Source organism: Balearica regulorum, chromosome 5, assembly GCF_011004875.1.
Source record: "Balearica regulorum gibbericeps isolate bBalReg1 chromosome 5, bBalReg1.pri, whole genome shotgun sequence".
NCBI classification, from domain to species: Eukaryota; Metazoa; Chordata; class Aves; order Gruiformes; family Gruidae; genus Balearica; species Balearica regulorum.
Window position 1 is genome coordinate 58,725,059 of NC_046188.1, and position 235,409 is coordinate 58,960,467.

The 235,409-nt window shown below is 40.2% G+C and overlaps 5 protein-coding genes, 3 long non-coding RNA genes and 1 other non-coding gene across 23 annotated transcripts; 7 read left to right on the top strand and 2 right to left on the bottom strand.

The window, feature by feature from the left end:
- Nucleotides 1-6,442: 6,442 nt before the first annotated feature.
- Nucleotides 6,443-18,217, bottom strand: TMEM41B (transmembrane protein 41B). 2 transcript variants are annotated; one of them, XM_075755138.1, is made up of 7 exons: nt 17,983-18,217; nt 16,217-16,334; nt 14,953-15,081; nt 13,132-13,225; nt 12,192-12,296; nt 10,178-10,316; nt 6,443-9,293 (listed from the first exon to the last, which is right to left on the bottom strand). In XM_075755138.1, exons 1-7 carry the CDS (start codon nt 18,062-18,064, stop codon nt 9,124-9,126), a joined length of 837 nt encoding a protein of 278 aa, XP_075611253.1. In that variant the 5' UTR covers nt 18,065-18,217; the 3' UTR covers nt 6,443-9,123. The 2 variants fall into 2 exon arrangements, 1 of the variants encoding a protein (XP_075611253.1); XR_012835789.1 differs by lacking the exon at nt 6,443-9,293 and adding an exon at nt 9,913-10,034 and having other exon boundaries at nt 10,093-10,316; nt 17,983-18,191.
- Nucleotides 18,218-18,556: 339 nt separating this feature from the next.
- Nucleotides 18,557-23,513, top strand: LOC142602102 (uncharacterized). Of its 2 annotated transcripts, XR_012835791.1 has the most exons (3): nt 18,557-18,580; nt 21,775-22,536; nt 22,836-23,513. It is a non-coding gene; the product is annotated as an uncharacterized LOC142602102 (long non-coding RNA). The 2 variants fall into 2 exon arrangements; XR_012835790.1 differs by lacking the exon at nt 18,557-18,580 and having other exon boundaries at nt 18,920-22,536.
- Nucleotides 23,514-26,079: 2,566 nt separating this feature from the next.
- Nucleotides 26,080-31,173, top strand: LOC142602103 (uncharacterized). Its single transcript, XR_012835792.1, has 3 exons — nt 26,080-27,256; nt 27,709-27,933; nt 29,203-31,173. It is a non-coding gene; the product is annotated as an uncharacterized LOC142602103 (long non-coding RNA).
- A 7,248-nt stretch (nt 31,174-38,421) lies between these two features.
- Nucleotides 38,422-82,757, top strand: IPO7 (importin 7). Of its 2 annotated transcripts, none has more exons than XM_075755140.1 (25): nt 38,422-38,983; nt 54,124-54,205; nt 55,831-55,984; nt 56,288-56,446; nt 59,221-59,377; nt 59,980-60,069; nt 60,490-60,584; nt 60,685-60,769; nt 65,068-65,202; nt 65,738-65,837; nt 66,917-66,993; nt 67,339-67,455; nt 67,940-68,029; nt 68,559-68,724; nt 69,394-69,554; nt 70,441-70,569; nt 72,201-72,267; nt 72,346-72,471; nt 72,778-72,875; nt 74,051-74,146; nt 75,143-75,363; nt 75,470-75,675; nt 76,874-77,080; nt 77,444-77,560; nt 79,815-82,757. In XM_075755140.1, the coding sequence occupies exons 1-25, from the start codon at nt 38,900-38,902 to the stop codon at nt 79,910-79,912; spliced, it is 3,117 nt and encodes a 1,038-aa protein (XP_075611255.1). In that variant the 5' UTR covers nt 38,422-38,899; the 3' UTR covers nt 79,913-82,757. The 2 variants fall into 2 exon arrangements, with proteins under 2 accessions (XP_075611255.1, XP_075611254.1); XM_075755139.1 differs by lacking the exon at nt 79,815-82,757 and adding an exon at nt 78,715-78,985 and having other exon boundaries at nt 38,732-38,983.
- Nucleotides 68,229-68,410, top strand: LOC142602215 (small nucleolar RNA SNORA23). The gene has a single exon (XR_012835895.1). It is a non-coding gene; the product is annotated as a small nucleolar RNA SNORA23 (small nucleolar RNA).
- Nucleotides 82,758-85,203: 2,446 nt separating the features above from the next.
- On the top strand, nt 85,204-130,208 carry ZNF143 (zinc finger protein 143). Of its 6 annotated transcripts, XR_012835794.1 has the most exons (19): nt 85,204-85,334; nt 99,862-99,992; nt 100,779-100,871; nt 101,358-101,441; nt 101,669-101,749; nt 102,850-103,046; nt 106,980-107,054; nt 111,339-111,458; nt 112,456-112,531; nt 114,439-114,564; nt 117,562-117,741; nt 118,865-119,092; nt 120,365-120,513; nt 122,209-122,370; nt 124,309-124,455; nt 127,606-127,724; nt 128,769-128,875; nt 129,751-129,775; nt 130,080-130,208. XR_012835794.1 is itself a non-coding variant. In XM_075755142.1 (16 exons), exons 2-16 carry the CDS (start codon nt 99,869-99,871, stop codon nt 127,687-127,689), a joined length of 1,926 nt encoding a protein of 641 aa, XP_075611257.1. In that variant the 5' UTR covers nt 85,204-85,334; nt 99,862-99,868; the 3' UTR covers nt 127,690-128,429. The 6 variants fall into 6 exon arrangements, 4 of the variants coding, with proteins under 4 accessions (XP_075611257.1, XP_075611258.1, XP_075611260.1 ...); XR_012835793.1 differs by lacking the exon at nt 130,080-130,208 and having other exon boundaries at nt 129,671-129,790; XM_075755142.1 differs by lacking the exons at nt 128,769-128,875; nt 129,751-129,775; nt 130,080-130,208 and having other exon boundaries at nt 127,606-128,429.
- A 7,209-nt stretch (nt 130,209-137,417) lies between these two features.
- WEE1 (WEE1 G2 checkpoint kinase) lies at nt 137,418-148,357 on the top strand. Of its 4 annotated transcripts, none has more exons than XM_075755146.1 (11): nt 137,418-138,147; nt 140,293-140,501; nt 140,991-141,057; nt 141,141-141,313; nt 142,228-142,349; nt 143,024-143,170; nt 143,572-143,667; nt 143,747-143,832; nt 144,080-144,250; nt 144,341-144,486; nt 146,956-148,357. In XM_075755146.1, the coding sequence occupies exons 1-11, from the start codon at nt 137,602-137,604 to the stop codon at nt 147,104-147,106; spliced, it is 1,914 nt and encodes a 637-aa protein (XP_075611261.1). In that variant the 5' UTR covers nt 137,418-137,601; the 3' UTR covers nt 147,107-148,357. The 4 variants fall into 4 exon arrangements, with proteins under 4 accessions (XP_075611261.1, XP_075611263.1, XP_075611264.1 ...); XM_075755148.1 differs by lacking the exon at nt 137,418-138,147 and adding an exon at nt 138,281-138,408; XM_075755149.1 differs by lacking the exon at nt 137,418-138,147 and adding an exon at nt 138,575-138,673.
- Nucleotides 148,358-158,475: 10,118 nt separating this feature from the next.
- Nucleotides 158,476-199,809, top strand: SWAP70 (switching B cell complex subunit SWAP70). 2 transcript variants are annotated; one of them, XM_075755150.1, is made up of 12 exons: nt 158,476-158,675; nt 166,739-166,879; nt 173,248-173,421; nt 183,319-183,546; nt 187,081-187,227; nt 187,485-187,593; nt 188,843-189,024; nt 192,836-192,943; nt 194,510-194,676; nt 195,465-195,663; nt 197,176-197,272; nt 197,723-199,809. In XM_075755150.1, the coding sequence occupies exons 1-12, from the start codon at nt 158,577-158,579 to the stop codon at nt 197,830-197,832; spliced, it is 1,761 nt and encodes a 586-aa protein (XP_075611265.1). In that variant the 5' UTR covers nt 158,476-158,576; the 3' UTR covers nt 197,833-199,809. The 2 variants fall into 2 exon arrangements, with proteins under 2 accessions (XP_075611265.1, XP_075611266.1); XM_075755151.1 differs by lacking the exon at nt 183,319-183,546 and having other exon boundaries at nt 158,482-158,675.
- Nucleotides 199,810-202,193: 2,384 nt separating this feature from the next.
- Nucleotides 202,194-232,636, bottom strand: LOC142602104 (uncharacterized). 3 transcript variants are annotated; one of them, XR_012835797.1, is made up of 9 exons: nt 232,351-232,636; nt 219,923-220,005; nt 219,661-219,801; nt 216,237-216,833; nt 216,063-216,156; nt 212,777-213,807; nt 211,535-211,623; nt 210,965-211,441; nt 202,194-207,754 (listed from the first exon to the last, which is right to left on the bottom strand). It is a non-coding gene; the product is annotated as an uncharacterized LOC142602104 (long non-coding RNA). The 3 variants fall into 3 exon arrangements; XR_012835795.1 differs by having other exon boundaries at nt 210,965-213,807; XR_012835796.1 differs by lacking the exon at nt 216,237-216,833 and having other exon boundaries at nt 210,965-213,807.
- Between the last annotated feature and the right edge of the window lie 2,773 nt (nt 232,637-235,409).

Below are 235,409 nucleotides of genomic sequence, written 5' to 3' on the forward strand. Positions count from 1 at the left end.
CATGGATTCGATGGATGGACCACTCAGTGGATAAGGAATTGGCTGGATGGTCACGCTTAAAGAGTTGCGGTCAATGGCTCAATGTTCAAGTACAGACCAGTGAGGAGTGGTGTTCCTCAGGGGTCTGTACTGGGACCGGCACTGTTCAACATCTTTGTCAGCAACATGGACAGTGGGATTGAGTGCACCCTCAGCAAGTTTGCTGACGACAGCAAGTGTGTGGTGCAGTCGACATGCTGGAGGGAAGGGATGCCATCCAGAGGGACCCTGACAGGCTGGAGAGGTGGGCCCGTGTGAACCTTATGAAGTTCAACAAGGCCAAGTGCAAGGTCCTGCACATGTGTTAGGGCAATCCCAAGCACAAATACAGGCTGGACAGATAATGGATTGAGAGCAACCCTGAGGAGGACTTGGGAGTACCAGTGGATGAAAAACTGGAGATGAGCCACCAGTTTGTGCTTGCAGCCCAGAAAGCCAACTGTATCCTGGGCTGCATCAAAAGAAGTGTGACCAGCAGGTCGAGGGATGCGATTCTGCCCCTCTACTTCGCTGTCGTGAGACCCCCACCTGGAGTACTGTGTTCAGCTCCAGGGTCCCCAGTACAAGAAGGACATGAAGCTGTTGGAGCAAGTCCAGAGGAGGCCACAAAAACAATCAGAGGGCTGGAGCACCTCTCCTATGAGAACAGGCTGAGGGAGTTGGGGTTGTTCAGCCTGGAGAAGAGAAGGCTCCAGGGAGACCTTACAGCAGCCTTCCAGTACCTAAAGGGGGCCTACAGGAAAGCTGGAGAGGGACTGTTTACAAGGGCATGTCGTGATAGGATGAGGTGTAATGGCTTTAAGCTGGAAGAGGGTAAATTTAGATTAGATATTAGGAAGAAATTCTTTACTGTGAGGGTGGTGAGGCTCTGGAATGGGTTGCCCAGAGAGGTTGTGGATGCCCCATCCCTGGAAGTGTTCAAGGCCAGGCTGGATGGGGCTTTGGGCAACCTGGTCTAGTGGAGGGTGTCCCTGCCCATGGCAGGGGGATTGGAACTAGATGATCTTTAAGGTCCCTTCCAACTCAAACCATTCTATGAGTCTATGACTGCCCAAGTAGTTAAGGTTGCATCCATAATGCTGAATTAATGAGACACCAGTCTAATTTCACGTGCTATGAAGCATGTGAAACTTCACATATTTGAGTTTACATTGCCAAGACATACCAAGCTCTTTGTGGGCACTAGAGACGGCAGCACATGTTAAGACTTCACTGTCAATGGTCTACAGCCTTTAGCAGTACAATAATTAAGCTCTTACATTGTTTTGCCCAAGTGAGCTGTGGAGAGCTTTTCCACTCTGGGAAATAGGAAAAACTGTAAGAAGCACTGGAGCTATTAGTATTCACTTGATTAAGACTGTATGGGCCACAGAATGGGTTATCAATGAGTGAAAGTATTGCTTAGATTTGATTGACAGTTTTGACAGTTCAATTTTAAACCACTAGTGAACCTGAGGAGAGAGTTCAGTAAAGACAGCAGAGTAATTAGGAGCAATATTAGAGTGAAAGTCTCAACTCTGTAGTAAGCACCTACATTTAGATTACGTTGAGCCTGCCCAGTGGTTTGCAGGGGACAGCAACAGAGAACAGAATGAGCTAACTCTGGTTGCTCTTACTCTGCTATGTTCTCTAGCCATCCTTCGCACATTTTGCTTCTCAGTCTGCTTTCGATGAGGCACAGGACAATGTATTCGGCACATGGTAAACTTCTTTTGAGTAAGCCTGAACTGTAGTTTAACCCTTATAAACAGAACTCAGCCTGAGGGTCTCAGAAAGTCTAGGAAAACAGCAGAGATATTGGTGGGGAGCGGGGTATGTTGTCAAACAGAAAAATGAGGAAATAAAAAATTGTTCTTACTTGCACTTTAACTGTTCCAGCAACAACCATGTATTTAGAAGATTTAGCAAATAAAGCTAGATGGGCCAGTAAGCAGAGGATTACTAGAAATACTGTGGAGCAGCAGTATTTAAACACACACATGCCTTGCTGTGCAACAGTGTGAGGGACAAATATTTTTTTAAAAGGAGAGTCTCAGACTATGAAATCCAGATTTGCTTTGAATTGCTACAAGAAAGGAACAAGAAGGGAGGAACTGTATGAACCAGAATCAACAAAAGGTTAATTAATCAAGAAGGATAATCAAGAGTCACCACAATTCTTGTTGTGAAAAGCTTGGGGTTTTTTTTGTCAGATAAATTCTCTGCTTTCACAGTCAGCTTACAGCCCAGTCTCACTTAAATCCAGGCATCCAGTCCATGTACCCAAGCAGCTAGAGCTTTCTCCTCTCATTTTGTCAATGACTGTCTCTTTTCTGTTGTATCTTTCCCCACCCCAACTATTTCATTTCTGAAATACTCTTTGCCTAGCAGCCACAAGCAACATCACTGATGTTTAATTCAAATGCCAGTAGCTTTAATCTGTTAGCCGCCTTGAGCAACGTTCCCATCACAGGAAGCACCCAAAATACAGCAATTTTGTCAGTAAACTTTGCAAATTGCTTAGGTGTTCTTGAGTAAGGCAATGACACTCTAAACTACATTATGAATTCTTTAAAGTATTCTTTATGATGTTGACAAAGTCTGTGGAATTGTGAAATCTGTGGAAACTATGACTGTTTAGCCAGAGAATCATAAAGATACATTAGCAAATGGGAAGTGATTTAAAAGATTCATTGTCTTTGGCAAGACTATCGGTGTTGATTCAGCTGCTGGTTTCAGTGGCAAAGACTGGGATTTTCAAGCTCAAGCCTTAAATTAAAGAGAATAAAGTCTTCTTAAAAGTGAAGACAGAACTTAACGCAAACATATCTTGTTATTCCTCAGACTAGTTAATTTAGACTTATTTTGCTAACAGTCACAATCATGATTATTGGAAAAGTTTAATAAGCAGTAAGAAATCGAAACAGCAAATTACAGTTTCATTCAACACTGCTCAGAGAATTAAAGTCTGAAATACAGTATCTGCCCTTTTTCTGTGCAGATCTTTCCCAAGATGAGGTAAGCTCAGAAAGGTAACAGAGCTCTAAGCTTGAACAGATCGCTATGGTTGTCAGGGTGCTGATTGGATACAGTGTCTTTTAGCTACTGCAATTCTGAGATTTACCCTGCATTCTTAAAAAAGAAAAAAAAAAGTCAGTGACACTTAACCTACTGTCTTCTTTCTTTGTCATGGTTGATTTGTGGTCAAAGGGAACCTCACGATACCAAATTTAGGCTTGTTCTGCTGTAGGGTGCTCATCCTCAAGCAGCGGATGTGAAAGGAGCCTCTCCAATCCTCTCCAGTCTGCAAAACTGGCTGCAATTGCTTACTGACATGTTTGGTGTAAGCGATATCCACGCAACAGACTTCTGGAATACAGCCTGCACATCGGATCACCTAACACACATCCTCCCACGTCAGGGCACAGATCAGAGAACGGTCACATCGAGGTTCTGAACGTTTCTTAAGCTGCCATGCAGCGTTGTCCCTCTTCTCCCCAGCTCCAGGAGCCCACAACCAGTGGGGCAGCTTGTGAGCAGGCCCTAGATTCATTGTGCAGGTGTACACCACCAGGGCTCCCAGAGCCTCAGATGGGCCGTGGAAGCATTTGTAAATAGCTGAGATGAGCACAGAGGGTGAATATGTGAGACGCTGGCTTAATTTGTTTCTGCTCTTTTCATTTCTGCTTGTTGAGTAATAAATTTTTTAGTATTCAGACTGAGCATTTAGGATCTCCCTTAACACTAGAGGAGAATCAGAGAATGTTAGAGGACATAATTCAGAGTAAGTTCCATCGAAGTCAGCATATCAAGATAGAAACTGCCTATAAGAGGGCCCTGAGCGCACTAACAGGCCTTAGTGGCCCTGACAGCCCCAGCCTGGGTCTCAATCCCACCAAGCACGGGCCCATTTAAGTCAAGCTGCTGGGCTGTGGCAGACCCTGGTTACCCTTATTGGGTCCGATCCTGGCCTTGTGCTGCTGATTTACATTTCTGGCTTCACCTCAGAGCTGTCTCATCACTACAGACTTGCTTGATGACCCAAACTCTTGGTTGAGGCTGCCCCTGCTCCCTCACTGGAGGCAGTGGGCAGGCCAGCTGGGCTCTGCCTTTCTGACCCCACCCTAGGGATATTCCCTGTGAGAAATCATTTTAACACAGAAGAGAGTCAAATATACAAATTATTTAGTGATCTGCTCAAAACACTTTTTCATGGCATGGAACTCTTCCAAGTATATTAAACACTGCACATTTGATTATTGGATACAACTGCTTAAGGGCTAGGTTGTGAAAGAAAAATCAGGAGTTATGACAATAACATCAGATCTTAATTCCAATGCGGAATTTTAAAAGCTATTTGCCCCTATGGCACATTCGCCTCTCCAGAGCCCACTAACCTTGTGCCTGCTAACCTTGTAAAGCTATGAGCATATCATTTTAGTCCTAGAGATGTGCAGAAGCGGAATTCTGCGTTTTGAAGATTATCTACAGAAAGGAACTTTTATGAGGCCTCTCACATAGTCAAATACCAGTCATTGACCCTAGCTCTCGTAATCCAGACCCAGATTCTTCCTTGTGTACTATAAAACAATAAAACATGAACTATTACAGCAGGTGGAATATTTTTAATAAGGGGAGTTACAGTATGTTAGTAAACATATGAGGCACTGGAACAGATTGCCCAGAGAGGTTGTGGAGGCCCCATCCCTGGAAATGTTCAAGGCCAGGTTGGATGAGACTTTGGACAACGTGGTCTAGTGGAGGGTGTCCCTGCCCATGGCAGGGGGGTTGGAACTAGATGATCTTTGAGGCCCCTTCCAACCCAAACCATTCTATAATATTATGCTTTTATTCATGTTAATTGCTGTTATTAAGAGACCATAACTTCTTTCAGTTTGACCTGGAGCTATAAAGCCACCAGCTGAGAGTTAGATAGAAACATGTCATTGCCAGGTATCAGTTACTGATTATTTTTATGACCAATTAACTTCTCTATGAGGGAAATTTAAAAAGCTCACTCCAGATCCTGCTCTCCTCTCAAAACTTTTTATTCCCCGCTTAACATTGTCACGCTAAAAATGTATGGCTGACAAACCTCACACTACTTCTGTCCTAAGTTAAGCTTTCTATAATTTGACCTGTATTCTTTTCAGCCTCCTGGGGGGAAAAAAAAAAAAAAAAGAGAAAAAAACCCTATTTTGTAATCCTGCAGAAGAGATTGTCCCACATGATGAAAGAGTTCATTATACCTTTGAGGGGTAGTTAAGACTTCCCCTTTCCAGCAGTGACTGTCGTGGGTGCCTCGGAATGGCCAGGCACTCACGTGGCACTGCTGGGACAGGATTTGTTCACTGTGCTGAACCTAATTTTTAATGGAGGAACGTGGCTGAAAGGTCTATGCTTCTTTATGGTTTAGCTCCCACAATTCCCAGAGTTATAACTCCACTGTTATTACTTACAATAATGAAAGAAAAAACATGTGACTAAACCAGAAAGAAATGCATTTCCTGTTTTGTTCCTTTTTAGTACATTTCTAGTACAAAACAGTAGAGGTATGAATTTCATTCCTGTAGCAACAGCTCTCACAGAGGTGTCTACTTCAGCTAGTCCTTACATTTGTAAAAAATGAAGCTGCATTAGCTGCTGGGCATTTCAGTCCTTGATCAGCTACCTGGCTGAGTCAGTTCTACCGGATGTTCAGTTTAATGCACAGCAAACTAGATAGTAGGAGGCAAGCAGCATACAGTTCTAATGCAAAGCAGAGCAATCCACATTGCATTTTAGTGACTATCATAAAAGTAGGTTATCACAGACACTATGCATGCTGAATATTCTCAGAAACAACACACAAAAATCTTCAAAGTTGCTTGACACAAAAACCATTTTGACTTTGCATAATAGTTCACTAACATTTTAAAGAAAGATTTGTCATTTTTTAACTTTTGCTTCTTTTGTCTTAACCTTTCAGCAAGCTTTCAACACTGGTTTTCTATACAAGGCAAAACAAAAATTCCATAAACTGGACATAACAGAACATTTTAAGGAAAGGTAAATGAAGCTGTAACAACTTTAGCACATGAGCCTTCCATCAGGAATTCATGCAAAAAACCAGCAAGTTACGCAAATGGTTCTATTTGAAGAGATAAAACAAATTATAGACAATTGCCTTACAGCACAAAAATATGAAAACTTTTGAAAATTACTGTTGTATATAAGAAATTAATTTCAGGTGGCAAAGTTTACTTAGGTGTTCTGAAATAAAGGTAGAAACAGAATTAACATCATCTACAGATGTAATCAGCTGTTTAATTTTTAATCAGTCATTAAAAATACCATTTAAGAACTCATCCCTTTTAAACAGGTTAATAAAAAATTAAGTTTAGTGGGCAGTTCAGCATGCTTCACTGTACTCAAAAATACAATGTTTCATGTTTTATATAATAGCTTTATTATCAAATGGCAAGAGACATTTAGTAGTGATGTCATGCAGGTATCACAAAAATTTCCAAGATAAACAGGTCGCCTAACAGCTCAAAATTCCTTGCAATTAAAAAACAAAGCTACATTTTCCTGATTTCCCAGGTTGTTTCATGGTAGACACTGTTCTCCTATCAAAATGTTATGGCTATCTCTTGGATCACTTGCTGGATTCCCAGAAGGAAAGGGTAGGCAAGTACATTACTCCACAGCACAGTGCTTTTTTGCCTTTTTCAGAAGGCCTTCTTGACTCTTCACAACCCTCAGAAGTAGTCCTCATAGGGTAGGAAACTGCCTGAGGCCCTTGCCAGCTAAAGATAAACACAGAAGGGACAGGTTAAAAAAAAAAAACCAACAAAAAACCCACACCACTACAGTTTTGCAAAGGGGAAGAACCATATTTTCAACCTTTTTAAGGTCTTAAGGCTTTCAGCCACTGTAGAGGGAACCCAGTCTATGGCTGAAACAACAGATTTTTCAGTAACATAGCCCGATCCCATCTACGCAGTGAAATATAACACAGTGAAAATGTCAAGTAATAGCATGATTCATATTAAATTGAAACATAGTTCAGATCCTTCTTCAGTGTCAAGGTTCCACCAAAACATTGGCTTTATACAGCGCAGAAGGGATTTTACAACAGCACGTTATTAACTAGAGATTGAGGCAAATTTTGAGAAAAGCCACTGGACAGTAAGTAGTAGGTACTTTATTCTGAGAGTTCATCTGCATGAAAAGTTAACGATGCAGAAAAGTAGTCTGTAAATCCACAGCATAAATCACACTCAATAGTCCAGGGGACACTTGCTCAGAGAGCTAAATTCACACTCAAGTTTACTATGGCGTAAGTCCCCTGGGTAGATGACCTCTGAGATTAGAACTGCAGCAATAAAAATAATCACTGTTCAGTTTTAAATGCCAGAGTACACTTTCAGAGTAAATTCTAAATTGCAAAACAATTGCTGAAGCTAAATGCTCTTACAATAAACCTGCAAATAGAAGTGATAGGTATTCCTTTATATACACCTATGTAAAAAATACCATTTACTGTGCAGCCCAGATTTAAATAAAAGACAAATAGTGTATCAATAATATTTACTATATATTTACATGTAATACTGTGATGAAATGAAGGAGTCAATTAACATTATGTTACAAAAAGAACAAAACCCTTTAAAGGTACCAGTACCTTTCACATTATCACATTTATGATCTGTTCTCTGACATCTCAAATGATCTATCATATGACGACTTAACTTGAGGATACAGACAAATAAACCCTTGAATCAGAGCAGACGCTAATGTGTCAGCTCCCATTTCAGCAAGATACTTCAGGGGCACCAACTTGAAGCATTAAGCAGCACTGGTTTCAGTAGGATAAAACTTCAATGTGCACCCCAGTTCCTTGCTGATCAGGACCTCATTTCATGGGATTCCACTGACAATACAACAAACAACAGTTACAAGCATACAAGGGAAGGTATCATATACCTTATTGAGTGATTATATATAATTTTACCTAAAGGTGAACCCTAGCTGGTTGCCCATTGCCAGTTAATGACTTACCAGACAATGGAATAATTGGAATCATCCTTTCAATTTCATATACACTAACACATGAGCCTTTTGTTACATGATGCTTTGAACATTATTTGGAATCAGCTCTTCAATAAGAGCTGCACCAATTTGTGTACCTGACATTTCTAGCTACTTGAACGGCAATGCAAAGATTTTATACTCTTTACATATTGCTTGAGAAATGGTAATGTTACACTGCTTAAAGTTTGTTTTTAAAATCACTTGAGAACTGAGAGTTTTATATAATCATATGATCGTTTTCTTAAATTGGCAGGATAAATCTATACAAGTGAAATATTGGCAAAATAATCAACACTCAAAAATTAAAATTAGAACTTCAAAATCATCAGCCAGCCACAATAAAAATTCTAACCTGCTCTCTTCCTTTCTATATCCTCTCCCAGAATAAAACTTTACAGAGGACAAGAGGGAATGATGTGACACTTCGCGTTTGTTAATCCAGTTAGTAAAGCAGATGTAGGTTCAAGTATTTAAATCCACACAGCACTAATAAATAGAAGTAAACAATCAGGATGAGGATATCATTGTAGTTAACGTACTGCAAAAAACCTTTGTTGAGTGAGCACCGTTACTATGCTATTATTTTGGAACTCCAAAAGGAACAAAAGAAATATTGTTAATGAGAAATGTACTCAGACCAGGTTACATGCAAGCCAACATAGAATGTTACAAAATTGGACTGAATAATTAAGGGTTTTTTCCCCCGCAAATTTATGTCTACATTACAATTTTTGCTCTGCAGATAATCAGAGCAAAATGTTACATCTGTGTTTTCACTTCCCCTCATCCTGAAGGCCCCCCACACACCCTCCCCAAAGTAAATCACTGATGGTTTGGTTACAAAACTATATGCAGTACATTTCTGAACACAGTTCCTTCTATTTTAGGACATGTGTTCATTTAAAGACATTCTTCTCAATTACAAGCCTCCCCTTTAATTGCTTAAGATCCAATAGAAAAGCAAATATACAAATATCAGAAGTGCTGATCCTGAGATGAAGTATGGGAAATTCTGGTCCAGTTTGATCCTTATTCAAACTTCTGTTTCAGTTTCTTCTGGAAGACAGCTGGTAGGATGGAGAGGATAGCTAGGATCATGAGAACAAAAACAGAGTTCCAGGAAACAGCTTCCCCTGCTGTTGTAAGTTGGTACAGCGTTGTTCCTGCCTTAATGGCTACAAAAGACGGCGGTGCCACACCTGGAGCAGGGAATTAGAAAGGTAGGAGGGCAAAGGAAGAAAAAACAGCTTGTTAGGGTGAAAAAATGGATGAGATCATAAATTAGTCATCCAACTTATAACACCAAAAATTTCAAACTTTGTTGCCCTGTACTTTTTTTTTTTTAAAGAGGGGTGTAAATACAAAATTCAAACACAAAAAACCCTTATCAAAAGAACTGGCTTTATGCCAATTTTAGTATTTTTAACACCAACTCAAACACAGGAGACTGAGAAAATAATCTCTGCTTTTTCAACTCTGCAGATTTCAAGTTGCCTCTTACAAACTAATTTTATTTAAGTTCATTAAGGAAAAATATGGATTGTTTCCTAACCAGATTGGCATATTTTTGCAAATATTCTTTAATTACAAAACAAAAATGTTTAACACCACATTAATTATGAATTCAGTCCTAGGAAGATATATTATGCTTAATAAAATGGAGCAGGAAATGGAGAAACAATCCTTCAGATCAAAGTCACATACATCCTCACACAATTATGCTGAGCTTATAGTGGAGTGGAACAAAAAGTTACTAATAAAGTGTTCATAGAATGTATGTTTCCTTAAGCAAGTAATTAAGCCTGGGCTCATTACATCTCATCCAGTACATCAGAATAGTCCTGACTACTAAAATCTTTCTATTGCTCTAAGCCCCACACATTGAAAAGTACAAGCCCAATGTTCTTGTAATCTTTCAGTTGTCCAACAGGTGGTGATCCCTGCTGAACAACTGTTCACTAGCTACTACAAAGAAAAATCAATCCTCTCAGCTGAAACCAGGACAACAACCCATACAGACAAGCAAGTAATACCCCTCCTTCTGGCTACCCCCAAACTGCAGTTCACCAGCCAGAATTCTTACCTAGAAAAGTGCCAATGAAAAATACTTTCAATGGCACATTAATTACAGGAGATGTTATATTGATAAACCAATTGGGAAGGAAAGGTGTTATTCTCAAAAATATTATGTAGTTAATGAGGTGTTCTCTGTGCCGTTCAACCTGCCAAAACAACAAAAAAAAATCAGTAAAAAAAAATCCCTGCCTTGAAATTACACAAAGATTTTACTACTAGGGGTTTGTTAGGAGCTTTTTTGTGTAACTTTTGTAGAAATTTACCTGATTTTTATGTTTGCAACTTGTAAACAATAAGTGACTCAAGGAAGAGTCATCAGTGAATCACCTGTTAAATAGCACTGAAGTTGGTCTGGAAATACCAGTCTGTGGTAGAGCATGGTCATGATGTGTCTGAATCAGCCAACTTATACAGCCAACAAGTCATTTAGCACAGCAGCAGGCCTAACCCTAACTTTAGCACAGCAACTTCTGCCTAACTGTAGCCCAGTCACCTTATATTCCAAAAGCTCTTGCAGGAAATAGCAATGAAGTTTGTTCTTCAACCCATTCTGTCCTAACTCATGATCAAACTTGAAACACAGCTCTATTCCCCACTTGGAAACTTACCCAGGTCACAAGTCTGAAGTTTACCAGGTGGATGCTGCCAGCACAGTTGCAAAACCTATCTATCCATGTGTTAGAATGCCTAGCATTAACATTTACCCAGAGCAACCACAATAGCCTCAAGTTTATTTACAGTCTTAATTATATTTTCAAGTCTAGCCCAGCTCCTTATACTACATCAAAGCCTCTGCCCCTTCCAGCCTGACACATCAGTCCTTTCAAACAAGAACTGCAACCTCAAACCAAGCTATAAGGACAGCAAAGCATCCATCACTTGTTGCCTATTCTGGCAGACCTTCACTAAGCCTAAGCCTAAACATGGCCAAACAGCTGAAATCAAACTTGGTCTGATTGCAATTCCATCTGAAGTCTCATGTAACAACTCACCCCAGTCACAACCCTGTTTTGTCCCCTCCAACTTTAGCTTTATCTGCAACACTGAAGTCAGTGCTGTTGTTCAGTAATACCACTGTAGGTTTTTTTAATCTTAGTGAAGGCCAAATACTTGAATGTTGATTAATCCTGCATATAAAATGTCTTACCCCTCAAAATGCAAGCATCACATAGTCCAATTAACCTGGAAACAGCGAGATATGAACTGCACATTTAATTACATCTTTTTAAATCACATATCCAGTTCTATCAATGGAAATAGTAACCATTTGCCAGTCAGAAAATAGCCTCAAGATTATACTGTGATATTTCTTGATTTTTATTGATTTACTTGCGTCAAGAGTCAAAATACTAATACATTATTTAATAAGGTCAATTGTGCAGGACAACTCTACATCTTACCTAATGAGGAACAAGTTTAAAATATTTTATGTGATTCAAGCACCTTGAACAGAGTACAGTAGTAAGTTGTGCTTCATACTTGCAAAAAAAAAAATCTGTCAAGTCAAATACTAATCACACTATGATTTTTACTGCAAAATCTTTAACTTCATCTGATGATTAACACTTGCTGAAACTAACATTACCAGATACTATAAGAGAAAGTTTCTATATGCTCCAACCACAATAACAACTTCAAATTAAGGTTTTGCAATCAGACATACAGCTACACGTTTTCTTCTCCTATAAAACACACAAACCCAGCTTTTATTAGTTCTGATGCTTAGAGAGCTATTACTTTAAATTGAAACCAGAGAGGTTTCCTATTGACATTAGCTAAACCAGGGGGGTTATCAGTTGCAAACTCTTCCTAGGTAAAAACAGCTTCCTCATGCGAAATATCATAAAATCAGGAATACTCCCCACTGTTTACAAACACAAAGAGAAAGTAACTACACAGCATCAGAAAGGAGTCAGAATCCTTTCTCTGTAACTAGGTGCATAAGCACGGGATCCCCTAGTTTTCCATGCTATTCCACTATACGTTTTCATCATAAATTCCAGCATCTCTAGAAACTTTACCTGTTCTGACCATTTTACTGCTTTTTCTGTTAAATATCTGTATACAACAGGACGTCCCACTAAGTATGAAAGCATGTAGCAGAATGAAGCTCCAAGTCCTGAGCACTGGAGAAAAAAAAAAACCAAAAACAAACAGATGAGCAGAAACTCTGATTAATCTTAGCCTTATATCCCTATTAACTACACTGGCTAGATAGAGCCTGCTTTTCTGTAGCCCTCCACTGAGGCTGAAGGGCTCTCCTTCAGCGGTATGTACACATTCCCTAGGAACGTTGTTGACCGAAGACAGTCCCTTTATTTCCACGGCATTTAGGTCAATCTTAACATTTAAAGTAGCTAATGTTGATTACTTATCAGTTAATACCGAGTGCTTCTGCAGTTTTAAGATTTTGAACAGTGAAAGCATTGCAACTAAGGGGCACAATGGCATTAAAGAGATTCGAACTTGAAAATTCATCAATTTGTTCCTCCATACCTAGTCAATTATCTTATTATGACTGCATCTTTGATAAATTACTTTTTTTGAAGCTGGTCAATAACATACATTTCATATCTTAAATTAAGCTTCTTGGGTATTTAAGCCATTTAAAACCAGATGTGTTTTGCAATGTGATAATAAGAACAAAGTAATCATGTTCTGAAATTACAATCAGATTCTGGTGGATGCTAGACAAATTTAAAGTAAGGGAAACTCCCGGTGATTCACACCCAGCTGCCTCCATTAAGAAAACTTAGAGAAACAGTTTAGTCTTTCAGATCATCACCCCGTGCTACAGTGAATTTTGTGGGTAATGCCATTCTCACAGAGCTGAATGAGAACTCATTCATACCCCTATTTCACTCAGACTCTGATCGTTTCAAACAGGAAGCTGTTTAGATGCTTGTTAGTATTCCAAATGGAGAGAAATATATGCCCTCACAAACTATTTTCCATACTTACCAGACAAACAAGAAATAAGGCCAGCGGAAAGGGATAAAGAAACCCTGACAGGATACTGAGAAATATAGACCCAGGGATAGCAAATGTTTGCAAGCTGGATGCATCTTCATTAAGGAAAAAAAAAAGAATTTTTAAAAAGCTACCCAATTCTTAAGTTTATAAGGAGTCAGGATACATATTACCATTTGAAAAAACCATAAATATAAATAGGCATAGCCTCTAAAGATCTTTACTTCAAAATACATTTGCAGAGTAGCACAAGAAGCCCAAGTGCAGAGAAAAAAGGGGTAGATTCATCATCAGCCATACAAAAAGAGAGTCACTAAAAAGCTGTACTACATTTTTCTCTTTACCTGTGCTACAACTGACACTGAGGATTTATTATGAGATTACAGGAAACACTTCTGATTTTACACTGTTGACAAGAGATATGCAGAGTTCAGATACTCTCTCTGAAAAGTCCACAGAACTGTCTGAGCCCATAACTACTATGAGTTTTGTGGAAGATTGACATGTATGAAGGCAACTACTACTTCCTTACAAACAGGCATGCTGCAATCACTAGGTAACTGGAATGCATGACCACTAATTTCAGTCAGAATTTTTCAAAAAGGCAAACATTAAGTTTCTGCAGCATAAGCTAGCAGGCTGTTCAGCTTAAGGCTTGCTAGGCATACTTGAGACTATGACGTATTGCCCACTCTGGATAGAAATCTTATAAAGCAAAAAAATCTGCACACCATTGTATCTGAATTGAATTGACTGAAATATCAAAAAGCCAAATAATCTTCCTTAAGTACATTACAAACAGTACAGCTTTTTCTAAGCAAGTGTCAAGGTTGTAAGGTAACTGTAATGTGCTTGTCAACTGATCAGAGTCTACTGCTGGGACAGTAAAATGTCGTCATATCAGCTGCTATAGTAGTTCAATAAATATCCAATTCTGTTCTACTTGTTTATATATAAACTCTAACATTTTAATTTTCTTCATAAATCTATTTGTGAACTACAGGATAATTACTAATGGCACATTCAGCGCTGATTTTTCTCCGAGTTACAAAAGCCTCCTGCATTAAACTATGAAGCAGACCTCTTATACAGCTTTTGAAAGTTATTAACCTTTAGTTAAGTGTTCCAGTTAAGAGTGTGTTTAATGATTAATTAATATATTCAGCACTCAGGAAAAAGAAGTTAACACAGAACACAGGTAGCCTTTGTGTTTCCCTAGGCAGAAAGTACTTCAGAAATTTAGCTCTCTAAAAGGAAAGAGAGATTTGGTTTTTTGAATGCAGGCACTGCAGAGATGAAAGAAGGCTGAAAACTCTTTAAGAAACACTGTAAAACATTCTGTAAGTTACCCTTACATGGCACTTTTGAATGTCTCAAGAAAGAACAGCTCAATAGTCTTAGTTTTCCTTCAGAATCAACGGTAGCTTCTAACTGGCAATTCAGTTTGCAATTAAAAAAGTTATTATAACACTAAAATGAGACCAAGTCTAGCATCAAAGCTAAAAATATTGTCCATAACAGACACAGTCAAGGTGCAGCTGCATGCAAATCCCCAACAGCATTTACTACTTTATATAGACGCATCAATTCCTTCTACTCAATCCTTTCTTACAGTCCAAAAAGCATACTGAAACACACAAGAAATGTTTTTAACTTCAAAGGTTTTGCAACATTTGTGTCTATTTATAAACACATCCAAGTATGTTAGCCTCCTTCACCCATGATCAAGCATTTATAAATTTGTATTTTTCATTTCTTTTTCAGAGATATGTAACTATATCAAAACCGCTTTTTATATCGAAAAAAGGATACAAAACATATGTGGCAAAATAAGCCACTAATACTTGAACATAAAATGTGTCCTTATATTTGGACAGGACTTTTCCCAAGGCCTTTGCATCATCCATATCTCTAGGAACCTTTATACATTCTCTTTCTTCTCTGGAAAAAGAAAAAAACCAAGAATGGTGGTAAATATAATCAAACAGTATAGTAAAACTATCTACTGAATATATAGATAATTAGATACACTACATCACTTAACTACAACCTCAGCAAACAAACCACGATTATTGTTGTGAAAGTGTTCTCAGATGAACACTTAGTATTTACACTCTGATTTTTGTTAGAAAATCCTCTATTTTAGATATTTGCAAACCATATCTTTTTTATTCATTACAACAATCTGCTTAATTTCTAGAGTTTGGGCTTGGTTTTTTTTTTACCAAGTACCAACCAAGAGAAATAATTACTCTAATCAAACCTTGGCAACTGAACAGCAGTCAACATTTCAGCAAAAAACCATTGTAACTGCCTCAACACTAGGGTCATAACATTTTAAGTGCAGCAAGAGCAGCAGAGCTTTACCTCACAAACAAACAAAGCTTTAAGAGCAAAATCTCATGTCACACCTTAATCTGGTGCAACCCTGGGCAGCCCAGTTGAGTGTCCTCTCTTCCTCTGTATCAGACTTAGAGATTGGATTGTTGCAAACTGAACTTGTTGAGCAAGTTAATCAGACAGAAAATTAACTACTACAAGAAAAAAAGAAAGTTGTCAGACAAGCAGGCTTCCATCTTGTCAAACTATGTACCTTCCCAACACAAGTACTAGATACAACGAAAAGGAGAAAAAGAAAACATGAAGCTTAGACACAATGGAAGAAGGATGTCCTTTTGATGACAGCCTCCAGTTATACCAGTGCATAAGGAATTTTAAAATAACCATACCCCTAACCAAGCATGTTTTGGCTCTCACCTGAAGAAGGTTAAGAACATAGTGAGTTACCACTGCTAATGTGACGGGGTAACTTTTCAAAACATGGTATCTCAACTGTGAAACAGAAACCCTAGGTCAAGTACAACTCTGTTTACACAGATCCTACCGGTTAGTATTTCAATATTAAGCTTTGTCTCTTGACATTCTAGGTCATAAACTCAAATGCCCTTTTACAAAAGTAAGGTTATGTCTATAATTAACTCATGTCAGTTTAAAAATCACTTAACCCCATGTAGGCTCCTCTACAATTTGATACGGAATGAAAAGCAAATAAATTAATCTTTCCCGACATACTTACACACTGAGTTGTGGGAAATTTTTATATACCAGGAACATAAGGAAAGCAGCTGATAAGAAGATGGTCACTAAAATAAGAAGTGATGTCCGAGCTGATCCACCTTCTGCCTGAGCTTTCCCTGAAATTACACAAATACAAATTTTTTTAAAAAAAATACAAACCAACAACAACAAAAAGAAAACCCTCACATCTTACAACAGATTTCAAACTTATACTGTAAGGAAACATTAAGTTAAGCTCTCTGTGGACGTAATCTTCCCACCAATGCTTTCAATAACATATACAACACATTGCTCACACTCCCTAAAAGCTTTCAAACAAATCTGAAGTCCTTACGCTGGCAAGCATCCCATAAAAGTCAACTTCTATGATCCGTAATAATTTACAAATTTATTAATTGAGGCCTAAAGAGAAAAATACAGCAAAACAAAGCTAGCCATACATATATTTTCCTTTTTGTCAGAAATCTTCTGCCAGTCTTGTTAACTGGAGATTTAATTTGAAGTTAAATTTTCAGTATGTACGATGCAACTTTGAAACATACTCATTAGCAGATTTGGGGTTTTTTGCTCCTATGAAAGAACACCAGGCACAGCCAGTAGCCAGTTAGATGAAACACACTTATCAGGAAAAAACCCTATGTAAAGGCACACGCATCAGCCTGGCACATAAAGATTACAGTTGTCTGACTTAGGAATCACACATATTTTACACTCAAATAAAAAGACTTATCTTGGGTATGTCTATGCAAATTTTTATTAGCCTTTAAATTCCTGTGTAAAGGAAGTAATGGGAGTACAATAAGTGACATAATTACATTTTAGGTCTCTTCCATACTTTAGATTCTTACCAATATGACCATATATATGCAATACACTGATTAGCACAAATGCAACTATATGCACAAAGAATTTTAAACAGAAATAAACAGTAGGAACTCTCTGCATCCACACTGGGGCGCGTATATGTGCACGTATTAAAACACCCTCTCTCCTCAGACATTGCTAGGCTAGCACAACTTCGCAGCAAGCATCAGTCTCCGCCACCTGGAGAACACAAAAAATGCCGAGGCTGTATTTTCATTCGTAGAGGCCGGTGGCATGACTAACAATGCAAACGCATAACATTCAAGCAGGTCGCACTGCCACCTCACTGTTGTGAAACACAGCGAAAGGATGACGAAACCCACGGACTAAACAGAGCCGGCTGGACGAGCTGGCAGTTTTATTCGCTTTAACGCTTTTTGCTTTGAGGTCAGCGTGATCCCACAGGTGTGCACCGGCTCTGCTAAAGCCGAAGGCGGCAGCCATGTAGTAGTTACAAGCATGAATACCTCACCCGTGGTTAATAACATTTTCTCCAGAGAAAGAAAAAAGAAAACAACCCCACAACAAAAAACTAAAACAACAACTTAATAGGACGAAAAATACAGCGAATTGCAATTTCTGCCACTGCCACTTTTTGTACTACAGTCGTGCCGGTAGTGGAATAACAAACACGCAAACGAACCTACGAGCGTTTCCTGGTTAGCATGTGCGCGGGGCACGTTGTTGCCCCATTTGGGCCACGGCCCTGCCGCCGGTAGCGGCTGACAGGCCCCTCGACGGGAGCCCACCTCACCCCCCACGCACCGGGCCCCTGAGGCGGCCGTAGTGCCGCTCTCCCGCCCAACCGCCCGCGCGGGCGGTTGGGCGGGCAGTTAACCGCCGGCGGTCGACCGTTGTCAGGACGAGGTCGCGCACTCCCGCCGCCCCAACCCCTGGCACCTTCTAGAAGCTGCCGCTGGTGCCTGGCGCTCTCCGCCGCTCCTTGGCAAGGCCCGCGCTCCGCCGCCCTCCGCTGCGCCATGGCTCCGCGCTACCTCGGGGCCCGCCGGCCGGCGAATCAGGCCCAAGACAGGCCTCGCCGGCACCGAGAGCCGCGGAAAGGAGGCGGGACCGGCCGCTCCTCCTCACCCCACCGGGTCGCGCTCGCGCTCCCGCCCCCGCCACCACACAGCGCATGCGCTGCTCTGTTGTGCCGCTTTTGTGAGGGGCATTACGGTCTTGCGCTTCTGCGCTGTGATATCTGTGATATATGGGAGCCGGTTTTGGGCTTCGCGTTGTGAAATGCTGTGGTGGGTTAGTGATGGTAAATGCGGTAGCGCTTCCTTTCTGCGAACGTTCTTCCCGCGCTGCTCGCCACATGGGTTATATACGGTAACCGGGCGTGCGCTCAGTAGGAGCAGATACGGTGCAGCGTGTCCCCTCAGGGCGGCTGGGTGGCGGCGTCCCAGCCCGGCCTCCTCGGCCCCGGCTGGAAATAAAGGCCGATCGTCTCTGCGGGAAGCAGGTTAAAACCCGTCTGCGGGGCTGTTTTACCTCGGTAACGGCGTGAGGCGCGGCTTTACATGTGTGAACGGGGGTGGGAGCCTCTCGGCAGGCGGTTGGGCCTCGCTCGCGCCCAGCCGCGGCAGCGGCTCCGGAGCAGGGCGGCGCTCACCGGGGCGCTGGAACAGTAGTGGGCCTTGAGGGAAAGGGGATGCCTTATCCGATTTTTAGTTAGATTTTTAGATTTTCCAGCCGGTTTGTTTCTCTCTTTCGAGAAGAAGCTTCAGTGTTTTGTTTCTAATGAGCCGGATCGCTCTTTCCCCGGGAAAAAGAAAACTCCTCTAGCTGTCTCAGGATTTTCTTCACGTCTCTTCCTGCCAGTAAGAAGGTTTGAAATCCCTCAGAAAAGCTAGAGCGTCATGTCCCAATGTTCACAGATTCTTTGGCATTCAAGCCGAATCTGGCCTCGAAGCACCTATTTCCTCATGCAGCCTTTCGGCAATAGGACACCTCTTAACCTTTCAACTCTCCCCGCCAGCGAGAAGTGTTACAGTAAGCGCTCTCCAGAGAGGACACTCTGAAACTATGCAGGCAACACACATTGCATAAGCTCCTGGGCAGGCTTGTTGGCTGAGGGATACAGCGTGTCACTCTCTCTCCCCTTTTCCACATGTATCTACTTATGAATCTCTAGCCCTTCTCCAGGGTCTTTTCCTAGGAAGGAAGCTCTCATGAGAGAGCTGGACACCATTCTAAGATTCAACTTCAGCCCCATTTATCTGAATACTTTGGCTGCAACTAACTTTATACCATGACTAAACATATCTTTTAAGATTGCTTGTACAAGATACAACACATAAGTAATTTTATAGCAGTAGAATTTTACAGATTGTATTTTCTGAGATCATAGATCTTAATAAAGCGGCGAGGAAGATGCAGTTCATCACACAGCAGACCTCTTAAAAGCGTTGCTTTATTGCTACACTGTACAAAACCCACTTGTGTTACACTGTGTCTACAGGAAGTTCATGATTCACTTAAGATCTAAGTAGTCTAATATGCTATAACACAAGCACAGGCCTCCAGTGGGAGGAAATAATCCAAACTATAAATTGTGATCAAATTGCAAATAAAGGTTCAGCTCATGAGCAGATTCCACATGAAGCTTTAATTTATTCAGAATTTCTTATGTTTAGAATCAGATTATTTAAAATTATTTCATTAAGTCATGTAATACACTATTTTCATATTCTTAATTGATACTTCAGAAATGCTAGTGCCCTGAGGAACCAGTCAGGTCTATGGACTTGTTGCTCTGGGATTGGTACCAGATGACAGAATCTTTTGTTTTTTCAAACCCTTTCACTAGAAAATTGTATGTACTAGCAAGATGGGAACTGCTGACACCATAGCAGATAGCATTTTTTCCCGTATTGTAAATGCACATCATGTTTGTCTTCTCTCTTTGATTATCCCATTGCTTCTGGTACTCCAGGTAAAATGATTCAATCACTGGGACTTCTTTCTTGTCTAGATAACTTCTAACAAAACATCAAATAGATACTAAATTGAAGAATGTTGGAAGTAAAATTATAAATCAGATTATTATGCAGGAAAAAAATGTTTACCAAGTCATCCTGAAACAGAGGATAAAAATCAGGTACTGAAAGATGTAAATATCTACTACAATTTAAAAGCTGTAGAGTAGATTCTAAATGCTGCAAGGGCTCTCTCTTATTTTGGTGCAGTGGTTTGTACAGTGGGTTGTGAATCCCAGTTTGGCATGTTTGTTGTTCAGTAATCACTCAGGGCCAAGGAGTCAGGCAGAGCCTGGTTCAGTGGATGTCTGACTTCTAATTAACTGGCTTTGTATTGTGTAGCCTTTCTGTGTTACCCAAACGCAGGTAACCTGACAACAGAGGGTTAGGCTAACATCTGACTATTGCTAAATTCTCTACAGTTCCACTGCCTGAGACACCACTGTAAGATATACAACAAACAATTACAGTAATACAAATTTACTCTATGTTTCCCCTTCTGCTTAGTACAAGCGCATGGCCTGCAGATGGACACCGATTTTGCAGTAAGCTCCCAGTGTTAGTATATATCTCATTAAAAATAGAGAAGGTAACTCTCATCAACTCAATGTTATGGAGCTCCAGCTTTTTGAATTGCTGCCAGAGTGAAATTTAAGGATTCATTAACTAGATCACTTTGAAGTTGAAATATACTGCAGTAAGTGATATTTGTTAAACTAGATTATCAGAAGACTCTTATACTGTTTTATGCTGTTCTTGGTTCCCCTCGGGGGGGATACTGCTGTTGTGAATGTGTTGGCTATTTTACTAAAACTGTCAGTGGTGGTTAGTATCTGCTGACAATTTAAACAGTCACTTCCAGAGACAACCACACCTAACAAATATCAGCAGAACCTCTACATTCACTCAGGGGAAAAAAAAGGGACATGTTTAGGGAATGTTTCTTGGGACTCACTCTAAATAATGTAACTCAGCACCTCTATTTAAAACATTAAATTGGATTAATTTACTGGAAAGAAAGCAAAGAATGAAAAATACCACTATAAGCCACATCCCTTATGTGTTCAGAGGAGAAGGAGTTTTGGTAACTGGAACTCAGTGAGTGATCAAGGAAACTTTTGACACATGGTTGAGATCAGCACTGCCAGAAACAGCTTCATCCACAGTGTACTGAGGAAGAAAGCTGTAGACTGAAAATAGATTTGCTCTCTTCGTGTATAAAGTATCCCCTATACATCACATATAAACAACGTAAAATCTCCTCTGCCTTTGGAGCTTCTTTCTAAGCCCCTCCTGATATGGAACATATGCTGCACAATACTTTGTTCAGCAGAGAAAGAATGATAGAAGTGCTTTGGTCTCCAGCTGGAGTTTGTTCAGGAGCAGCACTCTGTGTACTTAGAAGCTATAGACTGAATGAGGCAAGTACCCACAAGCTTTATTTGAATTGTTTTTTTGAAAATAAACCTTAAACTCAGAATATGAGTTCTTTCAAATTTTATGTGAACCAAAAGGAAAAATGCTTTTTTAACTTGTTGGAAAGAAACAAAATATATTGACAATTACTAGGGTGGCAGCTAAGTGGTCAGCTACATGAAGTCACTTCCTTCTGTGGGTGGTTGGATGGAATGTTTTATTTTTATCAAATTGAAAGAGCTGTCTTCCCACAGCACAAAAACTTATATTTGCTTCTTTTCTAAATCACGCCTAGATGGATTGAAGGAGCACGTGTCACATGGCTGAGTCATTGACACTGCCGATGCTTTGTAGACTGAGTCACACTAATTGTCAGCAAGAGGAAGGAGGAAGAGAGACTGAGAGTGATCCTACTCTTGAGAGCTTCTAGCTGAAAAATATTAAAAATGGGAGCATTAATCAGTAAATCATGAGTATAATTTCTTGAGAAGTGCCAATTTAGAACCCTTTTCTCCTGCTTTCCCCTATTACTGTCTTCTTTCTGACCACCACAAAGAAAACTGCATTGTTTTAACATTTTTATAATGTATAAATATGGCAAGAAATTGTTCATCTAGCAGTTTGAACTTTAGAATAAAGCAGCTGATTTTGCTTTACACAGAACAGGGAGCTACTTTACTGGCATCTCAGAGAGGCAGTAGCTTGCAGAAAGAAGTTGTAACAGCCTGAAAGGCAGATGACACCAGAGCTCACCTCCCTGCCTGAGACCATTCCCAGGAAAGTGATGGAGAGTCCAGGTGGAACACTTAGCTGGACAACCTACCAGGCTCAGGGTGCCTGCTATTGCCTGTGCCCCCTCGTAAGCCATCACACGATGAGCCTGAATGCTGTTCCAGCAGAAAAGTGTGCAGAGACGACATGATAGGTCACATCCTTCCTTGCGTTTCTTGAAAAGGATTTTGCATAGGTGCTTTCTTCGTGGTACTTCCTCCCTGGCTTGGTTAGGACTGGAGTGGACAAACCCTGAAGTTTATGAGCACTCAGTATATCATCTGTGGTTGGTTTTGAGTCTGCCACCGCTCAGAGATGGTGCCACGTTGTCTCTCAGCATGGGTGCTGGGTGTTGCATGCTTAGGTGGCAATGACTTCCCAAACACAACAGTAATCCCAATGAAAGAGAAAGTACATTGCTTGAACCAGTTCAGAAAGGAGGGTAGCCAGAGGCCTTGCTCTTGGAGCACAGACATGGAATGAAGCTGGCAAAGAAGAGTCTGATACAGTCACCCTGAGGTAACTACAAGAGGTCTGTGGTATAGCAGTACATACATGCAATACCCAGGAGTCTGCTGGAGTAAGATTGCCTTTTCAAAAGTTCTGAACAAAATTATGCTAGCAGATCCATTTTTAATCAGCAAAGGAAATTGTATTCTGTGGCAGATGCAATTTTTTATTCCACCTTGGCCTCAAAAAAGAGGTACATCCCCTGTATCTGGGATGTAAGTGTTAACCAATGGAGTTACACCATTGTAGTTCTCCAAGCTGTGCAGATGTTGTTATATTAGAGAATGATCTTTCCTCAGCTTCATTTACATAATTTGGGAAGGAAATCAAGACAACAAAATCAAATATACAACTACACTGATGTAACTGGTGAACTAATCCGAAGTACAGGGGTCGTTAGTGATTTTTTTACCTTTTCTTTTTACCAACTTCAACAAATTTGTTTAAAGATATTATCAGTATGGTATGTGGATGTTGTTCCAAAAAGTTGGCATTAATGTAATTAAAGCACATCTAAATTTAGCTGTATAGATGCAATGTGCACATATAAACAAGCTTTAATGGAGTTAAGAATTTTTGAACGAGTCCACTTCTCAGTTCTCCTAAGTGTAGTTTTGCTGGAGTATAATTAGAAATGCTTGAGTACTATGTAAACTAAGCAATATCTGTCAGATATTAAACCTCTAACATTTATTTGATTGTCATTCTATCCAAATTCTAATTTAAATCAAATAAACCAATGTCCTTTGCAAAGAATGGCGTTTGTGTGTTTTGATGAGCTCATACTTCATATTTTCATTAGTTATGATCAAGAGTTTGAGGATGTAATTGGTGAATAATCATCTGCACAGAAGACAAGTTAGGATGGAATGCACTGATTAAAATGAATAGAAAAATGTCACCAACAAGTGAGATAAATAGAAATGAGCACATATTTGTAGCTGGATAGCTCTGTTTGTGTGAATGCAGGATTAGAAATATCTTGGAGCCAGAAGGAGAGGTAATGAAAGCTTTTATTTATAAAAGTCAGTGCTCAAGGACAGAAGCTGAAAAATGAATTAAACAGCAAGCGAGAGCAAAACTTGTAAGCATTAAAATGAGTGGAATCTGAACTCCAGAATCATAAACGTTCAGATTTGTTTCTCTCCTGGTATTTTTTTATATAAGTTTTTACAGGAGTTTCTTAATTCCTATTGTCTATTTTATGTATGATTGTGCATTTTATGTATATACTATACATATACAACACACTGTACACAGATTTATGTACAAATGTACAAAATGCACATTTTTAATAGTGTGCCTACTTTCATTACTGCTTAATTAATTAGAAATACAGTAAAATAGATAGCTATGATGTTTCTATCCCAAAAGGTAAAAGTAGAAGCTAGATTCTCAGTTCTGATGCAGCTCTTGTTCCTAATTAAGAGTTCATAGATCACCTTAAATAGCCAGCTACATATTATTTTTTTTTATTGCGTGTGCCAATGGTGTGCATGAAATGGGGAAAGAAACTTTTCTGGTTAGTCTGCTCATATCCTATATTTGAATGCAAGAAGACAGGAATTGAAGGTTATTTTGTCTTGCTGCAAATTAAGAGTGAAATATACCCTGTAATAAGCTTATGCCATCCCAACTAAGGGGCATGAAAGCTCTGCCAGGTTCCTTAAATGTAGTACCAACCTTCAGAGGCTTTACCTCTGATTCTTTCTTTTTTTTCCCCCAGGCTCAGAAAGCACTTTCTCTAAAAAGAAAAAGCTCTTATTAAAAATACCTGAAAAAGAGGGAGTTCTCATCACAATACAGGCAATCTCAAGTGTTCTCCTGACAGAAATAAGTAACTTTTACTGTTTGTAGCAGGAAGAGGGCTGAACAACTCTACCTCACTCTGTCAATTACCTCATCCCAACTCAGTCTAGCCTACAGCGAATGGGCTCAGGCAGAAAATATGTTAAAGAGTTCAGCCAGTGTCAGCTCTTTAAGATAGGTAGCGAGGGAACTACAAATACTTCCAAAGCAGGAAAATCCTCCTGGCACCTTATTCTTGCTCAGCGTCTCCTTCAAAGCTCTCTGCAGGCACCTGTGAAGTACGGCACAACCCACACGTAATGGAGCACAGCGCTGTACGGGAGGCACGTGAGCAGCAGTGCAAATCACTGACAGATAAAAGGGAGGCAGCGCAAGAGGAGTGAGTCCGCGGAGCTGCAAGGACAGTCCTTGCTTGACTCAAAAACAGCTGCACGAGACTTCAGCCATGCAGTGCTCGTCCGCAGTTGAGGTATTTATAATCTAACATTTATTACTTGTGATAACTATCGCATTTGTACATTTCTGTGTAGAGAATATACATGCCCTTATTCTGGGATATACTCATTAGTTGTGATTCATATTTAATACTAGGCTAGGATTAAATGATCAAATTTATACCCTGTCTGCAGCCGAGTTTATACTAACATAGCTGAAAATTCAAGTATTCCTTCTAAGGAGGAATATGTTCCTTCAAGGATTCCTTTTAATTTATAGCAATAAGGTAGCTGGACATACCTGTCTGCAGGGCAAAAGTTCTCAAATCTAAGTTATTCCCTGCTGATAAAAACTATTTTAATCTGACCAAAGACCTATTTTAATTTCTCTTTAGGCACCACTACATACTTAGACTGTTTTTACAAATTCTACCTCTACAAATTGAAGATTCAGCTCAGTTAAACTGAGGTTTAGTATATATATTGGGGTGTTGGCAGAAGTTTCTGTCTTTTGATTCTTGTTCTTGGGCACACAAATTCAAGAGGGAGGGGTTGAATAGTGAACCTGAACAGGGACCTTTGATGTCACTGAATAATACTCTTTCTGTGTTTCTTTTTGCTGGTTTATTCTTTATTGGACTAGTTCCTGGACTGCCTCACTGCATGGCCACAGAGTTGTTCCAAAGTAACACTGCGAATGGTGTACTGGCAGAAAAAAAACAGAAGTGGAGATTCCCAGTGCCCATTCAGTGCCCTCAGACACAGGCTGTGTCTGAGGCTTGTTCTATCCAGTCTCAACCCCATCATTTACTGTCATCTTTTTGTGGGCCATGTCACTGCTCCTGGCGTAACCACATTGCAGTATCCAGCCATACGGGCCCGTAACATGCCTCATCTGGAAAGCCTGGGGTTCATGTAAAGGTAACTCACAAAGATCAGGTGTTTTTAAGCTGCTTTTCCCACCATCCTCACAAAGGCCCAAGTGGAACCACCCGCTGGAACTTGCCAAGACCTGAGTGATCTCCTTTTGCTGACAGGTTCTGAAAAAGTAGACAAGGGGTCAGATCATTGTAAGTGTCTATTGACATTTCCTTTGTGCATTTTGCTTTCTCACTGGTAAGCAGGCTAAGCAGGTTATGTTATCATAAAGAAAGCTTCCTTTTATTCTAATTTGCCCTGAATTGAGGTCCCAGCTCTGTCCCCTAATTCTAAGAAAGAAGCTAGAGGAGAAACTGTGTTTATTAGAAATAATTTAAGCTCATAAGATACAAAGCAGAGAGTAAACACTGTGAAAGATAAAAAATGAGAACTTGTTGAGATCTGAACAGAAACCAGTTCAGCTTCCTCATTTATTCTACAGCTCTCTTGGAATGTGGTCTTTACACAACATGGCGCTTGGTTACCTGAACTGGGTTACCAGCAGAAGGAGTACGTCAACGGCCAATTGCCTAATGGTATTGCAGAGTAAAATGGTTAAATTATCAGCGATCATCTTCCATGTCGTGCTCTGAGTGCAGTTTTAATCATCCCTTAGTGTTAAGCAGTAAATGCATTTGGCTTGGAAAAGGAGGAGCAAATCAGCAGCACTGGCACATAGTTTTGAAAACCAGACCAATAAAGTATAAAATTAACACTTGCTTCAGTGTTAGGAAGGATTTGCATGTCTTCTCATTAATTACCTAAATAATAGAATGACCTTAAGCAAAGGAGAAAGACGGAACTTTTCAGAAATGCTGAGTATCTGACTTCTGATCTCAGCTTCTCTGAAATTCAGGCTCAGAATGTCTTAATGTAGCACTGTGTCATATGACACTGTGTTCCTAGGGTTTTATGTTCCAGGAACACATTTCTCTCTTACCTACATAACTTGGTAAACAATGTTATGTCACAAAGGGAGAACACAGTTCTGGTCTGATGGCAGAAGCAGCCTGTTTTCTGTGACACAAGGCCTTACACACCATGCTATGAGTGGCTGGGGCACTAGTTTACTCACCCTTGCAACCCTCACGAAATCATCAGCTTGAAGTTCTGCTGCTTCTAGTGTTGCTTCCAAATCCACTCTCATGACCAGCGTACCCACAAATGGTAGCAGGTTGGATGATGAATGCCATTCACTGCTCATGCTCTGAGAGACAGTTGTTTTCATTGCAGAGACATTAACCTGGACGTCCAAGTGTGGGGTAAGAAGGGAAGAATATGTAGTTCATCACAGAGTCATACAAATGCAGAGGCTCTTTCTCCTGCTCACCACAGGTCATTTCTCACAGCGTTGATGCACAACATACAGAGTGATCAAAAGTGGCTGAAAGTAGAGGCAGTGCTCCTGGGCAGGAGAGAAAGTGGGTGATCTCAGAGTCTATCAGAAAGCACCTGCTGTGTGGAAATGCTGCAGGAGAACGGTATGGTCAGGTAGCTGAAGGTTTATTTCTGCAGTTTTTCCCAACTTGAACTTGATACCTGAATGAAGATTTTCAAAATTAAATGTACCTTATTTTTCAGAATTAGTAATTTTCAGATTTAAATAGCCTGACCAGTAGTTATTTACAGTTGTCAATGACCTGCTGGCTGGTAGCTGGCAGGCAGGCAAAAGACTGCAGGTTGGTTGATCCTTTGCTTTATTTCCAGGTGTTGCTCAAGGGTCTCTGAAAATCTAAAGAGAAAGGTCGGAGTTCCTACTTTGATTGAAAAATTCTTCTCTCTTACAGGAGGAAGAGAGGAAAAATTGTGGATCTTTGGAGCTGGAGACCAGACAGGCAAAGATTTGGAAAAAAAAGGACATAGTGGTTAGGCACGTGATTTGGGAAGAAAATATGGAACAACAGTTCTGATGGGGAAAGGAAGATGGAGAAGTGTGTTCAAGTAACATGGGAGAGTAAAACAGATTGTAGAAGAAAGAAGGATACGAGAAAAAGGAAAAGTAGGAAAACCTGGTATTACTTTAAAGAAAAGGCAAAACTTCCAGTGAAAAATTTTAGAACTTCTAAATATTTCCCATATTGTAAGGAGTCCCTGCAACCTTCAGATAAATTGCATGAATTGCATTTGAGATTAGGAGGGGAAAAGTTCATAGGATGATTTTTTTTTTCCTGTTATGATGTGTTTCACAATTCACAATTTAAGAACACATGGTCTAATCAGAATATGTGCAAATGTCACGCCGTGTTTTCTTCTGGTTTGCTTTTTTGGTGAGATACAAAATGACTGCAGTGAGAGTGCCCAGTATTTCTCCTGATCTGGCCTCTAAGGTCTAAGTTCTTCCGGAAACCAACTATTCATAGTGAGTGGGCCGATAACGGATGCACAAGGAACAAACCTTTCACCCTCACTATATGCAACCACACATATAGTTAGTTTTTAAGAAATATATTCAGGGCATCATTAAACCAGTATTCTGCAATGGAAAATAATTAAAATTCAGAGCAACATCAAAAGGGTCAGAATGTGTTTAATTGAAACATTTTAGAAAAGCTGCCAACATTCTGAGAAATGAATTGTTGTACATGTATTCCTATGGGAAATTATTAAATTAATTGAAAAAGCTATAATATGACTGATAGCACTTACTATCGTAATAAATGAGCATCACCGAGTCAGTGTTAATCAGGATTAGAGATTGAATGATAAGTGTAGACTGTTTTCACCTAAGGCAGTTCTGTGAAGGAAACCTTTTCATTTCACTCTTGAACATTATGTACCCAGTGCTAGACAAGTTTCCTGTCAAATCGCTTGGCCAAATGCAGAAATCCAGATCTACAAATACCTGTGATAAGGAAATTTGTGCACGTTTTCTACTGCACACAAATACTAGTTCCCTTTTGCATGTGGACAGTCTACAGGATCAGCTTTTTGGTCCACTTTCCACAACAAAATAGGCTAAAGCCAATGATAGCAGAAAAGAAGTGTCAGATGCTTGTGTAAGACATTATTAATTAATATGATGTAATAATTTCTGAATAAGTAAGGCTAGTACAGAGAAAATAAAAGGAATCAACTGGAAGACTGATAAGTGGTTTTATAAGAACTAAAATAAGCTGGTATGCCATTATTCTGTAGAAATCCTTATTGCAGCTGAACCAGCATGTTTGCTTTTATACGTGGAATTACTTGCTGTACTGGTGATACAATTTCATGCAAATACTTTAATAAACTTTCAGCTTGATTTAGCTGTAGAAATTCATTATTTTATCTTGTCAACCCAGCAGAAGCATGAATGAAAATTCATTTCACATTCCAAAACAAGGAATCCTGCTTGGGAAAGGCCTGGAGTAGAACAGCAGAATGCTGGCAAGCAGAAACCAAGGTGTATGAGGAGTGCCCAGGGAGGAAGCTGACACAGCTCTTCATCACCCTGAGAACACAATGTTGCCCTGCATGCAGCATTCACACACCTTCAAAAGGTGAAATGAGGGGCAAGTGTTTTCCACTTTGTTACTTCACAAAACACATGGAAAAGACATGGAGTCTTGTTCAGACAAAGACATTGGCATTGGCAATGTGCATCTCGTGTTTCTACACACATTCCCTGCCAGGCTGTTGCAGCTACTGGAGTTGGCGTGCAGCAATCCTGAGGTGTGTTTGTCCCACAGGCCAGGCTAACTGAGCTAATTTTAATCTAGCTGTTGGCTACAAAGAGCCTGGAAGCCACGGGAGGGTGAATTTCTGGGCCAGCTGTGTACTACTGCAGCTAGCCTCAGTCGAAGATATGCTGGGCTAAGACAAAGCTATGTGTCAGAATGGGTTCTATGTATACCCTTCCACAGTGTTATAACCACTTTTGTTAAATAAGAAAATACTAGCATTTAAAACAATACAACCCAATAGAAAACATATTCATCCCATCTGGACAGCAATACCGAATTGTAGACTTGCAAAGAGTAAACACTATGAGTTACCTAATAAAAGTGCTAATCAGTAACATCTAAAATGCAAGTAAATGAAGGAAATTAAAAGAATTTGGTCTTATAACAAAAAATGTATTTTTAATACACTCAAATCCTGATATTTATCTTTGCTCTATCTGGAAAACACACATCTCCACACTTTTCAACTCTAATTTTGTTATTTTTTACTCTTTTAACATAAGCAGCTATCTAAGGCTTGTGATCTATAGAGCTATTTCTAATAGAAAAGTAATTTGGTGAAGGAGTAAGGTACTTCTATGAAATCCTATTTGTTTAAAAAATATGTATCAAAAGTTATGCTTCACTTAGCGTAGCAGCAATCAGAAAGGCATAATGTTTCTTTTAGTACTTGTAAGTAAACTTTCCAGCTTATTTGCTGCTCATAAACTCTGTATCTAATCTTAGTTTTTCTCCCAGTCAGCTGTAAGCACTTCCCTGTCTGCCTCTAGGTATTTCTTTGATGCTTTTGTTACGCTTCCTCTCAGACAGAGAATTCACCAAGCAACAGCCAGTCTCCTTTATTTGCAGTCGGACCCAAAGAAACACACTTGGCCGTGTGACTCCAATTCTTCACCTGCCCTGCAAGGGGCCTCTGCTTTTAACACAGTTCTGATTATTTCGGCTATACATTCTATAAAGGAACCAAACTGGGTTTACATTTTTCCTGCATAAAAGGCTTCTTTTCTATCTACCCATTTCCCCTGTATTATGCAGAAATCAGGTAACTGTACTCTTCATATACTTTATTTTTCTAAAAGAAAAAATGTTTACATATCAAATGGGGGAGTAGAGAGAATATACCTAATTGCCTAGCCTACATTTTAATCTTAAAATTTTGGCATAGAATGGATTTTAAGGGTAACCGAAGTTTTAAAAGGTTCAATTTAGTCTTATATTTAAAGATAAACTATTATTCATTATGTTGACTTAGTAGTCCACGCAACTGTCTCCTCAGGTTTAGAAAGGACAGAGGGAAAGGTAGATCTGAAAAGCTGGAAAAGTAAGAAAAAGGAATATTGTACCATGCCAGCAAAACCAAAATATGTTTTCTTTTTTATAATAAGTGTATAATAAATCCCAAAAGTGCAATTAAGACTGTGGTCATCACTAGAGGTCAATCATATTTACTGGTTTCTCATCCTTGGATGAATGTTACCACAGCCATTTGATGTCATTCATATTGCATAATAGTCATAATAGACTTCTTGATCAACTTCATCCCTTTTCCTCTACCTTTTCTTATACCTTCTTTTCCTGTATCACTTCCTTCTCTTCCACCTCTAATACTCTTTCCCTCTTTTTTCTCCTTTTGCTGCTCCATATTCTTCTCCTCCCCTCTCCCATATACATCCTCACTGCTTCTGATGATCCATGCTGCTCACCATCTCTGGAAAACTGCACAGTCTAAACACCTACTGGCAATTTAAGGTGCTTGAAGGAAACCAAGCTTCCCAACGTACTGGCCTGTGGTGTCACCTCACAGTAGCATTGGGAACTGATGGCAAAGGGTGTGGGCTGCCCTGAGCTCACCAGAGGCTCCTCACCACAACCTTGACCACCCCTGGCTGCCTCACAGCCTTCCTGCCTGCCAGGATTCTAGAAATGCCTCACAGGCGATTACATCTGCCATGAAGGAGCCACACCGGTGTGCTTTTTGAACACAGATGTATTATGGAGGGAACTGCCTTCAACTGTACAGACTGGAATGAGTTAATAAACTGAATGCTATGTTACTGGCCTACTAAAATTCTTAATGTGTGTACGTAGTTCCTTGCAAATGAAAAGCTTTTCCTTGGTGCTGAGAATTTATTCTGAGTGACTTTTTAATATAATAAAATCCTAGTCCTGTTCTACTGTACTCATTGTTATTTAATCAATTGAAATGGAAACAGGATATAATTATAAAGACTAAAATTAATTATTCTAAACAAGACTAACTTGAACTCTCATTAAATAGAAATATTATACTTTGATAAATATACATACAGCTTGCATAAGCCTCACTTAACACATATTTAATAATGCAACTAAAGTTATAGCTTAAATATAACTTTTTACTCTTAGAAAGTTCCAGAAAATTTTGTCTGTCCCCCAGCTTGAACATTTTCACAGCTATTTCTGAGCAATTTCAGTTTATTGCTGTGTCTTAGCTGTAAAAACTGCACTAGAAAGCCTCTGTTTTAAAAATCAGCATCCACTTGAACACTACTAAATCATGGATGCACATCCCTTGTACTTAGATTTTCTATGAATTCTCTTCCTCAAAATGTAATGTCTGCATTACATTTGATCCACAGATGTCCATTTTAGGAACACTCATAAAAAATAAGATGAGCTTGGGGTCCTACTTAAGGAATGGTAAGGAAAGGACATACTTGTTTTCTTGCAACAATAAAACCATGCCCATAATGCATATAAAGAGGAAACATTCTTGGAAAACACATTGATCACAGTCATTGTTCTGAGGACATGTTGCATTTACTTGCAGCAATTCTATGATCTTCAGCATGAGTTTTCATTTCATGATAATACAACACAATCCGTTCAGTGCATTTGTTAACTTCTGTGATTGCATGGCTGAATTAAAAACATGAAAAGAGCATAAACTGTTAGTGCCATCTTAGTGCTGCAAGTACCCATTACTATCTCCTACTTATCTCTCCAGGGTGTCACAGATGCACCAGTCTGCAGCTTTGTAAGTTTGGCATTTTCCCTAAGGGCCATGAAATTTAGTGGTTTTGTGCACAGAATTCACCATTTTCTAGTGTCCAGCAGTCATTGTCTGTATCCATGTGCCACTGAGGCTTATTTGAAATTGCTTCTCTCTGTTCCATTTTCCCTGCATGAAGTGAAGTACATTTTTGCACAGTTTGGCAGGGGGTAGAGTTACAGAGCTGGAGAGGACTCCATACTGCAATAAGAGAAAGCTAAAAGCATAGATGCCTATACAAATATAAATATACAGGCTGGAAAACAGTGCGTGAGGGAGAGGGAGATACAACCGCTGTAGCTACAGGCACTCCTGCTCTGCTGCCTGTCACACAGAGTCTGAAGCAGGTTCTGGGCTGGGGTTCACTGGGCTTCCACACTGCGGAACATGAGCCTTCAGGAGCAGAGACATCTAACTTGAACGCGAACAGCAAAACCCAAACCATTGTGCAGTTTATGATCACATCATCTAGTCCAACATCCTGCATAGTACTGGCAATTAAAGTTGTATGCATGTATTTTTTATTAAAGCCCTAATCTTGTCGGTTTGACTGAAGCACAGCTTGTGTTTTTACTAAAACACATCTTGCAGAAAGGCATCCAGTCTCAGTCAGAAGACATCAAGAGATGGAGTACTGATTACTGCCACTGGGAATTTGTTTCAGTGATTCTCTGGTTTCATCTCTTTGACATTTGATTCTGTTACACCTTTCTTCACTAAAGAGCTTCTGGGTACCCAGATTTTCTTCTCCAGGAGATACTGTTGCTCTTTTTTCCCCAGCTTGCTGCCCAGACTTAACTGTTAAAAGTAAGAATTGATGAGGGAGTCCTGCATCTTTGAAGAGATGTTTGTAAAATAAAAAGTTACAAGTCCACTTTTTCTGAGCTCAGAAGAATCACACATCAGAGGTTCTGGGGTTTGTTTGGGTTTGGGGTTTTTTTGTTTTGTTTTGTTTGTTTTAAATAAACCGTTGGTCTAAAAGCTGTATAAAAGCTCTATCTCCTTGGCATTTACTCAGGACTGTAATATCATTGGATCTACTGCAGTGACTGTTTCTTCGCTGCTTGATCTCAGCATTTCTACTCCTGCTGTTCCACCTGCATAGACTGCCACCAGCTAATGACCAAATTTTGTTTTCAGCCTTTGTCCTCTGGGAAACCTGTCTGAATATGGGGTTTAGCATCTGCCCAAGCCTTGCCATCTGTCTGGGGGTGGGGTGGGGATGGCTTCTGCTTTTTTTTTTGGCAGGGTAGAGCAACTATTTTGCTCATGGCAATGTAAAAGAGCTTAATGGCTTCTTTACATCCATCCTGAACAAAATTTCAGCAAAGTTTACCTTAGGGGTGAAGCCAACTCCCAGCTGACTAGAGGGGATTAAAAGGAGCTGTGGCATCCAGCTCTTTTTGCTAGAGCCATCCTCAGAGCAGGGACTCCGTAGGGAACCTCTCTTACACTGCCCACTAATCTCTTCTTTATCTCATCATTATAGTAGTAACATACAGTAATCAAGACTCCTCAAACCTTTTGTCTTAACTTAGGCATTTCAATTATGTTTCTTTATTCTCTTCAGCTCAAATATTTTTTTGTGGCTATTTTATACATCTCAGTTTGTAAATAGTTAAAAAACATAAATGCTAGAGCTAGTCTCTGGCAATATAGCATCTGTCTCCAGCAGCAGAGGAAGGGACAAATCACTTTGTCACTCTCCCTTTTCAGACCTCTGCTTTCAGCTCAAAGATTGTATGTACTAAGTCTTTTGCCACAACGTCATGCTGGGAGCTCATGTCAACCTGCATGCCCGCAGTATCCTTGACAATCCTTTCAGTCTACAGAAACCTGCCTGCATTTTCTCTTCTTAAATGTGTAACTTTACATTTGGCTGCATTAAAGTGCATTTCTGTTTGTTGTTCAGGTTACCAGCTTGTTCCATCCATATAGGATTGTTTTGTTAATCTTCAGTCATCCTCACACATGATCTGCAGTGATTTTATATTTATTTCAAAACTGCTTAATTATCAAACAGCAAAGAGTCAGCCAGTGGTATCAGTAGAAATCCAATAGAAACTGGTCCCTTAAGTAACCCCTCTTCACTTACCACCTTTTTACCAAGAACTGTAATTCAGCCAGTTCTCAATCCCTTCAATTTAGGTTATAGCCTACTATGATATTTTAAAGCAAAGTCGTCTATTTATTTTGCACCATTTTCCCAGCCAAACTAGAGAACTCCTCAAACAATCATCTTTGTTTGACAATTTCACACCAAATCATGTTGACTATCATCAATTTCATTTTATAGCTTCCTATGTGAATCCTGTTCGAGATTTTTCTTTTAAGACTAATACAGTTATTCGCAAACTTTTGCATATTGGCACAATATTTCTGTGCATACTTTTTCCTTCCTATTGCCATCTTTGATTTAGCAGAAGTAGCTCCAGGAAAGCTTTAGGTGCTGGTGATTCATCCGCTCACTCTGTGTCCAAACCCCCTTTGGATTTGTAGGATTGGTAGGTACCTTCACATGCAAGTATCTTTTTCCAAATTCCGGGTGGATATTTTGAATGCTGTTGAAGCATGAATATGCTGTCTTCACATAGCTGGAGTCAATTTGGCTGCTGTCAAACCTGTTCCAGCACAGAACAGCTGACAGCAGCATTTATCAGTCACCACATTTTTTGGAACATGTAGATGACATGAAAATTTCTGCAAAATTGTTTAGAAAGATCTGGTGAAAGCATCCTAACTTGACGAGGCTTAAGAAAGATCTTTGACAGCTGTGCTCCCTTTACACACAATTTTTGGCTTCTAGCTTTTCATTCACTGTAAAGAGAATGGTACCCCAGAAAGGCATACATGCTAAGCAGTGCTCTGCAGTCAGCTCCAAGGGAGTATACTACTTTATTAAAGCTGACAAATATTGTCTTTGTTATTGTTCCAACTTTCCAGGGAAAATATACACGACTGCTAAACCCAAGACAGTCTGAGAGCATGTTTATCTTCAGGAGTAATTGCAACCCATTTGTATCCAATGTTTGAGGCCTGCACAATACCACATCGGCCTTTTATGAGAAGCTCAGTTCTCCCACAGCGGCCTGAGGTTGTCTACAAGTATTCATACACAACAGAGAACATTATTGGGCAGCACGTATACATTTTTTTCTATTCTGAGACCAAGAATTTGATGAAGCTTGCCTGGCTAAGGGGCACATTTCAGTCCAACATTAACTCTCGTGATTTGAAATTTGACTTAAAAAATAAATTCTTCTATCAACTCATCTGTTGCATCTTGCAAGGTATTTATTTGTGCTTTGGTGGGATATTTTTTACCACCTTTGCTTGCTAAACAGTTTTGGCCAAAGACCTTGCCAATTGCTGTGCTGTGATGGCTAGGCTTGAAGTCCCTTTTGTCCTGGTAATACTGTTCAAAGTATCTGACAGAAACGGGCAGATTTATTTAATCCTGACAAAATTTCAGTGTTCAAGATGCCACAGCTCACCAGTCCCTCATACTTTGATGTCAGTTGTCATGTTAGGTTGCTCCACTCGAACTGCTGCTATGTCTGTTTTCTTTCATCTTTACTATTTCATCTCTCTCTTTAACACTAAACTGCCGGTGGCAAATGTAATCCATCAACAAATTCTTTTTTAACTTTATAGATGTTTCTTCTTAAAGCTGGTGTCCAGTCTACATGAAATGTCCATCTTGACTGAATCTTGCATTTATTGATTTCTGTGAATCCTTTATGCAATTAATCCCGTTGTGAGGTCAGCTATTGTTATTACTTCTGGGCAAGCAAAGATGTGAATGCAAACATCCTTGTGAATGCAAACATTCCTTGACATACAATGTTTTCTGTTTCAGACTACTCAGACTCTGGACAATTGCTTACACATTCTGCATAACTTTTGTTTGTCCTCCTCACTTTTATATACAAATGGTAACAGCTCTGGCGATAAGCTTCTCTAGCCGCAGCACCTCTGCTAACAATGGTTCGTGCCCCATTGTGCTTTTCTTTGCAGCATTTCCCATCTGTATATCTGACAAAGAGTATTATGTGTAACCAGCACATCATGAGCCCTTTGTCCTTTGAAGTACTTATTTTTCTTTTTAGAGAAGATATATTCTGTTTCATAAGTTGTTGGATCAGCTTAGCATCTATGTTCTCTCTGGTTAGAGGTGTTATTGCTTTGCGCCTTTGATACAAAGAACATTGAGATTTGATCTTGTTATTTGCGCTGTGACACAAAAGCATGGAAAAGACTTTGTTGTAGCATTTTTTAATGGTATCGAATCTACAGTATTTCACCTTTTTTACATTTTAGGCAACAGCTAGAATTGGAGTGTGACTGCAGATCTGGGCAACTTATAAAAGAACATCCTATGCCATGTCTTGAAATTATGCTACATTACCACTTGGGTCTGTATGTCTCCTGGGCTTATTTAGAAGGCCAGCCATTCGTTGCTGCTTCACTGTTTTGTTTTATGAGACACTCATTTTCATACTTGCAATAAAAAAAAAAGCAAGCTATGTAGTCTAAATCACAGTTTGTAGCATTATGTAAAAAAACCCCCACCAACAAACCAGCAGCAAGAGAAACTGAGAAATCCAGTTTTCAGTCCAGCAACAACCATGGAAAAGTCACTCATTTAAAAAATGTATATACAAAAGCAAGTCTATTAAGCTGTTTCATATATGAAAAGACACTCTAGATAAATCTGACTAGTGCAGATTTTGCCAGTGGAGATGGTACTGTTTAGCCTGCCTTAGGCCATGCTCTGGGACATGGCCAACCGAGAGAGGACAGCCTTCAAAACCAAGCTGGCTCCATCCAGGCTGCGTGTTGGGAATGGCCTGTGGCTCATGCTAACTCCACGTATGGGAACCATTTTCAAGACCACTAGCACAGCAGGGTAGTAAAAGGAATCAAGTTTTAATGTGACATTCCCTGAAACTGTTTAACTTAACTAGTAAAGAGATAGTGTCCTTTATAAATTTTCTAAATTGTATCACCTTTAATTTATATTATTTGCTATATACATTTGCATTTCTGCTTTTCAGTTTGATATACAGTTTCTTTATTAATGTGCCTTCATTTCAGAGTTGTTCCAGGATGGTCTGTTTGTGAAGCTTTTTTTCTTGGTTGAATTATCTGACTGTTCAATAAACTCTTCTCACAAAAATAACTCTCAGCATTTCGAGTATATCGCTACACGTCATCCTCCAAATGAAGACATGATAGTGAATAACCACTGACTATATTTTACAAATCACTATGCACCTAACTTATAGCGTTGCTTATTTTATTGTGACTACTCATGTAAGTGAAATTATTTCAGTGCCTAGATGCCCGTAGGATAAAGCCTCCAGAAGTGACTTATAGAGGACCAACTTAAGCAGTCCAAATCTGATTTTCTGACTGAATCGACCCCTCCGGAAAATGACAGCTGTGTTTACATTGATTTTCTGACAATTTTAAATGCATCTTTGGAACTTTTTTCTTTTTTTTTTCCTGAAACTAGCAGAACAAAACGCTGGATTTTCCCAAATGCTTAAGAACTGTTTGCACCCTGTGCCCAGGATAAAGCGCCTTTAAAGGAAACCCATGCCTCCACGCCTCCCTCCTTCCTCACCAGCCATCCAAGTCGCTTCAAAAACGGGAAGCGTACGTGGTACAAGAAGGGCCATTCGATAAAACAACGGATTCCACTAATCTTAACGCGGCCGATGATTTCAGGGCAGTACCGGCCTTCCCCCCCGCAAAGGCGGGCAGCCCAGCCCAGCCTCCCGCAGCCAGCGGCGCCTACCGCCAAGGCCGAGGTCGCCTTCAGGCCTTCTCCACAGGCCAGCGCTGCTCCCCGGGCTGCCCCGAACACAACTCGCCCTTCGAGGTGGCGGGCCGGGCACCGAGCCCTCACACGGAGGGGGAACCAAGCGGCGAACCCCCCTCCGTCCCTCCCCTCAGCGTGCGGGGACGGCTGCGCCATCTCCCTGCAAGTGTTCCCGCCGCCCGCCGCTTCGGTTTGGCGGGGCGGGCCGCGGCGACCACTGGGGCGGCCGTTAGACTACAGGTCCCGTGGCGCCCCGCGGCGCGGAGGCGGGGCGCGGAGGCGGAAGGCGCGCCGCTCCCTAGTGGCGGCGGGGGGCAGCTCTATCCGGGCCTTTGGCGCTTTCCCTTCCTTTCGCGCCGGCGGCCGCTGCGAGGCGGCGGGTCCATGTGCGCACGGTGCGGCGCGGCCCCGGCCCCTGCCCTCCGCCTCTTCTTCCTCTTCCCCCCGCCGCCGCCACCATGGACCCCAACACCATCATCGAGGCCCTGCGGGGTACCATGGATCCGGCGTTGCGGGAAGCCGCCGAGAGGCAGCTTAACGAGGTGAGGGCGCCGACGGGGCCTGGGCCGGGGCCGCGGCCGCGGCCGCTGCGATACTGGAAGGCCGGGGGGACGGCGGCGCGGGCGGCGTGGTCGGGGCAGGCCTGTGTGAGGGAGAAGCGGGGCAGGCCCGGCGGCGGGAAGGGGCCGAGGGCGCGAGGAGATGGGGCTGAGGGAGCGGGGAGACGGGGCTTCCCCCACACACGTACCTCTCCCCGCTCCCTCAGTCCCGTCTCCCCGCGCCCTCGGCCCCTTCCCGCCGCCGGGCCTCGCCTGGTGTCACGGCGGCTGCAGGCCGGGCCCGGCCGCCCGACTCGCATTGTCCCCGGCACATGGCAGCGGGGCCTCCGGCCGGGCCAGGCCATGCCGTACCGGGCGGGGCTGCTCGGGCGTGGGGGTGGGGGTCAGCGGCAGAAAGCGATCGGCGTTGGGGAGGAGGCCCCCGTTGCCTTTCCTGTCGGTAGCAAATTGCCTTTATTGTCTTCCTGCTCAGCCGGGGAAAGGGTAATCTACAGAGGGGGTGTTTAAAATCGTCGGTGGCGTAGGCCCCCAGTGGCTCAGAGGCTGGACCCAGTCCTGCCTGGGACTATCTGAGGGCAGTCTTTGGGTGTGGAAGGCAGTAATTTGTCAACGGGAAAGGAGGTAGCAAGACCCCCATCACTTTATAAGTAGTGTAGCCTATTAGCATAAGAGTGGCCTGGGCTGAGTTCAGAAATAAATCTGATAGCCTGGCGTTATTTGGTCGTCATACCAATCCTTTGGACTCCAGGTTCGGCAGCACTGTTGAGGTAGGTGTGCTTTCTGGGTGTAGTATTGACACGTGCCCAAGAGACGGGGGAAGACAGAGTTCCCAACCCAGATATGTCATCTGCTTAGACTACATTCATGTGTCATGTTGGGATATAACAAAACCAGCAGGTCCTAGTTCCACAGGTTTCAGTTTTGGAAGGTTATATTTTTCTTCCACTTCAATCTGGTAAATGAAAACTTTTTTCATGAGACACAGCCATGGGACTTTTAGACATTTTGAAAAAAAAAAAAAAGGTGTTCTAGTGTTTGACTCGGAGAAAAGGTGTTAGCTTGATGAAGGAGATGAAGGATAAGCCTGTGTGGCAGCTCTTGTGGTGCCTTTAGTTGGCATTCTCCACAAACGGCTGTCTTTGCTCTTAAGCAAACTTTAAGTCTGACAAAATACATATAGTGCAACAGATGTTCAGCAGAGCTTAGATAAAGGTAGGCCAAATGTTCTGCTGGCTGTAGAGAAACTTTTAAAAACTAAAGGTATAGCTTCTCATATTATAAAAAGGTGTAATTAAGCTGAATTCCTGTATGTAATTTAAAAAATGAATGGCAAATAATTTTTAGGTACATTTGAAATAGCTGTAAAACTATTCAATGTTTAATTGAGGTTTGTGTAAAGTAATTGGTTTTCTTTTCCATATATTTCGGCAAAAAGTATTTTAGTGTTTCTTATTTAAACCAAAAGTGAAAATAATGTAATTGCCTATAATATATATGAAATCTTAAGCTGTGTCCAGAATGCATTTTTTTTGTGTTCTATGCATTTCAATATCTATATATAGTAACTTGCTTGAAATCTATTTTAGCTATTTTCTGCAGGTATTGAGTTGCTGAATGTGCAGGAAATTACGTTCTCTGCCAGTTGGGGTCTTCAGCAAATGGCTAACTCTGTTGCATGAAGGATCATGCTCACCAGCAACTGGCTTTTGTTCACACTTTTGAATCAAAACATCATGGTCTGTCATGTACTACGCAGGTATTAAATTGGTATAAAATCCAAATATCTGAGCCCCTTTAAAAACACCAAACACTATTGCACCAGTCCATAAAAATTCTTTATGATTGGAAATGTAGCCTTGCCGATCTTCCATAGCCCTTTTGTGACAAAAATATTTGTTAAACCCTAAATCTGCAAGCACTCGTACATATATGTAGTTTTAGTCAAATGCATGGTCTTGGTTTTGCATGGGTTTGTTGAAGTCAGTTATGCATTTGGGTGAACCATGCTAGTCTAAATTTGTTAACGGTTAGGCAATTGTGTTACCAGTTAATATTTTATTTCAGATATAGGAGTCTCTTTCTCTGTAAAGATGAGATCATGCAGCAGCAAACACAATTCTTGCACATGGCCAAGCATGCACAAGTGTTTTTATAATTTAAGTTTAATAGTTGTCCTTGGTTGACCTTTTAGTTTAACTTGTTTGAAGCGCCGCTGATGAGACTGCTTGTCAGTAGAATAGTCATTTTACCTTATCAGAAAAGAATGTGCTTCAGTCAGTAATTGATATTCCTAATTAATGGAAGAGTTAAGTACCTAGATCTGTCCTCATCATAATGAACAAAGTTTTTACTGGCTGGTGAAGGGAACCAGAGTGTATGATTCTTGTTTTGTCCCCGCTTTGTTATTTTTCCTTTAACCTTGGCTAATTCATGAATTATTCTATGCTTTATTTCTTCTTTCACTAAGTTTTATCAGGTTACATTGCCTGCACATAAAATTGAGAACTTTTAGAGTTGAGAGATGCTAATAAATAAATAAATAATGCAGATATCTCAGTCTCTTTGGCTTTACTCTCTTCACTGTGAAAATAAGTTATAGGGAATTATACCAGTAGGTCTTGTGTCCAACAGTTTCTCATGTAATTTCCAGTTGATGATGTCCCCTGAGGTGCTTGCCCATGTCCATCCCTGTCTTACAGGGGAAAGCTATGTTTTACAAGGACTGGAACCAGACTCTTCAAGTAAGCTACTGGAAAGCAGGAAGACGACATTGCTGTCTTTTGAAACAGCCTTTGTACTGCGTATATAAAGTATTTCCCAGCAATGGTGATGAAAATAGATATTTTTAACTATGCAGCTGTGGAATGACACTCTGAAAATAATACACGGTGTTGTTTCATATTTTAATATCAACATTTATAAAGGCACCATAGTACTTTCCTTGCAGGTTTCTTCTTTGTAATTCCAGGGAATTTATAACTTAACTGTTATGTTTGTTGCATAAGTACCTGAGATTAACCCCAGTACATATGAGGTATTAAGACATCTTTTTAGACTAACAACCCAATTTTTTGTCTTGAGGACATTTAAAGAAAAAAGGCAATCCCCAGTAACTCATAATTTTTTTAAGTCAAAGCTTAACATAGTTTGTTTCGAAAAATGTTATCCTGTTGCTCTACTGAAAAAGTGCCTTTCAGAAGTTATGTTTAAGCTTTTTCATGTTCTAATATAAGTGACAGGGAAAGGAAAAATGCTTTAACTTGTTGATTAGTCACCATAGCACGCCCATCGGTTTAACAGAATATGGTAGTTCAGTGTCTTTCATTGCCTGCTTAATAGATACAAATGTTAGAACAATGGAATGATTAAATTAAATCATTGGACTCTCACTGTTGGGAGCTTTGGAATGAAAGGTGGTCAAAGGGGAAAAAGCAAGCTGCTTATTATGCGGTGCCTTTCACCCAGGAATTTCCAAATGTTATGTTTTCGATACTTTGGGTAGGTATTTATAGTATTACCACCATCTTTAATTTTTGTTAACCTTTTCTAACACGGTTTTCATGTATAACACCTACGGCTATATTGTAGTGTGAGTAAGAACAAGAACAAAGCATGAGTTTCCTGGCTCTGATCATCAGATAATGGGTTCTCTTTTAAAGCTGATACTAGACATTTTACCAAAAGTACTTGATTATTTCCACTTCCTTTATCTTCCATCTATATATTTTGGTGTGTGCTAGATGAGAGATGCTTTGGGAAAGTATGGTTTTAAATTTTATGTGTCAAGGCTGGTCCAACACCAGAAATCCCCTTGGGAGGCAGTGAGGAGCCAAGGGAGCTTTGTCTTTATTGGGAAGAAGTTACGTTCTTGATGCAGTTAACCAGTACAAGCAGGTTAACAAGCAGTGCAAGGTAAAATCCTAGCAGACAGGGCGACTTGCCACTTTCTCATGACTTAGCAAATAGTTACTGTGTGTGCTTAGCTAGCCTTTGCTAAGAGCACATTCCTTTTTGCAGACAGTATTCTGATGAAATGAGCATCAAGGATGTTTGCAGGATCTGATAAGCATGTATTTTTTGTGGACTTTAAACTGGATTTACATACACATTGTAGCTGCATAAGAGATGGCAGAACTAGCTTGCAAAAACCTGAGGTCAGAATGACTTCCACACCTGCTGAGTTCTTAAAAAAGAATTGAAAGAGTGCTACAGGGCAATTTGCTGATTCAGCATGGCTTTACAGTTCCTGACCGTACTTTTTTATAAAACCAAAACTGTTTCATTTCAGTGTAATAGTTGTGCTCACCTAGTCCTATTATGGTCTAGATAAAAAATTGCATGTAGATTTTTTTCAAAATTAGAATGGGGGAGATGCATTGAATTCATATTTTTTTCAGCTCCTTTAAAATTAAATTGTAACCTTTATTTAAATGTGTGTTACTTTGAATGACTAGTAATAACCTAGGGTTCTAGTTCAGCAACATGTAGTAAATATTACCCTTCTCGTTTGCTTTTTTGGTAACAGTAAAGGACCTGCCTGTAGTAGTGTGTCTCTTATGGTATGTTGAATTCTTAGTGTCTAAGAAGAATGCACACAGGTCTTTTTACCTCGGATGAAGCTGCTTGTTTTTATCATTTAGTGACATGCAGGCTTTGTGTGAGACATGAATAATTCTAGTATTAAAGATGAATGTAACTGACTTTAGTGAGTGTCATTATTGGGGAAAAAGTGCTTTTCCATATCAGAATTAACTGTTGATAGTTCATATGCCATGAACTGGTCTCTTTAATGTTAACTTCAAACTTCATTTATATTTCAGATTATGTAGCTGGCATGACACTTTTCTCAAAAGTGTGTTTTAACACATGGATAGCAAACCACCTCTGCTAGGAAAAACAGCAATGAAATATGCAAAAAAGGTTGTATGTCCTGGAACAGTGATTGATACTAACAGACAGTAGTGTAACGTGGTCTGATAGAATACATTCCTCAGCTAGTGAGGCTGCATAGCAAAGATTGCTCTTGGGAAAAGTCCCTGAATTCTTTGGCTCTTAGACAACAAAGTCATACCAGTGACATGGCATGTTGGAGAATTTGTAAGGGGGAAGGACTTGCGTGAACTTTTGGTTTTGTTTTTTTAAAATGTTGAGTAACATGTTGGGAAACAGATTTTGTCCCAGAACCATTTTTTTTTCTTTTCCCAGTTATCATTGTAGTTCTCTAAATTTAATATTTATTTTAACAGGATATTTGTAAACAAGGAACAAGAGAATAAAAGTCAAAGTTTTACGGATGTCAAAACTATAAAGTCATAGAAATTTTTTCTGTTCTCCGTGCAGTTTAGAGTATGTGATAGCAACCATTGTGAAATCCTGATTTTAATTCTCACATGTTGGAGCCATGGGACTTCTGTGCAGAATGACACTACTTGCCAGTGGCTTTCACTGAAGTGACATCAGTACACCTGATTCTTCTAGAGACTGGGGTGCACATGGCCAGCAGAATCCTCTACATTCAGATTGTTCCCTGATAGACCTTTAATGAATCCTCGTTTGCAGCTCATCTTTTGTATAGCAAAGTATTCTGGCTAATGGCATACACTAAAACCAAAAGCTGGTATTTGTATAGAGTACGTACCTAATATAGGTGAGGTTTTTTGGTTTGGTTGGGTTCTTTAGCAGTACTGTCAGTGAAGAGGAACATGATGTTCTAAGAGGCAGCCATCTTTGGAGAGTGAAGATACTAAAGATTAAAAGAGCTGAAATGGATGTGTGTTCAGTATTTTTTAATGCTGTAGATACAAAATTGGCACCAATGTGGTGTCTTATTTCAAGTTCAGTTGTTTTTTGTGGATGCCAGTAAAGCATTGGATGTTCTTTTTAATAGTAAAGCAAAACAAAGGAGCAAGTGATGGGTTATTGTAGTACCTGGGGTTTTATTTGACCATTCAGTACACACATGCCTTCATGTAGCTGTCCTTACTCCTCCCCACACTTCAGTTTCTCTGGAATCACCTTGTTTTCAGTTAGCATGGGAAAGGGGTCATTGTAAAGAGTTTGGAAGTCCTTTATATTCCATATAGAAAGCATAGAAGTGTTAATGTAGCTCTGCGTGAATTTAGTTACAGACCGAATGGATTAAGTGGAGACTTTGGAAAGTACGAGGTATTTTTCTTATGCTACCTTGCATTAAAAGCACAAATTATTTCTAATCTGAATCTCTGCTTTGAACCACTAAAGGTGATAAAGTAGCTCATCCTTGTGGTTGGTTAGTGTCTGATGCTTGAGATGTTAATAAGGGTGATACTTGTAAGATTTTAAAAATACCAAGATAAATGGTATAGATGTTTGGTCCTATCCATCAAAACTTATTATAGTTCGAAGAATCCAGTGAAAATATATTAATCCCACATACTAATATAATTGACATTTCTAGGGAGCTTCTGTAGCTTGCTACAGGCATAGGCTCAGTCCTAGTTTTTTGGTTTTGTGAGGGTGTTTTTGTTTTTAAAGAAGAAAAGATTATTCTTTGGTATTTTATTAAATTTCAGTTTGTGGCAGTTTTGTACACTGCTGTCTAATTCTTGTTGCATTTTGCTTTTAACATACAACATTTTTCTATTAAATTTGGGGTTTTTATTCCCACTAGTTCCTTGATAGTTCTTAAGCAATGTCTATGTCTTTTTATTGAAATGTGTAGTTTTTATTAAAAGGATAATTGTCATTTATCATAAAAAGAGAAAGTAATCTTTCATTTTTAAAATTCTAGGGTTAAATGCTTTTCAATTTCCAAACATGAAATACATTGCAAATATTCACTATTGGAAGGGTAGCTGTTAAGTTTATCATAGTCATTGTGGAAAGACATCTGTTTGCACTTTTAAGTCCATTTTATGCAGGCTGTAATATGACCTTATTTGTAGGTGAGTTAAAGGTTATTGAAGTGGAAAGCTTTCTTCAGCAAGTTCATAATAACACATTGAAGTACTTCTGCTGACATTGATGTTACGCATATAATTGAATACTGTGCTGAATTAGGGTCTAATGTCGTTTGGTATGTGTAGCAGGAAAAGTGTGTCTATTAATGTTACTTAAGAAGGAACTTAACGGACCTGGAGCTATAGTAGAAATTAATACCAACAAGTAAATTTCATTTTAAATTTATTTATTCAACTGTTACTTGACAGTTGAAAACACTTTTTTTCATTTGAGTGTATTTGCTTCAGGACTTTGGGGATATCAGAGGGATGTGGGTCAGAAAGATGCGTGCTCATATTGCAGTGTTAGTTACTCCCAATTCATCAAAACACACTCTACAAATAAACACTTCAGTTGGACCAGATGTGTGTGTTGCTTCTGTGGGTTTTCTGTAGCCTGTAGATTTTTAGTGCACAGGATGAATATGTACAACAACATTTTAACATTTTGGGGAGATTAAGTTCATTCTTCATTTAAAATCAGTTTTAAATAACAGGAGATAGAAAACAAGCTACACTAATCAAATCTTAATACAAATGCATGAAGAAATGCAATGTCCCAGGCTGTCCATTTTACACATGTTTATCCTAGAATGTATAGGAGATATTTGCTAGGGAAAATTAAAGTTGGAGAGAAGAACCTGACGCTGTGGGGGTGAGCTGGGCAGTGTTGCACACTTAGGAGGAATGTTGACATCATTTCATACCATCAAAAGAGCTTTTGGTCCTGCTAAAAAAAATAGATAATTTCTGATTGTTTTTCTGTATGATATTAATTTGCTGTGCTGCGGTAACTGAGACAATCATTTGGTTTTGATAAATGAATAGTGTAGTTTCATTGGTTTTCAAAGAATTTATTTGCTATATGTAGGGAGTAATAAACTGAGCAATGAGTAGTCAAGAGATCTTTTGCTAAGAGTTTACCAGGTTAAGTTATGTAGATCTATGCAGTTGTCTTTGAACAGAAGTGCTGCAAAGAGCATATGAAACAATATTGACATGTCAGTGAAGATAAAGCAGAACTATATCCTGGCAATCTGAATCATGGAGTAGTTAGATTAGAAGGGGACCTCTGCGGATCAGCTGGTCCAGCCTCCTGAAGCAAAGCTGTTTTGAAGTTTGATGAGGTAGCTCGGGACTTGTCCAGTTGGGTTCTGAATATTTCAAAGGATGAGGTCCCACAGCCTCTGTGGACAGACTGTTCTAGGCCTTGGCTGCCCTTGAGATTTTTTTTTTCCTTTTGTAAAATAGGAATTTCCCTCACTGCAGCTCATGTCCGTTGACTCTTGACCTTGAGGAAAATTAGGTTGTTTTCCAGTTATAAAAAGTAGAGTTAGTTTTTAAGGATTACAATTCCATTTTCTCTGGGAAATTCATTTAATGTCTTGAGGTTTTTTATGCGTAGGAAAGGTGGGTAGACGATGCCATAATAATGTTTAGTTTTCTCATAAAGTACGCTATAGCATTGTCATGGTTTAACTCCAGTTGGTAACTAAGCACCATGCAGCCACTTGCTCACCCTCTCCCTCACAGTGGGATGGGGAGGAGAGTGGAAAAAAACCTTGTGGGTTGAGATAAAGACAGTTTAATAGGATAACAAAGGAAGATAATAATGATAATTAAATAAAACAAGTGATGCACAAATGCAGTTGCTCACCACCTGCAGAATAAAACCCCTATGCCCAGTCTGTTTCCAAGCAGTGATCCCGCCTCCCGGCTGGCTTCCCCAGTTATATCCGGAGCATGATGTTCTATGGTAGGGAATATCGCTTTGGCCAGTCTGGGTCAGCTGTCCTGGCTGTGCTTTCCCAGCTTCTTGTGCACCTGGCAGGGCATGAGAAGCTGAAAAGCCCTTGACTTAGTGTAGACACTACAACTACTTAGCAACAATTAAAATGTGTGTTATCAACATTATTCTCATCCTAAATCCAAAATAGCACTATACCAGCCACTAGAAAGAAAATTATCCCACCCAAAACCAGGACAATATTCACCCCTTATTCCATACCATCTAAGTCACGCCCAGGTCCTGTACTTCTCAATATATTCCAATTACCATCACTACTCCTGTCTTCTGATGTGTACACACAGCTATCATTCCCCTGGTCTATGGGCTGTTCCTCTGAAATGTCTATTGAGTTCATTTACTCCATGACTTTTGGGCTCCATCTGTCATAACAGTCTTTCAGGGCAGGAGGATGTATTATGTTGGATTGTTGCACACTGCTTCCGATGCTCTTAGCTGGTGTGTCTGGCGTGGTCCATGCTCACTGTCTGCACGTTGAAGATGTCTATCTTGTGGAAGTTGCTGGGTGCTCATTGCTGAAGTTCATTCTGGTTTCGTCACCTCTACCTTGCTTAGTTTCATCAAAGTTCATTCTTCGTTAACCTGGGTGATTCTTACTGTAATACTGTTAGGGCATATAGCGATCATAGTGATGATATGCAGTTATTATGTAGCAATTAACATCATGCAATTTAAATCATTGGCTCTTCTCACCCAAGATAAAATCTCCTTAACGTACACATTGGACTGCCCCATCTTTCCGCATCATCCACCAAGTGCACTCAGGTCCTTGAGCAAAAGCAGTCCCACGGATGGGTTTGCCTTTGTCTGAAGCAGGAGTAACCCAGACTGTCTTCCCTAACATACTCTTCATGTACACTACAGGGATTTTATCCCCTTCTGCAGCACATTGAAGTTTTGATTGGGCAGGGCCAGCTTGACTGGCAGACCCAGACTTAGTGTTAACTACCCACTTTGCTAAATGTGTATTCCAATGCTTGAAGGTGTGTCGTCCTCCCCCCTCCTCGCCCGTTCGCACTGTAGTCCTTAGCAGTCCATTGTATCTTTCGACTTTCCCAGAGGCTGGTGAATTATAGGAGATGTGATACACCCACTCAATGCCATGCTCTTTGGCCCTGGTGTCTATGAGGTTGTTTTGGAAATGAGTCCTGTTGTCTGACTCAGTTCTTTCTGGGGTGCCGTGCCAAAGGACTTGCTTTTCAAGGCCCAGGGTAGTGTTCTCAGTGGTGGTATGGGGCACAGGATATGTTTCTAGCCATCAGGTAGTTTCTTCCACCATTGTTAGTACATAGTGCTTGCCTTGGCGGGTTTGTGGGAGTGTGATATAATCAATCTGCTAGGCCTCCTCCTGTTTATATTTTAGCCATCATCCTCCATGCCAGAGAGGATTTAGTCACTTGGTTTGTTTGATTGCAGCTCATGTTTCACATTCATGGATAACCTGTGCAATAGCATCCACCCCTCAATCATGAGCCCATCTATAAGTTGCATCCCTTCCTTGATGGCCCACCAAGCTATAAATAATTCACCCTTATATTGCCAGTCCAGATCTACCTGAGCCGCTTCAGTCTTAGCAGCATGATCTGCCTGATTGTTGTTTTGATGTTCCTCAGTGGCCTGAACCTTGGGTACGTGGGCATCTATGTGATGTACGTCAGTGAACAGACCGTATTGCTTCTCATTTACTGATAGTTTATTATACTATGGGGCCTCTTCAGCACATGGCATTTCCTCTTCTGGCAACATTCCAAAATCTTTGCCTTCTGGCCAGTCCATGATCACTTCTAGAATTCCTGAGTGACTGGGGTTTCCTATTCAAGCCCGCTGTGTGATCAGTGCAATGCACTTACTCCATGTAGCATCGGTTGCATGATGTGTAGAAGGGACCCTCCATTCAAACATCCAGCCCAGCACCATCAGTTGGGGTGCCAAGAGGAGCTGTGCTTTAGTACCAACCACCTCTGAAGCAGCTCAAACCCCTTCATGTGCTGCAAATATCTCTTTTTCAGTTGAAGTATAGTGTGCATCAGATTCTCTGTATCCCCAACTCTAAAACTCTAGGGGTCGACCTTGAGTCTCCCCTGGTGCTTTCTGCCAGAGACTCCAGGTAAAGCCATTCTCCCTGGCTGCGATGTAGAGCACATTTTTTACATCTGGTCCTGCCTGAGCTGGCCCAAGGGCTACTGCGTGGACAATTTCTTGTTTAATTTGTTCAAAGGCTTGTCATTGCTCAGGGCCCCATTTAAAATTGTTCTTCTTCTGGGTCACCTGATAGGGCTTACAATCAGACTGTCATTTGGAATGTGCATTCTCCAGAAACCCACAACGCCTAAGAAAGCTTGTGTTTCCTTTTTGCTAGTTGGTAGAGACATAGCTGTTATTTTGTTGATCACATCCATTGGTCTGATGGCGTCCATCTTGCCATTTTATTCCTAAAATTGGATCTCCTGAGCAGGTCCTTTGACCTTACTTTGTTTTATGGCAAAACCAGCTTTCAGAAGGATTTGGACTATTTTCTTCCCTTTCTCAAAAACTTATTCTGCTGTGTTGCCCCATGTGATGATGCCATCGATGTATTGCAGGCGTTCTGGAACTTCACTCTGTTCCAGCACAGTCTGGATCAGCCCGTGGCAAATGATGGGGCTATGTTTCCACCCCTGGGGCAGTTGATTCCAGGCGTACTGGATGACCCTCCAAGTGAAAGCAAACTGTGGCCTGCACTCTGCTGCCAAAGGTATTGAGAAAAACACATTTGTGATATCAGTTGTGGCATATCGCTTGGCTGCCTTTAACTTCAATTCATATTGAAGTTCCAGCATGTCTGGCACGGCAGCACTCAGTGGCAGCGTGACTTCATTCAGGTCATGATAGTCTACTGTCAGTATCCACTCTCCATTAGACTTTTGCACTGTCCGTATAGGACTCAGTCAAGGGTGACTGAGTCTTGCTGATCACTCCCTGGCTCTCCAGTTGACAAATCAGCTTATGAACAGGAATCAGAGAATCTCGGTTGGTGCGATGTTGCTGCCAGTGCACCGCCGTGGTAGAGATGGGCACCTGTTGTTCTTTGACCCTGAGCAGCCCCACAACAGAAGGGTCCTCTGAGAAACCCGGCAAAGTAGACAGCTATTTAATTTCCTCCATCTCCAAGGCAGCTATACCAAAAGCCCACTGATAGCCAGTTGGGTCCCTGAAATACATTCTCCGGAGGTAGTCAGTGCCAAAGATGCACTGAGCCTCTGGGCCAGTCACAATGGGATGCTTTTGCCACGCACTCACAGCTAGGCTTACTTCAGCTTCCAGTACAGTTAACTGTTGGGATGCGCCGTCACTCCAGAAATACAGATGGGTTCTGCCCCTTTACAGGCAATAGGATACACTGTGCAGTGGTGTCTACTAGAGCCTTATACTCCTGGAGGTCTGATTGGCCAGGCCATTGAATCCGCACAGTCCAGTAAACTCGGTTATCCCTCTCCTCCACCTGGCTGGAGGCAGGGCCCCTCTAGTCCTGGTCATAGTATTCATTGCCAATGAATGGGTTTGTGTGGCACACAGGGGTTTGAATCCCGTCCTTGTTACTTCCTGTAAATGCAAATCAGAAGCTCCTTCCATAAGATCAGAAATAAAGTCAGTCCTCCTACTCTGTCTGGGGAACTGCCTGCTGGAGACCAGAGCAGTAATTTTCCTGGAAGAATCCCCCATTTGTGATTATTTTTCCTTGCAATTCATGCACCTGTGCCTCTAGGCTCGAGGTAGGTTTTCTATCCTGCTTCCTCATGTCCTCTCTGTGGTCATGCAAGTAAAACCACAGGGTGCCTCGTGGTGTGTACCCTCTATATCTTCTCTCTTGAGCAGAGGAACGCTTACTCTCCAGCTGAGATACTGGTCTGTATAAGCAGGGAATTGGACATATCCTCTTTGAGTTGCCGGACGTCCTGGGACAGTTTTTTGAACGGGTTTTTTGATTTTTCAGACAGTCTTTCCATGGCCGAGACGCAAGCCTGTAGGGAGGAAGAGAGATTTTCTTTGTATTGCCCAAGTCAGCCAGCCACTTCATTCATCATTGGTGCCTCCTCATCTTTCCAGGCCAGTACTACCAGTGAGTTGGCATATGATGGTGGTGCACTCTGTACAAATTTGTGCCGCATGGGTAGGATACGTTGGACTTCATCTGGATCTGTGGGTAACTGCGTGTTGTCCAGGTCATAATAAACCATCTCCCGCATGGTTAATTCCCTCAGGTACTGGATACCTCTCTCAGTGGTGGTCCACTTGCCTGGGTGACATATAACATCTTCACTAAGGGATACTTTTCCCTCATGTCTGACAAGAGTTGTCTCCAGAGGCTGAGGGCTTCCTCCTGTTCTTGTGATGGACGTGTTTTGTCATCCTTTACTAAATGAGTTGACTTTTGTGTCCGTTTCTTCTTGTGTATAGGGGTGACTGATACTGATGTGGGTTGGTTCTCTGGTTCAGCTGCACTGCCTGTCATGGGTGTTGGAGTAGCCGCAGTGCCTGTTGCAGGGTTTGATCTCCAGGTGGTACTCTTAAATAGTTGTTTAACCCTAAACAAGACCTGAACCACATTCAGGAGACCTAGCAATAGAAGCATGCTGATCTGAACATCCCAAGGATGTTCAAGATTCTCAAGAAACATTGTCATTAGCCTGGAGGGGAAGGGGAAGGAAGGTGTCTCCCCCACATACTGGCTCTCCGAGGAGAAAGAGTAAAAAGTGTAATTATTAATAGCTCCCTAAGTACGGAGGTGAAACTGCTGCTGTCATTTTGCTCTGCATGCTGCCACCGAGTGCAGATACCAGATTGGTCTGAAGATCAATGATTTTATCATACCATAAGCCAGTGGTACACGGTACAGCAGAGTGATAACCTTAATCCAATGTCCAGAGGTGATAAAGCGTACATAAACACTGGTAACCAGTATGTATGGCAAGTAAGATGTTACAAAACACAACTTGGAGAACAAGTAAAACAACATTGTGACCAGCAGACCAGCGACTATTAAACTAATATAATGAATGCTTATAACAAATTTGTTTTAACATGCTCTGGTCAGATCTGTCATTATCTCAACCCTTTGTGCCAAAAAGGACTGTCATGGTTTATCCCCGGCCGGTAACTGAGCACCACACAGCTGCTCACTCACCTCTTTCTCCCTGCCATTGGGATGGGGTGGAGAATGGAAAAAAACCCTCGTGGGTTAATATGAAGACAATTCAATAGGATAACGTAGGTGAAAATAACATAATAATAATATATATATAAAACCCCAAAACCAACAAGTGATGCACAAATGCAGTTGCACACCACTTTCAGAAAAAACCCCAATGCCCAGTGTGTTTCCGAGCATCGATCCCACCTCCCGGCTAGCTTCCCAAGTTATGCCCTGCATATCGCTTTGGCCAGTCTGGGTCAGCTGTCCTGGCTGTGCTCTCCCAGTTTCTTGTGCACCTGGCAGGGCATGAGAAGCTGAAAAGCCCTTGACTTAGTGTAGACACTACAACTACCCAGCAACAACTAAAACCATCAGTGTGTTATCAACATTATTCTCATCCTAAATCCAAAACACAGCACTATACCAGCTACTAGAAAGAAAATTAACTTCATCCCAGCTGAAACCAGGACAAGCATTTAGTGTACTAATAACATTTCTTATTATTGTGAGAAAAATACATTTTATTTTCTTTTGTAAGTGAACTCTTGCAAATCCTTGCAAAGTTGTAACTCTGTGGATGTCACTCCATTTAGGTCTCCATACTATTGGTTTGCTGTTGTGTAGGTATGCTGACAGTTGCTGCAATAATGCCTAAGTGGTCACTTGAAGCTGTGTTTTTTGAAAGATAATCTATGAGTTGGACAGGCTTGCTTAAGGCTGGGCTTAGTTTTAAAACATAGTTGCAGTCTTTTTCTTAGATTATTATATAATGAATACATACCTTGTTAAAGGTCACTGTAAACTTGCGGCACCTGGGTTTTTCTGGCTATTTAGATATTCTTCTTTCAAGTAAGTGTTTGTTCTGAATGAAGAACATGTTTGGTGACTGTAAAAGGCTGATTCCTGAAGCCTGTTTAATGATTTCTTCAACTCTAGTATCTTAATCAGTAGGGTTTTTCCTCTCCCATGCTGTCTTCATGATACAGCAAACATGAAACTTAGGAATGCTTTGGTTGATTAGCTGACTGCTGTGAAACTGTCTGAATTGCTGGTATTCTATTGATTGCATTACATCACTATAAGGATATTGTAAAACCTAATGGGATTATTCTAAAACTTAACAAACTATGTCTAAATAATATATTATTATTTTTTTCCTCTACAGGCTCATAAGTCAGTGAACTTTGTTTCAACTCTGCTTCAGATCACTATGTCTGAGCAACTGGATTTACCAGTGAGACAGGCAGGCAAGTTTTCAAATCTTTTTTCATTGTATCTACTTTAATGGTGCATACACACAAGTACATATCCACATACTTTTAAAGAATTCTAATGGCTTTAATCTCAAATACTCAAAAGTTGGGAGTCGCTTGGATTACTGTCATCATGATCTACATCTGGCACCATACGCTGAATAGGGAAGACAGAAAGAAAAGGTGACTGGCTCTTCAGTGATTGCTCCCCTTTATCTCTAGTGAACAATGGTCTTTGGGGAAACAATGGTTTATGCTGCTAGTACATGTGATCCAAGAAGGTTATTTAAGCTTGTGCTAGGAATGCTAATGTTTCTAAGCTTTTTAAATGGAAGAAAACAAATTATGTCTTTTGGAACCCTGCTAATTTGCATGAGCCATCAGTAAAATTGGATATTGAATAGTAGCAACTCAAAACATCACCTTAAAGCTGTAATAGTTACTTGATAGAGATTTCTAATACGATACTTCATTGGTTTTTCTGACAGTTCAGGAAGCGTGATCTTGATCACTTATTTGGATCTTCCGTGTAGCAGACTATTCTAAGTTGTAGCATAAGCCTAACTTGCATTTTTATCTTACCGTTTGGGGGTACCATTCAGATGATGACCAAAAAAGTTACTGCTTAATATGTGTAACGTGCAAAAAAAGGGGGAGATTTGGAAACAGCTTCTGAAAATTCACCCCCAGTGTAAGCCAATTAAAAACCAAAGCAGTCTGTAGAGAGTGGAGACAACTTGTACAGCGCATAGCTTACAGTGCATGTTTTGCAAAGCAATTAATGGCATGCTAAATCCCACTGAGGACAGATTGAAGTCTGCATCACTTCTCTCTTGTAATAGCAGATATCTGCTGAGTGTTTCTTACCTTTGCAGACCCATTCAGAAACCCCTTGGTTTCTGAATCTTCAGAAGATGCATATGAAATTTGGGAAGAGAAGTTACTTTATGGATTTGTACAGAATTAGACTAATAGTATCTTTGTTATTAGTTTGTCATTTGAGATTTCCTGTTGCAATTTGTAAGTCCTTTTCTTTGCAAGTGTTTTAATCTATATTCTGCCACATAAGCAGTTTGCATTTGGTTGTCAAATGGTAAATGCAGGCATTTGTGCCAGCAGCGTGATTGCTACAAAGTGCTGTGGCTCCTAGCCTTGGTATAAAGGAGCTCTGTTTCTCTTTAGCATTCACTCCTGTATCACAAACTTAGTTAGATAGGGATGTTTTAGATAGTCATTGGTATTGATTAGCTTTGTTTTAATGAAAATACTGAGAAAATAATTATAAATTATTTTTCAGAAGTGTGTTCCCAAAATGTTCCACCATTATTTGTCTGTAGCACAGATAAAAGCAATACGTTTAGTGTTTTTATATGAAAACACATTCTTTACAGAACTAAAAATACAGACATCACAATAAATAGGTAAAAGAGTATCAGCCTAGTAAATTATTAGGTTAATAATTTGCATAGTTTGTACAGTGTATTTTGATTCCCCTACTCAGAAATGGTCAGTGAATTAGTGATTTCAATGTTTTGTTCTGAAGTAGATTTGTTTGCAAAATGCGTACTTGTTTTGTACTTCGAATGGCTATCAGCTGATTTGCCACTTTTGTCTCACAGGGGTTATCTACTTGAAAAATATGATAACCCAGTATTGGCCAGATCGTGAAACTGCACCAGGAGAGATTCCACCTTACTCCATCCCAGAAGAAGATAGACACTGTATTCGTGAAAATATTGTAGAAGCCATTATTCATTCTCCTGAGCTGATTAGGTATGCAGTTTTAACCTGTTTATGAATTGGCTGTGGTTTCTGACTGTTGCTGAACTAAGATCACCTGCGTGCTAAGCATCATTGTCATATACTGTGTATCCTAAGCATAGAATTAATGTAGATGGAAAAACAGTTTTCAGCTTGTGCAGCATGTAGAAATTTAAAGTTCCTCACATGAAGAATATTAAGCAGAAAGTACAGAGCCTAAACTTTCTAAACAAAACTTGAAATAAGTCTAAGTTTGGGCAGTATTATTAAAATAATAGTAGTAACTTATTTAATCATTGTGCATTTGATTTTTAGAGTACAGCTTACAACTTGCATTCACCATATTATCAAGCATGATTATCCTAGTCGCTGGACTGCAGTTGTGGAGAAAATTGGATTTTATCTTCAGTCTGACAACAGCGCTTGTTGGCTTGGAATTCTTCTTTGTCTTTATCAACTTGTGAAAAATTATGAGTAAGTTTTTTCTATCATATAAAACAGCAGAATTAATATATTTGTGCATATTTTTTCTATTCTGTACATATATTGTAACCATGTAGAATTGCGTGTGGGATTGCGCAAAGGTGATAGAAATCTAATTGTAGAAAATATTCTTGCATACTTGCTATGCAGATGTTGGCTCATTTCTTCTCCACTAAGAAATTACAGAAAAACTGCCTTCATTAAAGGTTTGAGATCAGAAAAAAGAGGGTGTTTTTTGAAGCCTTAATTTGGTAGTTGTTTTTTATGAATTGATAGTAATAAGAAAGCCTGCTCAAAATCATGACTTTTGAGAAAATGATTATGTATTTAAACCAGGTTTAGACTCTTAAACAATTTGAACTCTAGGTATCAGGGATGGCAAACATAGATTTCACACTGTGAAGCCTTGACTGTTAGAAGTTCAGTATTAGTTGACTGACTTTGGTATGATGGTTTTGATAGCCTCATCCAACCCATCATAGGAAATCTTTATCAAAGCCCACTGTTCTCCTATATGCAAGGCATTGGGCTCGGATACAGCTCAATGTTCTTTACTCTGCATCTGGTGTTATGCTCAGAGCCTTAAAAGTTGAGATTGCGCTTTGAGAAGTTATGTAGAGCTTAACTGCTGCTGGCACATTGGAAGTTCATTTGAGCTGGGTCAGAGAAAAGTGCAATCCTGGAGTCAGGGAATTGTATAGTGGAACTGAGGGAATCCACAGCTTCCTTCCTTCAAAGCACTGTCATGCATGACATTTTTGTTTCAGGTACTTGATTTAAAATGTTGTATTGAAAAATTTCACTGTCTTAATTCAATGAATTTTATGTAAATTAGTGTAAAACAGGTGAATATCAGTTTCTCAGAAATCCTTTTTTACAGGAATGCTGTAAAGACCTTTGTAATCCCATGTTGGAGTTTTTTTGGTGGCTGAAAATTGCAAGTCCTGCTAGGAAATGAAAATAAACTAATTTCTCACTTTTCAATTTAAACATCTTTAACCAAATATACAGCAGAGATCTGAGAGATATAAACCAAAGTGTTCACTGGTAGTGTATTATGATGATAGCAATCCTTGTTTAGGGAAGAATTTTGATAGGAGCACAGTCATTGCGTGATTAACTAAGATAACAGGTGTGTTCATAATCTTAGTTGATCAAACACTTTAGCTGAGGCCAGCAACTGCTCATACTTGTTTAGCTTTTTGGTGAAGTCAACAAGGGTCAGTTTCACAAGTCATGTATGAATATGCACATTTCATTGCATAACAATATGGGTGCAAGCAGGTCTGTGTAAAATTTGTTAAATTACATATGTGGGTTTTTTGGGGAAAAAATCTGCATAATACTATGACTTTGATGAAGTTTTTACTGCTTGAGTTGTAGGAATATTTAGCTATTTTTTATTTTTTTTTTCTTAATGTGGAAGGTAAATATCTTGGGACTTTTCAACACTTTTTTCCTCCAAATCCAACCAGCAAGATGAAATGGCTGCTCTTTGCATAGTAATTTTTTTTTTTGGTCTTTTTCAATTGTGTCTGCGGAAGTTAGAAACTGAGTTTTCCTAAGCAACATTTAATCCTTATATTTAGGTTTCTATTTCATAAAATACATGGAAACTATATTATTGAACAGGATTTTGGAGCTCAGTGTTCTGTAGTAGTTTTTACAGAACATGCTATCTGGCAGCAGATTGAGTAGGCTTTATCTTACATTTCTGCAAATTGGCACTCTTTAAGAGTCTGAGCGTTGATATTTAATATTAGTGAAAACTCTACCAAAAATTTATTAAAAAAACCCCCAAAAACCAAACCGAAAACCCAATCCCCCAACCCAGAAATCTCTCACAGGAGTCCAAGAGCATTACAGTATTAATTGCTTAATCAAAAAATAAAGCTGTACAGTCTTGAAGTGATACTTTACTTTGTGCTTATTGTCATCACCAGTATGGACAAGATCCTATTCTGCTGTGATAACTCTTGAGTCAATAAGGATTTTCCTTCTTGTTTGTAAGTTAAAAGTTGGGGGAAAGGTTTCAAAATACGGCCTTCATTTCCTTCCAGAAATTTTGAAATGTTTTGAGAAAAGAAATGGAGCCTTGTTTTCAGCATAGGCAAACTGATGGACTGTTGCCAGCATGGGAGGGTCTGAAGCACTATTTATTTCAGTGGAGGTTGCAATTGAAGTCTCCTCGGGGTCCGCCACAGCCTTGAAACCCACAGTCTCTATCAAATTGTTAGCAGCAACAATAAACTGTGAGAGACTTCAGAGTTTGCTTTCTTCAATGGTAGTGAAATAATCTAGCTTCTAGAAATATTTTGATAAGTTGTGAATTCTGATAAATGCCTTTCTGGAATTTTACTGACTAGCCCAGCATCTGCCATTCTTGGCAATAAGTGTGTACCTTTTTTTCTTGCAGTTTTTATAGTGCTCTGATTCCTTTTCACTATTGTAATTTTGTGGCTGAACATGGTGCAGTATTCAAAGTGAATAAGTTGGCAGGAATGCATTACCAGCAGAAAACTAATGTGGATATATAGTGGAGTAACGGACACTCAGCAGTTTTCTAACTTGCCTTTTAACTGTAACGTGGTCTGGCTATAGCTTTATTTGAAATTCTGTTACAAGAAATGGCTAGGGTTTTTTAAAATCATATATTGTTATGAACTGTAATATAACCTACTTGTGTCTACACTGGCGAAAGATGTACGTTTAAAATTCAAAAGCTACCTGAAAGATCTACAAAACTAGTTTGTTCTTCTCCAAAGGTACAAGAAACCAGAGGAGCGGAGTCCTTTGATAGCTGCAATGCAACATTTTCTACCAGTTCTGAAGGATAGTTTCATTCAGCTCTTGAGTGATCCATCTGATCAGTCTGTCCTCATCCAGAAACAGATCTTCAAAATATTTTATGCCCTTGTGCAGGTGAAAAATAAATGTTGTATATACTTGATCAGTAATTTAATTATGCTTTTCCTTAAAATAGCAAGTGACACAAATATTAACAATATTAGGTTATATCTGAATCATTTCTCCTACTAGTCAACTGCAGTATGAATCACAGGTTTTTGGTGTGCTTGATTGTGCTGTACTTTTACTTTTGTACAGTCCTGTTCCTGGTTGGCATTAGATAGAACCAATGCATACTATCCTCTAAGGTAGACTGTTTGCTAGACAGATTAGAAGAGGCCAGCCTGCATAGAATTACCAGTGTAAATGCAGCAGTTTGGAATGAAACTGTTAATATACTGTTGATTGATTCAGAAATTAGTGAAAGACCCGTTTAAGTAGCGTCTTAGCATTTCATAAGCAGAATGAATTGGAGTAAAGACCTCTAGCACCTTTGAGGATATTGAGGATATAGACTAGGTTTTAAGTTCTTTGGCCTGGTTCTCCAAGTCATTTGCTCATCTTTCATGGTAGCTAAGTGTAGACAAAGATTTGAAAGAGCTAAAATTCAAACTGTGAAAGTAACATTATTTTCAAATTGCTTTATAATAAATTTATTTTTCCGTTTTTTTAATAAGTACACATTACCTTTGGAGTTGATAAATCAGCAAAACCTGACTGAATGGATAGAAATCCTGAAGACTGTTGTCGATAGGGATGTACCAGCTGTAAGTGGCTTTTGGCTATTTATGTCTTTAAGCTTAAATATTTTTCATTCATTAGAATGTTAAAAAGGTTAACTTTTCATTTCTGCATTCTTTTTTCTCAATAGGTGCCAAGAAAATAATTTTTAAGATAGATAGGATGTTTTACATAGATGAGACAAATTGATTGGGAGTTCTTTTGTTTTCAAATTATAGCACAACTTATTTTGGTTTCTCGTTTCAATAATTTGTTGACCATTTATGCAGCATATATCATGGGTTTTATTTTTAGATATGCTGTACTTTATTAAGCTAGAAGTGCAAATGGCAGGTTAAAAGCAAAATATGCTATATAGCTGTTCAAAATACATATAATTATATATTATAATATAATAACTCTTTATGCATAGTTGGTAATTTTTTTTCCTTCCTTTCCCCCTAAAGGAAACCCTTCAAGTTGATGAAGATGATAGACCTGAGTTGCCTTGGTGGAAATGCAAGAAGTGGGCTTTACATATCTTAGCTAGACTTTTTGAGAGGTATTTTCTCTTCTATTATTATTTTTTAAAAAAGCAAACAAATATTCAAGTCAATAATAATGCTGCACTCTTTAATTTGCATACTTGCTTCTAATTCTAGGTATGGAAGCCCTGGTAATGTTTCCAAGGAGTACAATGAGTTCGCTGAAGTTTTCCTGAAGGCATTTGCTGTTGGAGTTCAGCAAGTAAGAAACACTGAATGTGAGGGTTTTGGGAGAAGTTTAGAGTTAGTTACTAGTGATTTCTTATTTCATTATTTTCTGTAAAGGCTTCTTGCTCTTCTTCACAATGGGGTTTTTTTTAAGCACATTGGTATGGAAAGCACTGACATCTGTGGCTTAAAAGAATAAAAATATTAAAAAATTACTAATTTGTCACGTAGGACAATCCACTGAAAATAGCCTACGCAGCATTGATAATCTGTAAATAGAGTAATTGCTCTCATATAACAAGCCCTCAGATGATTGATAAATGCTATCAATTTTTCTCTTTCTGGAAGAGATAGATATAATGTTTATGAGCTGTATTTGACCTTCTTACCTACCCTTTTAACTCTGATGATATAGTTCTTTGACTCTAAGTCAGTAAATGCAAAGCTTTCTTGCCTTCTGCAAAAGCCTGATCAAGCAGAGGCTTGCTTACAAACAGGTGTCACTTTCCACCCATCTCCCTAGCTGGGGTTGCCACTTCTACAGGTTCTGTTATACACAAAGCATCTTCTGGACTATAGCAGTTTCTAACCTGCTGTATTAATGTTAGGCCAAACTATCCTTGATTTACCTTGATTGGAGTAACTTCAAAATTTAGATAGTCCTACCACATGGCAGCAACCTACAGGTTTTCCTGAAGGGACAGCATGGATTGGCGGGGCAGGAATTGTCATCTGCCTCTCTATAGTGTATGTGCTTAAAGTCAGTACTTTCAACTTTTTGAACTAGCAGGAAAATTCCTATAAATATTGGGAAATTTTGGGATCTAGTTCTCAGCTCCTGGCTGTACTGCTGACTTCTCTTCCTTTGAAACAAGTTTATAAAAAAACTTCAAGTAGTTTTTGTAAAATTTCCTTGTATTGGCTCATAAATCTGTTTATATTCAGGTGATTAGGTTGTAAATGTAAACAGACTATTAATTTATTAAAATCTCAGCGGAATGTTTTCTTCAAAGCCTTTATTTTAATCAGGAGAAGAACAGTTCTTAGATCAATTTAAGTTTTCTTAGTAATTCCTAATGAAATTATAATGAATTACAGAACTTTAAAAGGGGAGAAGTAGGGAAAATATCTCCTAAACACGTTTTTGAAGGTCATCCAAAGTATTGAAAGGGAAAAGAACATTTGTCACGAGTATTAGGAAATATATCCATCCCAACTCAGACAAGTGGAGTCAGCATCACCTTCTGAGATGCTCATATGTCACCTGTAGATGACATCAGACAGTTATTACATGTTCTTTAAGACCTTACTGGTTGCTCTGCACTTGCAATATAAAATGAAGTTCTGACAAAAGACTGTATGGGCAAAAGAAGTCTTTGAAAAGATAAACGGTTCAGCAAAATACTGCATGTTTTTTCTTTACATTTTCTTTGAATCAGATTTGATCCTTATTGTTATTGCATCTAGGAAACACCAAGAATTCAAGACTTTAAAGAAAATTGCTAAAAAGCAAGACTTTAAAATGCTTACAGTCTTCCTATACAATAGTGTAACTTGTTTAGAAATACAGATTATTTTTAAGGTGCTGTCCTCTATTTCTGTGCAGAAGATAAATCTTGGATGTATGCTCAATAAATTGACTCTTTCAGATCAATGTTATGGACGATTTTTGAACAGGATGTATTTCTTTACAAAAATTGGAAATCTGTGAAATACGGAAGAATACCAATTCTGGTAATATGCTTCACTCAGTTCTCTTTACTCTCCAAAGTGTACGCACCCTTAAACTAAAGGAGTAATAGATAAATATATGGTATGGGATTACAGATTGTTCAAGTATAAACATGAAACATACTTCTAATATTATTCTCATAATTACTTTTCCTTGATTATTTTCATCTACTCTACATCTTTTTGTCATGTGCATGTCACCAACCCGCCACCCCCCAAAAAAAATCCAATACATTCAGCATTACTTCTAGCTAAACTTTCTTAAGCTTGGCCAAAACAAGCTGAGCTGTCGAGCTGGAATACCTTGATTCTTATCCTTTGTGTTAGCAGCTGTTTTGCTCAAGACATTTCCCCTTTTGAAAGATCTGATGAGCCAGAACTAAGATGAGCCAGAACTAAGTTGTGGTCAAACACTACTGCCCGGTTGTTCCTTGGCACAGTTGCAGAATTGTCTTTATTTGCCCTGGAGCCTCCATCCAGCATCCTGCTTTTCCTCACTGCAATTCTTAAACTTTTTCTTCATCTTTTTATTTTCTTTACTTACTACATCTGAATTATGAAACTGCTTAGATTTGTGAAAAGAGAGGACCAAAACACTTGTCCTAAGTAGTGTGGCTGCAAAGACCATTTGTTAGACCTCAGCTTTGTCCTCATTTCCAAAGACTATTCCCCATCCCTTCACTGACTGTTGGTGAATTTAGGCTTTTCTGTGTGCTACCCTGTTACATTGGAGAATCTCTCTCTCTTTCAAAAAAAAAAGAAACTTCAGATCCTTCTAAAATTCAAATACACCAGCAAACTGTACCTTCTCATATAAGCTTTTCCACAGAGAAAATTTTATTATTACATGTTAAGTTCTAGTTTGCTGAAGACCCAAGACTTCTTTTGCCTAGAACAAAGAGCCCCATATCTGTATTTTTTTAAGTATTTCCTGAGCTGCCACCATGGTGTGACTTAGGCTGTGGAGTGTGTCTCAGATCCCTGCATTATAAAAGTTCAGTGTATGATGTTAGTACAGTGATGGTAATTTCTTTGTTGCTTGTGTTGAAATTTATAAAGGAAGCCAATCTTTAGAATGTCATGTACCCTTGTGTAAAGCCGCAAGAAATCCGAGTCTTCATTTGTTTCCCAATTACTTCTGGAAAGACTATTTAAGGCATACCATAAGGGAGTAAAATATGTTACAAAGTTGCTTACATGTTTAATCATTTTTTTTACCAGTTTGTTAGACTCTTTAATGATGAACATTCCTTTTAATTGTTCTAACTTCAAGAAGGATGTTTGTCTTACCATGTACTCATGTTTTACTGATTTTGGAAGTTACAAATATCTGTCACTTAAGGTATTGGTTTTGCAGAGAGTCATTTTCTCTCTTAGATATTCACAAAAGACTAAAAAGGAATTTTGACATATATATTCTTTGATAATCCTTGAAACAGCTACAAGCCTGAATGTTTGCTCCCTTTTGTTATCCTAAGTCAATATCTAATGCCACCAAAGCCTTGTACTCAGGTGAGGGTGGCAACCAGTAATTTCTTTCTTAAGTCCAGGAGGCTTTTAAACATAAACTGTTAAACTTTGAGGACTGATAATGCATCTAGAGCGTAAAACCGTCTGTAAAGCTGTGAATTTCATAGTGAATGAATGCATCCTCTTTAAACTCAAGTGTGAGGCATCTTCTTTGGGAGAAATGCTTCAGTGCTTGTGTAATAAATGTTGTCAATGGAATTACTTTTCAAAATAATCTCATTTTCCCACAATGTTTTCTGGGTGATATTACAGATTGATAGATATCTTTTCAGTTCCTTCAGTTTGGGATTTTTTAAAAGCATTGTTTTATGTGAAGAATTAAATGAAAGCCTGGAAATGGAATTTGTCGTTTCTCTCCAGTTGGTGCTGCTGCTCTTGAAAGTACAGTCTTGCCACTGACCTGGATTGGGCTATGAGGAAACCCCCTTGCATTACCAATACCAAACTTTTGCAGTCAGGTGGAATGTAATTACTAGTAATGGTCCTGTGTCCATTTCACGTCCTTATTTGTGGAGAGCCATGGACTTTAACAAATGTAAATCCCTTTGAATAGTTTTGAATGCCGCCTCAGGAGAAGAATTGAAGCCAGAAAGCTAAGGGGAGAGGCTGGTTCATCATTCTTCACACACATACATACTTAATACAGTGTCATTGCTGTAAGTCTGTACATAGGCAAGGATCAGTACACTATGTGAGTGTAGAGTATTTTACCAATCCAGTGTTTGGGCATGAATTTCTGCCCCCAAAGAGTGGCAAGATGGAATAATAAACCTCAGAGCAAAAGGTCCCCTGGGCTATGTTGGTGATGAATTGGTATATATGTTTTGTCTTATTAAAAGATTGTATTTTTAAAAGATGTGCAGCATCTGATATGAGCTGCAAATTGCCTTATAAAATTAACAATGACATTTAGTAGAAGGATTAGTCAGTACCCATTTTAGTCCAACGAATAAACAGGGATTTTTTGTTGGATTTAGAGGGGTTTTTATATAGGATTGTGCGGGAGGCTAGAATTCTGGTTAAAATGTTCTGTGCTCAGTATAAGCTATTAATGACATCTGATTTTTCTAGGTGTTGCTGAAGGTGTTGTATCAATACAAGGAGAAGCAGTACATGGCTCCTAGAGTTCTGCAGCAAACACTGAATTACATCAATCAAGGTGTGTCACATGCAGTCACCTGGAAGAATCTGAAACCTCATATTCAAGTAAGCTGTTTTCAGGGTTTAATACTTAGATGACTGAGTAGTACATTAGTCAGTCTGTTGTATGGTGTTCCTAGCCTTGCTGGAATTCAAGTTTTAGGGACTTCTGTTATAAATTGCTGGTGGAAAGAGTTTAAGCCTGTTTGGTGAAGATTACCTTGATACTTGAGCAAAGCTAGCTAATTGATTTTTTTGGTGTCAATCCTTTGTGCTTTAATATATTAAGGATTACAGTGTAATACAGCAACACAACAAATTTGGAGATGGCGTTAACTACTGAATTTATGGCATTGAATCACTTTCACATACCATTATCTAAAGCAAATCTAATAGCTTGTGCTGTATTGTAGGTCTACCTTAAGTTAAAAAATCTCTTTTTTTGTACACGTAAAAAAATCCACTATGTCCAAAAAGTTTTAGAATGTTAGTATTTTGTATGAGGAGTGACAGGATGGACAAAATCTGTGACATACAGGACAGAATACAGAGATTTATTTAGGAATGCCACCCTGTTTTCAACTTTTTTTTTTTATTGCAGGGAATTATCCAAGATGTTATTTTTCCATTGATGTGCTATACAGATGCTGATGAAGAGCTTTGGCAAGAAGACCCGTATGAATATATTCGCATGAAATTTGGTGAGTATTTGAAATCTACTCATGTTAAAATATGACTTCACACAAAGACAGGACTTTGACATTTTTTTAATGAAAATAGAGATGGCTTTAATCTTTAAAAAAAAGAGAGAAAACCAGTTTGTATTATCAAAATAATGTAACTTCATATAGTTAACTTTTGGATATACTGGTGGAAATGACAGATAATGTGACAGCAATGACACAGGTGTTTCTACACTTGAAAAAGTAACTAATTTTGACAGTTACAAAGTTTTTGTTAAAGTCAAACAGTCTGGGTCTTGCTAACAATAATTACCTAAGTTTAATGTTATTAAAAGTGCTTTACAACAGCTAGTATTTCAGGCCCCAGAGTTTTTACAATCTTAAGGAATTTCACACGTGGCATAGTTCAGAACAGATTGACCATAACAGTAAATGAAACGTTATGAAGCAAGCCTGGCATTCCAGACTTGTCTCATTTCACCTTCATGCTTTGTTGTTCGGGTTTACTCTAAGCCTGTGCAGTCCTTTCAGGCTGGGGAAGAAGGAAGATACTGCAGACTTCCTGAACAAATTCTTCCCCCCACTAGGACTTTTATGTGGCTAGAACAAGGAATCTTGATGTGTTTGGGAGTTTCTTATCCCTCAGGTCAGAGGCAGACCTGTAAACAGTACAGGTATTATACAAGGTCTGATAATTCTCTTCTGCAGAGAAATAAGAAACTTAGCTTTTTTTAACTCAATCAATTATGTGTGTGCCTGTATGGCAAGTAACATATATGTCAGAAATTGACCACTGTGTCTGCTTCTACTGTTACAGAAGATTTATCTTAAAAATAAGGAAGACATATAATTTCAAATTAGACATGCAGAGCCATTGATCATGAAAAAGGTGAAACATAAGTATTGGGCATCTCCAACCATGTCTTCTTGTTGTTTGGTCTTGGAATATCTGTAGTAAGAAAGCATGATTAACCACCACCTAAAAAAAAAGAGAAAATTGTTGCTCTTTTGTTTCATACTAAATCATTAGATTACATTAGGATCATGAACTGTGGTAAAGGACCAAAACTTACAGCTGTTACATGTTTACTTAATAGATGTATTTGAAGATTTCATTTCTCCAACAACTGCTGCTCAGACATTATTGTTTACATCATGTAGTAAAAGGAAAGAGGTAAGCTATTCAAGGATTTTACTTAAATACAACGTTAGCTAGGTTTAGTTTATAGTCTCCATTTGCTGAAAGAATAAAAGTTTTACTTTTCTGCTGTCATATCATAGTACACTAAAATTCATCAGTTCTCTCAAATTTATTTTGCACTGGTCTATTTGTGATTATTATATTTCCCTGTTCCCCTAGGACCTATCTATCAAGGATGTTGTGTGTTTATAACAAAAACATAAACCATATTCAAATTCCAGACTTGGAGCAGATTATTAGAAATTTAAGCATTTCAGAGCACTGAGAATGGCATCTGAGACGATTGAATTACTTTGACTAACCTTACATGTAATCTAGGTCTTGCAGAAGACAATGGGCTTTTGTTATCAGATCCTTACGGAGCCAAATGCTGACCCTCGTAAGAAAGATGGTGCTTTACATATGATTGGCTCTTTGGCTGAAATTCTCCTAAAAGTAAGCATAACAGATCTGGTGGTTCTTTTGGTCCTTTTTTTTTCCTCCTTTCCATTCTTTCACATATAGTGTCTTAGAAGAAATGAGAATAGCTCTTTGAGTTTACAAGGTTTTGAATCACTGGTAGCAAAAAAGATACAGGGCATGGACTTGTATTTGGACCATGGCTCTGAGAAGTCTCCCTGACCACTTTTGATACCAGAGTAATGCATTGCCAAGCAAAAGGTCTATCTAGGGGTCAAAAATGACAGGGGAAAAAAAGTGTCACTGTTTTCACTGAAAATTATAAAAGTCCACGTAGGATCAAAGTTTAATTACTCATATGGGATTTCATTGTTGCTTAATGGACTTAAAGGGGGAAGTTAAAAGTCTGAGAGTTTTGTTATACTGTTCGCACTTTTATATATGACTTTTTTTTACTGGATTAGAAATGCATTTTTATGTATAGTTTTAAACTGGTGTGTTTCTATTCATATTCTGACAGAAGAAGATATATAAAGATCAGATGGAATATATGTTGCAGAATCATGTGTTCCCTCTGTTCAGCAGTGAGCTTGGTTACATGAGAGCACGGGTAAGAAAGTGTAAGATTTACTGTTAAGCTGCACTGTCTGTTTCAGCTGAAGAGTTCAAGAATATTCTTTAAATTTTTCCCTCTAACAAATGCACTGCTTTCTGCACCTTTTCTGCAATAAATTGTATCCTTATTTCGGAGATTAGCGTCAGTCTTTATGTGTGACTAGCTATAGCTACCATGTAGTTTTTAAATGGCTGCAGAATTGTGTGCATAGTTTTCCATCTGTGTCTGGTAGCATGGTCTATTTGTGTTTTGCATTTAGACTGTACTGCTCACACAAAACCTGTGGCCAAAGATGAACTTGAGATCATAGTACTGGTCTAGTGATGTCTGAAAGACAAGCCTCCCACTGGCCAGCCTCCACACTCTCAAACATCTTCATCTGTTAAAAAGTTTTACAGCATCTTTATTCAACAGTAGTTATACTTCAGATTTAATTATTTGTGTAGGTTATGGTTATGTGAGTAGTCTATAATCCTGTTTGTAGGTCTTGTAACTCTGAATTTGTTCAATGTCTTTTTTTCAGGCTTGTTGGGTTCTTCATTATTTTTGTGAAGTCAAATTTAAGAGTGACCAGAATCTCCAGACAGCCTTAGAACTCACAAGACGGTGTCTGATAGATGATAGGGAAATGCCTGTGAAAGTGGAAGCTGCGATAGCACTTCAAGTTCTGATCAGTAATCAAGAGAAAGGTAGCCTTCTTTTCTTAAAGCTACAGCAAACTTTAATGGAATAGGCAATATTGTGATGTTCAAGGAGACTTGTTCTTTTCTTCTTTCCTGATGTTAATTTACTTCTTGCAGTTGTAATTTGTAATCGCTTACTGTAATTTTCCAGATGGAAAATTTTGTATTCTTTTATAAATAAATTATCACAATTTTATGGTACGGTAAATCCAGTTTTACAGCACCTAATAATTGAATCAGAAATACAGTGGCAATGTAAGAATATCTGTCTCAGCATACATTCATGCACGTTCAAGTTTATTTTTTAAAAAAAGTTGTCTTTATTCCGACAGGCTTTACATTGCTTAGTATTCCCAAAGCTGGCCTAAAAGCCACAAAGCAAACATAAATTCTATATCAAATACTTTGGCTAATTTCACAAAAATGGCTGTGTACCCATTCCTGTTCAATTAAAATTTGCATTGATAAGTAATCTTGCATTCCATAAAGACTGTAGAACTCTGTTTTTCATACTTCAGTCATGATCCTCTTGGTATACATTGTTATTGAAAAATTGTTCTGAATGTTAGTATTGCTGTAATGATTTATGCTACCCGTGTTTTTGGCATATTAATGCCGAAGCACTAAATATTAATAAAGTATATATTGACTTTCTTATTTCCACTTGTTTTACAGCTAAAGAATATATTACTCCATTCATTAGACCTGTAATGCAAGCTTTACTTCATATTATAAGAGAGACTGAAAATGATGATCTTACTAATGTGATTCAGAAGATGATCTGTGAATATAGTGAAGAAGTTACCCCAATTGCAGTAGAAATGACACAGCATTTGGTAAGACTTTCTGGTGACTTTGGAAGATGTTTAATATGTGAAAGATTGGTATTTAAAATTAAGATACTTGTCTGTCAATCAATAGCTGTTGTTACTCCAGTCTAAGTGCATTGATACAAGTAATTTTCTTCTACATTTAGCCTATTCTTTCTCAAAAATGGCTTCATAACTTGAACTAGATGGAAATTTCTAAGAATGATTGTAGAAATGTTTGAGAAATCTTTATACGTATTTTCTCCTGATACTGTTAATAATGAATTTTGGTAGCACATTTTAAGTAGTCTCCACAATGTGACTGAGGTTTTCTGTTTCAAAATGGGAAATTGAAGAGCAGATTTTTAATAAAAAATTTGGTGTGGAAATAATTTTGTTGTACATAATGTGCAAATAAAATTGAGTCTGCAGGAGAAATTCAGAACTTGAATGGCCGTATGTAGCAAGTTGTACTTCTTGTTTCAAAAGCAGAGGTCAACTCAGTGCTTCCCTGTTAAAGGCCCTTGCCTTGGAGTTAAAACTAAATTGTTTGCACGTCCTCTCTGGGAGTGCCTGTGAAGTGGTCCAGTCTAGTTCAGCTACCAGTTAGACCTTGTGTCAGAAATTTATTTGTAGAAAATGTATTCTTTTGCAGGGAAAGTAATTTAATTTATATCTCTTTATTAATGAATGGATAAAGGATCACAGCTCAAATGGCTTAACATTCAAATTTTATCAATCTTGAAAGCAAACTCTGGAATGGAGCAGTCACCTTCTAATATTCATGCCTGTTCTCTTAGCAGAAGTCCTCCTTAAATTGTGTAGAATACCAGACTTGCACAATTGTTCTTCGTCTCCAAGCATGTCCTCATTAAATTACATATTTATGGATTGTTTTTGCTATTACACGCAGGCAATGACATTTAACCAGGTGATCCAAACTGGACCAGATGAAGAGGGCAGTGATGACAAAGCAGTGACAGCAATGGGCATCTTGAATACTATTGATACACTTCTCAGTGTAGTTGAAGATCACAAGGAAGTAAGTAAAAATTACTTTAAAGCTAACATGTATTGTCTAAGACAGTGAAAGTCTTTTGTACTTCCAGTGTTCTTGACATTGTTATCTGAAAAACTGTCCATTCAGCCAAAAATATTTTAAAACAGAAAATGGTGACTTACTTATCATGTAACAAAGTTGTAACAGTGTGGGTCACATTTCTAACACAATGTGTGTAGTACTGTAACATAAATATTGCCACAGTATTTCCCATAAGAATCCAGGATCTTGTTCAAAGGGGTGAAAGTAACTGTCTGTAACAGATGGAACCCTGTCACTTAGCTGGAAAAACCCATCAGATTTGATGAGGTCTGTCTGCTCTTCAGAGAAAATAGATAAAACTTCAGTTAGCTTTGAACATTGACTCTGCTGACTTAGTTTGCTCTCTGCACCAGAATCGATGTCGGTAAATACAGCTGTGTGGCTGTGCTAAATGATAGTTTTGTTTACCTGCCTAATCTGCACTGTAGAATTCTCCAGTGTGATGAAAATTTTTATTTAGTTTTGTTGTACTGAATGGAGTTACTTCTGTCCAGAGTACAGCTTCTTCAAAAGATGCTATTGCCAATTAAAATCCTTCTTGACAAAGTCAGCTATGTAGTTTTTTAGTGACTAAATAATTCAGTAATAAATTGTACTCTCAAGGGCTCTGAAGACTTTACTAAGGAAGCAGAATAGTACGAATTCTGAATGCTTAAGGCTGGAATCCGGTGCTACCATGCCATAAACCAAGGACCAGTTCAGCTCATTTCCTTGTTGCTGAAGCTGCTCAACAAGGTTTTCGTGTACTTGCTTTTGTCGGCAAATTCTTACTATCTAAATGAAAGGTTTGTGGAATAATATGCTAGTCCTGAGGAACTCAAGCGTAAAGCATTGATCAGTGAACATTTGTATTGAGAAACATCTCACACAGGATGACCAGCGTTCCAAGAGATAAGGTATTTAGCTGGTTAGTTTCAAATCCTGTGCTACATAGCTAAGACCAGAAACTCAACCCTTATTTGTCCCTGTGCAACGTAAGTGCCCTAAACAGGTTAACGACTGTTTTGTTAGCTGTTCCATGGTCTAATAAGTACTAATTGGGAACAATGTTTGATTCTGTAGATCAGCCTTTAGACTGATTGCCCACATACCATATGAGCATGCTAAGCTAGGTTTCAGAGGTGGTTTGGTACTTGTTTGGTTTGGTTGTTTTTTGTTTGGTTTGTTTTTGTTTGGTTGGTTTTTTAAATTTCACTTTTCCAGAACAGCAAATACTTCCTGCAACTTCCATTGCTTACCCCTATGATATATACATTTACTTAGTGTGTTTTAATGGGACTGAACTGTTCCATAGGATTACTGTCAGGCTTTTCTTTTTAAAGGACACCCTATGAGATTCTTCCAATATTGAAAGAATATTCCAGAAACACCTTGTATTAAAAGCTATCTTACAAATCCTTAGCTATGACTGCTGCTCTTACACATTTTGTGCTCTAAAATGTGAGAAATTCTGAATTGTTTTTAGAAGACTATATTGTATAAATAGAAATTGCTTTGAGTAATTTTATTTTAAAATGTGTTTAATTTCAAGTCCAAAGTATTGAAAATAGTCAAAAATCTCCTTTTTTCAGATTACCCAGCAGCTGGAAGGGATCTGTTTGCAAGTGATTGGAACAGTTTTGCAGCAGCATGTGTTAGGTACCTGTGTTTTTGTTGGCTTATTTTTTTAAGTGTATGGGAACGGCATTAAATTTACCTAGATTCTGTTTGTTTTAGAGTTCTATGAGGAGATCTTTTCCTTGGCTCATAGTCTGACCTGTCAACAAGTTTCTGCACAAATGTGGCAGCTTCTTCCTCTTGTTTTTGAAGTCTTTCAGCAGGATGGCTTTGATTATTTTACTGGTAAGTAATACAGATAAATCAGAAAGCCAAATGGTTTCATATGCAACCATACAATGAATTGCATCTTGATTGAAATGTTAGGAGAGCACTGAAGAGAAGTTACACTTGAAGTATTTTATTCTGCTGTTGCTGCAACTAGACTTGTTTTGCTAAGGCATCAGTAGCTAGATAGATGCCTATCTTGACAAATGTTAAGCAAGAACTGTAATTAACTTATTAATACATAGATTTCAACCTGATTTGAACAGCTCATCTAATAAAACATGCAAACAGTATCTAACTGTGATCATTCTTCTTTTAATACAGACATGATGCCTCTCTTGCATAATTATGTTACTGTTGATACAGATACGCTTCTGTCAGACACAAAATATCTTGAAATGATCTACAGTATGTGCAAGAAGGTAAGTAGATGCCTTTGTGATAACAAAACCTGTGATGTCTGAAGTAATACACTGTTAAACTGGGTACTTTTTTCCACAGCAGCAGACTGTGAAACTGAAGAATTTTGACATCTGCTTTTAAAGCATTACGCTATTTAACATCCTCTGTGATTCCACAAATTAAGTGATTGCAGAGAAATTTAAAGAGGTTACATCAAATTTCAGATATATGCTTTTGCTAAAAGGGAAAATAAATGATACACAATAAAAGCAGATCAAACAACCCAGGTTTTTGCCCGCGCGAGTTAATACATTTTGTGCATATAGGCATGCAAAACATGTATGCGTATTGCAAAAGGTAGAGGGTTTCTTTTATCTGAGATCTGTAGCCTCACTGTGGCTAGGATACCACATACCATATGTATGCTAAAGGTCTTAAATCTATTAGCTAAAAAAAGTAGAGCAGGGATGGAAAGTAGAGGGATAGAAATATTTTCCCCAAGTTCATGCCAAGTCAGTGATGAAAGCCAGGAGCAGAATGCAATTGTTCTGACTCAGTCCAGTCACTTGTCTGTATTTAACTTAGCTTCTCTGCTCCTGTGTATTACAGGTAGCTGCCAACGGGGCTGTCTTTATCCAATCGATATGTAGAATACAAAGCTTTCCAGAATATTATATTCTTTATAAGATGGTGTTAATATTTTATAATTTCTTAATAGTAATCTGTGGGGATTTCAGTTTTCTACTTCTGGATATCATGTGTTGTATCTGTATAAGAACTATGGTGAATTGTCAGCTGCCTTGCCCATGGTGTTTCCTGAGTAATTATTTTGAAGATGTTTAAATATTATAGTGATTAACTCTTGCCAGCCTGTATTTGAAAACAAGTTGCAACCAGGCTGATTGTAAATACTTTTTTGTGTATGGAAGCAAACCTTTGCAAAATGGCAGCTCACGCTTATACAGTTACTGTTGTAAGCTCTGCGTCCATAGAGTTATTGAATATTTGTACACGTAGATTAGTTTTACCCACATTCAGCAATGTTTCAATCTCTAGTTGCGATACTGAGCCCTTGCTGTAGATTTGGCTGCTTCACTGATGGATGTTTATGCTAGCATTGTAATAAGTGGGTAAATTTATATCAGTTTTTCAAAGCAATATATAGAAAATACTTCTTGTAATTGTTATTTTTCAGGTCCTTACAGGAGTCGCTGGAGAAGATGCAGAATGTCATGCAGCAAAGCTGTTAGAAGTAATTATTCTTCAGTGTAAAGGGCGTGGCATTGATCAGGTAGGTAACAACTTTGGTTGCTATATCTAATATTTTTAAAATATTTTATTCTCAAATATGAATTGATAATGTATTAACATGAATTCCATTCTGAGAAGTTGGTGTAGTGTGACTAATTATCCTGTCTTCTACTTCAGTGTTAGTTAACAGTACTGCAGCAAGACTTATTGCATGCTTGGTCTCCAGAATTTAGAGAACACTGCAAAACTCAATGTAAAGTGATTTTGTGGATCTGGAAGAGTACTTTTTAGGAGCACCTTGGTTCTAAAAGTTGATTAATTATATTCTGAGTTAATTCTAGTGAATATTTCCTGAAAATTATTCAATCTGTCAAGTTAATAGCCTTGAAATAAATAAGAATGAAAATGAAGTTCCCGAATCCCAATTAACGTCATAGAGGAACTAGGGACTTCATTACGCACATATGGAAGTTGGAATTTGAAAGATGACTTGTGTGCTTCCACTATGTACATGACAAGCTAATTAAACATTTTTTGCATGCTTTTTAATACCTGTGAATATGGTCGCTGGAAACTTTAATTTTTAATTTATTTGAAAGAAAATCTTCTATAGTGATTTTTTTTTCAGCTTGGCATCTCTGAAGAGACTACTCCTTTGAATAGCTGTTTTCTTAGAATGATAGTAGTATCTCTTGACTTTGTGGATATTAAAAAACCTGAGTTGATTTTTCTGGACTTCCTAATGTACACATTTCCTGTATTTTTCATTTTTTAAAATACAAGATTATGTAACCGGGAATTACATTTACTGCGCATGGTGTCACAAAATCCATGTGCTTGGAGTAGATTAAATCTTTTCGCCTTTTCATTTCATCTTTGTATATGACTTCTGCTGGCATTTAAATATTATTCCCATTTTATGGCCTCTGTATTTATGCGCCAGACTGGGTTTATGCCATTTCTCAGCTTTAGTGTGAAATACAGAGCCACAAAATTTATTTTGATCACTAAATTTGTAATGGTTCTCACTCTTCAGTGCATACCCTTATTTGTGGAAGCTGCATTAGAGAGATTGACCAGAGAAGTGAAGACAAGTGAACTGCGAACAATGTGCCTCCAGGTTGCCATAGCTGCTTTGTATTACAATCCTCATTTACTATTAAATACATTGGAAAATCTTCGTTTTCCCAATAATGTGGAGCCTGTCACTAATCACTTCATAACACAGTGGCTTAATGATGTGGACTGTTTCTTGGGGTAAGTGTTTCTAATTCTGAAGATTATTCTCTGTGATACACCTCTATATTATCTGCTTGTAAATCATAACAACGTTTGTAACTTTTTTTACTCTTTCATTTTGTAGACTTCATGATAGAAAGATGTGCGTGCTTGGCTTGTGTGCTCTTATTGATCTGGAGCAAATACCACAAGTATTAAATCAAGTTGCTGGCCAGATCCTGCCAGCTTTTATTCTTTTATTCAATGGATTGAAAAGAGCATATGCGTGTCATGCAGAGCATGAAAATGACAGCGATGATGATGATGAAGCTGAAGAAGATGAGGAAACAGGTATGGAAACTGAAACATCGCTCTTACTTTGTGTTTTTCATTTGTTTTCTGATGGAGTGGCTGAGTTCCTTTGTGAATTCTTCAGAGTTCCCGAATTCCAAAAATCAAAAGCTGTGGTAGAACACTGAACATACAGTTGAAAGTCATTAAGAGATCTGACTTACTTTCCAAGCTCTCTTAAAAACTAACTTCCTAGGCTGAGTCTCTTCAAAGTCACATCAAGCTAGCTTGTGTGCGTGGATGCTGTCATTACTGAAAGGAATTACTACTGGGGTATGTTTCCTATTTTAGTGAGGGGTAAAAATCAGTAGGAGTTTCCAGGAATCCTTCTAATCCATTGTACAGTTTGGACTATGTATTACAAACTGTCCCATAAGCTGCTGCTGTTTTAGCTGTGTATTGAAAATGACAGTTCTTGTGATTTATTTTTTTTCTGGACTAATGTAATCTCAACATGGTCAGCCTTTATAGAGCACCTTCTTCATATGGTCATTTCACGAACTTTCACATCTTTTGCCATTGTCTCTGTGAAGTTCACAATTACCTACAACTTCCCTGCACTTCTTTATTCCACCTTTCCCTATACTCTGCTTAAGCTTTTAGTTCTTGTTCCCTATTTTTATCTTTCCATCATCAGCTTGGTGTCTTTGTGAGTGATTGTTTGGAACAGTTTTTTCACACCCAAAAGGAGTATCTGTTGGTTTTCATCTATCTACTTAAAGCCCAGTTTCTTTTTGATCTCTGCTGTTGAATTCTGGACTCTCCAGACTATTGTCATTGTATATCACTCATAATATTACATTTTGTATTTCTAGAGCATTCTTTTCAGCAGCCCTTTTGAATGTGGCTTTAAGTGTGTTTCATCAAATTATTTAAAAGTTTCTTTGGAGCACGAATGTTGCTTTGCTTAAAGTTTTAGCAAGTGCTGTTCCAAATGATCTGCATATACATTTTTCTATATACATTTTTGTGACAATAAAATTTTCCTTTCCCACTTACATAGTTGGTGTAAGTGAGGGAAGAGTCAGGGGGGAAGACCATGGTGCTAGGAGAGGAGTTAAATGAGCTGCTCCCTTTCCAGTCTGCACTATACTGTTACCAGTTCCATTGCCTGTTTTGCATAATCAGCCATCTTCCTAAAGAGTTGTTCTTACAATTCTTGAGAGAAACTTTTTTGTGTGTGTGATATTTAACTCAGAGGAATTGGGGAGTGATGAAGATGACATTGATGAAGATGGTCAAGAATATCTAGAAATTCTAGCAAAACAGGCTGGTGAAGATGGAGATGATGAAGACTGGGAAGAAGATGATGCTGAAGAGACTGCTTTGGAAGGTTATTCCACAATTATTGATGATGAAGACAACCCTATTGATGAATATCAGATATTTAAAACCATTTTTCAGAGTAAGTAACTTTAATTTGTTGGCCCAGAAAGGAAATATAGTTTAACTTAATTTTAGTGTATACCATTGTAAACTGGAACCTGTTGAAAGCTTCCAAGCAGGCTTTCCAATTAGTGCTTTGAACAAGTTCTTTCTTTGGAAAGTGGAAGCCATCATTAAACTTTCAAAGCAGGGGGAGAGACTTGAATGAAGTTACGGTGGGAGAGAAGAGGTCAGAGTTTGTATTAGTGTTTTTAAATTTCTTGAATTGTGTAACCCTAACAGAATATTATTCTGATTAAAATAGTAGTGAGTTAGTAAGCTTTGAGTTACAGAACATTTTAATGAACACTTCCCTTTTGCTTATGTTTTCTTCCTCTTGCAGCAATTCAGAATCGTAACCCTGTGTGGTACCAAGCTTTGACACAGGGCCTTAATGAAGAACAAAGAAAACAATTGCAGGACATAGCAACTCTGGCAGATCAGAGGCGGGCAGCACATGGTATTTTTCCCCCTTTATACCATTAATGCTTCTTTTGCTGTTTGAATGCTGGTTTTGTGCTCAAGAAGCATAATACAGAAAATGCCTATAATTCAAGCCTGATAATGTCTTCATCAAAACATGGTCGGTTTACACTCCAGAGATGTTTGAAATCTCTTAAGATTGTCAGGTCACAAAGCCTTAATGCACAAATTGTATGGTGTATCACAGGTGTAAGGAATGATAGAAATGTCTTAAGTGGCCAAGACGTTTAACCACTTAACTCTGAAGTGGCCAAGTACATAAAAGCATATTTGTCATAATTGCTTGGATTTGAAAACAATTGATTTGATTACCTGAAGTTGGATGAACTCTAGGTATGGTAACAAACACATTAAGTGGCTGATGAATTATTTCCTGATGTGACCTAGTCCAGCTGGGATAGACTGAGTCTATGGGTGGGAAAATACCAAATTATGGAAGTAGTATCCATCTGTAAAGCTACATCATTAAGCCTATTAAATATTTCAGATTGTTACTCTTCAATGCAGATCATACAGATTTAAAAATATAGGAAATGGCTGTATCTTCAGGTTTTTGTGTTGGTTCCCCCCCCCGCCAAGTTTTCTCAGGTGTTTGATAGTAAGCCAATACAGATCACTCTAAAGGGTGAATTTTGAGTGTCCGTCCAGTTTCATATCCTCCATCTTAACTGAGCAATTACTACAAAATGTTTCAAAATAGAATTTCAGAAATCTTCAGTAAAAAGATTGGTAGTAAGAATGCACATTTTGTAAGTAGTTTTTGTCAGAAAACAGCCTAAATTATCCCACAAAGCTTGTAAGTGTCCAGAATGATCCACTTTTAATGGTTATAAAATACAGTTTCACTGTGACCCCTGTCATGCACTAGACATCATACTGATGAGATTATATATGACTTGTGCATTTTATGAAAAAGAATGTTGTTGGGGTTTTTTGTTTGTTTTTTTTTTTTCTCCAGCTGTGTATTCATAGAGCAAGTTAGGTTCAGATTGTGAAGTTTAACTTCAGCAACTAGATCTTTACAGGAAATTCTTACATACTATCAGAGCATACTGATACTCTGGCTACCTGCCACACATGGGGACATCCTGCTAGGAGGATCTGGAATATAATTATCTCTCATTAGTGTAGCTAAGAAGAATTTCCATAAGCTAAGAGATTTGTCTTCTGTGCACTATGGAGCCAGGAGGGAACAAAGCGATGCTCCCCAGGTCATGTTCTCCCCCTGTCCTTCATCAGCCACGGCAACTTTTTTCTGGCCTGTTTCCAAAGAAACAGAGACAAAATGCAGATGCTCTAGATAATACGAGCTGTCCTGTATTCCCAGAGAGAGATTGCAACTATTTTGAGGTAGGTGAAAGCTCTTAGACTGGAAATCAGACATTGATAAGCATTGTTATCTTGAGCTGGGAGTAATATAAACCTTCTTCTGCATTATCTAGATTGTAGTAAACATAGAAATACACATTTCTATCTGCTCTTTACCAACCTAATTTTCAGTTGTCCATGTATTAGAGCTTGTAAAAAACAGTCTTACAAAGGACTAGTATAATTGTTAGTTACATTGATGGATATGTGGACCTCAGATGCCTAGAGATGTTAAGGTTTGGTTGCAAATGAAAAGTGATAAACTTGGTAGTTTTCTCTTAAGAATTTTATTATATGGTCTAGTAACCTAAACTCCAAATTATCTGGTTGGGTATGGGGGGGAAATGTGTGTATACTAAAAAGTCTGCTTCTGGTGCTCCAGTGGCTATTTCTGCTTATATTGTTGAATTGAGATAGGAACACTGAAAAGGTAGCTAATATCTGTGTGCTGCTTTTTTGCACATGTGCTCTTATTTTTGACAGAAAAGTCTATTAATGTTAATCAGAAAGAATTTGGGTGCCTATTAGCTAGTTCAGAAGTCCAGCATTCATTCAGGTCCTGTTTCTGAAGTGTGAAAATTATGTGCTCTTGTCCAAAAACTAAAGTGTGGGCTTTTTAAAATATAAATTAATTTAAGCATAGCTATAAAAATATTGAGACATTTAAATAAATAAATAATCAGTCCATCTGTTTGGGGCCTGGCACATTTCCACTGTGTGGGTGCCGATTACTTTCTTGGGTAACCCCAGGTTAAACCTGTATCTCTGGGAGACTCAAAATGGTCAGTCACATCATCTTAATCTGTCTTCCCCCCTACACATGCACTAAAATATCTTCCTTCTGTTTTTTTGTTTTGTTTTAGAATCCAAAATGATTGAAAAGCACGGAGGATACAAATTCAATGCTCCAGTTGTGCCAACTTCATTTAATTTTGGAGGCCCTGCCCCAGGAATGAATTGAATTATCACTTTACTGCTACTGTGTGATTGTAGTGAAGAGCTTGTGTTCCTCCCAATAGTGGTTCCAGAACTGGTTCATGTTATCTACAACTCACTCTAAACTAATTGATAAACAGATTGGACAAAAGCCCCAGAAGTGGGACCTGATCATACAACCTAATACTGGAAAGCAAACCAGAGGTTTTTTTTGAAGATAGGAAGAATCTGAATTTAAAGCTTCAAATGACACATTTTGGAAATCGGAAATCAAGAGGGGATGTCATGAAGGCAGCTTTTCTTTTTCTGAGGAAAAAAATAGGCATGGGCTGCAGGACTATTTAAAATGTCTCATTTACAGGACAAGCTAGAAGGCAGACTTAATTTTTACACCTGTGGCGGTATGAGTATTTGCCCAATTTATTTCCCTTTCCTCCCTTCCTATTGGGTGTCTATTCTTTTAATGTAAATAAGATAAGGTAATCAGATAGCCTTACTTAATCTTCATCATTTCCATTTATCAAGATTGTTCATATGTAGAATATTGGACACTTAATGTAGCACTACATAACTGGTAAATCTGTAAATGAATTAGCACTTTCATATTGAAACAAGCCTGCTAGCCTATGTACAAAAATAGCAAAATGTTTGCTGTTTATAAAAAATAAAAATAAAAAATAAGGGATGTATTGGGGAAAATAATTTCAAGTTATTAATTTAAAATGAACTAGCAGTTTTGTACCTGGTGACTTTGTGGTGCAGTCACCTCTGGTTGTGACTTGAATTCGGTTATGTAAAAAGGGGTTAGTGATATTTCATTGCTGCTAAAAAAAAACAAAACCAACACCCTCTGTGTCCTTTGTTTTTCTTAAAGATCTCACTGTACAAGGTGAAATTTGGATAGAAATGTGTACTGTAAGCACTGAGGAAAAAGTTGTCTTCTCTAAAGCAGGTAAATAAGATGTGAAGTTCTGCTCTCAAGAGTTGACTGAAGTGTGTGGATGAAACCTCTATATATGCAATCTATGAAAAACACAGCAATTTAATTTGGCTAATCTGGGCTATGATCTATGAATGCAATTTTACCCCTTCATTTTGCAAAATAATCTTTTTCCAGCACATGGTAGTGCAGGTGCACTACTCCTGCATTTCATTCCCCCTCTTTTTGCACTCCCAGCATTAGCGTGTGCTGTCGTCTGCCTGATCCAGACAGTGTATTTGAAGTTTTGCCAATCTTTCTTTTTTGAAGCCACAATTCTCTTCCTTCAAAGTTGCTATAGTAACTAGTATTTTAGCTAGAGAGGCAAAATACAGTTCCCTCTGGGACCACTATCAAAACCACTGTATGAAGAAGCCAGCAGGGAGATGCTGTGAATGGGTTGGCTTAAATGCCCCCCTTTTCTTTTCTAAAAGCAAAAATCCATAGGTTTTTGATCTTGCCTTGAGATCATTGGTGTCAGGTCTTTTAAATCAAATGTTGTTTTTTTTTCTTTTGGCTGTTTTTATATAAAAATGTCACCTGCTGTTACAATTGATATTAAACAAGCTACCTTAATTTAATGTAAGCCTCCAACATTTAAATACAGGTTAAAAATAAACTGAGTTTATATCTGTAAAAATGAAATGCACATATATATATTATGATACTCAAAATGCAGTCTTCAGAAAATTGGTTTGTGTGGTGTGTTTTTTTGCATCAGCAGAGTAGCAGGAATTCATGGTTTGGGGTTTCCTTGATGAGCTGACCAGCACCACGCTCTGCCTTCCATTTGTTGCACAACTGCTAGCGCTTCTCTGGGCAGGTGTAATGGGTTTTTCCAGTCACCCCTCTCTGGTCTGCCTTCCTTCGGCAAATACAGTTCCCTGCACGCAGAGTGCTAATGTGAGAGACTGAGCCAGGACTATAATGCCATATTGCCCTAGCCGAATACCAAAGGGATACTTTAAAAGCAAAGGATGGATACTGCACCTGATGTGAAAAAGCCTAAAACGTGAAGCCTTGAATCAGAGTATCCATTACAGTAGTGGTACAAGAACCAGTACTTGTACTGGTAGTACTTTGGAATCTTCAGCTGACTGGCCAAGTACAGAACTGGGGTTTTTTTGTAAATGTGTAACTCATGAGCACGTACACATGTACTCCGGCCTCAAGATAATCTCTAGACAAGGTTTTATTTTTGTAGAAAAAGGTGACAGACATAATGACAGCATGCCTCTTCCTGTGCATTCCTTGACCTTGAAAAATGCCCGGTTTGACATAAAACATTTCTGAACATCTGCTTGCTGGGTACCTGCTTATCTTGTTATGCATCCCAAAAAATGTAAGAGAACGTTTTAGGACAGATGAGATGCTTTTGCCCTGTGGCAGAAGATACAGTAGAGCAGGAGAAGGCTCTATATACAAAGCAGATGAAAAAAATTAGGGGAAAATCACCAACTTAGTGCCATTGCCATTTCTGGAACAGTTTTGTTTTTCAAGTCACAAGTCAAGGGAAGAATTTTATCTTGGTGTGAGGAATACAGTCTTACTTCAAGGGTGCTTTTATGTGTCGCTAGACTGGTTAGCAAGGAGCATCTTTTTTAAGAATGGATCTAGAACTTTGCTTTCCTTTGCTCCAAGAAATGTATTTATATAAATTGCAAAACAATTTTGCATTGTTGTTGGTGGTGATAGTGCATTTTGTGATGCAATATATCAATTTCAGTGATACACTTATGTCAAATTTAAAATTGATCTTCCTCCTGGAACTTGCACTTATCCATTCCATTTTCAAGGATAATGCAACTCTAAAGGAAGAGCTGGGAAATTTAAAGCCTCTGTTTTTTCTATTATGGAAGATCTCCTTGGATTAATAAACATCTAAAGCAAATCCTTATCTTCACTTATTTCAGTGTGGTGTTTTGAATGTAGCTGTATTCTTGCAGTAGTTGTGAGTCCTGTTCTAGTTATGTACCTCTTTCTATTTTCCTCTCGAAAATATTTCTTCGAGCAGAAATGTTAGGCGCAGTTCTCTTAACTGTGTCAAATACAAAAGGCTTATGTCATACACTTATTTTTTTACAATGTTGACATATGGGGTAAATTTAATACCCTTTCTCCCTAAATCACTACCTTAAAAGAATTGTTAATAGGTGTCAGCGTAGTACAGCAGTGCTCTGTTCAAATTTCTTGGGGCCTAGAATTACTACTGCAAGAATCAAGAAGTCTGCAGTGGATTAATTACAGAATACCCGACAATAAACATGTAGATGGTTTTAATTCTGCCTAGTAATTGATACCTGATAAGTTTTTATGGGTTAAGTTGTATTTTTCTAAAGGAAATCTCCTCTTGCAACTATCAGTTCTCAAAGAGTAGAAACATCACGAAGCTTCTCAGCGCATTTTATCTTTGCCCGTTTCTGTCAAGTTCCCTTTCGGTCCTTCCTCATACGCACTTTCTCGTTTCACATCCTGGGCCTGAATTTGTTCCCCTGTAACTCTGTTGAGAGGCTTCTCAGAAACTGCAAGCTCTTCATACTTAAGCAGTTCCTCCTCTAGGCAGTCGTACCCCTGCTGACGCTGTGTGTGTGCGTCCGTTCCACACCAAGATACACAGCTGCATCCTTCTCTGGAGTTTCAGCAATGGGACTGATGCTTGCTGATGTATATATATGGCATAGGACTGCTTCTATGGCAGAAGTGGGCATTTGGGGTATTTTAGAAAGTATAGTTGGGAAGAGAGCTACAGTTCTGCATTTCCACTCAATCCACTATTCAAGTTTTAACCTGAATGCAGTAGTAAAAAAAAAAAAAAAGTTTTTCAAAATCTGAGAAAAACTTGGAAGGTCCAAGGCTCTATTATACTGTTATGGACTATAAAAGCCAGATTTGAGTTCTCTGAGCTGGGTTTTCTCTTCCCTGTGCTCTGTGGGACCTTCCACAGCACCAGGAATGTGGAAAAGCTTAATTTGTCTGGTGGTGTGGCACTGATTATAAATTACTTTGCAATCAATATGTACTGTATTTAACTTAAAATGGGGTGTCACTGGTTTGCATATTTCTACTTTTCATAATCGTTCTCAGATGTTGATGCTTGAAACAGAAAGCACTTCAGAGTGGGGAATACCATGGGATTTGCAGAGATGTTAACAAGTAATCTATTAACATAAAGGGGGTCATAAAACCCAAATGGAACTTTATCTTGGGTATTTCACTGTTAGTGTACCTCCAATCAAACTGACAGCTGTAATTTGTATTTTGGGTGAGTTTCCAATTAAGGACAGGAAGGAAAACTTGAAACTAAGAAAGGAAAATTGCACTGTATTAGGCCTATGCAGGAATAAGCTATTTTTGGCTGGCTGTATGACTGCAAGGATTTAGAACTATTATTCTAGAGTTTCAGGCAAAAAAATCTTAAATGCTTTTCTAAGTCATGTTTGGAAAGGTCAAGTAAGCCCTACAGAGCTTGAGGTCTGTCAGTGGTGATAGCACACATTAATTGCACAGCTGTGCAATTTTTTTCTTGAAAAATCGTCTACCAAAATAACTGCAACACCCTTTAATTGCCTGCGGAGCTGCTATGGGACCAGTGTTTCCATACCAAAAAAATCACTTGAGGATAAATATTCTCAAGCATAGCCTTAAGAACAGAGTCCTTACCCACAAGAGCTGGGCTGAAGGTAACGAAGCTGGGGAAGGGTAGGGTGCTCGCTCCCTCCAGCCCTGTCCCGAGCGGCCTCTCCGCAAGGGCACCGCGCCCCGGCACCCTTCCAGCGGCCTCCCTCCGGCTCCCGTACCCAGGGACGGAGCCCCGCGCACCGCCTGCCGCGGGAACGGCGGCGCCACGGGTCCAGCAGGACGCGCCGGGCCGGGGCCCGCGGGCAGACCGCGGCCCAGCCGTCCCTCCCCGCTGGCGCCCGGCGGCCCAGCTCCAGGCGCCCGCCTCCTCGGGCCGTGCCGCTCCGTCCCCACCGCGGGGGGCCGACCGCACTGCCAGAAGCGGCCCCCTCAGGGCGCGTCCGGCCCCAGCGGTCCCCTCCCCGCAGCCCCCGCCGAGGGACCCGCGATGTCCCCGAGCGCCGCTGCCGCCAGGCACCCTCCCCGGGGAAGGAAATGGCGCCCGGCTCCCTCGCTCCCCCGCTGACGCACAAGCGCCTTGCTCTCCGCGGCACAAAATGGCGGCGGTGGCGGCCCCGAACCCAGCATAACCGAGACGCCATGAAGCTGCGGGGCGGGGCCCCGGGCGTCTAGCCAATGGGCATTGGCGCCGAGCCTGGAGGCGGCCAATGGCGAGTGGAGGCGGTGACGCACGGCGAGGCGCACCCAATGGGAGCGGAGGTATCGCGGGGCGCGAGGCCCGCCCGCGCGGCTCGGGGCGGTGCTGAGGCGGGCGGGCGCTGAGGCGGCCGTTTCCTGTCCTGGTGCATGGTGGTCGGACGGAGGAATTGTTGGAAAATTTCTCGGCGAGGTTAGTATATAAATGTGTTTTTACCCAGTGTGCCTTATTCTAGCCACCGCCATCTCCGGCTGGGGCCGCTGCGCCGGGCCGCCGAACCGGGCCTCGCCCTCCGCTCTGCGCGCAGGGAGGCGGCGAGGGGCAGCGAGCGGGGGCAGCCGGGCAGCGCCGGCACCGACCGACAGGAATAAAGCCGCGGCTCCGCCGCCCGCCCGCTCCGCGCGGCCCGGCCCCTCCCCCTCCCGCCGGGCCTGCCCGCGCCTGCCCGCCGGCATCTCGCGCCGCGGGGCGCGCCAGGCCGGGCACCGGCCGCGGCCCCCGCCGCCCCCGCCCCGGCCGGCCCCCCGCCGCCCGCCCCCTCGCGGTCCGGGCGTGGGGGCGCCGGTTAGCCGCTGCGTCACGGGCGGGGGCTGCCGGCGGCGGGCGCGCTCTCCGCGGAGGGGCGGGGGGATCCTGGCGCGCTCCGTGCCCCGCTCCCGCCCCGGGGCGCCCGGAGCTCGCTGCTGGCGCTCGCCGTGCATAAATCTGGGGGTTAATGTATTTTTACATTTTCTTTATTCTTTTCTCTTAATGTGATATTTCCGTTTTGACGGAGGGCAAACTTGCAGAGCCGCGTTAAAACAATTGCCTTCAGAGCGCTCTCGACCTAACGTGCAGCTGGATAGGCGCGCGTTTGGGAAGGAATAATTCGCTATTCTTGCATGAAGTTGCTTATTTTTACCGTTGCTGTATGGTAGTGCCGTGAGAGCGGCTGTTGCCGTGCTAACGCAGGAGAAGGAGCTTGTGAAATCATCTATTTATTTCATCTCTTTCAACTTGCCAAAATACCATGCAAAATAATTTTAAGCGTTTTACAGCCTGCTCTCTCTTGTCATTTCCTTCAGCTTTTCTTGCCTAGAACTTTTAATAGGACAGGATAACGAGAAGCTACTCCTCTAGAAAAACTGCCTGCAATAACACACAGATTTTATTTTCTGATAAGGTCTTATTTGCGGTGCTTGTTCATCAAGAAAAAATGGCATGACTTTCACGCAAGTTAAATTTTCTGTTAAAACAAGCCTACGGTTGAGCAGCTCATTATGTATAAAATCTGGAAATGGTTTGTTTTGAACTACCAAAGAATTACACTTGACATTACGTGCAGAGCGATACCATTATTTTTAAGGAATGTTATTCCTGTTTTCAGTGATACAGAAACATCAGCCTTACAGTCTCTCAAAGAAAATATTTTTCTCTTAGTTTTCTCATGAGTCTGCTTCAGGTGGTGTAAATCTGTTATGCCTTAAGAGGACTATATACCAGATATTTCTGTCATAACTTCAAGGTGATGGTACCTGAAAAAAAAAGTTTGTCTTTAACTACATGCTTTTTAAGAGAAGTAGTATGTGTGTAGTATATCTTAGCTTCTTGTGTAAGTGTACTTGCCAAACAGCTTTAGAATGGCAGAGTACAACATAACCTTGTTTTCATGGCTTGTTTCTTTGTATTTTATGCATTAAAGTGTTGAACTTTCAAGCTGTGTGTATGTCAGAAGCTGTTCATCTGAATCACTGCAGAAAATGAAACTCAGGAATACGTAGTCAAATAATACATGATTGTTTTGGTAATAGATTGCAGCTTAAATGAGATGTAAAAATATTTTAAACAGTTTTGAGAAATGTATTTCAAATTGATTGCATAATTTACATAAACTATTCTCATCATTGTAATGAAATAATGTTTCATTTCTTGTATCCTATGTGAGGTAGAGGTGTTTTGTCTTATATTAAAGGCTCAAATAAAGCAAATGCTTAAGCAAGTGTAAAAGTTTCTTTAGCTAGAAAAATCACATTGGCTTCACTCTTTGTGCCTGTGTAGCATTTGATCCATAAACATCAAAATACTTCTGTCATGAGCTGGTAATCCCTTTTCTCAGAGGAGACGGGTGCAGCGATAATAAAGTGATTAGTATTCCCTGGTAATGGGTGCCAAAATTAGGCTCTAAATTTGTTTTTTGTCTCTAGAATATCTCAAATTATGTAGTGCTTTGGCTCAGCAGGCTGCTGCTGGCCCACATTTTGCTGTCCTGTACTATCTAGGAGAAGGGAATTGGTACGAGTTTGAGCAGCGAGCAGGCTGCCATCTCACCTCCAGTTCTGTGGGATGTGCAGAGGGATTAGGTTGAGGGTTCTTCAGCTTAAGTTTGGAGGTGGTGATGGTCTCTCCCTGGACACCATCTTTTCTGGGCATTCCTTACTAAAACATTGTGTGTGTGTTCTTGCAGACTTGTGTAGTGGCCTTAATGAAATGTATGGGTTTTGTTTTAAAGCTAAAAACACAACAGTTTTGAACTGTGTTGCTTGTCTTGGAGTGTAAATGGGCTTTGTTTAGAGTGCTGGATGTTGATTTTTTCCTTGCTGTTGCATGTAAGTCTTGGCCTTAAGCACTTTGGGTTAAAACATGCTCAGCATAGGTGGAGTCTTTGAGAATCACTGTTATTAAATTCTGAGGAGTCTTTAGTTGGCATGTGTAAAACTATTTGTTTTCCAAAGCGTATGGCTCAGCCAAATTTGGATGAGTTTCCACACAAAGCGAATAGCACATTCCTGATAATCAAGGCGATACTTCCAGTTTCAAGTGTTGTAACGGACAGAATGCAAATACCGAGGAGATGTAACTTGTCTCAGTGCTTTTGTAGTCTAATTCCTTTGCTACTCTTTTCCTGTCTGCTTTTTGACTTGTACCTTTTTCCTTGATCATCCCCATGACTTCTGCTTCCCATGCTATCTTTTGTAACTCCTGCTGCCTCTGACACCTGTATGTACATACAATAGCATCCCTGGCCAACCTTCACCTTTCCTTGCCACTGGCTTTTTTCCTGTATTGTCACATCCTCTGTACATTTCTACAGTGCAACACCATGCTTTCTGCATTAATAGGTGGGCAGTTTGATTTTTTTTTTTTCTCCTGTGCTGGAAGGAGACTGGTGTACCTGTGTTGTGGTTTAGCCCCACCTGGCAGCTGAGCACCATGCAGCTGCTCACTCACCCCTTCCTTGCCCTGCTCCCCTGGGTGGGATGGGGAGGAGAATTGGAAGAAAAAGGTAAAACTTGTGGGTTGGGATTAGGACAGCAAAGGAAGAAGAAAATAACAAAGTGGGTGATACACAATGCAATTTGCTCACCCCCTGCACCTGATGCCCAGCCTGTCCCAGAGCAGCAATCCCTCCTCCCCTTCCAGCCCCCTTTATATACTGAGCATGATGTCATATGGTATGGAATACCCCTTTTGCTAGTTTGGGTCAGCTATCCTGGCTGCGTACCCTCCCAGCTTCTTGTGAAAATTCACTATCACAGCCAAAAACCAGGACAACCTGGCAAAGAAAACATGAATTGGGTAGCCTATTCCTGTGCCTTGTGCCACAACAGATCCCAAAAGATTGAAGGAAGGTTTCTGCTTAGTTTATGAATCCCAAAGATGGATCATGATCCTCACAGATGGATGCTCTTCTGGACTTTGAGAATGCAGCTCTGAAATGCAAGTTCTTGTAAATAGAGGTGTGCGTAGGTATTGTTCTGAGAATGCAGTGAGGAATCTGAGGGAGGTGCCTGTCCATGGACACCACATTTCTGGGGGAGGAGGGGAAGGAAGCCTTATGAGCCATCATGGCACAATGGAGATTATAGGGTTCTGTGTGTACCTTAAGTCTGTAATTTGATCTGCTCTTAGTTGGATTTACTAAAGGGAATGTGGTTTTGGTCCTCTCTGTGCTCTGCACACCAGGAATTGTTGATTGGTTACTAAAAAATGGAATTGGACTACATTAGTGAATGCTTCCAGTAACTTAGTCTGCTAAAATTTTCTGTGTTATGCTGCTTTTAATTGTATAGTGGGATTGTACTTTACTCCACCAAGATAGCACTTGTTAAATAAATGAAGTACTCAGATTGAAGGGAATTTACAGTTCCAGCATGTTCTGTGATATTCAAAGTTACCATCAAAGTTACAACTACTTAGTGCTTCCCTCAGTCTTTATTTTATTGTCTGCTGAATGTTTTCCTCAACACAATTTTTCCCTCAAGAAATGCATAATCTGCTTAATGCGCTTTGACTTCATTTCTGATGACAGACTTACCTAGAATTGGAAGATGGGTCTGTATTTGTAAGTTACTTGGTGTTGCCTGTATCTTAAGTATATTAGAATCATAGAACGGTTTGGGTTGGAAGGGACCTCGAAGATCATCTAGTTCCAACCCCCCTGCCATGGGCAGGGACACCCTCCACTAGACCACATTGCCCAAAGCCCCATCCAGCCTGGCCTTGAACACTTCCAGGGAGGGGCCATCCACAGCTTCTCTGGGCAACCTGTGCCAGTGCCTCACCACCCTCATAGAGAAGACTTTCTTCCTAATATCTAATCTAAATCGACCCTCCTTCAGTTTAAGGCCATTACCCCCTGTCCTATCACTCCATGCCCTTGTAAACAGTCCCTCTCCAGCTTCCTTTTAGGCCTCCGTTAGGTACTGGAAGGCTGCTGTAAGGTCTCCCTGGAGCCTTCTCTTTCTCCAGGCTGAACAACCCCAACTCTCTCAGCCTGTCTTCACAGGAGAGGTGCTCCAGCTCTCTGATCATCTCTGTGGCCCTCCTCTGGACTCACTTCAACAGGTCTGTGTCCTTCTTGTACTGGGGCCCCCCAGAGCTGGACGCAGTACTCCAGGTGGGGTCTCACAAGAGTGGAATAGAAAGACAGAATCACCTCAAATTGCTGGTCACACTTGCTGCAGCCCAGGATACATTTGGCTTTCTGGGCTGCAAGCACGCATTGCATATATATTCATGCTCAGCTGATATGGTATTACACAGGGTTTCTTAGAATATATTTAGATGTACTGTTTTTCAATTTACATTTGTAATCTGTTTAGGGGTTTTTTTGTTGGGGTTTTTTTTTTTTTCAATTCAGGGTAAAGGTTGGCAATTCAGTAGGCTGCGCATTTAGTTCCTGAAATACAAGCATAGACTAAAACACTGCTGTTAACTGTCATGGCTAATACTGATACATCTGTAATGTAGTTATCAGATTACTAATTAACTCATAACCACACAAAACAACCCACTCAAAATTCCCTGTTTTGTTGGCAGTCTCAGTCGATTTGCAGGATTTGAAAGGGTACAGCCTGGATTAATTGTTTTGGTGATGTAAATTAGACACTTTTGTGATTGCTTGACAGTTAAGAGAGTTAGAAGTCTGACACAAAAGTACAACATTACTAGAAATAGTTCGTCTCAATTTCTCTCAGATTTTTAACCCTTAAGGGCAAATGTTCCTTGTTTTGTTTAAAACAATCACAGATCCTATGGGAGGGTTTACAATTTAAGGATTAATTAACCTCTTGAAGTGCTTCAAAAGTTAACTGTAACTTTTTTTTTTCTACAGATAGGCTTTACTGCTCATTTCTAGGAGTAATTTGAATACAATTCTGACATGCATCATCTGGGTGCCTTCTTTATATAGCCAGTATTTTGTGTATACATACTTGATGGTAAAAAAACAAACCCCAAAAGCCAGTAGTTTTCATTGGTTAAGTCTGTTAAGCTTTAAGTCTCTTTCTCACTTTGTAACTTCCAGGGGGAAAATCCACTTGGAATGAAATCTAGTGCTTTATCACACTAACATGTGTGCTGAAAAATTATTTCAAGGTTTGGGTTTTTTTCAGCTTTGTTAATCGTGTTCTAAGTTTTTCGAGTATAAAACAGAAAAGCAGACAACCTACCATACATTCACCTTTTTTCTGATCTCAGGCCCAACATTCAGTTTCTCAGCATGCACCTTATAATTATTTATCCTTACTTTTTTGACTATTAAACCAAAAAATAATTTCTTACCATTCAATCTGCAATAGAGAAATGGTGGGGTTTTATAGAAAAGAAGGTATGCATGAGCATTGATAATACAAGTTTGGCCAGGAAAGAAGAAATGTGTCTTCAAGCAAGGACGACCATCTGAGTTCAGAGAAACTTGCTGGCTTGTTTTGGTAAGTGAGTTTACATCGTTCCTGTCGCAGTATGCCTGCACACCATTCCATGCACACTTACAAGTATTCTGAATGATGTATAGGTGTTTTCAGTTATATTTGAATTTGATTGTTGGTACAGATTATATGGCCCTTTCTCATGCTAAATCTAGACAGCAGTGTACTAACAACTGACTCAGTAGTTCATTGATCATTGACCAGATGCATTAGTATACTTTTATGTACTTTAATAAAACTTTCAGAATCCTGGTCTCTGTACCTCTGCAAATGGTGCTGTATGGATCTCAATTGCTTGTTACCTTTTGTGCAGGATTTTTGAAATCGGATCTCTTGGAAGACTCCCAAATCTGTTTCAAATCTCTGGCTTAGGAAGCTCTGCTGGTCATCTGGATAGTTACTTAGAAGCAGTGCTGTTGTAATAGTGCCACCCAAGGCAGATGTGATCCTTGAACTCAGCATTTGCTGGTGAGGTGCTTGTCCCAGAACTGCAGCATGAGTTTAATTAGCTTTCTGTCAGCACTGCTGACAGTTAATATACTGATGGAGCTCCTCTCACCTCCATTGATTAATGAGTAATTTCTTCTCTAATATGTTCAAGAAACCTGTGAAGTTAGCAGTCATATTTGGGATCAAGCTGATTCTTCTCCACATATGTAGGACTACTTCGTGGGTAGCTTTCTGATCTGCCTACATTTTTTTTAAGTGGCATACATTTGAAAATCATAGCATCCTTAGCACTCCCACAGTGTGAAATTACACACATATGCATAATCTCATAATATTAGTTAGAGTAAGGATTTGTAAATATTCTTTACTTGCACTGGTTAATTTTTATTTTTTTTTATAAAATGCAAGCATTGATCTCTGACAATACTTTTAACATGCTGTAGATGGGATTCACAATGTAAACTGAATCTATGGTGATGACTTCAGGGGAAAAAGGCTGCTGGAACATAAAGTAATTATGTGAGGCTAAATGTGGTTCTCACCGCTCACACTGAAGTCATAAGAGTTGTGCCTGGTTATGGCAGTGATAAATTTTGTTTTGCGTTTATATGTTATTTCTGAGGAGATATCAAAGTCTGTGGCAGTGAATTAGTCTTGAACTGCATTATAATCGGAATGTATCTCTGGTGGAACAGAAAGGTTGAAATACTGCAAAAAGAGTAAAAAGGAACCTTGAGTTTGACTGCGAACCTCTGCTTTAGGCAACATGAGTTCTCTGCAAGTTAGTTGTGCTGCCACTCAGAGTGTGTACATCATGCTTATGCAGTTCACAGTGCTGTCAGTCTTGATTAGGTTATTCTCCAGGGCCAGGGTTAGAGCCCATGGTTCATAATTTGCAACACTTCTGTCTAGAAAATAGTTGTGTAATTGTGTGCTAAATTGCATATCTTACTCCTCTATCTGAATCCAACTGTTGCTGCCAGATTCTTTAGTAGAGGTTTTTGTTTCTGTATTGCAGCCTTTGTTCCATTTTATACAGTGAATGATTAATGTGGTGGAAATTACTGTTTAATTATGTTTTGCTTGCTTTTACCAGAGATTGGAAAAAATACAGTAAAAGAAGTTAAGATTATAGGAGAAAGCATGTAGAAGTTTAGAAATTCCTAACATTTAGTAGTTTGTTATGTTTACTCACTAAAAGTCAATCTTACTGATTATAGCATGAAATCAATGTTTCAATGCAATGGTAAAATACTGAAAAAGGTAAGGGCTGTTGATGAAGAAAAATATCTGTGTCTCATCTATTGAAGCATTTGATCAAAGCATCCACAGGATCTAGATTTCATTTCTGACCCTGCTACAGAGTTCTAGTGTAATACTGGAAAATATTAACGTACAAGTACATACGGAAACAAAAGTAAGATTTTAGAGAGCCTTAGTTCTGCTATGTTTTTATTTCTGAGCTTACAACTGTCAAATGACTTCACGAAATTAGTAACCTATACACTTGGGTCCTCTAAAAAACTTTGTTTGGAGTAGTCAGTTTTTCAGTCTGCGTCAGTCATTTTTTTTTGCACTGAGACCCAGAAGGCGGTAATGTATATTATCAGTTGAAGTGTGTTTAACCAGAACGTTAATTGTAGGTAATAATTTTGGTTTTTTCACAAATGTTTGTTAATCAGACTATTTTGGGGGAAATACTGATATTTGCAGTCATATCAGTTGTTAAGGACCCTAATGCAGCCAGTATTTAATTCAGAAAAACCTTAATTATGTTAGTGTGCTGACATATTTGAACTGATTTTGGAATCCAGCTTTGTCAAACATGGGAATGCAGTTTCCAAAAATTCCTTAATGAAGGTTTCAGTACTGTGGGGTTATGTGTCATTTGTCATATTACTTTTCTAGATTGTTTTTTATTTGTTGTTTTTATAAATTTTATAAAATTACAACGGTTTTGTACATTATTTTCAAGTGTGTTAAAAATAAGTGATGTTTCTTTTCAAACTAAATAAATGGATACTATTTCAAACTTCTCAGTGCTGTCTGTGCAAGGAGGATGAACAATCACAAGGTTGCTGAATGAATGGAGTAGCTTTTTTCCTGTCTTTCCTTCCCAGTTCTTTCTTCCAGCACATTTTAGATTGCATTTTATAACTGTAAGTTTTCTTCCATGACTGCTGTTGCAAACTTTATTCCATTTCCTGTTAATCATCCTCCAAGCATCACCTTTTTTTTTTTTTTGTTTAATCTAAGGAGTTTCTGGTACTGTCACTGCAGGGTTTTTCCTTTGTCAAGCAATACAGTGGTATAGTCATTCTTTAAAAGGCAAATTCCTGCTATTTTCTAGCTGCTATTTCCCACGTTCTCCACTACATGGAGTCTCCTCATGCTGTCCTCTCAGCTGCTGGAGTTCCCAAGTGCCCCAAACCTGCTTTCTGCTCCATGGTAGCATGCCCTCTACCAGCTCGTGCTTTGTTTTTTAGCTGCCTAAATCCCACCTGCTGTTTCTTAGTTGTTCGATTCCTAGTTTTCAGCAGAGATTCCTGTTTCCACTTGCTAGATTGAGTTTACATAAAAACTTCTCCTCTAATGTTACATCTTTTCTCCAAAACAAGTGACAGCACCCAAAAGATTCTATTTGAGTATTAGTGGAGGGAAAAATACAGGAGGCGCTCTCTAGATAGACAACTTGGTGAAGTCTTCATGAAGAAGCCTTTATTTTTAACCAACCTCTCCCCTACCCCCTTGCATCCCTCTGGTTTCTGAGTGTTGAGAATTTAAAGCATACTTGTCAGAGCTTTTGCTGTTCAGAGAATTTGGGGAGGGTGTGCGGTTTGGAGTTTTTTTAATAAAAAATTGCACCTAAGTACCCTGCTGGATGGCATATTTTATCTATCAACATTATACTGGGGGGGTTACATTGCTGGTGCAACTTTTGTCAAAAAGCATAAGTCAGCACTGTGCATCACTAACTGTTTTTTCTCTGTAATGAACAGTTTGAGAGTTGTTTCAGCATCACTTCTTGTGACTGGCGGTTGCTTCCTTCCATCAGACACTGTTTGCAGTTCAGAGATTTTTCAGTCTAATAATTTTCTGTCTTAAGCTGATTTTTTTGTGGAAGTATTTCAACCATCTTAAAGAATGGTAAGATTTTCTCTGCATGAATACCATAGGAGTATTTCAGTTACTAATCATTTCAGGAATGCAATATGCATTATTGTCCTCATTAAAGTCTTCCCAAATATCATTAACGTGCCTTTGAAAATTGCAACTTGCATATGATCTGTGAAGATTTGCAAGAGTTCACAAAGTCAAGTCTCAAGTTTTCATTTCAGTGAGTACGTCATGACTAAGCCTGTGCTTGTGTCTTTTCTGTAGGACAGCTCTTGAGATTAAGCAGAATACACGTGCATTGATCCTGTTAAGCAGCCATGTAGGCCCCACCCCAGGGTTCATGTATTTTCCTAAAAATGGATGCTTTCAGCTGCTTTTTAACTAATGAGATGCAATATTTGTAGTGGATAAAGGAAATCTTTCTCTCCCAGGATCTTGCTGACAAAATTCCTAGCAGAAAGGAGATTTAAAGAAAAAGCTTAGTGATGCAAATGCACAGAAATAAAAGCAATGAGGTGGATTAGGGAAAGAAGCTGGTGAGACTTGGATTGGAAGAAGGATGAAGACAAATTTGCTGGAAGCTGGGGAGAAAGCAGGATATAAGCCAGTTAGAAAAGGAGGGGGGGCAGAGTGAGTGACTAAAGCTGAAGTAAGGGAAGAGACTTGAGTATGATGAAAACACCGGTTTAAAAAAAAACAAGGCAAGTGACCAGATATAGGATAGGAGACTAGATTTGCTGGGTGGATGATGTACCAACAGTGTGGTGATACTGTTTTAAATTTATGCAAGATGAAAATGGTTAGATATTATAGAACAGTTTAAGTTGGAAGGAACCTCCAGAGGTTATCTAGTCCAGCCCTGATCAAGGCTGGTCTGATTAGACCATATTGCCCAGGGCTGTGTCAAGTTGAGTCTTGAACGCCTACAAGGATGGGGAGTCCATAACCTGTCTTGCCAATCTGTTCCTGCATTAGACCATTCTTACAGGGGGAAAAAAAACCCACAAGAAATACTGTAGCAGCTGTATCTCTGTGATAGCCTGACCCATTTCTCTATAACATAGGCCAACTTTACACCTTCTTTAGTTCTTTCCCCACCCTTTTCCTCAGGGCTTGTAGCCCTGTCTGGTTAGCCTGTCCTCTCCACTGGGGAGGAAGAAAAGAGGCTGCAAGTGAGCAGCACATCCATTTTTGGCTGAGGGTACTTCTCCCTGCACAGCAGAGCAAAACTGCTCCATCACCAAAGAGTGAGTGAAAGCTAGGGTTTTGCTGTTTGGGAGGGTCCCAGTTCTACAACCTCCATTACAGGGGACGTACTTCTGAGATGGGTCTGAACATGAACTGTCTTGAGAGAGAGGAATGTGATAGATGATGGTGTGATGGACACGTAGAGCAGGCCAGCAGTAAAAGACAACTTGGGGACTAGTTGCAGAAGGAGTTGGTGTGGACATGGGAGTATTTTAGGTTATTTTGACAAGAAGAATGGGATTATATTTGGGAAGAGGGATGTGCTGGAAATGTGGTACCATGATAGGACTGGCTGAAGAAGGAAATTGGTACTTCAAGGAGAAGGGATGGAGCTGGGGATAAGAAGCTAGTGCAAGGACAGAGGATTGGGAAGAGGATATATTTGATAATTTTAAAGGAGTCGGAACTGGGAGAAAACAGCAACATAGTCTGTGTAAGTTACAGCATGTGATTGTCCAGATCATCTGGAATAGAGGAAAGTAGTGAATGTTGTTTTGCTGTGTGCAGCAGTTCACTCTGGGGTTTTTTTCAGCGTGTGATAACTATTAATCAGTCACACTACAATAACAAACACTGTAAAATAGTTTAAACAAATTCTTTTGCTCCTTTGGCCCTTGAATTTATCTTGCATTAGATTTCTTTTTCTTCCAAAATAGCCATTGACCTTTTAAGCAGTTGGTTCTGCTCTGACTCTTTTAGGACTTCACAGTTGTCTACATTGACTAGCTTACTCTCTGCTTCCCCAAAGTTGAGGGAAGAGGCATAAGCTCTGGAGGAAAGACATTATTCTATTTTAAAGGCAGAGAGTACATTAAAGATGCTGGAGGCTTCTTAAAAAACACTTTGTCTAAGAGAGGGAATACTGTAAAGTAGATCTGAGCTGAAAGGCCTTTGAGATGCAGTCTTTGCTGGAATTGTTTCAGAATATAGTTCTAGTCAAAACCAGTGGCTGTGCAGCCTTCCTTCTCCAATGTGTGAAATGGTCTAGCTGCTTTGCAACCAACTTTCCTGAGGCGTCCTGAAAATTGAGCGAATGGAAAGCACTGACAGTACAGAACACTGTGGCATTTAAGAAGACAGACAACCTCTGTGCACCACTAGCATCGTATACCATAATTACTTAATTTAACTTGCTACGAGCTGGCAGTACCTCCAGAGAAGCAGTCCTTGCAAACGGGTCTGGAATAACACTTTTTTTGGTGCTAGTTTATTTGTTTAACTGCATCAGTTTTCTGATCTTAGTTGCTGCACAGTACATGAACAGCTTGTTTAAGCTGATCCTATAGCTGATCCTATAGCTACAGTATGTTGTCCCATTTTTGTTTTACAAGTAAAGTGCTTTGTAAGTAAATGTTTTATCCCTGTTTTGAGATGGGGGGATAAATGAGTAATAGAGAAAGAAGTTACTAGTCCAAAGTCACTAACGTGGAGATGGCAGAGGAAGGAGTTGAACTCAGGATCTCTTATGTCCTCGTACAATTCCTTGTCCCTTAGGTTATAGTATCCAAAAAACTTTAGCTATTTCATTTTCTTCAGAAACATCTAGTATAAATGCAATTTAGTCTGCATGACTTCTCTGCACTGGCTCTTCTGTTGTATTACATCTCTTTTAGAGACCTCATTTTCTATAAAAGCTTCTTTTCTTGAAAAGGATGCTGGGAACAAGAATTTCCCATTTCCCACCTCTTTTTGGTTTCTATCTGAACTGTATCTTCTTTTTTGATGCTCAGAGTTGTTCAAGGTTCAGATTCTCTATTACAAGCCTATATTTTAATCTCCTTAATGTTCCAAATAGCTATTATGTAGGATTTTAATCTTGGAAGGCATATTTCTTACTGAATTGTGAACTGATCATTAGTAGTGGGTTTTTTCTTACATGATTTTCAATGTAGTGCATCAAAAACTTGCTTTTTTACAAGAAGTTTAAAACCTTCCTAAAGCTACCCCATCTACTTTGTGTATTAAACTATATTTAGTCCATTAACGGGGCTCTTAACTGTTAACTGAACTGTCGATAATACTCTTATACATGCCAAGGTGATTAGACTCTGGGTCCAATTTCTGGAGGTAATGTGGGTACTTAGTATAACATCACATTAAAAGTTAGTGGGGCTTGGACTGTAGTGACACATTTGCGCTGTGCACAGCACTTGGGTTGAAGCACTTCAGACAGCAAAAGCAGCAGAGCTGCAGCAGCTGGGTGTGGGTCCGCTTTTTCTCTGCTGAGACTAAGAAACTTACATAGCTGTCTGCCTCAATAGGAAACAGAGTCTGGTTCAAAGTCACTTTAGATGTATTTGGAAAATATTATTTGGGTATAATTTTCAACTGCTAAATTAGTGTACAAAAACCTTTTAAATGCTGCAGGCATGCTGGAGTACCTAAAAGGTCTAATTTTGGTTTCATTATTCTTTAGTTTTCATGTTAAGCACAAGTTTCTCAGTGGTCTTTGAGACCGTTGAAGAGTTGCTCATTCAAGGTCAGATTTCTGGATTATAGAGGTAAAAATAGTTTAGTTATTTAGAAATGTAATCATAAGTAAATTAAAAACCCTAGATTATTCTTCACAGCCTTGAGTTATAAAACAGCAGGTCATAAAGCCATACTAAGATTAAAAGCTTTGATTGTTTATCTGTAACCTTTTTGTGAGATTAGCTAAGTGCGTCGTCTTGTAAGAAAAACTCTTGACTATCAAGAGATTGGGGTGGGGGAGAAGTTGCTTTGATGCTCTGTAGCCTAGATTGCAATTCCATGTGATTTTCTTTTTTATCCACATGTAAGTGTATGTTATGTTAACTAAAAGGCTTGCAGAACTCAGACTGTCTTTTGGTTGTTGGGGGTTTTTTTGCTTTTTTGTTTTCCTATGGTTAAAACCAACATCTGAGTTAGAATGCAATGTTATATATTTCCTTTATAGCTTCTTAATCTAGTAATACTGAAAATTAGTAATAGTATTTCAGATTCAGTAGACTTCTTAATCTCCCATGTTGAAATGTGCCTGGGTAAAAAATTAGTATCCAAAGTGATGGGCATGTCTGGTTCTATGAGATACATGCAGGGTTGTGACTGTCACTCACTAACCACTATGCTGTTGTCTTATTAATGCATTTTATCGTGAGGTACTTTATTATTTTCAAGGACAATTTTTTATTTTATATTTTTTTTAAATAGAAGCCTTCCTGAAAAGTTTAGGGAAATAGTTGGATCATTCAGTCAAATTTACTAATGAAGTATGTATTTCCCAGTGTGTGATAGATTCTAAACCTCTTACTGGCACCAGAGAGATGTTTAATTTATATAGTTCAAGCTCTGCTGTTGTCATGGGTGACCGTGGGTGAATTGTTAGCTTTATTTTAATTCTGGGCACAAAAACATAGCATTACTTATGCCATCATTATTCTTTATACACTGGTTGAATGCATCATATCTAACTGAAGCCTAAATGTGGTTGATGCCCTTCAGTTTAGTAACTGCTTCCTGAAGTCCTTAACAGCTTAGTTAAATGAGGTAATAATATTTACCTATTTCAAATAACTTTTTTTCCTCTGAAGTATTTTCCAGGTAAGTCAATCATTCATTGTATCTTCTGTATGCAGACAGTAACGTAAAATATTTGTAGCAGCTGTATAAAAATCTAATTAAACTTAGATTGTCTTTAACAAGTTCTGGTTCTGTGTTTAAATTTTTTATCTGTTTTGTGAATACTTTCTTTCTAGGTAGACAATGTTATTAGCTCAGATAAATCGAGACTCTCAGGGAATGACTGAATTTTCTGGAGGAGGAATGGAGGCCCAGCATGTGACTCTTTGTCTAACAGAAGCTGTAGCTGTGCAAGGTGAACCTTCAGGTTAAAATATTTCTACATTATTGTGTCTTTTCTGTTTGAAATTCAGATAAAACTCTAAAACTCCCATAGTGAGTTTGAAATGAAAAATCTAACAGAAATTATTCTTAGTTAACTGAGATTAAGTTCACTAATTTATTTCTGAAAGGAAATAATCTTTTAATTAAGATAATAGTGTAAATGTGCCAAAATAGGAAATACAAACCTGACTTTATTTTTACTACAGTTTTACTGTTTTATACTTTGTAACTTCAGTTTATATCTAAGTATGTATTAAAGAAGTTGAGTTTTAAAATAGAATGGTGATCTAGAATTGGTTTAAACTTGATGTTTTCTGACAGCTTTGTTATGATTTTATGTGATTAAAAACTTTTTCCTAAATCTGTGGTTTACTCTAAATAGATTTGTGTATATTAAGGACAGGTGATAGTGTACAAAGCAAAATTATCAGTACAGGTATATATATAATTATTTCACTGTTGACACTCATGATCTAATTACTATTTCTCCTAAAACATCAGCTTTGTAGTTAGTTATTTATTTAGTGACATTGTAACTTTTTTAGTTAAGGAAAATAACATTCTAGCTGTCATGTTTACAGAGAAAAATCTTGAACATGTGACCCCAGTATATGTTCGAGGTTCAAAAACCAGAAAGCAAGAAAGAACTATTTCCTATTATTATTTCTGAAATCATTATGCTTTAAGGGGATGTAATAATTTACGGAGGTGGTTAAGTTGTGATTTTTAGGGTTTGATGCTGGTAATAGCGAAGTTTTCTCCTTGCTAGATGGTGACAACTTAGAAAACATGGAAGGTGTGAGTTTGCAAGCAGTTACCCTGGCTGATGGCTCCACTGCTTACATACAGCACAATTCTAAAGGTAGGTAAATGACTAGAAGCTGATTGATATTGCAGTCATATTCCCCCTTTTAACCCAGTATATAGATGGTAAACCCCTTTGGATTGTAAAGTCAAGCAAAATCTGTACAATGTTTATAAAGTTCCAATTCTAGCTGGGAATTACAGGTATTACAGTAATACTGTAAAATAAATATTTATTTCTGCTACTAATAAGATGCAGGTATCAAATGCAGAACATAAGTCAAACAAAAGTGAGATAAGCTTTACCCTTCAAACCCAAATATCAGCATTTGGCCTACTGGATAGTATATCAGGCCTTTTACGGTTTTTTTTTCTATTCCAGAATTTTAAAACCTTTGCATAGTCACACTGTGCTTACTCTTTGCCAAACATTATTTCTCGGTCATATTTACTTGATATTTTAATCAGGAAAGTATCAACTGTGTGTTTAAACTGTGATGTGTCATACAGAATATTTTTTAGGAATTCGTATTGTGTATTTCAGATGGCAAATTAATGGACGGCCAAGTGATTCAATTAGAAGATGGTTCTGCTGCTTACGTTCAACATGTACCCATGTCTAAAAGTAGTAAGTGTAATAATACAAGAAATATATTCTAAAATAATATTTTACTGATAAATATTGATGTTAAGTAATTAACAGTCATTATGATGGTTTGATTTCTTATTTTAATTGAAACAGTCATGAAGAGATCCTAGGTATTTTGTGATCCTAGGTATTTAGTGTTTAATGTTTTCCAACTAATGGATTTTTCAAATTGTTGTTGAAGCGTTGTAATTCTTTTTTCCTAACAGGGGACAGCTTGCGTCTGGAAGATGGACAAGCAGTTCAGCTGGAGGATGGAACTACAGCATTTATTCATCACACCTCGAAAGGTAATTTTTTTTTAAAGTGAGATTTATTACATTAGAGTTCAACAGAACTTCAGCAGTATAAAATATGGTACTCTTTAGACTATCACATCATTTAGTGTGATTTCCAATGTAGATTACTTGTTGCTTTTACTTTGTGACATCTAGAATTGTTGAAATGAGACTGGTTCAGTTCCTTCTTTGGGCCTCATATAACAGTTACAAAGAGAACCAAAACCAGCATATTTCACCTTTTTTTTTAGCCCAGGTTCACATTAAATCAAGTATATGTCATGTTAGTAGAGAATGTAAGCCGTTATACAAATTCCAGCAACAATTGCATGTGAAAATGAGAAGAGAAAGCAGGTAAGAATCAGTCAATCAATCCCTCTTGAGCTAAAGAATGTAGAGATTGACTTAAATTTTAAAGATCATGCTATTGATGATTTTGTCATTAGGTAATAGGGCAGAAAATGTGACAGCTGACAGTCAAGAATGCAAATGTATTTATTTTAAATTGTAACTTAGATGTCTGCAGAAGATGATTACACTAGTCTTGGAAATGGTACTACTTTTCTACAAAAAGCGAACAAGTAGATATTTTAAGTGTTTAAACTAGTGTGACAAGAATTACATTCTACGATCAGCAATATTAAGAGAAGAGAATATAATAAAGAATTTATTCCTTAAAAATCATCCTATATTTTAGGTGTTTCTTTTGCATATTTGCATGATTCTGTTCTTAAAATGATCAGATTTATGAATTCTAAAATCTGCAGTACTGACATCAGTACATGTGTTAGATTATTTTCATTTTATTATGAGTGGACACAAAATGGAAAGCATATTTGTGTTCCTGGTTTCCTTTGTAAATAAAGCTAGACCAATATAAAATTGGTTTTGCACTTTTATAAGTGTGCAGAAATAAAGCTATGGGAGGTGTTGTCTTGAAAAAAATTTCACCAGGGCTATTTGTAGTAATATTTTAAGTGTTTATATTTCTCGTATCTTTCATACATATATATGACTTTAGGAGACATTTCCTAAACAGTAGTAGTTTCTCATGTAACATGCAGGCATTGCTATTCCTTTTTTTTATAACACTTTGTAATATTATTTCTCAGACAGTTATGACCAGAGTGCATTACAAGCAGTCCAGCTGGAGGATGGAACTACTGCCTACATTCACCACACGGTGCAGATGCCACAGTCAGATACTATTTTAGCCATTCAAGCTGATGGCACGGTGGCAGGTCTTCATACAGGAGATGCTGCCATTGACCCAGATACCATCAGTGCTTTGGAGCAATATGCAGCCAAGGTATACTGAAAGACATTTTCTCTATCTGTAATGTTTTAATGCAGCGTCACAAGATATTTGGCAGCAAAAGCCAATTGTGATCCAGCAATTAAAATTATGATTAAGAGACCCTTCAGACTCTTACAAGAGAGAACACCAAATTGTCATGACAGTGCTTCACTATCATGTGCAGCTCCAGTGTGTAGTGTTGCATAAAAAGAACAAAAGATTGAACACTGAAATGATGTGGAGTCAGATTGATTTGGAAAGTGATTTAGATGACTAAATTATAACTTTCTCTAAAATACAGGATTGGAAAGGAGCCTCTTGAGAGGACACTGTTTGGAAAGAAGGACAAAGTTAAATTATTCTTGTTCAGGCACTATTGTTGGATTTTTTTTTTTTTTAAATTTTTTTTTCTTGCATTGGGAAGAGGAGGGCCTGGTGTACTGAGCAAGGACAATGCATTGTATTAAGTATAAAATAGACGCTTAGACAGTTACTGATTTTGTAAAAACTTCTTTGATCCATACTTTCAATAGCAAAATGTAGTATGATGCCCTAAATTCACATTGTGCACTTTACTGGACTTCTGTAAAGCATGATGTAAGTATAATAACAGGCAGTGCAACTTCCATGACTTTATAGCTTAGCAGTGTCCCAGTTGCTGAATGATTACCATTAGTTCTTCTATTGCTCTGGAAAAAGAGTAGAATAAATTTTAAAATCTGTCCTCTAGTGTCACTGAGAGTTGTCAGATTTTGGGAGAAGGCCAGTTAGGGTAATTAAATGGCTTGTACACTATTCTTTCCATTAGTGTACAAGTCTGTGACAATTGAGAGATCCTAAGAGAGTCAGATTGTGTTGTGTTCGGCTATGCTTTAATATTTCATAAAATAAAAGGTAACTCAAGGTTAGTTGAGCTGTAGTGACAAGCTTTTACACGTTCTCTAGTGACTGTTTAATTTAGGTTTAAATCAATCATACCTTTGTCCTTCTTAACGAGGAGTTATATTAATCATAACTTGTTAAAAGTTCTGTTTTGAGAAGGTAAAGAAGAAACAGAAGAAATGCAAATGAATTTGCTTTTTTGTCCTATTTCTCTCAACATGTGTGTTTTAGTTTTGTAATGTGAATTTGTTTTCTGTAGCGTACTTGTGTGTGTTTAGGAAAAGTTATATTTATTTTCTTTAAGTTTTCATCTCAGAACCTTATTCTGAAAGGTACCACTAGAATCTCTTAGGGAAAGTCAGAAGAAGTGAGTTCCCGAGTATTGCACCTGTTTTACGTACAAAAGCAAATTATAGCTCAATCATCCCAACTCTGCCTTTCTCTTAAAAGGAGAAATGTGGGTTTGTGATTCTTCTCCATGTCTCTGTATGCTTCATAATGAGGCAATGTATACTTTTCGTGGCAGCTGGTACAGGAAGGGGCAATAATGGTAACTAAACATATGAAATACATGAGGTAAGCATATGATAGAGTTTTATAAAATTTTAAGTCGCACAAAGAAAGAGTAGTGACTTGTCGTTGTCTCTACTTGTGTAAGAACTGGGAAGTACCAGATGAAACTCTGAGGTGACAGGTTCAAGAAAAACAAGGGAAGAATACTTTTTCAAACAGCACAAAGTTAAACCATGGCAGTGCTTGTAGGATTGTAGGATATTGTGGATGCTAATATGTCTCTGAATTCAAAGAGTAATTAGGTAAATTCATAGAAGAAAAATGTATCCAGGGCTACTAGGTAGAAACATGTGACCTCTACTTCAGGAAGTTCCTAAGCCACAAATTGCTTGGAGGTTGGGAGAATATTTCTGGGAATGTATATGCTTGGCCTGTTTCTTTAGTCTTCTCTAGCATCTGCTACTCGCTGCTGTTGGAAACAAAATGGTGCACTAGATTGACCTTTAGTTTGACTCAGTATAGGTGTTCTTACGTTCTTAACTGAAGGCAGACTAAATCTTTCTTTAGAATCTAAGACGGTCTTTTAGGAGGAACTCAAAGATCTTCCTTGGAGTCCTTCCAGAATTCTCCCAATACTGCAAAAAGAGAGGTTTAAAATTGGGTGTTGTCTTTCTGGTTTTGTTTTTGTTTTTTGTTTCTCTTTGAAAGTTTTCTCTTCTAAACTTAAAGAGCAAAGAAAATTTTAAAAGCAGATTTGGAGAATGGTGGTTCTTCTCTCATCCCCTGTCCTACATTACAGGCAGAAATAGCAAAGATCAGTAGGCTGCTCAAGATCAGTGTAAAAACTCTGTAAGAGAGTTCATACAAAGAGATCCAAGAAGACTACAGAGAAGCTCACTGGAAGTGGTGGAACACGTACATTTTTCATTGTCCCTTGCTGCTTCTTTAGGCATAGTACTACTTTCCCACATCTTGCAGAGCACATGCAAAGACTTAACTAGAGTCCTTTTAATTTTGGACTAAGTCAATGTCACCTTCCACCCAAAGCAACCAAGGGAAAAAGAGATCATTGCTCTCAGTGAACGTAAAGTCAGAAGATATATAATGGAATTGTGAAGAGGTTACCACACATACTTTTCTTCCATAAGCTGTTTTCCTGCAACATCCTAGCTGCTGGAAAAGTACAGTTCCTGGGGTTTGTGTATGTCTACACATAAGCATGCACATTCCGTTTGGATCATTTGTTTCCAGTGGCATTGATGAACATTTAATTTCATGTCAGCAGTTCCTTTCTCAACCAACAACAGGAAGTTCAGGATGGTGGGATTCAAGTCTCATTTCTGTGCAGGCTCTCTCCTTCCCTTCAAAAATTCTGCAGAAGGTCCCAAAATGACTATTGTTTCCTTTAAAAAAAAAAAAAAAAAGATAATTGCCGGCTTTGCAAACTCTCTTTGCAGTCTGTCTGTAATGTAAACTTAGTTCTGCTTGGGCACTTTCCTCTTCACTGTTATAGCTCAAAGTTGCCAAAAGTATATTGCTCACAGTCATCTAATTTAGAAAGATAGTACAGTCTGAAAACCTCTTATGGGACAAGTTCATCTTCAGTCTCAAAGTGAAACGTTGATAGCTAATGCTTTGAGCAAGATACTTTACACAACCATTAACGTTCTCAGGAGCCTGCTATGACCTCCTTAGTGAAAGGGCATAAGCATACTAGCTGAGGTAGGGTTCCTGCCAAACTATTTAGGTGCATCAATCTCAGCTTTGAGTGTAGTGGATGCAGAAAGTATTATGAATGCCTGTGCTCAATACAGAGGCAATTAAGGAATGGGAAACTATGTAAAGTATACTTTAAATTAGTTTATTCTACTGTAACTAATAAGACAATGTTCTTTGGGTTGTTGTGAGAGAGTTTGTGGGGTTTTTTAAACTGGAAAATTATATTTTTATTTAAATACGTTTTTCAAATTAATGTCTAATATTATTTCAAATATTTTTATAAGTTCCTTGGAAAACAGCAATACCTTTCTCCTCCTGTATACTGTTTTTAAAAATAAACCTATGGAGCCATACACAAGTCTTTGCTTAGCTGTTGTAATTTGACTATTTCGAATTGAGATGTAACACATTGTCTAAGGTATTTTGATTCCAAAGGAGCTGTGCTATTCAAAACAAGTAAATTCTGCTTAACAGGGAGTGAGAGGTATATCCCTACTATAAAAGTAAATGTTTTCTTTTTTTCTGTCAGAACTCAGTAGTGTTAAAGTTATTTATTTTAATACTTTTGTCAGTCTATTAATGTAACATACTTGGTTCTTGCAGTCTTTCCTACTTTAAGACAATTTTGAGATGCTAACTTCACCTATTCTATAATGCAGATGCTACAAGTGGTGATTTTCATATAGGCTAATATACTATAGGATAACCATGTTTCAAGAGGGAGCTAGAGAGCTATGAAATAAGCACTCAGGAACTGTCTGTAATCCTCTGTTTTTCAGATGAATAAAAATAACCTGTAAATGTTTTTCCCATTTCAATTTGTTTTATCAGGTGTCTATTGATGGAAATGACAGTGTTAGTGGCACAGGAATGATAGGCGAAAATGAACAAGATAAAAAAATGCAGGTATGTAGCCCATTAAAAAATAATTAAATATATCTATTTCTTCTGTCTTCTCTACCCAGCAATGTACATGATAGGTAGTCCTGTGTAGCCATGAACTAGGGTTTGCTGCTACCCTTCAGGAATTTTAGATCTCAAACCTATACAGATAGGTCATATTTCTCACTTTGTGCAAGATCCTTTTACAAGATTTTAAAAAGATCTTCTAATACTTAATGTTTCCTGAGGGTTTTCTGTTAAAAGGTAATTAAAAAATATGTTGAATTTCTAAGATTTTTTTCAAGCTGACCTGAGTATTTCATCAGTAAGGGTGTAAGTATTTCAGAAGTTCTTTTCCAGAGAATGAATGTGACTTTTCATAGTCCTTAAAGCAGAAGGAATGCTGACTCAATTAATGAATTATTTTCTTCTTAAGAGAGACAATTCCAGGCATATGTCTGGAACTGTTCTCTCTTTGGTCACTTATTTTGATTCCATTTGTCCTGTTAGAGTCCCTGACTTTTATTGTGGATTTTGTAAGTAATCAGTAGATAAGAGTGTTGATCCTAGTGAACGCTTAAAACGCAGAAGAATTCTTCCATTTCTTTTTCTGCATTCATGTTGTTAGTACGTAGAAATATAAAAACCTTTTCGATGTGAAAATATTAACTTAGAAGTTCAAAGGGCAATGGAAAATACAGGTGCAACTTATTAAGTCTCAGGCTTTTTTACGTGGGATCCATAAAATTATGTGAGGAGAACGGTATTTGTCATCATAAGGTATTTTATTAAGGGAAAAGACAAATCAAAATGTATTCTGGGCTTCAAAGAATTATGACCAACAACAAAAATAATAAGAAAACCCCCTATACCTTCACATGTTCAAACAACAAAATCAAAAATGGAAAAGTCATTGCATTGAGAAAGGTTTGGTGAGAGAAGCCTTGTTTTTACTTTTTGTTGAATTTAAGAGATAATAAACCAGACAAGGAAGAAAAATATCTTCCAAGGTAAAATACAGTATCTGTGAAAGGAAGAATTATAGGCTCACTTCTGACAGTTACCTCAAATTTCTCTATTCTTTATTTTTGCAAAAGCTAGAACCCACAATATTTAAAGCTGCAGACACTCCCATTTCCTGTGTGGCATGACTGTGAAAGGATAGAATAACTAATACATGCATTATTTAAGGTATTGGAATATAGTCCATGAAATGAAGTCAAAAAATGTAGAGGTTTTGCACAGTTGTAGGTTGGAACAGGGATACAACTCCAACAAAATGCAAAATTCAAGGAAGAGTAAGATAAGATCTTGGTTTTACCTGGAAGTAAGAGACTATTAAGCAAAATTACCTGTAACCAGTATCCAGTTACATGTTGATTTCAGCCTCAGCCCCAAAACAAAGTGAATCTGGAGGTTGTTTTGTCTTATACATGTATGACAACACATATGCCATATGGAAATGTGCCAATCTTATGGAACATTATATGTTCCAAATAAAAAAAGTTCTGGTATTTCAAAAGGTATTGAGGCTTAGTCTCAAATTCTGACCCCTATAAGGTGACTTCAGCTGGCCAACTGAAGGGTCCTAAAGCTATCAATTATCTATGAAAATCTTAATCATGTTTATATCGTGATTTAAGTAGATACCTATTTGCAACTCATTTTGAAATAACATATTCTTTGGGATAAAATAGTCTCAGATATAGTATTAAATAAGTGTGTATACTAAAACCTTTTAAGTCCACAGGTAACACAAGAACAGAGCAGATGTCATGCTGCTTAGTAGTCATTCAAACTTGCATGTGGTTAGGTTTTTCACCAAAGAAAAAGCATAAAACCTCTTTGTGATTTCCACATGTGAAAACAAAAGACTGTGTGTGCTCAAATGGATATCACACACTATTTCCTTGCAAACCTGTCATACCCATCTGTTTGTAATAAAAGCAGAATCATATGACTGAAGTTTGTATGTATACTATATAAAAATTATATCTGAGATCTTTGTTACCTTTGTTGTTCTCCTGTGTTACCTGTCTGAACTCAGGATGCATTTGTGGTTTCTTTTAAAATTAGGTGGTGGTTTTTTTTTAATTTTGTCCATTTAAAAGTAATTTGAAGTACACAGTTCCTCTCAACAAGTTTCACATTATCAAGGTGCTCTATTTGCTATGTTCTTCTGATTTTGTGCCTCCTAATATTTGAATTTTTTAGTTTCTTTAGCATGTGTTATCTTCTACAAACAGCAATTTTAATACTATACCTGTCCCTGTTGAACAAATGCTCATAATGTTCAACTGATGTTTTTTTCCTAAGTGTTCTGTTTTATTCCTCCCCCCTCCCCGTATCAATCTTAACATTAGTATAAGTATGTCTGGTTATTTCCTTATAGATATTAGCACATTGATTATAGAACTGTGTAAATTTTCTTTTAAACTTGGTATACTTCAGCTTTATAGCAGATCTTTGCAACTATATACATATTTTTATATGCTGAAACAACAAAGAAATACTGGCAGGTTTACTAATAGAAAAAACAAATCAATGCTTAAGTGTAGATGCCCAACCAAGCATCTTCTTCATGATCTTCAATGTATTAAAGTGACTTCTGTGATTCATGGTATCATAGGTTAAACAATAGTATTAGTAATGGGTTTCTTGATTCATAAGGTTATGTTTTTCCATGGTCCAAGAGAAGCTTTTCTGAAGTGGTGGTGGTGTACATTTCAGTTGATTAAAAATTTGATATTCAACTTTGCATCTTTAGTCTTAAGAACAGTCTGAAGGTAACAAGGCGTCCTTCCTGAAGAATCCATGGGAAAGTTGTTCTCATTCAAATTTCTGATCTATCTGAATGAGGAATTAGAGGTCTACGTGCAGTTGCAGAGCTACAGTCTCGTTGAGATGAGGGACATATGGTGGGATATTTCAGGTGACTGGAGTGCTGTGATGGATGGATACAGGTTTCTTAATAAGGGCATGTGGGGAAGGAGAGGAGGGGGAGCTGCCCTTCATGTGAGAACAACAGGACTGCACAGGGCTCTGCTTTGGCATGGGTGATGAGTCAGTCAAGAGCCGATGGGTCAGAATTAGCTGGCAGACCAGTGCGGGTGGCATTGTGGTTGTGGTGTGTTACAGAGTGCCTGATCAGGAAGAAGATGAGGCCTTCAGACAACTGGTAGAAGCCTCATGTTCACAGACCCAGGTCCTAGTGGGGAATTTTAACCATCTCAGTATCTGCTGGAAGAGCATCAGAACAGGGCACATGAAATCCAGGAGGTTTCTAGAGTTCAGGGATGGCAGCTGGCAACCTAAAGCAGGTTATTGAGCAGCTGGTGAGGTGAGACGCTTTGCTGGACCTCATACTTACCAAGAAGAATTAGTTGGGAATGTGAAGGCTGGGGGCAGCTTTCAGGAGTCTCCATCCTTAGAGACACTCAGAATCCATCTGGATACTGCTGTGAGCAACCTCCTGCAGCTGAACAGGAGGCATTGGACTAGAAGATCTCCAGAGGTGCCTGCCCACCTCATCCATTCTGTGAAATGTTCTTTTGACAATTCAGAATAGAATTTGATCCATAAGAAAAGGAGGTGATTTAAAAGAAGGATAGACCTTTTAAAATAGTCTCGATTACCTTGCATACAGTTGTATCAAAATGTTTACATTTGGGCTTCTGCCTCTTTCTTCAGTCTGTATGAATGTTTCTTGCATGTTAGTGTATGGAGAAGCCTTTAAAAGGTGTTTAAGTTGCATCGCAAAGCTATTCTGTACATTTTCCTGTTGTGTCATGTCAGAAAGGAGAGCAGAACCTAGCTCAAATTGTTCCAATTAGTTTGATCAAAACACATGCATCACTGACAAAGTACAAAATACTTTCCTTCATTTTCAAAAAGTGCTCATTATAAATGCATTTAATTATTGTTTGGCCTTTGCATGAACTTATCTTTGAAGGTGGTCTGATTTATGGCTAATCTCCCTTAGGAACAGATCCAGTGCCGTAAATGTAACCTAGGCCTCTTCTGCCCACTAATTTGGTCATCTTGCCACTGGGCTTGTATTTAAAATTATTTTGTCTTTGTTGTTATTTGGCTAATTAATGCATGTATTTGATAATAATAATTTAATAATTATAGTGGGGGGTTTTTTTTAGATTATTTACTGAGGACTAAAATACATGGCATAGTAAAGAGAGACAAAAACCTGTCAGAATCAGCTCTGACTTGATAGCAAAATAAAGTGTGTGACTTTTCTGATCCATTGTATTGGGGTTTTTTATTTATTTATTTTATTTTTTTTTTATATTTAAGATTGTCTTGCAAGGACATGGAAGCAGAGTGACTGCAAAATCTCAGCAGAGTGGAGAGAAAGCCTTTCGCTGTGATTACGATGGCTGTGGAAAACTGTACACAACAGCTCACCATCTTAAGGTGATGAGATGTAAAATGAGCATAAAAGGCATAATTTCTTTTGACAGACTATATGGTTAAAAGTAACAGAAATTACAGAGAGCCAGTTGCAATGGTGCTGTTTTGTCAAATGTTTATTGGATTGATTTTTACTGGTTATCCCAGGTGCTCAGCTGATTTTGCTTAGTGTTGCAGATAGATGCAGGTGTGGGATCATGTTAGGCTCCTATATTGCCAGCATGTAAGAAATCTCTTGTTGAGATAGTTTCTACCAGCAGTGTCACAGAAATTCTGAAATCCAGTGTTCACATTATGTACTTTACATACATGCATGATCATATACAAACTCCATTTTTGAAAGATTTTACCATCATACAAAGTCTAACTCTTCAAAACAATTCAACGTTCGAAGTGCAAAGCTGGAACATCTTTTCTTTACAGGTGGCAACTCCTTAATTCCTTCCTCTTTTAAATTAAGTAAAGGAATTACTGACACAGTAAGGGTGTAGAGCTGTTCACATTCCAGCCTAGGCTGAGATAATCACTTGCCGATGAGGTAAACTCCTTGCAGTGTTGCCTTGTCTCTGACAAAACACTCTGGAATCAGTGAGTAACAGACTCTATGGATCGTGTGTTAAAATGGTGTCCTTGCTGTAGAGTTTTCATGCAATATAAGAGGATTATTAGAAGCGCTCAGCAGAGTTAAAAATCAGATAGGGAGTGGGCTCTAAGGCATGTTTGCCTACTGTCTTTAATGTAGTCACATGTTGGCAACTCTGTGTATTTACAGAAATTTTTTTTGCAAAACTGACTGAAAAGATCAGGTTAGTCCTTGGAAAGAGATATCTTTAAAAACATCATTACCATTTTTTTTTAATTGCTGATTTAAAAAGAAAACACTTGAACGTGAATCTTAGGAAGAGAAATAAAATAAGTTGTCTTTAAGAATGAACTGTTTCTGTGTTGAAGTAATCAGATTCAACATTTCATTAAGTCAGTGTATTGGATGTCTTGACAGGTGCATGAAAGGTCACACACAGGCGACAGACCATATCAGTGTGAACATCCTGGATGTGGCAAAGCCTTTGCAACAGGTAATCTTTTGTAGACTAGCTCCTCCTGCTTCTTAGTGTTTATCTGTGCATAAAGAAAATTTTTAATGTTGCCTTTTTCAAACTGCTAAGTAAAGAACTTGGTTGTGAGAACTGCAAAAAGGTCATCATTTCAGCTAGCATAGCATATACAATGGACAGAGAATTTAACTCTTAGTTACTGAAGGAGGAATGTGGTGAAACACTCAGCACTTTCCCTTCCTTTTCACTTGTCATGCCACAGTCAGATTTTATGTTGAAAAAATAAGCCTTTCTTAACATGAAACTAATAGTATAAGTTAAATGAGGTGGTAAGAAGCTGAACCTGGTGGCTAGAGGTAAATACCCGATCTTCTTTACCGAATTTGAAAGGAACTTTGATAGAAGATGCTGTTTTAAGTGTTCTTTATTGAATTTGTATCAGAGTGACATTTCTTATGAAGTGAACTCTATATTTCATACAGACTACTCTGTTCATAAATGATGCTCTCCCTGAGATTGAATTTGATCATGCAAAATGCAATTATGAAGACTGAAACATGGAAGAAAGTGAAAGAACAAAACTTACTTCAAATTTTATTCTTTTACTTTGTAAATTGATGCTTAGAAAAGTTAGGCCCTTTAAAAAAAACAACAAACCAAACCAAAACTCAGGTGTTTTTAAAATAACTTCATCTGATCTAATATATTAATACTATTTCTTTGAATAGAAACAAGCAAAAGAAATGCTGATGAGAAACGTCAAAAGGGAAACCACCACACTTAAAAGGTTGCACCTAAGTTTAATTGCATAGTGTTTGTAAAGGGATTTCAAAACTGCATAATGAAATATTCTCTTCCCTTGCAACAGACTAATGTATGGCTATAAACAGCTGTTTGTTTATTAATACCATATTTTTGGTCAGAGCCATTGTACCACTGTAGTTTAGCAATCCTTGCCTTTGATAAAGTTCATTTTAAGTACTGGATGCTCTTGGTTTAAATATTAAGAACTCTCCTGGGTTGAATCATGACTTTATTTTAGATGTAAGAATGAATTAATGCTCAGCTTGGTAGACGTGCTTTGTGTTACTAAAACCATCAAGAACAGGAATTTCAGCTGTTTTAAGGAGAACACACTGTGAAACTAAAGCAGGTGCCATCTTCTTACAGACCGTTACTTTATTTTGTAGAAATACATCTGTCACTTGTGGACACAAGTAAAATTCAAGTTCATTTTCTGAAACAGCTGTTTCAGGGTTCTTTAGTCATGACCTTTTCAGGGAAGTGCTGAAAGGACAATCTTGGTAAAATGCTCTTTGCAAAATAATTTACAGAGGGACTGATCCAAAGCTCGCTTTAGACTGGTAGAGTTTTTGATGACGATCAGTTCCTAAAAGTAATCTTAAAGGGAATAAGTATCCATGACTGCTATCAGTTGGCACTTATATATGTGATATTGTTAATGATGTGTTTTAAAATAATTAGAGTTTAGAGCCTAGATAGCAGTAGAACTTTTACTGCTGACTTCATTAACGGTACTGCTTTTTGTGTGAGAGAATAATTAAATGTCATTCGGATGACAGTAGTGGTAAGAGATAAAAAGTAGATGGAATACAGAGCATACAGTTTCCTTAGAAGACAAATATTTGTCCACGTTATAATCATTACAGTTCATCCTTTTGAAGGGAAGGAGAAGCATTATGAAAATGTACTTTCTTCATAAATGAAGGATGAAAGAATTTCTAAACTGTATCTAGAGTTCTGCTGCTCTGTGTGGTAGAATAAAGAGCTTGTGAAGAGTGAAAGAGCAAATTTTACTCATTAGGGAGCTTCCTGATTGGAATGGCAAGCACAGCTTTTGATGGTGATGGTTTATGAGTATCCTGATTTTGTGTTTATATTACTATAACATCCTTTCTGATCTTCAGGGTATGGGTTAAAAAGTCACGTCCGAACGCACACTGGTGAAAAGCCTTATCGGTGCACAGAAGAAAATTGCACCAAATCATTCAAGACTTCAGGAGACCTGCAGAAACATATCCGAACCCACACAGGTACCATTATCACCTATTACTTTTTTTGTTAATTCACTTAGGTGCTATTTTTTTTTCTCTTTCATCATTCTGTGACTCTGTAAAACAGCATGTGTATATTCTTTTTCTGAAGTGAGCTCAACAGCATTTCAGCATGGTAAGCATTTACTGCAAACCAGTATGCTTCTCTTGGAAAAAGTGCTTAAGCATTTACACTGCTATTGCAAATGCCCTTTTAGCAGTGTGTCACTTACATTGTCACTGAGTCGCTTGGTGCCTTTACAGTTTCATTTCAGCTGTAACAGAAGAAGGAACTTTTTCTCAATAAAATGGCTTGCCTTTTAGAAATGGCATCAGCGTTCTTAAGTTTTGGTGCTTTAAGGTAACTTGCACGCGAGCTTCACAAAGGTCGATAGTTCTGAGCTTGTTATCCTGATTTCTCTTCTCTTCTTGCGGCAGAAAAAATATCAAAAATATCAACTGTTAGTAAAACTTTCAAATGCATAAAAATTAAAATCTTGCATTTTGTCTAAAAAAAAAAAAAATTCATTTGAAAGCCGAAACACAAATAAATTCTAGACCACATACACTGCACTCCACAAAGGTCTATTGGCGCACACACATCTAAACAAGTTTGTACAATGTCTCCTTTGCTCCTGAGATCTCAAAAAAAGGGGGAACCCCCCCCGTGTAAATGTAGGAAGAATAATCTATCACTTACTAACCTATTCCTTTAAGTATATTTACTTGCCCGCTAGAACACGGACAAATTTTTTCCACGGAACTTTCTGAATCTTAAGGACTGAAAAAGAACAAAATAAATATTTTTTTTCTCAGATTAAAAAGAAGGGGGGGATAAAAGCAGGCAATAAAAATTATAAAAACTCAAGATTACTTTGAGATAATTCTGCTTTCCTGAACTTCCATATTCAAAGACACTCTGTTGGGATTAGCGCTATCTTGATGTTAAATTGGTCATCAGGATCAAGACATGAACGTGTCATCTGTTTTCAGTTCTACAAGAGAACTGTTTGACGTTATGTAGTACATCAAGTACAGACTATGAACGGAAAGATTTCTGTGGTATGGACAACAACTTGATTAGCTGTAGACTGTTTTCTTTACTTCTTTATGGCCATAGAAGTTGTATGGGAATTTAATCGCTTTAATCTAATTTAGCAGTTGAGACAAAAGACTTGAGCCAGCCCTGTGTAACCATTTACCCATTTGAACAGTATTAATAATACAATCATAGACTCCCAGCAGTCCAGGGACCAGAGTTCAGGAGTGTCTTTTTTAAGATTTATGAGGAGTTACAGGAAGCCAAAGAATGAGAAGAAAATTGCACCAAGTCCTCTCTGCAGATGGATGGAGCAGTGCATGCTCATACCCTATGCAAGCTGCAACAGCGTACCAGATGGAGGAAAGTCTGGGCTCTGCCCTCTCTCCCATGGCTCTGAGACCTTTTTGTTCCTTTATCATGTAGAGCAGGGTTAGCACTTTCTTAATTTTCTGCCTCTTTTAGCCAAAAGTGATTTTTCCCTCTCTTTCAGTGGCAGTCCAGTCTCACTTTCTGTTGCCATCAAATGCTTGCCTCAGGTTCCTCCATGACTTCCCTAGACATTACTCTTCTAGTATCAGAAAAGCTGGTGTGGAAGGTTCCTCCTGACTGCTGTGGGGTAGAGCTTGAAGGCTTCTGATTTGTTTTGCGTTTCTAGTGCTAGAAATCTCGGTCACCTAGAAACCGGTCGCTTTTCTAACAAGTACGTTAGAAACTTAAAAGCTGGCTTTACCAACCGGTTGGATGACATTCCTGCGGGCATTCTTTAAGAGCAATCTGTTTTGGTTTCTAATGCGGGAGTCTGGTGTTGGGCGGGGTTGATGCTGCAACCCTGCTCCTTTCAGGCAGTGATTTGAGGTCCTGGGCTGAAGCAAGGATTAGGGGAGCTATGGTAACACAACACTGAGGCGTGTAGGCTTTAATACGCACACACTGCCTTGGCAGGAAGCTGAAAAACCTTCCCGAAACAGCTGCCCTGAGGAGTGAGTTATAGTTTCCTCTGCCAAGGAGCTAACTGCTTTGGAGTTTCGTGGTATTAAGGTCTCTATCAGGACTTTTTTTTTTTCTGTCTCAAAGTACTTAATGTTGTATCTGTAGTGGTAATCTGCCCTCTTTTGCTCTCAGATTCTTCTCCTTGGTAAGCAGTACAGTGGGTGGGATGTACTTAGCTCTAGGAAGTGTGAAATTACAACAGGACAGCATGTCAGGAGGCTCGCACTTCTCCCAAGTTAACACCCTTCACTCTCCCTCTTTTGCCTTGAGAGATCTGAAAGGTCAAGGGGATTGGGGTATTAGACAGGGCTTGGCCTAGTGCTTGTGAAATGTTTTGGTGCAATGATGTAAGTTATTGTGCTTTAAATTTATATTACACAAATAGACTTATTTTAAATAGAACTTGTATTTGTGATTGCTTTGGTTTTGGGGTTTGAAACTTGAGTTTCAGGGCTATGTCTCTTTAAAAAGTTGGTTCTTGTGTAAGTTTAAGTATTTCTACAATGAGTTACTAATCTGTTTGTATCTTGGTTATATGCTAAATCATGAAGGTTTTTTTTTTTCATTTTATGAATTACAATTGATAAATGTACAAATGGTATGATACACTTGTTTTGGATAATGTATGTATGAATTGGGGGGGAGGGGGAGTGCTAAGTACATGTTAGAATATGGACAATATGGAAGCTAGCCCAAGCAACTGAATCTCTTTTATACATCATAAAGTACTAATCTAAATGCTTCTTACTTTAGTTTATCAATTGCATGATTTCCCTGAATTTTGCCAGTTTTGGCTAAATAGTAGGACATTCCACAGTGGCGTGTTCATGGTATTTCTGACTGAGGGTCTCAAAGACAGAATTCAGTAGATTCCTACATTCAGTCTAAGTGTAACTTAGGACTTTTATTCTTTTATAACTTTTGCATGTGTACCTGTTCTTTTTTTTTTTTTTTCCCCCCCTCAGGTGAAAGGCCCTTTAAGTGTCCCTTTGAAGGATGTGGCAGGTCATTCACAACATCTAATATTAGAAAGGTTCACATCAGGACACATACAGGTGAAAGGCCTTATTACTGCACAGAGCCAGGATGTGGGAGAGCTTTTGCCAGTGCAACTAATTATAAGAATCATGTGAGAATACACACAGGTATATGAATGATGTTTTGTTTTTTGAAGTGGAATCTGCTTGGAATATGCTGTCTCATTCTCCTTGTGAACACTGTTTTGGTGCACTGTAATTGGGTATAGTCATGTTTATATGACCTGGCTTGGTACTTTTGTTTGGGCATCATCTCCCCTCAGCTGAGGATAGTTAAGCTGTTAGGTTTCACACCTTGCTGTCCAGGCAGAATAATTTTGGTTTGGATACGAAGTTCTTAAAAATGAATACAAACCCTTGTCTTCAGTGGACATTGGGCTAAATCTTTAATATGGTCCTGGGACTTGCCTCCATTGTGAGCTGTTTCTTAAATAACAGTAAAGCACAAGTCTGAGCCTGACTTTAGCTCACTGTTGGGAGTCACCCTTTCATCCCAGCTGTGTTTTCCTTGCTGCTGGAGCGGTGGTCAGAACCTTCTTCTTAAAGATTGGAGCTGAAAATACTTTTCCAACTTGATTGTCAGGGTTAGTCAGCAGAAATAATTGGCACAAATTCGAAGGTTTTAAAATATAAAAGGAAGTAATAGCTGTATCATCTTGGTGGTCTTTATATATTTTATAGAAGCACAGCAAGTTTCATACAGGTACGTTTTGTATCTCAGATTATCTTTTTAGTTTATAATGTAATTTGGACATTTGTTTCATTGATTTTTTAAATGAAAGGTGTTTTTATATGAAACCATAATTGTTTAAACATATGCTTCCTATAGATTTCTTCAGAGTTTAAAGGCTCAAAAGTGAAATTGTACTAGTGTATCAACGTACCTGATCATTGATGAAAAGTATGGCGCTGCCAGTAATAAAAGAACAAAATTCTCAATATGATGCCAAACTGACATCGTTGCTTTCAGCATGTATCATTCTGTCTTCATCAGAAGGATGTTTTAGATGGAATAATAGGGAGAAAAAAGGGCTCAACTTTTACTGGCAGTAGTTTTTTAAAACAGACAGTGAGAGGCTGCATCGATAAACTTTGTGAGCTTGAATTTCACTGTTGCCTTTGAAATTGAAGCATGGTGGGTAATGAAGGTGTGTCACTGAATATCATTTGTGGACGATTTTTTCTGTGCATCCTGGATAAAGTGCTCTCTCCCTTTTGTTTTTCCATACAGGGGAGAAGCCCTATGTCTGTACAGTTCCTGGTTGTGATAAACGTTTTACAGAGTATTCCAGTTTATACAAACATCATGTTGTACATACTCATTCCAAACCATATAACTGTAATCACTGTGGGAAAACATACAAGCAGATATCTACACTTGCTATGCACAAGCGGACAGCACACAATGACACAGAGCCCATTGAAGAAGAACAAGAGGCTTTTTTTGAGCCACCTCCAGGTTAGAGTTTCAGTCTTTGAATCCCTTGTTTTAAAAAAAAAATAGGCTGGATAATATTTTGCTGTTTTTTTATAACCAAGGAAATAAAAGCATAGATAAAAATCTGAAGTACTTAATAAAGTTATTTAACTTCTTTGTAGGACTTTTTAGTGTGGTAGGCAACTTGTAAACAGAAACTGAGAGAGTAATTGACCAGATCATAAACTCATTTATAGCAGTCCTGGGGATAAGAGAGAAACTGGAGTTGCAGTCCCAGCAAAACTGCTCATAAACATGAATGTGGAAAGGGATCTGAGAATCTAAAACATTTTATGTTTGCAACCTACTGGATTTTTCCTAGGAATTTTTCTAAGAGTATGTATAACACCATGGTTGGTGATGGTCTTTTGTACAGGAGTAAGAGCAGTGCTTCAAGAAAAGGAAAATCTGCCTTTGCAGCACCCTGATATTGTGCTGGTTTTGCTGTAGTTAATAGCAGGTTTCTGTAAACTGTCCCAGAGGCAAAAATGAAAATAAGCTCATGTGCTGCAGTACTCCTTAGAGTATGTTTTTCATGGTATCATGAGTATTGAATCCTATGACTATGAAAGATCAAGCTGAAGGAAATACTGTGATAGGACAAATACCACTTGTCAAATTGTGATTTTTTTTAAAGATGTGACTGAAGATAGGAAATACATGTGCAAACTGTTCTGTTTAGAAAAGTTGTTTTACTACATGAATGTGAGAAACTGCATTGAATGCCTCAAGCAGACTTGCTATAGTCTAATTCCTTCTTTTAAAGGAATGATAAGATTCATTTGCTGAGGTTAAACATTTATTAAGATAATGAACTTACTTAAATCTTCACACAAAGGCATCACTGTGTTCTTCTGTATGTTTGTTAATTAATAACTCCTTTTTAAAAGCTGCCAGTTGTGTTTGCATGGAACCTCTTGTATGGAGAGGTTAACATTAAATGAATGAATTTGAAATGTGTGTCACTGGTTTAATATTTGCTTATAAACTAAATGTATATTTTCTTTATGTGTAGTATTTATGTGTGTTAAAACTCATTGCTAAAAGATTATACTCTGTGTTCCCAAAACAACAGCATTTCTGAATCTCTTTTGGTATCTTTCCTTCATTTATTTTTCTCATCTTTCCACTACAATTTTTCCATTGGAGCGTTTAAAACCTTCAAACCAGGCTGGCACTTAATCCTTGTCATTTGCTTTCCTGGCAGCATTTAGAGTACGTAAACTATCCTCTTGCCTTCTTTGTATCAAACAGGTCAAGGTGAAGATGTTCTCAAAGGCTCCCAGATAACCTATGTGACAGGTGTAGAGGGAGAAGATGTAATTTCTGCACAGGTTGCTACAGTTACTCAGTCAGGATTAGGTCAACAAGTAGCACTAATATCCCAGGATGGAACCCAACATGTAAGTAACCACAGCGTTAAAGAGCTGACAAAAATACGTTGAGAATTGAGGCAAGTGTTTGCAGATACCCCACGTGCTTTCTAAGATCAGTTAGGATTCTTAGTAAATACGCACATGGGTTTCTTAAGGAAAGAAGCTTCTTTGGAGCTGGGTCAAGATATGTTAGGGTTGGGCCTCCTGTGGAATTAAACCACATATTCTGACATCTGAAACTGTATTAATATTAAGCTAGATTTTTTTTGCTATCCTTGTTATCTTTGTCACTCTTAAAGTAGGCATGGACTATTTTAACAATTGTTATATATATACAGCCTAGTTTCTGAGGTTTCTCAGAATTTCCTGATTATTCTATTAGTATCGGATGATCGTCTTCACTGTTGTCTTGTCTGCACACACTTTGAGGGAGTGGGAAATATTTCTAGTCCAGTGCCTGCTTTACAAGCTGTTTGGTAGTGTGCGGTTCTTACCATTTCTAACATAAACAAGAAGATAAGGAATGTTTTGCTACTACCTTCACTTGAAAATTCCTATGGATTTTTTTTTTTAAGGATTCCTAAGGATCTATTTTTTAAGGATTTCATTGGGAGGGGATTTCAACACAACTCTTCTGTTTAGCTATGGCAATGTATCAAAGGCATATGAGGAAAAGTTTATATCTCAGCTGGAAAGGCAGCTGAAATGCCAGTAGCAGATGAAAGATATCTTCTAAATTCAAATTGGGAATGAAATACTAAAGGGGGCTGTTATATTGCTAGCCCTGAACATTGCAGCGATACTAAGTGACTGGCATTTTTACCCTCTAAAATGAAGGCCTGCAGAAGCCTTGACATGGAATTGTCACATTTATTTAAATTATCCTTCAGCTTGACTTTAGTTCTGGGATGTTTTATTACCTTGTAAATCAGACATCAAATCACGTATCTCATGCCCTAATGCATTTATAGTGGAGACATCGGTAATTTATGTCATTAATTCTTTATGAATTGTTTATTCGTGGTTTAAATTCTAAGCTCTCATAGGCCTCTTTAGTATTTCCATTAAGATAAAAGTATGTCAGGTGGTATTACCTTGAGTCACATTGTCCATTGTGTAAGACACATGCATAGATAGCCTATCATGCGGTTATTTGGGATGTGATCTCATTAATACAGAGTTGTAGATTCTGGAGGCAAGTATGCATCCTTTCTCTTATTACTGAGAGCCGTGATTTTATTTCTGTAAACAGGTAAGTGTTTCTGAAAGGTCATGGAATATTAGATCCCAGTCAATAAGATGAATGCGATGAGAGCTCTTTGTCCAAGATGGGGACTTGGCCAAAGAATGATGGCGATTCTCAAGGAATGAATGAGCATGCCGGTCAGGAAGCGGAGTAACGGCTACTAGATCTTTTGGCCATTATGTTACATGTGATCATGGCTTAAAATATTTTTTCCACACTATTATGAACAAGTTGCCTGTTTGATCTGGATTGCTACACATTTTGTTTCAAATGAAGAAGCTGAACTACCAGGAGTATTCCTGCTGAACCAACTAGCAGGAATTTGATAAATGCTGTTACACTTCAAATGCATCTCATTTTTTTTTCCAAACCTTACTTAAAAACGTATGTTATGTTACCAAAAGCTAAGACTCAAGTATGACTTGAGCAGCAATCAAACCTTCTTTCTTTACTTCAGGAATTATTTTGTGTTTCAGGTCAACATATCACAAGCAGATATGCAGGCTATTGGCAATACTATCACTATGGTAACACAAGATGGCACCACCATCACAGTCCCTGCCCATGACGCTGTCATCTCTTCTGCAGGAACGCATTCCGTAGCAATGGTTACTGCAGAAGGCACTGAAGGACAACAGGTAAGATATTATCCTGCACACGTGTGTAATCTTCTTTTAGAAGATTGTGGTGGGTTGACCCTGGCTGGGGGCCAGGTGCCCACCAGAGCCACTCTATCACTCCCCCTCCTTCACTAGACAGGAGAGAAAAAGTACAACGAAAAGCTTATGGGTCGAGATAAGGACAGGGAGAGATCACTCACTAATTATCGTCACGAGCAAAACAGACTGAACTTAGAGAGGGAATTCATCTAATTTATTACTAAGCAAAACAGAGTAGAGGAATGAGAAATAAAATCAAATCTCAAAACACCTCCCCCCACCCCTTCCATGTTCCCAGGCTCAACTTCACTCCCAGCTACAACCTCCGCCTCCCCTCAGCGGCACAGGGGGACGGGGAATGGGGGTTATGGTCAGTTCATCACACGTTGTTTCTGCTGCTTCTTCATCCTCAGGGGGAGGACTCCTCTCATCGTTCCCTTGCTCCAACATGGAATCCCTCTCACGGGAGACAGTCCTTCACGAACTGCTCCAGCGTGGTATCTCCCATGGGGTGCAGACCTTCAGGAGCAAACTGCTCCAGCGTGGGTCCCCCACAGGGTCACAAGTCCTGCCAGCAAACCTGCTCTGGCGTGGGCTCCTCTCTCCACGGATCCACAGGTCCTGCCAGGAGCTTGCTCCAGTGTAGGCTTCCCACGGGGCCACAGCCTCCTTCAGGTGCCTCCACCTGCTCTGGCGTGGGGTCCTCCAGGGGCTGCAGGTGGAATCTCTACACCCCCTCATCCTTCCTCCGTGGGCTGCAGGGGGACAGCCTGCTTCACCATGATCTTCACCACGGGCTGCAGGGGGATTGCTGCTCTGGCGCCTGGAGCACCTCCTCCCCCTCCTTCTGCACTCACCTCGGTGTCTGCAGAGTTTCTTACATCTTCTCACTCCTCTCTCCAGCTGCAAAAGCTCTCCCTAACTATTTTTTTTCCTTCTTAAATATGTTATCACAGAGGTGCTGATTGGCTTGGCCTTGGCCGTCTTGGAGCCGGCTGGCATTGGCTCTATCAGACACAGGGGAAACTTCTAGCAGCTTCTCACAGAAGCCACCCCTGTAGACACACACACCCCACACACCCCCCGCCCCGCTACCAAAACCTTGCCACGCAAACCCAACACAATGATGATACAAAATAGGCACCTAAGCCATCACAGTTCTGTCAGTCACATAGTTTTATTTAAGTAAAGCAGTTTTCAACACCCGGCCATAGCATTCCCATCAGGAGAGTATGATGTGTTCTAGTCCACATCAACGTATGGCTGAATGTTTTAAAAACAATTGAGCACCAAGAAAAAATTCTGAGGTACCAGTCTGGTAATTCAATTAGGTGTATGTAAAATAAGACACAGAAATGCTAAGTGTTTTCCCCAAAGTCACATAGTAAATGAGTGGCAGAGCTAAGAGTATAAACCAGTATGAACTGTAACTTTATCACTTAATATTATGGAACTGTAATTTATTTGGCAGATAGGAAACATTTGTGTAAGTATATATTTGCAGGGGGTTTTTTTAATATACAAATACAATAGCTAACTTTTTTAGTAGAAATACAGTAATATAATTTTTGATCTTTAAGTTAAAATGCATTCCACAGTCCTAAAACTGTGCCACATGAAAATGAAGATACTTACTAATCGCTGTGCTCTATATGTATAAATAATCACAGGCTTACAGGAATATTTATTGAACTTTCGTGCAGTTCTGAGGATATTTATGTTTTGAGAGCTAACAGATAACTTTGAGAATACAGCAATGACAACTTTTCCTAAAAATTTATCTTTTGCACAATAAAATTTTGCTCGTGAATAATCACAGCTTTGAATTTAACTTTAATTTTGAAGACCACCATTGTATGAGGTCAGTAATGGTAACAGATCTGTCATCCAGTTGATTCTTTTCCTTTGGTCTCGAAGGTTGCCATTGTGGCTCAAGACTTAGCAGCATTTCATAGTGCCTCATCAGAAATGGGACACCAGCAACATGGGCACCACTTAGTGACTACAGAAAGTAGACCTGTTACATTGTTGGCTACATCCAATGGAACACAAATTGCAGTACAGGTAAGATGGTGATAAACGTGTTTTGGAGTGTTTCCTTCCTCTAGAGCTAGAAGCTCCTAGTCATGTAACAAAACGGTTCAAATAAGATTGGCTTCCCTGATAAAATAGTCCATAACCATATGATCTCATATTTTAAATAATATATAGGGTTAGGAAGAAGAAGGATAAGCACCTGATTTTCCAAATCTACCTGTAGAACTTCCAAAAAAGGGGAGGGCCAAACTTCAGGTCAACTGAGTCATGCGTGGAGTCACAGGTTTTCAGTGGAGAAGTGTTTTCATTCATCCTTCAGCATTACATGTAGAGCTTATACATATAAAGCCAAGCTCTCAAGGGTAAATTGCTGTGAACTTATACAGATAAAATTACTGAATTTATGTTATTTGAACCTTGAAATGCTAATAGTGAAGACATGTAAACAGTTATACAGAAAGATTAATAATCAGATATCTCTGGAAAAAGTAACCTTCTGTTTATGTGTCAAACCAGCACAGTACAAGCAGCAGTCTCTGTAAATAGTTCCTCGCATTGTCCAAACACTGTAATGAAAGATAATTTCTAAAGTATTAAAGAGTATAATCTAAATCAGGCTAATTTAAAGAAGGCGGAAACCAAGCACAAATTAAGGTTTGACCTAGAAAGCAACCGAACCCAAAATCTAGACAAGTATTTTCATGAATAGTTTATTCAGAGGGAAGCTTTGCTTGACTGAAGGCTGAACAAAACTTCTAGGGCAAACAATGGCCAGTATGCTACCTTACTCAAACATTAAATTAACTATGTGTATATTTTATTTTTGTTACATATGATATGATGGTAGGTTAATAGAAGCTTTTGGAAATTTTAAACCTGGAAGATTAAATATTTTAAAAATTCATCTCTTTAAATGACATTGCAGTCAAGAGTCAAATAAATGACTGAAGGATCTTGGGGAAATTGCCATCCAATGACAGAAGCCCATTTAAAACTCAAAGTAAATAAAAGGAGTTGAATAGTTTAAATTTTGGGTGTGCACAGTAGTATCACTGGCAAGGTGCCTAATAATTTTGGTCACCTCATAGCCCTCTTGATTCTGTGCTTAACTATGCGCATAAATAAGAAAGCAGTGGGAATATAATGAAGCTACCGTTGTAGTCAAATTTACTGTGGAATTGGTACTCAACACTTTGTGGGTTTGATCCTGTTGTTGTCTGGGTATCACCACAGCCGTACATTTTATTCTAGAGAACACGGAAAATGACAGGAACCATACATCCTGAAACAGTATGCAATTAGGAGGAGGATAATTTTCATGGATGTGATACACCCTGTGAATTTCAAAGAGAGTGGAGTATATGCAACTGTCTCGAGTATGGTTTGCATAATGGGCCTTAGTTCTGACAAGTATCAATACCAAGAACATCAGTGTGGCTATGTAGAGAGGAGATGCTCAAAAGAGTTTCTAAACAAAATGGTATTAAGCAGTATAAGTTAATATGTGTTCTTGGAAGGTTCTTGGAAATAGCTTCAAATAGAAAAAGAAATGCAGAAAATGCACTCACAAATTTCATTTCCAGGGTGTAAAATACACTCAAGTAGCAGCAGCTTAAGTCTGGTTCCTTCAAACTTCGTATTTGCTGAAACTAATATAAGATCAAAACCTTTGAGCCTCAGGATTAATGCTCCAGTCTAAGTGTACATATGCTCGATGCTCTCTTAAGAGCTCAGATTGAAAGGAATTGTGTTAATATATTCAAGCAGAAATGAGAGATTGTTATTTTCCCCTTTGTTAAAAGGAAAATAGCAAATCAGATGCTGATTGAAGAGCAATGAAAGTAGAGAAGCTCTTAATTCTGAACTCCAGTCTTTTGAGCTAAGCTGGCAGTCATCAAAACTGCCTGTAAGAGAACACATATCAGAAGGCAATTGTTTTGCATGAGAGGAAGAAAATAAAGTAACTTGCATCCTCAGCAGTGTGTCCTTTGAATGAAAGGAAAACATAGGCACTCTCTGTGCATGCCCCTCTTTTGTTACCAGCAGTGAAGCTTTCGGTGAAGTATCTTTATATTAATTAAACTTGAAATATACAATACAAATAGAAGAGACAGAATTCAAATTTAGAATATTATTGATTGTTCCTGAGTTCTTGATTGTTTCTCTTTTGTACTTTGATACTACTAAATGAATCCATTTGGTTTCTAAATACTGATAAAGCCAGTAGACTGATAGCCAGATTGAAGTCCTAAGGAGCTGCTAACGGAGCTGCGCTTGAGTGGCTCCAGAATGTGATATCCAGTGAATGTAAAAACAAGTTACAAGTGATATTTAGAACTGTCCCATTGGGTCTATCCATCTGTCAAATAATCTGGTTTTACTTTTCACACTCTCATACATCTTTCTCTGGAGCCAATAGGTAGTGGCCAGCTTTACGTTTTTGTTAGGTTGAGGTTGTGTTCAGCATTCCCATCACTGGATGTACATGCATGGTGTACATATTATAAAACTCCATGGATTCTTTACCAAAACTGTGTCTAGTTTTCTTTATTCAGGGTTGGTTGATGTTGCTTCTGACAGTGTCAGATACATCAATGGCCTTGTAGCTGCAACTACAAGATTTCCTCTGAACTACTGTAGAATCAAACAGTGTCATCATGACTGCTTTTTTATACAGTTGGGATTGTGCAATAAGTATATGCAGTTTATATATATTAATGTCATATGGTGTTCTAAAGAGCTAACTTTCTGCAAGAGAGTTAAAAAAATGAATATTTGTTTTGCTTTACCAGTGTTAAAATGTAATTCAACAGTCACCATGGCTTTTGAAAGCCTTATCTTACCTTTGTTATATCTGCCAAGTTGAAATATCATCTACTTTGTGATGAATCATGAAATGTGTTTACTGTGCAGCAGTTCTTTTGAAGAAAATTTATTTGATATATACATAGAAACTCAGTTTAATCTGCAATCAGAAGCTATCTTAACTGTCATGCTGATTAGATAGCTGGTAGTATATATGACCCAGAAGAGGTGTGACAATACTGATCACACTTATTTGTGCTAAAGTATTGACCCATATCTAGATCTTTGGTTTCATCTTTAATTTTATTTTTACACATTTGTATCCATATATAACATTTTGGATTTATTTATGTTTAAATGCATTTGTTTCAGCTGGGAGAACAACAGTCTCTGGAAGAAGCCATTAGAATAGCCTCCAGAATACAACAGGGTGAAACACCAGGGATTGATGATTAACTTCTAAAACTGCTACCAGAACAATAGAGTGAAAGGTATTTTATTTTCAATCAACAAAGGTCCATGCCAGCAGCAACCCATAAAAACTTTGAAGTTCCCCGCTCATTGATACTGTGTACACATTTTATGCAAGAGCGAAGAACATTTTGTAAGTTTTGTGTACATAACCCTTGGAATGGACTGACATCATCTACTTTCAACCGTTGTATATTCAGGAATATGGAATTAGGATTATATAGTAAATTTCCTTGTTATCCTTTCACCAGACTTCAGACTGGTCTACAAGCAAGTGAAAAAATTAAATAGAAGTATTGGAATTAATTTTTAATGTCATGTACAAATAATGAAGGCATTACTGAAGATTTCAAATGTTTAAAATACTATTAAAAATAATCATTTCAGGAACCCTTACAAATAATAAAGACAACAAAGCCTTTTAAATTGCATTCCGTAAATGGAAAAGTCTTGGATTTTGAGCCTACTGTAAATCTTCATATTTTGATTTGTTTCATACAGATTTGAATACTCTTTAGATTATCCACCCCATCTCATTCATTGTAAATACAGACTGTTAATGCTGGAAGTGCTAATTATATTATCTTTAAATTGGATTATGTACAAAGGAGAAACTTTGGTTGTTCAATATTAAAGGAAGTAAATCTAATGATTTTGTTTCTTTACATATTTTACTTAAGATGTTGCTCTCAAATTATTATGCAATAAAATATAGCAAGATTGTATTGTCTAGATAGGATGATATTGTCGTGTGACGTACTGTTTTACTTTTTAATGAAACTGAAGTTCACATTATTTATTTACGGCCTTGTATAAATTTTTCCAAAGTTTATTTATCATAAACTTAAATTTTTGACATTAATTTTGATCATAATCCACTATAGTGTACTAAGTAATTAGTGTTAATAGTTATTTTAAACATTCTAAAATACTACAAGAATGATTACAATAGTAATTAGTCAATTGATTTTGATTAAAAAGTAAACTACCTGTTTTTAAGAGGAATATTTTCAAACGGTGCGTTTGCAGCATACGTACAACTACTAATAGTCTATTTTCAACAGTTCTGAGTGCCTGCTGCTACCATTCAGTACCTAGGATATGCTGATAATCAGTGCTTTTGAAAATCAGGACACAAGTTACTAGAAAAAAGGGATTAATTAATGGTGATGTAAGTACAATGCTCCTCTCCACCTATCTTTCTGTAAAGGAAAAAAATCTGTTGTAGATATGTCTACCACATACAGTAAAATGTAATTTTAATTTTTTTATATGAAAAAGTCTCTTTACTCTTGTCTTGTTAGTAAGCTTGTTAAGCAAGTTAAAATTTTTTGGCTTCATGTAAGATTCAGTGCTTATTTTAGATGAGTGTCAAGAGCACTTCTGAAACTGAAGCCTCACCTTTTACCTTCTCAAGGGAAGGCTTAAACATCTTCTGGATGAAGTGTCAATCAAGTAATCATTTTATAAGTATTGTGAGGTACACATTTTGCATAAAAAATAAAGTCCATAACTACATACCTTGAGGTATTTGACCTGAAAAAGGCCAGGTTTGAATAGAATGAAGCTAATTTATTGTGCATTACTATATCTGTGTGGGTTGCAGCCTTTTATGTTTTTCATACAGATGGCCAACTGAAAAGTGCAGTGAAAGAATACAGTACTGTGGGATAGATGTGGACAAAGCAAAGACTATTCTCTAGATCCATTACAAATTAAAACTTCAAAATACTGAGGTCGTCTGTAACTTTTGTACAGGATTGGGGCTGCTTGCTCATTTAGGTGCCAGTTTTCCTGAAGTGTTGTAATTCTTGATATCCCATGGAGATAAATGTACTATGCAAGGAGGATTAATTGCCTGTCAAGTAGATCAGTTTCTTAGTACTTATCACCTTTTAGGAATTAAAGATGTATCATTTGACATGAACGTTCAAGGTTTTTCTTTCTTCAGTTTCATTGCTAATAGTTTCTGGAAACGGTGGCTGGAGCGGTGGCTTTGACTTAGCAAAGAAATAACTTCAGTTCTTACTTCTTCTCATTTCCCAGGACATTTTCTGACCACTGTAAAAATGTGAGTATTCTTTCCTCTTTCACAGTAGTTGGTTTGCTGCAAGGCATTCAGAGCTAGCTTACTCAGGAAAAGCTGCAGTATTTTTTAAATTCCTTCTCTCGCCGGTATCTTACCCGTTACTCTTGCAAAACTCCAGAGTCAAAGGTTGTGCTTCCATGTTGTGCTAGCTACCCCTATAAAGGAAAGCATACTTGCTGAATAAATAAGCCAGACTGATTTAGACTGCTTAGTGTTTAAAGAGACGCTGAGGTGATTATATATGTCTTAGCTGTGAGGCCTGTATTCATAACAGACTTGTTTTCAGAGTGGAGAGACTAGCGTGATTTTCTGCCCTGCTTCCATTTGAACTGAGTGGAAGGAGCTGCTGCTTTGGTAAGCTGATGCTGTATGTTGGTGTCAGAAGGACATGTAGTGGAGGTTAGACAGGACAAAATTGGGTTAGATAGGAACGTTGGTGTAAAGGATTTCAGGAGGGGGAAACAAAAAATGTGACAAAAAGGATTGGGCATTTGGCAGTAGAAATCTCTATCCTTTCCCCATAGATTTTACTCCTCTTTTTGAAAGTTCTGTCTCAAAGGGAATGCTTTGGCACACTAGAAGGAAATACCTTGTAAAAGAGGAATCCTATAAAGCAACTCAGTGTTATCACTTCCTTTTACAAATTGGCTCCCTTTCCAGCATTCCCAGTCACAATTTTCTTTCAGATCTGAATTCCAGGCCTACACCAACTCCTGCCTTAAAGGAATAAACCCAAAACCTCTCTAGACTTCACTGTCAACTTTTCCCTTTTAAGTATTTCCACAGTTTTTCACCACTGTGGGCTTCGCTTTTTTTGACTATAGTTCAGTGCCTCTCCTCATAGTAAACAGAGACAGGCAATTATTTTCGATGCTCTAGGCTGATGACCTATTGTGCCAGACACACTGTGCATAACAATAGGACGTTTTTTACCCTAAAGAGCTAATGCCAAAGCACACATGAATGGGCTGACGCTGGAATGGTGTGTTTTTATAAGAGTAAATCCTGAAGCCCAGCTCCAGAGTTGTAAACAGCTGTAATCCCTGATGGTATAATTAATCTCAGCAACGGATCAGCTGACCGATACCAGAGATACTCAGGCACAGTGTGGGAGAAAAGGCATGTGGTGTCTGCTTAGCACACAAGAGGAGGACAGAGCTGATAGTCCAGATAAACAAAATATCTGAGCTTGGAAGGCAGTTCTTCCTAAACTTTAGTTCTTAACCCTAATAACCCCTCAAATACTGCGGGGAGTAATTTGTTTGAGTGGATGCACTGGTTTCTGTGATGATTGTGCTATACTAGAATGCAGAAAAATCTCTCTGCATGCTGTGTACTTCTCAGAGTGCCGGGAGTCGGGGAGCCTACCCCAGGGTCAGGAAGGTATTTCATCGGTATTTAGCTCCCAAGAAAAGATGGCATGGAGTAAGGATGTGTTCAAGAGTGCTTTTGAATCTGGCAACTTCAGCACAGATTGAGCACCTGTTGAGGTTAGTCAGACTGCACACCTTAGGTTGACCATAGCTTCTGCTTAGCAAGATGCAGAAATGGCCTTTAACAAACCTATTCCGGTCACTCTCAGTTTGTCATTGAATGAAAACAATTAAATGTTCTGTAAAATATTCTGTGTCATTTTCAAATATAGCACAAATGAAATTTCACTAATAGTTGGGTGGGAAGCAAACTGATTTTCTTAAGCAGTAAGGTGTTAAGAGACTGGAGAGGAAGGGTAACTTGCGTCCTGTTCAGCAATTACTTTACAGTTGTTTGGAATCTAATTAGACCATCACCATTAGCAGTAAGTGGTTGACACCTAACCCTATCAGGAATGTGATACCAGACTTTTTCAACTGAGGGTTATATTCAAAGCAGACTTTAATTATCCCAATAAACATACAAACTTGTATCAACAAGCAAGCATTTTGTCTTACATGGTCTGTGTATGTATGGCTAATGGAAATGCGACCCCCTTAAATCCTGTCCATCTCGGGTTCTGAAGCAGTAAGAGATCTTATTTGGATTATTTTTGTTCTGTTTAGATTATTTGAAGCATTTTACTCAAAGGAGTGGCAAAACATTTACACTTTCAGGGCACAAGTGATTGTGCAGAATTTTTTTCTATAACAAAAAAGTGTCTTTTGTTACTGTCAAAACCCCAGCATTTTACCCTTTCCTTTGTTTAAATCCCTCCCCAGCCTTTAGGCTGACTGGCTGCTGTATTTTACTTATTTTTCTGGGGAGTTTTAGACTGTCCATTGTGTTACTGCTTGATTTTGTAGTATTTGCCTGAGAGGCTTCTGAGCAGGTATCTTAGGCAAGACAAGGAAAAGATGCTGACTCACTAACATCTGGCAGGTCTGCTGGTGTAACAGCAACTACCACATGGCTGTACAAACCTCCTGGAGAAACGACAGTGTTCCAAAGCTACATCTCCAGTGGGCTTTTTGCTTTGGTGTAGAGCTAATTTAGATTTGAATATACGTTGTAATGACTGAAAAATCAGAAAGTACAAGAATGGTTTGTGGGACAGACAGGATCAGCTGCTTTTTGTTTTTAAGCAGATATATGCAAGACAATAAGAAACAGATTTTTTTAATGTACGTAGGTTCCTGAGAATGGTGTTAGTGGGAAAAAGGTTGCTGAGCTTCCTGAAACTCTTAGTAGGCTTTTAGCTTTTTACCTGCATCTCTTAAAGATGTTTGCAAAATGTCTGCCCTTAAATGATATGCTTAAGAGATTATTAAAATGAATAGTAGTAAATTTGAAAAAATGCTGAGTTACCTCTTTTATGGTTTTGCATGTTCCCTGAAGGAGAAAAGAGGTGGTGGTTAGTGATACTGGTAAATTAGTAGTCACTATTTAATTTCTGTGCATTAGACATTTTGAGGTTTTTAATTGCAGATACAAAATCTTGACTTCTGATCATTTTAACTTCACTTCAGCACAGGAATGGGGCACGAATTGTACCTGTTTTCAGTCACGGCAATCATTCTGTTGCTTTAACTGTTAGGATGTTTTGGAGGAGATTTCTGATCTGAATACAACTCTAGGGAACAGATTCTTTTGCCATTTTCTTTGTAAGCAGAGATTTCAAGTGTTAAGAGGCAAAAAGGGGATCACTAAAAACTATTAGTGTGCTCTTATAGTCACAGAGAAATACTGAATTGCACATGACTGCTTGGCAAAGCTTGTATTTTTTTAATGTACCTTGTACATTATAACTTCTTACTATCTTCAGATCTTCCCTTAAATTCCCAGATTTTGGGCCCAGAAGCTGCTCTTTACTTTGGGAGGCATCCTATGTGCTGTCAAATTCCCCATTCTATTCTCCACCTTGTTCTCTTGCTCTTCCTATTTACACTTGTGAATACATCCTTGAGAAGTGCTCTATGTGCATGCAGACTATAGGCTAAAAAGAGTAAAAGGACTGGCAGCATCAACTACAGGCATGTCTCTAGACACAAAGCCCACCTTTGATGGAGAATCCATTCAACTCTGGACCTTGTAATGAAGAAAAAGAGGTTGCCAGCTAACAGCAGCTGTTAGCAGCACAACCCCAGGTAAAATAGTCTTTAATCTGTTAATCTTTAAGCTATTGGGGGCCTGGAGACAACATCTCCCAGTTGGCACACTACCACTGAGACCTGTTACCCCTGTATTTGTTAGGTCTTGGGTGAACACTGGAATGCCATCACTAGCACCGGTGACAAGCATGCTGGTCCTTTGGTATCTGCGGAAACCCAAGAAAAAAGCCAGGAACAGCACAGATCTATCCCTGTTCTCTGTTCTCCAGCACCAGCCTTGGCACAGGTTGCTGTAGTGTTTCTGGTTTTCATATTAGCAGCTTGACCTTCTTCCTCTTTTGCTTTTTTCCCTGCATTTACCCTCCTCATAGTAAGATGAACTCATCATAGTTTTATTACTATGCTGGCTGATGTAGAATGGGTTTCATCTTGTTTTTGGCAGAACTCTTCCAATTTGATCAAAGTAGTTTTGTAGAACTGCAGATGAACTTGTAAGTGCAGGAAATCCTGACAAGATGGTAGTGTACCTGCTTCTGTGGCAGTTTCCTTTGACAGACAAATTGGCCATTGTTCCATTTCTTTCCCATTCATCGTCATTTGGGTTCCCCTGCTACCCACTAAAGAGGGAACAACGGTTTCCCTTGAGTTTGAAAACTCCTAGTTAAAAGCAGTTGTTTGTCAGTGAGTGTGTTCTGCCCCAGATAAGTATTTCTGGTAGCAAAATCTTCAGTGCACCAGACTGATATACTTATTTTTTTAATTTAAAAGAAAGTATTAAAGAAAAACAGAAGCCATTTTTGCAAATATATCCTGAAAACCATTAAACCACTCAAATTTGTAGGAGTATCAGTCAAGCACTGCTTGGACATCAGGTTATGTGCTGTTACATCTGTCTGAAGGATCAGGGCTTTAGTCTGCAAGATCTAGAGGCTCAAAGGTGCGATTTAATCAGCTTCAGTGAATTTGGGATGAATTTGCTTCATAAAGTATGGTGCAGTGGAAGCCTGCAGAGCTCCTTCCTGCTCCCCTCTCTTCCTCCTGTGATGATGTCCATTGCTAATGTGCTGACTAAGGGAACCGGCTATGTGGTGCTTTTTAGTTAAGCTGTTTATAGGCCTCCTAATGCTAGTTATATGGTTGTCATGGTGGACAGGATAGCGGAGTTACCACGCTCAGTCTAGGGGAAAATCGTCTCTTCAACACAACTGTTTATGGTCCCATGAAACTACAGCAAAAGAACACATGATGCAAGTTCAGAACAACACATGAATGCAGTCCTTATATACCAACTATGCCTTTTGTTATAGTTACATATTTATTCAGTACTTCCCTTTCTTATTTGCTCTCAGTTTGGAAATAAACTTTCTTTAAAAACAATTGTGTTACTGCTGTTTATTTCTTTCTCTATTCCTTTTTTCCTTTCCTCTCATGTATTTGTCTTCTCTTCAGAAGTACTTCCTTCTCTGTACAAACTCTGAATTGTTCCATTTGATTTTGTCCCACTTACACTGTTCCAGTGATTAGCAATTCATTACTTAAAGTCTATACAATAGGGCTTCTGAATTTCAGTTTGCCACTTACCCTCATTAAATACCTGTGTCTGTAGACTCCAGAAAGCAATGCAGCACCAGTTATATTGAGGTCGAGTTAGGGAAGGAAACTGCAGCTTTGACATTTCAGGGAGAGGGATTTATTGAAATCTTAAATTCTTTAATCTTTTTTTAAAGAAAATGAAACTTGATATATGGGTGAAGCAAGCCACAGCTAGTGACTGGGATGTTTTGAAACTGTTAGGAATTGCTTTGCATCTTCCTCTGCGGGCTATTAATAGAGAAAGAGATGGAGATTGTATTTTTTTAATAGCCTTCTCTTCCAGCATCTGTTCTAAAACTCAAATGCTTCAGTTGCTATTTGCTATACAGTGCATTTCAGTTTTAAAAACAAGTATTCTTAATGGGACATTACTGTGATTCTAAATTATTGCACATCAAGCGTGTTTACAGCACTTGGCTTGATGTAGCCATATCTCTCTAAATGCTGCCTAATCCCGTTTTCATAGCTTGTTGGCTATTTGCAGTTTTCTGAAACTAGTTTTCAGGAGGTTTCTATAATCTCAAAAATTGTGTTCGCCACTGCTTGTCCTGAAAACAATAACTGTGTTAAGCTTTCCAGCCCTTGAAAGTGTGAGAAATACGTAGGGATGTGATATTTAAGTGGAAATGTTTATATGTAGGCCTTACAAAAGAAAAAAGGTAGTGACTGATGTGTCTTGAGGCGACGGCGCTCCAAGCAAAACCATTTCACTGCACAGGCACAAGACGACGAGTGTGTGTCAGTACAGAGTTACACTAGCCATACTAATTTAAAATGCTCTTTTGTTCGTGCAATGCTGGTCGCTACTGGTTCAGTCCCTGCAGGGTACCAGTGTTGGGGACAGTTGTGCCACCCTGCGCAGCAGCTCTCCACAAAGAAACAGGTATTTTCAGGCAGAAGAGGTTAAAAAAGGAGGAATTCCTAGTGGAAGTGGAGTATGGGACACTACCATCCCCATGGTGTTTCTCACATCCCAAAACCACACAGACTTGGAGAGCAGCAGTTGTAACAGCACCGGTGTGAAAAGGGGAGAATAAAGTATTCTGGTATTTTTGGTTTGGGCCTCAATAGAAAGTCTGTCTAAAAACATTTACCTGTTGGAGATACAGGTGTCTTGTTTCAGCAGGCAGCAGAAAAAGGCCTCTGAGCCCCACTGTTGACCACAGCCCTTCCTTCAGCAGCCGAAATGTCTGCGCCCTGGCTGCGGGAGCTGGAACTGTGTCTGAAGTTGCTCCTGAAGCTTCTGCACATGGACATCGGGGACCAGCAGACCAGGAGATGGGCAAACAACTGAAACATTAAGTACAAACTTCTATTTTCTATTGATGGTCTTAAGTGTTTCAGTTCATTATCTTTGAAGCTTTGACTCGCAGTCAGACTATGTTGCTCTCTGTAGGGGTGTCCTGTTTGCAGCAGATGAAGTTTTTGTCCCCCAGGCCAGGAGGGGTAGGCTTTGGGGAGGAGGTTGGCCAGGGGCACGGGCTGGCCAGAAGAGGGGCTGCGCTGAGGGGTCTGAGCATCCCCTGTGCCCTCAGCTCTCAGGGAAGCAAACACCTGGCTCTCCCCATACGTCCAGGGGATGGTGTGCCTGCCCAGAGAGCAGGGGAGCAGAAACTCTACAGGGATATGCACCAGGTTTCTTCAGGTTGTTCATGGCTCCTGTGGCTCAAAAAACCTGATTTTTTTCAGACATTTGTTACCCAAGGGGTTCATTTTAAGGTGATTTGGTACAAGAGAGAGTAGCAGGTTTATTTGCTGGGCTGTTTAATCAAGGTGGTACGAGATGGAAAATGAAGTCAAGGGGCAAAGTTGTGCATCTGTAAGGAAGACGGCCTGATAAACGGCATCTGCTGCAAATCCCATTTGCTGTGCCCAGACTTTTGGTTCCTTTTGAAGTGTCTTGTAGCAGTTATTGTTAACAGCATGCAGTGCTGTATTTGAGGTTCCCATGTTTCTGACCACATTTTAAATCACATGAATTGAGTTACTTGGAATGTTGTGGTTTGTTGGCTTTTTTTTTTGCGGGGGGGTGTAGCTTAAAAAAAGCCATTACTAACTGGCCTAAAAGGAGTTACTGTTTTCGGGCACATGCAGATTTTTGAGCACTCTTCTAGAGGCCAAACGGGAGCAAAACCACCTTGCCGTGAGGCGAGGAGCTGCACCCCCCACCCGGCTGGGCAGCTCGGGATGCCTGCCCGTCCAGCGCCCGCTTCCCCGGCTGCACCGGCCCGGCCGTGCCACAGGCTCCTCCGCCGCTGCGGGGCGGGGCGGCGCCCTCGGGCTAAGATGGCGCCTCGCCCGCGCCTCACCGGGTAGACACGTACGTGGGGCCGCCTCAGGGCTGGTTTCGGGTGGCGAACCCCGCCTCTGCCCCGCCCCCTCCGCTCGTATCGCTCGCGGCGTTCGCGCCAAAGCGCCCCGTGATGCGGTCGTATGTAGGTCCGCCCCCGCCCTCCGTGTTTTCAAACCGAGTGGGCGGGCGTGATTGGCTGGCGTGCGCACCACGTGACTAACGGTCGCGGGAAAGCCGCGGAGTCCGAACAGCGCGAGGCGAGCCGTGCCCGGGGGCAGCGCCGTGCGGAGCCCGTCGCACCCAGGGGCGCAGCGTGGTGAGGGGACGCGGGGCAGCGCAGCGACAGCGGGCGCGGCGCGGCTGGGTTCGGCCGTGAGCGGGGCTCGCAGCGAGCCGCCATGAGCTTTCTCAGCTTGCAGCAGGCGGCGCCGCCGCGGCGGGTCTCGGCCCGGCGGGCGGCCGCCCCGATCCGGCAGAAGCTGCTGTTCCTGAGCGGCCACAGCGACTGCGAGGAGGAAGACGAGGAGGAGGAGGAGGAAGGCGGCAGCAGCGGCAACAGCACCGGCGAGGACTCGGCCTTCCAGGAGGCGGACTCGCCGCTCTCGGCGGCTCGCACCCCGGCGCGGGGCGACCCGCCCTTGCTGGAAGAGGAGGAGGAGGAGATGGAGCCAGCGGCGGCGCCGCTGCCGGACGAGGGGGACTCGTGGGAGGAGGAGGGGTTCGGCTCCTCTCCGGTGAAGTCGCCCGGAGCCTATTTCATGGCCGGCTCGCCCTCGCCGCCGCCCCCCCACAAGGGTCGCCGCTACTGCGGGCGCTCCCCGCCGGCTAGTGGTTACCGAGTGCGGAACGAGGAGCCCAGTTCGCCGCTGCCCGACTACCCCGGTACCCCGCCTCACAAGACGTTCCGCAAGCTGCGCCTCTTTGACACGCCGCACACCCCCAAGGTGAGGCACCCGCCGCGGCGCCGGAACGCTCCGCCGCGCAGCGGGGCCCCTTGACCGGCTCGCCCGGGCGGAGGGAGGGTGCTGGGCCGGGCTGGGGCGGGAGGCGCCGTGTCTGGCGGTTGAAATACGGGGGTTAGGGAGCGGCGGGAGCGCGGTGCTGGCAGGGTCGCCGTCCGCCCCGCGAGCCGCTTGCACCACCCCGCCTGCCCGCAACGCAAGTTGGCGTCTGCCCCGGGACCTGCCCACCGCCCGGCCGTTACGGTTATGTAACGCGCGGGGGGCGCCGCTCCGGCCGGCCGCTCGCCCGGGCTCCGCGCGCCGGTGGGCCCGGCGGGGGGGGGGGGGGGGGGGGGGGGGAAGGGGCGGGCGCCTGCGGACGCCGCGTTAAAGGCCGAGGAGGCGCCGCCTCTCCGCGTGGCTCCCGTCGCCCACGGGGGCCGGGGCGGCCGTCTCTCGGTTCGGTTCGGTTCGGTTCGCCCCCCCGGGCCGGGCTGTCTCGCTGACTGCCGACGGACCACCGCCTCAAGTAATACGGCGGCCTCCCGGTCGTGCTTTTTGTCCCGTAGGGTGACTGAGGCTGTGGAACAATTTAAAAAAAAATGTAAAAATGCGTGTACAAATAAATATACAAGTAGTCTGATTTTGCCATATTTTGTGGAAAATATTTTTTTAAAGGCGAAAGTAGAATATTAAAATATTTTAGTCTCGTGTGGGCATCTGTACCTTTATAATCAGAAAATTAAAGCTGGAATGGTAATTTGCTCCTGCATGTCAGGCAGTAAACTGGTATGTCTTGTTTGAGTACTACTGTTGTCGTACGGTGTGCCAGTTCGGTGTCTGCAGTCTTTGCTTCAGATGTAAAAGGATATTTGAGTAGCCGATGCTGTTAAACTGATGGATTTGAAAGCTTAAAGGGGTAGGTAGCTCTTAACTCTGTCAATAACAGACTTTGTAAGGCATTTCAACTTTTGAACTCGACACTCATGTAAAACACCGTATGGTGAATTTAAATGTAGTGCTTTCTTCAGTACTTTTCATATAGCCCTTTAGAAGTAATCCAGGGATAATCCCAGGGGATAATCTCCCAGGGGTCTATAGACTATAGATTGAAAACAACTGACTTAAGGTGAGAGGAAGGCCACCTTGTTAATTGATTTTCTACAGCTTCCATCTCATATGAGGTTTCAGTGGTAGAAATCAGTGGTACCCGTTTGGAAATAGTAAAATTGTGATGATCTTGTACCAAGTCAGGAGCTTTAGAGGTGCAAGAGTCTTGTGGATTGTGACACTAAAATAAAACCAAGCTCTTAATGCTGTGGTTCAGTGGTATTATTAAATTAGGTGCTCAAATTCTACATGGGTTACCTTTGGAATCGGGAAGAATCAGTTGGTTAAGGTATCCGGTGGAAGTACTGAAATGTGTGTTGAGACACACAGTGACTTAAAAAGGTCTTCATCTAGTCCAGATTTGGGGAGTGCCATTGAGATTCCCGCGTATTGAGCCTTTTTCCCTGTGGTGGTTCGGGCTTTAGTTATGTCAATTCTTTATTTTGTAAGGTGTTGCTAGGATAAGGTAATACTTAACCGCTGCTTCTGATCCAGTAGGTCAGTGGTTGGCATCCTCACCAGGATGTAGGAGACTCAGGTGCGGACTTCCCTACCTAACTGGGAAAGGTTTCATCATGTGCCTGGAAAATGCCTGGTCTGACAAATTACCACCCAAAAGATCCGTTTGGGGTATTGAACTGACAGTGCTGTCAATTCTTGAGCAATTTTTTGTAGTCAGGGTGCTATAGCACAGGATGGTCCATGAGTTCTACCTGTGTGCCTTTCATGGACAAAGACTTGTCCAAGAAATTTAGGTGATGACATGATTAAAGACAGAAAAACACTGCTCTCATAATCTTTGCTGTCTTTTAAAAATGATTTTAACATTCAGTGTTTCCCTTAACTGTTTTTGTGTGGAATGTAAAGCCTAATAATTTCTTTGGAATTCTTTTTGATTGAAATGTAGATATTTAAACAACTCATGCTAATTCTGATTAGACACTATTGTAATAATGGCTTTCAAGCTGATTTGACTGTTTATGTCTAAAGCAATATTGAGGCTATAAATGTCATCTTTTTTTCTTTTTTTAAATACAGAGTTTGCTTTCTAAAGCACAAGGACTAGGCTCCAGCTCAGTCAAACTTCGAGGGGGCTCTCTATTTATGAATGTTGGCAAATCAGAGAAGCAGGAAGAAGATATTAGACAAACACCTCATGTGAACATCAATCCCTTCACTCCAGATTCCATGTTCCTTCACAACTCTGAAGGAAAATGTCGTAGGAGGAAGAGAACGCACTGGAATGAGTGAGTTCCTTTGTTAAGCTTATCTTTAGAACTACTTTTAGCTCCAACAGTTTTGTTACAAATTGCTTCTGTGGAAGTATTTTTCCTTGCAAATCTGTTAGTGATGCATAATACAGTTCTTGGAGTATCTGCTTTGAGATATTATGAAATAACCATTTAGCACTAAATCTTTTGATTAGTATACAGAGAGGATAGACTAGGCCATGTCCTACAGTCTTTTTACCTGACTGAATGAGCTATGCACACAGTCTTTTCTTGAGGAGTGATAAACACATTAAATACTAGTATGAAACATGAAGAAGGAAATGACGAATTAGCATGGTACCTTTGTTTTATGACTTTGTGCTTACAAATATCTAGCGTTCAATTAAACTAAACTTAGGTAGAATGGGAGAATTAGGCCTCAGAAAAGTCAACAGCTGCTAGACTTCAGTTTTAAGTTTACTTAAGTCATATCACTTCTGCAAAAGTAACTGGTGTGAATTTCAGCTCTTGCGGTGAGGACATGGAAGCAAGTGATGGAGAGCCTGAAGATGAAACCATCAGACCTGCTAAGGTAATTAATCATTAGAACTTGATACTAAGTTTGGCAGTTTGTGTATCTGCAGATCTAAGTATTTTCCTTTCTAATCTTTGCAGAGGATAACAATAACAGAAAGTAACATGAAGTCACGGTATGCAACCGAATTTCATGAGTTGGAGAAGATTGGATCTGGTGAATTTGGTTCTGTGTTTAAATGTGTGAAGAGGCTTGACGGCTGTATTTATGCAATAAAGCGATCCAAGAAACCCTTAGCTGGCTCAGTGGATGAGTGAGTATTTCCTGCTGTTAAAAGTCACCTTTCGGTGCTTTTTTTCTTCCGATGTCTTTCTATATTGGTGTCTAGAGAAGGCTTTTAAGAGAAAAGTATAAATATACATGAATTAAATTTAAAACAGATACAATTTTGAGGTCACTATACTATGCAGTACTGGGGAGGAAAGGCTACTTGGCCTTTCTCCTAGCAGACATTTGTCACAATATTCTGTGTGGAAACAGATTGTTCTGATATGGAAAGTAAGAATAACGCTTGCTTGCATTAATGGTGGGAGGGACTATATGAATAAACTGCAGTGATGATCCTATGAGATATAAAAAGAAAGCAATATTCTCAGCTAGGTCCTCATCCTTCTCAACTTGAGTGACATGCAGATTGGTTAAGTCAGTTTTGTGGTATTTTTTTTTGGCGTTTGTGAATGAGCCTCCAATTCATGACTTTTTCCCTACACTCTTCTAATATTTGTAATACAAAACTCCACAAGTTGGAGTTGCTCAAAATTGCATACCAGACTTAGACACAAGAACTTAGGAATACTGAGTTCAGTTGTACTCCTGGCTTGTAATCATCGTCAGTTTCTTCCTAAAACTTTGATGTTTCTCAAAGCTTTTTGCTGCTGCTTGGAAAGTATGTCATGGAAGTGGCAGCTCCCTCAAGAATTATCTGCAACAAAGCCTGTTTTTTATGTTCCATATAGTTAGTCTTTTAATACAATGTAAATTATTTTAGCTGTTTGGATGTAAATACAAATCCACCTTAAGGTGCCACAGAAGTTAATATGAAGATTTTAATTGGAAACCTGAGCTGGCAGAGGGGCATGGTATTAAAATAAGTGTTTCTGTCAAGCTGAAATTGGACTAATTTCACCTCATGATATTCTTGTGTGCTATTTTTTGTGACTGTAACAGGCAAAATGCTTTAAGAGAGGTCTATGCACATGCAGTTCTGGGACAGCATTCCCACGTAGTAAGATACTACTCTGCATGGGCAGAAGATGATCATATGCTTATACAGAATGAATATTGCAATGGTAAGTAAGGTTTATCTCTTGTTTTGAACTTGTTTTCAAAAAAATATCATTTTTTTAATATATAGAGGTATCTCTACAAATCCCTAGCGCTAGTTAGGAATTGATTGCCCTACACATAGCTCATACCATCATTGTCTCAAATGTGTCTGATGTTTCTTTCTGTTGGAAAAGGCATATCGGATGCATGAAGCGAAAACTATATAAAATTGCAGACAAAGTCTTAAGCGTTCAAGAATATTGGAAGTGCAGTGAAGCATTTATGAGCAGCAAAACCGTTCTTTCTTTTGTACAATAGTACAAGTTGGAATAGAGAAAATTACCAGAGGGTTTCCTTTAAAAAGGGAGGTGGACCTGATTTCTGAAGCTTTTTTTTCTATGGTTGATAGCCTGACAGTGATTTGGAAGAGGGAGAGAGGTCTTATCCCTTGTGTTGGCATCCTGTTAATTTGCATGGCAATTACAGCAGAAAAATAATTTTTTTTTATATATTACATGGCTATAAAGAGGGTATACAACACTGGATTTTACACCTCCTATGTATCATCAAAAAGTTCTTGGTGATATATTCAGTTAATTTTGGAAGCTGGTCGTACTTACTTTTGGAAGCAAATTGCCATTACTTTGTCAACTGTTTGATGTAAAATAGTTAGTTGTTTGCTTTAATGTTGTTTTAGGCGGCAGCTTAGCAGATGCCATAAGTGAAAATTACAGGAATATGCGTTATTTTACTGAACCAGAACTGAAGGACCTGCTGCTTCAGGTGGCCCGAGGCTTAAAGTACATTCATTCAATGTCACTGGTACACATGGATATCAAACCTAGTAAGTTTGTAAACTGCTTAACTCCATATTGACACCTTCCTCAGTTAATTTAATCTGCTGTAGAAAAATGAGCAGTTAGCCACACCATACTAACTGTCAGTTCTTCACTGAAGTTCTAAATAGCAGTACAAAGATGTCAGTTATAAAATTGGCTAGCACACTTAAACTGTTGCTGAGTTTATCTTGGGTCCTTTTTGTTTAATTGACTCTACTTGCATAACACTTGGCTCCCCTCCCAGCAGAGAGGCCAGAGTGAGTACGTTACAGTTTCTTGCTCTGTGAACTGGGTATGTATTCAACTAACAATTTCTGTGTGGCTAAAGCAAACTGTAGTGAAACTAGATGAAGTAGAAATTGGACAGAAATGGATTTTTTTTTTTTTTAACAATTCTCTTTTTCAGGTAATATTTTCATATCTAGGACATCAGTTCCAAGTACAACTTCAGAAGAAGGTGATGATGATGACTGGTCGTCTGACAGAGTCATATTTAAAATAGGTGAGAAGCAGCACACTTGTGCTCAAAAGAATTTCATTGTCTTTGTCTTATGAAAAATAACTTTCTTTTCTTTTTGCAGGTGACCTTGGTCATGTAACTCGAGTATCTAGTCCACAAGTGGAGGAAGGTGATAGCCGTTTCCTTGCAAATGAAGTCCTACAAGAGGTAACTGCTCTGTTTGTGGAAAATAGTGATGTTAGGTCTGCGTACTGTTTTCTTTAATGAGTTGCTGTCTGCCACCTCCTTGCTTGAGGAGTAACTTCCTAAATGGTATGCCCTTGAACACTGGTAGTAGTTAAAGGGGAATGTAATTTTGTGTATGTTTTCAGTGCTGAATAGTTTAGCTGTCTGTTAGATTTCTTCTTACGCTGGGTGGTATGTGAAGTAAGTTTATTTTTCTTTATTTTTCAAGAACTACACCCATTTGCCAAAAGCAGATATTTTTGCTCTTGCTCTGACTGTTGTCTGTGCTGCTGGGGCTGAACCACTTCCGACTAATGGGGACCAATGGCATGAAATTCGACAAGGAAAACTACCTAGAATACCACAAGTGCTTTCTCAAGAATTACTAGAGTTACTAAAAGTAAGAAATCTTGTACTAGTGGCTCACTGATTAGTGTAATTTACTGTATTACTGGCCTTAACTAGAATGCTTTATTTTCTTTTTTCCAAGGTTATGATTAATCCTGATCCAGAGAAAAGGCCTTCAGCTGTGGCACTAGTCAAGCATTCAGTGCTTCTTTCTGCTGCAAAAAAGAGTGCAGAGCAGCTCCGGATAGAACTGAATGCTGAAAAATTCAAAAACTCGCTCTTGCAGAAGTAAGTAGTTCCTATATCCTTAAATATAACTTAATTTCTAGTGGGTTTTCGTATGATACTAGAGTGATGATAAAACAGGACCCTCCTCAATTCTGCATGAGGTCCACAAATCTGTCTGCACATACATACCCGAGGGGGTACAAAGTGGGTTATGTAACTTTAAAAGGAACTTTCTCCATAGAAGGAACTTCTTGAACACTCTTAAGGGAATCTCAACTACACTATTAGTATTCAAGGCATACAAAACTTTACAGTTTTTAACAAATGCTTCAAGCACAATGCATACCTTTGTGACATGTATAGTGTAACTTACATCTATATTATTTGAGTCTGTGTTTTCCTAGGTCATATGTACATTGAAACATGTCGGAAAATGTGATTTAAATGAGCTGTTTTGAACTTAAATGAAATGGCACATCAGGAATGCTTTTGGACTAATTTGTCTTGTACGCAGCAGTGCTATTAGGTTACCAGAAAATCGTTTGTATTGGGAGGTCATCTTGTCCTACCACTTGCTCAAACACTCAACTCTGAATTAAAGCTTTGAAGAATTGACTCCCTTTAGGAAAGTCTGATTTCTGCTTAAGTTTCAGAGAAAGAGTTAGTAAGTTAAGAAGCAATCATCTGAATTTTTCACTGCAGCTAACTTTGCACACACTATACATAATAGGCAGGCTTTTATGAGGGAATATAGAACACTGATTATTTTCTGACTGTCTTGTTTTGAACGAAGATGTTAACTTCGTATTTGGATTCTCTTCGCTGCCATCTGCTTATCTTGCCGTTGCTACAGTCTGAATGTAGCCAGACATGCCTTTTTAGATGGTTATCTTTATAATCTTATGAATTGCACTGGCTGTAGAAAGAATAATTTGACAGTTTGTGCAGGTTATTCAAGGACAGATTTGTTGGGGTAACTTGCTTGCTTGTATAAAGACAACGTATTTTTGTATCACGTGAAAGGAGAAGATGGCAAAACTAGTATTTTTGTGAAGACTTTCTCACCTGGCAACAAGTAGGGTTATGTCCTTGTAAAATAACTATAAATCCAAGAATGATTTAAAAAGAACACTTATCCACAGTAATTTTTAACGTTGTGTGGGATAGTGTTTCATAAAGTATTTAAAGTTTTTGTTTGGGATTTTTAACATTCCTGCATTTGACCTGTTTAAGATACCGCTTGTGTATGTAAGTTATCAGCAGTGAAAGGAATCCTTGTAAGGAAACTCAGCTTTTCTACTGTGTTGTTGTCTTCAGAGGAAGGAAGAATTCAAGATTAGACTTCTAGGGAAGAATGGAAGTACATTGTAAGACTTAATTTCCTGGTAATGGTGTGGTGGGTGGGTGTGCAACACGTGCATTTGTGACTGACGTTCTTCTGGGAAGATGACAAGAAATTGATTGCATTCTCTTGCAGTGAACTGACACAGTGATAATGTGGGGAGGATTAGATGGGATGTGAGTATTAACGAATAATACTTTGGCTTATAAGAATGGGAGGAGTTTATTAAACTAAAACATGTAACTTACAACTAAATACACCTACACCAATATGCAGCAAGCTTGTAAAATTTGATCTTGCTTGGGAGTCCAGATGTGAAGTGAGATTACAAATACTAGTTCTTATGGTAGAGAAAATTATTTGAGGGATAGGACAAAGAAAAGAGGAGAATCCTTACACTTGGCCATATGTCAGTCTTTAAGGAAAGGAGAAAAGGGTTGTGTGGGGAAACCCTTGATGAAGATAACTTTGCTCTTTAGTGAGACTATTTCATTGTTTTATCCTGAGTTTTATTTAACTTTCTACTCAGACTGAGTATTGGTAATTCTCTGAAACGGAATAGTTGACAGAATGTTGCATGGGGACAATGGCCTGTGCTACCTTCAGTGGCTCAGCCATGCAGTTTGGGGCTCAAATTTTCATGTTAGGCAAAAAAGATTTAGGTGGTGATAAGCTTTTGATGTGGGTATGCAAAAGGAAAAGGATGCTTCCCCAGTTGTCTGTTGCCGGTTGCGTTCACTTATGTTCATCTAAGTGTCTGAATCTTCCACGGAAGTTCAGTTGCAGCTGAATGCTTCATTAGGGCAAACCTCAGTAATTAGCTCTTCAGTGATTTATCATACAGCTTGTACTAGAAAGTAAACAGCATCCTACTGTTTTCTAGTAATTGAAGTGTTGAGCTGCTTATAAAAGGCTGGATTTCAAAATCCGACTGAGTTGTGTGAATTTGTCATTTCCTTCCCTTGTTGCTCAAAAGAAAGAACATCTAGACAAGTAAGGAACACCCTATTTCTGTCCTCTGGGTTGTAAACAAGTGGATGCAAATGATGATGATCTTAGCATGACCTAAACTGATGGCAAGTCTTAAGTTCTGAACTGCTGTAATTCATGTGAAACGCTCTTGCTGTGGTACACCTGTAGTCCTTACTGGTACTGCTGTGTGAGTGTGACATCTCAATGTCTTGCAGAGAGCTGAAGAAGGCACAGATGGCAAAGGCTGCAGCTGAGGAGCGAGCCCTGTTCACTGACAGAATGACAACTAGATCTACAACACAAAACAGACCATCTCGACTCATTGGAAAGAAAATGAACCGCTCAGTTAGTCTTACTATATACTAACTATGAAGTCTAAAGAACTACTGAGGATGGCTATAGCATCTCTGCTGGACAGAAGCTCAAGGAATTGAAGGAAGCATTCAATTCCTGGTTTCTTGTCCTGTCTTTGATCAGTGTCGTTAGTTTTACAGGAATTGCTTCTGGGTTTTTACTTGTACAATATGGCTGATTAGCTGTATTAACCATTTGAGTTAATGGACTCAGTTACTATCTTATCTATAGAGGATCCTGGATGTTAATCCATAAGCCTTTCAGTTACACTGTTAGATGTTACATTGTCCCAGGGTTAACCACTATAGTGGTGTGCTGCTTTGTAATGTTATGGCATTGTAATAAGAAGTAATATCCCTAATGATCTTTGAGAGGGAGGGAAGGGGCCTTGCTTTGATAGTTACTGATTTTTTTTTTTTTTTTTTTGGAGCAGAGGGGAATGAATTTTGAGAGACAGGCTTTAAGGCCACCTACACTCAATGTACCTGATGTCAGGTAGACTTTTATTGTGAATTTTATTTGTGTATTCAACTGGGAGCACTTTTTAGGCATTGCATAAACCACAGCTTAGAAACCTGTGGAATTAAGTGCCGTGTGGAACTGCTGCTATTTTTAGTTTGTTGTCCTCGCTGTAAACTGTAGCATTAAAACAATCATTATTGTGTTAATAGGCTTCTTGTTAAAACAATTACGTGAAACAAATTTAAGCTGCATTTTAGTGAAGGCAGCATTTTTCTCAAAGCTAGTGCATTGTGAAATAATGCACCAATTTAATATTTGGATTCTGTATTAGTGTAGTGCAATTGTTAATGTCTTGGCTATTGATGTTTTGTAATTCTTTCTAATAAGGTTCTCTAAATGTTGGTATTCTCTTCACTTGTCCATTCTTGAGGCTATTGTATTTTTTTTTTAATGTTGGAGTACTTGTAAATAATTGTCTAGTGTTAAGTGTTCAGGTTGTTTTTCATTGTTAATGTACATAAGTTTGATTGTGCTTATGGTATACTATACTGAAACTGCAGTCTGAGATGCCAACAGACAAAGCTTAACTATTCGGTTTTAAGTTCCAAAATGAACAGAATGTGGCTGTCAGAACCTGTACTGATGTTGGACCTAGGCTGCCAGATGTTGCTAAAAAATAGAAGTGTTGTAATTACTGGCTTGTCTCTTCATTAATTTTAGTTTAAACAATGTTTCCCATTTGTGCTCTATTTGTTCTTACTAGTGTTGAATTTGAATATTAAACTTAAAAGTTTTGTTTAATATTGTCTAACATTTATAGTTGTGGAAATAAAATACTGAGTCAGGAATATGCTATGGCAAGTCCTGATTAGATCTGCTTCCTGCTCCTGCGTAATGCTCGTGGTTCCCTCATGAGAGTGGGACTGAGATAATAACATACTTTCTGATAGTTACATTAGGAGAGAACACCACAGTCTGTGTGTTAGTATCTATAGCAGTCTGTCTCTACCGCTTTAGAAATGGTACTGCATGTTGGAAAGATGAAGCCCCTGGAAGATTTGAAGTGGAACCCATAACTAAAGATGGAGGACTAGATGAAACTGTGAAGAAATACCTGGGTCTGAGGTAAGGAGGAAAACTCATAAATTGCTGAGAATGGGAAGGGAGCAGTGGGAGGAACTGGGAATAGTCTAGGGAACACAGTAGCAGCATGTTCTATGGCATGGATGCATAATATCTATGCATTTGTATTCTACCTCATGTAAAGATGACATACAGTAAAATTAATAAAGGCTCAATAGATTAGTCTGTTGGGGAAGCTTTTACACTGCTGTATTAAAGTCACAGGGGACTATCAGAGAAAGCTGTATGTGAATTGAATGGACTAGCAAATTTAACTTTGCAATTAACAAATGAAAACTGCCAAGTATTTTTATTTGTAAGAGGTATCAGTGCTATTCATGTAAGACAGCGAAATCAGGCTTGGTTTAGGCAACTTTATTCTCTGCATATGCAGTTTTCATCAGTAAAAAATGATAGACTGGAATACTTCAAAGTTTTTACTTTGATAGTCCTGTCTTGTGAAAACTTTGAGTATCTCATGGTTTTGTTGCAACATTTTAATGTTCATCTACACTAAATAAGACCTCTCTTAAAGCATACCTCTAAACAGTCATTAATATCAGTTGGTGAGAGATCAACAAACTTACTAAGCCTTTCTTCCCCTATAATGTAAATAAATTTGATTGACCTATGATAATTATGTGCTCTTGCATCACTCATTTTCAGAGGCTTGTAACATCAGCACAGGTACTGCTATGCAAACAAGCTGTACACAGTAGCTATGTAAGCTTGTAGAGGTGTACTCTTTGTGGGATGAATAACTGGCTGGATGGCTGGGCCCAAAGAGTTGTAGTGAATTGGAGTTAAATCCAGTTGGTGGCCAGTCACAGGTGGTGTTCCCCAGGGCTCAGTATTGGGGCCAGTTCTCTTTAATATCTTTATCAATGATCTGGGTGAGGGGATCAAGTGCACTCTCACTAAGTTTGTAGATGATGCCAAGTTGGGTGGGAGCGTTGATCTGCTTGAGGGTAGGAAGGCTCTACAGAGGGATGTGGTCAGGCTGGAGGGATGGGCTGAGGCCAACTGCAGTTCAACCAGGCTCAGTGCTGGGTCCTGCAATTTGGTCACAACAACTCCAGACAACGCTACAGGCTTGGAGAAGAGTGGCTGGAAAGCTGACTGGCGGAAGAGGACCTGAGGGTGTTGGTTGACAGCGGCTGAATGTGAGCCAGCAGTGTGCCCAGGTGGCCTAGAAGGCCAAATGGCATGCTGGCTTGTATGAGAAATAGTATGGCCATCAGGACCAGGGAAGTGATCGTCCCCCTGTACTCAGCACTGGTGAGGCCACACCTCGAATACTGTGTTCAGTTTTGGGCCCCTCACTACAAGAAAGACATTGAGGTGCTGGAGCGTGTCCAAAGCAGAGCAACAAAGCTGGTGAAGGGTCTAGAGCACAAGTCTGATGAGGAGTGGCTGAGGGAACTGGGGTGGTTTAGCCTGGAGAAAAGGAGGCTGAGGGGAGACCTTATCACTCTCTACAACTACCTGAAAGGAGGCTGTAGCCAGGTGGGTGTTGGTCTTTTATCTGAAGTAACCAATAGGACAAGAGGAAATGACCTCAACTTGTGCCAGGGGAGGTTTAGATGGGATATTGGCGAAAACGTCTTCACTGAAAGGGTTGTCAAGCACTGGAACAAGCTGCCCAGGGAAGTGGTTGAGTCACCATCCCTGGAGGTATTTAAAAGACATGTAGATGTAGCGCTTAGAGACATGGTTTAGTGGTGGACTTGGCAGTGTTAGGTTTATGGTTGAACTTGATGATCTTAAAGGTCTTTTCCAACCTAAATGATTCTATGATTCTATTCGACACAGATTCTGTATCTGCTGTGGAAGGGATGCCCAGCCTAAACAACACAACTGAAGTGGCTTTGAATGTTTTAACTCTTTACTGTGTGCCAAGGAGAATGTTTAAAAAAGACCTTCAGGGTTTTAAAGTAGTTTATAGGAATAGTAAAAATGGTGAAATTTTATCTCAAATATTCATAAGCTTTCCTGAGGCCAATGGTGAGGCTGAGAATGCCCTGGCCCCAACACTGGCCAGTGGGAAGAGGCAGAGAATATGGAAAGTGTGTGTTAATGCTTCCCACAAATACTCCCAGCATCCAGTGACCCATGATTCAAATGCTTACTGAGTAAGAAGTGGTATCTATTTTTACTGGCATTGAAGGGGGTTTCTTTTTTAATAGAAACAGTCTTACAGTAATTGTGGTAGCTTACAAATTGATGGCAAAAACATTTGGGCAAAACTTGTATGCAGTTAAGCAAGCCACCTTTTCAGAAGAAGCAGCCACTAGCCTCTCCCAAAATGTAGTCTCATATGTCAGTTGAAGAAATTCTACTAATCATGGTGTAACAAAATGAGCTTCAGCACTTTAAGAAGAAAGCTTTATCTCAATTTAAGAAGCAAGTATTTAGAGTTGGGTGGCAAATGTGTTATTCAAAATAGCTACATTTAATGTTTAACCACTTTTCTCATTAATTCATCTAGCTTAATTTTCCAATACAGAGGTAGCATAGTCCCTTAACTTTTTTGATCAGAGTCTGTGACTTCTTGAATAACTACACAGAAAAAGAACCTAAAAATAACTGAAAGCAGGTGCTTCATGCACCCACATCCTCTGGATATTTATCTGCTTCTTTGTCTTCTGTCTTTGAATATAAATCCAGTGTCTGCAATCCATCTTCTATGATATGTTACTGGAAAACACTACCTGTCTAGTCTTGCCGCATCTTGTGCCCAAAGAGTAGGTCATGTGGTGGACTAAATCTCTAGTTTCCTCTAAAAGACATGACATCACTTAACACTGACAAATGCTGCTTTCCAAAAGAATATTCTGAAATTAGTTCCATCTAAATAATTTATTTATGGATGAATTGTCTTCCATTTGACTGTACAAAACTAGCTCTTGTTGGAAACAAACAAAAAAGTATTAACACCCCCCCCCAACTCCTTAATGTGAATTGTAAGTATCAAGGATTGATTGACTTTTTGGATAATTCATCTTGTGGATCAAACCTGTAGAAATATTGATGGTCCTTAGTTTTTCATTGTTTTGCAGGCTAAGCCATTATAATAAAATAATAAAGTTCATATTTTTAAAATATTTTGAGTCACAATGGTATTCAAATACTATACAAAAATATATTTATGCCATTACCATCAAAACAAAATTGGATTTACTTGGAGAATATTTTTTCCAGAAAACAGTACTGTGATAGTCATGCATACTACTGGGCCATTATAGCCATGAAGGCCAACAGATGATTGAGGAGTGTCTGTAAAAAGTTAGCACCCTCCAGCTGGAAACTAGCATAACTAGAAACTGTTGTTCTACTTTCATAGATTGCATATCAAACTCCCAGCAATTTTTGCCATGAAGTCACACAGGGTTAACTAGCTAGAATTACTAAGGTCGTCATAGTCTGTGTTTTGTTTTTGTTGAGCTATTGACAAACAGCATTTGTCTAGTTGTTTTGGTTTGGGGTTTTTTTTGCAGTTTCCAAGTGCCATAGAATCATAGAATGATTTGGGTTGTAAGGGACCTTTAAAGGTCAACTAGTCCAACCCCCCCTGCCATGGGTAGGGACATCTTCAACTTGATCAGGTTGCTCAGACCCCCATCCAACCTGACCTTGTCCTATCCCCTGACTGATTTCCTACTTCCCCCGCCCCCAAGCTGTTGATTACCACAGACCTAATAACATGTTTTATTTTAGTTGGGATGGATCAGAATTTATTAAGATGTAGAACCTGAAAAACTTACTGACTACCTGGCTCTTTTATGAAGTTATAGACAACTTTACCTCCACCTAGAAATGGAGGTAGGCACTGCTTGTATATTTGAAAATAGGATTTCAATTTCATAGATTGCATTGCTTTAGACTATAACATGTAAAAAGTTAATGAATAAAAGTATTCTTAGTCACCCTATTCTTGTTGAATTGGGCGGCACGTAGGGGAAACCCACCATGCACTGTCTGACCCCCTACCAAAAGCTGACCAGCTTGACCTTGTCTTTAATGTGTTTTGTAGTCTCCAGCAACACCTGCTGGACAAAATAGTCAACTGTACACTAAACTTTTGTTTTTAAAGTGTTTGTGTGCTAGTATGACACTTGAGTCTGAATGTTAGAAATCATTATCTTGTTCTGCAGTAGTGATTGAGCATTCTTGCCAGCAGTAGCTCAGGTAAGTGTTGACTTATTTTTTTTGCCTTCACCCACCCCCTCAATTCTGTAGGCTTGGCAAAGGCACCTCATGATTTCACCCTGTATGTGATTTGGTATATAACATGTATATATGCTTAATAAATCTCTGCATGTGTGCTACCTGTGAATATCGCTGCTGTATCTGTGCTTGAGGACTCGGGTCTAAAGCAATGGCCAGGAAAAGTCAAAAGCAGGGCTGTTGCCTGCCTGAACCTTACCTACGAGTGAATTGTGGAAACCATCTGAGAGTGAGCTGCAATTCCCCTGGTTGGAGGCTACTGGACTGGCACGTAGGTTCTTGTCTCAAGAAACACTGCAGAGAGAAAGCAGGAAGAAGCAGCAACTGGAGAGGACAGCGCACAGGAAATGAAGGTCCCACTTCTGTTTAAATAGTTGGAATTGGATAAAGATTCTGTCTTCTCAAAGTATAATGGGGTTGGGGTAGGGGAAAGGGAAGTGCCCTGAGAAGAGAATATTGCTGTGCCTAACTAAACAGGAAGCAATTTATTACTGTTATTAGCGTTGCTCAGAGATCTGAGGTTGTACATGCTTTAAAATTATCTGAGATTCTGGATAGTCTTGAAAAATCAGTTTCAAAGATCTTCCTTTTGCCAGCCATTTGACTCCTTTCTAATATTCAGCATCGATATTTAACATGACATCTGAATAATCATGCTGGTCTAAACTGATTTCTCTGTTTGACTCAAGATGAAAGCAGAATAACTGGCCTAATTCTAATTAATGATCTTCTGTCTAATGTATCCTTAGAGTTACTGCCAGATAGGCGGGCTAATGGACATAAAACCTGCTGCTGTTATTGAATTACCATTTATGCACAGGAAAAGATTCTGTGTGTTCAGCCTGCATCCTGATGGGGAAGATCTTGTTCATCTACTGATTTGCAGACAACAGAATGTACCACTAATTAAAGTATTTTAGGCAGTGTGTTCTGCGGGGGTGGGGGGGCACGACATGGACGGACGGACGAACGACACAACGACACAGGAGAAATACCTCCTATTCCCAACCTTTAGTAGTCTCACCAACCTTGGGTGATCTTCCTGCCTCTGCAGCTCTTTCCTCTTGCCTCTTTTCACTCTCAGCTACTTAGGTGTTACAGTGTTTAGGGTAGAATCTCCCCATATATTTGTTCTATGCCTTAGCAAATGGGATTTTAATCTCCTTTTGGTCTCATAGACACTGAGTCAATATTCACGGTCTTTTACACTAACCCTGCTTACGTGAGTCTTTCCATTGACCATTTCTCTCTCCAGTTTCCAGCCCAAAACATGGTATCAGATGGTTGCTGCAGTACACACCTGGGATTTAATTTCCTCTTCCATTCTGCAAGTAAGGTATCTGCGGTATTCTTTTCTACTTGGTGAGAAATACCTTATCAGCTACAGATAGATAGAGTAAGATGTGTAGAGTAAGATGTGTGTTATCAGGGAGGACCTGAAAGGTAAGTTAATGCTCTGTGGTTTACCTCATTATGGGTTTTTTGTCAAATTTGAATAGAAATGCATGTGTTGTGCATATGCGTATAAATAGCAGAAAACTATAGTGAAGTAGGTGTGTTTTGTTGGAATTGCTGTAAAGATTCCTCTAGAAGTCTTGGAAGTGGATGGAAAATTATTTTTTCTGTTTTTGTAGGAAAGACTGAGCTGCTATTCTGATTCAGCATCTGATGCCGCTTCCTATTTCACCTAAATAATTTTTCAGGCTTTATTTCTACATAGTTTCAGTGAGAATGAGGCATGTGTGTAAATCCAGAGATAAAACTTTTTAAAGTATTTAAAAATGATAGAAAAAGCAAATGCCTCAAATGGCTTTTGAGGACTGGGTTATGGTATAATGTCAAATATACTTACTGGGTGTTTTACACTGTTGCCAATGCTTCCTTGAGATGTTTTATGGTGCGAGTAGTCTGTTCAGAAACTGTGACACATTGATCACAAACAGTAGCATTTGCTTTAGGTTGTTTTTCTGCTAAAACATCACTGTGAAATGGCAGATACCGGAAACACAGTTTGCTACAAAGCTAGCTTAATGGTCAACAACTTCTGTTCTGTTTGCTTTGGTTTAGTTTTCTTGTGGAGAATAAAAATGACTGGTCTAGCCACCGTTCAGGAGGATTTTCTGTGGGGTAACAATGAGAAGAAAACTGTGAGTTACTGATGTGTCTGAATTCTTTCCTTGATGGCAGTTTAACTGACTCAGTGGCATAAAACAAAATTAGTAACATTTCAAATGCGTAATATTTCCTCTGGTTAGAACCTCCCTGACAAATACTTATTATTTGGCTAACAAGGAGTAATTAAGCTACTGCAGGGAGGAGGAAGAGAAAAGTGATTGACCTCTTAAGGCTGAGCCTCAGCAGGGTCTAACTAAAGCTTCTTCCTGAAAGTGTGAGTCACTTTATAAGACTGTGAGCCAGTTTTCCCTCCCTGATCTCCGCACCACCCTTCAGTCATGTTTTTAACTGTGGTGAGCTAATAAGATTAGAATAAGCACAGATTAAAATAAAGTTGCTGAGACCTCAGACAACTTTCAAGAAAAGCAGAAGTATGTTAAGTTGCATCAGAACTCACTTTTGTACCATGCAAACAATTTGGAGCTTGTGCAGTGCTATCAAGGACTTCATGGTTAAATGTGATCATGTTTAACTACTGTTTTATGGATTATATGTCAATCTTATCTTCAAAGGTTTAGAATGTAAAGTCTTTGATAAGCAAAGATCCAGAGTAGCACATTAAAACTGAAGAGTCGCTTAAAATAACTCTCACTTTGGGTGTGGATGCAGTTAGTCCTGTAACTTTGTTAAAGCTATTTTGGGTAAGTATAAAAAACAAAGGTTTTGTTCAACAGCAAGTTTACATCTGCATGTGAACTTCAGTTTAACTGTTTTTACCCAACTAGTTCAATCTCATAAAAACTATTTTAAGTATGAGTATGTCTATATAAAATCATGTACTAGTTTCATGCGTAACTTGTAAGTATACTTTTGATTAACCTACCAAAAGCTGGAACAGCTGAGGCTTATATAAACTGCTCGTTTTAATGAAACATTTAAGCATGGACTGTTAACTTATTGACCTGAATGGAACTATTTATATTCTTAGTGGAAAATAAGTCCTGTTCTGGCAAAGGATTTTAGCATGTCATTTAAATCAGGAATAAAAGAAGTCAGCAAAAAGAATGAAGCAAAAATGAAAAGAAGCACACAGGGTTTTTTACAATTATTTTATGGGGCATTTTGTTTTAATTTCATTTTTCCACTCTATTGTTTTTATAAAATGAGCTGCCAAAAATCACTGAACTCTGTTCAAAACAAAAATTAAGTCCCTGCCATGAGGAGATTCATGTGTGAACTATATTAATTGCTTTTCCTCAGTGACATTTCACAGAGCCTAACTGTATTTTAATGCACTTTAATAAGGATGTTCTGTACGTGCTGGTGACCTTGCGGTTGCTCAGCTACCAAATAAAATAAGTTAGGTTATCTGCATATACAAAAGTTGTCTCCTTCCTTCTTAAGTGGAATAGCTATGGTCAAATAGGAGAAATGCTAATGTATTTCAAGATGATAGATGTTTCTGGTAATAGTAACAGCTATAATGTTAACAAACCAGGTTCATTCAGAAATTTAACCCACATAATTGTTGTTGTTAATTGTAGAGTTCACACCATTCATCTTGAGGAAAGAGCATAAATAATTGTGGATTCCAAAGTCCTGGATAAACTATGGAGAAAACGGTTAAGAAAAATGAGGGGGGAAAGGTTGCTAGGATACTCCCGGTGAATAAGGCAGGTTGTGTTTGCCTGTTCCCTGTGCTACTGAGAGATGAAGATATCTCTGTATTACTAGAGTATTTTTGTTCCTTGCTGTAAGCTAAAGATGACACTAAAGAATAAAAATTACTGGAAATCTGTGGGTGATTGTAGTCTCCAATTTCCCACATATAGAAAAATCATTTTATGAATTATCACATCTGAGAATGAAAAGTACTTCTACAGTAGGCTTCACTACCTGCTATCTGTAGTGATCCTGACCTGAAGACCATTGTACATTGAGGATTAGTGATCAGCCTAGGCTAGGCCTGTGCCCACCCAGCTTGTGCTGCACTGCTCATCCAGCCTGGCCTCCAGTTCCACATGGGACTGTGTGTGTCCCATGGCTGGGGGATAAATTTACCCACCTGGTTGTACCGCTTGGTACCTGCGATTGTACCCCCCGTGTGGCCTGCCCTTTATCTGAAAATGCAGCAAGAAGTTCTCTTGTGAACATCCTTTCTGTTTGGCAGCAGTAGGAATGATATATAGAGTTGTTTCCTTGTAAGAAAATCCTGTAATAGCTTGATTGACCAAAATGGTGTCATTTTTCCATGGGCAGGATCTGTGTGACATGCTGCACCTTGATCAGAGACCTGGTTGATGCTGCACAGCTCGAGGTTCTCAGGACCTGAAGGAATATAAGATTATCTATACTGTACTCTCCATTACAGTCTTAGCTCAAATAAACAGTATTTTAAGTGATACTTCAGAGTGTGTGTGCCTGCCTTACTGGGATCGCAATGAACCATTACCACCTGGTGCAAAGCTGTAATCTTGCTATACCTGCCAGAACTATTTCACTTGTGGAGTGCTATTTTTGTTCTGATTATGCAGTTGAATGAAGACTAAAATTGGACAAAAGTTAAAATCTTTTTTTTTTAAACTTATTTATTACATGTCTTGAATTTGGGATCTTAATGGTTCTGCTTAAAATCCATGAAAATGAAACCTTAACTTGATCCTGACCTCTGAATTATCTCGGATGCGGCATTCAAAGCAATATATGTTGTGGCATTATCTTCTTGCCACTTCTGCCCTAGATGCAACTAACCCTATTGTTGGCAGAAAAATACCCCGGGGGGGTCTGCTAGAAAGCACAAGGAGGGTAGAGACATCTGATGTCCTTGCACAGCAGCTGCTCTCACCATTGCTTAGTCTGAACCCACATTTAAGAGGACTTAGCATGAAAAAAAACCCCAAACCAAAACAACCAGCCAATCCCAAAAATCCCCAACAACAAAACTTCTTCTTTGTAATAATATTTTGTACTACTCCTGCTCTGGAAGTAGTGGTCAAGTTGGGGTTGTGTTTTGTTGGTTTTTTTTTTCTTTAGCCCTCCTTCCCCCCCCCGTTATTTTTGATTGAACTTCATTCACTCCAGCGGTATGCAGCCTTCGTTGCAAGCTGCTCTTTAAAATTCTTGGGGCTGAAATAGCCCATTAAGAAAGTTACTTTTCTCTGTGTGAGCGTATCCTACTGTGAAAATCAGACGGTGTCTGCTGTACGAACAGTCACGGGCTGCGGCACGGAGCCCCCGGCAGCGCGGGCTGGTGTCTCGCAGGGGCCGCGGAGCCGGCGCCGCTGGGGCGGGTACCCCTGTCCCCTGAGGCCAGTGCCCCTGCCCGCTGAGGGCATCCCGCGAGGCTCCCGCTCTCCTCAGCGCCTGAGCCCGCCCTGCCCCACGCAGCCCCTCGGCCTTTGCCTCTGAGGCGAGGCGCGCGCGGGTCCCGGGGCGGCACCGGGAAGGGCCGGGCACCCGCCCCCGGGGCGGTGCGGGGCGGGCGCGACGGCGGAGCCGCGCGAGGCGAAGGCAGAGCGGCCGTGGGAGCGGGACGGCGGCAGCCGGCGGGCCGGCCATGGTGGGCCTCAAGGAGGAGCTGCTGAAGTCTATCTGGCACGCCTTCACCGCCCTCGACCTCGACCGCAGCGGGAAGGTCTCTAAGTCCCAGCTCAAGGCAAGTGGGGCGGCTTTCTGACCCGGCCCGGCCTGGCCTGGCCTGGTCGGGGGCGGGGAAGAGAGGGGGGTAGCGATATCAGGGGACGTGGTGTGGGGCTGGGGCCTGATGTGGGTGTGAGGGGCTGGCAATGACATGGGCCCAGACTGTCCCCACTGGCTGTCTCCACAGTGGATGTGGGGCCTGGAGCCTGTCTGAGGTGGTCAGACTCAGGGCTGGATGAGGGGACACAGCCACCCATTTTCAAAGCCCACTTGGGGGCCATAAATGGCATTTTCTCCATTGAGGCTCTCAGCATGTGGCATTGCTAGTCGCTATGGCTCCTGGATGCCTCTGTCCCGTGGGAGGCTTGAGTGAGCCCTTCCTCATGCTCGAGGAGGCTTATTCTTATTCTGCCCAGGCAAGCGCTTCATCCTCCCCAAGATGTCAGTGCACAAGTCCTTGTTGTGCTTCTGGTCCGCTTTCAGCCCTGTGTCCTTAGTAGCCTTTCTAGCCAAAATCTTTTGTGGGGTAACCACAAGGTCCCATCTATAGGCGTTGGCTGCGTCCAAGTGAAATTCATAGCTTGCCAAGGGGAGAGCGAGGTTCCACAGTGCTCTCTTATTTGGATATAAACAGGAGAATTAGTCAAGAGGCTCCAACTGTGCCATTCTTTCCTTAGCTTATATGCTGAAGTAATGTTTGTGCTCTTAAAAGAGCTCTCAGGCAGCTCGCTGAATCCGATCCCATCTTGGCCCTGCTTTATGGGACTGTCTTGGCCCAGGAATAATAGCAGGAATCTGGCTAAATAAATATTTTGAATAAGAACGCAACACCTGTTGACATTTTAGACTGTGGGTCCTTGTACTGAGGGCTGGAGTTGTGTCGGCTGCAACAGTTAGCTGACATTTGCTCCCTTTGTGGGATTAACTCCAGGAGCAAGAGTGGCTGTGCTGCGGGTGGTATTTCCAAGCGTGGTCGGTAGCTAATGGCTTTTGCATTTAGCATTATGTAATAAGTGTCCGCAACATGCAACGTGCTGCAAGCAGCCTGTTCCTCTTCTCCTTTTCTTTGCTTGGGGCAATCGGGCTGTGAGATACAGCCTAACTTGGCCAGAAGTGACTGTAGGGCAGGAGTCAGGCAAAAAGCCAGATCTGAGCGTGAGCTCAAGCTGAGAACGTGCAGGTCCCTGGTCTTTTACAGGTGGTGTCATGAAACTGAGTATTTGTGTTGCAGGACTAACTGAAGTAGGTTGCAGAGAAGCATTTTTTTATTATCTTGCTTTTGAAAGGAATCCTGTTTTCCTGTCATGCTACCACACCTTGCGTGCATTGCTGCGATTTGTGTGCTCAGTGCATTCACCTGGAAGGTGTGTCTGCAGCACGTGTTGTCATGCAGGTCAGTGAAGAAACTGTTGTGGTTGCATAGGTGCTGGGGTGAATTAAATGGCTAAAAAACAGCCAGGATGCTGGTGGGCTTGTACAGCTTGCTCTGATGGAGGTGTCATCACTTCTTCTCTAAGATCATTGTCTGACCTAGGGGATTAAAGCAGCAGTTTTATTTCCAAACTGAAGCACTGTTACCTGCCTTGTCATGCTCTGCTGTTTTATTAGAGCCCCATGTCTACAAATGCTTGGGTTTAAGAAAAGTAAAAAAAAATGAAGAGAGGGGAAATTAAACTTGTCCCCTTGTTACCTATCAAACATCTTCCTAAACAGTTTTGATGTTTCATTCTGTCTACCTGTGAGAGAGAAGAGATGAATAAAAAGTGGGTCTTTGAGGGCCTGTGCAGTTCTCTGTGTGATACAAAGGCTCCTCCAGGAAGTGTCAAGTGGGTGATCTGGGAATGCAGAAACAAGCCTGAAATGAGGCTGCTGCCTTCCCCTGTGGCCACCACCACAAGTTAGTTTTCAGGAAATGCAGGAAGGGGTAGAGAGTGTTCTTCCATAGACTTTTTGTGACAAATGATTAACGTGATGTCAAACCGATAGTCCTACCAGGGAGACTACATTATGGCAGTAGCCCCCCATCAATGCGGTGGAAGGGGTAGGCAGGACAGCAAAATAGATGTTCCTGTCTGATTGATGTAGGGCTATGTTGTACTAAGAAGGTATTTCACAATAAAGTATTTCTCATCAACATTACCATGAGGTAAATATAGCGCCCCTATAAAATAGAGAGATGAGGCTTGGAAATAAACAGGTTAGTAGAGATCTGTGGCATTAGAAAAATATGTTTAATAATTCAGTGAAACTCCTGTTATAAAAAAAAATGGTGACAAAATGTTTGTTTTCTGAGAACAGCATGCAGTGTTGTAACCTGCTGAACTCTTCCCTTCTCCATAAGAAAACTCACTGACAATGGATCTTTGAGTTGTATAATCCAGTATACGGTATTGCCATCGTGTTGCACAGAAGGTCCTAAATACATGATGGTTGTTAAAGAGAGTGATTTCTAGTTTCTCTACCTAGAAGTGATCTTTGAGCCTTCCATAAAAATAAATAATTTTCATTAAATACTATGAGAAAAATAAATGCGTGTGATGTAGCTGAGGCCCTACTGTGAAGGGTTTGCATCACACATTTGTTTTTAATATATCTAGAGCACAGGGATGGAGGTGAGTGAATTGGGTCTGTTTTGTAGTCTGGACAAACAGTAAACGCTTGGAGGAAAAACAAGGACTTGCTCGGAATAGTAAAGATTTCATGAGATGTCTTTTTATCCATTTGTATCTTTTTGTATATGGTCTGAGCTGCTGAGAAAAGAGACAGTCTAATCAGTCCTCTATGTAATTTTGAATATTATCTTCTTCCAGTATGCACTGATTAATTTTTTTGTCTAATCAGTAATCTTCAGAAGTTCTATTGTTATGCTGGCTGCAGATCTTACCCTTTTTTCTACATCAGCAGAAACATTTCTGTGTTCTGTTCTTAAATTATAACTTTAAATATAGACACAATCATCATTTTGTCAGTTTGTTTCAGCACTATCAAACACTCATGTAGCAAGGCTAAAGTATGAGTTCTGTGTATGCAATTATAGCTGCTGTTGTGGTTCAAGCACGAGCTATATGCAAGTACTTGCTTTCCTATATTTAAATCCAATTTCATCTTTCTTGTAATCTGCAATTTTAAAATTAACTTATTTAAAATGTTTCTGTAATGTGCCAGCATTCAATCTGCTTTTCATCTGGATCTTGAAACACTGTGGTTTTAAATGTAGTTACACTTAACAGCCGGCAAAACTCCTTGTGGTATGTATTGGATCTTGGACAGAATACACTCTCTCTGGAAGCTCTTCCTTACGTTGCTTTGTGACTTGTCTCTGCTTAGGTAGATAGGTTATTTGGCTGTTCTCGTTTTGCTTTGCATGCTACATTGGGGTGGATTTTCAAAGTCTTGAATTCCTGGTGTGATATCTGCAGAATGTGGATGGTGAGTGCCTCATGAAAATATGGTCTCATTTGGGCCCCTAAGATGTGGGTGACCAAAGTTACCAGTCATAAAATTTAAACTGGTCTTTAGTCGTATTTGGTATGTTATAGGATTATTATACATCTTATCTTTGTTTTGTCATTTTACTAAATGGGAAGTCAGTGGCTGGTGGGAAGAGGAAGAATGGTGTAACTGGGGGCAAGAGGGACGGTCTGAACGAAGAGGAAGACCTTGAACAATGTAGCAAGGCACTTTAAGGGTTGAGAGCCTGTGACGAGTGGGCAGGACCCCAGCTGGACAATTGACTTTGAATAGCATTGAAGGAGGGTAGGAAATTAGTCAGTATGACTCACTATGAGAGAGTTGTACTCTGACATTATTAATGGCGTTCAGAAGCATTTGTGTTAGGGTAGCCATGAGGAATCGTGTCTGTCAGGTGCGAGGGGAGGGATGTCCCTCTTCCAGAAGAGGTGGCAAACCAAGGCAGCTTGTAGACCAAAAGTGGGGGGCATTAGGAAGTGATGGGGCCGTGATACCACATTTGAGAGGAGCAACTGCCTGTGGATCAGCAGCCCGTTTAACCTTTGTCCATGATGTTTTATCAACTGGTTTCAAGGAAGATGTAGAAGAAAGGTGTGGTAGATGGAGGACGTTTACTGGGAGCTCCTCCTAAGGGCTGGGAGCCACAGGGCAGAAAAGCAATTCACTTGGCAGCTGGACAGATGCAGACTGGCACCAGTATGTGACTGGGGGCCAAAGTGGGTGTGCTGATAATGAAGACGAGGAACGGTGACGTTTTCAAAAATGGTGACAAGGAGTCTGTGAGTGCCCAAGGGTGAAGGGAACAAACGAAGGAACAGAGATGTAGAGAAGTGATGTAGGCAAAGAGCACTAGCGTCAGGAACCTGAGCTGGTGGAGGCTGGGCTTGAATATGCTCATCCGACTGGGAAAGAGATTGCTGCACTAACCCCAGTGTTAAATAATGACACTCTGCATGGTATTTGCTACCTGACTGGATAGGCTGTACCTCGGAGAGGCTGTGATGCAAGAAATTGTATGCTTAAAACATGCCCTGGTTGAAAAGACCTTGTGGCTGTGACAAGGGACATACACAATGCTGGTTTCCACATTGGTCAAAAAAGGAAAAGGGAGAGTACTTGTGAGTAGCCTTATTCTGGCTGGCTAGCTGCTGACATGGATGTCGGGGAGAGATGAGCCAAGAATGTCTTGGAATGAATTCACACGAAGCCACTGAATGCGGCTGTCGAGATCTGTGATGCCAACATTTAAAAATCTTAAAAAGAGATGGGGGGGAGGGAGAGGACCCCCCTGAAAGATGGAAAAGAAAAAAGTACTGAAGAAACTGACAATAACTGCTGTAGGATTAGTCTGCCCTGTTAGTGCTCCTACTATCATCTGGGCCAAATTTTTGTCACTGAGCAGTAAGTAGTTTAGCAGATCTTCCTTTTCCTTTTAGAAACACAGGTCACTTTTATGGACAAGGTTAAATGGAACTACTCAAATGGTAACAATTCAACACGTGCTCAAAATTTTGGAAGATCAATGTTTTGGAAAATAGGAGCTCAGAGGGAAGCAGCAGTGGCAGAGTAGAACTGGGCTGGAGATCAGCACTCCAGGTAATGCAGCATGAGATTGGCCGTAAATAAAGTAAAACCAAAGACCTTTGGTGTTCAGCTTGCTTGCTTCATCCAGTTATTTATATTTAGAGCAGAACACTGTCAGTATTCCCTGGGTACCACTAGGCATCTTTGTTACAAAATTTTTCAGTGAAAATGGAAGAATTGCACCCAGAACGCACTGGTTTTGTGAACCCTTTGCAGACCACTTCTGCTGTCTCATGGACTACAGTTTGGGGACCACCATGTAGCCATTTGGTGCAGCACAGAGATGGGTCTCTGGCCTGGGGTAGGAGTTGGCTGTGGCATCAAGGTAGATTGTTAAATGTGGCATCCAGGGCATAATAAGTGCTGAATGAAAAAGCTGCCTAGCAACCCTGTGGGCATGGGGGGAATAATCCTTACTGGTGCAAAACTTCCTCATGGTTGATGGAGCTTCTGCAAGGCAAGGCGATTTTTTGTACCCCAGTTAACCTAATACTCAGCTAGATTTTTTTTTTTTTAATTGATCATTAAAATAGAGTATATCATGGTCCAGATAATGGGATTTGAGAGAACAAAACAAAACGAGACTTCAGTGCAGAATTTTTCAGGCTTACCCTGCAACTGAAGAATTCAGCTGGCACTTGGCTGTGTTAGAGAATGGCAGGCTTTGGCAGGCCCTGAGGAATTTCCTGAGTTATGAAAAGAGAGCACTGGGCACAGGAGAGATCGCAGATAAGGCAGATCTTAGAAAAAGATTGAAAGTGGAATTCTTTCCTGGTAAATTGGTTGCTTGATGCGGAAACCACCTAGGTTTCTGACAGCCCAAGCACAGCAAGAAGGCTGAAAAAGGGAGAAGAGAAACATGTAGAAGGGACATGATGAGAAAGTGTTTTATTGAGACTTTCAAGTTATTTTGGTAATAAGCTTAAATCAGTTTTGCTTTTAGAATATTTTTATTAGTTGAGTATTTTTTTAGTTATAGTATTAGCAACTATGGTCTGGTTGGAAAACTGAGATCATCTTTATTTCTCAGAAATTCAAGAATCCCTCAGTCTTCTATAAATAACAACAGAAGCCTTAAATAGAAGGGGAAACATGCATGATAGTACTTTTTTTTTTCCCCCTCCATATGTAAATCACATGGACTGAAATACTCGATTTGATGTGGTGGTTAAAAATAAGGATAGATTGAAGGGAAATATACTGTTGATGGAGGGTAGTATGAAATGTGATAACTTCTAAATACTATTTTGCTACTTTGGGAAATACAGCTTTTGTTGTAATATGGCTGATGCTATGGTTTTTCCTGTTTTTTAACTTTTGCACCTGGTTAGCTCCAGTGGCTTAATGTTAGCATACGACAATGAAAATACATATTTCTTGTGGAAATGTGTGCTTTTCTAAAAGAAAGTGTAACTTTGGAGGTATGTAGAAAGGAATTCTCCTCTGATCTGAACTGAACGTGCATCTTGGACTATCTTTGTAGGATTTTATGCTAACTAGCACTTAAACTCTGCATGTCTCCTTATCATACATAAGAAAAGTAAATGTACTTTTGGCGGGGGGCAGGGCCCAGACATTTTAAGTGTATGGCATAGGTTTGATTTCCTAGGCTTTGACGAATTCAGACTTTCACTTCTTGTTTTGCAGCTACCCCATCTTGTCTGCTTTATGTCAACTCGCTTAGAAATTTTCTGCACATTTTTTTACTGCTTTCTCTTTGCATCATTTAGGTCTGTTTTTTTAATTTTATGCTGCACAGTGAAAAAGTAAAACATACACCAAAATTCAGTTGCAGTCTGTCCTGTCTAGTTGTTGATCTAAAAAAAACCAAACCACAAGCAGCATGCATTTTCAAAAGATGCAAATCTGCTTTACTTCTGCCTAATTTTGTTTTACGTGTATTTTTTGCCTTTGGTTCTTAGTTACGTTTTTTCAATGCAGACCATTCCTGGGCACGTGAAGTTAAATCCTTAACCCAGTTCCTGTAGCTGGTATGTGGTCTTCAGAGGCTTAACTCTGCATTATGCCAAGGGAGAGGGCTCCCGAGTGACAGCGTGTTTAAGACCCAGCGGGCGGCGTGTTTCAGGACTGACCTGACTCGAAACAGTGTGAACAACGAAAAGGGTGGTGCTTTGCCTTTCTTAGGAAAGTGCTGGTGGCACAGGAGTGACTGCTACCCAGAGGCTGCCTTTCTCTTGTTGGTACTGAGGTGTTAGTTTGTGTGTGCAGAACTCGGCCTAAGTTGAAGAAGTTGAGATGTGTTTGCTACCAGTTAGTTTTCAGTAATTCAGTACTTCCTTAAAACTAATCAAGTGTGTAGCCTCTTCTTGAAGGTCATTTCTCAAGAACAGACATGAGTGCCGGTGGGTGTTAAGCTCTTGACATAATTCATGCAAATACCTTTTTAAAATAAAATTTTGAGAAGCACGCCTAAACCCTTCCCCTTTCTATAACACTACTTTTCCTTTGCCAACTGAAATATGGGGTGAATGTTGAGAAGAAGCCCAAAAGCAAGCAGATAAGAGAAATCTGTAGTTAATGCTTTAATTTGTGTGGTAAAATAAGGGTACATATTGAGTTGTTTTCTTCCTTACTCATTTTCACTAGATAGTAAATATTTATAATTTCAAAGGCTAGGTGTTTGTGGTTGTTTTCCCTAGCTGTCTAATTTCACTCTGTAAATATTACCTTGGTGTTTCTGCACGCCTGTTCTGGTTTTCAAATGCGTAAGTATATGTGTACAAAGGGAACCTTCTGTGGCTGTGTTTGTACTTGTGTAGGAATGGACCTATCTATGATCTCATTGGTTCTATAAATGTGCAACTGTCTGAAGCTATCAAATCCTTGGACTCAACTTTTTTAGTTACATTTTGTTTTTTTGACAAAAATCTGTAGGACAGAAATTGTGCTGATGTGAAGATGTCACTTTCTGTGCATGGTTTTGCACATCACAGCCTTGCTTTGGAGGGAATACAGCATGGTTAAGGCTGACAGCAGTGTCACTGGTTTCTCTTCTGTCCTTAGGTCCTTTCTCACAACTTGTGCACAGTGTTAAATGTTCCACATGATCCAGTGGCCTTGGAGGAGCACTTTAGGGATGATGATGAAGGACCAGTTTCCAATCAGGGTTACATGCCTTATCTAAACAAATTCATTTTGGAAAAGGTAAGTTTTGAGTTCTTGTGTTCTGTTTTTCCCTTTATCAGGTTTTGTATTAGAGCGTCTTTACAGTAGACTGCTTGCAGGAAGCTTGGTGTGAAGACACTCTGGTTGTGAGTGTGTCTGTGTGGGGTCGTGATGGAGATGATACTCTGGAGAGCCTGTGCTTTAAAATGGAAGGGTGCACTGTTCTCTACTTCTTTTTTCTCTTCTTGGCTTTTATTTCCTTATACATCTGGTCATTGTTTAAGCTATGTTCATGCAGAACCGTGTTCATATTAATAAAGCGCCTCAGCTTGAATTTATTTGAAAGTGTCTCGGAGCTATAGATTATCCCACTTTATACTATGGCTATAACAGAATATTGTCATAGACTCCTTTGCAAACAGAAAGGGCAAAAATATCTTTAATGTCTATTCACAAGGTATTCTAATAAATAGATCCCTTCAAATAGTTGCAGTGGGTGACATTAGGGAGTGTTGTTAAGTTCCGTCTTGCAAGTTCTTTCCTTTTGTGTCTGACCGCTCTTCAGTTTTCTGTTGTGCTTTGTTTTGGAGGAAGCTCTGGAAAGTAGGTTGCCCCTACTTTCCTTCCATCTTGTTCTAAGATATGTAGTCACTGGGTCAGAGCTGGGCTCTGGGAGCTGTGCATTTGAGATTTAGGTTGAAATTTTTGAGAGTGAAAAAAATCTTCCTGCTTTTTTTCTGACGACTTCTGTTGAGAGACTGGTCTAGACGGTAAAAACCAGCCCACGTGATAGTGCAAACATACCAGCTACAATACCACTGATTTCTTGTACACATGGGGGCTGACCCCAGAAACCCTCAAACTTTGGTGTTGTGGCTGCAGATACATACATGTTTGCTTTCTTTTATAATGTTAAGTCATGAACTGACATGCTGTTGAAAAGTCCAATGCAGCAATTGCAGATTATGCAAACTCCTTAGCCCAATTTGCTGATTTTTGCTGCTTCTTTAATCTACATTTAATACTGGTGGAAAATGTGAGATAGATAGATAGATAGATAGATAGATAGATAGATAGATAGATAGATAGATATAAAATGCAGCCTGGCAGCCTGGAAGCAGGAGCAGCTTCATATATCTAGCTAAGACTTATCAGCTGCTCTGCCTTTCTTTCATACCCAGTAATAGTGTCCTGGTTTATGTGTGAAAGTTGTTGGCCATTAATACACACATAAAGGTACCTGTTTAACATCTTGGTTGTTTGATGCTGGAGAATCTGGCTTTGTCCCTAAGAAGTTTGTGATCTCATTTCCATTTCCTATTGGCTGTCTGAGCTCCTGTAAGATTCAACAGAGACCAAGCAGTTTGTATACAAATTTTGGGGAAAAAGAAAAGGCCTTACTTTATTTTGACCGAAGGATTACAGTAGTAGAGTCTGAACCAGGTGGTTTTTGTTAATACCATTTGTAGGCAGTAACAAGTCATTAATTAAAAATAAAAAGATAGAGATGGAAGGATTTTTGAAATGTAAAGATGCTTTATTGTTAAAGGGTGTTTATAGGAAGAACAGTTATAGAAATGAAGAGCAATGGCATTTAAATAACACTCTAATTTGAAAATTAAAGAGCTGGCTATATAAGCAAGGTGGGTGTGAATTTACAGTGTTCAGCTACTCTGGGGCACCTTCTTACCCCATGGTAAAAACAAAGGACAAGCTACTTTGCTTTCTTATGTAAGGAAAGAGCACGACTGCATGTGGTTTCTTGTGTGTTATTCATACACTGATCTGGCTTCTGATAATTGCCTCATATACCCATACCATTAGTTCATCTTAAAAGATGAAAGTGTTAAGGAACAGGATTAAATTACCTGTAACATCATGTTATTTAATCTTGACTAAATGCTTGTAAACCATTTAGATATGTACTATTAAAAATTAGTGAAATTCTTCAGAAAGAAGGCTATCTTTGTGAACTGGAAAAATGATTGTGACATCTCATCTTTTAGAGATGACTCTGCATCAGTGCCAAAAGGCAACACGCAGTGGGATGAAGTCACTGGTTCATAGCATGTCTCCTTTGTTTAAAACAAACAAGCAAAAAAAAAGCAAACAAGGACCCCCTTCTTTTTTCATTCTTCCAAGGCGCAATCTGTTCTTTTAGATGGGGTGATCGTAGAACAAATGCTATTAATTTATGCTAGTAAGCAAAGCTACTAAAGAAGGACTGGTGCTTTATTACCCCAAATACAGAGGAAGTTCTCTCAATTTCCAGTCATACATTTTCTGGTGAAATAATTGATTTGAGCAAGAGCAACCCGTTCAAGAGATATTTTTTTGATCTAAAGATATTTTGCTTTAAAATATTAGTAAAATATTTAAAGAATGAATCCTTAGATTTCTTTAAAACAGATATGTCACTGTGACTTATTTTATTGAGAGAACTTTGTAACCTTTTGAAATAACTTCTGTTGTACTTTTAAATGCAGTTGTAGCTTTTTATATTTTTTAGTGCTGGCTTACTCTGTGTTACCCTGCAATAAAGCCTCTTTATGTGGAACCAAGGAGTCATCAGGAAAGGCACAAGTTGGTTGTTTAATGAGGCAAATTGGTTGCAACTAATTTACTTTATCCAAATAGGGAATTTGAATAAATAGTTTGAATAACTAGTATTGCCTTATTGGTAATTTCTAGTATCTTGCTGCTTGTTACTTAGCAAACAGATGTATTTAGGATTTTCCTGCATTTGAAACAAAATCTGTTCTTGTTCTGTAAGTGTCCCTTTCAGGAGGGAGCTGTTGCCTGCCAGTATAATGTCTTCATAATTTGTTTTATTTGGTTTCATAACCATATTTTAGCATGTTCCATTATTTACAATGTATGTCTCAATACCAATTGAAAATGTTTCCTTTTCAAGGATGGTGATGGTGGTATTTTACAACACGCCTTATTTATAGCAGGGAAAAGTCGTAGTGGGGCGAGAAAAAGGAGGACACCGTTCTAAACCTCAGGTTATCTCCAGACAACTTAGTGCATGCTATTTGCAATACCAATGCTTGTTATATTTTTGGAACTGATCTGATCGCTGGTACTTAAGCTAGATATCTTCTGTATTTCCTTATGTTTTAGAGATATTTGGTAGGATATCAATGATGGTAAATTACACTTTACATATTAGTAGAAATTAAAGGATTTAGAAAATTGTATGCTTTTTGCTGCATTTGTCTTTGCATTACTTTGTGAAACTTCTTAGAAAGGGAAGGTAGGTGTCTTTTTTATATATCATGTTTTTATCTCTGAGTTTAAGCAGGTTTAAGGTTGGAGAGGTCCCTTCATTTGCATGTTTCATCATTTGGACACATTTACAAATAAAAGTGATAGTTGCTGCAGAGTTAATAGTGTGGACTACTGTAGAAGTTTCCAAATTAAATGGTGACTTCAAATAATTTGGACAAATGAAGTACAGTTAGAAGCATATACTAGTGCACAGAAAAAATCTCTTGTACAAGGATTTGTTCATCAATTACAAGCAACAGAATTGTGTGATATTCACACAGGTTGCAAGCAGGATGAGTATTCTGGCCAAACACAATTGAAATTCAGGTTTCTCAACAAAGTCTCATAAATTTCTTATTTTAGTTTCACACCAAGATGATTTCATAGTAGAGTCTCACTGTGATTAAAGATCTGTTGGGGAGTTCTCTTTAAATTCCAGGATAGTCTTTGACCCAATCTGGTTTTATAAATATGTTTTGTTCATGTCATGAAAAAGCAATGTGTGTATTTGTTTATGACTCTTTTTGACACCAGCACCTCCTGTTTCAAAAGTTTATACTTTTATGGTTTCTTAACTAAGTTAGAAGTACTTTTGCAAATAAGTTCAAGTATAACTTCAGCAACTCTTCAAAGATTTTTAATTTTTGAAACAATGATTAGAAATCTCTCATAAATCCAGAGAGAGTATTCATTCAGAGTAATTGTTATGTAGCCACCTACAGTGGAGTGTTGTCAGTAAAGGAAGCCAAAGTAGCACAAGCCAAGACTTTTGTAGTATGGAGTTAGCTCTAAAGCAATTTGAGTTTAGTTGCAGGATTTTCACTTCCTTCCCCTCCTACCCCGTGCAAATGTACTTGTTGAATGTAGGTACCAGGAATAGTTGGCTTTGCTACATGAAATTGCTGAGGAAAATTTTTATTCTTTAATAAAGAGAACTATTTAGTTCTATCCCTGACTCCCAGTATCCCCTGAACAACAATTTTGTGATTATATCCTTCATTTAACAGAGACAGCCTGATCATTTAGAAAAAACCCACAGATGTGAAGTCAGCGTTATTTTGGAGAGCTGGGACTTGTGTGCTTACCTGTTTATTGCTCCTGAATAATTCCTAAGCAGTGTTTCTGCTCCAGATGTCACGTGTGTCTTAGGTAGTCCATTTCAGAATCAAGTCTGGATTCTGAAAAAAAGGACTTATATGTCTAAAGTGGGACCTCTGGCACAGCGTGACCTAGTTCCCTGTGGCAAAATGGTCCTGAAACCTCTTTCTTGGTTGCTGCCTAATCCTCGTGGCAGAGATGTGCTGTAGGTGACTTGGGTTTTGACACAAGTTTCTGATAGGCACGCCATCCAGCTTGGCTACATGAGCAGAAACCGCACTTTTCCTTTACCCCAGTCAGGGCCTGTGCCTTTCTGCACCCGTGGTTACTGATTGCTGCTGTGCTTTTAAAACATGACCTGCTTGTAGAGCAAACCACCTTATTTATAGTGTTTAGAGCACTTGCCAGATGGTAGCTGTAGGAAAGGAGATTACCCACCCTGTTGGCATCTTCCTCAGGAGCAGCATAACCACTAGGACATTTCCAAGGTGGAACTGCTCATCATCTGGGAGGGTGAAGTTGTTTTAGAAAAGAAGTCAAGCTTCACTGGGCAGGGTGGGGAGGGCAGACGGGAAAGAGCACAGGCAAAAGCCGCCAAGGGATGAGGCACCAGCAGATTTAAGGAAGGAGGAGGAAACTTGGGTTCTAGCCCTTCTTCCAAAGGGTGTTTGTTCGCTTAGCTGGTATTTCATGTAAGACCCGTGTTTCTTGTGCAAACAACCAGGGCGCTGATCTTGTGGCTATAGCAGCTAGAGCTCCTATAGTTTCCGCCTTCTTCAAAAGACAGCTGTAGCCAGTAGCCAGCCTCTTGCATTGTCACTTACATTGGTGGCCTGCTCTGCAAGCATGCAAAGTCTATGTCTTTCTTTCATAGTCTCACTTTTAGTCCTAGAAACTGTACTGTAAAGTGCTTCTTGGCATAGGGTTGATTTCCTGTACACTTCTGTCTTTTTTTTTTTTCCTTCCCCCCCCCCCCCCCATCAGTTCATCCACTTCCTCAGTCTATCTTTGTCTTAGCCACTGTGGCTCAGCCTCCACTACATTTGACCACTTAGTAGACTGGATAGGAAATCATACATTTTGCAGTAGTGTCCTTGAAGCATCTAAGATGCATGGTTTGGCCTATCATAAGAAAATGTCACTGAACATTACTGGTGTCGTTATTGCAAGAGGTACAAGAACCTGTTTCTTAGACATGCTTTCCAAAAACTCAAGGGACTTCCATTACAGTGCAGAACATGCCTTAATCAGTTATATGTTGGCAAAGAAATAGCATTGCTAAGCTGTGGGGAGATAAATAGATTTCATCTCTAACATAAATGAGGGTTTAAAAAGAAAATAGAGGAAATGAAAGCTTTCACATATGTAAATATTTCACAGATGGGTATGTACAGTTGCTAGGTATGATAAGGGATAACAAAAAGAAGAGGAATTTTTTTTTTAATCAATAAAGTGAAGATTTGCAAGTCTGAGAAAAAGGAAAGGTTTCATGTGGATTAGCATTCAAGAAAAAATAATTACCATTATGAATACCCTACAAGAATTATGTTTGAGTAATGTGAAGTGGAAAAACATATTAAAGGTCTTTCCCAGCTATTGTTCCAATATTGCTTTTAGCATATCTACATGTAGTTTTGGCTATAATGGTTTCCAAATTTGCTACATAAAATCTCAGTAACTCAGTGCAATAGAAGGGCAGTTGGAACTAAGACAGTTATGAAGATGGTTTGGAAGCTAGAGCTAATGAGCTGGAGGAAACACAGAGTGCAGTGTAGCCTCCTTCACATGAAGTCAGGGTGTTATTAACTCGACCAGAAATTGGAAGTTGGATGTAGATTTTGCTGCTAGAAATTCCTTAGCTGACCTCACACAGGAAGTCAGACTAGGCTACTACAGTGCTCTTTTTGGACCTTGACATTTCTTGCAAACTAGAATTTTGTGGGTGCTTTTTGGATGACTTAGCCTGTTAAGCTTTGTCTGTCTGTTATTTTGTGCCATTTGTGCATATTAATTTTTGTTCAATTTCTTCATTTTAGGTTCAAGGAAACTTTGACAAAGTTGAATTCAACAGGATGTGCTGGACTCTCTGTGCTAAAAAGAACCTCTCTAAAAGTCCTTTGCTGATTAGTGATGAAGATGCATTTAAAGTGTGGGTTATTTTTAACTTCTTATCAGAGGACAAATACCCTTTAATCATTGTACCTGAGGAGGTAAGAAACAAAAGCTGTTTAACACCAGTTTGCTTAATGTCCCAGTTGAACTATATTAATGTTTGCTACTCTCTAGAGATTTAAGAGAAAATAATTGTTTAATATAAAACTTTTATTCTCCTTTTTTAATAATGTAAGGCCTCGAGTGCTTTTCTTTATCTTTCTGAGTGCATATGCGGGGATTCCCACAGGATACTCTAGATATTGATGGCTAAGTGTGTCTGTCATTTAAACAGCCTGGTCTAAATGGGATGTGATGCCTGTCCCCCAGTAAATAGTTTATTTCACTTTTTGTGAGGACTGACTGGTCCTGGGGAGACTAGTTCCAGTACCAGCACTTGGAGCTGTTGAGGTTCTTGCTTTGCTCATGAGTAGTGCGTGTATGTGATCATTGCACTTGCTTATATGTGATTAAAACTTTGCACAGTTAGTATATCAGTATGATTCTGAAAATAAAAAAATTCTCTGCTCTGCGTTACTATGACTTGCAAGATGAGTCTTTAGTCTCACATCACCCTCCTGATGAAAAGGAGAAGTACCAACTTTTTCTGATGATGTCTGCTTCTGATCAAAAGCAGCCACCACCTGAACACTCTTGCTTGAAGTGGTTGAAGGAATAATACCAGAGGTCTCTGTTTATACTTTAAGTTCATTAACAAGTATGGGCAATGCTCACATAGGTATTTTAACCCCAAAGCAAGGTTTTGGTATCTCTACAATTCTCCCCTTGGGGAAGGGCGAGGGAAGAAGCAGAAAGATCAGAACTGTAGGCATAAATAATCTCTTGTAAAACTGGATACAGAAATCCCAGGGGTTTGCAGTTCAGTGCTGGAGTACTGATTCATAAATATTTGCAAATCGTTGAACAGTAAGGGATCAATACAGTCTGATTTACATGCCACTACGACATAACTGTTGGACTCCAAGCTGTTGTGCCAAACCATAAAGTACAGATAACCCCACTTCCCTACCAAAATAAAGCGCTCGGTTTTGCCTTATTGTTCACTTTTAGTAGGAGGCTTTCACTCTGTGCAATGTTTTCTGGTTTTGCCAGACTGGTGATGACATGGCCCTACCTGGCAGGCATACATTTCAATAAGAAATGGAGCAGTCATCTTGCTTGCTTTCCTGTTTTTTTCTGTCAGTTCTGGGGGATGGGGATCATGATTACAAAAGCTAAGACAGCTCCTTTCTGTGGTGCCACATTTGGCTTGGGTAGATGGTCAGAGCCACTGATAAATGTCAAAATGGACTCAGATCCACATCTGTGGTTTGTCACTGCTCAGCATGGCTTACTCGAGGGCAGATATTTCACATCTCCGTATTTGTTGGCATGGTTAAAAGCTTCAGACCTGCCAGCTCTGGGGCGTGGGTGTTGCTCACTTGCTCCCCCTCCACCAAGCAAGCCCCTGCTTTCTGTAGCTGATGCCAGGTAATGGTAATGTGTCCATTTGCTGGCAGATGGGCTGCAGAGCTGGCTCTGAGCCCAAAAGAGGTTTTCCAGATTTCATAGCTGCTCGTTTGCTTTCCTTCCCATCCTTAATGTCCAGGGTTAACCTGCACTGCTCTTCTACTTGGAGTATGTTTAAAATTCCTAGGGTGGATCTGTGTCTGCATCTCCTTGATTATGGCAAGATTTAAATTGTGCAATACTGTTTAAAGAAAGCTTATAAAGCCTAACAGAAAGGCTGCTCTGTTCTTATCGTATACAATGCCTGTATTCACTCTAACCTTTTGCCTTAGACCACACAGGTAATGTAATCAGCTGGTGGAGGAATGCAGTCTGTTGAACGTACTCCTTTCTGGTTTGCCTTGGTCCTCCTTGGGTTCTCTGTGCTTCTGAAAAATTCCACATTTACTCACCCTTTTACTACACAAAATTCCAAAAGTAAATATGCAAAGTCTCAGTTTCAGTCAGTTTTGCTTTTTCTCTGTGAGACCTTTAATATCTACCTTTTAAGTTCTTATGTCTGGGGTTTTGTAATGTTAAATCTAAACTCCAGACTTGCAAAGCATTTTTTTTTGTACAAACTTGTAGTTGTTGTCTTAGTGCTGAGAATTTTTACCTGAAAATAATACTTTTCAATAGTGTTAAAAATTATTCTGGTACCTAGTAAAGGTATTTTTCCATTTACTTTTTATGCCTCTTGAGTTCATAATAAAGCTTGATTATATATTTAGTCTTCACCACTTTATATTGTGTCCTGTCATTTAATTACAAAATGGCTTGCACATCATGTATAAAGTGAGGAAATTTTAGCAAAGTGAAGAACAGAGAAGAGGGTGATGGAAGCATCACCGTTCTGTGATCTTTTATGTTTTGGTGAGACCAATGTGGACCTCTCATGGGTGACTGTAGCATCACAGCCAGGGAGCAAGCTTTCCTTCCCTCCCTCCCTGTTGCTTTTATCATTGGCTGAGAACATTGCAGCACACAATTGACTGCAGTTTCTGGCTTGGAGTCCTTTGTGTGGAATTGTTTCCGCTCCTCCCACCTCACAGGCTTTTGGGTTTCGGAGATTTTGTTTCCTCTTTACAAGTAACTAGGAAACTTGCCTCATACTTTCAGGTTGGAAGGGTGATCCCTTGAAAATTTTTGCATCCCATCTTGTGGATGGCAGGATTATAATAGGTCATCTTAGGTCTCCAGTGAATGTATTGATACAACTTTATGTGGCTATGAGGATGCATTCTCTTTCTCCTCCTTGGAAGTCTGATTTTCTTTTTTTTCTTTTTTTAATGAGATGAATGTTTCTGCACTCATTTGAACAATTTCATATCTGGAAAACTCTCCTGTTTGGGTGCAGTTTCACCTTCTTTACCCTGTGCTGACTAAAGATTGAGGCTGCTGTCCTTCCTTCTTGCCCGTGTTGTGTACTTTTGCACTAGTGCAGCTGTGCTAGGCCTTTCATATTAGACAGCTAATTGTGATGGGGCTGTTACCCCATCTGCAAGGTGTTAGGTCTTGATTCCCTGCCCAGGTGTTGAATGGACAGCAAATTGGGAACAGCTGCAGCTCAGCCAGAGGAGGGAAGAATGGCTACTTTGGAAAGGTTTTGGAGACACAGGCTGAGGAAAGCTTTAGAAAGAGTGAAGTGAAGAAAGCAGTTACAAAGAGGGAATTTGAAAGCAATGGAGAGGAGATACAAGGGCCAGAAGTTGCTTGTTTGGCAGAGGCCAGGCTGAAAGGCAGAGGCAGCATCTGGCCTGTGCTCCTCACCTGCCATGGAAGGAGAGATGGCAGCCCTGCACTTGAGGGAAATAAGGTTAGTAAAATCCAGCGTGGGAAAGGGCCTGGGTTAGGGGGTAGAGTTTTGAGATGTGACTTCAAGCTTGAGAGGATCCCCCTAAGTTATGGGGAGAAGTCAGGTCACAGAGAGACAGAAGCTGGTAATGGGCTTGGGCTCTGATGTAGGTTCTGCTGGTGACTGATGGGCAGCTGAGAGCAGTTAGGAGAGTTGGAAAGGAATAGAGATCCATGAATGTCTCTTTTGCAAAGGTGCTCATGTCCTAGGGAGACACAAAATGGTGTCAAATCTGAAAGCTCCCTGCCTTTTCAAGTGAGAAGTCTTGCTGTGCACGAAGTAAAACACTCCTGTGTACTGTGTGAATGCAGTATTTCAAACAGATAGACTGGAAAAAACCAATGCTGTATTTTGTTTGCTCTAGTTAAAAGTAGCCCTGATGGACAGCTTTCAGAATTAATACAATTCTTGGCTAACGACAGAATTGCATCCTAGTACGGTGGGCAGAGCTTTACCAAGCAATTATATTGCTAATGTGCCTAAAGTGGGGGCCTGGGTGGGAGCTCCTTCCCCTCCCTGCAGGCAGTCTTTTCCACTAGGTCATCTGAGATGCAGACATCCAAGTGTGTGTTTCCTTCAGCTCTCATAGGCATTATCCCTTCCATGAGAAGGGTGAAATAAAGGGAAGAGAAGTGGAGAGAACGGTATCCATAAGAGGAGAAATATTTCCACTCTATCATGAGCTTCCCTTACAACTCACCTCTTGGTTGTTACAGACTCATTTGTGTGCCTTGGTATTGTTTGACCAGACAATTTCTGTTTAATAAAAAGGTTTCCAAACACTTCCCCTTTCTTATTTCTGAACATGTGACTACAGGCCTGGGAATGCTTTATCGCCTGAAAGCTGTGGTATGTGGTTAGCTGTGTTTCTGGGCCATCCTTAATGGTGAAACTTGCAGATATGTACACTGTAAGCTACACAGTCTTTATATATTGTAATACAGAGTTCACGTAACTTGTTTTAAATGAGCCAAATGTATTTGATGTCTGTGCTTTTTAAGCCTGGCTTCTTGAGGAAAGAAGTTTTGTACAGCCATTTTTCTCTTGTCTTCTAGCCTTCAACTGTATTAACATGTAGCATTTCTAATCCCTGGAGGTGTTAAAAAAACGTTATACATGGCACTTCGGGACATGGTTTAGTAGGCGTGGTGGTGTTGGGTTGATGATTGGACTTGATGATCTTAGAGGTCTTTTCCAACCTTAATGATTCTATAATCCTCCTAGATAGGACAAAGGGGGTCTAAACCTTGTATGGCTTTCTGTGCATTTGAAAATGAGGTGGTGTTTTTTAGATCAAGGAGGTGAAAGTCTGAAGCTGTCCAGGGGTGATTCTTCTGGAGGCATTTCTTGCAGAAAAAGGTTTTTCATGACCACATTTGCTTTCTTGTTCTATATTCTAGTATCAGAAACTGATACAGTGAATGAAATACTGGGAATTGAACCTTGCCCATTCAGAAATAAAATAAAAAATTATACAACTAGAATGAAAGATGCTTGTGTGGTGTTTTAATTGACCCATGACCTCCAGAAGTTGCTGATGATGGGTAGAAAGGTGTTCAGTCACTTAATGACTTGCATCTGTTCTTCCCATTTCACTATTCTTTTCCTTGATTGCTGCAAAAAATAAGACAGTTTTCAGCTTATGCAGCGGGTTGACCTTAGGGTTTACATGTTACACTGGTTTTTAGGTTGTTCTTTATTATATTATCTAATGCTAATTTAATTTAAAAGAAAGAAGAGAATGGCTTACACTGCATAATGAATGTGGTTTTTGCAAAGTCTACTAATCTAGAGTAGTTATTGTCCATGAAGTTTAATAAATTCTAGTATGGGTTGGTTTTTTGTTGGTGGAAAGGAAGAAACAAATATTTGACTTAAAAGCTGTGTTCTGATGGGATGAAAAAAAGGAATTGATGATGACTCTGAAAGGGGATATAATTGCTTTCATGTCTCTTGCCCAGTAACTTGTGCTTCCACAGAATTTTGTACAATGTGAATGGACTTTTTACATCTGCTCTGTTAATATCACAAACCTTATTTGAATAGCATGAACCAGAATAGCCTTGTTTGCTGTGCTCTGCTGGGCATGAAGGCCTCCTTGACATTATTTTTCATTTTTCATCTTCTAAGAGGCCCACTTGTATATCAGAAAAATATGTGAAGCATCTATGATACTTCATTCCCCATGGAGGATAGTGCCAGGAATACCTGGAAAAGCAAAGCAAATAGGTTTTGAAACATGGGAAAAGAAAGTGCCCTCTGAAAGAAGGTACCAAACAGGCTGCATAGCTTATGTTAAAGAGCCTCTGTTCTTGATACTATTTTTGCTTTCTCTTGGCAAAATTCTGGCTGAAAAGTTTCTGTTGACTTGAGATGGAAGCTAGTTTTTGTACTGTGGAGCCAGTTGATCTGTACCAGCATATGTAGCGTTAGCAACCCCCTTGTGTTTTTATGTCCGTAAGGTCCAGGCAATAGCAGCAAATGTTGCTTCACATTTACTTTTCAACACTCAACTTTTTAACAACAAGAGTAGGTTATGTTTGAGCCAGTAGACTTGTCAGTTATTTGCTGAGTTGACATGTGTCTCTGTGGAGGAGGGGAAATGCTGTTTGCTCTCAGAAGTTCCTCATTTGAGCATATAATCAATGGTCTTTTCTTTGCTTGCACACTTACCAGATCCAACTTACTACTTTATATTTGCCTTGCACTGTTCCATATTTATATCCCACCCCAACAGTCACTGTTGCTATTGAGCAGATATGGTAGATAATTTTTTTTTCTGGGGGCTTTGGTTAGCTGTGTACTTATCTGAATGCAAGATAAAGTTTGATTTTTTTTTTTTTTTTTTAAAGAAATGAAATTGTAATATGCACAGGTCCTTTTTCAGTTAAGACAAGTTAATGTATTTTAAAATAATAAGATATTTTATGTACTTCAGTGGGATTTGTTGTCATGTTAGTGACTTGTAGATGGGCATTAGCAGACTTAAATGTTTAAATCTGTTCTAATAATCAAAATAAGGTAAAACGTGTACAAATTACATTAAAAGAAAGGTTATGTTGACTTATTTTTAGTGCATTACATGATAACATGTACTAGCCAAGAGTTTTGCATTGCTTCTTTTCCAGACCATTAGTTTGATATACATTTGTTCCTGTGGCTTGAGTAAAAAAGTGAAAAAATCTATTCAAGTGGGGTTTTTCTGGTTTGTATGTGTGTGTCCCTTTGTCTGTAAGTGAGTCCTAGTACTTTGACATAATTAACCAAAGGAATTTGAGAGCCGCATGCCTCAAGCAGTGTAATAGGTTGTGAAATCTTGGAACAATACATTTTAAAGTTCATTAAGTTTTAATGATTTTTTTTTTAATTACCGTATAGCATTTTGGCAGGTATATTATCTACCTAATTAAGCCTCAGTTATTTTAGCTTTCCTTTCAACCAAAGTACAGGATCGTAGTTCAGAACTGGTGCTGCTCAGACGAACTGAGCTAAGCGGCAGAATGTGTTTTGAACACAGAGAAAAAAGTTACTCCTGCATTGATGCCAGAGCTCATTTCAGCTCATCAAATTCAAGTTTTAGGAGATTTGTTTTGAAACAAGTCCACAGTGCTACTGTTCTTACGTGCTGTGAAGGGCTTTTTTGGGTGGTTGGGGTTTTTTGTTTTGTTTTGGGTTTGTTGTTTTTGTTTTTTTTTTTCTATAAAACTTGCCTAGAGTAGGAAGTAAGCTGTTTCCTGCCCTTAACTGAATGCTGAAGATTTATGGTAGTTGATGCTCAAAAGCCTTGGATTAGTATTTTAACCTAAGGATTTTGGAGAGTGAAAATCAGCAAAGCATATTTTAAAGATTTTTAAAGGATTCAGTAACTGAATTTTACAAAAATCTAGTAAAGTTATGTTGGTTGCTTGGGAGGGCATGCTAAAATTTCCTTGCTATCATGTGACTACTGACTCCAGCTATTCAGAGCTACGTATGGAACCACTGCAAAGCACAGTTGTATGACCCGTTCCAGTCAACAGTCAGGTATGAGCAACGTTGAACATCGATTGCACAGCAGAGCCCTGGCACTGCGGCACCAGGAGGCCGATGCTCTCCCTGGGGGTGCTTTCCTCAAAGGGCAGATGGGCACAGTGCAGGGCTGAAAGTCGTCTTTGCTGATTGCCATAAACATTGTACCCTGTGTTGGTTGTACTTATCTACAGTTTGAATGCCACTTTTGCAGAGGCCTCTGTTCAAATCATATCTTTGCTAGTGGGAATTGCGTGAGGAGCTAAAAATACTTAAATGCCTTACTCAGTGAAGCTGAAATGAAAAACAGGGCTCTTTACATCTTCTGTACCCACCCTGGAGATGTATTCTGTGCTTGACCAGCCTGTGTTGTCTTAAGACAGTCCTTACGAGGAGGACACGACAGCAACATCTTGGAGGGATACGCGCTTCCTGCTCATTCAGTGGAGCAGGAACTTTCCTCTAGACAGTGCAGCAGCTTTCAGTAGCTTCCCCATTTTGCATTAGCCCACATCCTACTGGAGTAGGGGCTGTGAGACTAAGAACAGTTACTGAGCTGAAATAGTGAGAAAAGCCCACCCATCTGTAGGGTGAATTCAGTGATTTACTGCTTTGCCAGATGAGTGTGTTCAGCTACACACTTGTGTGTTTCATCATAGATGTGAGGGAAAGGAAGGGATTTGCCTGTACCAGTTGCAAGAGAGAGAAGCAGCAGCCACAAAAATGAGCATGTATGCTGCATCAAAACCTTGGGGCCTGGGAGTCCTTGTGGTGAAAAAACATTTCTTTATTTCTTTGTACTCCCAAATCTCTTACATAGAGACTGCTGGGTGCTCAGAAGCCTATTAGACCAGCTGAAATGTGACTCCGAGCTGTAGCTGGAAAGTTAAATTTATTCTGTGGTGAAACATCCTCTGGTTTTCTGACCCAGGGTTTTTGTTACCTGTAGGAGAAGTTACATTGTGTTTTCAAGCAGTGCTGAGGAACAGAGGTGAACCAGAATTGGTGATTAGAAAATGAAGTCCTGGAAATCATTTGGTTTCTACGACTTTTCAATGAGGCACGTTCATGCTGTATGTACACCTTAGTAATTTTTGATAATGGGATTCAGACTGCTGAGTCAGTGTTTCCAAAACCACACCTAAAAGAGGTGCACTGAAAGTGGAGCAGACTGGCCTGAAGGACTAACCTTCAGAAGAGCAGCACATAAGGAAATCTGTGTATTTCCACATACACAGAGAGAATCTGGAAGGATCGTAGTGCTTTCCCTCCCCACCTCCTGCAGTGTGCGGTTCCCACCCTGTAGAGAACTGGGACAGCTGAGAGGAGCCTGCAGGCTTGTGAACTGACCTACCAGGAAGGGATTCTGTGCTGGCCTTGCAGTGGCTGGAGAGAAGGCCAGCCCTTGGGGGAGGTGGTGCTGCCCTGTCCCTGTGGTGGACTGGTGTAGGAGGGTGCTGCGGTGCAGAGGCACTGAGCACCCTCTCCACAGGCTTCCACCTTAGGGAGGGTGCAGGCAGCTTTACTGGCTGCCTTGGCTGGTTGCTGAAGGCAGACAGGTTTCCTGTGAAGCTGGCAAGGAAACCCAGTGAGCCATTACCCAAAATAGCAGAAGCCTGCATTAGCTTGGTCTGTCTTCAAAACTGGGTTAAATGCTGTAATTGGTATCTTGTAACTTCAGGCACAGAATCTTATAAACCTGATTTTTACTTTGTTGTGTAGAGGTCTTTGCAGAAGGACTCACCAATTATTTTGTCTAAAGAACCACTCAAAGCATTTTACACGTGCCCAAAGCTGCAAATGGACTTAGTTTAAAATACTGCAAACTAGTTTAAAGAGCAATCAGTGATGAATTTTTAAAAACAACATAAACAGATGAAGAAACGCAGCCTTCTTTCCCTCTTTTTCATTCTTGTGTTTATTTTTACTAGTGTTATTACTGTTATTACCCTGTGTATGATAATGCTTACAGAATGACGAAAGATTAAAGGAAAAGGAGAGTTTATTTTGGAAACAATAAAAGCGGATGTGAAAGACCTGTCCTTTTACTTCTCTTGATACATCTGCCAAGATTGTGTCCAGTGATGGAGTGCTTGAGAGCTAGAGAAGAGGGATCAGGTGGAGACTAAGATATGTGATCGTACCTCGGTAGTTTTTCATTTCACTGCTTGTCCAAACTGGACATTTTCTAATGTCAAACTAGACAAGCATTTTCTAATTTTTGTTTGCTTTTCATCTTATAAGAACACTTTTTGAAACTTCTTTCGTTCTGACACTTCAATCATCACTGTTTGGAAGCTGTTGCAGGGAAGGTCCCATGTGTTCTGTAGGAATTTGAAATATTAAAAGAGGCTGTCAGGTTCAATTCTCTGTTTCTTTATTATGAAGAGAGTAGCTGTGGGATGGGCTTGGCAGTTGAAAGTTCAACTAAGACAGGAGCCTAAAATCTTTTCTAATTAAACCACCAATGTTTAGGGCCTACATGTGAATGTAGGAATCTAGGAGAAGCTTAGTTTACAGCTCTGAAACACTTGATTTCTGTGCCTGCTGAAAATGATTAGTTTCTGTTTGTATTTCTGTACAGATTGAATATTTACTTAAAAAACTCACCGAAGCAATGGGAGCAGGCTGGCAGCAAGAGCAGTTTGACCATTATAAGATTGCTCTCAACACCAGTCGAGAAGGTCTTTCTGCATGGGAGCTGATTGATCTCATCGGAAGTGGGCAGTTTAGTAAAGGGATGGACCGACAGACGGTGTCCATGGCAATCAATGAAGTCTTTAATGAACTCATATTAGATGTACTCAAACAGGTAAGAACCACAGAGAACTAGTGTTTTAAAGTAGAAAAATTTATTTCATAATTAGAAAATGTTCACCTTGTACTGAAATTTCTTTACTTGATGGATAATGAGCAGGGGGAAATAAGGTAAATTACTTATAAGGGTTCTTTAATATGAGCTTATTTGTATAAAAGAGAAATCGTGCTGCTGTTGAGATTGTTGTAATTGTTGCACTATTATGAATGAGTTGCTTGTTGGGAGAGTTTGTTTTTAGAAAATAAGAGAAGTGTGCTCTGACTTGAAATACAACCTTTTTTATACAAGTATAATGCTTGTTAGCTGACAGAATAGCTGCAATGCATTGTCAGTTCTTAAACTGGTGACAACTCTTCAAACTTTTTTCTAGTTTCAGTTATGTTATAGCAAATATAAGTCGTGCTGATGATAACCTCTGTATTCAAACACGGGAGTCTGGACAAAGATATTGCTCCAGCTGAAAGGTCTGCTTCTAAGTTGCCCCACTTCACCAGGGCAAAAAGGTATAGAAGAGCTCTAGAGCTCTCTCCCTTCTTGTTCTGCTTAGCAGGCTACGTGACTGACAATTTAGTTACCTGTACTGAAACACAAGAAGTCATGCTGACCTTTATATTCTTAGCAAACTTCTGTCACCCTCCAGTTTCTTCAGATTTCCAGTGGCTGGATTATCAGTTTAGGAGTGACTTTAAAAACTGCATTTCTTTCTTGAGAAGTATAAATATCACAGGGACCTGAGGGCTCAGAGCAGAGCTTACCTAGAGAGCTATTTAAAATTGACTTTTACCTGACAGAGAATTTTTTTCATCTTTGATTTCTTGGTGAGGAGAGAAACAAAGGCTTTCTTGGCAGGCTTTCCTAAGCTGTTCTGAAGAAATCATCAGAAGGTCTTGGCACAGGAAATTCTTTCAGAATATCCACAGAACAATGCAAAAGTCTATTTTTGTTAACTACTGGTTGCCTCTTGGAGGTTAGGGCTGGACACAATACACACACACATAACCAGTTGAGGGCAAAATTAAGTCATTTTGCTGTTTAATACTATGAAAATAAAATAACCAGTGTCAGGTCAGTCCTTCCACTTGAAACTTTTGAGGAAATCAGATTTCTTTTCAGTTTTCATACTGCATTGTGTCTCTCTCTTCTCCCCCACGCCTTTTTTTTTTTTTTTTTTTTTTTAAAAAAAACTGTCTCCTTTCTTTCCTCTCTTGATGGCTGGGCCTCTTTCTCAAGGATGTCTGAGTGCCTTTGAATGGTTCCTTGACACTTAAAAATAGTTTGTGTCGAGATTTGGCCCAGCGCCTCCTGGACAGTCACCGGCCTGATGGAGAACAGAGTTCCCAGTGTAACTTAAACGTCTGGTTGGGTCACAGCTTGTACCCTTATACCTTGTTGCATCACAGAATTGTCCTGTCTATTGCAGTATGTGATTACTTCAAGGTATTAATTAATGACATATTGTATTGTAGCCAAGTGTCATATTACCCTTTTTAGTGTATGCTTATCCTGAGTCTCCGAGGCTTATGGAGGGTAGCAGTGATAATTAAATTTGTGATATTTAGTTTTCTGAAAGATGTGTTGTTCATGTGATAGTTGGTGTGAAAAGATCCCCAGGAGCTGTCAGTGGGCTCTTGGAAGGTGAGAAGTAGCTGATGCATTGAAAGAATAGGTAAAGATTTTGCAGAAATTTGAGGGGAAGATATCATTCTGATTTGACTTTGAAAGCAAATTCAGTATGTCAGGAAGGGGAGAAACACCTGGTTATGACTTAGGCTATGCAAGGCATGAAAGAGTGAAGCTGTGGGAGTCCTTCACACGCCCTTGTGACCACCCAGACTTTGGACCCAAGTACAGAGGCAGCAAACAAAGCTGTTTCTTTGTGCGTTCCTGTTCTGGAGCAAGGGGGATAGCACAGGGGAATAGGCATGGCCTTGGCTCTGGCCATGTTTAACTGGCTGGAAAAGCTGAGCACAGATAAACTGTATGTATAGGGCAGTTGTTCTTTTTTGTTTTCTTTTGTTTTTTTAAACAACAGAGCTTCTCCAACTGTCCTGAATTTTTTTTCCCCTCAGACCTGTACAGAGAGACACCTTTGACTTCACTATGCCACAGCACATTTATTTGTTTGCTTGTATCCAAAATTGCTATAGCTAAAAGCCATTACAGAAAAATGTTCCTTGGTCTCCTTTCCAACTTTTCCATCCTCTTAATCTGGAATACTTTCAGTACAGTGCTTTCTGTATGGCTTGTTCATAGCTATATTGATGTAGGTGTTTTGGTTTCATCTGTGATTAGACTTTTTTCTGAAGTTAGAAATCAGACAAAAGTAATTGGGGAATATCGCAGGTATAGCTGAAATACTGGCAAACTTTGGAACTCTAGAACTGACTAGGTTACAGCAGTGCCCCTGATAAGATCATTAAAGATCAAAGGCTTGAAAGAATGACCAATTATTATATAATTCTCTGTGCACCCTTTTCCATGAGGTGGTTTTTGAATTGCCGTAGCCACACTGGATAATGTATAACAGGGTTATTAGTATAACTGCACTTAGTATTGCTGCTTATATTTTAGATATGTTAATATTCAACAGAGGCAAACTTGGATGATTTAATCATGATACCAGCTCTATTGTCATTACAGAAGATTATAATTTTTATTCTTTTATATTCTTTATTCTTTTATATTTCTTTTTTATTCTTTGTATAAAGCTCAGTGGCAAAGTGTGGTCTTTTCCTTCTTTTGAAATAGTCTTGTTAAGGCTTTCAAGTGTTCTTCTCATATAGGAATTTGAGTGGATCGTCTTTCGAGAGAAATAAAACACTGTGAGTGAAATCTTGGCATTGTTTAACTCAAGGTACAACTCTGTTCCTTTAAGGAACATCAAGGCTTCACCAATGTTCCCATATGCCATCCAATAAAAATGCCAGGAGTATGGTTCTGTTACCAGTTTCTCTAACATACTCATTGAAGTATCCTATATGGGATCGCTTCTTCAGTGGGGCGCAGCTAAATGGGTGTGTTGGTAGGGCAGAGCCACTCCCAGGACTGGGTTGCTTCTGCTCTGTCCCTGGGAGTATTCTGTAGCAGGCTGGATTTACAGTGCGTAGATGTAGGCCCACATCTGTCACTGGGGTGTGCATCCACACGGGACTGATTTTGAATAATGGCTGTTGTTAAAGTATTACAGTCTCAGTGATGGCAAATGTCTCTGCTTAACTGAAGAAAATTAAGTAGTAAAGGTCATCAAAGAGGACTGAAGACTAGTAATAATGACTTGATATAATAATAATTATTCAGTTCTTCAGGTAACCCAGTTACTTAAAGACTGGACAGAAGAACAGTGAGTAGTTTTTCACGGGCTAACCATTAGCAGTGTGCTGGTATTAGGAATGGAAGTACGTAGGTGAAGTATTTAGGGCCTTGGGCTAACTTTTCTGTCTGCTCTACTGGGCCTCTGAGCCACATAACCAAAAGACCAGGTGGTTCAACAGAGGCTGGGCATTTCAGCTGATCTGTTGCTTTTTACAGGGCTATATGTTGAAAAAAGGTCACAAAAGGAAAAATTGGACAGAACGATGGTTTGTGCTAAAACCCAATATTATTTCCTACTACGTAAGTGAAGATTTAAAGGACAAGAAGGGAGACATCATACTGGATGGCAACTGTTGTGTAGAGGTAAAAAAAAACCAAAACACCACCAAAAACTATGAATGTCTCTTAAAGATAAGAATTAATCCTTTTTTGTGTGATTGACTCCTGATATCTTTAACAGAGCTTTTTTTACTTGGTATAAAAACAGTTCATAAACACCCTTAATAAAGGTTCTTGCTGCTCGTATTTGTAGCTCTAATAGATACCTGCATATGTGGGGCTTTACAATATAACTTAGATTTCAGTGTTTGCAAGGCTAATCCTTTTGTTACCCATTCTAGGCCTTGCCTGACAAAGATGGAAAGAAATGCCTTTTTCTCATAAAATGTCTTGACAAAAGCTTTGAGATCAGTGCCTCAGATAAAAAGAAGAAGCAGGAGTGGATTCAAGGTGAGGTTTCAAAAATCTTAGTTATGTGAAAGTTCAGGTAAGCTGAAGTCTTACAGCTGCGCTTTATTCAAATTTGAAATTCCTGGTCTTGTGATTTTCGATGTCTCCGTTTTGGACATATGAAAAAGATCTTTAAGAAACCTGAGAGTCAGGAAGAGCTAAGGATCCACATAAGAGGAATTGGTTTCTGTCATTTTGGTGCCTCAATTTAGGCAGCCATAATCAAAATGAAATAAATATTGTTGTTTGTTTCTTCTATATTGGCTGTACTTCTAGCGATGGGGAAGGGAAGGGGAATACATTGTAAATTGTTGCTTTTGGGGAGAAAGGGAAAGCTTGTTCATTTTGGCATCATAAAATGCTGGCTTTGCTTGAGGTAGTGTGGTTTGGTGAGCTGAGGATAAGGCTGGGAATTGGGTCTTCCTTTTCTATTCCCGTGGTGAAGGGACCCTCCTGTGAGACCGTCCCAGATATGTGTTGAGTGATAGTTACATGCGTCTTTCGCAGATTAAGGTAGAAGTCCTTGCACACCCACTGTTGCCAATGCCATTGAAGTATGTACAGCATTTAAATATTTGGAGCTGTGTGCTTTCATTTGCATTTCCCTCTTTACCTAAAGCATGTGTTTAATTGCACCAGTCTGATGTATGACAAATGATTACTTAGTTCCAAAAGGAGATCTTTTTTTCACAGCTGTAGTTGGTCTCTGAATATTTCCTGACTGAATGTAAGTGAATGAGAGCTACTTTCTTACTGGAGAAAGTTTTCCTTAGAGTATCAGTAAGAATAAAGGATTTAAGGTTGGTTCTAGGGAAGTTAAGTGATGTATATGTTAGATAACATCTTACTGCTTGATTAGTCACTGAATCTAGGTAGTATGAAAGGTTGAAGTGTTGGGGTTTTGGTGGGTTTTAGTTTGGGGGTTTTTTTCCAGCTAGGCGTAGGAGCGACTTGTATGTCCTTTTAGCAATCAATATTGGAATTGACATAATGCATTGGAATTGCCGAACCTTAACCTTGTGGTCCACAGCCATTACTGAAAGCCAGATGTCTTTCGCTTTTGGTTTGTGTTGACAGCTAGCCTGAGAATTAGGAGAAGCGACAACAGTTATTTCTGATTTAAAAGTACATTAAAAAACCCCAAACAACACACCACAAGTATTCATTCACTAAGGCTATTCCAAAAGTTTAGCATTTACCTTCACTGGTGTCCTCTTCCTCTCCCTTGGTCTGGCACACTCCTTTCCAGCTATACAGACCACTGTAAACCTGCTGAGAGTGGGAAGCCCTCCACCCCACAAAGAAGCACGCCAAAAACGAAAAGAATTGCGCCAGAAGCTGTTAGCTGAGCAAGAAGAGCTGGAGCGGCAGATGAAAGAACTGCAAACAGCCAACGAGAACAAGCAGAAGGAACTGGAGACTGTGCGAAAGGTGGGAGTTGGAGCTGCTAACCTTTAAGCTCAATCTCTGTGGTTGAGCTGGGCTTCCTGAAGTATGATTAGGCACCTATTCCCTGTTTGGGTGTTCAGACACATTGAGCGAACTCCTCCGGAGGAGGTGAGCTTGTGTCGGTGTCAGCCCCCAAAGCAAGTAGATCTGCTGGTTGAGCCTGCAGTAAAGCCTTCAGCATTGACTGCAGCGGTTGCTAAGGGCTGTTCAGCAGGCTTGGGGTAACTCGTGGCCCAGCTGTGTCCCCTCTACTTATAAGGGTATGGGGAAGCTAGTGTGAAAGAAAACCCCAGCTGTGAGGATGGTGTTTGGGGACTGGAGAGCCTAGTATTTTCAGTTACTTGTGGGTTTTTGGGGTTTTTTTTCTGTCAGATGAGGCTGTCAAACTTGGGGCTTCTCATCAAGATTTTCTTAGGTAGTTTTTCCAAAGTTGTTATGTGAATTGTATAGTGTGGGAACTTTTCTCTTCACACAAATGTAGTTTCCAGAGATATAAATTTAATTTATAGAGATTCCAAAGATGCAAAGCAATTTTGTGAGTATGTATAGGCATAATTTTATCAGAGTAGTTTGGAAGAGACTTACAGAGCTGAGACACATAGCAACTATTTATAAACTGTTTAAATGCATGTTCCTTGTAAATGCTGGATTGACTTCTGAAAGCCTGAGGATTGGACTAGACATCTCTGAGTATTAGCAGACAACTTGCTGAATACATTATTTTCTGTGTAGACAGTTTTTTAGTCTAAAGACTGTCAGGAGCCACTAAGGTGCCTTTGTTGTGGCTGCACACTCTTAACAGTAGATTGAACATGCTGATGGATCTTTGTACTTTGGGACAACTGGTACAGAGACTTGAATAGTGTCCAGATATACTTTCTATCTTTTCTGTTTAAAGACTTGCAAGTAGAGTTACTACGGCTTTTACTGCCGTGATACCTTTTAATGAGGAGTGTGCCTTGGAAATACCTTTGGATGCCGTCAAATGCCTCCCTCCTCCCCTGCTGCCTGGCATTTCATCTGTTGAGTCCCTGCTGCTAGAGCACTCCAGATCTTTGCTTCGTCTAAAGAGTCTTTTGTTCGCTACCTTCCTAAATTAATTTGATTTTTTTGCATTCCCATTTAGGACAAGTCTGCATCGTTGCTTGAGTTTTTTCATAAATGAGAAACACTAACTAATTTTAGCCCTCAGTTAGAAAAAAAAAAAAAAGCTTTCATGATCTTTGTGGCTATAAATAGCATGTTAAAAGTGCCAAGTCTAGAAAGCAAATAAAATTGTCCAAAATGTATCTTTTTAAAAGTCTTGCTATTAAGTCATAATTTGCGGTGAGCAGAAATTTGTCGTCTTCTAGTTAACCTTGCACTGACAGTACTGATGTGGGTATTATTCTGTTTGCCTTAAATGGGGTCTGACAGTGGAAAACCATTTTTAAATTTAATTTTAGCACCTATATTCTACCATGTGTTTGATTCAAAATGCAAAATGGTTTAAAGAATAGCCTGTGTTACCTGCAAGTTACTGGTAAATAATATACCTGTTAACAGAAAGCACAGGGCTAGATTTCAGTGTTGAGTTTACTTTATTGAGAAAAAGTTGGGGGGAATACAACATGAGAGTAACCCCAAAGGAGCAGCAGGATGTTGACAGGCTCCAGGGAGTTCTGCAGAAATCACAATGGGTAAACTAAAGAGAGTTGCGGCAAGAAGCATCTTTGCAGTGGATTGGTTTAAAATGACTTGTCAGGGAGAGTAGTTCATGTCAGAGACTAAACAACTGCACTTTGACTAAGTGGAATTAGTGGGGAGGTACTGTGTTGGAGGAACGTAAAGTGTTTGATAAGTTAGAAAACTGTTCTTCAAGGAAAAAGCTTTGTAAATGGTTCAGGAAACTGAAGTGTTCTGAAGTGTTCTAAGTGTTCTTAGAGTTAGATTTGCTCCTAATGGCAGTGAGCCACCACTTACGCAGCAGCTGCCAAAGTGCACTCTGAGACTGGTTTGCATCTTGATAGCTCCTGCAGTACAAAATTTCAGAAGAATAAGAGCCTTTGTCTAAAAGAGGGGTTTTTTTTTTCATATTTTTAAATGGAATTTTGAGGTACGCACAGTAAACAGACTGAAAGGTGAGGTTTTCTTACCAGGAGAGCATGCACAAGGCTTGTGCACCTTTTTCGTTTCAAGTTGGGGTCTTGCATGGGCTTCAGAGACTGTGTGCTAACTAACCCCTGCTGGAATGGTGTATTCCTGTTGATTCCCCCTCCCTCCCACCCCCATTTGGGACTTTTCCCTAAATTGCACAGTTGTTGCCAGTAACCTTACCTGCCAGGAACTGATGTCTTCTGACATCAATTAAGCAGGAAGTTGCTGATAAAGAGTGGACAAAAAGTGTATTTTCTTGTTGAGCTATCTGGCAAATGCCTAGCACCCACCCCTGCCTGTGACTCTGCACGTTCACCCTCGGCTCAGTATTGGCAATGTTTGTTTAATTTCAAAGCGGGGAAGGAAATCAAAAGAAAATTTCACTTAAATAGGCATCTTGGATTTGACTACAATTACATGCTTTTAAATGTTCTGGCAGAGGAGGAATACTACTTCTAAAAGACTGGCATCATTTAAGCCTTTCAAAGGAGAGCAATTCTGTACTATCTTCTACAGCTTAAAAACAAACTAGGAGCTTTTTCCTTCCCTTCTTCCCATCTATTTCAGACTAGAGTGATATCACAAGCACTTAAAGGAATGAAAGTTTTAGCTTGGCAGTTTTAATCATTTAGGCATCTCATTAGTTCATCTAAGTTGTGTGAAGGAAGGTGGTTTAAATGCAGTACCTTCCAAAAATACTGAAGATGGACATCCTGCTCTTACTGAAGGTCTGTGGAAGCAATTTCGCCAGCTTAGTGTATTATGAAAGAAGAGTGCTTGCTTTGTTTCCTCTGAAGCATCAGATAAGTTTCGTAGGAAAATTCTGTGAAAGAATTAATTTGGGTTCAGTATTGGTGAAGTTTTGGCTGGTACTTGTACACTTGTAACCTTCCACACATTCTAAAAATACATACTATTGAAATCCTGAAGAAAGGAAAAACTGTGATGACTATTTGTGAAATCACGATGCAAAAAAAAAAAAAAAGTTGTATAAGTTGCAAAAAGGGGTTAAGGCCTTAGCTGTTTCCTAGGCCTTAACTCTGACTAGGCTAATTCTCCCCCTAATTTCAAGTGATGATGATTGACTAGAAGTTTATTTCCCTTACATGGCAATTTAGGGCATGTTAAAGGGATGTGATTCACAACAGCACAATCACTTATTATAGTCAAAGTTTGCAGCACTTCTGCTTTCTCATGGCAATTTAATGCTTCTTGCTTCTATTTCTCTATGAACTTGTTTCTCTATGAACTCCGTGCATGCTGGCATGTTTTCACTGTTGGAACTCCTGTGCAGTCCTGCCTGGGATGTCATTTTCCATAATAATAGTTTTCTGTCCCATATGAAATAGAGAAGGAAATAGAGGGATTTCTATCAGTTGTGCAAAGCAGGACTCAAAGGAAACTTGGAGGAAATCTAATAATTGAGTTTTCATTGGTAAATTTAAAGTCATCTTGCAAATAATAAGATTATATTTAGAAATTGAGAATAGCCTCAGACATTAAAAAAAAAAACAAACTGGTGTCTTAATGCTTCTTGAAGGTTTCTTCCATTTTTGTTAAAAAACAAAATTATTAGATAAAATTCAATCCAAATTTTTTAGTTTTGACAAACTGGGGTTTTTTTTCCTTCTTTTCTTCCCCTGCCTCTCTTTTCCAGCAACTAGAAGCAGCAGCTGCTCGTGCTGCTGAGGAAGAGAAGAAAAGACTTCAGACTCAAGTTGAATTACAAGATCGCTTCAGTTTGGAGCTGGAGAGAGAAAAAATGGTGAGTAGTGCACGTGGGTTTTTGCTATGATTACACATAGTGAGCAATGCGTTCAGCAATGACTTCCCTCACAGGCAATCACTGAAAGGATTCTGCAGATTTGCAGGAGGCTAAAGAATGCAACTTGTGTTGCATTTATTACAGACATAGGAATAAAATATTTTTATTAGTGAATTCAAATACCAGAACAGTTTGCCTACAATTTGTATAACATTGAAAGCTTAAATATTATTGGAAAATTGGGGAAAAAAATTACTGTTTGAAAGATAAATGCAGACTGACGTTATCCTTGCCATTTTCAAAAATGGAGAACCTGAGGCCAGTACATACTATATGAATATCCAAAATGAGTACAGGTATAATCAAAATGTATTATAGGAATTTTTTTACTTGAATATATTCCTAAAACTATTGCTTTTTTTATACTGTGGGTTCTTTTCCATTTATACACATACAGACATAGAAAAATTAAAGAAATAGTGTAGCTTTACAATGCTATTTGTTACTATAATCCACACTGAGAATTTTCAAAAGAACTAATTTTCAATCTTCAAGGGCTTTGTCAGGCATAACAGGTTTTTCTGTTAGCTGGAGAAAAGAAGTAGAAATAGCCAAGTCAGTGTGATGGAACATCTCAGGACATAAATGCACACAGTGCTGCTCTATGGGCTGAGTGTGAATTCCTGAATACAATCACTTTCTGGGTCAGTGGGATTTAGGTTAGCTGAGGGAAAGCAGACTGCAGACCAGTGGAGCAGGACGTGCCATCCTATTGCACTTGACCACGAGCCTTTCTTGCTGACTTCAGCAGCTGTGCCTACCTTCTGTGAAATATGCGTTAGGTCCTGCTGAAGGCTGAGGTTTTGGTGCTTTATCCCACCTCAGTTCAAAGCCAGCTGACTGCTGTTGTCCCCAGCACAGGGAGGGGCTGAGTTGGAGGATGGCTCTGGGGCCACAGTGCCCCGGTTTCCCATTTTGGTCAGTGAAAGGAGGAGAATGAGGATCAGAGACTGGGTGACTGTGGCTATGCAGCATTCCGTCACCTTTGTTTCTTGTTACAGTTGCTCTTAGCAAAGCCAGCCTCCTTGGCTGATTTCCAACCCTTTATCAACTCTGTGCTGTCATGGTGCCGTCATCCAGGTATAAGTGTGCGCAGTACACTGCTGCCAAGGGAGGACTTGCCAAGGAAAGGAGAGGAAACTGTAATTAAACCAGTCTGACCTTTGTGTCTGGGCGCTCTACAAGCTTTCTCTTCGTTCGGTTTTGTGTGTATCTGTAAACTAAGTGGCAAGACCAAACTGACTGAAGTTAGGTTTAAACCCCTGTAAAAATCCTGTGCTGCATGAAGTAGGGCATGTAAGTAACCTGTACTATTAATTTTTTTTTTTTAAATGCTTTTAGTTACACATCTACAAATCTAGACTCAATTTTTCAGTTTTGCTCCGCAGGCAGCAGGAAAAGGTTTAGCTCTGAAAACATTATCTGAGGGAAACCTGGCAACTCCTTTTAAAACTGGAAACCCATGTTGAATGGTGGCTCATATGTGTCCTCAATTTATGCTGCTAGGTAAGACAAAAAATGGAAGAGCAGGTTGCTCAGAAATCCTCTGAACTGGAACAGTATTTACAGAGAGTACGTGAACTGGAAGAAATGTATAAGCAGCTACAGGAAGCTTTGGAGGATGAGAAACAGGCACGTCAAGATGAAGAGACTGTAAGGAAACTTCAAGCCAGGTATGGCTTTTACCTAGTAGAGATTTACTTCAATTCCCCGCTCCCCCCTGCAACAGTAACTAACGCTGCCATGCTATTACAGATTGTTTGTATCTTGGACCCATTGCTGGACAGGGGGACTAGCTTGAAGTCTAAATGCAGGATAATTTTTTTTTTTCCTTAAGCTATGAAGGCTAAAGCTGGTATTTATGATTTTTTAATATGCTTGATTAGCCCTTAGCAGTGGGAATGCTCAGCAATTTCAGAAAAGCAGATGCACTTATTTTTCTATCAGGTGTTGCATATGTCAGCACTTGAAAAACTGAGATGACTCTGTACAGACTTCTCTATTATGTATTTTATAAAGCAGTAACTGTAAATATGACTTTCTGCTGTATTGTATCACAGGTTTACATTGATAAAAGGGTTAAGTCTCCTCTTGCTCATATGGGCTTTGTTTAGCGTGGCTTGCTTCTTCATCTATTCAGTCCTCCTAAGACAATTAAGATAACTTATGCACGCTTGTTTCTTCTGTGGTTTTCAGTGTTGTGTATTTATTTGCATTATTGACTAAATTTTCTGAATAGCCTTTTGTAGCAGTCAGCCTGCTTGCGCTGCTGGCATGATTTTCAGCTTTACACTGAATACAAGCCAACAAGCAATAACTTTTTCCCTGCTTCCCAAGCTTTTTTTTTTTTTTAAAAAAAAAAAAAGAAAGAAAATAATTAGCTTGGCTCCCTTACACTTATACTTACATAATGGATACAGCTTACTTTAAAGTGCAGTTAACGTTGCAATCCCCATTGCAGATTACTGGAAGAGGAGTCAGCAAAGAGAGCTGAACTGGAAAAATGGCACTTGCAGCAGCAACAGACCATTCAGATGACAGAAGCGGAGAAGCAAGAGCTAGAAAATCAGAGAATGATAAAGGAACAGGCTCTTCAAGTTGCTATGCAGCAACTGGAACAACTTGAACTGGAAAGGAAGGAGGCCCTTGAGCAATATGAGGTGAGCTGTTCTGTTCATCCCAGTTAGCCAGGTATTCAGCAGTTTAACTGAATTTTTGAGGTTCATCAATATCATGCTTCTTTAAGGATTGGTATGGCACAAAATGTAGAATAACAGCTGAGTTATGCATTGGGGTTTTTTGGCCTAGACCAGGAGATACTTTTGAAGAGGAGGACATGTTTTAGACATGCCACCTCTTTTACTCTTTTGTCCCAATTTGCATGCAAGCCAGCTCAGTCGTATCCTGAAATACTGTGTATACGTTTATTTTTTACTGTAGACTAACTTCTTATGCAGTCCTGTTGCTGTCATAACTAAATGCCATATGCTTTTGAATTCTTGTATTGTTATGATGATGTCATGGGCAATATTGTCTTCTACAGATGAAAAATCAATGTGCTACTGTAGGCCCGCGCTCCTCAAAAAGGTATTTAAGCACTAAACTGATGTCAAGGCTAGCTAGGAATTAGCTCAGATTCTCAATGCATAGCAGTGCCTCACATCCCAAAGGCCGGGCCTGTTCTCTGCTCTGGTGAGTGTTTTTGGTGGAGGCCAGTAGCTGTGTTCATGGCAGAAATAAGAGTCAGAATCCAGCAAGTACAAAGTCTGAGGTGCTGCATACTTTCTAGGGCTAGGGAGGTGTTGATCCTGTGTGTATTTAGGTCAGGAAACAAAACATGACTGGATTTCTGTTTAACGAGGGAGTGTGTTTATGCTGTCTCTGTGCCACAGAGGTTAGCTCTGTGAAGGACAAGCGAGTGAGCTGTGTCAGCTGGCGCAGAACACAAATGCTGCAGTGAACTGCAAGGGCCCTGGTGGGGTACTTCTGGCCGCTTTACAACTTACCGTGTTCGTGTTACATCTAACACCAGCATTAGATTGCTTTTGGCTAATACTTGACTTTTTTGTAGATGACATGGCAGGCTTTTTGTATATGAAACATCATTTACTACTCCAAAGGAACTGCTGAATACAATAGACATAAAAAACCCCCACAAAGTAACCAACCAAAAAAAAAATAAATCCACAAAGCAGATGATGGAGTAGGTCACTGTGATAGTTGACTCGTTATTTTAGAAATAATTAAACATTCCAGCCCTCTGTTTAGAGTTGACCAAAAGACTGGTTTAGACTGAAGGATACCTCCTCCTTGCTTGGGTGTAGCAGCAGCGGTCCTTTTCCTAGCTTATGTTTTATTTCTGATAGTGAGAGATACCCACTAGCTCCTCTTAGTTTTGAACAGAAAATGCATTTTTTTGGTTTGAAACTTACGCAGCTACAAAATCTTGTAAAACGTAGTTATTTTTGCATTCTGGTTTGACAGCTTGCTTTTATACAGGTAGTGACTGACTAAATTATTTAGGATGGTTAGAAATGAAGTTCTGGCTACACTAAATGGAGCGCTGGCTGAATTAGCATGGTTCTGTCTTCGGATTTAAAAGGATGTTTTTCCTTTTTATATAAATTGAGAAAAGTTGTTCTTGTTTTCAAGTGGAATGTATCTTATTTCAGGAGGTTAAGAAGAAGTTGGAAACAGCAGCTAATAAGACCAAGAGTTGGAAAGATAAAGTAGCTCATCATGAGGGATTAATTCGACTAATAGAGCCAGGTAAGTTATCAACAGAAGGGTTACGAAAAACATGTATTCATACTGTCTTGTATACACTGATCACCTAGTGAGTTACTGAAGTCTGCCTTTTCCTGTAGCTTACTGGTTTCACAGCTGGCTATACTATAAATACAACATTTGTGAGAAATGCTGATGGTAACTTTCAAGTCTTTACTTCTACTGGCCCTACTATAACAATTTTTTTTATTATTGTTTGTTTGTTTAAAACAAAGCAAGGATCAGCCTGAACATTGCATGGTTTAGGTGTTTAATGCAGTTCGCCTAAGTGCTAACTGCCAAAAACATGAAGATAGCTAAAATGTTTGACTTCGGGGAAAAGTTAAATTTCTTAGCTTAATGAAGAGTGACACTTGACCTGTCCCACCGATGGTGGCTGAGTGACGTCCTTGTCAGCAATGCCTGTTTCGAGTATTGCACTCTGTCTTCCAGGCTCCAAGAATCCTCACTTGATCACAAACTGGGGCCCAGCCGCCTTCACTGAAGCTGAACTCAAGCAAAGACAGAAAAGCTGGAAAGGGAAAAAAGCCACTTCAGAGTGATGACGGTAGCTGACGTATCATTTGTGAATAGAAGCCCACCTTCATCCCTTCTGCTTTGCACAGAGCAGCTTCTTGCTTATAAAGATCTTAGTTTGCTCAGCAGGTTGGGCCTTTCTGCAAAGGAAATACTGTTTACCACATAGGAGTGTCTTCTCAGAGCTCAGTAATTAAAATATGTGGTGTCTGACAGTACTTGCTGTTTTCCCTCACATTTCCAGAAATTCTGTTCTTTTTATATAAAAAAACCTTTCAACTGAAGATTTTTATTTAAATGTAGCTTGTGACGGCATTGTTTCTGTAACAATCTGACAGCATCTAACTGATCAAGCAGTGTCACTTTCATTCCAAAATGCAAGGGAAGCAATTGTTTCATGGGTTCAGTTAGTATCATTTAAAGCCATGATAAATCAGTCCTGGAGGTTCTGTCCAACTCCAAGATAGAGCGTTACCTTTCCTTCCACTGAGTATCCTTTGAGTTTTTTCCTCTGTCCATCTCTTGCTCTTCACACAGCACTTACTTACCGCTCAGATACATTCTTCCTTAGCGAGGGCAGGCGGGCATCACTGGGTACCTGCTGGCTGGTTGGATTGTATGTCCTGTTTTCCTCTGTTTGCAGGAATCCAAACAAAAGGCCTGGAAATAGGCATGTACAAAATGCTGCTGTCAAATGTTTGGAAAAAGTAGTCATGCAAGTTGTTCTTGTACTGTCTGATACTTGAGAAGTGCTAAAAAACAAAACCTTGAGAGTTCACTTCATAGTTTAAAAGATGTATGGTTTTGACTTACAGATTTCTGGAGCACGTGAACAGAAGGTGGTAACGCATACAGGCCAGCGATCATAGGCATCGAGGCTATGTTTGTGTAAGACATCTGAGGATAACATACCACTGGTTTAGATGCAGCACTTTTAATTTTAATTGGAGGCCAGATTAAAAAAACTGCAAGAGGAAAACTAAACCTGACATTTTTATTTGAGATAAAAATGATAAATGTGTAGCAATACTGCTTTAGAAAAAAATTAATTCCCATCAATAAAATAATTTCAGTATTTCTAGTAACAAGGCTTCCCGAAGAGCCTCCTGCTCTGTCTCAGAACTCTCTCCAGGAACAAGGCCAATTCTTTCTGTTTCTGTAGGGAAAAGGAACAAGTCTGTGATTTTGCTTTGTAGATTTCCCACACCAGATCGGAAGTCAGTCTATTGCTAAGTAAAACAGTATTTGTGCTGAATTGTACAAATGTTTTGAGAATTAAGTCCCCCCTCCTGAAGAGCAGGTGCCCATTGGTGTGGCTTGTTAGCTTTGAGCTTTGTCCGTGCGCTGAACATGGACGCCCAGCTCTTGGCACCAGCTTTTGAATTCAGCTAAATGTTAAATTATTTTTAGCAAACAAGAAGTGAATGTTTCAGATGGATAACCAGTGCATTTGTGTACAGCATTGTGACACTTGGATCTCAGAAGAGTAGAAGCTGTACAGAAGTGATCTTCAGCTTTGGAAGTCAATAGCATTTTATTTGCCTATTAACTAAGACTCACTCAAATACTGAATCTTCTCAGACATCTATTCTCTGGTTATATTTTTGTACTAATTGAAATCTTTAATGTTTCAGTAAATGGAAAATCCAGGATCTTCCTGCTTGTATTTACTGTACAGGAAAGCAGTAGTTCCTTCAGCTTGCTAACAAGGTGGTTTTTTTAAGTTGATTATGTTTACAGAAGAAATGTGAAAAAAAGCTGTAATAGAAATACTAATGTATACATTGTTAAACTTTGCTAAAGGAGACAGAACAGTATTTATACCTACCACACATCTTTTATGTGGAGAGCAGAAGGTGTATTGGGGCTAAACTTGTTTAATTTTTCTAACAGTCTTTATTTTGGACAAATGTTTTTTAAGAACACCAAATGATGCATGTTTTCATATTTTTTACTGTTCCTTAGAATTGGCTATTTAATAAAGTAATACAAAGTCATTTACATTTCTGAATTAATGGTTGTCTTTTTGCATGGGTTTCTTCTGAGTTACTGGAGTTCAAAATCCAGTAACGGTTGGGTGGAGGTGTTGCTTTGAAGGGGATTTGGATTAAAGCCATAATAAAGGCAGTGGTCAAACATAAGACAATAGAATTTGTCTTACCAGCACTGCTTCTCTTAAATGTTCATATTCAGTACACCTTGGCACAGTATAATGATGCTCAGCTGTTAGAGGCAGTAACAGTATTTTGAGGGCACAGTTAGCTGTTTATGAAACACCAAGCATGCCCTGTGGGCAATGAATTGATACAACAGTTGCAGCTACAGTAACAGATGAAGGCTGGAGGTGCCAGCCTGGGGCCAGAGCCCACCTGCTCTTACCAGCCAGCTAATGGGGACCTGTGCCTCTGCAGGCAAAACAGCCTTTTGTTAAAACATCCCCTGCATATGTCTTTCTCAGTCACTGATAGAAGAGGAAATGAGACAAGTCACCTTTGAGCTTTGTTGTCCCTGCTTGCTCTGACAAATTAAGAAAGCTTTGTGTGAAGTGTCACATAGTAAATGTGGTTTAAAAAATTAACTAATCGCATTGTGAGTAGAATTGCCACTTTAGAATAAGTCAATTAAAGCTACACTAAACACAGCAGTCAGAGAGCAGAGCTGTGAGTCAGAGTCACCACATCTCATGAAACAGTGCAGCATCGCAAACTGCAGCCCCTGGTGTGGCGTCATTTCCAGTGAGCCCAAGGGTTACAGCGCTCCTAGTCCAAGTGACTCGATCTCCTCAATGAGATGTGACACCATTGACATCTCTGTTCCACCCCAAGCAGCTTTGTGACATTGTAGTGCCTTAAATACATGCCAGGCTTACCTACACAAAGGCCTGTGGAAAGCTGCACCTGCTGTTCTTGACCCCTCAGTAGGATGCATGGGAGGGCTTAGGCCACCTTTTTTGTCTGCCGGATTCAGGTTTATCTGCTGCAGATGGTGGAGGAATCTTGCAAACTAATAGCACAGCACCGTGCTTTTTTCCCTCCTAAAGTAGACAGAAATTTTTTTTTTTTTTTTTTGCCCTGTGACCATTTTATGGAGCTGATTTATGAAACTGTTACAGCTTTATTCATACATTCCCAAACTGTAACAGGCAGGCTTCCAGCAACTTAGATTAGATTACTTCTTCTGTTTAACGTTCCTGCAGGTACAGCCACAAAACCAAAGCCCATGTGGGAAAGCAACAGCATGTATCTGTATCCTGGGGGGGGGGAACCCCAAAAGCAGCAACTGTTCAGTCACTCAGGCCTTCTGGACCAGTAGCTGCACCATCCAGTTCAGTAAAAAAGTGAAGTGAAAAAATAACTGCTCTGATTTTTATCTTGAAAACGTGAAGTAGTTAAGTAAACAATTTTTTTAGCAACCCAGTGCACAGCCAGGAAAGGAGCTATCCATAAGGTCTTTGAACTGCTTGGGGGGGGGGGCGTGGGGGGTGTAGGGGTGTGGTGGTGGTGGTGGTGTGTGTAATTATTTGTTCTTAAAGGGCACAGAAGAGAGGAATTTAATGTGTCATAAAGTTGTCATCTCTAATAAATAGAATTAAAATGTCCCGCAACACTAGCAAGCTTTTAGTCCCCCCCACTCATCAGTTAGGGACTTTCCAGCTCTGCCTGCGCTATGCTGGTTATTTGGTAATTGCGGTGCTCTCCTGTTTGGTATTTTCTTTACTTTTTGGGCTCACGGTGGGAGCCCCGGCGCCTCCCGGCCTGGCCGTTGGACCGGGGCGGCGGCCGAGCCAGAGGCGGAAACAAAAGCCGCGGCCAGGGCCTGGCTCATCCTCGGGCTCCAGCTGCCCTCTGGTGGCGGCCCCGCCCGCCAGCGCCTTCCCTGCGAGCGGGTCCGAGACAATGACCGGTGTCCCTTCGGCTTCGCTCCCCTTCAACAGCTGTACCCGCCCTTCACGAGAGAGAGGTGCAACGGCTGGAAAAATGTTAAGTGACACACCCCCCCCCCCCCCCCCCCCCAGGTCTCCTGCTGTATTGATTACCTCACTGCCGTCGTCGTAGCGCGTTGTTGTCCTTGAGTTCATGAGCCAATTTGGGATCAGATATGCTGAGCTAATGGCAGAACCAGAGACATCCAGTGAGCCTAGGAGAAAGGATTTTACACTACGAGTGTTACCATTGGCCTAGGATAAATTTATGCTCAGAGCCTTCAAGCGAATTCAGGCATATTTTCCGAAAAAAGCCAAACCCCACTGCACCACAGAAGGACAATGTGTACAGTCAAATACATCATCCAGCAAGCTCCCAGCTGCAGCGCAAAGCCTGGGCTGCCGTACAGCTTTCCTAAGGGAATTAAAGCAGGGCGGGGAAATGTAAGGAAGGTTACTTTACTTATCTGTAAATAATGTTTTGCCAGGTGCCTCCTGCTGTACTTGCCTCCTTCATCCTTCACCCCCACCCGGTTCTCCCTGGGCTGGTGCTCATTGCAGGATAAAAGGCCCTGGGGCTGCAGGAGCAGGGCTGACAGACAGATATGCAACATGCCAGCTCATACATATCCCCTCTTGGGAGCAAGACCCAGACTCATCCCTTCCAGTCACAAATGGGAGGGGGCATGGGGGGGGGGGGGAAGACCAGCCTGTGGTTTGAAACACTTTGGGGCTCCCCTGCCTGGCAGGGTGAGCAGCCACACAGACATCATGTCTTGAGGACTCCTGTCACTGATAATGCAGCCCTGAGGTCCAAAAGAAAATGCAAACAGAAAGTCTGTAACACTACATGAATTTAGAGACTATCGTGACTTTCACACATTGAGTCTCACTGTGACCTTCAACTACTTGGAACTGTGAGGGAAGCGAAAGTGCAGAAAAGCACTGTTTTACAAACTGGTTTTCTAGGTATGTATGTCAAAAATACACATCCTTCAGAAAATGGAAAGGCCAGTGGTTGTTTTAACACGTAAGATGAAAGAAAAGTTTGGGAAAAGGTAGTTGCTTCTCACCTCCACAAGAAATTAAAATTGGAACAGTATGATGCAAAACTAAAGATAAAAACATCCTGAAAAGCCTTGGAAGGGAGATTTAATGAGGCAGTTTTTAACACCTACAAGCACAAGCCCAGAAAGACTGCTTGATGAGAGCCTCCCTTCTTTCTGATATTTTAGCCTAATTGACAGAGGTAATGTAAAAGGATATGAGCAGCTGGCCAGAGAAAAACCCATGACAGACTGGGCAGAATGTTGATAAAAAGAAAAAATAAATCACAAACCCCAGAACAACTGGACTCACTTTTCCCCATTGGTCATTACTTTAAATTCCTTAATAAAACAAGCACAAAAAACCAAACCAAACCAAAAACCCTTTCTACCTTAGTCAGTTTGCTCATTGCTCACATCACGCTTCTGCCTATCAAAGGAGCTTGCTCTAGCACCAGTTTTATACAGTTATTAATCATTGCCAATTAATAGAGCTACTTGTCATGGCTACAGCACACAAATAACTTTTACAGGATTCAGGCCTAATGTCTTCGTGCAAATGCTCACCTGCCGTTATTCCTGTTGTCGCCTATTTTCTGAGCACACCACAGCGATTTGCTCAGGCAATGCAGATTTCACCACGAGGAACCTACCAGGGTGTTTGTGAGGACATTTGAGTGTGACTCGCACAGGTCTGTGTCAGCTGCTCTTGCCCACAGTTGCAAAAGGCACCAGTGTCCTTTCACCTAACTTGGCCCACAAGTTTAATTTGAACACACTAGTATCTCGGATGGGATTAAAAACTCAAGCACTGACATGAGACAGTTTCAAAACCAGCCTAGTCTTCCTTGGTGTTGACACTTATTAGCTGTTTCAATGCCTACCAGAGCATGGGGATTTTTCTTTCCACTCCGCAGAGGTTTGTGCAGCTCAGCCCTGACACATCATGCAAGTGCTGGGGAAGCCCAGGTCCTCTGGGGTGTCAGTTGCTTTGTCCTGACTAAAAATGGAAAAATCCCCACTTACAAACCTATTTAAGGTCAGACTCTGCTTAGACACCTCTAGACGGTCCCTCTCACAGCATAGCTGGGACTGAAATTGTGCATTTGGAGCAGCCTAAGGTTGTGTTTTCCCAACCATTTCCTTTGCCAGCGATGCATTGAGGTGGTTTTGCTCTTTCCAAGCCTGTGAAGTTGACCGCCATGTCTGCCTGTGAGGGAGAAGCATGCCCCATTTTGCAGCCGGGTTTTCCCCCCTGCCAGAAAGATTGTGTTGGCCCTGGGCTGCTTTTTCCCAGAACGAAGGTGGGAAATGGTGGGGGCATGTGCTCACACACAGGTTCCCCCCGGCAAAAAAAAGCTGAGCAGTGTGGCGGGATGTCGCTCCCTGTAGGGATGGAGGTGGCATTTTCTGCATTTGTTGTTTTACTTTAGTGTGGCCATTGTCTGCCTGTGAGGACTGCATGATGCCCAAGGGGGTTGTTGCTGGCCCACAGAACATCCCTGGGAGATGGTTGGCCAGAAAGAACCATCACCCCAAGCCTGGTCTTGCAGCACAGCCATACGCGGCCCCATTTGCAAAAGAAACTTGCCTGCCTGTGCTCCCGCATGCTCCCTTTGTTGTCACCATTACAGATGGCAACAGCCAAACCCACAACTGCTCTCAGGCCACCTCCAGCCAGCAAATCCTCCCCACTGGCAGAAGAAAATCCAGAGCATATATTCCTTGAAATCATACTTCCAAGGGCTGGCCAGCTAAGGGCTGGGTGCAGGCATGGGGCACAGTATGAGAACCAGCTTGGCAGAACAGCTCACCAAAGGGAAAAAGAAAACCACACCAGGTGCCAAACACCCTCACTCGGCCAGGCCGCTCCCCAGCATTTCTGCTGTCTCTGCAGAGCATGGTCCAGTCCTGCACAGCTTCAAAGACAGTTCTGCCTCTGTTTCCCCTCCTCATCCTACTCTGACCCATGTCCCTGCGACCCAGCTGACACCATACCACTTAGCAGGCATTTATCAGACTGTTGCTGCAGACTGGCGCAGCTATTTTAGCAGAAAACTCCTGGGCGACCGCTGGGCCCAGGGCAGCGTGCACTGAGCCTGCACCACCTCCGGGTGAGTGGTTCTGCACGACCACTCGCTGCTCTTCCAGTTTTCCATTCTTATTTTTATCTCACCCCTCCTGATCAGCCCCAACTCCCTACATGCCGAAGCAGGGTGAGAAGACTGACACGATTTTTCCAAAGCCCCCGGCTAGTTCTGGGACCCACAGCACAGGACTCCGCCAGCTCCTGCCCCGGCAGGCCAGTCAGGCAGCTGCAGCTGCTCCCCCAGAGACGGGGAGAACAATAAGAAATACCAGATCTGCCGCAGGAATGCGGGAGATACCGTGGCGGGGGGCCTTGGTGAGTCTGGGCAGGATTTGCTCAGGGCTTGGACGTAGACCAGAGGTTGCCACTTGAGCAGCCCTGTCGTCGGGCTGGGGTGACTTGGGGGATGCTTCGCGGGGCCCTGCCCCTCCGTGGCCCCCACCGGGCGTTGGACGCCAGATGGCAGCCGGACACCGCCGCACGGCCCTCTGAACCAGCTCACGGGAGCAAAGCGTCTCCCTCAGCAGGCTTGTAATTAATCACATCTGCGGATCCTGTTTTGAAAGGCAGATTCACACAGATGCGGTACTACACGGGTTTTTTACAGCTGAGTTGGTAGCATGCTTGGAGCTGCGTCACTTGTGTACGTGCAGCAACACACTGCTACTGCAGGAGGAAAAACCCCACTTTTCTTTTGCAAGGAAAGCACACGTAACACCAAACCAAAGCCTTTTCTTAGGGTTTGGATGAGTTATCTCACCAAAGAACAGTAAAAAGAGCGAGGACCAGGCAGATTATGAACAACAAGGTGGTCAGCATACCCACTCATCACAGCTTGGTGGGCTTCCACCTAGCTGCAAAGGCTGAGCAGCAGGGAGGCGTCTCACCCCCTCATGTGCTCTGGGCACACTGGTTACCCTGATTTACTCAGATGACTAAAACCAGGGTCTGCACCCACAGCTGCGAAGGCCTGACGCTAATTTGAGAGTCATACAGTTACTCTGTTGGGTAACATTTTCCCTCAATGACTTACGAACTTTAATCCAATTTTGAAATGTAGGGGAGGCTAAGTTGGATTACATTAGCTTAACTGCTCATGTCATAAACTCTTGAGAAGTGGGACTGGAGGCTTTTTCCTCCAGAAACCTTTTGTTGGCCCACAAAATCCTTGTTTTTTTCTTAGTTCAGACACCAAGAGGGGGAGTTTTCAGCTTCCAAAAATAAATCAAAGACACCATGATGCCTGCAGGGTATTTGTTTCTCCATAGGAATGGGAACCTGGTGGTTTAGTTTAAGAGAGACTAAGCTAACTTTCACATTTTCTACATTCCTCTTTTTCCTGATATATCAAGATCGACAGGTTTGAACTGTTGTTTTAATGAAAACCTACTACTCCTAAGAGGGTTTCCTGTTGTAGAAAGGTGATATTTCAGAGCTGCAAAATTCCAAACAATTTGACTTGCTATCACCTTCGTCAGGTCCCTTAACCTTCTTATGCCTCAGTTGTTCATTGATGAAACGTGAATGATATTTACCTATTAAAAAAGCACACAGACATCTGCAAAATACTCAGCTGTCCCTAAAAAGAGAACTCTAAGCAATACAATGATAAACTGAAATTGTGTCCACAAGGTGCAAACCGGAGATTGCCGTGTGAGGCCTTGGAAAGGGCCACGTATAACAGGGGAACCCCTGCACAACCAGAGCCCCCTGGCCCCATCCCCTGCCAGCCCCTCACAAGGGTGACTCCAGCTCCTTCACCTTTATTCACAAGGCCAGAAAACCTCCTCTGAGCTCTTGGGTAACAACCAAAACTGAAGCAGCCTTTAGCTCTCTAATTAACCGGAGCTAAATCACCACGTAGCTACCCCCAAAGTGTCAGGAAAATTAAACCAGTAGTCGTAAAGTCATGCTGTGCTCCAGCCAAGCCCTCTTTCATCATCTCTAATTCAGACTGCTGAATCAATCCCAGGTAGGTTTTCCCCTCCCTTGTGTGCGTGGAGCCCCAAAAACATCCTGGGGTAAATCTAAACATGACTGACCTGGACGTTGCATCTCTGGACAGTTTTCAGAGCTTAAGCTCTGCAACTCAGAGCAACAAGTTTTGCAGGTAGGTGCAAATCACTTGTTGAAGGCTGGAGTATTTGTGATAAACTTGTGACTACAACAGGACTCCCTGAATATGTTTTTGGTCTTGGAAATGGATCTTCAGCTCCTAGTCTTGTTAATTCTGCAATCCAAAATGTTTTCTTCACTATTTTTCTCTCGTCTACTAGAGGCAATTAGGATTTTCCAACTGTTCTAACAATTTAGAAGCTCTAATATGTAAAAACACTCTATTGTGTTACAAAAGTTTCTCTGAACTGTAAAACACATTACAAAGGGGAGGGAGTCAGTCCCTTGTACACTGCTCAGGCTGCTCCCCTGGCAAAGAATGACCACTGGCAGCTTACAAGGCACGGAAAAAAGACTTATCGTCCAGATCCTGGAAACACAGTCAAAGCTGCCTTAGCTGGGCAAATCGGCACTGATTTCTCAGCACTAGTCCCTGGAGACACAGGTCTGCTGACGTCAAGGTTGTCGTCGTTATTGCAGGGCTCACAGCCCTTGAAACATTTTATCTGCAAGCTCTAGTCCAGCCTACTGCACAGAAAAGCTCTTCAAATGCTTCTGACAGGGATGGCTGGGACATGAGAACGTTGAGTGCTCTTGACGCTTCCCCACTAACCTGCTCCAACTGTGCAGCAGCATGTTTTAAGCATCTCTGAAATACAGACCTTGAGAAGCCAGTTCCTCTCCTGTTTGACTCAGAAATCCTCCTGGAACATTGCTGCTTCCTATCTGAATGCCTCTTTTAAAGCCAGGTTTTCTTCCTGCTATGCCAAAGGAGCCTACAAAAAAGGAAAAGACAGCAAAGTTCAGGGAAGCACTTATCTGATATGCAAAAGCTCACAGGTGCAACATGAAGGAATGCACAATGCTCAGGATTACATGCCCATTAGGAAAATGGGAAAGCCACTAATGATTTTCAAAGCTAGAGTCTCACTCATTATTTCTACCTGGCTATTATTTTTGGGAGACTTGAAGATTCCTTTTATCAGGGAATGTTTCCTGATAATTTCTTCAGAAAGAGCACTGCTTTTATCCCTTTGCATTTCTGGTAGATGCACTTCATAAGCTGCTCGCTGAGCACTGCTCAAGGGCAGGAGTAATTGGGTTTTTTGGGGGCTGGGGGAAAGCTGCGACATACCAACTTGCTGGAAGAGCTGAAGCAGAGCCAGCAGCCATGCTGACCAGCCCTGCAGTGGTGCACACTGGTGGTGGGATGGCATGCCACTGTCCCAGAGAACTGCTGATAAGCCACTTCGCCTTCTGGTGCAGCAGCACAAAGCTGCATGTGGGCTCATTTTCTGTTTCCTTGTGTTCTGCAATGCAGACATCCCCCGGGGTCCCAAAGTCGCAGGATGAAAAATTCATCCTTCCTTTTGGCCCAGATCCTGAACAGACATATGCACACGCTTAGCACTGAGCATGTGAGTAGCAACACTGATCTCCGCAGAGCAATCCACATGCTCAAGCCTCTGCATATTTGGGAGTGGGGAGAGAAGGACACTTGGTTCTTTGGTCGCCTGTTTTACATACCACTGGTGGAGATCCCACCCAAGAGAGAGCCGTCCAGCAGGATGGCGCTGAACTATAGAGCTATTTTTATTTCCATTGCTTGTAGCCTTGCTGAGACCTGCTACGAATTATCTGGGATATTACACCCCAGACGAGTCGAAACAACAGGTCCTGCTGCAGACTGTCTGTGTTTAGTGGGATGATTTAGTTACTGCTTTCCCCCCACCCCGTCTTCTTCCTTATTCCCATTAGTGACACGTTGGCTGCAGAGAAAAGTTATTCATGCTCTAGAAATGTAATATTTACTCAAAACAATTTTTATTTGGCTTGGCTTCTTCCCAGTGCCATAAAGTGATAGCCAACCCCAAGTGCTTACATAGACAACATGTGCATCTGAGTCATATTTATGATCCTAGTTATAAAAAGCACACAATCTTGTTGTTTGGTGCAATAGGATGGGACTGAAGGCATCAGCACGTCTTGAGCATAGCCTGTCTCTGGAATCTGCAGAAATTTGCCATGCTCCAAATTTAGAACTTGTGGGTGGAAGCTCAGACAGGAGCCAACTTTTTATACCATTACATCACAGCAATTGAGGGCTACGTGCCAAAGGATCCAAGGAAATTAATAAAGAGCAGAGGCTGTCCAGCTGTTTGAATTTAAAGTCACGGCAGAGAGGTAATTATTAATAAAAGTGGCTTTATTCAGAGCATAGTAATCTCATTGCTTAAATTGAACATATCCCCTCTTTACTGCAGCTTACTATTCTGTTGGAACTTGTAAAGATAATAGTAAGGAATTAACATCTGTAAGAGATAGGCCCAGTGAAGCCGAGATCGTTCTCGATAGAGGACACGCTTCAGCGATAACTTTCCAGCTAAGTAATGCTCAGTGAGCGCATGCATTTGCCAGTGGCATCACTGCTCCCCTGGCTGGAGGAGGTGGCTGGAACGTGGTGTGCATTTTTCCAGCTAAAACACACAAGGTCTCAAATGGACAGCGATCAAAGCCGTATCCAGCTAATTTGAAGAGTAATTCAATTTGTTTGACCTCCCTGCACTGGGGCAGCCAGTGTAAGCTCAAATGTCACAGCCTCCCAGGAGCCGATGGTAAAGCATTGGGGTTTGTTACCAAGAGGCACGGGGTGACCCGACTGACCTTCCAGCCGATTTGGGAGGCAGTGTGCATGCCCACAGCCCCAGTGGTGAATGGCCCTGTGTGCTGATGCTGGGAGGGGGCCATTGCCTGTGCATGTTAGGGCTGTGCCCCAACAGACCACGGAGTCCAGATCTGCTAGATGCTGCTTTCTGCACCTCAAAAGCACAGTGCACATGATAGGCACCTTCCTAGCTCCAAGAGCAAACCTGCAGCCCCCAGCAGGACAGGCTCCACAGAGAACGAATACTGGGTCTGCACACGGAAAGGGGTTGTGGGGTCTACGTGCTGAGACTCTGCATGCCAAAGTCTCAACAGAGGCTTGCCACAAAACACATACCCAGGAGAATACAGCAGTGTCTTTGGAAAAGGTGCTCCCTTCATGCTTCAACCACAGAAACGTTGGTATGCAGCTTCAGAGATTTATTGCTTATACTCTCCTCAAGGGCATGCAAAAGCTATGATTAATCAAAAATTTAGCTCTAGGTTCTCTAGGAAGTTCCCTATTCCCATTTTACAGATAAACAAACTGAGGTGGGAAGCAACTAAAAGCTTTTTCACTGGAGCGATATTGTCAGCAAATCAAACATTAGAGTTCCCAAAGAGATGCCTCTGCACTCAGCACCCAGAGATATCACATCATGCTTGCACATGTATTTCTTGTAGCAGCACATACCAAATGCCTTTACACATCCATGCCTCACCAGGAGCCAGTACAGCAAAGACCGCGACCTGCAGCTCCCAACATCCTCTCCTTTGGTCTAAGCACCCACACACATACAGCATCCCTTTCTCCAAGGAGAACATTTTTTAAAAAAAGCCAACCAAGCAAACAAACAAACAAAACCCCACAAAACCCCACAAACTGCATCCATGTGTCCACAGGGTGACAATGTCCATGGTGGGAAGATGACAGTTACTGGTAGGGAAAAATAAGGGACAAATAACAGAAATCAAATAATAATTTCTTAAATGTGGTATTTGCACCTGCAACACAGGCATGTGTGTGCAGGGGGTGTTACAAGACTTCAGGCTGCTCTGGATTCAACAGGCTCGATTACTAGATAAACTTCTTGTATTTTACCTAGAAAAATACAATGCCAACCATTCAATTCCTGCCAGAGAACCCACTGAGAGATCCTGGCCCTGCTCAAGCACAATGCTTCAATACTATGTATGTTTTTCCCCAGCGTGTAGCTGATCATGCAGGACTGTATATTCCATTTGTTGTGAATAGCTATGTATGTCTAAAGATTAAGAAACCTCAGGTTTATTAAACATCCCATTTACAGTTAAGAGAGGCCCTCCCGCGACGCATGACTCACAGAGGTAAGCTGAGGCGCTGCAGTGGGTGAGGAGAGTCTTTGGCTGCTGCTTCACTGTCTTGCTGGGTGGGAACCTGGAGGTGAACTAGCTGAAAGCATGTGACATGGCTCTGAAGCATTTCTCCACTTCAGCAAAGAATGACATAAGGAGACTTTGAGGAGGAACAGTACAGCGTTTTCCTCGACTGCTAAAAAATACCTGCAATATGGGACTTAAAAGGAGAAATGGACTTTAGTGACTGGATACCTTGAAGAGGAATTTATTTTAAAAAAAGCACCCCAAAAACTATCACCAAATAATTGCCACAGTAAAAAGACAAAAAATGTCTCATTTCCTACTTGAGTGCCCCAAGGTGTGTTCAGTCTGAGGAGTGAAGTAGCCATTTTACCCACAGTCTCATGCTGTTACTCCACAGCTTTTCAGCGTGTGGTCCATCTTGTGCTAGAGAGAGTCTGCAACTGCATGCTGCTGCCTCTCTGACCCGTGGGTAGAAGGTGGAAGAAAAAAAGTCAGCAAACTGAGCAGTCTTAAGGATACCATCATGCACCCCAGAAGCTGGGCATGCCTACCTGTCAGAGCCAGACAGTGGATACTCCTTATCCTCAGCCCTTCCTTTCGGCTATTACAGGGTAGTAACCTCACTTCCTGGAGCACTGCGCTAGACAAGTAATTGTAACAAGCAAGCGATTGTATGGAAATAGATGTAACACTTCAGCCCAAGGAGTTTCTAACCTATGGCTGATCTCCAACTCTCTTCCTGCTGAAGTCAGCAGCAATCCCTCCCGTCCCATCTACAGTCATTAGAAATGCAGCAAACATTTAAAAATTTGGAGGCCTTGCCCATTCTTACAACTGGGTGAGAGTCAGATTTCCAAAATGCTGTTTATGCTGCATAGAAACTTCCTTCCCAGAAGTCCCGTTGTCTCCAGCAGACAATCCCTTGTTTCACTACCAGGCAGCCAACCATCACTCTATTTAAAAGTCATTCCCTTGGCCATGGTCTTCCAACAATGGTAGCAATTAGTACATTTGATTAGCTAATTTACCTTCTGCAGTCACAAAGGTAGAGTAATGACCTGTTTTATCTTCTGGCATGTAGCTTGTAAAATCAACTCAAACTAGTAGCACAGAAATTAATACTAATATATAAAATATGGAGAAGGGTTTTATGAGAAAGTAGGTTTGTGGCTTCTTGTTTTGACTTTTTTCCATAAGATTCTTAAAAGTCTCAAACCCTGGAATTAAGGAACCTTGGTGGTGCCTTATTTCCCAGCAGTTTCTTTAAAAGATGAGTCGTTCAGAAAGCATGGAAAGTATTAGAGTTATTGCTTTGATGTCTTTAATAGAAATTTGGGATGGATTTGAAAGAAATGAGCAAAATGCTGTTATTTCCTTTTGGAATGGCAGTCTGACATGACTGGTTCTGTTATACAACGGAGCGACCAAACGGCAGTGCACACGCTAACCCAGCAGCGGGCTGAAGAACTCGTCCTCCTAATCAAGTTTATAGTTGGATGCTAATGGGCTCAGCAAACAAACACTCATGTTTATTATAACAGAATGAACAGAATGTACCACAGAGAATATGACTCACTTTTCCATAGGACGCCTGTCTATTCCCTGGGTTTGAATAATGAAATATTGCACCTCTTGCTTACAGTTTTACAAAGTTTTAATGAGTTCATCCCAATGAGCTGTAGCCCTGCCACATAAAAACTGATTCATTTGCCTTGTGAAAATAAGCGTGCCTTTTGACAGGACACTCTGCACTAGGCCCTACTAAATCAGCCGGAGAAGCTAGACTCACTCACAGGTGGTTTTAGTCTTGAGTGCTTTTTGAAAATGAAAATATGCAGTCAGCTTCAGCAGCATGTCGGCTGTTCTCCCTTGGGTGACAGGCTGTCCTGCTGCATCCAAAGTACCCCTCCTCCTCTGTACAGAGTTTGGCTTTTAAACTGGGGCTTTAAAACCATTACTTTCTGTAAGAAAAGGGTTTGTTTTAAAGCAGTTTGAGAAAGGGGCATTTAAAAAATGATTACATTTTAATTTCAAAACATGCAAAACCCAAAAAAAAGCTGCCTATTAACTCACAGGAAATTCTGATTAAAGTAGGTGTCCTTATAAGACCCTCCTGCAAGAAATTGAAATGAAGGGCAGGGGAGGGAAAGAGATTTTTAAGTAAACAAGTGAGAAGAGCCAGGGAAAACAAGAGCAATGAGCAGAGTCTCAGGTGGCTGACTTGGCAGAGCGGGGCATGAAGGAAGGAAGAGGCTGTGGGACAACGAACTGCTGGCGTTTACAGTAGTCAAGGAGTCTCCAGAGTTTGTGACTTTAACCACAAGTTGCTTAACAATACTGTATGCTCCTTTGCTTTCACATCCAATCCCAGTCATGTGGATAAATCCGCCTTCGTGTCAAGAGGGTGGACGCAGGTGCTTGGATGGTGTTGTGGATGGTGCTGTTTGAGAGAAGAGGACTGGCAGAGGAGGTGTTTCACTGTCCCTTGAAATTACAGGAGTCATGATGACAAAAGACAGCTCCTGACTCGGGTCTTAGTCCCTGGAGGGGAGAGGGCTGGTGAGTTAGGGACTGAGGGACTGCCCTGTGGTGTAGACAGGGCCAGTTGCAGCTAGGAAGCTCCCCCCCCCCCCCCCCCCCCCCCGAAGTCAGTGGAGGCCTTCAAGTGCCAGAAGAGAATGATGAGACAGGAGAAATGGTGTGTTTGTCATTTCCCAGTGACAGATGCAGGAGAGCAGAGGATCCACTAGCAAAAAGGCGGATGTAAGCTGGCACTTCAGAGATCAACTTGTTGCTGTGGCTTCCTACCAAGCATCAAAAGTTACTGCAAAAGACACACTTGATTTATGTTTGTGGTAGAGATTAACCTTGGCTAAGACTCTGCAAGTTAGAAAACTGTTTCAAGTTAAGAAATTAAATATTCCCCAGTTTAAAGATTGCTCACGTTGTATCTCATCCCTAAGGGAATTTAAAGTGTGGATCTGTAAATGCATTGTTTGAAAGTTTCTTCAGCTTGAAACACTAGCTGCAATAATGGAGAAACTAACTGAATGACAGAAAAGCAAACCCTAAAATAGTTACCATTAACACCAGGAAGGCTGGGGGTGTGTTGTCCTGTGGTTTTCTATGCTCGGTAGCAACGTGTCATCATAAAGAGCATACATTTAATGGCTGAACAATGCTGTGCATGGTGTCACCTTCCCAAGGGCTAACTGTACAACAGCTTCTCCAAACTGCTGAATTTCCACTGCTGAAGCAGTTCATTAAAAGAAATCCTTATACAGCTGGGAATTATAAAACTCTGCAAGAGCCTGTGATGCCAAGGGCCTTCATTTGGAGGCACACCTACATTTCTAGTGCTTTGGAAGCTGGTCTTTTCCAAAAATCTTTCTATAGATGCTAAAGCAAGGATGAATCTGGCCACAGTCCATTCACCATGAGTGATCAGATCTTAAAGGGACATTCCCTCTCTTTAAAAATTCTAATTCTTCACATGTTTCTGGTTAAAAAAAAAAAAACACAACACAAAAGAACCAACCCTTGTGCCTATGTCAGTATCTTAGCTGTATAAATTTAAACATTCCATTGTAAGCTAAGATTATCATGCCTCTTGCCCACTGAGACATGTGGGTTTGGCTTTATAAGAGTCCATAACTAGCCTGCTTGAACCCTGTCCAGCAAGTTTTCATCTAAATTGATTAGGACTTGGAACGTATTTTCTTGGACAAATTGTGTTCTAATGAATAGAACACTCCCTCACAGCTGTCCTGCCAGAAAGCCAAGATTTTTTTCTGTCTAGAAATCATCCCAAAGTGACCCTTAGATAAAGTTCAGAATCCATTTTCATTTTTTAATTAAGAAAAGGTTTTCTTAATTCCATTCCATACATTTCAATGCTAGGCAGCTGACACATGATTCCCCCTAAACATTTAATTTTAAAGAATTTCGTTGTGATGTCAGATCTGCCACAGACAATACATTTCTAAACACACTGTTTACATTAAATGCAAAGCATAAAGACAGCTTCAGCAGGAGGAGAAGTCTTTCTCATCCCAATACCTGTAGATGGCATATAAAGCAAACTCAAATTCGTCTCTATTCTCCACACAGTACATTTAAACATTAATGAAGACAAACAGGGGACACCACTCTAAAGCCTCACCCAGGCACCAGGGATTTCCATGATGACCTTCCCCAGGGACATGACTCCCCAACAGACCCCTCCTCCCACCCAACAGGTAGCTTCAAGAGCTCATCTTCAAGTCCAAGAGTGGACTGGATGGGAAGTCCTGTCATTAATTAATACCGGCCAAATGAAGAGGGCATTTCCTCTCAATAAGGGGCCCCGGCCACTCCAAGGTAAGAGTCTTCCCCAGTCAGGATGAACACACCTTTTCTTTTTAGCATTTTGCTCCACAGTTGTTCTTCCAGATGTCCCAGCGTGAAACCTCAGTCAATGTTTGTGTTATGATTAGCCCATCTGGAATTTTTATTCTATGACCATTCCCATGGTACACAAGGAGGATTTCATTCAATCCAGAATACCCAGTGGACATCCATGATTACATCATTTTGCTTATCTTCTAGCAAGAGTATTTCTAGGAACCAGGAGTACAATTTGACACAAGATCAGATCCTTTCTGGTCTTGCAAAAGATGGTTCTGACCCATGCACCTATGTGGCAATAACACGCCTTCAGCATGGTTTCAGGATTTTCCTGACACATGCCACTCGGAAATTAAAGATGTTTATTTACAGGAATTCGAAGGAGCAGGTCTTTCAAGGAACATGACTTCCCAACTGTTTAGACATCAGCCGTATCTTTAACAAGACAGGAAACTGAGGCAAAGTCACTTATACTCAACCTTGAATGGAATTTGGCTCCTTCAACTACTAACTATGCATATAGAAGAAACAAGTAAATCACGACAAATTGCTCTGTTACAAAAGTAATTAGCACTGTGGTGTTGCTTGTGGAAAACAGGTCATAAGATGACAATAAGAATGGGAAGCTTCCTCCACTCTAAACAGACTCCACTTGCTCATACTTTCAAGACACACTGAGCTGCAGAAACATACCTGAAATCCCACAGAGAAAGATGACAGCTGCTGCAGTTTTTCTCCAATGCCTTTGCTGAAAGCTGGTCCAGTCAAATCAACATGATTAGTCAATCTGCATGATTAGATAAGCAAGGTCTTACTTAAGCTTATGCTGCTTTGGCAGACAGATTCAGATGGAAAACTATCACATACCTCGACTGGAGGCCATGTCATTTTTGCTTGCGGACTATAAAAACTAGTTATATTTGCAGCCATTGCTTTGAGCTCACGGGGTTGGGTTGGTTTTTTTTCTGTGTGCTCCTAAACCAGCTCATCGAAACCCAAATATAATGAACAGGGAATGAACAGGAACAAGATTTGCTAACACTTTAGTGCACTGTATTCTGCAGCCTGCTATTGTCTGGAAATGTGGTTATAATGGGCAGATTGTACAACATTAAACCCTCCTGAAAGCATACACAGAAACTGTGATACAATCATGCTTGGAGCAGTTATCTTTAAACACAAGCATGGATTCAGCGCCCAGTGGAGAGCGGCAAGTGAAGCTACGGGCCCAAGGCAAAACAATGACCAACTGCCAAGAAACATCCTCGTTAGTTTTTGTTAGAGTTTGTGCTTTTAAAGTCATTGTGCAGTTTAATTAAGTTGGTAACATGCAGATGAGAAAGTGGAAAAAAATGTGAAGACATAGGGAGATGAAATGCTAAAGCACTGAAAGATGCCACCTCTGTGAAATACTTACATTGTGAAATAAAAGGAGAAGAAAGAACGAGTCATTTCAGGATACGTCTGGAATGAGAGATAAGACCAGATTACACAAAACCTCTATTTTCATTCTACATCATGTGGTCTGATTCTGAATACAAATCAAACGGAGCACAGACAAGAAGATGAACTGCAGTCTAAGAAATGGGATCTCAGGACATGGTGGCACTTTCAAGACCCTAAGAACTTGATCCATATGTTCTCCGAAGACGCTAACAACATTTACTCAGAAGAGCTGAAGGTTTGATGACGTCTAGGTCATCACAGGATGATTAACCCAGAGATCAAGGTTGTAAATGGGATAAGAAAGCAGAAGAGAGAGAGAGCAGAATTTAAGTCAACCCTTGTGACCACCCCGGTGGTCCCTGTGTGCTACCAAGTTGATCACAGCTTTAAGTATTTTTTTGTTGTATTCCAGCTTGTTATACACACTCAGTTCCTCTCCCTATCTGTTTTGCAGTGCTGGACATGTGAGTAGTTTTGTGAAATTATATAAAGCTTTTAAGCAAAGACAGCCAAAAATGTTTAGATAGAGACAGGCAAACTATTTCTTGAGTTGAAGAGGAGACTTCTATCACGTCCAGGTTAAGTTCCCCTTGCACCACTTCCAGAAAAAGAGAGGACTTCAAGCTGTCCTTGGGAACAGCATGGAATTTCCTTTTCCTGGGGGGACCCACAGGTGGCATCAGGCCAGATGAAGCCAGATTCCTGCTGTTCACTCCCCGCTGACAAAGCAGGTTCTCCCCAGTCATCCAGTGACAGGAGGGGACAGCCACCATTCAGAGTAGTTCTCCTCTGGGGAGGAGCCCAGCAGGCTGAAGTTGCAAAAATCACATGAGCATTTCCTGCCCTCACCTCAGGTAGCAGCTGCTTTGGTGGGTATCAAATTGCAGGTATCGAAATCAGAGAAAGATGTCAGCTACTAACAGGGGGCCTGCCAGGATTTTTGCCCCTCATCTGTGCATAAAGCGGAGGACTTTGCCCTAGCTTGTGCTCTTTCGCACGTGTGGCTGCCCTTGCCTTGCTGCATGACTCAAAGGCTGGCATGCAAGCAGTCCGCCTTGTGCGTGGGCAGACAGGTAGGAGACTCTGACAGCAAGAGCAGACATTACATTACCTTTAACTCTTACGTATCCAGTAATTAATCAGCACCCGTTTCACAGAAGTCACGTGGATTGCCAACAACCTGGACAACATGCTCAGCAATCTACTTGCATGTTGAATTTCCACTGTGCTTAAATGACAGTTTTGCCTAGGGACTTGGTTTCCACAAAAAGAAAAAAGAAATAAAAAGAAAAAAAGTGCTGAACACCAAATACAAGCTCTTGGTAGTTAGTGTTTTGCAAGATCCATCCTTATTGAAGGACTGCAGGTTTGTACTCTCTGCCCTTAAATGGAGGGACAGAAGGGTTACAGGAAAGGCACACTTGAACTCTCTGTAGCCAGTATATAGCATTGTAGGGAATAAGCCAAAATGTCAACGCTAAGGAAGCAAAGCAGAGAACCAAAGAGAGATGGGAGTGGAGTAGAAAGCTCAGAATTATGGACAAATTAACGAACCAGCAGTACTGGAAACGGGAACAAGCTGTCAGAACTTCATCTAAGGGACAAAGAAAAAAAATATCATAATTTCTGATGCTTTTGATGGAAACAGAGTTATGCAAGACTGGTGGTGTTTGCACTGATTTAATTAAGACTCTGTCAGCACTGTCAAGCTTAACTGGCCTGGTATTTAACATTTATAGAAGTCAGTTATAAAAACGTGCTCTGCACTAAAAATCAGCATTCTATAAATGGTCCCAGTCCTAGAAGGGTCGCCTTTTTGGCACAGCAGGCTCTTGAGAGCATCCCACTTATGTGCTAAGATATCTCTAGCTATCTGAAAAGATTACAAGCTCATGCTGCATTCCTTGCCCACACAGTCCTCTCCTCACAGTTTGTGGGAATCTGGGGTGTCCAAGGAAGATAGAGTCAAGCTTCCTGGCAGCATCCCATCACGGAAACTATTTCACAGAGAATTAATCCTCGATTCTGACACTTCTTGTCATGTTAGATTCAGATCTCTGCATTTGTTGAGCTGTAATGAGTGTGGAAAGGCAAGGACTAGACAATGGACTTGCACCACTTGTGAACATTTTGATTTCTGGGCTGGTTAGTGACAGAAGCAGAGCTCGTCTGGATGTCTGCAACAGCTCATGGGTAGAGTATGCCACAAACCTCAGCTACTGTCATGTACAGCCCTATTCACTGGGGCCATAGCACCTCTAGCTCTAACTCCTGCAGCTGTGGGACATGTCTTTCTTCTTGCCTTAGTGGGCAGCAAGTACACACCAGCCTGGAGTCACCAGCAAAATCAATTAGGTCTCTAGTGGGCTGCCTCGGGGAGTATTATAGATAAAATTCAAATAGAGGCAGCAAAATTAATATCAATGAGAAGAAACAACCAACACTCCCAGAAAATCCCATGTTCTGTAATTGTTATTGCTTCATCAGTGACAGGAAAGAGCAGTGGTTTAAAATAGAAGTTCACTTAACTGAATTTCCCTTAAGGCACAGAAAACAAGCTTCCATGAAGTGGTATCAATTGTTGAACAATAACATGCTCTCCTGACTGAAAACTGGGTTAGGAATTTGTATTGTATTTTCACAAAACATAATTCCTAGCCCAGTTTCCTCCTCCTCGAGATAACCAGGCAGATTCCACCTCAGTGATTACTGAGTTAGACTATAGGGGTCGGTCAATGTGTAACCAATGTCCAGCTTCTCCACATACCTACTTAATGGAGGCTGGTGGATCCACTACAGAGCTTTAGCCACACAAAGGCATTTAAGGAGTTGGCTGCTTGAATACCTTTGTAAATACGCATCCTCATGCTTTGTGCTGTGGCCCATTTCAAAACTGTGTCAGCCCAGGCGAGGTCAGTTGTGCATAGGACTTGCATCCTTGTCCCTCCTGAGTTACAGGACACACAAAAGTATAAATCTCAGGGTACTGAAAAAAGGGCAAGAAAGGAACACTCAAAAACCACAGGACAATGAAGACTCATACCTCTTTCTGATAATGCAGAAAGTGTTAAGAACCAACAGTCATGTATTTACTTGTGAAATATTACCTTTCCGAAAACTTGTCATAAATGTGGCTCGCACCACAGGGATGGCCACGCTTTCCAAGTTTGTGCAGCAGGAAGAATATTTCCTAGGGAATAAGGTCAAAATATTAGTACTCAACTGAATCAGTACGGGCCAAATTAATGAAGTTACTACTTCATCATAGACTTCCATTCGTGAAATCTGAGAAAGTGGTTGTATCAACAGCACATCAATCCATGGCACTGGTCAGAGGAACAAAAAACCTGAGCTTCACTTTCAAAGTTTCATTCAGCTTTGGCACAGAAAGGTTAACTTTTGTTTAAACAATGCTTCTGAACAGATAATGTTAATTAAACGTTTGCATTCAAATCCTATAACACAGCGCAATAAGTTTGTTTTCTATACAAACACTATGCGTTCAGTACGGAATAGAAAGCTGGGGGGCAGATGCTAATGAGTAATAGTTCAATCCCATGGACCTTTTTAAAACTAAAAGCAAGGAGGGGGGAATGTTTGCCATATCCAGACTCTGTTGCATCTGCCTCTAAGTTTCCTCTCATTCTCCAGGGATTTGCAAAATTATGTGTTTAAATATTCATTTTCTTTCTACTCCAATGCTGCTTAAAACTCCTTTTTCAAGCCCAAGAATGACATAGTCAGTGGATGCAAATTATATTCAGTAAAAACAGAACTGTGTAGCAGCACTGGGTAAGTCAAATGCCAAGTTAGCCCTGATGTGAAGCAAAGCAGCTAAATCATCCATCCAGATGGGAAATGTTGACAGTCCCTTAACTGCAGCAGTTCTAGTTGCAATATGGAGAGGTGCACAATTTGGCTTTGTTAAGCAGACATCGTGGAACTATTTATTCTGTCCGCAAGTCAAACAGGAAGTTTATTAAACTTGCATATTGCTGGACATATCACCTGGCTGCTGTGTTTCATATTGGAATGCAAAATTGGATGGTCCATTTCTGTACTGACGTAATGTACTGCCATGCGGAGGATTTCTCTTCGAGCCTAAGACCTATTTCTCTGACCCCAGGAGCACATTGGATATTGTGCATCCAATTCCTGACAAGAATGCTTCATTTTGCTCTTGAGCAACCACTTCTGAGCAAGCCAGGAGCAGAATCCAGCTCTTCTTGGCTGGAAGAAGTGGGATGTCCCAAAATGGGGCTTTTTAACAGATGAGTGAAAAAGCAGAGAGCCCAAAGGACCATCCCTCTCCAAAGAAAATCATACAAATCAACAAGGAAAAATTCCTTTTTCTAAGTGAGACCTTCTATGATGGTAAACCAGCTGTGTGCTGTTGGGCTTAGCTCTGCTCCAGCATACCCCTGAAAATCTCTTTGACTGTCTCAACAAGGCCCCAGGGGACAGAGTGAGGTTCCTGGGTCTGCCTTTGGCAGATGCTGAAACAAGTTGACTTTAAATGTGCCCTAGATTTCTTGTGGGAGACCATCTTGGTTGGACAACTCTTCCTTGCAGTGGACCTTCCTGCCCTCCTAGCACACCATCACCCTCCCTCCCCGTGGGCTGGATGCTTCCCTTCCAACGGGCTTGGCTGGGCTGTGGCTTCCTCCCCTGCCAAAGCAGTGGGTTGCAGCCAGCACGGCTGGCTGCTGCGGACATGCTTGCTGCTGCCACCAACGTGCTGTCTCTGGCAGGCTGGAAAGCTGCAAATACAGTGCTGCTTCCCATGCATGAGAGCTCTTACTTCCCCCAGGATAGGGAGCCCTGGCCCACAATGCTAGTGGGGTGCAGGACGATGGTTGGAAGCACAGCATTTTATCCACCTGAAGGCCCCATAGGGAAGAAAATGGGGGTGATGACCAAGCTTTTCAGACTTCACTTGCTGAACCACCAAGTCCCCCTGCAAATGCAGCAAGGGAGTCCTGAGTAATTTTTGTAGCTTCTCTTCTCTGTGCAGTGAGCTGCTAAGCATGACCATCCCTTACTTACCAATATAAGCTATGGGGTAGAACTGATTTTTCCCCACTTTATTTGCCCTCCAGAAATAATTAACAGTTCAATATCAATCTCAAATAATTTCTCTTCACCCTGATGAAAGTTTTCCCTTAACAGCAAATAGTGCTGTTTTCAGACTTCTCAACACCCCCCAACACGCACATAAAATTTTGTTGAATTTAGCCAGTAAACATCCTTTCAAAGTGGATAGTTCAAAAGATTGCTTGCTTTCAGCTAAAACAGTACAAAATACACTAGGTGTTTTGTCCAAAAATCCCTCCCAGGTTTACAGCAGGCCAACTGGATTCATAAACTGTTCACAGATAGAGTAATTGGACAGATTTTCTCCTCTGTTTGTGCTAATTTGACAAATATAGCATCAGCGCTATGTATCATTTTAGAAAAGTATAAAGGCCCTGCCCTGACACTACACTCTTCATAGCAACCTGCAGAAGGTAATTTAAGATGCAGGCATTTTTTGAAATATGAATAGAGACACACTCATCCAAAGCACACCAATCTTTTTGGCCCGTTCTGAACAGAGAAACTTTAACTGCTATAAACATTTCAAGTAGGCTGGATATCTCTTGAGATGGAGAATTACATCTTTTCACTTCTAGCTTAATACAGTAGGAATAGGCAAACCCCAACATATGTACGGGCATGTGAACGCAACTGCCATCCCTCAACACCCTTCGTGGTCGAATGTTATTGTAATGGTTCATTCTGTTTTCGCACCTTGCCTGCTTGCTTGGCTTTGTATGTCGCTGAACCTCCATGAACTACCACAAAGCGCCATGAAACATGGGTCGGCAGGGCCCCCGGATGTTAGCCCAATCTCCTGCTCGAAGCAGGTCTGTCACCAATGTCAGAGCAGATCTGCAGGTTCAGCTGCTGTCCCGCTCACTAGGAAGTTTCAGTGTAAAAAACCACAGCAATATTCAAACTACAACCCTGCCCGAATTGTGACCACTCCAGGGACCACGTGAGTCTCTACAGTGGTCAGGAATTGTCTCTTGTGAAGAATACAGCAAGGAATGAAGGTCTTCAGCTACACAGAAGTTACTATTGCTTCACTAAGCCTGAAAACATGATGAATTTTTACAAACTGTAAAAATGACCAGATTCCAAGCTTTGAGGTGGGGAGAAAAGCTAACTATATACTATAATTACATTTTCTTTGGACTTATCTGCCTGTATACGAGAGCTGGGGTTGAAAACCTTAGTACAAAGCAGAGAGGAACTTAAAGCACACTCACTTATTTAAACCAGCTTCCAGCATTCTTGCTCAAAGTAAATGCACAACAGATACAAAATTTTAGTGTAATAGGAATTCTCTTTTTTTCTAAAATGCTTTTAAAATTGCTATCCTATCTGTTCCCTTTCCAGAGAATTAACATTCATCTGTACATAAATCTACGCTTAAAGGACAGGGATTAGTAGGGTAAGACTGCATAGGACACTGATCCTGATGTGTTCACCCAGACGTTGAGATTCCCCACTGAAGACCAAGCAGAACTAGTATCTATTATGTTAACACTTCTCAACATGTTCCTCATGCAGCTGCAAGAGGCCAACCAAAGAGGATGCACCCTAAGCAGCCTCCTGGGCAGGCCAGGTGCTACAGAACAGACTTGGACTTTATGACACCCTTACTTTGCTCTAAAGTTTTTGTCATTAGTTGCAAAGCCCTACACATTCCATTCACTTGCATGGTGAAAAGGTTTTTATAGTAAAAATTCAGATATTTTCTGCAAGTTCACTGAAGTTCAGTAAGCTGTTTTTTCTCATGTCTGCTTGAGCTGGAAAACTTCCTGGCAAAGTGCAAGTCTTTAATAAAGGAGTCAGTACTTGTCAGACCATGCAGAAGGCTCGAGAGCTCCCTTCTCAGCAAGCCTTACAACTTCCTCACGACTCCTATGGCTTTGCACACGCCTGCAACTACATGCCCCAGAACCATACACTAGTTTAAAGAGGCAAAGGAATTTTTTTTGGAGTTTGAACTTTGGCTTTGTTTTGAAACCTTCCCCTTTTTTTCCTGACTAATGCAGCTCATGAAGGAACACCTCCCTCTGGCCAAAAGCATAGAAGATGCTTGTGATGATCTGCCAAGATTTTAACAAGGGCGTCCTCAGCACCTCGAAGCTGCACATCAGTGGAATGTGGCCCATATTAATAATCCTTTGACTTCTCTCAACACGCTCAGAGACAGCCTCGATGCCAACCCACAGGGTCCTGAGGGCAGAATGACAGCATTCACACAGGCTATTAACCTGAAAGACAAACGTTCGCATTTTTTGCTAACTCCCTCAAGTACTTAGTATTTCGGAATCTCTTTCCTCATAGTCACATTCACAAGACTGTGGAATTGCTTATTTTAGCCTGAAAGAGGCTAGTCATGTGCTGGCATTAATTGTGAGAACTGTCACTTGTTTATTACCATAGTGCTATTGGTATATAGCAAATGTATCAGATTAATAAATGAAGGGCTTTGTTCAGGAAATTGCTCAGACACATGCAAAACCTCTCTAAGAAAGAACATTTTGGGGATGTAGGTGTGAATCATGCTCAATATGCCCAGTGAGCATTTCTCTGCACATCCCGGAATTAGCCTGGTAGGTATGGACCCTGCCCTCCACCCTACCCCTGTCCTGGGGCAAGCCAAAGAGCGGAGTACTGCTGCAGCACTTCACCCAGCATTACAAAGGTATCAGCCTCTTTCAAAATACTGTACTAATATTCAAGCTGCAGGAGTGCAGACTGACCATTGCAGAAAGTGGGCCAAGTCTTACAATTTTTTCTATGGTAGAAGCCACTATGACAACCAGAGAGATCAAGAACATCTTGCTTTGAATGTATAACTTTGAATTACTTAATCAGAAAGAATATTATGGGCAAGAGGGATTTGAAACAATCATGTAACCAAGCCAATTTTATGCTGGTCTTATCGGAAGATGTTGCAACAAGACACTTTGTGCATTGTTTACATTTCCAAAATGATGAAACCAGAGGACAGAACAAATGAAACTAAAACCCCAGGCTGCTTCATGTAGTTTCTACACCTTGACAAATCAAAGTCAAAACAAAATCCTAAAACCTCCCCACATCATCTTCTCCCCTCGCACATGGGGGGAAAGAAGGATTCTTAAGTGCTGTTAAAAGACTAACTTCTAGTATTACTTCCTCATCTCAAGTTTGTTAAGAGAACACAGTGGTGACTCTCCTTGTGCCTGGAAAAGAAAGCTCTCATAGGAAGGTGAAGAAAATACCAGCAATACTGAAAGAAAGAACAGCAAGAAAGCAAGTTTAGTATTACGGACTTGCTGCCAGGTGGAGGCAGATCTTTCCTTGTTGACATGACACAGACTTTTCTCTCGGGCTAGGTGTGCTGTACAGGAAAGAGCTGGGATCCCCCCCAGCTGCTCCACTGGTCTTGTCTGGTTAATCTCTACCAGAAACACACTTGCCAACCCTCTCCCTTTTCTGACCATTTCAAGTCTCAAGGTTAAATATCAAAATCTGAAAACAAAACATGTTGAAAGACTTGTCTTCTCGCTTTCAGACTGCATGCTTTTCAGTATGGGCATGCTAGATTATCAGAGTTTACATGATAGCTTTCATCAGGGGATCACACAACACAGTGCAAACAAGCCACATGTTAATCCTGTAAGGCAGGGATAAATCAAGGTTTTCTGTATTTTACTGAGCAGAAGACTGAATGGAGAAATTTAGGGATTTGAGCAGGGTCACATAGAAGCAGCAGAGCTGTGAAGGCAGCCTCTGACCAAAGTAACATGGATGCATAGGAAAAAGTCCAAACTCCAATTCACAGTTCGTCTAATTCTCGTGGGATCACAGGCCCTAAGATTTCACCAGGTCAAGTAAACCACTGTCTGCTCAAGGATATACATTCCTTTTTTATCGTGTAACCACTATGTGACCCTGACAAAAAGTTCAGGGGTTTCTTTTCTCTAATATAGGCTCTTATTGTCTTTTTTTAAGGGAAGGAAAAAAAGGAACCGAGACCCAGGTGAGCATACAACAACGAAACAAGCACTCCAGCCTCCCTTACCTTGCAAAAAATACCAGTACTTTTCTGTTCACGTATATACTTTTTCTATACACTGCACAGGTATATACTCTATATATGCTTTTCTGTTCTGCAGTAATAATAACAACCTATGTCCTGGGCACAGCACAAGCAAGAATCTCACGTTAGAAGATAATTATCTTGCTACAGTCACGCATTGAGAAGTAGCTACTCCAGCGTAGACTGGGAGTATCCCGTCTAGGAAAAGAAAAGCAGAACTTGGAGTTGAAGATGCAGTGCGGCAGACACCCAATCACAGAAGGACCTTTAGTCACCATCACCATGCACCCCTGTTACCACAGAGCTGTGCACACCCATGAACAGCAGCAGCATTACACTTTCCTTTCTAGGCCATAAAGGAGGAGTGGGGGAGATGCACGAGCAGGTCTTGTTGTTGGTTCTAGGAATATAGCAAGATAAAAACCATGGCTGTGTAGCAGTGCAGAACAAAAATAAGCTAGGCATCCCACAAAGTCATCCAACATGTCTAGTAACACTCCTAGTAAGTGACAGCTTCTACCTTTTGCAGCCACTGGCATCGGTAAATGTTATGAATTTAGTGATTCAACATTTCAGTGAAGTGTAAACAAATTATAGTCTCTGCAAGGAACAAATGGTCATGAAATCTGAACTCAACAGAGATTCTTTCCATAACTCAGAACTTGACAGAGTGTGCTTACAGATCTAGCAGGGAACTTCCATCAAGCTTTAGAGAAGCTTATGGGTACTGCAATCCTCTCATTTGCAGCAGACATACTTCTTGGGAGATTCATTCTTCTTAAACAGAAAGCATTTTAATGATTTAAAAAAATGTAAGTTTAAAACTAGCAGGCATTCTGACACTGCGTGCAGAAGACTAGATTCTCACTCATTTCCCAGTAGGCTTGAAGATTACAGCCAAGAACGTACAGATGCCAAAGAGATGCCCCCCACAGACTTGTAAGAACCCTTCTTGCTTTTTTAAACCTGAGAAGACCTTCTGTCCAAAGTTTTGCAGTGTGGAGTTCCCAGAAATGTGAATATACAAAGAAAAAAAAAATAATCCCTGGAGAGCTAACCTTATTAATAACCTGCTTCTCCTTACTTAAAGTTAGTTCAAATAGAAACACTGAATCTCAAACCCAGGAAATTATGAGTATGAAATTCTAACGCCTAAATAGGCAAGGCAGAGCTCCCAGTGATTTCACACAGTCAGTTCTCAAGTTACAGAAGTTGGAGCTGGATTTACAAGTGGCATCAACTAAACATCCAAATACTGAGGTATCTTCAAAGTCTAGACCCAAATCTTAGGATTTCTTCCATTAGGATGGACACACAAACATTTAAAGGATGAAATGTTGCTCTTGGTCCACTTGGGTGACAAAACGGGGACACACGCTGGAAAGGTCAGAGACTGAGAGTTCATTCTGAGCTTTTATCGTACTTTTGGAGACATGGGTGGATGGAGAACTAACTGCTGCCAATAGAAACATTGTTTCTTATTCACAGGGACATGCAGCAGCAAAACCAAAATTACTCAAAACAAATAGCACTGAAATTACTCAGGTCAAGGACAGTGGAGCCAAGAACACCCAAGAAGGGTGGGACACAGGTACCTGACATCATCTTGACATTTTAAAGGGACTTTTTAGAGTTTAACTCTCCTGGTCTCATGAAGAGAGTCAGTGATGTGAGAAAAATCTTTTTCCTCTCCTTTTCTTGAATTCTTTGAAAGGGACAGTCAATATCTCTGATTACAGAGAGGCTTTTCCTGCTGAGGTGGGCTCCAGAAAACAAGTGAAGTGCGTGAGAACTGCTGACAGCAGTTGCAAGTGAAACCACCACAGCAAAATAGTAGGTTTCATCCACCCATCAAAGCACTAAAATAATTGGACTTCTTGGTTTTGTAGTAGCTGTAACTATGTAAGCCATGCATGTTGAACCAAACCATGGCAGACTTCTCAATTCACCTTGCCTGTTATATGGACAGTGCAGCTCAAACAACGTAAACGCAGCGTGTGCAAAGACACGCAAACAAGTTTCAAACTATCATCCCAAGCAATGACACAGAAATGATCCCAGTCAAGGTCCCAAAAATTCACTCTGATTTCTGGCCAGGTTTTACAGGCTGCAGTGAACCTCTGGCTACTGCTAGCATAGGTACAGGAAGCGGTGTTACAAAATCCCCTGGGAATTACAGGTTAGGTCTTCTGCTCTGGCAGCAAATAATTGTCAGATTACATAACCACATCTGAATCCACCTCTGCTAAGCCCATTTATGGAGTAAGCGAGCAGCGTTACATGCCTGGTCCCACACTCCTCTCCCACTGCAGCCCCATGGCAAGGTGGTGGTGTTCCCCGCTGCCACCAGACAGGGATCACCCAGGGCCCTGAGGAGGAGTAACTCGTGCCATCTACCTGCTGCATTGCCCCTGCCCTTTTCTGGGGTGCTGGCAAAACCATCCCCAGGGTGGTACTGGCACAAATAATTTTGTGTGACAAGTGGCCGGGGGCTGCTAGCCTCTGTCCAGCACTGGTGTTTTGTACTCTTGTGGGCCTCCAGCCTGGCGAGTGCAGCTACCCCTCTGCTCCTGGTAGTTTGCTGCAAAGCATACACAAAGCCAGCCAGTTCACAATCCTAGATTAGAAAGTGTCACCCGTTAGTATCACCTGATGGCATTGTTTAGCTAAGGATTTTTTTTTTTAAAGACATGTTTATAGCAGTCGTTTTGATAGAATAATCGCAGCACTTAGCATTGGCTTTCATCTCCCTCATGTGACTCTTTTTCTAGTGTTCAGCTGCGATTGCTGTAGTGGTTCAGCTATCTGCGCTAGTGCTAGAAACGAGTTTGTGCCACCAAGCTCAGATCTAGATCAGAAGTGCTGGGAGTCTGTGGGAGTTCAGATCAGGAGGTTTCAGTCACTCTGCCGCAGGGAGGCTGACTTATCTCTGCAGCTGGCTCTGCTGCGTGTCTGCTGGCTGAAAATGGATAGGGGCGCTCTGGGGCTTAAAAAGGTAGATTTGGCTTTAGTGTCATCTCTAAATATGTATGTTTAGAGATATCTTTATTTTACAGATACATATAGGTCTAAACATATATATTAAGAGATATCTTTATCTTATATATCCAGATAAGGTTTTGAAAACTTCTGATTTTGAAAGCTTCCTCTCTCAGTCAATGGGGGAAAAAACACCTTCTTTTGGAAATACCAAAAACTCCCACAGGAGTTGGCCTCCCCAACCTGAAAGCACCAACAGAGCCATTGAGGAGGTGTTTCCCAGGCACCAGGGCTGGTGGTACAGTCCAGAAGCAACCACAACCCTGTGGCTGCTGCACTCCTGGCTCAGCCCTGGCCAGCATGGAGGAACCCGGCGGGGGAGAGGGGGGCCAACAAAGTGGCCATGCCTCCTGGCCCCAATAAGAGGTGGCTGGCAAGGCAGCTGCATTGAGCAACGTAAAGGTGGTGGGGAAATAATTTCAGTTTCCTGTAGTGTTTCATCATTTTACATATTTTTGCATAAGCCAGTATAAAACCTCCTGGCTTTCTGCAGCAGCATTAGAAGTATAGCTAAACATACGGATTTCCAGCAATACTCCTTGAGTTAGTTCAGTTTCTTGCCAGTTTTCAAGAAAAACTGCCCAGACATGTTTTGCCAATTTTTATGGAATTTTGGCTCAAATAATTTTTAACTACTTAATACAGATCACATTTATTATCACCATCAGTGCAAAATAGTATCTTCTCAGATTTCTTTGTATTGTAAGCAGTGAGACTATAATTAATTCATTCTGCAGTTATACAAATATGTAAATCCATTACAAATACAGCACTGAATGCATTTTCTCAAATTCCTGTGCTGTTTGCAGCTTTGTTTCTGGCAGCACCAATATAATTCTGCTGATGATCAGATTGCCCTTCAGCCCTAAAATAATTCCTGGAATAAACCTATTGATTAATGCTTTTGTGACATACTAACTCATATGGCAATAGGGAACTATTTTTATTGCTGGAGGCTATTTGTACCTCATATATGCACAGATTTTCGCTTCACATTTGATGCATCTCACAAGCTGTCCTACAGTTTGATGCTATCCATCATCCTATTGCAGCTCCAACACTCCTATTACAAGAAATTCCGTTAAGCACTAGGGGTCAGTTGACTGTATTAGAAACATAAAGCAATTTACCAAAATATACATTTAATGAGGCTTCAGGGAGAGCAAGGATCACATGCACGAATTACAATTTTAGGAATCAGACCTAAACTTCTAGTGGATAAAGTCTAAACTATGATCAGTCTATGGCAAATCCTCAGTATAACCCCATGCCTGGATTCTGTCAGTAGACTCTATGATCTATATGATCTATATCATCTTTTAGGACTTATCTGTAGCTGTAATTTACCATGTATTGATCAGAGAAATTTTCCACTTCAACAACAACAACAAAACAAACATAACAAATACCCCAAACCCCCCAAAACTGCTTGTGAATTCAGATTTTGTTGCTGCTACTTAAAAGTTTTCTAGCAGTCACGCATAAGAGAGATGAGAGTTCAGTTTTCTTCCAGTGAAGCTGGAGCGTGGTCCCACTCCACATCCCTCTGGTTTCCCAGCAACCTGCGTAATTTTTGCCAGGCGTGTCACAGTGCTGCTATCATCCCATCCGGAGTTTACCTCACAGACAGTGCCGATGGGCAGCTGGGATCTTCTTTTGCAGATCCAGTCATGAGGATCTCCCAATTGCTATGTTGCATTCCCCATCCTGCTAGGGCAAACAGTCATAGTTCATGCCCCTGCCCAGCACAATGCCCAAGCCTTTGGTTTCCCTGCTCTGGGGAGAGGTGGGCAGCAGCACACGTCAGAGCTGCAGCCACTGCGAGGAACAAATGCACAAAAGCAGTTGTCCAGTTGACAGTGCCAACAGTGGCCAACAGGATGGAACAGAGCCCCTGGTGACCCGACTGCTCACAGAAACCCAAACCTTACTGATCCCTGAACTGGGATAGGCTTACAATAAAACACATCACAGCACTTTGTAGGTGCGTCAAAAGAAATCTATCCCTGCTACAGGTGATTAGGGAGCCAAACAGGACCACCATAACACTAAAACCCTCACCCTCAGTATGTTCAGCCAGAGAAGAGATGGTCTGAAGAAACAAGATGCACCACAGAGCTGAAGGTGGGAACGTTTCTACTGTGTCAGAGCTCCTCTTGCCCTTCCAGTTGTATCACTAAGGCAGCCTGGTTCCAGGTAGCTTACAAGGGCTGCTGTATTCATCTACACTATCCCCACCTTCTTTTGTAGCGAAAGGCAGTACTTCTCACTCACTCGAAGTAGAGGCCATGCTGCAAAAAGTACAGGCTCTCTAGATTCCCCTTAATGATGAGCGAGAGTGACCACTTTACTTGCTCAGTTCTGCCATGTACCATCTGGCTGCTTACACATCTTCCTTTTAACACTCTCTCTTCCCCTCCTAACTGAAGACTGCAGTGGTGCACCAACTAACAGAACAGAAATAACAAGCTCTAACTGCAGTGGCAAAGCAGCAGCTGAGGATTAAAAAAAGCACCCAGAGATTGCAAAAATACAAATGATTCAAGGCACAACTAGGGTTTTGCATACCTCTTTCTGGACTGTTGGGTCACTTAACTGTTGTGCAATTCATGCTGACTGCAGTTGTTGGGAAAGGTAAGAGAACCAAAAAAATAAGAGCAACCTTAAGGAAATCTAATTTAGGGAAGAGAATTGCATGGCACTGCAGTTCTCTCAAAGTGACTCACAACGGATGGTACCATTCAGAGCCAGTGGCCTCCTTCCACTCCAGTGCAACAGCTCTGTTTGTCCAATGCCTTTTGGAAAAGGGATACCTGCTTAAGTAAGGACAGCCAGTACAGACATACAAACACACACCACCTTGCCTCTGCATGCACCATTGCTTTCCCATTGCCACAACATGCTCTGTAAGAACAGATGCAGACAACAGTCTGATTTGCACTGCATTTTTCTAAACTCCTCTCCTCAAGGTAGACTGATACTCCTCATTCTTCAGAGACAAAAGATTTTGAAAATGTCTTGCTGTCTCCAAGTCTGGGAAGAACCAGAAAGCTGAAACAAAGGGGGAAGGGGGAGCAACCCAAGCTCTTTGTTCCAGTTGGCATGAAAGCATCATTCTTACAATAGCTCATTTTCTCCTTCCCCCCAACAGCTGACAACTCATGGCAACTAAGGACAGGACTGCTATTGTCATTAAGCAAATACTTGTCCAATCTACGTAGGAAAAAGAAGAGCTCCAGAGATGACGACATGCTCTAAATGCTCGCAAAGGCATCCCAGGAGGCAAATAAAGAGACAGAGCAGTGGAGGAAAGGGTTCCTGAAGCAAAAACAGGGGACAAAAAAGTGGCCTCACAGACGCAGCTGCTGCAGAGGTTGAAGAGTCAGCCTGTTTCACCCAGCTAGGGACTCAGATTCTGAGTCCAACACAGATTGCAGACTGCAGCCTGGGCATCCTCTGAAAGACTCTGCTTCTGCAACCATCCTCTTCCAGGACACACTGCAAGCTGCCGCCTGGCCCGGACTGCCATGCGTTTCTGCACAAAGTGATGGCAAAGAGAATTCTGGGCACTGGGAGAGCTCTTAACGCTGACTCCTACCAGCAGGACAGTTTATCTCTAGCATTCAATGACCAGCATGCACTGAGGACACATACTTATGATCTTTCACAAATAATTTCTTTAGAAAAAAACATGAACAACCAAGCAAACAAACAACTTGCCACACGCCCACACAAAATGTGTTTATTATTAGAAATCTTCTCTTTCTGTACAAAGCATGAACCCTCCCCCATATAAAGCATTTCTGCATGTTCACCACTCCAGCCACACACTTAATGGGAGGATGGAGGCTATACATCACAACATTAACATGCGGGATGAGTTCCAAACAAAGCACAACACACATTTTTCCATGAGCAGTCCTAATCCTTAAAGCAGAGGCATGAGTGACTATAGTCCAGTCGTGGCAGCATTTGTTTAGTGTATTGAATTGCTATAGGATAAGTCTGTGTTCAGGGTCTACCAGCCTCCTCCTCCCATCTGTTGCATAAGACTGCAGCCCGTTCTTTCATGAAAGTTGTGCAGAAGAGCTCATGCAGTCTCTGTAAATTTTGGTGGTGACATGCCTGACATGGAGACAACAGGCAAACTAGTCTCTCCTCTGCAGTAGCAGTGAGGGACACAGCCAGAGGCCACAAGGCCAAGAATAGCAAGCGTGGCTGTGGGAAGCTTGGCACAAGGGGCTGTTCAAGACCGCTATGCCTTAATATGGGTCAGCCTGCAACTGCAGGCTTTGTGGGCCCTTCTTTATGGAATTATACCAGGGGCTCCAAGTGTAAGCAACAGGGTCATCCAAATCGAACAACCTGGGGACTCACAAATGCACCGACTTGCAAGTACCTGTTATGGATTGTTCAGCCTAACACATCTTCATGACAGCAGCACATGGCTTCTATGCGACAGTCAGTCAGCTGCTATACCTGGCACAGATAGTCAGCAGCTAACTCATGGCGTGCTTAAGGATGGAGAAGCATGAGTCAAAGGGAGAACTATCTTTACATAACAAATCCTCCGCTACCCCTCCAGAGCGCTTTGGTCAGAGGGCATTTTACCCATTTATAATCCCAGATCTACAAAACTAACCTGCTACCAGTCATCACCAAGTGCCCAAGATGGACCATGCTCCACTGAGCAAGGCTGCCCTGGCAGGGGTAGCATTCTGTGTGCCTGGTATCAGACTTCTCCTTGGCTGCCCTTATTGCCCTGGTCCTGAAAACTTTGCATGTCTTCAGGAATGTTTGCAACAGCCTGTTTATATTCATCACCATGAACATCTCTGTGCTTGCCAATGTTTTTAAACTGGTGCTGGCTGGGTTGCAAAAATCGAGATGGATGTGAGATAAGAAGAATCATGGGAATTTAAATTTCACTCCAAGCCTCAAAATTCCATCATCTTGCAGTTGGATGCCACAATGCACAGTATGTAAAGTCCCAGGATCTTACACAGCAGTGGCAACGCATCTTGGGAAGCCTGTCTAAAGAGCCCAACACTTGTTTGGAAACAACCTGCAACACTGGACTGTTACAGTGATACATAGCTAAAACTACTTTAGCTGTAGAATTACAGTATTCACTGCACAATGTTTATGCATATACAGTTCAACTATAGAAAACCACTGTATGCATCTTATTACTACCCTCACGCAAACCCTTAAGCAAACCTTTGCTGCACACATTTGTGCTCTGCCAGCAATGAAGTGGGGCATGTAGCAGCTCAAGACAGCACAGCCACAGAAAATTGCCATCATTACGCTGGCCCTCAGCAATGCTTTCACAAAAGAAGAAAAACCCCTAGCTTCTTCAGTCTGATAGATTCCTTCCCAGAACATTGTGGTTCATTTCTCTTATCAATTTGAAAAGACTACTAAAGAGTTTTAAGCTTCTCAGATTGTGAAATACCTAAGAAGCCACAGCAGACAGGCACTATGCAGATAAACAATCTCAGTACAACAGCAGCTGCAGAAAGGCAGTAAACATGCATTTTGGCCTTCTGTAGCTAAACATTGTAAGACAAAAACAAGAAAGCATCCATGATTAGGACAATTTATAGCCTAAAATAAACCTGAAGATTGATGAAGAACACGAGACCAAGAGAAACTATTCCTTCCATTTCACCAGTTTTGTAATCGCTTTGGAACGAGACAGGAGAAGAATTTAAGAGATTAGGGGAAAGTCATTCTTCATTCCCCATGGGTCTGATCCAGAGCTCATTGAAGTCAATGAAACGAATCCCACTGCAGCTCCACTGGATTTTTTCGATCGGGCCACAGGAGATGATTACTAAAGTGGCTGTGCAAGAAGAATCAAGTTTGTTTCAGAAAAATATACTTAATCAGCATTTTCCTTTAAGGTAATCACAGACCCCATGAGGCAGTAGAAACTCAATGCATCCAGCCTCAGCACTCAGGGTGAATTGCTGTGAATACCATCAATTTAAGAAAACAACATTTGTTTTCAACATTTTTTCCACCCATTTACTGTTAGTGTGCCCAGGATGACTAGAGGTGATAATAGAAAATAGTGTTGTTCTGCTCCTCCTCTCCACCCCAGTGAACTTGCACTTTTGATAACTCTTTGCGCAGTCAAGCTCATTGTTTCCTTTGATTTTTGAGTAGCTCTCTTAAAGGTTCTTGTCACTGTTGTAAATGTGAAAAAGTGATAGCATACAACAAAACCCAGGAGAATCCACATGCAGATTTGACTTAAACTGCTCTTAATTCATCATTTACAGTTGTTTGGCTTCTGAGTCAAGGATGACTCTTTAAGTTGGAGTTTCCCCTGAAATTATGCCTTCACAAGCAAGTTTTTTCAGGCCTCTGTCCAGAAGGGGAAAATTAATGATTCTTGGAATCAT

Coding starts and splice junctions, on each gene's coding strand:
- IPO7 (XM_075755139.1), top strand. CDS start 38,900: ATGGACCCCAACACCATCATCGAGGCCCTGCGGGGTACCATGGATCCG. Junction 60,770..65,067: donor TTGCTGTTGGAGTTCAGCAA/GTAAGAAACACT, acceptor TGATTTTTCTAG/GTGTTGCTGAAGGTGTTGTA. Junction 66,994..67,338: donor CATGTAGTAAAAGGAAAGAG/GTAAGCTATTCA, acceptor CATGTAATCTAG/GTCTTGCAGAAGACAATGGG.
- TMEM41B (XM_075755138.1), bottom strand. CDS start 18,064: ATGGCGCAGCGGAGGGCGGCGGAGCGCGGGCCTTGCCAAGGAGCGGCG. Junction 10,317..12,191: donor CAGTAAAATGGTCAGAACAG/GTAAAGTTTCTA, acceptor TTGTTTTGGCAG/GTTGAACGGCACAGAGAACA. Junction 9,294..10,177: donor TTTCATTGGCACTTTTCTAG/GTAAGAATTCTG, acceptor TCCCTGCTCCAG/GTGTGGCACCGCCGTCTTTT.
- ZNF143 (XM_075755142.1), top strand. CDS start 99,869: ATGTTATTAGCTCAGATAAATCGAGACTCTCAGGGAATGACTGAATTT. Junction 114,565..117,561: donor ACATATCCGAACCCACACAG/GTACCATTATCA, acceptor TCCCCCCCTCAG/GTGAAAGGCCCTTTAAGTGT. Junction 120,514..122,208: donor CCCAGGATGGAACCCAACAT/GTAAGTAACCAC, acceptor TTTGTGTTTCAG/GTCAACATATCACAAGCAGA.
- WEE1 (XM_075755146.1), top strand. CDS start 137,602: ATGAGCTTTCTCAGCTTGCAGCAGGCGGCGCCGCCGCGGCGGGTCTCG. Junction 141,314..142,227: donor TTAGCTGGCTCAGTGGATGA/GTGAGTATTTCC, acceptor TGACTGTAACAG/GCAAAATGCTTTAAGAGAGG. Junction 143,833..144,079: donor CAAATGAAGTCCTACAAGAG/GTAACTGCTCTG, acceptor TTATTTTTCAAG/AACTACACCCATTTGCCAAA.
- SWAP70 (XM_075755150.1), top strand. CDS start 158,577: ATGGTGGGCCTCAAGGAGGAGCTGCTGAAGTCTATCTGGCACGCCTTC. Junction 166,880..173,247: donor ACAAATTCATTTTGGAAAAG/GTAAGTTTTGAG, acceptor TCTTCATTTTAG/GTTCAAGGAAACTTTGACAA. Junction 187,228..187,484: donor ATGGCAACTGTTGTGTAGAG/GTAAAAAAAAAC, acceptor TACCCATTCTAG/GCCTTGCCTGACAAAGATGG.